The sequence below is a fragment of the Pezoporus flaviventris genome, unplaced genomic scaffold (genome assembly GCF_033815535.1).
Source record: "Pezoporus flaviventris isolate CSIRO_AGI_PZ_B2104156 unplaced genomic scaffold, CSIRO_AGI_Pfla_v1 ptg000213l, whole genome shotgun sequence".
NCBI classification, from domain to species: Eukaryota; Metazoa; Chordata; class Aves; order Psittaciformes; family Psittacidae; genus Pezoporus; species Pezoporus flaviventris.
The window spans coordinates 10,743,059-10,967,476 of NW_026892761.1; the positions used below are offsets into that span (position 1 = coordinate 10,743,059).

The 224,418-nt window shown below is 39.6% G+C and overlaps 4 protein-coding genes and 1 long non-coding RNA gene across 11 annotated transcripts; 2 read left to right on the forward strand and 3 right to left on the reverse strand.

The window, feature by feature from the left end:
* Positions 1 to 11,532: 11,532 nt before the first annotated feature.
* On the reverse strand, positions 11,533 to 13,785 carry LOC133262563 (uncharacterized). The gene is made up of 3 exons (XR_009741353.1): positions 13,621 to 13,785; positions 12,688 to 12,778; positions 11,533 to 11,759 (listed from the first exon to the last, which is right to left on the reverse strand). It is a non-coding gene; the product is annotated as an uncharacterized LOC133262563 (long non-coding RNA).
* A 2,967-nt stretch (positions 13,786 to 16,752) lies between these two features.
* Positions 16,753 to 124,148, forward strand: PHACTR3 (phosphatase and actin regulator 3). 4 transcript variants are annotated; one of them, XM_061441829.1, is made up of 13 exons: positions 16,753 to 17,018; positions 74,895 to 75,056; positions 75,956 to 76,033; positions 80,060 to 80,242; positions 84,780 to 84,983; positions 88,487 to 88,751; positions 89,712 to 89,959; positions 95,813 to 95,966; positions 116,287 to 116,342; positions 120,447 to 120,508; positions 121,348 to 121,488; positions 121,642 to 121,718; positions 123,544 to 124,148. In XM_061441829.1, the coding sequence occupies exons 1-13, from the start codon at positions 16,910 to 16,912 to the stop codon at positions 123,557 to 123,559; spliced, it is 1,755 nt and encodes a 584-aa protein (XP_061297813.1). In that variant the 5' UTR covers positions 16,753 to 16,909; the 3' UTR covers positions 123,560 to 124,148. The 4 variants fall into 4 exon arrangements, with proteins under 4 accessions (XP_061297813.1, XP_061297814.1, XP_061297815.1 ...); XM_061441830.1 differs by having other exon boundaries at positions 16,756 to 17,018; positions 88,490 to 88,751; XM_061441831.1 differs by lacking the exon at positions 16,753 to 17,018 and adding an exon at positions 46,857 to 46,997.
* Positions 124,149 to 126,978: 2,830 nt separating this feature from the next.
* SYCP2 (synaptonemal complex protein 2) lies at positions 126,979 to 155,755 on the reverse strand. Its single transcript, XM_061441327.1, has 44 exons — positions 155,669 to 155,755; positions 154,593 to 154,705; positions 153,772 to 153,912; positions 153,402 to 153,530; positions 152,423 to 152,527; positions 151,885 to 151,909; positions 150,573 to 150,658; positions 149,937 to 150,025; positions 149,136 to 149,170; positions 148,322 to 148,464; positions 148,193 to 148,245; positions 147,576 to 147,621; positions 147,272 to 147,367; positions 146,742 to 146,802; positions 146,029 to 146,177; positions 145,175 to 145,249; positions 144,538 to 144,684; positions 144,031 to 144,124; positions 142,702 to 142,817; positions 141,210 to 141,282; positions 141,035 to 141,092; positions 140,380 to 140,501; positions 139,940 to 140,037; positions 139,307 to 139,425; positions 138,218 to 138,248; positions 137,555 to 137,619; positions 137,397 to 137,454; positions 136,726 to 136,781; positions 136,169 to 136,217; positions 135,874 to 136,048; positions 135,421 to 135,488; positions 134,020 to 134,199; positions 133,075 to 133,261; positions 132,401 to 132,648; positions 132,112 to 132,282; positions 131,268 to 131,358; positions 130,538 to 130,699; positions 130,108 to 130,235; positions 129,277 to 129,371; positions 129,096 to 129,195; positions 128,318 to 128,376; positions 127,898 to 127,976; positions 127,444 to 127,500; positions 126,979 to 127,119 (listed from the first exon to the last, which is right to left on the reverse strand). The coding sequence occupies exons 2-44, from the start codon at positions 154,614 to 154,616 to the stop codon at positions 127,045 to 127,047; spliced, it is 4,218 nt and encodes a 1,405-aa protein (XP_061297311.1). The 5' UTR covers positions 154,617 to 154,705; positions 155,669 to 155,755; the 3' UTR covers positions 126,979 to 127,044.
* Positions 155,756 to 162,055: 6,300 nt separating this feature from the next.
* PPP1R3D (protein phosphatase 1 regulatory subunit 3D) lies at positions 162,056 to 163,934 on the reverse strand. The gene has a single exon (XM_061441319.1). The coding sequence runs from the start codon at positions 163,932 to 163,934 to the stop codon at positions 163,020 to 163,022; it is 915 nt and encodes a 304-aa protein (XP_061297303.1). The 3' UTR covers positions 162,056 to 163,019.
* An 899-nt stretch (positions 163,935 to 164,833) lies between these two features.
* FAM217B (family with sequence similarity 217 member B) lies at positions 164,834 to 173,452 on the forward strand. Of its 4 annotated transcripts, none has more exons than XM_061442053.1 (5): positions 164,834 to 164,961; positions 166,016 to 166,221; positions 167,331 to 167,436; positions 167,528 to 167,613; positions 167,989 to 173,452. In XM_061442053.1, exons 2-5 carry the CDS (start codon positions 166,127 to 166,129, stop codon positions 169,172 to 169,174), a joined length of 1,473 nt encoding a protein of 490 aa, XP_061298037.1. In that variant the 5' UTR covers positions 164,834 to 164,961; positions 166,016 to 166,126; the 3' UTR covers positions 169,175 to 173,452. The 4 variants fall into 4 exon arrangements, with proteins under 4 accessions (XP_061298037.1, XP_061298040.1, XP_061298038.1 ...); XM_061442056.1 differs by lacking the exon at positions 164,834 to 164,961 and adding an exon at positions 165,094 to 165,185; XM_061442054.1 differs by lacking the exon at positions 164,834 to 164,961 and adding an exon at positions 165,618 to 165,920.
* The last annotated feature ends 50,966 nt before the right edge of the window (positions 173,453 to 224,418 follow it).

A 224,418-nucleotide genomic window follows, 5' to 3' on the forward strand; every position in this document is an offset into this window, starting at 1 on the left:
CCCTTCTATTCCTTCCTCTACCCCCTACCTTGGGAGCTTTCCCTCAGCTCATCAATAAAGGTTTCCCATAGCTGGATTTGGAGAGGCGCAGAATGGCTGCTGCGGTGCTGCGCAGAGGTGCTGGCGGCTTCGTGGCGGGGGGGAAGGAGCCTTGGGAGGCCATGTGGGCACCCAGGACCCAGAAGTGAGAGGCAGAGGACAGGAGCTAGCACCCCTGTGTGAGGGCTGCCCCTGTGGCAGAAGCCTCCTCCTGAGCATGGTCAGGCAGTTACGGAAACTTCCGGGTATTATTTTCTGCAATATGTTGTGTGGACACACTTTATCTGTGGCCTTTCAGTTCTTAAAAACTTTCTAAGAAAGACGGGAACAGACTTTTTAGTAGAGCCTGTCACAATAGGACAAGGGGCAATAGCTTTAAACTAAAAAGGGAGATTCATGCTGGATGTGATTAAGAAATTCTTTACAATGAGGGTGGTAAAACACTGGCACAGGTTGCCCAGAGAAGTGGTAGGTGTTCCATCCCTGGAGACATTCAAGGCCAGGCTGGATGTGGGTCTGAGCAACCTGATCTAGTTGAAGATGTCGCTGCCCATGGCAGGGAGGTTGGACTAGATGTCCTTTGAAAGTCCCTTCCAACCCAAACAACTCTATGATTCTATGATTCTATGTATGGAAAAAAACTGAGACAGCAATTGGAATGAAGAGTCTCAGAATGCCCACTTAGTTTAGCTTCTTTACTTTCTTACTCTTGTACCTGATACTTCACTAAATTTGTGTGCACAACACCTCCCCTGACCCTTTCAGACTTAACAGCTATCACCCTTTTTCATTTCAGTCCCTTTTTGCTAGAAATGGTCAGTTCACTGGCCTCCAAGAGCCCAACCACCTGTACTGATCCCAGTGTTTCAAACTTTGCCAACTTCACAGCAGGAAGCTAAAGATAAAAATGGAATCTACAGTGTCAGGAGTATCAAAAAATCTATGACACTGGGGATCTTTAATATTCATAAGACCGAACCCAAAAGTACGACTATTTGTCTTATCTGGTAAGTTGGATATGGACAAAATATGACTTTGGAGAGCAGTTTAAAGCAGAAATCTCCCTTACACTACTTGCAGACCTAGATTTTATTTTTAAGGTAATTGATCAACGAAAGGAAAACACTGTGTGATGGCTGCAGAGAATGCTGAACTAATAACCCACAACAAAGAAAGCCTATCAGTATCCACAAAGTTCATCATACAACAGCAAAGAAGCCTTTTCTCGTGGTAGTACTACTTCCTTTCTTGCTGTCACCTTCAACACCTTTCACTTACTACTAAGTCTTACTACTGATTACTTCCCCCAGCCTTCAACATCCTCCTAAGAACAGGAATATTTGGTGAAATGATTATTTTATCTAGTAACAGCTGTGCAGCTGCCTGGTATCAAGAGATAATAGATTAATTCTATTAATGGAAAGGTAGGCAGGTGTGTGCTTTTGTTGAACACAAGAAATAACAGCTCTTTCACAATGGGCAATGGGAAGATGGGTACATCTCTGGGAAGAATTTTGAAGATTGATCCCAAGGAAAGAGTAATCTTAAAAGAAAAAGCAACCCACAAAACTCACCCAATATCATCCTACAATACTGAAAGAAAATGAAAGGCTGTTTCTACAATATTTTATTCCAACCCTCATTTCTTATAATGCCTTTCTATTTGATTCCTATTAAATTCAACCTTAACTGATCATAAAAATAGAAATTTGCATTTAAACCCAGTTCTCAAGAAGGCAGGGTGGTGGTTATAATATTAGTCTGAAAAGGAGGCTCAATCCCCTGCTCTCACATTGCCAAACTGGGTACACATTCCTACAAGGGGATGCAAATATTTTAAAATGATGGAATGGGATCTGTATTGTCCCAGTATGCTCATAAATAACCTGGAAAAGGGAGTGAACAAAGAGGTGAGAAAATTACTAATGAGATACAAAATGACTCAGGATGGCAAAACCAAGGACCAGTTGTGAAAAGTTTCAGAGAAACTGTATTAAATAGGTGACTGCACCATAACATGACAGATGAAATTCAATGAAGAGATTTCAGGCAATGTATCTAGGAAAAAACCAGATTCTAACTGATGGCTCTGAACACTCATTACTGCTATAGAAACATGTCTTGTGACTGATATATAACTAGGAAAATGACAGCTCAGTGGTGAAGAGTGGTTAAAAAACAAACAAATAAGGAATTACTCAGAAAGGAACAGACAACATTATATTGCCACTCCATATATGCATGATTCACCATCACCCTGCATACTATGTGTGAAGCCAGACCTCCTTCTCTCAAAACAGAATGGAAAAAGATGGAGAAAAAAAAGATGCAAAGGAGTAACAAAGATGATCTATAACAAAATGTCTTCAAACAAAAGAAATTAGAGGATAGTAAACAATGCTAGCAAAGGCCAGTTTCAAAACAAACACGAGCTGGTGGTCCTTCACAAAACATGTGGCAAGGCTACAGAACTCCTTGTCAAAGCATATTGTGGATGCAGGAAATTTTCAAGGATTTATGGGGAGGTCAGCCAAGAATCGAGGACAGATCTATGCTGTGATGTACATACACATCCAGCAAAAGAAACTTAAAACAGCTGGAGAAGCATTGGGTGGAAACATCATTTATATGCCTGCCCTTGGTGTCTGCTTGATTTGGTAGTGGGAGGACAACTAGGTCAGTCATGTCTTTGCTCTGCAGCTCTTCACTGCATAATCTGGGACAGAAGTAGAAGGCTTCTAAACACATTTGAATACTGTCCTGGGTTCAGCAGTAGCAGTCATGTTTCTCCTTCGTGGTAGCTGGTGCAGTGCTGTGTTTTGACTTTCGGTCTGGGAACAGAGCTGATAATGATGTTTTGGTTTGGCCAAGGACTTTGTGAGCCTCATGCTCTGCCAAGGAAGAGGGGAAGCCAGGAGGAAGCAGAGACAGGACACCTGACCCAAACTAACCAAAGAGGTATCCCATACCACAGCACCTCATGCCCAGGAGGTAACTGGGAGTTACCTGGAAGGGCTGGTAGTCTGCAGGGTTGGAGGAGGTATCAGTCGGTGCTTGGTTGGGCTGGGGGGGGCGAGTTATCGGTCAGCTGGTGGTGAGGTGTTGTATTCTCTTCCCTTGTTATTTCCTTTATCATTATTATTATTGGAGGTAGCAGTAGTGATTTGTGTTATACCTTAGTTACTAAACTGCTCTTATCTCAACCCGGGGGAGTTGCATTCTTTTCGATTCTGCTCTCCGTCCCTCCGGGAGTAGGGGGAGAGCAAGAAGGGGGGGGGAAGTGAGTGAACGACCTGTCTGGCTGGGTTTACACCACAACAAATACCTACAGATGAAGACAGACTGCTACATAGCTTTTAGCAATTACTATTCTAATCCAAAACTATTTAGGAGATTTGGGATATTCTGTTGAGAAACTTCTATGTCTTTAGAATCCTAGATAAAGTAAAAATTTGGTTAAGTCTGACGGTACTTCTCAAACTACATCATCACAATAACATAACTACATAATAGCTTGGGAAGTTCCCAGGTTCTAAGGCAAGAGAGAAGAGATTCAGAGCAGCCATGTGGAAAAGGACTTTGGGGTGTTGGTCAATGAGAAAATGAACATGAGCCAGCTTCAGTGTGCGCTCACAGCCCAGAAAGCCAACCGTATTCTGGGCTGCATCAAGAGAAGCATGACCAGCAGGTTGAAGGAGGTGATCCTACCCCTCTACTCTGCTCTTGTGAGACCTCACTTGGAGTATTGTGTGCAGTTCTGGTGTCCTCAACATAAAAAGGACATGGAGCTGTTGGAACAAGTCCAGAGGAGGCCACGAGGATGATCAGGGGCCGGAGCACCTCCCGTATGGAGACAGGCTGAGAAAGTTGGGGCTGTTCAGCCTGGAGAAGAGAAGCTGTATGGAGACCTCATAGCAGCCTTCCAGTATCTGAAGGGGGGCTATAGGGCTGTTGGGGAGGGACCCTTTATTAGGGACTGTAGTGACAGGACAACGGGTAACAGGTTCAAACTTAAACAGGGGAAGTTTAGATTGGATATAAGGAAGAAATTCTTTACTGTTAGGGTGGTGAGGCACTGGAATGGGTTGCCCAGGGAAGCTGTGAATGCTCCATCCCTGGCAGCGTTCAAGAACAGGTTGTACAGAGCCTTGGGAGACATGGTTTAGTGTGAGGTGTCCCTGCCCATGGCAGGGAGGCTGGAACTAGATGATCTCCAGGTCCTTTCCAACCCTAACTATTCTATGATTCTATGATTCTATGATTCTAATTCTGTCACAGATGACTTTTTCCAGATCTCTGAAGTCCTGGTATATGACAGTCTGACAAACTATTATCCTCTGCCCAAAGTAACTGACACATTTTCATAACTATTGGCATGTTAACACTGCTGTTGTAAAATGTCTTACTAAAGATAAATTAAACTTTGGTATCTGTTATTTCAGATGCAGAAATAAAGACCAAATGGTAAAATTACCCTCTAAAATCATTACGTAATTCTATGCCTCCCTGGCAGGCACACCAGTAATTTCCTCTGTACAATAATGTTTCATCAGTGTATTCTCTCAGCTCCATCAGATATTTATTCAGCCAAATAAAGCACAAATTGCTGAGCTTAAAACCACTATTGAGTGCTTGCAGGATCATCCATTAGCTCCATGATTTCCTTGACAGCACAAAGGATTGCAGGCTGCCAATTATAATTTTAAAGAGCTCCCTATGGTCTTAACCAGAGCTCCCTATGGTCTTAACGAGAGCTCCTCATTGCACTGGATAGGAAAAGGCAGGTTAAAACCCAGGAGTAATATAAAATGGACCCAAACCTGGTCTTAGTAACTGTGCTTTACAGAAATGGAAATATTGCTGTAAACAATATTTACATGGCATCGTATCCATTGGGCAGAATACACAAGCTGTGATGTTCTGATGCTGTCAGCTGGTCTCCTAGTCAGGAAATCCAGTAGCAGGTCCACATGAAAATTTAAGAAGTACACACTCTATCATTCAGATGTACATATATAACATCTTTACAAATTGAGAGAAAGATTCATTTTGACAGCTTCAGTTCATAATGCAATAATAAACAGAACTTTTGTAGCAGCCATAAAGCCAAGGGGGAAAGAAGACAAAATGTTAAAATAATTCCTGACTTCTGAATGATGAAGCAGCAAACCCACTGTCATCTTCCCTCACTGATCTAATTAGACTAATTTCCACTTTATTCTTCTTGGGAGTGGAAGGGGAACACTGCCAAGCAAAAAAAACTCTGTTTGCTAGTTCGCTAACCCAGGGTATAATTGCCTAATTGCAAATACCTTGAGTCATACAATCCTTTACTGTGTGGGCACCTACCTCCAATACACATGCCTAGAAATGGCAAGAAAGATGTCTAAGAAGCCCTTCATGTACATAATTATTTGCATATTTAGCAAAAATTTGTATTCCAAGCCTCTGTAATTCACACTGGGTTAGAATAAAACAATTTTAGACTACATGTAATAATAAAAAATCTAGTTCTGCAACTGCACCTTAAAACTTGAAGGACATGGCCTTGCAGAAGTAATTTGTAGGAGAGAAGCCTAAAATATCTATATGGTTCACAGATGATAACAAGTTGATCTTGGGAACTCCTTTCCAATGCCTTTTTTTGTATGTAGCCCTAGCAGTATAGGTTTGTATAACAGTGAGAGGTACACAGTAAGGACAACCTCTATGTGAAAACAATGGGACTGTTTCTATTGACTGCAGAGGGGGTTGGATCAAGCTCTAAAACCCATTCCATATTGCACCTTGACTACGTCTCTGCTTTTAGTACAGTTCCTGGTGTTTCCAGTATAAACTGGCATTCTTTCCTAATTAAATAACACTGCTGTACACTTCCACAGTACTCAAAATGACTAAAACTTCCCAATGTTTACAAACACATGGCTGTCAGACCAGCGTCTGATAGTATGTGGATTTTCCTTGTTGCTCTGGCTTTGTATTAGGTTATGCAAAGGGCTTGGAAACACTGGATGCAGTTGGGGCTGTTGGTCTCACAGTGTACAAGTTCAGAGCCACAGCCAATGATGTCCTTCAAATACATACGTAATACTTCCTTAAGTCCACAGCATTTCAGTGTTTCCTGAATTTGCTGGTGAGTGATGAGACTGCTTTGCTAGAATGTCACTTTTGATGTAATTACAGGGTAGGAGGAATTTGCCATAAATCATTCTTGCACAACACACCCTACTGAGCTTGTAACTTGCAACCCTGCCTGTTTTGCTGAGGTAACTCTTCATTTGACCATACAGAAAAGCTAATCACTGACATAAGCCAGGTTAGAGGCAGCACTGAAGGGACTGGTTTTTAACCTTCATATTTTCATTGATTCAGTTTATGCTACAATCCCACAACTATATTGGCACAACTGAAGGAGACAGCAAACTATAATGCACAGGACAAGCAGGTCAAAACAAATTTCTCAAACCAAATTACTGTGAAGTCACCACGTCATGTAAATGTACTCTCAGATTCTTGTGTTTTAAAGATGCAGTAATCCTAGTGAAGAAAGACTTCTTCCTTTAAAATGCTAATTAACTAACTCTTACATGCTCATAAAATCTGGTCCAGAATTTGGCTCTTTAATAAGTTTATCAGAAATAGCATTTGTAAAATCCTACTTGCATTTTTATTCCAGTGTGGCACTTGGCCCAGAAAGGCGCTTTGAAACAACCATCTGAATTTTGATCTCACGGAAAGAGTATGACAGGCAAGATCTGTGTTTTACTTGTTGAATAAAGATGGTAAAGGATTTGTTTCCAAAATACCTGAAATCAAAGCTGCATAAGCTGAAGGTGTTCACCCGATTAGTCTACTGCTGTTTGGAAGCAAGACTGGCAAAGGGTGTGTTTTACAATAGAACTGCAGTACAGAAATTTCCATGATTAAATTGTTCTGACTTTGTTTATGATAATGTCATAGTCTTCAGCTTTGAAGTCATGGAACAGAATATCCATCTAATTAAATCTTGGTCTAAGTTTTCAGATTAAAAGTTTACTATTAGAACTGATCCTAAAAAAAAACCCACTACCTCTGTCCCTCAAAGAAGTTATGTTTAAATTGCTAAGAAGCCTGCCCTTCCCAAATTTGCAGCAAGATGGCATCTGCACCATTAGGAAACAGTGTACTGAACTGCAATACAGTGGATGAGCAGATAGCTATCAGATCGCTTGCTGTCATGGCAACGTACACAACTGTCAAAATTATACTTAAAAAGTAAAAAAGTTAGCTCAGTTTTTGCTGAAGAATTGTTTCTGAAAAGACTTACTACAGCTGCGAAAGAGCAGAAGCACAACCTTCACAGCAATGATCTTACTGCACATCCTTATTTTGGCTAAATGAGAATGCAAAACAGCACATAAATCCTTACTTCATCTCTTAGAAAGCAGTAACTTTACTATGTAGGAATGGCATTCAGTCCTAGTTTTCCTTAAAATTAAACTAAGAATTCCTGGAATTTATTTGTAGCTATTCTCCTTCCCCTCTCAACTCCTGATTCAGTGATTGGTGAGCAGGATATTGAATGGATGGAACCATCCAAAGGTTTACTCTATTGCAAACACACATTTTGCCGAGCAGCGGGAGAAGGCGGTGGAGGAGCCAGTGTTTTGCCCACTACTGATTTCAAGAGTTAAGCAGATTCAAGGAGACCGCGCAGCATGTGTGACAATATGGGCAAGACACACTCTGTATGCGTGTTAGCATGGTGATTCCCATCACCATCAGCAGGGGTGAACCCAAATCAGTTCAGGAGCTTGTTTTCCCATACTGTCCCTTGTAGCTACAAGGGAACCTGAGGCTGACACAGGGCAGAGAAGAATGGTGGTGGGCTGGAAAGCACCACACTGACCACCAACAGAGAGGGGTAGGTGGAAATGACCCGGGCTAGCCGGGGAGGTACCCCAAGTGATGTTTACCTTGACCAAGGACTCTGTGAGGCTCAACAGACAGCGCGGTTACCCCAGCTCCAAGCACAGTGTTTTGCCCACTACTGATTTCAAGAGTTAAGCAGATTCACCGTCAACCAGGGGAGCACATCATCACCTGGTTACTCCGATGCTGGGACAATGGGGCCGATGGTCACGAACTAGAAAAGGGGGGGAAGTGAGCGAACAAATTACCTGACTGGGTTTAAACCAGGACAGTAACACACAGAAGCACTCAGAGAAGAAAAAATGTGTACCACAGAGTGACCACCACACTCCTCGCTGGAGTAGCTCAAACAGCAAGCTCAAACAGCGGCATGCTGCAGCTCAATTGATTCTTCTGTTAGACCATATAGTAGCTGAGTATGAGAACTGGAACCAGTGACTACAATTGCTGGGGAGTCATGCAATACACAACTGCAGTCTCAGAACTGATACTGTTCTGCTAACCTGGACCTTGCTTATTATGAGTTCTAATCAACTCGATCTTTTGTTTTCTTGTCTTCAGCTGCTGATCAACTCTAGACTTCTGATATTTCCTCCTATGAAGACCAGCCCAAGTTAGCTACCAATTACGAGGTTGTGTCTTCCATGAGATGCTCATAAATCCCTATTATTGTCTTCACTAGATTTCAGATTCCCAAGCAAACTGTAATCTACTGAAGAAAGCTCTGTCACTAGCTTCATATAACACTGTCCCCCAAAGTATTTTAACTAATTGTGTGAAATTCGTGAAGACACAGGACCAGCCAAAGTCCTGTGTTACACAAGAAATGAAACTGATTATACAGATGATATCAAAATGCCACTGAAGTGTTGAAACTTATACTAAAATGAGTGGAATCAGATTTTTTTTCCTGCAATTCTACATCAAAAATTCCTCACCTCTCACCCAATTAGCACAGAACGCCAATTTTCTCTTTTCTGCTTCTGCTGACAACTGAATGATCTTCCTTATTTGAATTAGTTTTAAAAAGTTATGCACTGAAATTATCCCAGATTTGGTAGCAGCAAGATGAGATCTGAATCAGAATGTACTGTTCGAATACAATACATAATAAAAAGAAAGGGCATCTCTGGTAAAGGTACAAGTTACCCAAACTTACCCCTGAAAAACTGAGCTGTGTTGCTTCTAAAATACAAACACTTCCAGCAGCAAAGCATAACCAAAACAAAGGTTTTTCTTTTTCATATATATTTTGTTTCCTATGGAATGTAAATGCTCAAAATAGTTATTAATAAATGTCCATTTATTGTCTAAGCAATTTACCACTTTCAAGAAGAAAGCAGGCATCAGTACCACAATTACAATGTATTTGTCTCCCTTGCACTGTGGTCCCCTATGAGTCACCCTCTAAGAGATGGAAGCAGAGATCCAGTGATGAGATACATGGAAAGCACCCGAGCTGCAGCAACCTGCACATGGTATGTTTTCTGGTAACACTGCTTATGTTGGTCTTAAACACACCGATATAAACAGAAACTTACATAAGGTACTAAATGTAGGGATTTCTGGTGATCAGGAACGCTTGAAGCGTGTACAAATACAATTTACTCAGCTTCTCATTGCTCCATACATCCTAATGAGTGTTCCATAATAGAGAAAATACAGAGTATGTAAAAAAAAAAAAAGGGACTAGACTGCAGCAATGCATGCATTCACTTCCAGCACCTATGCAAACATTGTTTCATGCTTTCTCCAGTAGTGTAAGGGATCACATCGCAGCTTAGAAGGAAGCCTTCCTTCCCAAGCATGTGCCCTCCTGTGCTTGGGACAAAGTGATCACAGTTACTGAGATCAGACCTCCATAAGCAAGCAGCAAACAGGCTTTTTTTTTAATTTTTCCATTTAATAATAAAAAAAAATAAATTAGTAGCAGATGCTAACTTTTAGTCACTTAAGGATTTCCCCCACTTACTATACCAGGTCAAATAGCTTCCAGATTTTCTTCCTCTTCTTCAATACATTCAAGTGATTTCAAACCATAAAATAAAATGGAAAGGAAGTAGTATCTATGAAAAGCTGTCAGACACAAGTGATCAGTGAAAGGGATGTGTTAGTGAAGACCTCAGGTACTTCAGGCATGGCACACAAGAAGAGAACTGGTGAAGAAAAAAAGGGTTCTGGACATACCGCAACTGGCTGAATGGAGAAAAGAGTCACACACAACAGCACCAAACCTGCCACAGCAGCTGTTAATGCCTGTAACAGCTTCAGGATGCCAGCCCGAGAAGCAAGGGATGGAGGACAGCCGTTTGCCCGACAGTGTCAGTGGAGGCAAACGCTTCCTCCCACACCTCTGCTTTGCTGGGCACACGGAGGGAGGAGGGCGACCTGCAGCTGTCCACAGCTCCCTCGTGCTTGTTTCACCAGTGCTGCTGACGCTGCACTTGAGCACCCGGGCTGTTACAAGCCCCTCGCTAGCGCTGTTCCGAGTGTGAAGAAAAGCCCTAGATTTTTACAAATTTAAGTTAAGACAGAAATAAGCCATTCCCCTGTGGACTGTTAGCAACCAAAGGGCTAAACATCACAGTTTCAGGTGCTCGGAAATCGTTGGGGAAGCAGCCTTCCCTCCTCCCCTCATTAAAAATAAACAAAGTCGCTATGATCAAACTACCCACTAACAATACCTACAGCGTTACATGTGCCTGCAGGGCTCCGTGAAGCGAAGCGAGGCGAGGCGAGGCGAGGCGAGGCGAGGCGAGGCGAGGCCAGGCTCCCGCTCCTGCCGGTACCGCCGGGGCCGGCACCCGCCACCCTGAGGGGAGGCCCGGCCGTTGAGGCACGCGGCAGGGCGGGACCCTCGCGCCGCGCTGAGGGGGCACCGCCCGCGGCTCGCGCAGCGACCGTTACAACCGGTGAGGACCCCGCGGGCGCGGCGCCCCCTGCCGGCCCCGCTGCAGCACGGCTCCGTCCCACGGCGGTGAGCCCGGAGCTCCCCTGAGGGGGCGCCGCTGGGCCGGGGGGCTCGGGCGCCCGTTGAGGGGCGGCTCAGGCGTTCTCTCCCCGTTAAGCACGCCGGAGGACGGTGCAGTGATTCAAAGTGGTTTCCTAACTCCAGTGGTAAACTTTTCCTGGAATCACAGAGTCATAGAATGGTTTGGGTTGGAAAGGACCTTAAGATCATCCAGTTCCAACCTCCTGCCATGGGCAGGGACACCTCACACTAAACCATCTCACCCAAGGCTCTGTCCATCCTAGCCTTGAACACCGCCAGGGATGGAGCATTCACAGCTTCCCTGGGCAACCCATTCCAGTGCCTCACCACCCTTACAGTAAAGAACTTCTTCCTTATATCCAATCTAAACTTCCCCTGTTTAAGTTTTAACCCATCACCCCTTGTCCTATCACTACAGTTCCTAATGAAGAGTCCCTCCCCAGCATCCCTATAGCCCCCTTCAGATACTGGAAGGCTGCTATGAGGTCTCCATTGCATTTTGTATATTAACAATAAGCATCAGTTCCTCTGGGCTATTTCTATTATCCTGAAGTTGCACATACTCCCCTATTCCTCGGACATATTGAAGTCTAAAGGGAACAAAACCAGGAAGAAAATCAGTTTGATCCCTTCAGAGCTCAAACAGTACTTACACGACACACCACCTCTAGCCTTGCTGGCTTTGACAGCACTGCAGGAGTCCTCCACTGTTCCACACAGCTGCCTTCTCCTTGCTTCTTGCACGCAGTCATTATGCACAGCAATCACATCCCGGTTGGCCTCAGCATGTCACAGATGCAAGTTCCTTCTGCATAAACTGATATGTTACTGTTACTATTATAAGCTGCATAATTTGGAGTAACTGACATAGGAGTAGATGTTCCTCTTCTCATTGTCATTACACTGCTACCTAGAAGGCATTACATGAGTAGAGCTGTTTATCAAGAAGGCAGTCAGCTGAGCCAACTGTCTTCCTTAACATTTTTCCCTGCCTCTTCTTTTTCTGCTCCTTCACTTATCAAATGACAGAGTGAGCACTAGAGCTGTGAGGAAGCAAACATGAAAATCAGATGGGTGATTCCTAGAATAGCCCTTGAGTACCAGAGGTGTTAAATGTGAATGTGTACATGAAGCCACCAATAAACATCCCTGATGCTTATTCTTTTTTTATTTGCCTTCCTTGATAGCAACTACATCACCATGCTTTGGAGAAGACACCTTTCAACTCTTTGTACTCACACAGTTGTGATTGCTGGATGATATTTGTATCTCAGTGACAGGCATTTATCGTCTCAACAAATGAAGGTTCAAAACAAGCCCTATGTTGTCTTTACTAAGAGAGCACCTGTGGGGAAGAAAATCCCACAAACACAAAAGAAATAGAAAAAAAGGGCCTTTTGAGCATGGGAATGCTCATCTTCATGCTAGTGTAAGCACAATGAACAACAAGCTGTCATAAAATCTCAAAAAATTGGTTAAGATTTGGAAGCAACAGCATAAATGCTTTCTGCTGCCCCATCTAAGAAAACTGAACTGAGCAAGGCTGTTCATCCTCTGGTCATCAAAACAATTTTAACATGTAAGCTGAGACTGTCAATCTAAATGTATCCCAAACTCATTTTTCTAAATAAGGGCACAGAAAGAACCGAGTTATGCTCAGAGATCACATGTGGGCTTCAGATTCATGAAAATGAGGTTGCTCAATATTCTGCTGACTTGAGAAAAACAGCACTGACATGACTCACCTCTTTCCCTTCTCCTCAGGGAATCATTCCTTCTAACACAAGTTAGGATTCCTTTTTATATAACTAGATCATGAAACAGGAGTTCAGCTGTCTATTAAACACAAAGCAAATTCATCAAATCATGCATACCATTTATATAACTGCATTTAAATAACATTTTATCAAAGGAAGGCATATCAAGCTAAATAAATTTTCTCTTTTGTTCCTTGTGTAGGAATTTCATTTTAAGAAGTATTTTTCTGTAACTGAATGGATGCCAGTTGCAGAAATATCTGCCACTAAGCTAGAAAAATCTCATCATAACTTTTCATTATCGATATTAAATGCTAGAAATCCTCTGGGAGAGAAATGAACATATTGGATGTTTGCACTTTCTGGGGAAATGTTGCAAACTTGTTTACCAGAAGACTGCTATAGGAGAAAACAAACCCAATAAAAAGAGACTCATATGTCTACTGAATAGTCCTTCTGATCCTGCAAATATTTTTGTTTGTGACATTTATAGAATTACATCAAGCAGTAAAAGGGAACTTAAGAACAATTTTTCAGGTGCTTAGTACCCACGGGTAGAACCAGGCTTTGTCTCTTTCCAATTTCAGAGGGCTTTAACAAATCAATATCCTTACAATATATTGGTTACAGCATGTCTCCATCAGCTTCTATTTACTTCTCTGAAAATGCTCCATTCCTTTTGGTATTGGTCCTTTGACATGAAGAAAAGTCTTTGCCTCACATTTATTTCTGTCAGAAAGCTTTGCCCAGAAGGAGCACAGAAGCCTGCTTGAAGGGAAAAAAATGCAAAGTGCAAATAGATACATCATCATCCGTGAAACTTTAAAGTAGAAGACATGCAGGTAATCGTACTTTTTACACAAGACATTATTTAGCAACATAGGCTTAAATAATTTAACATGATTATTTTTGTTCTTGTACCCTCAGCCGCAAACACGGTGATGGTCCACACCAGAGCAATCAAGGAGGCCTTGGGGCAGCTCCATCCACTGGCATGTGCAGCCCCTAGAATTTATTCCATGACTGAGTCTCCTGATGGTTGGTTTGCCAGGAATGAGAGAAACTAAAATGCTTTAAGTTAAAACAGACAGATTCCAGTTTTTTTTTGTCTGACTTCTATATTAGGACCCTATAAAGGGTCCTTCAATAAGTATGAGTGGCAAAAACCATGCCAGCCTCATCTCGTGCTTCTGTAGGGCACTAAAGCAGTCTTGGAGATATTTTCTTCAGTTGAAAATATTTTAATACATTCAATCTTGTCTGAATGCTTAAATCTGATGAAAAACTTTTCAACTATATATTTTATGCAAGAAATAAGTATCATTCTTCATTGCAGAAGGCACGTGTATCAATTACTACAAACAGACTTCCACAGAATTCACTAGAAACCAGCAGCATTTTCTAGCATGATCTAAAAGCTATATAGAGAAAAACATTTAAAACTCGCTACTAAAAATAGATTTGGGTTATTATTTCACTATAAAGGAGAGATTTCTTGTTTGAAAAGTGGGCCAAGTACCTATGCCAGGCAGTGCTATCTGCATGCATGTCAAAAAACACGAGGAATTTCTAGAGTTCATGAATAACTCGAAATTGACAACTTTGGCAACTTGAAAACTTGGCTGGAGGGGGAAAGGAGTATAAAATACACCCTGATCTCTTTAAATCATCCCTTAAACAAGGGTTTTGGATTTGTTTGTTTCCTTGGAAATGTTTTATAGCATAATAGAAATGGTTCATTTAGCTGTCTTTTCAGAATGATAATAAGCTGTTTGACTGGCAAGGCTTAGAATAAGTTACAAAGACTGACACTGAAAATGTATCAAGATGAGAATGTTAAGCCCTCAAAAAGGAACCAACTTACAGAAGGCTCTTGATACATTAATTTAGTCCATTGCATTACACTACAACTGAGACTGCACTATTATGTGCTACTTTTCCCTTAGGATTTACCTTACTAACAGGAAGAAGGGAAAGATCATGCTGAATGCAAACCTTATTGATATTTTACTTTAAACCCTTTGTTCAGTCCCTGTTCTTGTGCTGATACTGAAGCTCCCCATCAGATGCAGCAGCTCCCCCGCAAGCCATAGGCAGGCTCTGCCCAACAGCTGCAATCAGGCCCTGTTCAAATAGAGTCTTTGAAGAGTTTTCCTATCGAGCTCTACACTGAATGCAGACCCATGGAGCGCTTTTCCTCAAAAGGTCACCAAGTTGACCAAATCCCAGGGAATGTGTAGCCCAAAGGTGACTCCAAATGAGATGTGTGCACGTGGTTAACTTTGCTTAAAGAAAATAGGCAAATACACATCTCAGTGTCATAGGTGTGATGAATTTTGCGTTAAATCCCCAAAAATTCAACGAAGACACAACCCCACAGAACTGCTTTGTTTGCTCCTGCTTTCAGAAGTGACTAAACCACATTTGCTTAATGTGAGATATGCAAAATGTTTTCCATATATTTCTGTAAAGAAAAATACGTATGTGAAAGAATGACTGCATTTTTACAAGGGCATGTACTCACAGGGCAGGGGGGAACGGCTTTAAGCTGACAGAGGGGAGACTGAGATGAGCTCTTAGGCAGAAGCTCTTCCCTGTGAGGGTGCTGAGGCACTGGCACAGGGTGCCCAGAGAAGCTGTGGCTGCCCCATTCCTACCAGTGCTCAAGGCCTGGTTGGACGAGGCTTGGAGTAACCTGCTCTAGTGGAAGGTGCCACTTCCCGTGGCAGGAGGTTGGAACTGGATGAGCTTTAAGGGCCCTTCCAACCCAAACCAGACTGGGATTCTATGATTAATGAAAAATTTTCTGACACACAGTTTCACCCCTAATACTTGACATAGTTATACCCATCTCATGAAGAATCTCAACCAGCCACACGTGTAAACACTGCTCCCGAGGCAGCCCAAGAAATCCACTTGTAGGTTTGTGCACACCTTGATGCCAGTTCCACCTAACAAAGGCAGTGTTTGCTGTACTCCTCAACGCTGCCCACTGGATCCCTGCAGGTGCCGAGGGCTCTCCGAGACTTCACTGGGCGAAGGGTTAAGGAGCTTTCCCCGTTTTTGCAGGTCAGGACTCCCCAGAGATCTGCCAGAGCCCTGGGCACTCACAAGCCTCTGCTCCGCGGGGCAGTGGCAACTGAAGTAAATATTCCAATAAAACAGTAATTCCACTTCCCGACTTCCCAAACCAAACTACTTAGCCTGAGTCGGACCCCACCGCCCCCCCGCCCCAGTTTTCCGGGGGCTCCTCTGCCAGGAGCTCACCCTCGTCTGAGAGGTGACACAGTCGCCGCGGAACCTCCTGCCGGGATGCGCGTGTGCCCCGACGAGCCGCGCGTCCTGACAGGGAGGAACCGGCGCTTTCGGACGCGAGGGGACACCCCCACCGCCCGGACACGCTTCCTCAGCCCTGGGCGGGGACAGGCGGCGAACACTGAGCCCCGCGACCGGACGGGATGAGGATGAGGATGGGGATGAGGGTGGGGATGAGGATGGGGATGAGGATGGGGATGAGGATTGGGATGAGGATGGGGATGGGGATGAGGATGAGGATGAGGATGGGGATGGGGATGGGGTTGGGGATGAGGATGGGGATGGGGATGGGGATGAGGATGAGGATGGGGATGGGGATGAGGATGGGGAGTCCCTCCGCATGCCGCCAGTCACATGTTCCTGATGTGGGAGGAGCTCCGAGGCCGCGCGCACCTGCGGCCCCCGCCTTTGTGCAGTGCAGGTGCAGCGTCCGCCCCCCCCCCCCCCCCCCGCCGTGACGTCACACGGCCGCACGCGGGGCACCATGGGAGAATCCCAATGTTTTCCGACGGATGCGCTCAGCAGTGTGGCGGCTTGAGGCGACTCCGGGAGCGACGCTCGGGGCGAAGGGGGGACACGTCCCGAGAGGGGGCGGCGGCGGCTGTGGCGGCGGGGGGCCGGGCCGGTGCTCCGCGCCCCGGCTCTTCCCCACCCCGCCCGGCAGCATGGCCCACCCCCGTGAGGCGTCCGGGGCTGCCCCCTGAGCGCCCGGCGCCGGCGGAGCGCCCCGCCGCAGCCTGCCGACGGTGCAGGGAAAGATGCTGCTGCCGCGGCTGGTCTTGCCCGGCTGACGCCTCGCCGCCGCCGCACCCCCGTCCCCATTGTCCCCCGGCCGCCGCCGGCTCCATGAGCGCTTCCTCCTCCCCCCGCCTCTAAGCTTCCCGCCCTCCACCTCATGGCTGCATCGGAAGAAGGGACCGGCTGCTTTCTCCCGAGAGGCAGGTCTCAGAGTGACCCCAGCATCCTCACCGACCCCGCGGGCCCCGGCGCCGGAGAGCGCCCAGGTACCGGCAGCGCCCGGGCGGGGGGCGGGCAGGGGCGCGCCGAGACCATCCTCCGATTAGCAGCGCGGCCAGGCAGGGGACAGGGAGCGCGTTTTCCGCAGCGAGTGCCGGAATGGTGCAGCCGCTGCGCTCGGAGCGGGGCTGCAGCGGAGTAATTCCCGCGGCTTTGCGATCCCCGCGATCCTCCACCGAGTGAGCGGGCGGGGGGCGCGGCTGGCGCCGGGCGGCGGGGCCCGGCGGAACCCTCCGGTGAGGCTCAGGCGGAGCCGGCTGGTTACTTAAGTGGGGTGCTGGGGGAATAAAGTCTAATGAGGAAGGCGGTTTGCATGGGATCACCATGGAGACACGGGGACACAGGGTCATAATTAAAGGCTTTCTCAGCGCCAGAAGGTAATTGTCACTTCCAAGGAGAAGCGTGAGCTTCTTATGGGGTGTGGGCACAGGGCGAGGTGCAGGGGGGCACAGCCGGGGCGCTGAAGTATAAATAGAATATTGTGATTAGATTTTCTTTAACAATGGCTAATGGTGTTTTGAGCTTAACTTCACTTTGAGGAATAATCCTAAATGTCTGTTGGGGGGTGACTCAGTCATTTCAGGCTGTCAGCATCCAGAATGCAAGCAATGACCCCTAGAGAAAAAAATAAAAAAGAGAAACAACTCCATCACTTTGATGTGATGTGACTGCGAGCAAAGGCACAACAACAAGCTGGAGGCAAAGGCTAAGAGCCAGTTTACTCTTGATTTCTCTGAATAGGTGTCATACAAGAATGGGAAGGTTTCTTTATGAGAACAGGAGTAACCAAACCAGCGTGAGACAATGCAGGGGGTGTTGATTGCTGCTGCCCGTTACACTGAATTCTAAAGCTAGAAATACCTCTGGGCTTTGGGTCAGGCACTGTCAGCCTGGAAGAGACAGTCCCTGAACGCAATTTTGGGCTGAACTTCAGTTCCAGCCTTTTTCAGATTACTGAGTGAAATATTCCAAGCTGTTTTCATACACCTGCTATGCTGCTTCCTTCTGAGACCATGAAGATATTAATATCTGTAACTATTTTAAGTTCTATTTATTTGTCTTATCACGCAATTCTGAGCACCTTGCTCTAGAGTGAAATACAAATTAAATTAAGGCAAACAGTAAATGATTTATCTCTGATGCCCAACTGCTCCGATACCCTAAGTGAAGGGAACAAAGGACGCTTCTAACATGAACTGCTCTACTCACTCCCAAAGGGGCAATCTTGGCTGAAAGAGGAATGTATGTTTCTGCCATTTGGTTTCTGGAAGCAGAAGTGACTAATGAAAGGAAGGCATATGCAGTCTTGGGTTTAATTCCTCTATAGTATTTTCTGCTAATTAATTATTTTGGCCTTTGTGAGATATACAACAAAGAAAGTAGCAACATGTCTGACAGACAAAGATATAAACATTATGATGTGTTTTGTAAGGAGAAAGAACTATCTATACTAAGTAGCGTTTTTTCCCCCGATACAGACTTCATCAGATAAGTGTCCCATTGTGTGGCAGAAGCTATACTAATAAGCAAGAAAAGATGTTTTTGATGGTATTGTGTTAAACATACAATATGTGGAGAGAAACAAAAGGTGATGGGTTTTGTGCAGGTGGGTATAGATAGTAGTAGAGTTAGCCCATTTGGTAAGCTTTTCAGGTCTTAAATTTGCTCATCAAATAGTATTGAACATTCATATGCTTCAGAATTATAATAAAGTGAATATAAATGACTTAATTTAAATAATATTTTACCCTACAGTGCTGTAAGTAACCACTTATTGTGAGCAATTTCATACAATTGGTTATTAAAAAACCTGAAATATATTTTATACTACTGTAAGAATTATGTACACTAGAAGACATAATTGTAATTTATCTTATTGTGGAAAATAATTTTATCATTATAATACCAACATAGCCATCTATGGACTCTAGTCAAAAGAAAGTCTTAGGAGTGCTAAATGACACATAGTGAGTTTGTGTTTACATCCCAACCCTGCTCACAGACAAACCATGTAGAGAAGTGAGCTGGAACATTCAGGATTCTTTGTTAATTTAAAAACTGAATTAATTTTCATTACATTTAAGTCATGCATTGAAATTTTACAGACAAAACCAAACCAAAACCAAACCAAAAAACCAAACCAATAACAAAAAATGGAGAAAACTGAAGAATCCCTACAAAAACATTCCTACTTTTATATGGCATTTGAATGATACTACATTCCTACTGGAAATGCACTCCTGTTTTGCAATATTGTCAGAAATGCATGATGTGATGAAGGATTATTTTGTATCAGTTCATTTGCCTGTGTCTGTTTAGAGGAAAGTAGGTAGCAGACGTGGTAATAGATGAAGCCAACCTATATTCTAAAGATTTTTCTGGAGTTTCTGTGGGTTTGTTTAAAGACATAATTCATATTTCTTTTCTCGACCTATACAGTTGGGGGTTTTTAGCCCAGCTTTATACTGGATATGTCAGTGGCATAGCTGAGAATGTAGAGGTGCCAGCACGTAGCTTTTCCTGTATTTAGCTAAGAAAATTCTCCAATGCAATGCTTCATTTTCCTTTCTCTCTTGAACCGCAGCTGAATGTACATTGACTGTACACAGCATGGTGACAAGCCTTGCTGGCTGTCCTGCACAAGTTCACAGCTTTCTATGACTGGACGGTATTATCTCTTTTTACCTGACACTGAGTAATGCGAATAGATTCAAGGAATTCAGGATGACCAGACCGCAGACAGCAAGTATGAGTTCACCTCCATATTGTTTCATCTGCAAATTTTTTTTTATGAACTATTACTTGAGGTCAAATCTCAAAGGGAGTTTCCCATGTGAGAATAAAGCTGAAGTTTGGTTTGGTCTTCTTCAAGGGAGCAAGAGCACGGAATAACTAAGTAACAGTCTGGGTCAGATAGTCTTAGATGCTGATTTTTGAGAAGTTCTGGACACTCACAACCCTGACTGATGCCAGCAGAAGCTGCAATTACTCCTTGAACAATCAGGGCTTCATGATAAAGCTTCTTATCAGGGTGCTGTTCTTCACAAAGCATTCACTGTAGAACTAAAAAGCTATTTTCATTTATTAAATTACAAGTTATTTTATAACCTTGAATGTTTATTTGTTTTAGTTGAATAAGTTCTTTTCCCCTTTAAGACAAAACAGTGCATTTTAGCCTGTGACTTAAGTGAACTACTTTCTGGCCACTGAGCAATAGTTTATGAGAATCACTGTCCAGTGAATGCTGGACTTCATATTCCAGTCTTTATTGAAACACACTGTCATGCTGAGTGAGCAAGCCTTAAGAAGGAATATGTCCTGAATTTGAGAAGCACACATCAAAATACTTAGGTCTTGCTTAACTATAGACTGTCTCTAGACTGCGCTAGAATTTTGTTTTTCTTATTGCACCATGACTTAATTCCAGCTTCGAAGAAGCATCACAATTAACACAAGTTTCGTTTGGAAATCCCCACAGGAAAGGACTCTAAAACCAGTAGCATCCTTCCCTGCTGCCATTAAGACAGCATTGTTTCCACTGAGTTTGGGAGAAAGCCAGAGTATGAAGTTTTATCAGATTGTGTGTATAAAGACACAGCCTAATTGATTGTAGATCTGGGGTTAGCTCTTAGCTGAAGTCTAGAAAATATCTTGCCATAACATCAAGGGTAATTTTTTTGACACAGTTAATGGAGTTTTAAAATGGTAAAATACTGGTTAAGTTCTAATTCAAAAAATTAAAATGTTGTGGAAGATTATTTAGATGATAAAAGACAGCAATCGCTTAAGAACACATAATGCAAAGAAGGATTTCATTCATTCCAGTGATCATAATATTTTCCTTTTCCATTTTTCTTTCCCCTCCTCCATCTTTCCAGGTAAGGATCAAGACTGAAAGGAGAGTCTAAAGAGCGCATGGGTATTAAATTCAGAAGAGATTTCAGTATCACAATCTATTTGAGAGGCAGTTGCAGGAAGCCAAAATATTGCTCTCGTTATGTGCCAGTCACAGGGCATAGACAAGATTGACAAGCGCATTTGATTTGTAGTCATAGAAGACAGGACTCCACAGACTGAAGAAGAGCACACCATGTCAAAACTCAGTATTGCTTGAGGAGATATAGACAGCCATGACAATGTGTGAAAATGTCACACCACACCCTCCCGCCCCTCCCCCCCCCCCCCCCCAATTTTGGGATGGATGGATGGATTAAATCCATTTTAATTTGTAGAAGTATGCATTGGTGCCATCCCAGTTTGCTCTTTATGCTGCTACTTTTCCTCCCTGGCACAATGCAGTTAAAGAATTTTTCAGGATGGGTGTTACTGAGTTCTTCAGCAGACCTTGCCAGTGGTCCTTCTCCTCCAATGTGGGATCCATACCAAGGCAAGGAGCTGTTGTGGTGCATGCAGTATTGTTAGATGTTGTTAACAGCTATATTAACATAATTTCTTATCATTCTCATTGGAGAAGACTGATGAAAGGATTTCTCTGCAGTTTGCTACAGTGTGCTTCCAGATCTGACAAGTTAAATCTACTTCAGAGTAGTTCCAGAGGTGTACAACTATGTTGCTACCAAATACTAATTCCCTTTTTATTTCGATTGATACCACTTCTAATCAGCAGCACTGTGCACTGAATTAACTCAAGAAGAGAACAACTGAATAAAATTTAAAGCTCATCACTGCTTCTAGTTATCATAATTCACAAGTTTTGTAGCAGGAAGCAATCTTGTAAGTATTCTTCTAGGATGCTAAGGAGAGAGTTGAAGTGTTTTGTTCCTTTTACAGTGTCCCTCTCTGGGCTATAGGATGACCTGTAACACAGCAAAGCCTTAATATAAGGACAGCATTCATTGGTAATGCCTAGGGAATGTTGTAATGCAGTAAAACATCAAGTTTAGGAATACTCTATGCTAGGGCTTTTTCTATTTTTCCTTTTCCTTCTATTCTAAAGGAAAGTGATAGCAGAGTGGGTGCCAGGCCAGAAGAAGATGCTGTTGATGCTCTGCCTGTCAGCTTGCTGCTGCTCTCATCCTTTTGCAGTCGCTTAGATTACTGCAACTTAAACCAGGGACTTGTAGGCTTATCTGTGATGTCTTTAGTCATTGCACAGATTTTCAGATGTGACACTAACACTAGAGCCAGGCCACCCCTATTAAACGTTCCTTTTTTTCAAACACCAGAAATATTTTGGTTTCCATTTCCTTTTCCTGTATCAAACAGTCTGTTCTGTTAACAGAGATGGTTTAGCCTACATCCTATTTCTTCTGAAACAAGAAATGTACTAGGTCTCTAAATCTTTTCCCAGCACTCTTATGACTAAAATAAAAAAGCTGATCAATGCTTTTGCTCCAGTTTATGACCTAATCCTCTGTTTCATGTATATAAAGCTTTGGGATATTTTAAATTCTCTCACTCAAAGTCAGAATGTTTCTGTTCAGATCTATGCAAAGGCCTCCAGCTGAAAATTGCAGTTCCACACATAATGGGGAGTATATTAAGGAATGCTCAGAAGAGACAAGAAATATGCAGGGTATTAGTTTACTTAATGTCCCATTTCCTTTTACATTTAAATCCAAATTTCAGTTCTATAAGGGTCCCCAAAACCTTCATTATCTGTGGGAATGTAGAGTTTATGCTGGTTGCCTGGGTATTGTACTTACTGAAACTCTACTTAGTTTTTTTGGGGGGGATTCAAGAGAGAGCTTGGTGAGGTTCTGTTTCAATGCTACTCTTACAGCCGTTAAATGAAATCAGTTCGTAAGTATGCTACTCATGTTGAGGGTTGTTTTTAGGCTTTTCCAAGGTTTGACTGCTCCCAGTGTTTGGAGGTTTATATTTAGCTAAATATTAGAGTTATGTAAATGAAATAGAGACCTTTAATGGGGAGGAAAAAAGGTGTTTTACAGTTCTGTTTTCTCCTAAATTCCAAGTTGGCAGGTACTTTAAATGATGCTGAAAAGACATTTAAACCATTTAAACCTTCTTATCCAAGAAGCGGAAATACTGATGACAGACCATCATAACCCAGACTGGATTCATGAGAGTGAGGTCATCATATGGGAAATACCTGGTGGTGTTTTATGAATTTTTTTTTGTACCTATAGTTACTTCTACATCCTTGAGTAATAACTGAGGGTCCTCTTTTTCCTCTTAGCTTTACAATCATTGCCTTCTGAGCAGAAAGTTTGGTCAGAATCTCACTTTGAGATGCAGAAGGTTAAGGGAACGTCACGCAGAGCAAATGTGTGCTCTGCTCCCATGTCACGGAGCCCCAACACACTGAAACTGATGTTCCAGACACTTGCTGGTTCCCTTATTCTCAGCGCTACTAGCAAAACCCCTGGGACATGTAAAGGATTTGGTCTAAACTTGAGTATCAGAGTCAGAGTATGTAGGTAGTCCGTCATGTCAGTGAAAAGCTTTTTCACAGGTTATCTGATTTAATAGTTTCTATTATTCCTTGCTGAATCACAATTATTAGTTCTAGAATGTCTTAAACATTATATCCCCCCTGGTCCCTGGGAATCCTTTCTCATGCACCAGAGGGAACCTTGTTATGTGCACACAAGTTCTTTCGTCACTGTTATGTTTGGTTGCAGCAACTGTACTCTGGCATTAAAAGCAGCAGGGATGACATTGCACACTGCACAAAACATGCAGGATTGTTTTTTTTAATTTTTATATTGATATCTAAGTAAGGCTTTTGTATCTTACTGAAGAAATTTTCAGGTCTTAAGTATACAACCACCAAAGGAAGCTGTGTAAGTGAAAAAGGGCTTTTTTCAGAGTTGCAGTATCTTGTACATCACACAGAACTATTACTGATCTCTTGTATATGCTCTACAAAGGGTTTCTGTTTTCATCCTTAACTCTTCAGGTGTCTCCATGCATCATAAAAAAAAACTATCACAGATCACAAAAAAGATTCAGGCTCACATTCTCCAAAAGCACAGAAAACAATGAAAAACCCCAAGTGTTTCTTATATTTTACAAATGGGAAATTGAGCTTTAATTAACTGACTTTGCTGGGGTTTTGTAGGAAGCCAGTGACACCACTGGAAGTTGACTCTGGATTTTGTAAGGCTCAGCCCCATACCTTAACCACAGAAATTATCCATAGCAGCACTATTGTTGTGGTAAATGGTGCTTGTGTATGCAGTGTATGCAGTTTCAGTCTACAGTCAACTTATGGAAAAAATTGGAAGGGATAAGAAAAAATATTTTGTGTGGAAAAGGAAATCTGTTGTCATTGCAAGGTTAGAGACCTCAGATTTAGTTAGTTAGTTAGTTAGTTAAATGTAGCTGCGGTTTCTTGTCCTATGGCTTCCAGGGTTTCGTATTACTAATAATGGAGAAAACAGTTTAGGGAAGTACATCTTGGAAATTTGGTGAATTAAAGAAAAAAAAAATCTGAAACTCTGCTTTTTGGATAATGCTAGACTGGGACAGTTTATTCAAAATCATGAGTCTGGTCTCTTGCTTGGAAGTTTAGGACAAGAATTTGTATTTGTTAAATCTTCAGAGATACAGTCTTTGAGCTAAATATTGTTTCACCTACTAGGAAAAAAGGAGAAACCATGGTCTTTTTGATGGAAGATGGACAAGGATTTCTAATTACTGTTTAGTACTTCTCCTTCTGCTTTGCAGTTAATTTACCATCTAATGACCTTTTCTGATGTGAAATAGAGGTAGTTGGGAACTTGACAGAGAAAAGGTAAATCAGAAATGATGTATTTGTTCACACTTTTCCACACACCCTTGGGCAGGTATATCTGCACCAGCTTCAGTAAGGACAGAATTTAAACTAAAAAAGTTAAAAAGAGCAGTAACAAGCATCCCTCTCCAAAGTTAGGCAGAATGGGCACTTGCACAGAGTGGAAAGGGTTCAGCTAATCTACAGAGTCCTGGCTTATCTTTCTCTTTAATGTTACAAGCTTTATTTTAAAGCAAAAGTAAACTCCAAATCTGACTGCATACATTGAGTACTCAGACTTAATGTGCACATATAAGAGTTTCTGCACTCGATGAGTTGCTTCTCTGTGCAAATAACATAAACTCATATGGCTGTCAAATAACAAAATCTTCACACTTTGGCTAGGAATGAAGACGGTTTAAGATGATTCAGTCAGTTAATGTTTGTGCCACACTGAAAATGGGAGTCTCACAGTGCTTGGAGACATGTTAATCTAGAAACGGAACTGTTTATTTGAATAAACAGTGAATAGTTAAGTAACAGTATTAACCTTTCACAGTCTTTGGTTTTGGAGCTGCCCAATTCGTGCTGTAATGGATAATAGGGCTAAACTCTTTGTTTATAACATTATGGCATTTTCTAGCCAAATTTGTGGCTTGGTATTTTTAAAATTTAATATGTAGCATTAATTACCCTGGCTTCTCTAAGTAGGTCAGATCTATAAATACCAAAGAGCAAGTAAAGCTAAATATGATGCCTTCACTTTCCTTTGCGACGTAGCTGGATTTTTTATGCTAACACAATGGATTCTTTGTGCCCACTAAATAAAATGCCTTTTTTTTTGAAATTCAAGTTGATTTATAGTCTAATGTATACACAATTGATACGTGCCCTTGAGAGAACGTCATATAACTACTTGACACAGGTCAATGGCTTCATGCTCGAATCTGCATGAATATTTCAGTAAGATGATCTTAATCAAGGATATCTTATCTTGTGTTCTGTAGTACAGTAATATCCTGTAATCACACATGGTTCATGCATGCAGACCTGTGATTATAGCTAAAGAAAGGCAGGCCCTTCTGCATAAAGTACTTCATGATTGTTGCCTATAATGAAGAGACAGTTCATGTGTTAACTTTGTTATTATATATTTTTATATATATAATATAAATTTATATCATATATAAAATATTATATTTATATATTATATTACTAAATATAATTTATGTAATTATATCTGTATATTATATATAAGATATATCAATAATATATATTTTTTTATATATATATATTTTTTTTAACATCAGACTGTTCTGTTGCTGCATAACCAGCAGCTGGACATAAAACACTGCATCACAGCAAGCCAGTGAAGCCTTCAACCCTTTCTGAAGGCTGCTGTGTCCCTCAGGCCATGCAGCCTTCCCTGTGCCTGGCCCGTACTGAGCTGCTGGGAATGTCTGTCACATTTCATTCAGTTGCTCACAGAAGTCGGCATCTCACCTCTTAACTAAATAACATGCACCCAGATTTGGTTTCTTTTATCCTGTAAGAGCAAAAAAGTGCTTTACTGGGTCAGAACTGTGGTCATTCCAGTCTGGGACAGTGTTCTTCACACAGGCAGTAGAAGATGCTATTTAGGGAGAGCATCCTTGCTCAGCCTTGAAGCTTGAGACAGGCTGGAAGTCAAACTGAGGGTGACTGAATGAACACGTGGGAACACCAAATGAAATACTGAGGGTCAGTCTTCTGTGTGTGACTGCAAATAACACACATAAGTGTTGATAATTTGGGCAAGTTGCTCAGCATCTAGAACCAACCCTGCTTTCTTGGGAGACTCGGAGGAACAGTAGGAGAAATCAGTCTCTAAGAGAGTTTCTTGGCTCCTGCAAGTACTTTTTTATTCTTTCATCATGAATGATATGAATCTGAGTGGCGTATTTAGATAGAGCTAACTTTCTCAACAGATAGGTTAGCTCCTATTCTACTTAAGAATTAGACACTCTTCCCTGTTTCCAGGCCTTGCTGTGTAAGAGATGTGATGAGATTGCTTTGTAACTGTCTAAGCCAGAATACCTCAGCCTTCAGAATTAAAATGCTTTCAGTGGGGAAGATGACAGCAAGTTTAAGACTGGAGCCTGGGAAGTTTTCAACACAATGTTCAGTGTTACAGCATTATTTCAGTTGGATTTGAGAAATGCAGTGAGGGAACAGGAAAGGAAGTAGCTAAAAGATTTCTTCTCAACCAGTATACTTTCTGGGCAGCTAAATAATAGCCACTGCTGATCATTCACCTGAGGGATCACTGAATTACTGTAGGCAATTGCAATGACTTGTTCCCTGCATTTTGAATGGGCATGGTGGAGTGAGATGGTTGGATTGAGAACCTTAAATCTGGACCATCCCAAATTGTTTCAGCAGCAGAAAGAAAATGACAGTACAAGAGAAAATCCCAATCAACAGTGTGCCAGTCACCTCTAATGATAACAGAAGTCCTGAAGAACATGCTATTTTACTGTAAACTCCTGATGCTAATTCAAAAGTGAATGATACAAAATAATTACATCCGAAGTAACCCCACGATTCTACTAGATTTTTAATGGAAGCAGGTATCAACCGTTGCCTGAGGCTAGTTTACTTGAACCTTTGCAGTAGTGGTTAACTTAACAGATGACATGATCAGATGCGTGTTTTCTTAAGGCAAATATAGGGTATGTGAACGACAGCTGTCAAGACAGATAGCAAATACACTTCATAGTGTTATGGTGTACATTTTCTGCTGAAATTCAAATAAAAGAATAAACTGAAAGGAAGCCAAGTAACAAAGATTATTTTAACAAGTACAAAGAAACGTCCTCCAAAATCTGGAATGTTGTGCATGAATGGAAACCTGTTAAGAAGGGGCCTTAACTTGTAATAGAAATGTATCCTATATCTCACTTCTTCAGTCCAATAAAGTATCTTTGAAGGCAACACAGTCTGATCTGGAAAACTCTTTCCTCTTATCTCATGGATTTAGTGCTTTCTTACATTTTCTTGGTCTCTTGTGAAAGAGTAGAGCTTGTTGCTTGTTTTTTTATACTTTTCGGTTTGTTTTCTCTATACTTTTTTTTCACTTTTCTGCCATCTGAGTTCATTCTGTTGCTAGCACTTTTCTTCTGCCTTAGGAAATGCAGGAGCCCTCTGCTCCAGATGCCTTTCTTTTGAATTATTCTTCTGGAAACAGAATGGTTGTTACTACTGTAACACCAGAGAAGCCAGCAAAGACTGCCATCCTATATTCTAGCATTTTCAATCCTCAATTTGATCTTGATCTGTCAAAAATCTCATTTATGAAGCATGACAAGATTGGATCCTCTGCTGTCTAATGAAGAGTAAGTCTCAACTGAAAACTATTCCCTTAGGGCATGTACAGTGACTCTGCTGTGTGGATGTTTTGGTGTGTAAGCAAAACTGACCTCACACTGAGGCTTTTCCTACAGGTAATACTCAATAGGGTCACTTTTTTTCAGGAGCTGTGTGTATATCCTTTGTTGAAAGTTGCCAGTAAGCTCCAAAATTACTGTGGGCAACATGAGATGAAATGTGATTAAATAACCCTTGTTTCTGAAAGAACCTGGGAGTAAAAAGTAGAAGAAGCTGTTTTCAGTAACTTCTGGTTCCATTTGTATTTTCCTCCCTCTTGCTCTCATAACACTACTTCTAGGCTGTGTTTAGGATTTATTCCAACACATCAAATGTCTGTTTCTACCAATCTCTTTGAAAAACCTGCACTATGACCCAGGGCATTACCCATCTGTCTTATTTGGGAGAGAAGGTTATATATGATCAGCTCTCACGTGTTCTGCACCTGCAGAAAATTCATTCCATTTCCCATCCTGGAATTTAGTATTTAATTATTCCTCTATTTCTTTTGCCTGTTGAGCACTGTAGTAACTTACTAAAAAAATCTACCCCAAACCATAAAGCCCCAAACTCCCCGAACAACACCACCACCCTCAAACCAAATAAATGGCACACTACCAAGAGGTTACGCATTTTGAGATCATGGTTTGTTTGGCTGCTCTAATGAAGTGATTTTAAAAGGGTTAAGTTACCGAATATCCTCTTAGCTGCTTAAACATCATACAGACAGCAGCGTAGAAATATACCCTGTTTTTTTGAACAGGTATGCAGGGAATGATGTTTTCACTTGGTCCAAAAGGACAGGAGCTCTCAGAAGGTGAATACACTTTTCTATATATATCCCCCCCCCCCTTTTTTTTTAACTCATCCTATGAACAGAAATGGAAGGCTGCTTCTGCTGCGTGTAACTGATTAGTTCTTAATTCAAATTCCCCTTCCACCCTCCCTCAAGAAAATCCCCTGCAATTTGCCATCACAGCATTGCAGAAATATTTTTTAGGTCTTGGTTGCTGCTGTAAGGTTGTCTGAGAACAAAACTACTTTTGAACAGATTGATCTAACTATATGTATCCAAGTCGAAAAGAAGCAGAAGTAGATACCCCAGATCTTCCAAACTGACTTTCATTTATATTGTGTCTTGAAGAAAGAGGACAGCCTCAGGTATTGCATCATGGTTTCTCAGAAATACTAATTCTTAAACACCAGAAAACTCTTTTTTCCTGCTTTATGTCAAGCAGCTGATTTTTAGTCTGATATGTCTGTTAAAATGAAAACACACAGACTTAGAAATACCTTTTCTGACAGGAAGAGTCAAGCCTAAGCATATCAGAGCCAATGGGAATCAATGCAGTTTAGGGATTTTGTTGTTGTTATAGGTCATAATATTCACATAATACAAGAGAGATTATGGAAATACGGCATAGTCTTATTTTGTCTGACACTGTAAAGAAAGAAAGACTTAAAGGATTAGTCTTGGTAACTTAGCTGTTCCTTTGCAACGTATTGTGATATAATAAGAAATAATGCAGTGCATATCCTGAACATGAAAGAGAGCCTCTGGTCAGAATCTTGTTAATGCCAGAAATGATTTAAAGCCAGCTAACAGTCCCAGTTTTCTGTCCCAGAAATGACAATACAAGATGTGACACCTCTTATTCCAATGCTACATAACAGAATATCATGCATATGATTAAAATAACATTCAACATGACTAATTCTTCAAGGTTCACTTCTCTCCATTGCTAGAAACCTGAGGATGGCACAAGAAAGCGGGGTTAGGTTTGAGACAGAAGCTGCTACTTTGACAGAGAATGAAACCATCTAACTACTTTCTTTCCCAATGACTGTTGAAAGGGATGGGCTAAGGAGGGAAGTGAACTGTTTTTCACTCAAGTATGCTAAGCACCTAATTTACACATTCATTGGGCACAAAGCTTCACTCACTGTGCTGACAAATCACCATAATGAAGCATTTGCACACCCACACACATTTATACACATGCTGTTGCTCAGCTTGCACCTGCAATGATGGTGAATAGATGTGTAATTGCATATGTAAGTTGTTGAAAGAACAGCTACTAGGCAAGGTCTATATAGCTATAGTAAGTGGTAGCTTTTTTTTCTCCACATTGCTGTGGTTGGCAACTTTTTGGAAGCTGTTTTACCTCATAAATCCTGCTTTTACATTATGTAACTCTCAAAGACTTTTCCAAGGAGCCTCTATCAGCCCTACAGGTGTTGGTATTGACTCATGAAAACTTGGGGTAACTTGGTTCGTTTCCATGGGCTCGTTTGTGCCTCTTGCAGTATCAGAGAGCTGTGAGTCTCTGATAAGCAATGGCAAGTGCTAGAGGGCCCAATTTCAAGCGTGCTCAGATCTCACAGCTTAAGTAAATCGTGTAGAAGAGGTCAAAAAGTGGTACTGGAAGATTCCCATAACAGTAACAAATACTACCTACTGAAATCTGCAAAGTTTGTTTCGCATGTGTTGCTAATGGCAGTACTGTATTTCCTGGCTTATAGCTTCCAAGTCAGACCTTACAGTGACTTGATACCACAAATCAGTCATTCCACATTCAGAGGGGCCACTAAAATCCTGAAGTCGTATAACATCATGAAACATCCAAGTCATGTTCCAAACTTTAAAACCATGACTGTTATTGTGAAATTCTTAATTCTACCATCTCAAAATCATGTTTTTAATCTCTCATTTCCCACATAGCCTACATCTGTGCACAACACAAAGTCATTGATAACTTGGAGGTTTTGTATTCTCCATAAATAGCACTGAGATTCTTTTGCAGGCATTTTACTATTGCAACAAGCCTAACTGACCCAGTGCTCCTGCTCTCATCTTGTCATTTTGATAGCTTTCAGAAGGTATGACTTCAAAGCAACTGCTCCAAAATAGTATGTCTAGAGTGGTTTTAAGTAGCTGCTTTATTTCATTGTTGTTCTGCCAATAACACACTCTGCTTCGAGATGTGAAGAAGGCTTCATCTATTCCACTGCCATCTAAGTCTGCTTGAGCTGACAACCTTATTATTTAGGATTACTTCTCATAACAGATGGGTTATTTACAGCAATTGTTTCCCAAAGATGTACATAGTATCATTTTCATAAATTGTTGGCAGTGTTGGGATCCCAAGTATCATGATGTATTTGTTTAGTCTTACCCATTTATCTGCAAATAGGGAAATTCAAAGTAGCTCCAATGTCAGATTCCAATAACAGTGATGTTTGAATAGTAATTATATTCTTCTTTTTAGAGTTTTGTCTGAAATATAACAGTTCTAATATATGTTTTTAATGGGCATTTCATGTCTATATTTGATATGACTGCCCATCAGTTTGTTTGACTGAAGATAATGGAAACTCACAGTAGCACATCTAAACAAGTGCATCACTGCAAAACTATTTTCACTGTTTGAATGCATGGACACTAAATTGTGATCCTCTTTCAGGTCATGTGTCATAGAAACTATATACACTGAAAATTGATTTGATTGATTAAACAGAATCACTGTTTAATTGTAGTATCTCATAAAATGGTTATTTTATAGAAATGACAATAATAGCATAATTGCATTCTGGATTGTCTCTCCTCTGGTAATTGCAGTTTACATGGGAGGGGAAGGGGCTTGGGATTTTGTTGGTGAAGCTCTAGGATGAGGAAGGGAAGCCATCAGGTTTTATTCATTTTTTCAGTTTTTACCATTGTTGCCGAAAAAAAAAAATAATGACAGCCTTTACAGTTAGGGGGAGGTGGGAAAAGGGGGGGTAAGGAGGTGATGGGAGCTGTCACCTCTTTACCTGTATATTTTCGTGTGTTTTCCTGTCAAAATATTAGGTGAAAAGCACAACCCAAAGGGTCATCTGGATTTCCCCCACTTCCTTTCTTTGTATTTCATGTCACTATAAATCCATCAAGCCTGCAGTCACATCCTCAAACTAGCTTTAGTGAGCTTAGGGGAGGCCAGCTCAGAGCACCAGCCTTAGCCCTAATATCCATATCTGAGAGGTTGCTCACCCTTCAGCTATATTTAGGAATGAATTTCAGCTGATGAAGTACTACTATAAGAGCTGTTTCTCTAAAAAAATTTAGAATGCAGAGCCAAGGCTGAAGCCATTTGGCTATCATAAGAGATGAGAGCAAGGCTTTTAGATTCAAGCAGATTTAACTGTGGAACAGTGTTGTAGAAGTGCTTGGACAAATCTGGCCTGACAGTCCTTAAGAAATATTACATAACCATCCTCATTTTCCAATTTTTACCACCAAAAATTACATTTACAGTTTTAAAACCCATTCTATTCCCAGAATATTCTTACCCTAACCTCCCTGAAAAAGACTCAGTAAACCCAACCTTAACTAAAGTTTGGCCCCTTACAATGGAGAAGAGTCAGGCAGTTATGTCTCTAAGTAACATAGTTATTACTAATGCTTTTATGCAGAAAGTGCTCAGATACTCAGATCACAGACAGCATTAAAAAAAATAGTAAAAATAAATATAAGCCTTAACAGAACACTCAAGGTTTGAAGGGGCCCAAATAACCCATCCTGATGATGTGACTCATCCCTGCTGGGAAGGACTGGAAGGACAAATTCAATGAGATTGCATGCGGAATTCTTGTTCTGTAAACAAGAGAACCTCAGTTCTTCTGGGAACACTGCAGTCACTTCAGGAAAAATATGGTTTGCGATTTGTTAGTTCATGATACGCACTTTGTTTACTATCCTATGAGAGATTTAATGAAATGGCTTGGGGACCGAAACAGAATTTTTCAGCTATTCATTATTTTGTAGCTGATTTAACCATTCACCTCGAATTGTGATGCAGAGCAAGTGATTGCACATGTTAATGGCAATTACAATAACTAGAGGCATAATTAAGTGGTTTGCATACGCACTCATGGGATTTTTGTGCATACAAATGATCTGTACATTCTGGCATCTGATTTTACAAATATTCTTCATTGTATGTAAAGAATTTGCTTTTCTATGTTGTTGCCATGTCTATTTCATCTTGCACAATATATTATACTAAACATTCAAAGCATTTAAGCACACAATTACCACTGATGTGTATTTCAACCAAGTGACTGTAACTGACTGCTGAACCAGACTAGATGAATGCTGGGTTTTTTTAAACCAAAGACTGATTCTCATGTGTGTGTCTGGTTCTCTGGTAGATCAAGGACTGTCTTATATACTAGAAATATACAAATGTTAGAAACGTGGTTTTGTAACTGAACTTTGAAACAGTCCCTTTATGTATTTTTGGGCCCTTTCTTGAGCGGCTACCTGTGGAAGAACCTACTTACTGAAGAGCTGATAGCACAGAGGCCAGAATTTGGCAGACTACTTTCTTCTCTTTGGTTTTATGTCATTACTTCTATCTTCCTCTTCCTATTTTATTTTGTCTTATTTTTTTCCTTTTTCTTCTTTTTGTTCTTTAAGACTAAGTGATGATACTAAGTGATTACCTCATCCCTACTCTTTCAGTTCAGTTCTCAGTTTATCAGCAGTCACCTTATTTAATCTTATCACAATGGGTTTAAATGAATTGATACAAATAGGTTATTATGTGTTGGTTAAGACAGGGAAGGCTTGTTTTGCATCTGCATACCTCCAGGTCGTGATCATCTCCTCAGAGGCAAAAGAAAAGAAAGTCTTCTCATTACCATTTACAAAGGGCTACATTTCAGTCTGAGTAACACCCAGGCTGCCAGAATGAACCAGAAGCACAGGAGCTGTCATTAAGCTTTATTCACGTGCTCCTGGTTTCTCCAAACCTAAATCATGCCATTTCCTTTTCAGAGTAACCCAGGTAAAGTCCTCCGAGAGACCACAGCTGAGGTGACGGTTTGTTTGATAGGGTAAGGGGTTTTCTCTGTATATTCCACTTTTGGAAAATTCTAGTGAGATTAGCCTTGAGGTATCTACATAACCCATTTCCCCATGAAATGGAAAAAAAAGAAATGGGAAAGAATCCTCTAAATTCAGAAAACCAGCTTACATAGGAGGCCAATCCTGAAAGTTTTAGCTGTATCAGTTGTGTGGTTTGGCAGTCTTATAAAGCAGCTAGACTTTTTTTCAGGGGGCAGAATGACTCACTGCAGAAGAGGCAGAGCTAATGATGGTTGAAAAGTACTAATGATGCCTTTTGTGTACAAACAAAGTACAAATGTATTATATTCTGCTTTCATTTTATTAATTAGTCATTCATTATCCACTGCACTATCAGTCAAGCCTCTCTGAAGAAATTCTTAGTATTATTCTGTTCCTTTCTATTCATAATAAATACATCAGTCTCTGATTAAATGCCTGAATCATTGAACAGGTTTAGAGGATGCAATATAGTCTGCCTCTTCACAGTGTGACCTAAGGCTCCGATGAGAGAATTAACTAATGTTCCAATGGACAGACCAGCTACCTACAATGTGAATCCTCAGTGGTCTCATCCAAAGTCATAATGGTTATGGTTCAATCTCAAATCAGTCTCCAGCAGTGTCTCAATATACACCTCCCAGGAGTGTCTCAATATGTCACTGAGTCAACTGTGCTAGAATGAAGCAAGTCATAAAACCCACCAACAATCCGTGTTTGCTAAAATCACAAGTTCTTACTTCACAGCATTTTCAAACAGATAAAACATTGGAATTCTCACAAGCAAGGTACCAAATGGTCGTGTTAGTCTGGGAACACACTCAAATGGTCCAATCCATTCTAATTTGGCTAATTTCTCCTAAAAATTATAATGGTCTCTCCCCATTTAACAAAATTAGGCAACATCTGTACAAAGCAAGGTTTGAATGACTGAGCATATGTTTTGCACACATGCAAATAAACTTAATTAAGAGTTGCACTCAGTCATAGAGTGAACTGACATAAGGTTTTGGACCAGAACTGAACAATGCCATGTGTGCTTGGCTGCTGAACTCATACAATGCACATTTTGAACACTGTAGAAATAATCTAGAAAGTACGAGTTGATAATAGTGTCAAGAAAACTGTAACGCAATCAAAGGGAATATGCTGATGGAAAGTGCAAATTTATCAGTCATCGGGAATTATTTGCTCAGCTATAAAGGATATCATTGCATCCAACTAAAACAGTAAGGCTGTAAAAATAACTTTGGGTCTGCCTATAACCTTAATTACTAAATACTAAATTCACTGTCTTCTCAACTAGTCCAAACCCCTCAAACTTTGGCCTCCAGTTCTCCAGATGACCTGTAATAACTTTCAGATTGCGTTTCATTTAGCTGCTGCTGATTTGAAACATGAACAAGTTCTATCTTTCACACAATAAATGCAGAAATAGCTAAAAATGAGAATTGGAGAGAAAGCCCTCCTTACTTCTTTTTATAGTTACAGTTTGAATTTCATGCACGGCAGTAGCTTTAAGGCATTGAAGATATTAGATCATTTTTAGTTCTACCTATTATGTGAGGTGTTTTAGAAGAACGAAAAACCTACTCAAATGTATTTTAAGATAAAGCAAAACATGAAATACAGCATTTTGAATGTATGCCAGCATCTGCCTCAATAACATTCATGAGCCAACTGTATTCTAAAACAATCACGCAGAGCCTGAATTCACAGCCTGAACCATCACAACAAAACCTGCCAGATTTAATGTATGCAGTTGTTTAATCTCCATTGTAGTCCTGAAGGATGGCAATCATACATTCCAGCCACAGTGCTTCATTTTGTCGTTAGTCACCAGCTTTTACCAGTCACAACAGTCTAGTACAAAGGGTGGCTTTACACTCAAACAGGGAGAGTTGTTGCAGGGGGAAGCCCCTTAGTTACGTGCATGGTACTGAATGTACTTGACCACCTGTGATGTGTAATGGCTGGATTTTTATCTGGTGGGAAGTGGCTCTCGTCAGTGGAATCAGGGGTTAACTCAAGTGGAGGAATTGGTGTGTTCTCTTCTCTTATCTTCCACTTTCTCCCACATACACCCCCATTAACTTTAAAGTGTTTTAACGGCTTCTGCTGGGCAGAGGAGGAGATGAGAAGCAAGGTAGATTGTTGTCAGAATAATTGCCTTATTCTCTGTTTTAATTGAGATGTTGAGATGGTAGGCCTATGTACCCTCACATTTAGGAAACCAATCTAGAATTGCTGTTGAAGAACCAGCCTCAAAAAGTCATCCAAATATATATAATGAAACATAAACGAAATGGGGTACATAAAACCCTCCAGTCTATTGCCTTTGCAGAGAGCCATTCATTCTTAGGCCACAGTCGTGGGTATTGTGTCCATCTCTGAGCCTGCAAACACTGCAATGCCTGCTGCACTTTCTGTGGAGGTCTGGGGCAATAGGACATCCTCGTACAAATAATGCTGTTTAGTACAAGCGCCTGAGCAATGGGGAATACCCACATCAATGACAGACTTGCCTAGCTGCTTATTTTCTTTCCATCTACTAGAAGCAAATGTTTACCTAATGAAGAGGTAGAGATGCCTTTTTTTTTTGTTTTTCCTGATATCTTTATCAGTATTTGAACCACTTGGGCACCTTTTTCTTCTCTATTTGTGCTTCCATTTATTTCAAAGGGATTCTGGGGTGCTTAGTGCTTTGGAATTTTTTGAACACAGTACATAAAAGGAGTGTGGAATTCAGACTTTGGTAACCACTCCTGCACAGAGTCTTGTGAAACTCAACAAGAGACAGCCTTAGAAATAACTACTGTATATTAACATTTTACTAGAAGGACTACTTGTGATCCAATAGGCTACCAATTTTTTCTTGTGTTTTCATGACCTATAGGTATATGGGCTTTACATAATTTATACACACTGATTACTATTTTTAATCAAAAGTATTTTTGCTGCAAGAAGCTCCCATAGGTTTGTGATTGGTCTTTTCATCTGGGTTTCTTGTACAACCTCTGGGTTGACTTAATGCACTGATGACGTCTTTCTTGGGATACTTTGTTTACCTAAGTCATACATTTGTGAAGCGAGAAATTGAAAGGTACAGAGAATCTAATAAAGATCAAAAGAATCAATGTCTTAAATTTCATCTTTCAGTACTGCTGTGCAAGTGAGAATAGGAAAGTCTTTGCCTGTCCACTGTGTCACATGATTTTAGACACAAAGACCTTCATTCTGTAGATGCAGTAGAAAGATGCTAAAACAGATTTCCTGATAAAAACTATCATTCACTCTCTTTCTCTAATACAAGAACATCATTTTTTTTTTAATAGAAGTTACATGTTGCTAAAATGAAAGCTGAAAAGGTCTTTCAGTTTTCATTGAAGAAAACAGTTGAACTTTCACTTTGTTCAGAGAATCTCTGTATGTACTCCTGGCCATTTTAATGGTTCTCTCTAGTAAATCTGAAGCTAGAAGATCAGTTGTCATGGCAACTGGCAACAGATGACTCAAGAAAACAAAATTAAATGTTGGCTTGATGTCAACAGCTAATCTAGTGTCCTGCCAACTGAAATCACAGTTAACACGAACCATGCCTAACAAGCTGTGATTTGAACAGAGTTGCAGCCAAAGATAGAGTTTCTCACCCCATGAACAAGAGAACATTTTAAAAACCGAAACTAATGAGGGGACCCAACAAGTTTGGAAACTTGAAAAAACGTTGTTTATAGTTGTTGAATTGGAGCCATAACAGCTATAAATCAGTTTCTTCTTTGACATCAAAATCATGAGATCAAATTAATTACCATTTCAAGATCTGTCTTAACATTTTCAGAATCCATAAGATTGATTTGTACTGGGACAGAGTCCAAAAATTGTTTCAAATTGACGATTTAGTGCATCTGTTATCTAGAAATCCAATTCTTATGCTATAAGCTATTTTGCAAAGGAACATCTTTAAGCATATGATTTCTAGACTTGAAATTTAAATAAACACATTTTTTCTAGAGAACTGTATCTAGCTTCTTTGTCATCAGTAGACATTAAGGCCTAAAGGGCTACATTAAGGACTGCAAATCAGAGAATATATAAAAAATTGTCTTTTACTTACAGTGATGGAAAATAGAGTCTCAGTTAAGACCAATCCACTAATACTTGGCTCCTCCTAGTGACTGTTAAATTAGCCCATATGGAGTGTAATAGAAAATAGAACAGCCTTGAAATAACAGAAGTGTGTTTAGAGCTTGTTTACATAAACAAGGGCTATGAAAATCCATGCAGTTTAAGTTATGAAAGTACAGTGGATTAATTCACTATTAAAATCTATGTGGACACTTATGTTGAGAATTAAAGTGATCACAATTTAATTTAGCTTCATTCTTTTCCAAAGTAAATGAAGCTAAATTGAATTAAGATTACTTTAATTCTAGGAGAGAGCATTCATGAAATTTAGTGCAGTTTAATTAAGATATTCCATGCACACACAGTTAGATAATTTGGATTAGAGTTTCTAAGCATTGCCATGTAAAAAAGGCCTTAGTATGCATGTAAAGGACAAGTTTTAGGCTGAAGTGTCTGTGTGTGTAGTACTGTATCAGTCTGCTTACTTCAGTAATTGTACAGTGATTGATTTCTTGCCTTTCTTTTATTTATTTCCTGTATGCATTATTGCCACGTTCTCTCCAGTGTTGCTACATATTCTAGGCTATTGAACTGGGAACATTTTCTAACCTTAATGCAGTTTGGGTTTTTTTAACTATATTCATAGTTGTACCCCAATTGTCTACTACCAGGACATGGTAATCTACATAACCACTTTGAATTTTTCTAAGTTTCATACTGTCAGTGTAGCTTTGTTGTCACTGGTGGATTTCCAAAGTCTTGTTCAGAACCTATGACAATTCATTCTCTGAAAACTAAAGCATTCTTTGTCTTGATACGTGATAAATCTGAGATCTCATTTGCCTTTTTTCCATGTATAAAAAATATAGAGGCCTTCTGAGTTAGCATTTCTTATGCATCTAGATCAATTCAAGGACAGGAATAAACTCATCTGATACTATCCAATGCATCTCCATGTTTCAAGTCCGTACTCAAAGGACATATAAATCAGCTAGACCTACACAGAAAGAACCTCTAGGTCTGTGAAAGACTATGTATATCTGTTTAAGGGTGTGACGATGTCTGTTTGTCTCAGTCTGCATATGAGAAGGCACACATGCAGTCTGTTACCTCTGACATCTTTCTTCTCTGGAAGATGAAGTTGAGGAGTAGACAAGAAGTGGAAAGAGAATTGTGCTTTTGTTGTAACAATGCAATGCCCCAGTTAGTGAGCCTGAGATGTTGCAGACATGCAGTAAACAGCTTCTGAAAAAGTTAATTTGTGGCTGGCTTACCATGAGGCAAAGAGGGAGTTGTGCTACAGTATTATGTGTTCTGAGATTGTGCAATTTATGATCTATATTCAAGACTGTGCCTTGAAGCACAATTTAGCTCATATTTAGTGCATTGTCAATCCAGTGAAAAGCAGACGCAAGTGCAGCTCACTGTTCATCAGGCTTTTCCTTCACCACACATACAGGTAGCTGCATCGTGCATTACTAAGAGTTAATAATGTTGCAAACTGTATCTGACGTCTAATCGTTTCCATTATATTCCACACAGAATGCTCTACAAATAGTGTAGTTAATGAATAAAATTTAAGGCTTAGATTTTCATTTTGGTAAAATCTTCCATATCAGGATTTCTATTTCCAACAAGTTTTTTGTTGGAAATTATTAATTCAAGGGTGCTCTATATTTTTGAAGGAGTTTTGACTTCGGAAGGAGCAGAGGCCCTTTCCTGGCGGTTGTGCAGTCCTGAGCTGGCCTTGGTGCTGAACACCACTAGGCTCTTCCGTGCCACGAGTTAAGCTGTCACTGATGCTCGCAGCGCTATAGAGAGATGTATCTTTCTGAGGACATATACCGTGTTGGCATATCTTACCCTTATTAAGTGATTAATGTAGAGCCAGTCTCAAATTATTCTAGTAATTTTTGAGGGAGGCTGATGAAGAGAGGCCCAACAGAATAGTCCAGGAAAGCAGTATTAGATAAAAATTTAGAATGGTTTGGACTGGGAGGAAAAAAAAAGCTCATCCAGTTCCAACCCCCTGCCATGGGCAGGGACACCTTCCACTAGACCAGGTTGCTTAAAACCTGTCCAACCTGGCCTTGAGTTCATTACATGCTGATTTGGATCTATGTATATGCATAGAAATATTAGCCACTTTTAGGCCTCAGAGCAATGAAAACACGGTGTCAAGGCCAGTGCAACATGCAATATGCTTATATTCATTTGTTTAATGATTTATCCTGCATAGGGAGGACAGAAGTCCGTATTTACAGAACTGACAGCAAGCAAAAGATGTACTTTTACAGAGTGTAAATTGTCTTCTCATTGATTTTTCTCTTGAAAGATCACGATTTCAGGTGAAAAGGCAGAAGAGATTGTGAATAAAGGCTCATATAAAGTGAGAAGAGATAGGGGAAAATCTCAAAGGGAATTGCAATGCAATGATGCTGCTTTTTGACATCGCTCTTTTCACTTTCCTTTATGTTGGCTGTTGAAAAAATGGTCATCCATGTTTCAAGGGATAGGCTCTATGGTGATGAATGTTATTAGTTACAAGGATCTTATTTAAACAGGTAAGAAGAGAAATAAATATTGTGTATTAGGTAATATCCATAAAGCTTCCCTCAAAAATTTCTTTGGAGCTCAACCTAAAAATTTCAATTAAAAATGCAGAAATTCATGCCAAGAAGTTAAGTAATACAAGCTTCTGGTTATCAACAACTGTTCCACTTTTGCTGGTTGTATTTTTTGTACTGAAGCAAAAAAAATGAATCTGACTTACTACTAATTTTACAAAAGTTACCCTAGCAGTGTGGAGGAGTGGATAATCCATAGGCTTCTAAGCTTTCTGAACCTTGGTGAAGTGGAATTTTCTATTGTGTTTCAATGCTTCTGCCTGAAGATCAAAATCATACATTTGGGACATCTGTAAAAATATAGATAAATAATTGATGGATGGGGACATGGATTTTATTTGTTAGAGTTACATAAACAGATCATAGGGTCACAGTGTGATTCAGGTTGGCAGGGGTCGCAGAAGATCATCTAGTCCGATGTGTAAGTTTTTCTCAAGGAAGAGATTCTAGACTCCCAGAGGATGCTATGGTTAGAAAATAAACTGAATTGTGAAGTTATATCTTGTGATTGAAGAAACAAGTGTACAGCATGATTATATTTCTTTGTTCTGTCAAACACCTTAGGATGAGCTCTTACTCCTCTGGATATCAGTGCCAGTGAAATAAAAAAACGCAATGTTTTCCACTGCTTTTGGAGTAGTACTTATGGTATAATCAGTTTAGAGTCAAATTATCCAGCCTTCATTCATACAGCAACGGTTTGCTTTGTAGATAATCACAGCCACAGTCAACAGAAATATGAATGGTTTAGTGACATTAGTGAGTAGTACTGGCAGAATCTGTCCTTTGCATTGACTGCAACCTCAGCCTCATACTCAGAATAGCTGAATATACTGTCACAGCAGCTGATGAGCTGTATCAATGCCAGCTTTACCAGTTGATAATATTTCCCATCCACTGTATTCATTTACAGGGTTATAATGAGTATTGATAGGAAGACCTTGAATTCTGACATTAGTGCAGTTGGCATGCTACATTTATCATTCTTCACTAACGTTGTTAAGACCAGGCATAATGATTTCAGTAATAGCTCAACATTACACTGAGTGGCTTCTGTTTGACAAACTGTGAAGTGGCGCTAGCAATGGCATACTGTTGAAATGATCATTTCAGACCCATGTAGAACAGTTATTGTAACTATGTATTCCCCACTGGCTAAATTATGACTAGAGTCTTGACTGTTCTGGGAACAGGCAGCAGCTATATATTCCTGACCTCTCAACACAAGGTACCTAATCTTCTCTTCCCTCTTATACTCACAGGGTAACAAAGAGAGTAGTTACACAAATTCACATACAGAAGATGTAAGTACAAACAGAAAACATATTCAAATTCCCAGCCTTTCACCATTTTGCTGTTTCCCTCTTACAGTAATTTCTGGCCTTGGACAGATTTTATACAATTCAGTTGCATAACAGCCTTTCAGTGAACCATTAAATTGCTTACACATACCACAGATTTTTATGACAGATGATAAAAATAAAAGATGACAAAAGACCTTATTGAGGAAATAAAAGGGATTTATTGCCACATTTAAACCCCCAAATTATCCTAATTAAGACTGATCAAGAGGCCCAGGGATAGTGGTATATGAATTTTGTAGCTTTTAAAAATACTTCTTAGGCCGTTTCAAACCTACTTTAAACTGAAAGGGGAGATTCAGGCTGGATGTGAGGAAAAAATTATTTACAATAAAGGTGGTAAAAAACTGGCACAGATTGCACAGAGAGGTGGTGGATGCTACATTCAAGGCCAGACTGGATGTGGTTCTGGGCAACCTGAATTGAAGATGTCCCTGCTTATTGCAGAAGGCTTGGTTCCAACCCAAACTATTCTATGACTCTACTTCCAAGAATATATCAGAATATCTGGTCTCCCTTTCTCTACTAACTATAAAATCAATTCCAAATTTGAAAAAGTTACAAATATTAATTATTGAAGTAGTAATAAAGTACTCTGTACATGTTAATTATTCAAATGAAAAGGCTTTCATAAAAGAGAGGGATTCCTTCAAGTTCATGACAATAGGACAACAAATGTTTCATTCTAAAGTTCTTCTAAACCTAATCTCAAAGTTTCTGGGTTAAAGACTAGTAGTTTCCCATTTTTATGAATATGCCTTGTCTATAGGTATTCATAGAATCTAACAGAAGAAAGTCTCAAAACTGAGTACAATCACATTGTATGGATATTTAATAAATACTGAATAATTTAAAAACTGTTTAAGAGGCATTCCTCAAATGTCAGTTTTTCTTCAGTGTGTTTCAAAAAGTCTACTGACTCTATTTGAAGAGTTCTAAAATTAGCACTCAGCATTCTGATACAGAGACAGATTCTTAACACCATCATTTTTTTATTTTTTTTTGTTAAAAAACAGGAGCTGGAAGCAAAACACCTTGGATTTTCAAGAGGTACCCTAGCCAGTTTGCCCCTGCCCATCCCTTCCTCAATGGGGAAACAACATTTTCATTTTTTTTATGCCAAGTTCATGCTATGTCAACTGCTCAAGTCATTACCTTGGAACTTTGACAATTTTATCTGTTATTGGAAGACTTTTGCATAAACTGAACAATAAAATACTGGAAGACAGAATGTTGCTCAGCTTTAATGAAAGGGGTTACCATTTTGTACCAGCAAAAAATATCATCATTTTAGATGTAATCCAAAGATGATCTATGATCTCATAAAAAATTGTCTTCTAACACAGAAGTACATTGGCAGCTGAAATGTGGACTATTATATCCAAAACTGTTACTATGTGCACACAATTTTACATGAAACATTTACAGTGCTTTACTTCAAGCATATTTGCTAAGGAAAGCTTAAAAAAACCTTTGTTCTCTAGTACATAGAGAAGACCAAAGTGTATGAAGGGAGTTCAGATCCTTAAAGAGATATTTTAAAAAGGCATGAGTTCACTGTAGAGATTATTTATTCCTGCAGTGAAAGTTACTGGAGGTGCTTCATATATGAAGACATAAAATTGAGAGTTCTGAGACTCAGGCAAAAGGGCAAGCTTCAAGTCTGGGTCCTGCTGAGGATGAAAAGTTCTATTTATGGCTTTGAAAAATGTGAAGTTGAGCCATTCCAAGCTTTTGGGGAATTTTGCCCATCAGCAAGAATACAAAACATTGACTTTCTCAGTATGTTCCTTCATTTGTTTGCTTGTTCCTGTACCAAAAGATTTAACTTGCCTCAGTCACTGCAGTCAGCCTCAGAAGTCCTCCAGCATTACCTGTGTGGCCATGACACAACCCTTTGACTGGTTAACAACCAGTTCTGTTGGCCTAAAGAGTAATGATTCATGTAAACTTCTAAACTAGGAAAGATAATTTTTTATTTTTCAGCAAAACATTTAAGAAGCTTTTGCCAGATTTTCCATCTTGTGTGCTTAAATTTCAAGTATTTAGAAGCTTTAGCAAACGTGGTTTTAAAACTCAAAGCAGTGTGTTTGAGCGTAAGGGATCTCACTGACAGATGAATCCTATCAACCTTGTTAAGAACAAGGACTTACATTTAAGCATATGTTTGGGAACTTTGCTGTGTCAGAGTCTTTAAGTTTTAATAGATATTTTGCTTAATGTTTTTATTTACATGTGAAAGTTAGGTCTTTGGTTGTCATAGCTGTTCCCAGAACATGAGTGAGTAGTAGGGATGAGTTTTGTACTCAGAGTGATGAAACAATCACTGTCATTTCTCTTTTTATTAGCTAAGAACTTTAGTACAAGCAAGGAAGCATGCTTTTAGATACTTTTCCTTGTTTGACTTCATCTTACACTTTTCCCTACTTCGCTGTATTTATCTGCCCAATTTTAACATTCCTCTATTGAGGAATCATTCAGAGAAAGGCCAGCATTTCCAGTAACAAGCTGAAGAGACTTACAAAATGACTCAAGATCCTTCTTTCTGTTATGACACAACACAGACAGATCAATTAGACTTTGCAGCACATGCCTGAGAGATTATAATAGGAAGAACTTATTGAATAACAATTAGATTAATGGCCAGATACTGATTGATGGGACAGGATACACTCACTAGAAAACTTCTACTAAATACTGAAAAAAAATTTTTTTTTTTCAGCTTGTCATTGCATTTCATTCTCTAAGATATTTAATCTTTTGTCACTTTACAGATGTAATAACATTCACAGTCATCAAAAAGTAAAGTTCCCAGATTTCTGGGTTTTAGAAGAGAATCAGATGATTCTGAAATGAAAAAATAATACTCAGAAAATGTAAGAAATCCTTAGCTAGAACAGATGTATATATATATATATGTATGGTGTGTATATATATATATATACGGTATATATATGGATAGAAAAATTTTGACCTACATTATGCCATTGACACTAATTAGAAGACTCCCAGTGATGTTAATAGTCATTGAAACAGTACCTCATTCAACTTGTTCCCTAAAGTATTCCTCAGGGAGTAACAGGCTGTCCATTGAAGTCTTGTGTATGACTGAAAGTCTATGCCTCTGTTTAACATATGTTCATTGAATTAAAATAAATCAATCTTCTATTATCCATGTGCTTAGTGCACTTTTATCAAAACTAGCAGTTTGCCTGAGTTGCAGTGGGTCATTCAGTCACTGACTAGACTATGCTGGAAAATAAATGTGGGCAGTTGTACAAGATGCATAAGAAGACTCAATAAGAAAAAAAAAACCCTGTTAATGTATATTTCATGGGGCAAAAAAAGACTGCGATGTAGTTTAAATTCATAAGATCTTTCTGAAAATTTGTTTAGATTTTCTTCTTGGATTTTGGAAGTTCGCTAACATTTTGAAGAGCAAGAGGTATTCTCAATGCTCTGAAGTGGAACTGTTTGTCGCAACACTATTTCAAGAATTATATGACCTACAGAAGCAGACAGTGCTCAGTTATTTAAAAAATATTTCCCTTTAGAACTGAAAAATTAGAACTTTGGAATATGAGTTTAATGTCCGACATTTCAATCTACTACAGATGCAAAATAATACTGCTTCTTAGCAGGGAAAATATATTTCTGAGCAGCCAACAAAATGCTGAAGCAGCTGTAGAATGAGATTCCAACAAAGAACTATGACTAGTGATCAATTTGAAAGAGTACAAGAATTCCTGTACCTGTGCTTTTGGCCAACTCTGTACAGACACCTGAAAGACCTTCCAAAACAAGAATTGGTTTTCACTTCGATCTTATTTCCTGCACCATTGGCATAGAATACTTGAACAGAGCAGTCACTGTGGTTTTGTCTGCTTTTGCCTTCATGCAAGAAAGCCAGTGTTTTTAAATTTAGATGGTAATAATATGTTCCCTGTGACAAAATAATGTACAAAACCATTGTGAAATATGGCTTGCTTGAAGCTGACAGCAATGCAGCTGTTCACAGAGAGTCCTCTCGTTTCTTTTAAATCTAGAGCATCTGCCTTTCTAAAACACTTCAGTGTTAAGTTTCCCTAATGAAGACATTTAGCACTGCAGGAAGAAAAGACTTTTCCTGTGTTCTGGGAAGTATGGTTAAGACTGGGTGGGGAATAATATGAAATCTGAATATTCTAGGAAAAAAATAGTAAGGGAAAAGCCCAGAACAGGCTTTCATTACTGTAATTTAAGCTGGAACCTTTTCAACCAGTGCTGAAGCAGTTTGCTGACAGTGCTAGAAGACAAAATTGTCTTGGGAAAAAGGAATCACAGGTTTGATGTGGTAGCTGACCGAAAGTTACAGTGGGGTTAGAGGCACTTTAATGAGCAAAACATCTCCAGTGTATTTGTTTCTGGTGTCTAGAGGTCTCCTCCAACATTTCCAATTAAAAACCTGTATTGGAATTTTCTTCTACAGGGTAGGAAAAAAAAAAAAAAAGAAACCTTTGCCACAGAGAGAAGTTGATTTGCAGATATTCATCTGGTTCTTCATTTAGAAAACTGAGTCCAATTCTGAGCATTACGTGGGTTTTCACAGTTGCATACAGATACTATTAATGATCCAGGCGCCTGTCAGTGAAGATATGATTTTCATGGTTAAAATAGGAAATGCATTCATCTGTTTTACATAATACAAACAGACCTGGATAGAGCCCAAAGGGTCCATCCTTGTATTCCTATGCAGCTTGAAAAGAAAAAAGTGAAGGAGTTTCAAGGGAGAGCAGTAACAGAAGCTGAAAGGAAATAACTGTTTTCTTCCTCAGACTGAGCTGCTGCAGTCTGTGTGCACCGACCAACAGCAGCACTCAGGGGTAAGTAGCAAGGAATAGAAGACATGAATAGAGAAATGGATAAATACTTCCTGCTACTGATGCCTTATTTTGTTAAACTGATCTATCGTATTTACTTGGAGTTTTAACTGAGGTGAGTTATTATCTTTATTTATTATAATGTTAGGAATATTATTTACCCTAAAGCTTTGGGGATTTTTGAGGTATTTCTCAGATTCCATATGGAGGCTGTACAGCTAGTTTTTAACATGAAGAAATTAGGAGTCCTATGATATTTTGCTTGTGATACAATATGCCAGAATGTGTTCTCTCTGTGATCATTAGGAATATAGGAAAAAAATTCCACTGGCTATATTTTAGCTGAAAAAGTAGGATTGTTCTTTCATACTTGGTGCTCGCAAATCACACATTTCATAACCGTGAAGGTATTCCTCCAAAACTAGGAATCGGTGATGGTGGCAGATTAATTTCATAACTGTCTGTTACACAGGCTTCATTTCAATACTGATATATCTGCTTTTTCAGTAGAGAGAGGGATTTATGTCACAGTTATGTTATGGAGAAGGTGGGGCTGGAGCAGGGAAGAGGGAATGTTTTCCACTGCAAGTGTCCCAGTGCTTTTATTTGAGACATGATTTGGGCATCTGGTCTCTTTCCTCCTGCCACTGCTCAGAAAAAGAGTTTCTCTAAAAAAGCCAACAGTGTAAGAAAGTTTATTTCTATGAAACCTTTAGATCTGCTCAGGTAATCTAACAGTTGTCCAGAATGACTATGGCTGCATTTTGCTGTATAGTTTGAAGATGCCACATGTTTTTATGCTACCTAGTGCTTAAGATATTGATGTATATTCATTGTCAACCTATAACAGAAGAAAAAGCCAACCCCAAACAACCCAAACAGTTGAAAAGCAACGTACAATTTTACAAAAGAGGAACTTTTTCACTAATGTGTAAATCAACATTTTGAAGTGTTCAGAGGGAGGTTTCTCGTGCCTGGTGAAATTAAATTCGCATACTTTAAAATAAATTCAACAATTCCCTTCCTCTCTCACTCTTCCTACACATTATTCATCTGACACAGTGAAAAGCTGTTCTGTGGCTTCCACACAAAAGCAAAGTGAAAAGAAAGCCAAAGATGTTTTAGTTAAATAACCATTCTTCTTCAGGATCCTTTTAAAGCACAAAACAAAATGCTCTCCAGATACTGAGGAAACATATATGTAGTTTCAGATAATTACATGTTCTATACTGGTAAGCCACTATATTAAGAGCACATTAAGATTTTAAAGGCAAACACTAAAAAGTAAGGAAATGCCAGAATTCTGGTTGCCTATGCAACCTTCATTTGGCTCCTTGTGCATATGCTTTATGATGCAGCCTTGAAATGCATGTTCACACACATTTTTCCCCAGTAATCTATGAAGGCAGAAGTATTAATATATTCAGCAGCTTTTATCTAGTGCCTATCACTACAGTACCTGCTCTACAAAAGCTCTGAGCAGTGTGGGGCTGGTGTGTCCACCTTACATAGTTAATGGGTGTGCAGAGCATCAGAGAGAGGTTTAAAATGACTAATTTTGACTGCCTCACTTGAGACATGTGTACTATCATCTTCCAGAACCATTAAACAAGGCAGCATTTTATATGCTTAGAAAATAATGTCTACTAAATTCTGTTGTGGATATTTGTCTATCTGACGATTTGCACATCAACTGTAGTTTAAAGATGAGCGCCCTGTTTAAATGACTTATTCCATTCCCCCATGAGCAATCTGGCAGGGGCAAGGAGAAACCCCACTTTTCCAAGGCCTCTTCTCTATCTACTTTTTCCCACATTTCCCTGATCCATTCACAACTTTTGCAGCAAAGCCATCATACAGTTTCTCAGTGAATGACTATAGAATATCACATTAAGATGACGGAGCCAATGGTGTGCATGTGTGTGTTCTAGAAAAGACTTCAGAATATAAGCCAGCCCCAGACCTTTTGCCACACAGATCAACATCACTGTTTCAGCAGCAGCATTTCAGCCAGTAGAACTACTTCAGAGAACAACAGCATAACTGAACTGAACCAGCAGATAGGGATGAATGTAAAACTTTTACCACCACCCATCAGTGTTTTCCAACAGAAAAGCAGTGGTCCAAAATCCTGGATTCCGTTTGAAGCTCTGGGCAAAATCGTGCTTTGAGTTTAACTTTTTTTCTTTCCTTTTAAATCTCTCCAGCTGAGTTTTGTCTCTATTGAAATTTTGGCTCCAGATCTTTCTTTCTTACTTCTAATCCTACACTTCACCATTCCCAGGCACAATTTTTCTCCTCTTAAATCCAAGACTGAGACAAAGTTTTAGCACATGCGCTTCGAAGGCAAAGCTGATTAAGAAGCTGTTCTGCCTTTACCTATTTGTTTCCATTCCCACATGTAGTTCATCATCTGCACTCAGCTGCTTGTCCTAAATTTTTGTTCACTGAATGGTTTCTGAGGCAATGTTGTGAGGCGTAGCACTGAAATAACCCATCTTATTTATTTGTCTTTAAAAAAGAACTAAATTTACATATTAAAGGGTTAAGGAGACTCTCAGTGCCTTTTGGGGATAACAGCTTTTTCAAGTAAACCTAGATAAAATATTTTAATCTCCCTTTAAATGAACAATATGGGTTTTACCATTAGATATAGAGTGTTAGTCAATAGATTGAATCTATGATGTGTAATTCCTAATAGCACCAATCTTCATACCTGTAAAAAATCTATAGTGGCTATGTTGCAAGCATGAAATGTTATACACAAGTGCATGCTATGACTGCTATATTATTATTGATATTACGAATTGATAAATTATACTTGATTAATTTATGGATCTCAAATGTGTGGAAATATTTTGTCCACCACCAACCCCTTGTTCTGCTGGCAATCCACCACTATTTAGCAATTATAAAGCAACCCCGAGTTAACAGAATGTGATTTACGTAGGTTTTAGAGGGTTGAAAAGGAGCTGGTTTATAGTAGACTTCATACGGCTAACATCATACTATTTACTTCGGTGTGGTCTTGTCACAGAGACAATTGCCCAATACAACTTCAGACTTGAGTGACTGGAACACTTCTCCTCACTGTCCTTGTGGTGTTAGAGGTGAACAAATCTCAGCTGAGAGTGGGGAGAAGACTTTCAATTTTGTGTTAGCAGCTTTTTCCTGGTCTGTGGTTTTGACCTGAACGCTTAACAGGCACTTGTGGTAAAGAGAATGGAGTACACAGCTGTTTGGAGGAAGAAATCTACTAACCTGGGGAAGTGGAAACATTTTTCTGAGTGAACGGACATAATCTGAAATCTAATTAAGTACAGGAGGTATGAAAATCCTGAAGGCCCATGTGGCAAACTGGATTAGATTGCTCTTTGATTTGCAGCAGTCACTTTACCTTATTATTGCAGTTTGCCTTTGCTATTTCTAATCTCCACAAGAGATGTCTGAGAGAGGTAACTCTGCAATGGTTTGACATTTTACATCCTCTTTTGCACTTCTGAATAAAGACTCACTTTTCACTGAAGCAGCTGGTAAGGAACCTAATAGTGAAAATGCATTAACTGAATTAGATGACTGACTGGTCTGATTTAGACAAAAGTTCCTACTATGACCTGGGAAAATTTCCTCATTTTTTTCCAAGAATTAAACAAGAAGGTTTTATTTTACCTTAAAAAATTTGAAAATTATGGATTTTTTCATGGCACAAGAAATCCTGTTATTGTGTATTTCTAATGTTTATGAATGCACTTCCATTTGATGTATTTTTTTTTCCTTGTTTTTTACTGGTGAGTCCTGTGGCAGATGCTCAATAGATAAAATCACTAATAAACTGATTTCATAAGACCTGTAAAAATTTATAACACTGATGGTCAATCTGCCCTTGAAAAAGTATTTTTAAAAGTGCTTAGTTCTCTGTGGTAGGAAAGTTTTGTGGTTACGACACTGGGCTAAGAAAAGGATCTATTCTATAGCCAATTCTTCAAAACTTTGGAAAAATCATTAAAATCTATGCCTCAGTCTGTCTTGTAAAGTTTGACTGATGCCTTCCTGAGTATTTAAATTGCCATCTCTTCAGAAAGACAATAATTTATCAGTTATTTTCTTGGTAGTTTCTACAGCAAGTTGCAGATCTGCAGCTTTTACAGAAATCAGTCTTGAATTCTAAGAGGCTAGTTTATAAAAATGTTATTCATTATTGGCATGATCACAGGTCCCATCACTGTAGATAATCTTGAGCCATATACCAATAAGGGCTGCTTTGCTGTGAGTAGTGATCACACAATCATCACATTAAGTCAGAGATCTAAAACAAGAATGAAGATGTCAGAGCTACCTAGCAGCAAATGTAAATTTAATCTTAAGATAAAAGCATATCAAATATACCCAAGTGGCTTATTGCCAGAGATGCTAATTAGAAAGAACTGTATTATGCACACAGGCGTTTGCTCCAAATGGCTCTTCGGGGACCAGGTTAAGGCAGTGTTTCTCCTGTGTGGTTTGTTCTGGTTTTCAGAGGTTGTTAATATTTGCATAACCATCTCAGTGAAAAAAATATGTCAAGCAAGTAAAATAGACTTAAATGTGACTCTAGAAATGTCAGTTTTCACTGAAAGCAACTTGTAAGACTTGAGGAGATGAAATTTTAAGGAAAAACTGTAAATTACAGACAAGTATTAACTGCCCTAATACAGCCTGGATCACTGCCTCTTCAGTACAAGTCATAGGGATAAATAATGTTAGATGCAGTAAATGACTGCTTCATCAAACAGCTAACCCCAGAACCCACCAAAAAAAGACACTATTCTGCTCAGCCCTCAGTTCAAAAGGGTTTAAGTGGGTAACAGCCAAAATACAACTGTGGGGGACAGAAGGCACAGTGCACCCAGCATATGGGTACTTTGCTTCTAGAAAAGGGACTACATAAAAATGTGGTGATTAGGAAAAAAGGAAACCCTAAATTAGTCCAAGAAGCCTACAAGTTGCCTATGAGTTGGTAAAAAGATAGTATGTTTGAAACCCAGGTGAAATACATGGCTAACTCAGGATAAAGCTGTCCGAAAATACCATGGACAGCAATGGGAAAGTTAAGAGGATACTGTAGGGAGTATGTTGGCATTCAAAATTAAAGCTTGCCCAAATGAGAACAGCATCACCTTAGAAACTCTGTGCATCTGTCCCATTTCCTGCTCACTAGCAGTGCACAACTCTTTGCCTAAAACAATGCTGAATAGCTCCTGTCGCAGGGAAGGCATCCTCCTGCCAAAGCAATTGCCAGGAATGTCCTCTCTTTTACACAGACATCAATCCATTATCTGACGAATCAAATGGACATTGCAAAGGACAGTCATACCTTTCACAGTGAATTAAATTACTTGCATCTCTTTTACTCAAAAAAGATAAATGAAGCCCAGAGGGAGAAAATGGGTTGATCAAGGCCACCAGACAAGTCAGTGGCAGGACTGCACTAAAAAAATACAAATCAACAGTACTCCTAGGTTTGGAATATCTTGGTCTAAACACACAGGTGGTCTTTATGAAAACTGAGGCAAGAAGTGCAAATAGTGTCCAATGTATGGATAACTGAACCCCCCTCCCCTACACACACTGAATTGCAAATGCCATAAATCTTGGGGTAGAATCCTGAGCTGGGAACACTGGGTGTGTTGGAGGAATAACTAATGTCTCCTGATAAGGATTTGCTGAAAAACAAGTGAGCTGCCCCTTAGCAACATTTTTTCCTGATATATCCACCAAAGCTAGTTCTGCAATGAACTACTCTCAGTCATAGCAACACCGTAATTATGTTTGCTAAGCATTTAGCAACTGTGTTACTGTATGTCATCACAAATAAATAATGCATTTTTGAAGAGACAAGGAAGGGAAGTGTGAATGAGGAGCTGGTTAGAATCATTTCACCTGGTAGGCAGAACAACCAGCCTGGGTGAGGGTGCTCCAAGCTGTCATTGGGGACCATCATAAACAAAGCAGCTTCCAGCCCAGAATATGCTGAATGACAATTAACTTTGTCAGAGAGCTTTTGCTTATCAAAAGCCAAATGAACAACACAAAACTTATAGTACAACAGCATCCAGCAAAGAGAAAACTGGTTCATTATCTTATTAGGGAAATAACATAGATATTGGTAGACATCAGCACATCAGCTGAGAACAGCCTGACATTACCAGGTAGGACAGGTGACCGGGTAGAGCAGTCTACACAGGTGTCCCTGCACGTACGATTTCAGCAGCCTGAATTACAGATTTGTCCTCCCACGGGCTCTCTTTGGCTGTTAACACTGCTCTTTCGATAGCCATGCTGCCTAGGGAGGCCCATTGCTTGTGAAGACATCACCATAGTCATTCCCCACCCTCATGAGCTATTCCCAACTGGTCATGACTAAGCCACACAAGCTGGGGGAGCTACACTGCTGGTATATTCTAGGATAAGTTGCTGGAAGGTCAGGGCAGTTTCACCACGTCCTGTCTGCCTCTTATGCAATGCAGAACCACTAAGCTCTGAGAAAGGGAATCAATGTACCTTGTGCCACAGCAGCTCTTGGAAGCACCTCTTTGCTTCTTTGCTTTGCACTTGCCCGGGGCTCTTACTTGCATTATATTACTCAGGGTCCCTTAGCTCCTAATGGGGCCAGATCAGAGGAATTCATGCTCTCCCTTCTGCAGTGGAGGTGCATGTGGTGCTTTACTATATCTATTCAGGCTGTCTGTAATGTACTTGCTCTTATATATCCAGCTCCCAGTTTACAGAGAAGCTGTACATGCAGATGTGTCAGGCCAGTTTATATATAATACAGCTGTGAATCTACCCCATGGGCACAGTTATGACAATTATGCATGCAAGCTCATAATGAAAGAACAAAAATATCTAATTAAACATGAATTTGCTATTATGCAGCAAGTAGAACTGTACGAGTATATAAATAGTGCACACAGCTCTCCCTTGCTGGATGACACAGGATTACTGCTGTGAAATTGCTGTTAAGCCTTTGAAATCCCTTCAAAATGAGGCATCATCAGCAAGCATAGAAGAAGATGACAAAGAGAGGAGGAACATGAGTAGAGACAGTCATGATAGAGATATGAGACTAGCTTTTATGGATAGGAAGCTGAATTTTAACCTGCAAATTAGGAACTGCAAATGCTATCTCCCAGTATTTAAACACATCGTGTCACCATCCCTTCTCCAACCACATTACCTTCACAGATGTTTCAGGTTTAATAGATTATCTGACATTTTAAAAATACAAGTGAAGAGAGTTGCTAATATATTTAGACTGGGGAGCTTCATTTTGGTCATTTCTGCTTCTAGCTTCCTTTTAAAACATTTACTAGGAGCTTCGTTCCTCTTGGCTTCTATGAAGTGGTGATTTTAACTTATTTATGCTGATGAGGAACTTTTCAATATCCTGTCCCCTTTTGTCGCCATTACAGAGAAGAGGGCAATGATTTTTAAAGGAAACTGTTTTTTATCTAGAACATGCAAAATTAAAATGATACTAGAAAATGCAGCATAATTCAGTTTTACAGAACTCTAGAGACCTAGTTAAAGAATACCTGTTAATGGAATAGATTTTTAATGCTTCACGTATACAAACAAATATATTTCAGGGAATACATAGGCCTACAATATAAAATCAGAGTCAATTTCAAATGTAATGAAATGGTAGAAACTTGACCTGATGAAAGCAATGATTTGTTTAAACATCCCATGACTTGTTAATTGTACAACAAATGCTCAGGTTCTCCCATTATGCAGTGGTTGAAGCAGAAATTGCCACATGTGACTAATCTGACAGTTTCTTGTAATATTTAATGCAGCCAGCCTCCTCTCAGCCTTCTGCTTCTGGTTAATCTGACTGTAGTGATAGGACAAGGGGAAATGGGTTTAAAACTTGAACAGGAGAAGTTCAGGTTAGATATGAGGAGGAAGTTCTTTACTGTGGGGGTGGTGGGGCACTGGCAGAGGTTGCCCGAAGAAATGGTAAATGCTCCATCCCTGGCAGTGTTCAAGACCAGGTTGGACAGAGCCTTGGGTGACATGGTTTAGCGTAAGGTGCCCCTGCCCATGGCAGGGGGTTGGAACTGGATGGCTTTCAGGTCCTTTCCAACTTGAACCATTCTATAAGTCTGTGATTTATAACTCTGCTGCTAGCTATTACTTTAAAACTAAAACAAAGGACACAATTCATTCATACAAAGCATAGGTCACTGCCATCCCGTCTTCCCATGGGGCTGCTTGTGCCAGCTTTCTCCACACATTTTGTGCTCCAAAGTCCTTCAGATCCCTGTTCTTTCATTCTTTCTACAGAAAGTTTACCTCCCTCCCCAGAAAATCCTCAGATTTTCTTAGAAGTCATGTAACTTAAACGAAACCATGGGTTACTGAGCCTTTATGACTCACTTTACCAACCTCTTCGGAATAACCACGTGGGCCAGAAAATTAATTAATTTTTATTGTCTATTTGCAAAATCTATTAATGACTCTTCAGAAGAAATAAGCTCTGTCACTCACAGAAAACTGAACTAGTAGACTTTAACGTTATTTTTACAGCACTCTATTTTTACCTAAAAGTAGATCTCAGATTGTTGCAAGATTATCCAGGCACAAGCACCAAGCATAGCACCTAGGCAGCACTTTGGAAGATGAACAGATCTGAAGTATTAGAAACTTCAAGAATGCAAATTTCTGATTTTCACTCAATGGTAATAGAGGCAAGGGACTCTTTCTGTCCCTATGTCACCAAGCCACAAGTCTTCTCCTTATTTTCAGTGCCAGAGAACAAGAACTGGGCCTATTTGCATGGCACTGGCCTGGTGCCCTTTGTAAGCTGTACCTGGCATGTACCACCTGCACTGCTACAAACAGCTGCCCAAAGTGGAGAAAAACAGAAGGAGCCTCTCAGCTTTCCCATTACCTCAGATAATGACAACTTTTCCCTGTTTTTCATGTTCCTCTCAGGAAGATGGAAGATAGGTGATAATTCCCTTTCAATACAGCATTTAACAATCATCTGGAAAGAGATAAATGCCGTACTCCAGGGAGATTTGCAAAGTGAAACCTAATTATAATGTATAAAATGAGACAGCAGTGCAACAATCTGCAAGCCCAGAGATCCTTGGAGCTGTGTGAATAACTGATATTTTACTAGGCTGGCAGTTCTGAAAAACTATTTTAGAATTTTCCATTTGAAGGAAACATTCAGCATTTCATACTTTGAGAAACTGAAGGAAGTTGAAACAAATGGTTTCATAATAGAAATATGAATCAGAGTTTTTCTGGCGGTGGAGGCTAAGGATACTCTTCAACTCAAAGGTGTCACTGAGAAATTTTGTCCCAAATATTTTCTCCAGATTTTGGTGTCTTAAGACAGATTTTGCTGTCTTAAATGAACTGATGGCATAGGTTAAAAGCCTTTGGATCTGCAGAGCTGTCAACTGTCACTATAGTGAGCATCACATTTGGAACTGGGGATTATAAAATTATAGAACCAGGAAGTTGCAAAAAAATCTTCAGTTTTCATGCAGAAAGCTGAACCTTTTTTAAATCTTCCTGGCTGCAGACAAGGAATGAGGAGGCAGCCATTAGGCTAGAGAGCCCTTGATGGCAAAACAAAAGCCAAAGTCAATCCATCAGGTAATCAATCTTGGTATTCTGGATCTCTGACTCATGATTTTAAATAGGTTGAGGCAAAGAAATTGGGTTTGGCCTTCCTTAATCAGATGTTTACTGTGAATATGCATTTCTGTGATTATTCAGAAGCAATTTATGCCAAAAGACACACTGTATTATATTACTGCATGCATTCAGTAGAATGGCAACTTACCAAATGCCATTATGAATGCACTGAAGTAACTGAAGTTAACTGTCATTTGCACATATAGCAAGATGCAAACATGTATCTGTCATTCCATAAGTACTGAAACACAGTCTGAAGCTTCTCCCACCGGGCTACCTTTTTTTTGGAGTAGTTCATTATTCAGTATTCAGAATTCATAATAGAGGGCAACACATCCCTGAATAACGTTTGGATTTTAGGGACCTTCTGTAAATGAGGGGGTAATATATAAATGACCCACAATGCAATTGTGTTCTTGTAGACATAGCTCTTGCTTTTCTCTCAACTGGGAATGGAGCTGGATTCACCAGCAAACCAAGAAACAGACCTTCCCCCTGCCCTGCATGACAGAGACCTGTTTGAGAGAGGAGAAAATCCCAGGAAATTTGCATTGCTTATCAGTACACAAGTGAACATTGCTAAAGGTCCAAAACAATGCTTGGAAGATGCTTGTGAAGTTCTTCAAATGAAATATTGAACAGGGGTCTAAAAATGAACTCTAGTTATTCAGAGTAAAGAGTGTAGTAAGAAAATTGGTGTTATTGTAGAGGAGAAACAAACTGTTTACTTTTTATGTTTCTGCTCATTAAAAGTGTGATTAAATTGAAGAAGGCAAGATGAGATAGACCATGTGTCATGTATTTCCACTGAAGACAGCCAGGCAGCATCATATTTGACTTTAAAATCAACTCCCCTATAGCTGTGCATCCTAGCAGAGCTTGATCGTATTAAATGTCATGCTAAAAACTATTACTTTGCTGTGTTTGCATGAAGTAGCTACTGGTGCCATCCCATCTGCGGCTCAACCCTCATTAGCCTCTGCTCATTTTCTAGAAAGATTAATCTATTTAGAGAAAAATCATGGCAAGAAATTATGCTTGTATAGCAAGGTCTCATTCTGCAAATTGTGAGAGCTGTGAAGTTGTCCTTCTGTTTGCACCGAATCTAACACCACGGTGTCAAAGAGATGATTAAATGAGTCTGCAAAAAGGCGTATATTGGCAATCCTTGGCTTTTCCTTTGTAACTGAGGTTACATGTATGTAGTCAGAACTAGCCAAGAATAATGGCATTACATGATTCATACATACACTGTGGCAACTACTGATCAAATGAGGTCTAAATACGCACACACTTCACGTACAGCTACACACTACAACCATTGAAAGCACTTTCCTGTGACTGCCAGTGCAGTCATTCTCCACAGCAGTCAGGTCTGTTTAGAAAATCAACAGCTACATTATCCACTTGCGCACCTTCAGCTTCCACTCATTCCAGGCAGTACTGACCTCACAGTTTCTGGATTCTTTCATGTTCATAGCAAGATAAGATACATCAGGCCACTGGGCAACTCTGTGGAATTTCCTTGGCCTGTGACTGCAGTCAGAATTTGCTGGGCTGCAAGATTTAGCTAAAGAAGCTAAAAGGCAGAGTGCTGGACCACTATTCAGATGTGAAGGTTCACCTTCCAGCACTGCCTCAACCTGAGATAGGTCACACCACACATTTTATTTTAGCTTTTCTCTTTTGTAGAGCTTTTGAGTGTATATCTGTATAACTCAGCTCTTATATTAACACAACAATTGGAAAACATGATACTAATACATAATACTAAGCTAAGTAGGGTTTTTTTTTTATGTTTTTAATGACCATTGAGTATCCAGGTTAGTTTGCAGAACAAGATGCCAAGGACCACTTTACTGAAGAGTTTGTATGTCTCAAAGTGGCTTTACAGTTGCCATGGTAAAATGAATTTGCTGAGTGCCAAAGTGCATCATGGAGTTAGAGAGTTGTTTTCCTTCTTAAATGATCAAAACACAAGTTAAACCCTGCAGCTAGCCTGGAACATGTTCAGCAAATACAAGTTAGCAATTTGAAACAGGAACATTTGGGGTTTTTTAGCTAGTTTTGCCAGTTTTGGCTTGGGAGATGCTTAACTGCCAAAGCTTTTAATTTTTAATATTTACTAAGTAGTAAGTGCACTGCCCTTCTCCCCTTGCCCTTCTGCCAACTCCAGGGGAAGAAAAAAAGAAAGAGAGGAGAGGAAAAAAACCAAACAAACAAGAGAAAACACAAATCAGAAGAAGAAAAATCAAAGAAAAAAATACCAGGAAAAGAGAGCTCAAGAGCCCTTCAGTGGGAACTGCAGTTCAACTCTGTTTACAATCCTTTCACCCTGTATTTAGCATTAGAAATATGAACATTCAAGGTGTGTAACTTGTACCTTAACTTATTTTATTTGAAAGTCAACATACAGGTGCATTACTGAGAACAGGTTGGAAACAGCATGGCTGAACTAGTCAAACACGGCAGTGGGTTCTGCATGGGCACATCTGGCAGGTAGCTTAGATGGATTTACAAGATCTCTGATGCTGACTATGCCACCCTAAAATCAAACTCCCAAACCTCTCTTGCTCTGACCTACATGAGAAGTAGCTATTTTATAATCAAATCCGTATTACCAGCAGACTTCCTGATAATTTAATTTTTTCAATATGTGATTGTGTAATATAATGTAGAATATTGCATGCATACACATATACTGGATAGAAGTATTATGTAGAATACAGACACATACGGAATACCTACTGATTCTGGGGAAGGTGGAGAATGCATGCGTTTGTAGTGCATAAGCAAAAAGCCCAAAGCCAGTACCAAACATGAGGAAAAGGATGGTCTGTTTTGCTCCAAAAATTGAGCTGTTCTGCATCACCCTGCTGCTTTGCTGGATGCAGCTGCCCAGCACAGGCTCATACCCCGTGAAAACTCTTCTTGCTGTTCATGTAGCACGTAGTTGCTGTTGAAAGTTGAGGTCACTGAGCAGAAGTGATGTGTACAGAGGCAAGAGCCACCACGTGATGTCTCATTTTGCTTCTTGCCATCCAGACCCCTGTGCTGGGGCAGCAGACAGAAACGTTCCATTAGTTTCACATCGCTTTCTGGCACTGACAGTCACTGCCATCGTACAAGAGATTGATGGCAACACCAGATCTGTGCACCATGGCTTTTAACAGCAGTGCAGGTTTCATTCAGCTCAGGCATGGGCAAATGATCATATTTCTGTCAAATCAGCCAGAGCTGTGAAACAGTTTAGGCCAGCTCGGTGCTTTTTGTGCCAGATTGATGCCAACTGCGGGAAGACAGACAAAGCTTGATATGGCATGAAGTGCAAGTAGCACAGACAAATGCTACCTGATCCAGCAAAAAGCTTGCAGGAGCAAAGTTGATTGATCAGCATTTTTTGAACATGCTTTACATGGCAGAGTGAATTTCTACTGGATCTGCACTTTGTATCATTGATATTAAATGCCCTAAAACTAGACAGAGTGGGTGCCAGCTGAAGACTGTAAACCAAGGCCTACTTAGTGTCTGTAACTTCTAAGGTTAACCTACCTTGTGGAAGAAAAGTTGTTAGGGAATCTGAGTTGCTGTATCTAATTCAGTGCCATGCACAAATCACAGAAATACGTAACTCCTATCCAGGACCCTCCTAAGTTGGCTGTGCTTCTCAGAGCTTCATTTAGAGCACCTACTTATACAAATGCTACAGTGATATTTAAGCACCCTGGTTTGTTTAGGTTGCTCAGAAATCTTTAGCAAAATACTTCACTGTACATTTTACAAATATCTCTTGTTTCCATTTCCTTACTAAACAAAAGAAAGAACAAAATCATAAGATGTGGTTTATATTCAGCTTTAAGCATTCTGTATTGGTTTTGGTGGTTTTACTGTGAATCACATGTTTTGGGTAATATGCCCCTGTTTTTTTTTTGCAAAAATGATCTCTGAGTGATCCCACCAGGAACGCACAAGACATAGAACTCACGTAACTCCAGAGTAAATCACTGGAACAGCACCTGGGCTGTGTGGTCAGCCTGCTAAGGAAGTCACTGAGTGCCAGCACATGTCAGAACAGTAAAGCCTAATGGATCAGGTGCCTGGAAGCAAGACATGAGCTATTCAGTATAAAATGTCCTCCTTAAACTCCTGGGGAGGTATTCTGTTTGCTGATTTATTGTGACAGGAATTTCTAGTCCTGTGCCCACACAAAATGTCATCGCAGCTAGTATCACTTTCATACCTCTGCAGGAAGATCATGGGGACAGAATAACACCTGCTCTGCTAATCATGGGCCAGTTGGGCCAGGGTCAGGCTTCACTGCTCAGCAGCATGAGGAAGTTCTGTTGCTTCATTAGCTGTGCCTGTTTCCCTGCTTGAAGAAAAACCTGTTTTTCACTGCTGTCAATGCAGTATCCTCAAATTTGCTTCCCTCAGCACTAAGGGACAAGCTGGGTGGGCTTCTAGCAAGTATGTACTTCATGCAACTGTGTGGAGAAAGGGTGTCTTGTCGATTACCCTGACTTATTTCCAAATAAACATTAGAGCCATAGTCTGAACTCATCATTCAAAGGCTATACCAACAGCCAGATGTCAGAATAATCATTTTTTCTTCTTTCAAGCTTTTCCCCAGCAGCTTTAAATAGAAGAATAAATTTTCCACAGGGAAAGAATCTTCTATTAATAGCAATAGATCATTTCAACACTTGAAAGGAAGAAATTAGTTGAGGTCTTTTTTTAACTTTTTATTTTAAAGTACTTTCAAAAATACTGTAAGTTCTTTTCTTGTGCAAGCAAGAGCATCCGCCTGCACAGCTTTCATTGCTGCAGAAAAAAAAAATTGTATCTTTCTCTGAATTCAAAACCCCCAAAATAGTGAACGAGACTATGTGAAACGGCTTAAAATAAACATCTTCAAACAATCTGGTCCTATGTGTCAGCTCTTTCTTATTCTTTGATAATCTCATCTCAGTTGTTGAAACAGACTTACACAGATTGCATAGGATGTTTGAAGATGATTGAAAGGACTTCTGCTTATCTGGTGCAGTGAACTGCCAATAAGAGGTGATGTTCCAAAGGGCAGTCTCAATAATATTCCTTGCTGTATCTTTTCATAACGGAGAAAATTTGGCCAGATACATTTCCATGATCTCACAATCTAAGATATCTTCTCATTCATTTAAGAAAATGAGAGGAAAACAAGCCGCAGGCTTCTCTGCTTTCTCCAAATAAACTTTGTTATCCTCTTATGTAAAACACTAAGAGGATATTCCAAGTGGCAAAGCGCTTTATACACAGCTTCACTTAAAAGCAAAAACATAAAACATGTTTTGTTCTGCAGTCACAGAAATTTCAGTCATTTATTGTAATGAATGGGCAATGTCAAAGGAACATATGGTATTTTTAGCTCTGCTTCATTACCCAATGTGGTAAACGAATCATGAATACTTGTAGCATCTAAAAGCTTTCTCTGAGAAAAAAAAGCTTTTCCTGCATAGTCTTGATTAAAGTCAGGCTGTTATTGTCCAGAGGATCAGTAAACTGCACTGAGCAGGAAGAGAAGGCTGCCTGGAGGATAAGAAGTCAGATCTGTACAAATGGTGAAATGATAGCAAAAAACAGAGTTCATGTAAAAGCAGAATGTGTGTAGAGAAGAGGAAGGAGAGTCTAGTGAGAAAGGGAATAGTCTCTGATGGGGAGATGCAATTTCAGTGTGACAAGCTTCTTGTCTGACCTTACGTTCAGGAATTTAGGACTGAAGCTCTATTTAGAGGCAGATGAGCTTGAGCTAACATGACTGAAACAGGGCAGCATAAGGCATAATAATGCCTACAGATGCTATAGAGCTGACAGGCACAATTGATACCAATACCTGACCTGTCTGATATCTTCTGCTCGGTCTAGACAGGAGACAAAATATGAGGGGTCTTACTTACTCTAAATGAAATTTCAGAATGAAGAATGGTTTTCTGCCGTGAGCTTCCCCTGTTTCTAAATACAATATTATAGGTAGTTATAACAGAGATTTGGGTTGGATATAACTTACATTGCATAGGAAGGAACAGGCAATGATGAACATGTTATCTTAGAGTAGTGTGGATCAGCGTGGCAAGCACTGAACATCCAGTTCTCATAAAAGCCTGTGGATTTCAGAGTTTCTTGGAACATCACAGGATCAAATCCAAATTATGCCTAGACCAGTGAAACTCCATACCATCATTACACAAAACAATCCACTAAGTCAACAGCAGTCTGAAATATCTGCAAATGCCAAAGAACAATGGCATAAATTTCCAGACAAAGCAATATGGAAATCTTTAAATATCTTGCTTTTCATTCCACTAATCAGATTGTGCAGCTAAGGTATTGTCACTTCCTCTATTAGGTCCCAGCTAGGTTTCTGGCACCAGGAAGTTTTCAGGAGATTTTTGTGGCTTTCTAGTGGTATAGTGGTACCCTTCAAAACACAGACAGGCTTCCTCATGAGGAAGCAGTTATAATAATACTGGGGGGGGGGGGGAGGTCCTGTTTCCAGCTCTCCATGACTCATGCAAGCAGCTGAGAACACAGGTCAAATATAAAAGCCGAAAAGAAACTGAGAAGAGGGAGTAGTTATTCCACTTCTCTTTCTCTTGGAAAAACTAAAAAATACATAAATTTAGGTCAGACAGGGTAAAAATATTCCATGCTGGTTTTCCTTCCATGCTATTTGGGCTTTGTGAGGCTTATAAAACCAGGCCAGGATATGGTTGAAGTAACACGACTATCAGTTACTTGTTTAATAAAAACCTCATGCATTTAGTTCATATTCTATGGTGGGTTTAAAATGAGAGTTTTGTCACAGATATGCTTACCCCTTTTGCATTAAAAAAAAATAAAAAAAGAGAAGGAAATGAGAGGGAAAATGCCAAATTTTCTAGCTGATGAAAGGCAAATGTTAGAAAAAACATTCCTTAGATGGTTCCTTCTCAAAAACACAACCCAAATGAGAAGTGAGAGCTGGAGACCAAAGAAATACCTAGGATTGTTAGTCTTAACATGTGAGCTTAAAACCTGTTGACAGTAAAATTAACAAAACTTGTTGGTACAAAGACAGTCTCCTGACATGCTTGGTATTTTGAAAGCGGTATTTTTTGTTCTTGCGCATAAGCACTGCCCCAGCAGAACAGAAGTGCCAGCACGTGCTCCATAGACACCTCTCACTACTGTAGAAGCACATAAATTTTTTTACACCATTACACTACAAATTAATGTGTTAATGTAGAACCGAGGCAATCTTACCTGCTCAGACAAAATGTGCAGAGCAGGATTCTAATCAGCAATTGGTGTGTACGTGAAAGACGATAAAGAGAGGGGTTGTTTTACCAAGGCCAATTCAAGCTGCTCCATATCCACCATCCTGGCTGCCACCACTGATTTGCCTTGACAAAGCCATGGGAAAATTTATTAGTAGGAAAATCTTGTGCAACTCAGAGTTGCTATAGAGCCTCTCTTGGTCTTCATCTTCAGGCTCATCTAGGGTGAGCAGGACAATGTCTGATGCACTAGCCACATGGTGACTTACAGAAACCATCCAGGAGCTTATAGGCAGATGTTAGGATCTGTTACCAATGCTGCTATATGCTTTCAAATGCAAGTGCTGCTAGTAGAGTTTAAATCTATCAAAAAAAACCCACAACCATTTCTCAGCAGTGCCATTTTCATTCTAGTTTAGCTCATGGCATTCTTTGACCCTACTTTGAATATGCTTGCATGCTACTGCCCTCCTCCTCTGTTTATTTCAGTTTAAGGTAGTTCTTTCCAAGACGGTGTAAGTACTGTAGTCATTAAACATCATGCTTGTACATACTATTGCCTAATACTTCTAGTGTCAGTAGCTATCTGTAAACATATTGTTGAGGCTGATTATGTGACTTCTGCAGTTGTTCTAAGTAGTACAACCTATACTAACCCACAAAGTTTCTCCTTGAAGAGGACATGAATATTAAAATTGTATTTAAGACATTTCCCTCCCCTTCTTTCAAACATAACCATTGCATGGAATTATTACGATGTATTTTCTGCCTTAGTTTTAGCAACAATTGTCTGGTTTGTGTGGCAGGAATGTTTTACGAAGCCAAAAATTAATACAAAACTCAGTTCTTGCAGTTGAGAAAACCTTGTTCCAATTGATGAAATCAGAACTTGGGTTAAGCATAAAGCCCTTTCTCTACTAAATTCAGGGCACTATAAACCTTAGAACAAGTTAAATTCATCCATCTGTGTAGTAGAGCAAATTTTCCTTTTCTGTCACAACTACAGCATCATTCTAGCAAGTCTGAAATTGTCATTTTATCTAATTTGTTAATTTATACACAGCAGTTTCATTGATGCTAAAATATCTTGCTGAAGGGCTCTAGGAAGATATAGCCCACTCTGGGCATAGGGATATATAATAGAGAAGTGTAGTATATATGGACATTTTAGAAAAGCTGTAATATGGGCTAAAATATGCCCCTAAAAAAGGGAATTTTTACTTTACCAAAAATTTAAGAGCCAAAGACTCGATGAATGTTAGGGGCTTTTGTTACCAACAACTCGGGAATTTGCATGTATGTTTAGGGGCTTTTGCATCTTGTAATTTAGTAAGAGAAGTAATGAACTTTCTCCTTCCTCTGGAAAGAAAATACAGGAGTTCATAGTTCATTTTTGGAAGGATGGTTGTTTAGTTTGGTTGGCATTTTTGTTTTAAAGGAGAATCTTGTTTCCTTTGCACATTGTAAGGGAAGAGCTCACCCTCTGTCAAGTTGGAGTCACAAGATCACACTACTTAACAAATGCATGCCAGAAGATGTTGAGTCCTGAGCACCAGCTGTTCACAGACCCACTTCCAATGGGCTGTATTACTTGCTAATGTAGACACGGCCAATATATTGCAGTAGCAAATGGAATAGCAGCTACTTTCTAGCTGTTCTCCCTGCTTGGCTGCTGGGTGACATGGAGAGTTAATGGACAGAGATCACTGTTCTCCTGCCAAATTCTCATTTTGTTGTTGCCATGTGGGATATTGTCTCTATTCTTTTATTTCCTACACAGGGCAAGAATACAACCCAGTAGTTTATTTTTCCTAGCTCCTACAATACAAGAAGAAAACAATCTGGAATACAGTCATTCCAAGAGCTGCAGAGGAGATAGCTTTATATATTTAGAGTAATTTCCATTTTCATTTCTTGCCCTGAAGATTCTACAGTTTCCACTAGGAACAGATTGTGGTCTTGTTTCAAAGAAACAGTGACAATCATTAGAGTAAATTTGATAAGCAATTATTTCTCTTGGTCCTCAACCAGTAAAGAATTTCCTTTTAGAAGGCATACTGTTCCGTTAGCACTTCAAAGATTGTTAACCAGAGCCCATCATTTGGAAGCACAATCTCAGTTTTTAACAGTAAGGACCTCCCAGAAACTCATTATTTTCTAAAGATACCCAAATCTCTACAGTTAAGCACATTGCATTTTTTTAGATCCATGCATTAAAGTTCTTATCGGAACCTTAAAATACTGCCATGTAAGGAGCAGATAATGTTAACTTTAACACTTTTAACACAAGATCTAGCACTTGAGAAGTGCCGTGGCCCATGCGGATGTTGCAACCTCTGATGCGACTGTGTTTATGTATGTATGTGTCTTTCCAGTGATGCTGAGGACAACAGAGAGTTTGTGGTACCCTGCCGTCTTTTGAAGACTGATGAATAGTTAGTATAATTGCCTCTTTGGAAAATAACAGTGGATAGTGGGATAAATAGATCTTTACAAACAATGCTCCCCTCAAAGTATTTCCTACATGTGTCTCATATTTACAGAATGTTATGTGCAGCAGACCAAGCCATCTCCAGACAGTATTTAACCATTCATTCAAGTGATATGACCTCCTCCACAATATACATACCAACCAAATGTAGACATCACTGGCAGCTTTATAGCAGTTTTACAAGGAGCCAAATTGGATACATAACCTTTAGACAAAAGTCTAATTCAGTCACTGTGCCTGTTTTTTATCTACCTTTCTCTGTAGCTGTTCTGGTTTATGTCCTATTTTTGTTGTTCAAGTATTTTTTTCTTCTGAATCTCTGTCTTGCTTTGGACAGCAGGCCTGGAGTATGCGCCAAAGACTGTTGACTCATGTGTGATTGTTGCCAATAGCTGTAAGGAAAGTGAAAGTGCAAAGCAGCAGGAATGATAAAGGGAAAAAAAGAAAATAAAAAGGCAGATGCTCTGTGTTTCACAAAGCAGAAAGAACATTTTCTGTGACAGTGGTGGCATTGAACAGTGACAGAGGACCAGCAGAGAGCTGCAGTGCATTCGAGGGAAGAAGGAAATTATGCATTAAATTACAAGGGCATAAAAGTGCACAGGACATGAGGATTGATTATTTCTCTAACATATAAGATTGGGCTGGATGTAAAGTGAGAGCTGATTGTATGCCTGACAGACATAGACTCCCATAAATGGAAAAAACTCCAAACAGGTCAATTCTGGGACATGAATCCCAGAAAAAAGCAGTGCATAATTTCCTATCAACAAGTATCGTGCTCTCACACTGATGACTTCCCTGGATGTTATATGTCCTTCTAAAAGTAACTGCTATCAGGGATAAGCTGCAGTGAAATGGAGTTGAAGGTGCCTTTTGGAGACAGCACAGGGTGTGTTTCAGTCTGCAGACTCCCTGAGGAAGCTATAAAAATCATCTTTTCAACAGGTTTGCAGCAAGGCTACAGCTAATTAAACAACTGCAGGTGACGAAACACTGGTCCTGCAGTGCAGACAACAGCTTTACTACTATGAGTGCATGGAAAGCCTAAAACAAGCCATTCCTGTGGGAATGGGCCTCCCTGTGTCCTGCAGAACAGCATCTCTCCAAGAGGCTTGCTGAAAATGCCCAGTCCTGGGAATTTGTAACACACATGTGGTACAAACCCCTTTGCAGATGCAGGATGGACAAGGCTTGATGCACAATCTGGCTTCTGGCCCTCTGCAGAGGCAGTGCTCGTTTGACTTCATTTGGATAGATTTTTGGTGACTCTGGAGATGCTGCGCTGTCTGCTGCCTGAGCAAGCTCACGCTGGGGGAGAAGCATGCAAATGTCAAGTTTCCCCTCTCCAAAGAAGATATTGTACAGGCTCAGGTAACTGAATTAACTGTCCTTATACAGCAATCCTTCATTAGTCTAATTTTCTTACTGTTATTTAGTTCTTCCTTACAAAGGTAAAGCATGTTGTGGGTTCATTTACGCAAACACAGAAAAACTTATTTTGTTAATGAATTGCTATCACACTGTGCATTGTAAAGCACAGGAAGTGCTACTGGGACTTGACACAATGATCCAAAAGCATGAAAGGTTCCTGATTAATTTCTTTACACCCTGGTTCATACTACAGTAATGCTGTTAGGTGATATGTCAACTTCCTGAAGGAACATTTTCTGGAAGAAATCACAGATCTCAGGCATATAAAGAGTATTTTTATCTAAGAGATTTAGCTGGAGTTGCCGCTTCCCTGCTCTCTTTCCTTTGAGAACTATAATCTGTTCCCCTGTTCATTTCAGCTAAAGCTGCTTTTAAAATCCAAATACTTTGAAGGGAGGCTCAGCATGACAGAATGGAAATAAACTTCCCTGGCAAGAACAGCCCCCTCCTGCCACCCACAAATTATGTTTTAGGTTGTTGGGTTTTTTTTCTCCTTCAATTAAAGAAAAATGTTAAATCATAATTTAATGTACTAAAGAGCAGTGGAAATTATAGAACAAGGATACATGGCAAACATTTGAGTATGAAGTGAAAATAGAAGCTCAGGCTTTGAAGACCACATGAGGTAGAAAGGAAAGCACAGTAACTTGCATTTTCATGCAGGGAAGTATAAAAACCTAATCAGAATTCATACCACCCAGCTAAAGGAAAGGTAATACAGCTCAAGAACAGGCTGTGCTCGGTGGAAGCTGAATCTAGAGTTGTTTTGGGGTATAGTGCTCATAAAGGACTCTATTCCCTTCTGTCATTCTGTCATTTCTCCTAGTGTTTTCACCCTGCCTTCATGTATCTCCATGAGTCCAAAGTCTGCACAAATTTATCGTGCCAGATTTTCCCCCCCAAGGTGACTCAGTTCATGTGGCTGAACCTGGCCCACTATCCGTCTGCTTCTTGTGAGTTTAAACTATTAGGTGAGATGAAATCCATGGTGGGATTTTACGGATATTAAGGGTTACAGTTTTGAGAACAGAGAGATAAGAATTCAAACCATTTTTACCTACACTACTGACCATATGAAACCTAAACATTTGTATAGGTAAATATCTGAATTTGCACCTCAATCCTGTAATTTTCCCTATTTTGTTTCAATATTTTTCTGCTGTAACAATATGATGTGTCAGAGCACAAATCTATGCCACATTACATAAATTAGTTTATGATTACATTCAGTTACATACTACAGGCATCTTGCCTTTTCTAGGTAACTGTTAGGAGCTAGGATTTCTGTTTTACAAAGGACTCTCTAAATATTTCCAATCCAGCCCAAAAGAGTATCGCAATACTTCCAGCTTCAAATACAAAGTCCTTCAAAAAATAAATACATTTGATTTCATCAAAAGCTTTTTTTTCCCCGCATTTCTCATTTTAATTTCTAACAGTCATTCAAAATACTGCATGTTCAAAAAACTGAAATGGAAAGTTAAACTGGAACATTCCACTACAATTTTCTTTCAAAAAGAGTCAAGAAACAGAGCATCTCTGCAGAAATGCAGTTGATAGAAAACATTTTTAAACCAAGGAAGAGCTCCATCACAGGAAACATCTAACTAGTGCAATAAAAAAGCTTTTGAGTTTGAATTCTGCTTCTCTGGAGCAAAACAGAAGCATTCAAAGGCCCCTAGACACAAACAATTTACCCCTACCCTGCAGATTCAATCAATGTGATCAGTTTGTCCTCTTTCAGGATGCTGAAAGAGGGAGACAAGGGCTTTGGCCCTGCTGCCAATTCTCCTTCCCAAAGCTCAGGGTAGTCCTTATTCTACACCCAAGACAATCTTTCCTTCCTTCTTTCCTCTGCAGTTTTTTCTCACTAGGTAAGTACCACCCCAACTGTATAGAGCACCCTTTGCAGAGAAGTGCTGTTTCTTGGCTCACCTCACACATGTCTGGCTTTGCATGATTCAGGACTGAGCAGTACTAGACATGAATGCTTTCACAGCTCAGCTCTTGCTGTCACATCCTCCTTACTGTCCTTGTTAGGGGTAGGTGGTAATTCTAGGCAGCAGTGAAAGTTGGTAGTAGTAAAGGCACCTCTCTCCCAAAAGTCAAAAAGGTCATTTTGATTCCTCTCACTGTCAATACCCTCTGGAGTGGACCAGAGGGAACCTTTATTCCTTTTTTAACTCTGTATCTGAGTTGCACAGGCAGACGCAATGACAATAAAGGGGAAAACATGCAGAGCTGCATTACAAACTAATTCATCAGGAAACAGAGCACGCCTGCCTTACAGATTTGCCTGCAGCTCTTGTCTGCTGTGTTATTTTTAAACTGCCTGCAGGTTGCAGATTTTTCAGTGGTCCTTCTTCGACCAGTGTACAGAGAGGATTGAGCAAGGCACAACTTCTATTACTGTGAATTTAAGCTACCAAAATCCCCAGCACATTAAAATTCAGCATCTTTCATCTTCCCATAAACTCCTTGCTGCAATTCAGGTATTCAAACAAGAGTATCCCAAATCTCTTAAAGCCTCCCTCCATGGCAAGGTCAATATAACTCAGCTCTGCATACCTGATGTTCCCAACTGCCATACGTCAGCCTGCAGAGTGCAGCCCACAGTTGCTATAATCAGTAACAGAAGCATCAAGCCTCTTGGTCATCATGAGCAACCCAAGAAAACAGACCCAACTAGCTGAACCCAATGCTCAAGTTCACAAATTGTGATCACTCAGACATGATCACCTCAGCACCAAGACCATCTGCTGTACAAATGAAGGCTACGTGCAGGCATAGGGCACTCTTCCATCACACATCCAGGACACAAACTTCACAGCAAACCTGTCCCACTCCTTGGAGGGAGCTGGACAAAACAGCCAGAATTTGACATCTGTATACGGAAGAGCTTCTGTGTGCAGAAAAACTTCACAATCCATGCAGAGTTCCTACAGAGCAGGCACTAACAGGAAGTCCATTTATGTCACCACAGTATTCTAAAGAAGCAAGCAATGGGGCGTTTTCCAGGAACACTTACCACCACAAGTGCTCCTGATGTAAACAAGAGCTGCAGATGCCCAGACTTTCTGAGAGGTCATACCCTGCAGCCAGATATTGTGGTTTGTTTCCTTCCTCTTTTGTTGCCTGGTTTATTCTACAGCTCAGAGCAGTACTGCACAGCAATATCCACCAGGTCAGGACCTTTTGCCTTATCTAGTTTGGGATGTCTCAGACATCAAACCATTCACACTGTTCAGCATTTTTAGGAGCTCTAGAAGCTACCTCACTAGCTGTAAGAAGCTCTTGCCCAGCAGCTTCAGCAGGGGCACAGCCACATTAATTTCCACCCCTTTGATACACACAGAGCAGTTGACAACTGTGTGATAGATGAGGAGTTTGGTTTGGATCTGGAGCTCCAGCACAGAAGCCTTTGGCCTCTAGGGTACAGCAGGGACATGAAAGTAATTCCAATATAAACAGCCACCAAGCTTCTGTCAGAGCAAAATCCTCTGGCCCCACAGGGCTAACAACTGTCTCCATGTGGGACAGCGTGGGACCAACCCTGTCTCAGCAGTGACAGCCATGCAGAGCCTGGCCTCCCTGTGTTGGGTAGGGTGATGTTGCTGTGCTGTGAGTTAAGCCTGTGCTTGCTTGACCCTGTATAATGACTGCCCCTCTCCCTTCTCCATTTACACAGCTAGTTAAGCTGCTGCTCATTTCTTCCTGCTGATTTGGAGAGTCTTGATTCGGTTCTTGGCTGTTTATATTTTGCAGACATTGTCTATGTGATTGCACGGCCTGGCCCCAGGCTGTCAGGCTCTGGGAGGAATAACCGCAGTATTGCACAGAGCAGTTACCATCATTAAAATATTGACTGCAGATTACAAAAATGTGCTGAATATTTCACAGAGTGGTTGGAGGGTTGGCAAGTCTTGGCAGCTTGTTGGCTTCAGGAGCTGGCTGATATTTAGGCACTCCTTCTTCTTTGGTATTCATTGCTGTACGTGGGAACTGCTTTTTGTGCTGTCAACTTCTTATCTCCCAAGCAGCCAACCCACAACCAAGAAAAAAGGATAATGAACTGACTGGAAATGAGGAGCTCCAGGGGCTTTCTTGGGATTCTTATTGCCAGTGAGACCACTTCCTTGTTATTTATGACTTCAGGACATCTGTCTTACTGAGTCTCTATCTATTTTTATTTGTGTCCATCTCTCCAAACGCACAGTGTAGGAACTGCATATGGTGAGAATATACCAGGTGATAAAACCATTTGCTTAAGAACTGTCTGTACCATATGAGAAGCATTAATAAAGTTTAAAAGACCAAGAAAACCTCCACCAGAGCATTTGTTTTAGCTACTATTCCTTCTTTGACATTTGATTTCTATCTGTATTTTACCTGTAACCAAAGTCTAAGACATAAAATCCTTACATTTCCACAACTAAGAGGGCAGAAGGGGATGGAAGAAACCCGGTTGACAGGGTTGGTAGAAACCACAGAAGCACTGATCACTACAGGGCACTCAGGGAATTTGTAGTGCCTTTTCAGTATCTCCCCATTCTCTTTCTTAGGGGAATATCTGTGATAATAAAGTGCTAGAGACATACAGGTTTGGGATTGAATGGCTTCCTGGTTCTGTCTACATCCCCTGCTATTTGGCTAAAAAGCTAAAATGACGTCATGCCACCAGTGTTAAACAAAATATGTGGATGATACCTAAACCATTTTGCAGACACCTACATCCTGAATGAAATGCGGTATAACAGTAACTTGCCAAGGTACTGCTTTAAATCAGCTTCTTACTTAATCTTCACTTACATGCTTGAGAAATTCCTGGAATGATAGGAAGCGTTTGAGTAGCAGTGCAGCCTCACAGCAAGGACTAGGATGGCTCAGCTGAGACTGTCCTACTCCACTGTAGCTTCCAGGGATAAGGGTCTGATTTACAGTCTGATCTACAGCTCTTTTGAGACAAGCTAATTTTGTGAACATTTCCATTCCCATTCAAAGGATGTCACAAGAAATGACCAAATGCTATTTTCTGAGGCTTCTATTACAGCTTTAAAGTAATCATAATGGCAAATTAATAGCAGATCTACTCTGCTATTTTCCATTCTCATTGCCATCTCTGGCAATCAGGAGTAGCTCTATTTCTTCAAAGCTTGTTTCTGCAATACTTCTCATTTCTGAATACACAGTTAGGAAAGGAGTGTGATATCTTGAGACTCCAGCTGTGGTCTGTAGGCTGCTGCCCTTCTTCTGTGCTAGGCTCATTGCTTGTTTCTGCTCTCTGTATTGACCTCCAAACCATAAATCATAAATATCACCTTGGGTAGACACTATTCTTTCAAAGGCAAGACTTATTTTTACATACACTTTAAATCTTTTTTAAAGTAAACCCAGGGATAAACTCTGTGGAACGAGACAAATGATGCTCTAAATTCAGTACATCGAAAGAGATATTTACTGGGCAGGTACAGTGAAGGGAGGGAATTGGTACAGTCTTTTCTCTGTTCTGATGGTTCACGTGGCCAAGTTTTTAGTTTGTCTCCACTGAATGATTCATCTCTATTATCAGCATTTTCAAAATTAAATGGAAGAGGAGGGATGTTTTCATTCCCCTGCTGTGTTTAATAATCTTCCAAAAATTGTTTCCTGTTTACTTGGAAATTCCCACCTCCATGCTGCAATTTATGCATTTTCACCCTGATCACTTAAAAACAAAGCCTAGAAGATGCCATACAGTTTTTATGTTGCAATCGTACAGCAATTTGTGATATATGTTGCTGTTCCAGTGAGAAATTACTTGGGAATGTACATGTACATAGCTCCACTTTGCTCATTTAAGTCGTAACTGATTGTGGAAAAAAACACAAATTGCCATTGAGATTTTATTCATGTAGCATGTCTGATGCCTGATGGCAGCTTCTCTTGTAACAATCACTGTGCTGCTCAAATACAAATCTCGGTAGAGACATCAATAACCCCATTTATGGAACTGTGCTACTTTCTTTCATGGTACTGGCTGGCACACAACTGTGAATAGTCATTATGCATTGTTTTGTGCAAGAAAAACTTATAGTGTGTTTTCAAGACAAAATATTAAGAACACCTAAATTGCTTTTCGAGTTGAAACATTATCTCTGAATTCCTGTGGGTTGGCTGGGAAAAAAGGGAACGAATTTTCCCTTTAGCTTCCTCAAGGAGCACATTTGCACAGCAGTTCTAAGATTTCACTTGCGTACCATGTATCAAACAGACTATTCTTATGTAAAAGATCTGCATGAGCTCACACCAGTCAGTGTGCTCTGTGTTAACTTATGTGAATAAAGCTCATTTAAAAGGCAGCAATATCCTGTGGCCTGAGAGCAGAACTGGAAGCTGGGAATCCAGAAGGGACCTGAGCTTTCTCACACTTGCTCTCAGCTTTGCAGAAAGGTCTAAATTTTTCTAAATGAACATTACATTTACGTGATTAACTGGAGCCACATGGGCCTGATTTACAGATGTGTTAAATTTCTATTGCTTCTGTGAAAGCTGTTGGGAGATCTCAGCTCTCCATGTTTCAGAAAGCTGTAACACAGTTACACACAGCCCTTGGGAGGAAGAGAACCACGCATGGGCAAAAGTAGGAAAATGATGGAATAAAGCATAGGGTGTACAAATTCAGCACATCCTCTTCTCTGTGGGCCTGATTAATCCGTGAGGGATGGCAGCAGTGGAGATGATACTGAAATATTTGGCATCCAGACAGGTACTGTGCAAGGGCTGAGTCAAGAGAGCAGATGGTAGGAAGCACCGCTCTGGCACGGTGATGTTGAACACCTCTCTGCCTGGCTACTGGCTCCAGCAATGCAGACTTTCACACTCTTGCACTGCTTATCTCGGTGACTAGGCTGATGCTTGGTAGCTGGTGCACCTCCATTTGCCTCCCCTTTTGAAGTCTCTGCTGAAGTTTTTTGTCTAACAGCTGGCTTTCCTCTCTTCCCCTCTCAGATGAGATGGAGCAGTCCCCTGCAGTGCGTTCTGACTACTTGGTCTCAGGGATTCGAACTCCACCAGTGAGGAGGAACAGCAAGCTGGCAACACTGGGCAGGATCTTCAAACCATGGAAGTGGCGGAAAAAGAAAAACGAGAAGCTAAAGCAGACATCTGCAGGTAGGATGAGAACAGGAGAGTGATGCTACACGCTGCAAAGCCTAGCCTGGGTGAGATTTGCTTACATAGGAAGTGTTAATAGTGACTTAATCTAAACCTAACTCACAGATTTCAGCATGTTACAGATTAATAATGCTTAAGGCTAGAAAGAGTCCATATAGGCTGACTTCCTCTAGAATATGATACAGTACATTTAGAAGAAAAGGTCAAAATACAAGAGTGAAGCCCAAGCCTCAATACAAGCTGCTTTTCATGAGCTGTCCTTTCACTAAAACAGGCTACATTTATGGCTCTAAGTATCATCACCCCTTTTATTTGAGGTAAGAAGAGTATATAGGTCACAGTAACATTATGCAAAGTGACAGGAGGGAGCTACAGCATGTAAAATACCTTCCCTCAAGCAGTTGTCTCTGCAGTGAAGGAGCCCAGCACACAGCATTGCATCTTCTCACTAGTTTCCAGGAATGTCCCAGGAGATCAGGAAGGAGACAAATTCATGTCTTTTCCTAAAGGAGGATGGTGCAATTCCCTTCACTTGCCCCCATATCCCATGGAGTGTCAGAGTAAAGGACACTGCTTCCTGATGCAGCTCCAATGTGCCATATTAAACAGGATGAAGGCTCTAATATCCCCATTACTCTTCACTCAGTGTGATCAGACAGTGGGTTAGATCACAAATCTCAACTCTACATGTGTGTGATTTTACAACTGTTTTAACAAAAGGAAAGGCACAAACAGGCTGATCAGTCCATGCTCCCCAAAACAAAATCCTTGTTTTTTTTTCCAAGTACACAGTAGTTGAGACAAGAGGGAATTTTTTCCACATTGCATCTTTCTCACTCCATTATATGAGTACTCTGTTGTTAACTGGTGCTGTGTTGTGCTACTACTTTGTGCAGTGCTGGAGAAGAAGATGACAGCACGACAAGGTCGGGATGAGCTCATTAAGAAAGGTCTTCTGGAGATGATGGAACAAGGCAAGTAAAACTTCTTCATCTTTTTTATTGGATTGTTTTTCAGGAAACACAGAGTTGCAAAAGGAAAACCTTAACCCGAACAGAGAGGAACATATCCGAGTTAAGCATGTCTATCTTCCAATTCCTCCCTGCTGCAATCAATCCATTTAGTTTAACTTTTGATGGTTTATCATCTTGAATGCAACTCCATCTTTACCTGATTTATACATATTGCAAGCTGAGCTGATATGTATTTTAAGCTAAATCCTACTGCCAGAAAGTCAGCTAAAGCTGGTATAAATATAAACTTAAACGTACAGATGCATTCAGCTAAAGTACAACTTATGAATCCTAATGTCATAAAATGATACTAATCTGATGTTTTCAGCTGTCTTTCTGGTAAACCAAGTTTGTGACAAAACGTATTACCATTTTGCCTGGTTTTCATTTACATGGAAGCATTTCAAAGTGTCATTTTAAAGCTTTCCTGAGTACAAACCAGTTTGAGCAGAAGTCACTGAATGAAAGATGATAAAGTGTCAGAAACAGGCACAAAGGGCTCTGGTTCCTTATATCCCACAGCCCTGACAGATGCTCAAAAGAGACAGAGATCTGGGCAACTATTCTGCAAGACCAAGCAAGCTGCCAGTGCTATGGACAACATCCCAGTTGCCATTTCTACCTAAACAGAGAAATACAGTGGAAATTCCTCTTTACTTTGAAAACTTCATAGTGGAAAGTACTGTCATGAAGGAATACTGGCCCTTTGAGTTTGACCAATCTGATAGATAGAAATTACGTTCTTTGAAACTAATAATTGAGTTTCTTTGTATAAAACAAATGTCATGACTATAAATAGCCTGTGGGACAATACTCAGTGATGCTATGCTGGAGTGTAACCGAGCAACTGAAGCATCAGAAAAAGAGCATTTGAAATACGATTTTTTTTCATTGCTATAAAGCAAATTTTATATTGGTTTATTAGAGATATTTTAATATTAGGTTTATGTTCAAATAAAAAAAAAATATAATTATTAAACCATCATCTTACTCTAAAACGGAAGCTTTTAGAAAGCTCATTTTTAATTCCTGTCCATTGAACTCTTTGTGTCTCTTGTATTTCTAGATAACTGTTTGCCTTATTAGCATTTCAGCACTATTGGATAGAAAAATACACCCCATTTCTGCTAGAAGTATGCAAGTTCCCCGTATTCCATTAATCTGAAGAAAACGCTAAAATAAAACTCCACAGAGCACATTCAAAGTCAATAATGCTGAATCAATAAGTCTCTTGCTGCCTAAAGATCCATGAGGAAAACAGATGGTCCTAAATTGCAAGAGCATTTTAATAAAATTTAAATAGTTTAAATAAATACATAGAGTCCAGTGAGGAGTGATGACAAGCTGTGCTTTTAAAAAAGGCATTTGCAAACAGACTGCTTTACCTGCCTGCAATAAAGTTGCACAGAGCTCCTATAAACATCAAACTTTTGAGTACCACCCTGCTGCCTAGAAAGAAAAGAATGGCCAACAGCCAGCTGAAGGACACTGTAGCCACCTGCAAGTTATTTTTCTTTACAGAGTGTAGTGAATCTCCAGGTTTGTTTTATTATATTATTAGTAGAAGCAGCATATTAACTGGAATAAAGAATTGACCCACATAATTCTCAGTGATTAGTGCCCTACTTGGACTGAGTTGAAGTGACAGCAGTTTCAAGGCTAAATCCTCATTTTGCAGTAAGTTGCAACTGTCAAAGCAGCACTACTGTGCTAAAAGACTATAGTAAAATCCTAAAATCCCTCTGTTTCACCAGGGTCTATTCCACTTCCGAGCACCTGATTCCTGCTGACTTTCGTACATAGTCCAAAAACTGTGATGCAGCTGCAGTCCAAGAAACCTCCTGAGCAGCTTCATGCATTTACAACAGCTGGGTCACACTCCAGTTCATAGTACAGGGTCTGTCAAGCAGAATTTTGAATTGAACCATTTGGCTCAGAGCAAACCAGAAAGCTAGTGCAGACTCTGCACCAATCTGCGAGCAGCCCAGGGTGAAACTGCAGCATCCTTGTTTTGGTGATGAGTCATCTGGACAGGTCACATCACCCTTTCTCCTCACACAACCCCAAAGCCTGGCTGCCCAGACACACCACACGGGCACAGCTGGGACGGACCAGCTCTGCTCACATGGGGCAAATGCCAACCTGCCCCTTGAAAACTCCTGAACCTGAAATACAGCTTCACTCTAGGGAACCAACTTGCACTCTAAGAGGCTACAGGCTGCAGGGTTTAGCGTATCATGGGATTCATTCCCAATAAAATTACAGCTCTACTTGTTCTGATTACTTTACAATAGGTTGATGATGATGCTACTTTCCTTACCAGTGGATCTAAGGTCTGTGCTTTCTCCTGTCCCCAGACAACCTCTAAAATAGTGTTGGGACGCACTGCCAATCAAAGCAGCACACAAACTTTGATCTAAGAAGAAACTGATCATTTCTGAGCAGCAACATCACTGTTGTAAGTCTCAGATGCTCCTCAACAGAAATTCTTGAACAAGGCTGGTTTTTGCCTGTCATTACTTCATTAGTCATTACACTTTCCATTGCCAGGGATCTGAAGGAACTTGTGTCTGCAGTATTGCTGTAGCACTGCTGCCAGCAGCTTGCTCTTCCGAGGATGTGGGCAACATGCAAAGTAGAGTTACCTTGAAAATATTTAGGGTACTTCCCCCAGTATTTCTCCTCATTGTGAGCACTAAACTGATCAGACATAGCCAAGAGATAAGGGCTGCCTGTCAAATAGTGCAAATAGTGCAGGCAGCTATTAATGCACCCATGATTATGTATAGGCTGCCTTCACAATGAGCTGAAATGTAGGCAATGAACTTTTTCCCCCTCCCCTTCCCTGTATCATAGCAACTGTGCTACTGCAAGGACTATTTTAAGAACAGTAACTTTTCACCAAACGTGATTATGAGGCAGACTGAGTGAGCTCAGCGTACAAAAATACTGCAGCCCTTCCGCAGCATCTCTGGGCCAAAATCTGATACCCTTACCCAAAAGCCCAATAAATTACCCTGCAGATTGTCCAAATAGTATTAAAAAGGGGTAGCTACGAATGTTAGCTATTTTAAATCAACGTTTAAGAAACTTGTCATGATATCATTGCAAGAAAACATAAGCCCTGTCAGAAGCTTCCCGAAGGGAGTCTAGGGCTGAAAAACACAAGTGAGGAGGTCAGGAGTGGACAACAGACATGTCCATCAGCACAGAGCCTGGCTACAGTGGAAAGTAATTACGTGCTTTGGTTTGCAGCAGTGATGTAGATCTTGCAAATTCTGAGAGAGTAATGAATTAAAGGATAGTTTGTATTCTAAGGACTCTTGACTGAATAGGAGAATACTAGAAAAGCTTCAGTCATCAAGATGCGTACAGCTGCAGGGATCGCTGGCACAAAAAAATCTTTCAACTAAGCAAAGAGAGCAGTTTCTAGGTGTACACGAGAAAGGATTTGAACTTCTGATCAGCTCAATCACACAGGACATGCTTTTCAAAACTGAGTAACTAAAACTATGTTCAAAACCTACGGCTTGGTAGGGTATACTAGCAGCGTTGTCTCTGGTAAGGCTTCAGCATTACTGCTGGGGCAGCTGGATGGCAGTGTGTCATTCACAGAGCCTGACACCACTCAGACATGTCAGACCAACCTGGGAAAACACTGCACCATGAGATCTGCTTGTGCAAGTAATTCCCTTCTCCCAGAAGAAACAGTGCACAGTGGCCAGTTGTCCAGCCTACTGGATGCCCACAGAAAAAGGTGTCCTGTTGGGAAGACTGTGTGGATATTAGCATCCAGATGGGTGGTCTCCACAAGTTTTGCATTACAGGTGTTATTAACACTGTTAGAGATCAGGTGCTGCTCTAAGACAAATCTCAATCGCCTGAGCACTAGCAGCTTTGAGACTCACTCTTCACAAGCGGATAACAGGGAATTTCAGCTTTCACTGCTCATGGTTTAGTTATGATTTAAATTATTTCGTGTTTTAGATACTGAAGGCAAAGCCTGCACTGGTGATGATGCCACGAGAGCAACACAGAGTGACCCTCCAGCTCCTGCATGCCAGGCACTTGCCTCTGAAGAGGTGCAGCAAGACAGTACAGCAGCAGCCACGACGACTGTGCCCTCGTTTGGTGAGGAGCTGCATTTGGATGAGCTGAAAGACGATGCAGGTACTGGATATAAAATGTTTTCAAAAAGCTATAAAATATTTAAAAAATATCTCTGCTAAGTTGCTTTATGAGGAGTCAAAACACTAGTGCATTGAAGGCTCAGAGCACCTGGTTCAGCTCAGCCCATACAAGGTTATCAACCAGTACTTAAAACTAGTGATTTGAGACTGCTACCAAACTGAGGGACAAAGCTTGACATAATGGGATTAGTTTGATTATGAGACAATCCAGTCTTGGCATGGTGCCCCTTTGGTATTAGCAGTTACTGCTAAGAAGATGAAACAAGCTTCTCAAAAACATTTCTTAAACTTTTGTGCCAATCCTGAGACAATTTGTCCTGGCTTATGAGAACAATGTCAATACACAGTTCACGCTGTCCGTACCATCACCCTGTCTACAATATGCTGCAAATAACAGTGAAGCTCAATATCGGGAGCACAGGTAAGCTAACCAAAGCTCCTTTCATGCAACTGTGCTCCAGCAGAACTTATCCATGCCAGCAGTTCCTTAGGACCAGAACAGTCAGGTGCCATCCAGCAGCTAAAGGGTTTCTATTCACTTCCTGACAATCAAGTAATGCAAAGCTGCAGAGGTAACATTTTATCCTAGTTTGTGAGGAGTGCCATGTTGTGATTATAGACCTCCCTGCCCTCTGGTCAATCTTTACACTAACTCCATCTGCCCTGGTTGCCTTTTCTTCTCCAACCCACCCCCCCACCCCATTCCCTGATTTCTTTGTGGTCCCCTTGCTTTCACCAAGCCTACCCTTACCCGCTGTAGTTTGCTGAGCAATGATGCCTGCTTACACCCTCAGTCAGCTTCAGCTGCTCAGAAGGGAAACCATTTTTTGAAGCATTTTCTATTTCTTTGCATTATCCTTTCCCACTTCCTTTTCCTCCTGCCCCTTCCATCCCCATGGCTCATGCAATTCTGTTCCTTTTTGCTTTCATATAATATTTTTCTTCTGGTCCATTTGTAGCTCCACTCCACTCTGAATTGCTTTGACAACAGAAACTCTTCTGTCTCCCCAAAAGTACCTCTCCTCATGCTTGTCCTTCACAAGGATTTTTTTCTTTTTTGCAAGCTTAACACCACCATTCGGTCACCCATCACCTACATGTGTTATTTCATCATGAAATATTCCAAAGCACAGTACATGGGCTTCTAAAGATCTATCCTCTTTTTTGCCTCTTAAAATAGAGCAGAAAAATAGATAATTGGACATAAATAGCCTCTATTAATACATGCCCTTAATGCTGTTTTCTTTCTCTTTAAACTCTATGTCTGTGTTTGGTTTTGCATCACCCTCAAAATTGAGGCAAACCCCATTCAGAGTCTATTGCTAAGTTTATTATAATGTTGAGCCTTTCATAACATTTGTCCTTGGGCTTAATCCAGGCCCAGTGCAGGAGGCAACTTTTCACAAATTCATATGAATATTTGACCAGCTAGAAACAAAATGAATTTATTTGCTGCATACCCAATATGTCATACTTCATCCTGAAGATGTGGGATGAAGGTCAGGGAGGAGAAGGGGAGGAAAAACAATGAAATATTTGTAGACTTCATGTTTGGTTAATACACAGAAAAAGAACAGCCTAGGCAGAAAGAGGGCAGTTTTTCCCACCTAACTTAGCCAAAGGGCTTGGGAGCAGTCCCAAGGAGAGAGTTTCTACCTAGCAGTGAGATGGCATTTTGACAAGTGCACTCCATGAATAATTAGCTACTCCAGCAAGGAGTCTATGCCAAGCACTTGGAGTATTTTCAGTAGGATAATATTCTATCTGCAGTATGAAATCTATTAATAGGTCTGTGTACTCAAGACTTAGGTCTGCCTCCAGACCGAGCCAAATGTGCTGTTGTTACCAGAAACAACCACAGAAAAAAACAGAAGGAAACCATTCTTTGCAGGGAATGTAAAGTGGGCATTCCTTGGACAAGAGTGCACAACTGCAGTCTGGTTTTATGATACACTCTCAGAACAGGATTGAGTTCAGAATCAAAAAGATCTATTTTGACTGAGGCAGAGTGTGCTTTGGATCCACCTTCCCTATAGGAAAGGTCCCAGTACAGATGCTCCTCCACATCCATGCTGAACAGCACTTCATTTCACTGATTTCAGCAAAGTTACTGCCAGAAGAAAGTATTGCTCCACTCCGGGGAATGCACTCAAATCTGACTAATTTTCCTATCAAGCTACTAATGTCTACTGAAGCTCTTGATCTTTCTGTAATGTAACCTATTAGTGACTTTATTTTTCTCTTCCTCTATTCCACATTTTGTCTCCTATGCAATAGGCACAAAATACAAAGTGTTGTCAGCCTGGAACAAAGCATTTTGCTAGAAGTATATTTAAAAGAAAATTACTTCTTCCTATAATTCAGGCATATACCACTTATGTCAGCTTTCCTGTCAAGCCAAATTTCATAAGAATTCCTTGTAATGATGCATATTTATTCTACTTTCATGTCTTTTTTGAATGATAAATACTCATTCCTCCTCTTCTAGGCACACTCATTAATCTGTTTGTCAACAAATTAAATGCTATTATCTTGCAGTTCTATTGTTTCCAACTGCCTAAGTGCTCTGGTGCCTCCCCATGCACTCTGAACATGAGGATGCTGAATGTTCATTAATAGAGAGAGTTTATATTCCAAGCAAGGCATAAAACTGAGCCAAGAAAAACTTTGTGACATGGCAGTTGCAGATGCTCACTGCTGTGAGTTTTTAGGAGATGCCATAAAATGGTTTTGAGGAAAGGTGCATTGCCTGGATAATCCAGAATGCTAGGAGGACTAGCATTTGCCATTTATCCAGCTCAAGCAGTATGGACCACTGTCATGCTCTGCACTGGTGGGACCCTACCTGGAGTGCTGTGTCCAGCCCTAGAGTACTCAGCACAGGAAAGTCATGAACCTGTTGGATTGGTTCCAGAGGAACCACAAAAGTGCTGCACAGACTGGAGCACCTCTGCTGTGGAGACAGGCTGAGAGAGCTGGGCTTGTTCAGCCTGGAAAAGAGAAGTCTCCAGGGAGACCTTTAGAGTACTTAAAGGAGCTTATAAGAAAGATGGAGATGAACTTTTTAGCAGGGCCTGTTGTGACAGGACAAGGGTTAATGGTTTCAAACTAAAAGAGAGGAGATTTAGACTGCATATAAGGTAGAAATTTTTTACAACAAAGGTGAAACACTGGCACAGGTTGCCCAGAGAGGTGGCAGATGGCCCATCCCTGGCAACATTCAAGGTCAGGCTGGACAGGGCTTTGAGCAACCTGGTCTAGTTGAAGATGCCCCTCCTCACCTCCTCATTGCAGAGGGGCCAATGACCAAATGACCTTTAAAGATTCTTCCAAACCAAAGTATTCTATGACTCTGTGCTGAGGAGAGGCTTAAACACTTATCTCCCCATTTGGATAGGTGCTTCACTTGCTAGGGTAGGAAAAATAACCCTCATGATTATTACCGAGACTGTTGTCACTGGAAATGCAGTTTGTGGAAAGCCTGGCCATGGTTGGGGTCCTGGATCAGAGTCAGCATTCAGACTCTCTGTCTGACAAGGCAGAGACTAGGATGTGTAACAGAGTGGGAAAGTCAAATAGTGAGGAACTGTGTGAGTTTAAGCACTGCCAGAGTCAGATGATATTTGAGCAGAATTCAAGGATGCTAATCCTGAATTTCATCACTGAAATCCTACCTATGTCCTGCTTCAGCTTCATGCCTTTCTGGGTCTATTCCCATGTGCTCTCATCGCAGCCAGGTCAATCTGATGAACTGCTCAGTGACTCAGCCTGCACTAACTTTAAGAGCTAAGTGCTTTTACTGTCTTTTAGGATGAGCCACTGCTTCACCATCTCTTTGGTGATTGAAGTTTTTCTTAAGTTCTTCACTAATTCTCTGTTCCTCACTAGCTGCTGAGATCCAACGACAAATCTTTTTCATGGCTTTTCTTTGTTATCAGCTTTAACCTCAGGAAAGACTCAACTGTTCTGGAGTCAGATACAGTAAGAGGAGACTTAGGATGCAAGCTGAAGTCATGTATTAAATAAGACAAAAATTAAACTGTGAAAATAAATGTGGACTATAAACAATTGGAAAGTCAGCTTTTGTGTAGTATTCCCGGTTTGATACTCTTTGCCCTCTGGCTGTGTTTTCATAGCATAGAAGAGTACTCACTCAGTAACTGTGCCACTGCAGCTGCGTGCTGTAAGAAAATTCACTGCAGTTCTCAAAACTTGCTTTGCTTTGCTGTCTTTATTATTAACAAAACCAAAAATAACAAAAGGGAAAAAGGCTTTAGGGATGTAAGGGAAGCTCAGCAGTTTTCTCAGTAACATCAAAACTAACATTTCTTCAATATCCTCATTCTTCACCTGCCTTGGCCAGTTGGCTATTTCACACAATAATTGTTTTCACTATGGAAGAGAAGTGTTTCTATCTGTGTGCCATGTGTTCTGTTTTTCTGACTGTTCCTGGCACTGGCCCCCAGCCTATCATTATTAACTTCATGTTCCATTAATTTTACTCATCTTCCTACTAGCCAAGAAAACTTCAGCACCCACAGAAGAATTAGAAGATGCCAGCCTGCCAGCATCTGAAGACAGTCCACAAGCCTTACTTGTACCTGAATCCACAGATTCCCCCCAGAAACAGATGGAAAGAAACCCAGCACAGCTTCCCAGCCCTCCGCTGCTCCCAGCGCCACTGCCGAAGGCAATCTCCAAAATCACAAAAAGCGGAACAGGTCAGTCATTACTGGTCAATGCAGACTTTCCCATCCCTTCTGTGGTGTTCACCTACACAACATAATCTATCATTTTTTTCTCACATCCTTTTTAAGCCTATTGCCACAAGCTGCTGTGAATCAGGCTACTTCTATCAAGTGAACAGAACACTAACGATTTCCATGAACTGAGTGGTCCAGTTGCCCAATAATAACGCACTGATCTCTGTACTTCACATATTCACCTGAATCTCTCGGGGGATTATTTATTGTGAGTCTATTGCAATAAACACATGTAAAACAAATCAAGTCAACTGCAAACATATGCTGAATCAGATGCTCATATTAATATGCCATAAAACACAAGGAAGATTTAAATGTTTTCATTACCTAGACTCCCACTGGATAACAGTACAACAGGCAAAATCAAATTCCAGTCAACAGGTTCTGTAGAGTTTTCTGTCTGAAGAGTTTGCTCTCTAGGGTAGGTCTAAACTTGAGCAATGAAATCTGGTCTAGTTACCCAGAACACACCTAAGTGATACAGCTGGGTCCCACAAAGCAATCCTCCATGCCAGACTTCATGGAATGCTTCAAGAGCAATTCCTCTGGGCCTGATTTTTCTAATGTATTACCAATGTTACATTTTCCAACATTCTGGCACTGCAGAAAGGGTGTTAAAATGATACGATTTTAATTTGTTCCAATTTTAGGGCCCCTACATATGGTAAAAGCAGTTAAAAGGGCCTTATTGCAATCATAATCAAGTCCTTACATCAAAATGTCAGACCTCTTGGATATTTAGACTTTAAAATGACAGCCATTATCTCAACCCTGATTTGCATCCACACTCATGTACTGGGACAATAAATTGGGTTTTTCAAACAGTACAAATACAATACAAACAAACAATAATAGGGTTTTCAAAGTCACCAGGAAATAAAATATCAGAAGGTCATTGTGATCTGACCACTGGGGTTCATAGAAAATACCAGGGATTAGGTCTTTTTTGAGGAAAATTACAAGTATTTGTTTCCTCATGGAAAATATCCATATTTTTCCCATGCTTGAAAGCTGTAAGACCTTCATTGGGAGCTGGATTCAAAATGGTATCAGAATGCTCCTTGGGAGCTGCTGTTCAGATCGCTTCAACATTCTGTGCTATCAGGCAGGCTCTAGCCTGCCCCTTCCAGCTTGCAATGTGAACAGGCTGAGGTTGAAAAGCTCTTTTGTGTTTAGTTTTTGCCTCCTTAACAATGTTAGAGATGCCGTTAGAGGAGTAAGAAATAAGCCAAGCACCAATTAATCAGAGAGGGGGAAGAGGGCAAGGTGCCAAGACATCACTTTGCAAGATTATTCACTGAGCAGCTGTCATCAGGACAAATAAGGTGTGATCTAAGGAAATTCTCAATACTGGCTCAAGATGCAGTGAGGCCTTTGACCTGTTCCAGGAATAAGCCAGTATAAAGATAAAATAAAGTCTCTTCCCATCCTGTGTCAGGGTTGAGCTGAACCCAGGGTTCTTGCTCTGAGAAAACATGGCCACTGTGCAGCAGCATAAGATGACTTATGGTGGGATTTTTGTTTTGTTTTGGGTTTCTTTTTCATCCCCTCAGGCCATGATTCAGTGGGCAATGATTGACCATAAATGTCCTCTGTGCATCTCCACAGTAGCATATAATCAAAATCCCCTTGAGTGCCCAAACCCAGAGAGGCTGGCTGTCTCCGGGCTACAGCAGCCATCCTGATTAGCAGAGAAGAAACTCTGGGGTGGGAAGGTGGCTCATTGCCAACACTACACGTTGGGCACCAAGACTCTAGAAGAAATGCCCTTGTGCTTTCAGACACTTCAGGTTTTAAACAGGGTGACTTTTGGATTAGCTTGTCCAGTGCCTCCTGGATGCACAGAGAGATGAATGAAGCTCTGGCCATTGATTTGTGTTCAAGTTAGAGGGAGAGAAATGTGCAAAAACGAAAGAAAATAAGTAAAAAAAAAAATTTAGACCTTGCTTAACATAAAGGAGAAGATTTTATTGTGGATGCAACTCTCCTCATAGAAGGATGCTCACTTCCTCACCCCACAGATGTGAAATAAAGACCAGGCTTAGTGCTGTCATTCTCAAATGTCTGATTTTGGCTATGGCTAGAGGAGCTCTTCCTCCCACTTGTGCTTTTGCTGTTGTCCTCAGTAATTCTGCCGCCCAGCCTCCGTGGCCTGCTCTGTTTGCAGCACTGCCCTCATGGAGCTGGACCAGATTTCCACGAGTGAACTTAAGAAGAGACATGTAGTTAGGAGCCATTATGCAGGATGCTGGGTCTGAGAGGAAATATTTAATAACTGAAGTTAATACTCAAACCTACATTTTTATATCAGTTTTCTAGTAAGTAATTTTTCCTGCTAGTAGGAACCAAGACATTTTACACGGGTGTTTCAGGATAATCCTGGCCTGAGCAGTTTTTCTCTGCTATGAACCGAAGGATTTATCTCAAAAGTAAGTGAAAAAAAGTGAAAATTAGCTGTGAAATCAAGTTTGCACAACAGCTGTTTCAAGCTGTGTCAGTTTAAATTCTTGTTTTAAACACCAGGTGGCAATAAGAGAAAAGAAATACTCTCGTATGGAGCACCCGCACTGCCTTTTTACACCCAGACAGAGCTACTGGTGTAAACAACGCTGTGTGCCAGAGGCTTTGGCTGGAGATGTAGGGGAAAGGGGAAGGGAACTGCACAACAGGAAAACTAATCAGCATCTTTTTCAGGCCAGATGTTCACTTAGCTTAAGAGCATGAAACTACCCTATTTACAACCAGGGAAATGTCAACTGTGTTTTGGACTCCGGTGCTAGAGAAAGGTATATATCAAAGTCTAAGTTCCAATAAAATGCTCAGATTGCACAAAAAATATCTAGTATGGGGGTAAAAAAATTAGATTGCCCCACTTTTCCTTTTTCATCTCAGTGCTCAATACCACATCATTCCTTCAGATTTCATTTGCCAAGGTTTGTTATGCAAACATTATCCTCATATGATAATGATTTTGGCATTTCCTCAGCTGGCATGTGAAAGCCAGTGGTCCAAGATGTGCAGCAATCAGAGAAACAGATAATAGACACTGGTACATTTTGTCCTGACTGAGAATCACAGTGCATAAATTTTAATACAGTCTTGCCAGAGTCCAGCAGCGAAAGCGCTAGATTGGGAACCTACTGCAGCACAAGCCATTGGTGGTTAGGAAGAACAGTGCTGGCACTCAAAAATTCAGTAGTGGGCTGGGGAAAGGGAGAATCTCATAAAGTGGGAAAGACAGGAAGTGGGGGAGACATCTGTTTTGCTAGATGAAAGATTTGGATCTGTGTCATATGAGCCTTTTGAATTGGGAGAGTTACTCAGCTTAACCAGTTACCTCCTAGCCGGAACAAACATCACCATTTCAGCTGTTCAACACAACAAATGAATTTCAGTGCAAACTCTGTGTGCCAAAAAATAAGAGGCATTGCACAACCTCTTACCCTCTTGTGTTTTGACAGCAGGAAGTGAAATAGATGACCCCGCCATGAAATCTCCTCCTTCTACCATCCTGAAGAATTATGTCATTGTTGGTTCCTCCCAAATCTCAGGACAAGCTGCCCTCTTCCACTCCTCTGGCCAGAAAACTTCAGATCCCCATGTCAGAGGACAGGTAACAACACCAACCGGTTCCCCTCACCTGGCTGCCGTCCACCTGCCTTTACCTCCCAGCAGAGTCATTGAAGAACTCCACAGGGCTCTGGCCACCAAACACCGGCAGGACAGGTACCTACAGCCTCTTGGCTATAGGGGTGCATGAGGAGAGCCATTCCACTAAATCATTTTTCTTGGTAAATGTTCCTACCCTGTTATTAGCATTTTATTTACTCCTACAGCTTGAGTTTGCCACCTTCTTGCTGTCACTACTTTGAACATCCATCCCTGATCCAAGTGCTTAATTTGGTAGTTACCTCCAAAACATGTTCTTCCTTTATAAGAAGGTTACTGTGACATGGAAGTAGGTTTTCAAACAGCTAGAATAATTTCATAATCCTTGACCTATCGCAAAAGAAAATCTCCCCACAAGATAGGAAATTAGAGTAGGTAAGGCATATCCTGCTCTAAATACGAGCATTTTGCATGTGGCAAATGCTACTATCTCAGTATATGTCTCTTGCCTTATATATGAGCACATACGGTATCCATTTTTAATACAAATGCTTGCGTGGGAGTACATTGAGCTCTTTGTCTGGTTTTCCTTAGAAGCCCTCCTGTATATTAGAGGAGAACAGAGATAACCTTTTCCATTCCAGCTTTGGAGTTAAATTGGTAACATTTCTTAATTCCATAACAGCTATTTCCATGGGGAACAGATTCATACAATATTATTTCCAGGCCCCATTAAACCTTTGTCATGATCTTAACAGACCAGTAATATTTCATGCCATGTATGTTTTACATTAGAAGGACATGCTGTGTGGCTTTTTTAAATCAGTACAGTATAGCATGTGGCTATATATCACAGAAATTCACTAACACCCTTCCATACCTTATTTTTATGATAGAGACAGGAAAGTAGATCTGCAGGAGCCATTCTCAACAGAGTTTTGAGAATGCCATCCATGTTATCCCATGTTGAATTCTCTGTCCTGGCCTTTTTAACTTACAAGACATTCTGCTCAGTCTCATGTAATGATAAGTTCCTACCATGGCAGTAAAACTGGGCTGTGCACCTTCCACCCACAGCTTCCATGGAAGAGAAAGCAAAGGCTCTCCAAAAAAAAGAGTGGATGTCCGTCCATCCAGAACGTCTAGCATTGAGCGCAACAAAGAAAAGGAGAACTCCCTGAGTTACAGCAGTGATTCAGAAAATAAGCGGAACTCAGTGAAAGAGTCGGATGAGAACAAAGAAAACATGATCATGAACTCAGAGCTCAAGGAAGACTCTGTTTTTTATCAGGATGAGGAAGTTTTGAATGATTCCATTATTTCTGGTAAGGAAAGTCACTTCTCATATTAGACTATTATTAATAGTCATATTAGACTATTTCAGCCTAACAGAATGTTCTAAACAAGGCAGCATGCCCCAGGAAATACTGAGTAGTGTAAATTCCTCTATTGTCACATCACCTTTGTCAAGGAATCCTGCTGAAAAGCTGAAGTTAAATGTGAATCATGGTGACTGTGATCATGTTAGTGTCGGTATGTACTGCACACTAAGCTGACATTTAGAGTTATGTCAATGTATCAGTATGCTCCACCCCTTCAGTTACGCCCCGTTGTACTACTATATATGAATGGCAGCATTTGCAGACTCATCTCACCATCAGTAGGGAAAGCTTTCTGTACACCTAGTGCCAACGCTGTGGATGGTTTAGAAACATCCCATTTTACAACTATTATTCCACTGCAGTGATGGTACAGCAAAAAAGATGACATAGTGAATGTAGGAAGGACAAGCATCCAGAGAAAAGATCTTAAAGGAGAAAGCCATTCCCTACTTGGTCCTTTTTATCCTTTCTTGAGACATATGTGGAATGTACGATATAATCCTGAGCACTTATTTAAGTGGGCTTTAGTAAAATAATCAGCTCTCCTTAGTAATTATTTTTAGTGCAATGATTATATACGTATTAGTATTTACCTGCAGATGTACACTGGGACAAAGAAAGCAAACAAAGGTGGTTTCTCATTTGATAACGAGGACACAGATATTAATGCAATCCCCTTTCCCATGCAAAACACTTTTCAGCTTCAGCAAAACTAATTTTTTAGGAAGAATTTTCTTTCATTTCTTTCTTTGTTGCTATGCAGCCTTTTTCCTTGTCATTTATCTCACTTTTTGGCATTCAAGTCTTTTAACACCTAAACTTCAGCCTCTGCATGAAGATGACTGTTCCATACACCCCCTAAACTTACCCAAGTCATTACAAGACCTGAGCTTTATCAATGAGATCATTTTACTTTACATGGCTGAAGACCATTGTGGACTGTCTTGTTCTTGCAGGTTATAAATGTGCATTTACAGACCACCTAATTCTTTGTGCAAGCCTGGTGCTTGCCCTACCGGTATTTTAAGTTCAGGCACATTGTAGGCGCATGACAAAACCCCGGGCCACACAAAGTTCCACTATTTGATATCTGTGGATGGGTACTGGGCAAGCTGGGCAACACAGCTGCTTAAGCCATGGAAGTCCCCCAACAGCTTTGGGGATGTGGTTGCTGCTCATTTACTCACAAGCTTGGACATAAGCAAGATATTTCTCGTCTTGACACTGGGTGGCACTGCTTGTGCCAGCATTCGATCAAATGTACCTGTTAACAATTCAGAGAGGAATGAGAGCTAGTGACAAGTGACAGGGATAGAGCCAGAGTAATTCCCCGAAAAGATCCAGATTCTTTCTAGCTTAAAAAAAATCTGGGCTTGCTTGCAAGTCAGGAGGTGAAACTACCCATTAATCCAAAGTTGCTTTACAAATACTGCCCTGCTTTAGTATGTCATCAACTTTGCCATTGCCACTGCGATGCAGAACAGCGAGTGCAACAGCCGTGTGGTTACAGGGAGGTTGGTACAGATAACTCTGAAAAAAGTGAGAAATTGTACCTCAGGTTTCCACTAGCACCTTCCTCAATAAATCATTCTTTGAAACCTCGAGAAACACCAGCCAAGAAAGTGGTCTTGTGCACAAGCTTAAAAAAAAATGTAACTAGCATGTAGCCCACAACTGATAACTTCTTGCAAGCAAGGTCTTCCCATCATCATGCTGTATTAGGTTTTGCCTGTTGCTTGATAGAAAGAACAGTAAACATACAGGAAATTCAATGTCATAATTCAACTGAATTAAACCGGGAACTTTAGTCAGGAGCCTGCAAACCAAGCATGAAAAAGATGTGAATTTTCATAACATTTATTGGTGACCAGGCTGAGCTGCCATAAACCATGAAACGAGCCACAGGCAAGATCCTGCTGAGACAGTTTGGTCATGGGGCAGACCGGCACTGAATTTGCCTTTCTGACTTGGAAAAGTAACTCTTAGGAAAAGAATAATTATACAAGTGTATTTGCAAGTTCACTTTCTACTGAAATTGTTATCAGGAAGGAATTTGCCTTGGAGTGCTGAAAATGGGCTGGGGAAAATTAGTTTGTGGCTTTTTTTCCTCTTTGTTCTCTGGTTTTGGTTTATTTACTAGTTTATTGATTCTGAAACCTCAGATTTGGGTTTCTGCAGCAGGTGGAATAACAGAAGTGGCCATCATTGGGCTTGTCAAGATGAAACCAGATGAATTACACAGTGGTTCCCAGCATGTCTTCCTGACAGGGGGAAACATCATCCCCTACTTTCACTTTGTGGGGCAGGTATTATTTTTCAGCAATTAACCCAATTGCTCAGGCCTGGGGAACGGCTCCTTAGACTTGCAGATCAGTTTAATTCAGATCTCTTGCATTTTTATTTGGTGAAATACCCTAAAGATTAATCAGTGCCCAGTGCATATGGACCATGGGAGTGGCTATAGCATAAGCCTTTTAGAAATCCAGACATCTGGGTGAAGTGAGCACAGCTTATCCTGAGTCAGTTACATGCTCTCCACTCCTCTTAATACCACAGCAGGATTTGGGTTAAAGTTGAGATGTTTTCAGATATGATTTGTGGTTTTGATTTCACAAAGTAGTAGACTCTAAATGCAGAGCAGAGCAGCCTGGGAGCAGTCAAGACTCTGAAAAGCAGCTTCATTTTACTTTGTCTCAAGCAAAGGCTTTCATTGTTCCCTCTCACTTTGAAACAGAAGCCTCTAGGGTGTACACTGAGCTAGCTTTAGCCAGTGCCTCCACATCAGCTTCAAAACCTGACTTCTTGCAAAAATGTCCAGTCTTTTAACTGCAGAACATTGCATTCAGCTGGCCTTCATCTAATAGATGAGGGACAGTAGAAAATGAGCCATGACCTCTTGTGAACAAATAATCACTGGGATTCTCCCACTATTCAAAGATCAGGTATAATATGGTATGACCAGAGTCAGGTATAATCAGGGATGGTATGGCAAGAAATTTTATAGCAGCCTGAAGGGAGTAGGGATAGTCCTGCATGCTCATACCTTCACTGTCATCAGTGGATGGGAGAATAACTGTTTAAGGTGCATCTCCAAACAAAAAGTGTTTACTACATATGTAGAGCTCCCTTATTCTTTCTAAGCAGTTCTGGACACATACATATGCATGTGCATACCTATTGCTTTCAGTGCAGCCAAGATGCACCGAACTGTCTTCAAATGCACTATGCAGATGGGCAGTAAGACTATCATGTTCTGGAGCCATTGGGCTTAATGTGCATGTGCAGCCTTCTCTGCAGCAATCTCTTGACATGACCAAATTCCTTTTACCAACCCATTAAAATTTCCAGGTGAAAATGAGAACATGTTCAGACATACCTGGGAGTTCGCCAACTCCAGGTGTTTCAGATTGTTTCCAGCAGGAATTCTGTTCGTTTCTGGGCTGTATGGATCTAGCACTGCAAGCACCCCCTCTGCACCCACTCCCAGTGTGGTGGAGGCTTGAAAAACCTTGACAGAATCCCAAGTCTGAGGCTTCATGAGCCAAATGTTTCTGATGGAGTCATATATTCAGTTAGCAGAAGGCTGTGTGCAGCATCAGCCAAATCATTTTTCTTTACCCATCTGTTAAATGTATACCTACTACTACACAGAGGGCTGCGTGGTTTAATTTAATTAATGTTTGCAACAGACTTTGAAAGCATTAGAGAAAGATGATAAATTAGGGCACAGCTTTATACTTTAAGTGGGGTTTTGAGCCAAGATTGGTTTCTAAAAAGTTTAATTTTAAACCACTGCAACTGCTAACAGACTTGCTCCTGTTCACACAAGGAAACCATAACTACTTTCTGACCTGGTCTTCCCAAGATGTATACATAGATATGGTGTGGACTCCTCCCCCCTGCATAAAGAAATTTGAGATCAACAGTGATGATAATAATAACAACAACAGCACCAATAGTAATAATAATAATGTAGGTGCACAGATCCCTAGCAAATAAAACCGCAATATTTGGGAATGAAAATCTATTTAGGATTTAGAAACTTGCCAACCTCCAGAGCATTCTTTAAAAATAGACTTTAATCCTATCTCAAATGCCAAACAAAAATACCAATTAAATATAATTTTCTTTAAAAATTACGTGACCTTTTCTAGAAAAGGTGAAGCATTAAATTAAAACCCTTTAAAGTATAAAAGAACCAAAACAAAATAACCTCTTATTACACAACGCCCTCCCAAGATGAAGCAAATACAAAGGCTTAACTGTAGATCCTGTGTACCCTGACAATACCCTAAACCCCATCTGACTGATGCTGCTCTGCAAAGATGATTTTCAGACTCCACTGAAGCCCTGGACTGGACAGCAGAAAAGTCAGCACAGCACGGGAGGTGTGCAGGGACCTTGTGGAAATTTACTTGCTTATAACCTCCCTGTGACATGATTGCTGGAAGACTGCAGTCCTACCAGTATGACTCAGCAGCTCACTGGTTTTAATATCACTTCCCTTTTCTTCCCCTCCCCCCTCCATCACAAGCAAACTTGATGTTTATCAATATGGACATCACCTCAGACTTTCAGTATGCCCTTGAAAATAAAGATGGTGTTCTATTCTATTGTGTAACTTACCTAACACATGAAAAAATGGTTTTCTGAGCTCAGGAGTCCAATTTTCATTTATTTAGCCTGCTGAAGTCTAAAGAGTTCTGCCAGAGATACAGAAACACCTAAACTCAAACACAATTCCCTCTAGTAAGAGTGAAAGGATATTTCTATTGTCATCAGAGAGGCAGCATCAAGGACGCAACATCCAGCACACTGAAGAGCAATAGGCTCCTACCCAAAACAGTTGCTGCATATTCTCCTATGAACATGTTTTTGTAATGGCAATGTTTCAGGTTATCTGGTTTGATGGAAAGCATGTGCTATATTTTTTACAGTAAGCACAACCAGTCATGCAATCACAGTAACCATTTGTGTCTCTTGCTGCCTAATGTCCAATAAAGCTGCCAGCATTCTGTGAGTCATCCTAAAACCTGGCCTTTTGCTGTCATTCCTTGCAATATTTGCCCCTGCTCCATTCAGAGGAAAAGGCCTAACGCTGACAGAGTAATACTGATTGACAGATGAAATTCTGTTATGACACACTGTCACACTGGACAGGATATAGACATACATCATGGCTTGTATTTAGTGTTAGCGTGACACACAGTGTCTGGTCACAGTTCTGATCCTCTAATTTCTAATGCCAGAAAACCAGAATCATACTTTATATCTCTCTATATATATTTTTACATAGATATGCCTGTCTGCATATATACACACATGCCATGCAACAACTTTGTTTTAGTTACCATTACCTATCCCTTGTTACACCTTGTGACCCAGAGAGGAAGGTGTACATGTCCCGGTCACTTCTGCACTGAGTGATTCAGTCCTCCCGCAAAGGAACCACTAACTGGTTCAGAAAACAGGGATGGCTCTGGGCTATGGGGATGCTCAGAGGACTGAGGCAAGAGTCACAGCTTTAGACTTCTAAACTAGCAATGTGAATCATGTCTCAGCTGCAAATAATTTTCACCTGAGAGCACTGCTTGCTTCTAATGGATAATAATGGCACCAGAGGAATATGATCCTTCTAGATTTGTACGCAGTTTTGTGTCTGAGCCCGGCACAGCTGCTCATTTCACACTGACATACAGACCACTGTCGCTCCCTAGGTTTTCTGCTCTTTTAATGTTCACTTCTCCTTTCCAGGAGCTGTCTTTCTAATTATTTTCTTTTCAATGCATGTCCCAGGTACTTTGCCAAGAAAATGCAAGAAAGAACTGCTGGCAGTAAAACTACGAAACAGACCAAGTAAGCAGGAGCTGGAAGACAGGAATATTTTCCCAAGGAGGACAGATGAGGAAAGACAGGAAATCCGGCAGCAAATTGAAATGAAGCTCTCAAAGTAAGTCTTTTAAGAAGAGGGGGGAACTTCCCTTTACAATGAAGCATCCTGTGGGTACTGCCAGATGAGACACTGTCACCCACCCCCAAGTCCACTTCCTGCACATCAACAACTTAAAAAAAAAAAGAAATCTTAACTACCTCTTCAGTCAGGATTCCCTTGATTCAAATTAAAAAAGGCAGAAGTTAATGTGGGAGGCAAAATTCTGCCATATCTACCTGCAGCTCCACTGCAACAAAGGGCAATGGAGCTGGGGAAGGCTCTTGAGAACAAGTCTTATGAGGAACAGCTGAGGGAACTGGTGGAGAAAACAAGGTTCATGGGAGACCTTATTGCTCTCTACAACTACTTGAAAGGAGGTTGTAGTGAGGTGAAGGTCAGTCTCTTCTCCCAAGTAATAAGAGATAGGACAAGAGGCAAGGGCCTCAAGCTGCACCAGGGGAGGTTTAGGTTGGATATTAGGAAAAGTTTCTTCCCCAAGAGGGTGAGGTGATTAGGCTTTGGAACAGGCTGCCCAGGGGGCAGCTGGGGAACCACCATCCCACGAAGTGCTCAAAAAACATAGGTTAGTGGTGGCCTTGGCAGTGCCAGGGTAAAGGTTGGACTTGATGATTTTAAAGGTCTTTTCCAACCTAGTTTATTCTATGATGTAATCAAGATTTTGAGGTCCTCCAGAAAGGCTAATGCTTTAACAAAAATAAGAATGGAATTATTCATTAACCTGATTTTGCTTTGTCAGCGCTAGGTGAATTTGAGGATAAAGGTAATTGTTACAGCTGCATATTTATTTGAACAAAGGAAGGCTGCTGTACACAATGGTGGCTACATTTCTGCTTTAATGAAGAAGCAGGTTCAGCAGCACTGCCCTCACACGAGTAAGGTGCTTGTGCAAGGCCAGCAGCAGGGACAGCAGGGATCGGTTGGTTTTGATCAGTAACCAGGGCAACAGGGTAGAGCCAAGAGAGAAACAGCATTACTGCAGCATGTAGCCTAAAGCAAAGATTTAAGGTAACTGTGAGGCTCAGACTGCACCATTTGGGTTTTGTTTGTGGGGTTTTTTTTGAGAGTTACATTTGGATATCTGCAAACATGAATATTTTAGATGAGACAAAGGGGTTGGTTAAATAATCTGTGCCATGCTTGCCCACACTGGGACAGCGAGCACTGCTCACCGCCAAAATGCTTGCAATCAAATTGAGAAACATGAATAAAAGTTCATTTTCAAGGCTTATTAAATATTAAATACTCAAGCCTCTCCTGAAAGAAACATTTATTGATATTTAGACTAGCTCCATTCATGTGTGTGCATTTGATTAAACTTTACCGCAGGGGACAGGGAATGAGAAGTATGCATATGGATCAAAGCAAATAGGCAGAGTTTATGGAGGAAAACACCACTGCCATAGGCACACTTGCCCTCAGCTAAGAAAAGAACTGCTGAGTGAACACTGACAAGATTTTGGGTGCACTTCACGATGCTCCTGCAACACTGGAGATGAGTAATCACTTTCCTCCAGTCTCAGTGACTGCTGTTTATTCTTTGCAGCATGGTAGCACTTAATACCCAAAGGAGAACAGTGCATCATGCCAGTGACTGCCCAAGACAGAGGAGATGACAGTCCCTGTCACAAAATCCCATGTATATCCCATACAAGTAGAGAATATCACATTACGATTTACATTATATTGCAAGGAAGTACAGGCAGAGTAAATCATAGATGTGCCACATTAATACCCATTGTCTCAGGGAGGAAAACGCAATAGACCTTGACCATGGCCTTGACCATTTCAACCGTGCAAACTTTCTGTGTTCATGTCAGGGAAATATTTCAAGCCGCTCTTCAATATTGTGAATGCCAATATTCTAGCCAGTCAGTTGCTCCTGAAATGTCTTCACAGGTCAGGACCTTAATTTTATGGCTCTAAAATATACAAAAAATGGTTTCCACCCCACTACATCCCTAAAATCAAGTTCAGCTGTCACAGAATATTCACTGATATATCCAGCATACCTTGTATTACTGAGCTGCTGAGGTCACATCTCTCTTCAATACAGTCTGACTACTCTTAGCGTGAATGTCTAATGTAATCACAGCTAAAAACAACTTAAAGTAGCATAACTACAGGCTTTAGCCTTTTCATTTACAATTTCTCTTGCTTAATAAGAATCCTAAAGAATTATTTTAAAGGAGGCATATATGAATTCAAGTGTCAGTACCAGGACTTAAAAAGGGAACTGCTCTGCTGGTGAGGAAAAGTGTCGGTCATTACTAGAAGCCAGGAAATGTCTTCTCTATGGGTAAATACAGTGAAGGAAGCCTCAGTAGTGTCTGCTGTGGCCCTATGAAGCAGTCTTTGGTACAGGCCATTAGTCTCACTGGTGATATCTAGAGGATGGCTAAAAGCCATCTTTGTTCCAAGCAGAGGAAGACAGGCTTTCATTTAGCAACTTCCTCCCAGAATGTGGGAGATTCAGTTCACTTCGGGGAACAGACGGTGCAGAGATTGCTAGAATATCCAGGAATGGCAAAACAGATTGGAAGCAATTTCCCATACAACTTCCAGCACATATGTGCATTGGCAGAGCTCAGCTCAGCTCTTAACTCATCCAACAGAATAGAACATGATCATGCAAACAAGCTCAGGTGGTGGACGCATGCAGAAAAATATTTATACCAGGAAAAGTAAGTAAGTGTCCAAAAAGACAAAAAGTAAAAGTGAGTACTGGTAAAGACCAAGGACTCAAAGCCCTCGTGATATCCCTCTGGAGTTTCTGATTGGGACTGACAAGGTCTCACTCCACAAAACCCAGACAACCCTGGAGTTCCCACTCAGAGCACAAACTGGCAGTAGCATTGAAACATAATCACTCTGGAAAGAGAGAAACTCTTGGATGAGATTTTATGCTCTTAAAATGAATTCATTTTACTGATTCTTGTGCAGCGTAATCTCTTTGTGACAACTTGGAAGTCTACCATTAAGGAATCCTAGAAGTTCTGGTGTGAGGTACCGGTTGGGAAATGGGATCCAATAGAAATGTCTGCTCTCTGGATGATTTTGCAACTACCTATGCAGACAAGAGCACATTGCTGCTGCTGCTGCACTGGTAACACTGATAACAGCCATGGGACTTGCTGGCTTGGTTCTGAATCCACATGTACCGTCATGCTAGAGACCTGTACTTTAGCACAGCAGAATAATGTCCAGGCAGATTAGTGAGTAGCTATTCAACAGCTGGCTGCATGAGAATGGCAAGTACACAGTACAAGTACATAGGCAGTTGTTTTCAAGATGAATATTTCTCAGTACATTTGTACATATTTGAAAGCTCACTAGCAAATTGCCTCAGTCCCACAGTCCTATACTCCGGAGGGAAAGCTGTGCTGACATATATAATGTGCAAAGTATACTGAATAACTTCAAAAATGGAGAGACAAAAAACCCCAACGTTTTCCCGAAAGTGTTGCATTTTTAAATGGTTCTGTCTGTAATATATTGCAATGGTAATTGTGAATCTGCTGGGAAAACCAGCTTTCTGCTATTACGCTGACGAGTGTTTATGCAGTCAAGGCTAAAATCCTTATTTTTCTTCACTTTCCCATTAATTCCATCACAAAAGAGAGATTGAGGAATTCTGTTATATCTTTTGAGCCAGATTCTACATTTCAGCAGTGCAAGTCCACTGACTTCAGATTTACCATTGACTGACAGCAGTGTGAGTGAGTACAGATTCAAGTATTCATTTATGTGCATTGCTGCTTTTGAAAAGTGTATTTCCCTATTTCCTGCTCCCAGCCAATTCAGTCTCCCACTTGTTGCCATGGAAACAAGTACGTCTCCCTCCTCCTCCATCCAAAATGGCAAGATTGCATTTTCCCCAGATTTGCCTTTCCAGTAGTGTTTCTCTTACTAATTCACACTTCCCCAGTGCCCCAGGCATAGTGTGCACTGGCAATATTCTACTGTGCATTAGGCAACAGGGCTCTCAACAGGTCTTGGTTCCCATTATGTGTTAGGAGCACAGATAATAAGCCCTCAACGGAATTCCATGAATTGAGAGCTCTTTGTGTCAAGAGGCAGAAGAGACGTTTGCAAGTACAATTATTTGCAATACCCGTTTTCTGCCTTACATACTCACTTTGTTCTAGAAGCTGAAACCTGGGGGAGTAAAATGGTTGCTAGACTGAAGAGTGACATAGGAAAAAGGCTGTTTAATTACATTTGGTATCTGACTGCTTAGAAAGTTCATGTTTGAACTGCCTGGGTGGCTGGTGCTTCTCTAGTATGCCTTGTATAGCCACAGTTAAAGGCACTCCACTGTTACTTAGTGTTGCAATGAAAACATGAATTCCCGGAAAAGACTACACTTGTAATTTTCACTTCATGCTCTTTTTCGCCTCCTTGGATATTTGCATAAGTAGACATGATGCATTAAACAGCACTTAAAAGATTATGGAGAGAGGAATTCAGGTACAGCAATGTGGACATCAAAGGCGCCAGACAGGAATAATGATGCTTTTGTGGACACCGAGTGGAACCAAACCTCAACTGCCTAAAACTGATCTTTACCACATTGAGAATGTTGGCATGAGTAAGTGGATCATGCTGGGGAAAGGTATCTTGGCAATGTAAAGTGAAAAGGAGGTATCTTATTCAGTACTTTACCACATTTGGAAATCTGTAGTGCTAGTGCTGCCCTAAGGTTGTCGGAAAGGCATTTTGAGTTGACTTACCCAGAAACTGCAGATGTAGCTAAATGCACACCCAGATTAGACCCTGGGTTGCACCTTGGCCTTGTGTAACAGAACGTGAAGTTCACAGGGGAGACTGAACAATACCAAGCAAACAGCACTTCAGATTTTGCAGCCTAAAAGCAGAAAGCGTGACAGCTCAACACTGAGCAGTCATAAAGGAAAATTCTACCTATCAACGAAACAAAAGCTGTGCCATGGTTCAAGAACAGCACATCCAGTGCCACATCCTCACAGAAATGTCTCAGTTCAGCTTTGCACTGAAAAGGCGTCAGCCCCCCAGACGGCGAGATTCAGTGGGAAACTGGACTGAATCCACTGAACTTTGGGGAATATATGATTGATATGATTCCCCCCAAGAAAGGGGGGAAGGCGTGCCTACAAACTACTAGTAGCCCTAATGCAGAAATCAAATAGATACTGAAGTGAGCCCAGTTTAGAGATAAGCCTATATTCACCTGGAAATTATCAAGGTTTTTTTGATGAAGCTCCAACTGTGCTTAAACTCCCACTTTTCTGAACTAGAAGTCAGGGAACTGCCCTGATTTCACAAGGGTGGGAAAACTTGGCACAGATTTATTGCAGAGCCAGAAAGGCACGAGCAGGCACAAAGAAAAGATCAGCTGTCATCTCTGATGTTATCTGCATACAATTCAAGGCATTTCATTCTGATTTGGCAGAATAATCCAGGTAACCTTGTCACTGATGCTAAAAATAACCCTGGCAAGTGCAGCGAGGGAGTGTGTGAAAGCCTCAGCTCCTGCATGAGGCAGGAGCTATATATAGAGCTAGCATTTAATTTCATGGCTGTGTGTGCAAGCCAGGGGAGTCTCCCGTTCTCCCTGCTCTATGCTAGCAGAAAGAGGAGATGCTGGCAGCAGGGCTGCCTGGGGGTTGCTGTGGGAGACTTGCATGTGGCAGTGGGATTTTATTAACAGCTTGCACAGTGCCCAAGTGCATTTGAAACCTGGTGCTGTGTGAGGATTTGGGATTTTCTTAATCTTTTGTTCCTTTTCTGTCATGGGCTCAGCTTTTCAGGCTACAGTAAAGAAAAACATTGCAGGGGATGGGAGAAAGATTAGAAAAATGAGGGAGGTGCAAGCGATAGCTGTGATTTTTTTAGAGTTGCCTCCAGGATTTAGATGTCCAGATTCCATAGGCATTATTACTCCCTATTCCGTGATGTCAGGCAGCAACACACAGTTGGAAACCCTGTTTTGTATCCACTGACAAACAGTATTGGTCTTACAATTAAGGATGCTGAGATTTAGTGTCTGCTGCCAGAGCGACTCTGAGATAGTCTTCAAGGATAAAAATCAGGGGGAAACAGAGAAAGCTCAAGTTATGTTAATGTCTCCAAGCAATTAATCAGTTTAGCCTCCTGTTTACATGGCTTTTCAGGCCCAAGGGAGCTGCAGCACAGCTCAAATACTTGTATTAAAAGAGGTTCAAGTACATCTCAATGTGCTTTACCTTGACTACCTTGTCCCTTAAGGACTGAAGAGCCTTTGTTCCCTTTTAGGTATTACACTTGCAAACTAGAATGAAGTTCACTGAAAGCGATCCCTGTCAGCAAGTAACAAACCCTGGTTGTAACAGACCCTCCAAGCAGCAGCTCTTAACCAGAGTTGCTTGTTGCCTCAGTAATGAAGCACACTGCATGCACAATTAATTATGGAGCACCTCAGCAGCTCTGGGCAAGAGCCATGATCTGCAGCTGAACCAGAAAGAGCAATCTGCTGTCTCAGACCAGCCCACAACATGTTTGGCAAGAATTTTTTAACACACTAATTCATTTATAAAGGACTGCAACAGGGAGGACTTAGTCCTGTGTGTTAGCTTTGGATTTCAACAACATGCACATGAATCAAAGCTGCTCTCAGTGCAGGTTTGTATCACTGAGGATTAAGTGAGCATCTCCTGTTAAACACTGGGCATTCACTTTGTGCAAACACAGGAAGTGCCATTGCAGAGGGCAGATACAACTGCCTGGGGACAAGTAAAAGTTTCACATGTCCAGGGCAGAGCTGATGAGAGATTGTCTTCTGGGAAGACACTAACTCTTTGTACAACTCTGTTCTACTTCTCTGGCTCCAGTTCCATCAATCCAAAACCAAACATGTTTTCCAGGCACAGCGAAGGCAAGGGCAGCAGGTCATGCACAGCAGGGAAAGGATGAGAGAGCAGCAGGTGTAAACAGAGAAAGGAATATGGAGGGCCTTTTCTGGGACACAGAGTCAATTCCTGGAATAGATCTTCTAGGATAAGTGGCACATATGAAATGAGAAATAGAAAACAGCATCAGGGTTCAGAAAGCTGTAAGGTGCCACAAGGGAGCATAATTGTGTGAATAAGCTTACAGGAAAACTGCTAAAGCAGATATCACTAAATAAGGAAAAAACATTTTGGGGAAGCAAACAGTGCACTTGTTTTGCCATTCCAAACCGCTTCCCGATACCAGTGCGTGTTTAGGCTCAAATCCTCTCTGAGAACTGAGGCACCTACAAATGTCTTAAAAAGCTGAGCCCAAGCCCTGCCCAGTGGCAAGCAGCCATAAATCAACCTGGAAATCTGCAGAAAGCCAGTAATGCTCTGTAATACCTCACCTTACTCTGGATTGTGATTCAGGTCCTTAAGCTACTTTGGATCTGCAGCACAAGTAATTACAGGAACAAATTGCTTTAATTTAATTTGTGCAGCTGAATCGATAGGGACCACAGTAAAGCTGCTCTGGCTGTCACAACCCTTTGTGCTGCGTTATGACAAAACCCTGACCAGAACAAGGCACTGCAGCAGTTGTGAGCTCCTGATAACCCCAGTGTTGAGCAGGGATTCAGGCACTGATGGTAGCAGCACTTCCTATTTGTGGGCATAGTCACTGAGGTACTGAGATTGACTTTTTCGTGTTGGTTTAGACCTGTTAATAAAATTCAGGAAGCAAGTTTTATGCACTTAAAGCCAAGCACTTACTTCACTGTAGTTGAAACAGAAGCAAAACAGGATGGACATTGTGTATTCAAAATGCTATGAACTGGTATGAGCAAAATCTCAGCCAGAAAGGACTTCAGTTTTAACATAGCCAGTTTCTGACTTGCCACATGAAAGCATATATGAACAAAAAAGAGAGAGGGGGAGTTTTGGTGTTGGGGTGGTTCTCTCCCCCGCTTTTAAACCTAGCCAAATTTATATGCAGACTGGGTATATAGGAGTTTTACTGTAACTCTTGCTGGGAATTCCTGGTGGAACACTTGAGTAGACAGAATTCACTTCTCCCACAAAATTTCTAGTGTGGCTTTTAGTCTGGGGAAGGGAAGAGACAAAAGCTTTCCTATTGTGTGGTGTCACATCTGCACAGGCCATACCTCAGTGGCATATGGCGAGCACCATAGTAATACGTTATCACTGATTTATGGGGCAGTGTTGTCAGGAGTCATCTTTGCATGAAGAACCTGAGCATGTTTTTGGACTTTCTTCCAAGAACTGCCTCATCACATGTGATCCAAAGAAACCAATTCATACAGTGCAGTTATTGGTACTTCAAATACTGTTTGAGTTACTACAGTTTCCTCCTGTGGCTCTGAGAACAACTTCTGTAGCCTGGTTCATTCAAGTTCTTAATTCCTCGCAGGAATCAGAGCCTTGGGCTTGCTGCTTTCATAGAGGAAAGCTGGGTCAGTCTAGCACAGTTTCTACCTTGCTGAAATAACCTTAGAGAATGCAAGAGGGGGTGAAAAATGAAGTAAATAAATATAGAAAATAGGGAGGGGGAAGGAAAGAAAAAGTGGTCAGAACAGAAGGGCATTGGTTTTAATCAAACACTGCTTCATTGTACAGTCTTAGCTAGGACTACATTTTAATTATTGGTATATGTTTGTGATTCTATTGCCTGTGCCCACTTGGCAAACTGCTGTTCTATAATCAGGTCTTGTGGGAGTTTTCCTGTTATTTGAGTACCTTGGAAGCTGCTTGGGTCAAACAGAGCAGAGCAACTTTCCTTCAGTGGTCAGTACACTTCTTTGACCTCTCCAGACTACACAGTGGGTTTTTTTAACCCTGGAAATCATTCTCATTTACTATCTTTTTCTTTAGCTGTCACATGTAACAGATCAAAAAACAAAAAAGGACTCCCAGATTTATCAAGCCATGCTCAAGCATTTATGCAGTGAAATAAGAAAAAAATCAGGCACCTCTGGAGTTTGGGGACCTCTTTCTGTTCAAAGTCCACTTATGCAGAGAAGTGTATCAAGGCAAATAGGAAACACACGTTCTAAAAGAACCAGTGTATTGGTAAAATCTGAGTCATAAATCACATTAGAAACAGGTTACTTCAGTCTAGTTAGTCCATTGTTGTGCAAAGATGTGACAGGTATTTTGTTAAAATTATGTAAAATACCACTAGGCCAAGAACAAACCCCAGGATAAAACCATCACTGCTCCACTGTTGAAGAAAGCCTTCAGAAATCAAGACTGCATGACTCACAGATGAGCAACCATTGTCATTTGCTTGAGATGATCATATTAAGCAAAATAATTCTGAATGAATTAATACTTTATTAGTTTTTCAGAAATAATGTTAAAAACAATTAAAAAGCCAGGATGTCCCAACAGTCTCTCCAGGTAACAGCTGGTCTATTGCAAAGGGATCAGGCTGATTTGAGGGGGTCTGCCAAAGCCATGTTCTGTCCAGGCTACACTGAGCCTTGTATTGTAATTCTCACAGGGAGTGGCTACAGTACTTCTGAATACCACCCAACAGGGGAAAAATCCTCCTCCTTAAGTAAAGGTTAATCAAACCACTACTAATGTGATAAAGTTATATTTACAGTCATCATGCAATGAAGCTTAAAGAAAACTTTTGCAGCTTCTTTACAACATACAGGAAAAAGATAATGGTGAGCAAGAGGCATGTGGAAATACCGAGCTTAGGTCTACAAGGATGGCTAGAGTGGGAAGCTCAGTTTAGCAGGGACTAGCTGGTGGACTGGAGGCCCAGCATTCAAATGCAAGATTACCTGTGACTTGCTGTGCAACAGTTGCCGTGAAAAAAACATGCTCCAAAGCTTAGAAAAGCAGTGTATGATAGAGCTCATCTGCAGAGAGTCAAGGGCTGTTCTAGCCTTGAAGTTACCCCCACCTTACACTGCTCTGCTTAGATTACTCTTATCCTAGCAGTCAGAAAGCAACTCTAAGGAGACACATGTGTCTCCTTAAAATTGAATCCTTTCCCAAGAATATGGAGAGCTCACAGAGGTTTTCACAGCCGTGTACTTTGACAGTAAAAGACAATGTATGTTATACCACAACAAATCATAGCGGTAATATCAAAAGCAAATGCTCAGGTCAACAGCAAATATTACATAATTAAATTCTTATGTTTATTCAACCCAGATTTCAAAAGGTCAGAATTTTCTGTCCTGACTGAAATTTGCCAGCAACCTCTACTTGGATTTACATCACCAGAACTAAACACAGGATCCTAAATGGAACTAAGGACGGCCGCAGAAAGCTTTGGGGAAGATTAGACAGAATATTAGGATGTTTTTGAATTCAAATCCTCTCTGCATTTCCATGTAGGTTAGCCTGTGGGTAATGTTTAGTGTCACACTTTGTGACATCAAGTGGTTAAGTCATATTCCTCTCTCAGCCCAACTTAAAACCAAAGGAAAACCTAATCACTGAAATGCTATTTGAAGTGGGAAATTAATAAATCCCTGGTGTGTCTGCAAGCCTGGTTTTTCAGCCAAGACACTTTGCCACATTTTCCTATTCTGTATGGCAGGGATAACCCTATAGACCACCTCTGCAGAGATCTGCTGGTGAAACAACTAAACCACAGATGGTTATTCCTGTTGTGACCAGGAGACTCGCACTCCTGCAGGGTGCTGGGCCACATCTCCAAGTTGGCAGTGAAATCTCTCATTTCACTCTGAATGCTGATAACAGGAACTCTCTTTGCATTGAAAATCAACAAATAACTCAAAAGATTAAAAAAAAAAAAAAAAGGAATGCAATAAAGAAGCAGGATTCAGAACATGCTGCGGGCAAAGGCTGGCCAGCCTTGGTTAATGACAGCATGAGGGCAAACTGTTGGTCTAGCTGTGTGCTGAGAAATACTGGGCTAACAATAGCATGCACCAGAGAAACAGAAAATAGTACAACAGATGGTGATATGCTATCTGAAGGCAGGGATATCCCATCCTTTTGGAGATGCTGTGTGGGTGAGTGACAGGCAAGAACTAGAGAGTACTTGCGTTGCCAGGAAGAGTGTTCCCAGAGAGATTCCTGCAATTTGATAGCAGGTGTGCAGTCATACATATGGTCCCAGCCAGGACTGTCTATCCCAGAAGAATTTGCAACTTTAGGAATCACTATCATTTAGGGTTCTTTTTTCTTTAGGGATTACACAAAGCCACGAAAGTGCTCCACTTTCCTTGACTGACTTCAGTAATTAAGAAGCTGTCCTTTGGCATGAAGCCCAACATTCCAACCAGACTGCAAAGTGCAGCTGAATGCCCTCTCCTGCTAGGGTTTGATGCTGCTGGGTTCGTAGGCTCACACAGCTTGATACCACCAGCTCTGGGGTAAACCCTTGCTATTGCTTTATGCAACACTTTGCAGTGGCAAATATGCCTGCAAGTGTTTATTTGTAACTTCATAGATTGCCGAAGGGTCCTTTATATACTAATAGAGGTTACAAGGAATAGAGAAGTAACTTCTCCAGAGCTCACATCTCATGGGGACACTCTCAGCAGTTTGTATCCAGAGCAAGAACAGCCATTCCCAAATTATTTTGTTTTAAATGAGGGGGTGAAGGAGAATTTACATATAGCCAGCAGAGGCAGGCTGACAAGCTATGCATACCAATATTTCTTTGTCTGCTCTCTGCAAATCCAGCTGTGGTTTCTTCCAGTGACCCAAATCCCACAGTTGTACAACTGCAGTGGCATCTGTTAATAGGAGCAACTGTTTGTAGGTTAAGTGGATGGTATTGCAGGATCTTAATGCTAGCTGTGCAACAGGGAGCATCCTAGCTCAATTCAGGACATTTTGGATGCTTCCATCCATGTACTGCATCTCTGTTTGAGGGACTCTGAAATGCAGCTAGTGCTATAGTCCAACTGGAATGTCTTTCTGTCCTCCTGTCCCTGTTCTCTCTGACTGAAGTGGCTGAAATCATGCTCCTGGCTGCCTGGGAAGTTGAGTCATGAGCCTACAGACACTTCATTTCTCACAGGGTCAGGACTGGCTGGGAAGCCAGCCTCAGCTCCCTGCAGGAGATCAAGCACAGGCACTGTGTTAGGCATCATTTGTATAGTGAAGCTAAAACCTAACTTCTTTTTTGTTTCTTTTTGTACATATCATAACCCAGGAGTATGCAACTGTTTCACTTTACTGTCTCAGGAAAGTGGCAGTCCCCACCACTGAGCAAAGGTTTGCTTCTGGCCTACTAGTGATTGACTAGCAGAGTCCCTGCTGTTGCTCAGGCAGTTTCTATCAGAGTTGATTTTACTAGCCTTTCAGCAGTGGGAGATGTCTTTATTTAAAATAATATAATGGCAATACATATACAATAGGATAGAACTAAAACCATGGGGATTATATGATTCCTCCTGTTTGGATGTCCTGAAGCATCAAGCCCACAATGTTCTTGATTTGCCTAAATCAGAGATATATAACACCGTTGTTTTTTTTTTCCTGTGGGAACACAGGGCTCCAGAGTTTTACTCCTGCTTCAGAAATTAAAAAAAAGAAAAAAAAATATAAATAATCTATTACTTTGTAATGAAACATTATTAACCATTTTCAGTGACCTGCAGAGTGTGATCCAGCACATGGTTTCACCTGAAAGACCTTTCAAAATATATTTTAATACACAGCCTTGAGCCCTCATCAGCCTTCAGCAGAGGAGCTGCACTGGGAGCCTGCACCACTCGTGCTGTTATCTGAAGAACACGTTCTTTCAGCAGTTTTCCTTGCTGAGCTATTTTTAGCTTGAATGTATTCCCCAAACCAGATCTCTGCCCAGCTGCAAGGCAAAGCAGAAGCAAGATAAAGTAGTAGAGCTGCTCATGCTGACACCACTACCAAAACAGCATGTCTTTGGTTGAATAATTGATTGTACTTTTGTCACACTAATGACTAAATATTGCAATTCTCCTACAAACAGGATAGGTCCACTATGTAACAGCTCTGTTAAACCACAGAGTGGGGGAGCAGATGGAAGGGAGAGCAGAAAGCTCCTGTTCTGAAGTAAGCAGCTATTACATTTACACCCTACTATAGACATATTAGTTCTTGTATATTAACTAGTATCTCAACTAAAAATGGAAACCCTTATGTTATGTCAGTCCTGGACTGTGCTGCAACATCCTCCAAGAGCCCTTAACTGCATGTTGAGAGAGGTATGAAAGCAAAAGCCTCCTGAAGGCGATGGAAGGATGCTCAGTATCTTCACTGAGATTTGCAGCAGGTCTTTGAATTGAGAGGCAGGCTCTGCTCTCCAGCTGTGTCTGACCTTTCTTCCTCACACATGGAGAAAACTATGAAACCAAAGGTCAAATGCAGCGGGGCTTTCACAGGTGGTGAAAATAGTGATTACTGTAAAGCCTTCTCCATTTGAATCCTCTCACATAATTAGATCCTAGCTCTGTTGGGGTATTTCAGCCCACACAGTGATTATCACCAAGTAACACTCTGCAATAGCAAACCTGTCACAAGGATATAGGTCATTCATGGGCAGTGGGTTATGATACAAGGGTCACACTGGGCAAGTATGTAGTATTTATTCCAGCTGAAATCTGAACTCCTCATTGCAGGGCTTATATCACAGAAATTATAATGATGGACAACTGTAATTGCCTGGAAAATGAGTGACAACATAATTAACTGAAACTCTTGCTGATTTCCAGCCTTGAAAATCCAGCCAGAACTAAAGGCCAAACAAATGAGTAAGATGTGTAATTAAGGCAACGTACACAGCCTCTGCCTTTATCCAGCATCTTTTACTGGACACCCAAAGGCAGTTTTCTTAATTGGATGCAAGAAATAGACTATGGAGGGACATAGACACAAATATTGGGCACTGAAAGTAAAAGTTTTTGCGTGCAACTCACAAAATCTGTCATACCATCTCCCCTTTGTCATACTGCTCTATCAAAGAATGGCAGCAGCTACTCTTTCCCTGTTACGGGAAACACTGGCACATCACTCAGCTACCACTTTTTACATGTTCCAGAATTACCTTGGGGTAAAACAAGTTTGTGTCTCAGTGTCTGCCTTCTAATTTTGTACAGACTGTAAAAGGCAAGTCCCTCCTACCGAGAATTTACTACTACCCATAATTGTACATTGCCAGCAGTACTGCACTGCCACAGTGCAGCAGGGGAGTGACTCAAAGCCCTGGCACACGTCCTCATCACAGCTACTTATAGGAAGGATGAAAATAAACTTCTTGTTGAATTGAACATGATGTTCTGGTAATAGAGATGCCAATTTAAGAGGCAGAGCCTTTGCCTCCTGACAGGCAGAAGGCACAAGCTGGTTTATGAGAAGCAAGCACAAGACATTCCCATTTCTCCTCCCCTTGCCTGGACTGGAGCTCTCCTGTGAAAGGAATCCTCCCCACCCCCTTCCCAACTCTAACTGCAAAACTACCTGTCACAAGAGACAATCAATGCAATTTGCTGCTGGCTACAGCTCATTTACTGAAAGCTGGATTGATTGCTCACTTGTCAGTCCAGAGTCCACAGGCACATGCACGTGTCCAAGTCTACCCAGTCCATCTCTCCCTTCACAGAAGATTATCAGAATCACATGGATCTAACTAAGTAAAAGCAGAAACAGGATTCCAAAGTATGTCTTTTGGCTTCAGCTACAAATCCATAAGAAAACCAGTTTTATGACAATCATATATACAGATACTGTGCAACAGAATCTATGCAACATTTGGGAAACAAAGGAACACATTTTGGGAACAGATAAGAAACCCCATGAACCAAGAACATGAGCTTTTCTGCACTGGATTCTGCACTAGCTAGAGGTTGCCAGGCAGGTGAGACTGCAGGCTTGTAAGAGGAGCTTGAAAGGAAGGACTGACTGAGGTGTGGGAAGACAGCCTAGCCCCTTATGCATATAGGTGGGCTGTTCCAAATTTGTGTCTCATCAGCTGTTCTGTGCCCGTACCTGCAAGCCCATGGCTTGCTGTGGCTTTGCTGAGATGCAGTTCCCACGACAGACAAAGCAGACACTGCTAAGGTGAACTATGAGGACAGAGAACTTGGAAGCGTCTCAGCTTGCAGGACATACTGATGCACTGCCTGTCTGATAGCAGCCCCTGGGATCCTAGTGACATGCAAATTCTCAGACTGCTGAGGGCTGAGAGTCACCTGTAAGTCTAGTGCTATCAACCTTGGTGTAATGCTGGTCCACAGTATTAATTCCCTTGAAAGTGAAGGAGACAATCAGGCTGCGTGAAGTAAATATTGATCCATGATCAGGAGTCACAGGCACATGTGAGAGTCACTGGGCTCATCAGCATGTGCCCTTGCTCCAGAGGGATGAGCAATTAGTGGTTTACCCCTTGAAGCTGACTCTGGCATGTGTACTTGTGCAGGTGTCAACCATGTTAGTTAGCAGGACCTCAACCCAGGCCCTCCTGGCAGAGGGCTGCAGCTTGCTCCACCAGACCAGCCAGCAGAAACCTCCCCACCCATGGGGCTGGTAGGGGCAGCGCTTATTATTCCCTGGGAAGCCTGTTTTGCTACAGTTATACACCACACGTGTACGTCAAGGGAAACCGTCAGACATGCATGGATTTATTGCTCCTTTCAGAGCCAGCATGGAGCCCTTGTGCACATCACAGCATACCCATGTGCACATTGAATGGAGAAAATAACCTTGAGGCCATGTGCAGACTGTCAGCACCTGAAGTACCCTGAGACCAAGAGCGCACATGGCCATACCTGCAGGGTGTTCTTGGGGAGAACCACAGGTGACTGAGCTACCCTGCAACAACCTGTGCCTCCAACCCTCAGAGTAACACTGCAGAGGACATGGGAGCAGGCAAAGCCTTTGGCTTCTGAGAGATGGCAGCATGTAAGTTTATCCAGTTGTCTTTCTGAACCCAAATTACTGGGGAAAACATTCTAAATGTAATCTGAAAATACCCCCAGCACACTCCCCGAACTGCAAACAGCTGAAGAACACGTTGTGCTTGAAGATTTTTGCTTGCTTTGCACAGAATAACATTAACACAAAACCTTATTTTTCCAAACTTAAAAATAGCCGTCCCTGTTAGTATCATCCCCACCAATGTATGGCAACTGCTTTAGCATTGTGAGAAAACATTCAGGATTTGGTCTCTACCCAGTCTCAGGGCATCACTGACACAGGTACAGCAAACTCTCTCTGAACTGTACCAAACACTATTTACAGGGAAGCCACACTGGTGGCTCAATTTCTGCTTGGTTTCCCTGAGTCCCTCTCCCTGGGCTGAGGCACTGCCAGTCCAGCTCCGCTTACTTCTACTGTTGGCATCTTTTGGTTTAAGTTAATGGGGAAGTAAATTCCTGGAGCAGATACACTTAACATAAGATCCTGGCAATATCAATCACAGTCCATGCATTCCCACCACAGGGAATCTAGACAGAGGTGGGACTTGCCTTTAAGTTACTTCAAAGTTTTCAAGAAAGATTCAAGTCCCATGCAGAAATGGCTGTCCTTGCAGAGGTGCTTGGAAGGAACACTCCTACCTCAGCAGATAGTACAAAACCACCCAAACCTAGATTTTCATATCACCCAAGAACACAACAGCATTAACTGGATGTTTTTCTCAAAGCAAGAAATAGATATCAAAAATTAAAGTCAACTAAAAAGAAACCATTGCTATAACACAACAGAAGTTGTGCACTATGTTAGTCCTCCCACCTGAGTTTACAGCCGCTTTACTGAGGTAAGTCCCATACTGGACCGATTCCCTAGATGAAAAAAGCAACAGAAATTGAAAGCACAGGACTCACCTCTCACGTCCACATACACGTCCACATCCAAGCAGGGCTGGAGCCTCATGGCTACCTCAGACCTTCAACCAGGCAGGGAAGCCCCAGGCAGAGCCCTGCCACCACCCACCTTCAGGTGCAGGAGCTTTGTGAACCCACAGGAAAGGAGCCAGGACTCTGCTTCAAAATGGTCTGCAGTTCTGAAACACAGAATCCTCTGTGTGCGAAGGTTGTGGAGATCACCCACAGTCTATGGAGGGCTCATGTTTTAGCCTTCACAAAGGCTCCTTCATACCAGGTGCCTGGTTCATCCTCTGGGATCACACACCAACTCCCCTGCTGCGATGCAATCTGCTGATAATCATTATTCAGCTGGAGTTTGTTTCCTTTAAACACAGGAGAGTTGAGCATCCCCTCCCTAGAGCCTTAGTGTCTCAGTCCCTGCTTCCCGGCCTGTGCTCCCCAGCAAGAGTGTGAGGAGAGTGGCTGCCATTTTCCCAGGCCGCACTGCCCGAGGCCATGGTGCTGCCTCTCTGCAGGGCCGGACAGCCGCCTCCTGAGGGAACACACTGAGCTCAATGCACACGGGGAGCTCTCTGGGTCTGTTAGAGGTAGCAGCTCATGCTTAACAGCTTCAGAGAATAAACATCCAAAACAGAGAGCATGCAGAGCTCCATGGTGCCCAGAAAACAGCTCGGCTAAGCAGAAGCACGAAGTCACCTGAAACAGCTTCTTACTCACAGGCTCCCTTCAGGAGGCACAGGTGTTTTGACAGTGCCGCTTTTCCCTTGTGCTGTGCCCAGCCGCTGACCTGACCGGAGCCCTCAGAAACGGGTCTGTCTTTGTCTCGCTCCGAGCCCTCCTGCAGGCCTTCTGAGGGGGGCTGGCGGTGGCAAGGGGGACTGCGAGTCCCCTTCTGAGGAAGCTGAGTGCTGCTCAGCCCCCTGTGGGGGATGAAGCACCTTCCTCCATCCACCCAAAGCAGCTCGGGCAGGACAGGCTCTGCTCCCACACTGAACACTCAGCGGCAAGCAGTTTCTTGCCGTGATGGACAGTCAGGAGAGGCAGCATGCTCTGCGAGCGGGCACGCTGCCCTCCGGACATCAAGAGACCCTCCTGCAAAAGGGCCTCTCACGTCCTGGTTTACTTATCAGGGATGTGTCCTCCCCCGGCCCTCGCCGCTCACCGCTGCTTCCCCTCAGTACCACCCGCAGCCATCAGTGGAGGCCGCTGGAGTCCTTCACCAACCCGCACCATTTCCCCCTTGCCCAGAGTCCAGCCGCCGTGCAGCACAGCTCTCACAGCAGAGAAAACGAACCAAAGGGGGTTCTGTACACAGAGAGGCTTCTTGTGAACAGAAACGCCTTCGTAGCAGCAGTGTCAGTAGTGTTGCCACTTCCCGTTGCTTCATCCTGACGCTGTTCCCAGCTTCCTGATCATGTTACAAATTTGTTTCGAAGAAATTCCACATCTGGTTCCATGGTTATGAGAAAAAGCTCAGAAGCGTGGTCCCTGCGTTTGAAAATCTTAGAAAAAAAACCCAATGCCCTCTGTGTGTATTTATATGCCTGTGTGTATCTGCACCTTTTCCTTCTGTTGTGGGTGAAGCTGAGGATGTACACAGAAATATATTGTCTCTGGGCACCTACCATGTATTTATCAAAGCCAGAAGGGAAACAAGGTTTTAAACAATTAACCATCATACATGTTATAGCTATGTATATATATACACAAAGAGCATTCATAGACATTCTCATACTGCGTTAATCACTTCTTATAGGCTTTTAATCCCCCAGTTTAAAAGGGGCCTCTGAAGTCTAATGTACAGATTCTGGGAGAATCCATAAAGCTCACATGGAAGGGCTGTAATTAAGAATGGTTTGAGAGAGGCATGTGAGCAGCAGGGCGGGTGGACCTTTCATTTGCAGATAAGCTCTCCCAGTAAGTCATTCTCTGATTTATATTATAAAATGCATGTTAATCTCTTTCAAACAAAACCTGGAGAGACTTGTATCATTTCTGAGGCATAAAGGGGAATGAGTGAAGAAGGAGTCCAAGGGTAACAGGAATTGAAAATACATGCTTAAAGCCTTTAGTATGGCATTTTAGCATCGTTCCTGTTTCAGTTTGGATTATTGCAACATCCACTGCTGGAGTATCCGACTCATTAGTCCAAAGAGAAATCCAGAGACCAGGAGAAAACCTTTAAGTGATCCAAAATGTTAGGTAGGAAGAACGAGAGTTACACTGTGGGTGTTTCTAAGCACAAGAGCTCATCATATAAGTTTTCTGTTGGTGTGAATCTGGTATAGCAGTTGTGATGCTTTCCTGTTGCCAAAGCTGAAAGCTTTCCCAGGGATCTCAGGGAACTTCATTAAAAAAGGGTAAGGAGTTGCATTTATAATTTGGGCTGTTGGTCTGATAATAAAGACAGTTATTTTGAATGAATATATGTGGTAAGGCTTACAGAACAAGGAGAAATTTGTATCAGGTACTTTTATGTTTTTTTTTTATAGTCTGGTAACAGTGTCTCCATGTAGGTAAAATGTAGATCTTGTTATGGCATTACCTTATAATCATTCCTTTATTTCCTATACTCACTAGAAGGATGACTACTGCAGCAGGGGTTTGCAGTGTGGTCCCTGCTCTGAGTATTTCTTTGTAACTCCATCTCTGGCTTGGCAACATCTGCTGGAGGCAAGACGATGAGAATCCTTAACGTTGCCAGGATGCGGGCCAGAAAGCATCATAAACTCTTTCCAATCTGCTTGCTGGATTATTACATGAAAGATGGCAAATGCAGCATGTGTGTGTGTGTGTGTCTGCCAAAGGGAGGGGTTCAATTACCTGAGATTCTCTGCAGATATTAGCAGTGTCTCATGGGGAAGTCTCATTTAGTATGCAGAATAAAATCGCCGTGGCACTGGTCATATGACTTGAAGACTCAATCCTGAAGCAGCACTACTGAAAAGGGGAGGTGAAACTGCATAAGACATTCCGTTCAGACAGCATGAGGCTGTGAGCAGCACACGAATTTTTGTTCAGCAGGCAGGAGGAGAGCTGCTGGATTGGTCTGTTAGATGTGTACTCGGGAAACCACGGGAAAGCTTTATTCTGGCAAGTCTGCATTTTGTCAGGATGCACCACTGGTGTTAACAGAAAAAAAGAAGCCCACTGCTACCTGAGATTAAAAGGGAGAGGCAGTGATAGCTACAGAAGATCACTGTGCAACTCAGTTGATAACCACCTTAAATACCCTCTCAAGAGTGAATTTAACTGGTTCCAACTGACTGTCTGGAAAGTATGGTGAAAAGGATGCACATTCTGAGGAAGCGCTTCACTGACAGCAGAGCAAACTAGAGGAGAACTTCTACCTGCATTGCTGATATTTGGGAAAATAACACAAGAAAGCATTCTGGTGTCAGGATTCTTGTGCTTTTTTTTCCTTCCTGAGTACTGGAGAGGGATTTTGTAGTCCCCTCCCTGAGGAAAACACTAACCAGAACTCAGAATACTGCAGACTTTCCAAAGGACAGGCATGGTACAAAATGTGATTTTGGTGTTTTTCCGCAGGCGACTCAGCCAAAGACCTGCTGTTGAGGAGCTAGAAAGAAGAAATATACTTAAACGTGAGTATTATTTTTTTTCCTGAAGTATTTTATATGTGTTTGCTGGAACCAGTGGCTGCATTTCTAGAACACAGTATTTTTAAACAGACAAATTAACTGACGAGGATTACTTTCTGTACCTAAAAGTTTCACTTTTTCACGTCCTAGGTTTCAAATACTGCAGGATTCAGAATTTACAACTTGATAAAGGCATGCAATTTAGTACAGAAAAAAGTGACTGGTTCAAATGTAGCCTTTCAAGCCATTTTTGTTCTGATTACACTGTTAGGGATGTCTAAGAGGGGAATACAATCCTAGTGTCACACAGTGCAAAGGGAATTGAACTGACATTTTTCAAGACATGGACAGTCATGGCAAACTGTACAGTGAATACCCCCAAAGCTGAAGTGAATATGGAAAGCATCCCTCCAGAGGTGCGATTCTCCTAACATTTGTTCATATCATTAGAGAGCTTCCCGAAGACAACTCATTCTGAGATATTAGTAGAGGGACAGCTCCAGGCCTGCACAGATACTGCCACAGGGGAATGTTCTCTACATCTCTCAAATAAACACAAGGCAGAAATGTGCAACTCTTCCTAAAGATCTGTGCTGTGGCTTGGGGATCAAGTAAGTGGTGAACATCATCCCTTTCCTCACAAGTGCTGGGAATCTTGTGAGAAGAAGATGAGGGAGAGCTTTGGAATTGTCTCCATTATGGGTCTCAGACAGGAGGAAGGGGGAGACCATCTGCTTAAAGGGAAAGTATCTTGCTTCTGTTATTTTCATGGTCTATTTAGTGTTGAAAGATGAAAATCAGAATAATCTAAATAGTTTGTTTCTCATTAAACAAGCATAAAACATAAACCCACATAAGTCTGCCTTACAAGCAGTACTGCCTCTGCTATTTGATTCATATTTCATGTGATTGTAATTCACTAGGAAAAAAGTTCTATCTACATTTTGTCACCTAAAATTTAGCATCTCAGAACTTTCTTGGTAGTTCATAGTAAAAGCCTTATACTCTTGCCACTGAAGTTACTGGATATTTCATTTCAGTTTTAACAAAAAGGAGCTCCACAGTGTACTTATTGTTATTTTCAGCACTGTTCCGATGCATACAATGCACATAGTAAAATTAGATGTCCACACGTACATAGATAGATGGGAAAAAGGATAGATAGATGCTTTGCAAATGTGAATGGAACTTGGCCTAGCTTCATCTGTCATTTACCACAAGAGACAATAAACAACAGTAACCCAAGATTCTGAAATATGTGGGGCCATATTTTCAAAAGTCAGTACCCAAGATCTCTGAAATCCTGTTTCTTCGGGTTTTTTCCTGGCTAAGGAAGAGCTGATCTCCACTGAAAAAACCTGTTCCTGTTTACTTTTTGAAGCGTACTGGTTACATCCTTAATCTGGGTTACACTGACCAGCTTTAATAATAAAAAAAGTTTGAATACATTCATATAATGAGCTTAGAGAGAGATAAAGTGGAAAGAAGATAAAGCAGAATTAAAGATATTTCCTGGATGCCAGCTAAACATGCTGGTTTAGATTTGTATCTCATTTAAAGAACTCCCAGCATGGAGCGCATTTACTGACTTCAGTCCAGGCTCAGGCTTTGCACAGGTTCAGCTGAGATCAGAAACACTTCTATTTTACTTACCCCTTCCACTATATAAAAAGCTAAGTATCTTGTAAAGAGCTACAGCCACCACTTACTTACGTCAGCTGTCATCTTAAAAGGCTGGACAGATGCAACAACCTGAGTGAATTTAGAAATTAATAGTTTCCTTTTATTGCAAGTGTGGTAGAAATGCCCTTCAGTTAAATCACTGCAACCTCCTCCAGGTCGTAAAAGTTTGTACAGTTGTGTTCTTAGTTTCCTAACATCTTTGATGTTCCCTGTATATACTGCTAACAGAAGCAATGCTACACCAAAGCTGTTGTAAGGACTAATAATTCACATTTGAACAACTCTGTCAAATAAGAAGCACATTTCAAGTGCCTGAGTGCAATTATTGTGTTATTCTAAAAGAAATCTTGGGAAGATTAAAAGAAGTGACTTCTTATCTCCCTTAGGAAGATGTTTTGCAGATAAAAGTAATACTTAAAAAGCAAACTTAAAGCCAATGCTTTCCTACAATGTTGTGGATCTTCTAAGTCCTTTAACTACCACTGGTTTACCACAAACATGAAAAACACATGAACTATCACAGCCCAGGTAGTCACATGTGTTTGTCCTGCATTCATCAGAAAGCTGGTGTTCACATGGGAAAAGACAGCATCTCGTAATTCACACTGTACAGTCCCTGGTTCCTTCTTAACAGCAGCAACTGGTTTAGTGCCATGAACAGCCAAGAGTTCCCTGGGTAACTCAGAGAGCAGCAAAATGAGTTACAGCACTGTACATGATACTTCATGACTGGGAGCGTCTCTCCACCAAAATTTACGAAACCAGCCCTCCAAGCACAGGCAGAATGATATTGATGGGAAAAACCTCTCTGGTTTGCCTCTGTAATCACACCCAAATTTTATCATGCCCTTGCTAGCATTTCCTTTCAATTCTGGGGTTAATTTTTTCTAAAAGAACTATTTTTTAATTATTACTTCTTGGAGCTGGGTATAAGCACTGAACCTGGGTGCATCTCTCATCAAATTAGGTCACTAAAACATGTTTACTGTATTTGGAAAAGCGTATTTTATCAGGAATGTGTCCTTGTAGTTTTGCTTTAGGAATTCTCTCGGGGCACATTACAGTCACACCTTAAAAAGGGCCTACACCACAGAAAGATCTCTGAATAAAATATATAGATAATATCTGTTTTAAAAGGGGTGAATTAAACCCGAATGAAGCATATTAGTAATTTCTTCCATCGTAGAATACACTCTACTTTTTAAAACCTGTTCTCTTTTTAAACATTCCAGACTTCAATAGCTGCTCATCCCTGACAAAGCACTCATTTTAGCTATCCTATTCTCTTTTATATTTGTGTGCCTCGCCACCAAATTGTAATACAGCACATTATAGCATTTTAGATTCATTTGATTTACATTTCTACTATAGCCAGTTGTAGCTATGCACTGCTGTGTTATTTTAAATAGATACTTACAATTGCACTTCAGTGTAATCTAATGAGCCTAAAAATAAGGCAGAAAAATCCCTCATTACTAAAAATATCATTTTGGAAACTCATCTGCAGTTCTAGTGTTTTTTCAAGGCGTATTAAAAATCACGTGTGCTTTAACACTGGAAATATCTCATGCAAGTGGTGTATATATCTACATAGTCACAGTCGTATCTAGAGAATCCCACAATGGTTACATTTTCCTCTAGGTCTTCAGCTTTTTTCAGGTCACAGACTCACACCTTAATTTAGTAACAGATAGTACTAGAAATAGAGATGCCATTAAATCGTTTCCTAAGGCAAAGGATATATTTCACACAGCGTTACAGCACTCTGGTCTATTTTTAGACCCTGGGTGGAGGAGTTATCACGGCCTGAATGTTAATAGGCACAACACACAAAAGCAGCCTGCCTCAGGTTAGAGTGGAACGATGCTACGATGCTACGAAAGCAAACCCCGTGAGGATAAAGAGGTTCTAATGTCAGTGGCATATCCCAAATCGCAACGAGAAAAAGCATGCAAGTGCGAGATAACTACTGTGACAGTGTGACCATCTAAAGGTGTCACCTCAGAATGAGGTTATACAGGAAAGAACACGCTTTCCCTGGAGCTGCTGCAATAAATCTTTTCAGCATGTGACAGCAATGAGTGGCTCCGACAATATGGAGAAGGAAAAAATTGTGATTAACTATGAAATATTTTGATTTTCCTTCTAAAGTATATATAGCTGGAGAGTTGGTGTGGCTGCTGTTGTTTTATTAAATCTCACTGGAGCTGACTTTAGAAAAGCAGATACTGGCATGAGGATGTTGTCACTACAGAGGCTACCAGATATTTTGACAGAACCAAAGAGATGTACTGAACTAACAAAACACACAACTAAGAGTCACCTACTGATATTTCTGAGCTTTTGGTTTTTATTGCCTGGAACTTTAGAAAATACCAACCTCCTCATGTGGAAAGTCATCTCTCTTTTTTATATTCTTCACAGAACGAAATGATCAAACAGAACAGGAAGAAAGGAGAGAAATCAAACAGAGACTGACAAGAAAGGTAAGATCTTGCAATACCTTCTGTTGTTTTTAGAAACTTACCAAAACTGATATAACATCAACCAGTCATAGAGGTCATTATTACACAAAGCCGCCTTTAACAGACATCCTTCTTAGCAGTGTCTGAGCATTGGGCAATATGAATTATAAAAGTATTTATCTCAGCTACACAAGACTTAGTAGAACATTTACATATAAAGTTTAAGTCAGAAAAGGGATCTTTGCTTGCACACTGGGTATTTTTCAGCTATACTACTGGGAAAGAACTACTTCACTTTCTGCAGCAATCAGGAGCAGAGCTGACTCCCTGCTGAGCACCAGGTGTGCTCCCACAACAGATTTTTTCTCTTTGCATTTAAGGTATTCCCAGAATCAGAACTAGATCTGCTGTTTTGTTCACAGGAATCCCTACTGGAATGATAAACCAAATATGATAACTTGGAAAAGCCAAATCAAAATTCTTACAATGGGTCCAGTCCTGAAAACCTCACACAATCTGCTGTGGACTGTAGTAGAAAACCCCTACAGTGTGTGACGTTATACATAGACCATAATAAATTCATCACGATTCCTTTACATATTGTAAAGACACTTTATCAAAATCCAGGGTAAAATATTTTTCTCTTTTGTCCATTATAAAACCACTGTGCTGTAGCCCACATCTCCATTTAAACCATTAATACTCTTTTAACAGTCCTCCAAAGGGCTGAGTATTTCCCTGGAATTTCCAAGGGTTGGGACTTGGCACACTAAGATAAGACAGGAAGCAGAAGACATTGCACATTTTGTTGAGATGTTTGTTATTAACACTGTTTGTTTTTACAAAACTACTTAATACAGCTTAACCAGAGACCTACAGTTGATGAACTAAGAGACAGAAAGATCCTGATTCGATTCAGTGATTATGTGGAAGTAGCAAAAGCACAGGACTATGACAGGCGAGCAGATAAACCATGGACAAGACTATCAGCAGCAGATAAGGTACCGACATAACTAAAATGACATCTTCCTTTGCTATATCCAAGACCTATTAGTTCTGCCTTAAAAAAACTCCTGTTCTGCTCTGCAAGTCTGGTATTTTACCACACTTATACTTCACAAGATCGTTAACCTTCTTCTATTTGCAATTCCTAGGCAGCAATTAGGAAAGAGCTAAATGAATACAAAAGTAATGAAATGGAGGTACACGCATCAAGCAAACATTTGACAAGGTCAGTTTTCCAGCTGTTTATTTCCATTGCCTGCTAAATCCAGTCTGCTTGAGTCCCAAAGCTCTTATACGCTGGATGTGGGAGAAGACTGTGCAAAGGAAACTTTGTTTTAAAATAAAAATGGAAATATTTCTTTTCCTGCTCTGAACCTGGCTTCTCTATTTTAGTTTTGCTTTCATTAGCACATACTGAGAAGCCCCCACAGAGCTTCTCCAGAACATCACTCAGCTTGCATTCTTTGCACTGAAGATTCAAAAGCTATGACAAAAAATTAGATGTACAAAATAAAAGGAAAAAAAAAAGATTTTTTAAACAGACAAACAATATGCTATAGAAAGGCTTTTGAATTAAATGTACTGGAGTCTGCAACCTCATTATCACAAACATTGCAACTTCCCTGCTAAGAGATACCAAATTCTACACACTGTAACAAGACATACGTAATGGCCGGAAGTAATAATTAGTTCCAGTGGGATTTGTTCTAATGGATTCAATATCCCTTGCATGCAGGTCCAGTTGCTACTGCAAGGATGGCAGCCCCCCAAGCACACTTAATAGTAGTGGAGAGCACAGGAGAGATGACTGGTTTTGAGTCCTCTCACTGTCCAAGCGGTCAGGCCAACATGAACCTAGTCACTGCAGTACTTGCTTCATGTGCCAGCACTGCTGATAGGTACCATGCTTAAACATGCATGGAAACGTTCATCTCCCTCTTCTAAGTGGGGAAAAAATGTGAGAGGCTGATTCCACAGGCATCGTTACTTGCAAAAAGACCTTGTTAGAGAAAAATTGAAACAGCAATCAGTTGGCTCCTACAATTTCCGTTACATCCCTTGAGCAAGTCCAATTGCTCTTAAAATACAATTTTTGGAGCTGTTGGGAGCACAGTGTACTCTTGCTATGGCTGTAAGCATCCTCAGGTGTGCTTGCTGCTAAAATAAGTTGCTTAACACTATACTAGGGAACTTGATGTGCAGTGTGGTGTCCTGGAAGGCTCCCTTCAGCCACACCTGCGCCCACGGTGCCATACTTAGTTCTGAATGCAACAAATTCCAGTTCCAGTAAGCTCTGGATGCCCAGTGAAAAGATGATCATTGATCTACATGCTGAAAATGTGTAATTCTAGACTGTTCATGCAGTTGTCAGGGCTCTTTTAACATTACAGAGTCATCACTGCATTGACAGGATTAAACATGGGCAGAGGGTGGGGAACGGGAGGACTGCAGTTTAAGTCTGAAAGTGAGATACACATTCTGTCACTGAAGGTACCTCTGGAATTTAAGTAGATAGTAAAGATATATCTTGAAATTTGTTCAGGATATTGGGAGTAAACAAGCTCACACTTTACAATCGGTGCTAAGGCATTACAAATCACTGGGACTCCAGTTACATAACCTCAACCAAAGAACAAGCCTACAGCGCAAGAGTGTAGTTATTCCAGACAGACTTTTAATATCATCGTACATTAAACCAACCATATGTGCTTACCTGTTAGAAAATAACAAAGTCCCTGCATAATAAAGAATATTTCTACCAATGACAAACTGTCTGAATTCCTAAAAGGAAAGAAAGCAAAATCAACTCCGTATCTATATTTGCATTTGCACTCCCAAGTAACTGTGAACTGGTCAGACTGGGCCCTAAGGACTGTAACTGTACTACAGTCATGGCACACGTGTGGAACTGTGCTGGTGAATGTTAAGAATTAAAGTTGCTGTTCTTCAGTACTGTTACTGTACCTTTAAACATTTTTTTAAATCTTTTTAAAATTATACAATATTAGAAAATTCAAAGTGGTTTGAAACATCTCTCTTATTTCTCTTAGATTTCACAGGCCATAGAAATTTTCTTCTGAGAAGAATCTGTCTTTACTTTTTGATATTGCTGCTGAACTCACATCAGGGAATATATAAGTCTTTCCCTAAAGTTCAGTTCAGGCTACCTTGATGTTTATGTGGAAGAAGGACTCTGCAGCTGAAGTCTGCAGCACTTATGGACAGAAAGCAGCACCAGAGCTGTACTCTGCTCTGAAGTCAGAAGAGAGATGGCCTGTGGAGTGGGATGATCTGCTGAAAAAGACTGAAGTAAAGCTACCTGGAAGAACTACTACTCTCCTTCAACATTTGTTTTAAACTGTTTTGCAGTCTATCTTGGAAGAGGAGATGTTGTGCATGTACAGGCTTTACCATTCCAAGGCCTCTGACATAAATGGACATGACACACTGTCATTCAGTATTATGTTGACAAGACATTTTGAACTTACCACAATTAGTTTGTAAAACACTTAAGTTCATGATCTAAAAACTAATTTAATGTATTATAATTTCATTCTTTTTTTATATAATGTCTAACAGAATCACAGCTGCAAGCATTTTTGATTCCTGTTACTTTTGTTCTTTAATTAAATGACTACTTATTGCAGGAAATGAACATGGTTCCTAAAGCTCTTTTTTTCCCCAGGGACAGCTTTGAAGGGAGGAGATCACTGTTATTATACACCAGATCATATTGCTTTTTTATCACAACAGAATCTTTACAAGACGATGATATTAAACTGAGGTTTTCTATCTTCTGGTATATTGGTGTTTTGGACCAGATCCTGACCAGCAGAATATGATTGTCATTCTACACTAGTTAAGGTTCTGGTCCTCTAAAGAATGACAGTTAAGGTCACTGTTATTCAAAGTCAGTAAACTGGACAAGCATAGATAGATACATAACGATGTGCTCTGATGTTTGGCAAACAAATCTTATGCTTTCTTGACAGTAAGAAAAAGGTCACTAGATATGAATAAGAAAGCTAGCAGAACTGTTTGAGGGTGAAAGTAAAGCCAGACATTCCATTAATACTCAACACCTTGGAGCATCTGAGAATTCTACTCAAAATATTACTAAAAGAAAAAGCTTAGGGGAAAAAAAAAAAAAGGGCTAGCTGGAAAGCATGCCTGCTGAGACAGCAACAAAATGGCACATCCATGCATAGGACAAAAAATTTCTCTGCAAGAGTCTTAAATTACATCCTTATAGGAAGTTGCTTAGTATTAAAGACTTGAAGAAGGTGCTCTTGATCTTGTAGCTTCATTGAGATGATCTCCATAAAGCATGAAAATAACAGAAAACATGCAATGTAAAATTGTTTGTACAAACTACTCCTAAATCACTGTGAGGTGAATGAATCAGTGCAAACAGTGGATGCACTAACTTTCCATTCTCTTCTGCCACTCAGTGTTGGGATGGAGTAAGGTAAATACAGAGCTCATCTTTGGCTAAACTAAAATTTAAGAATAGAAGGTAAGTACATACAGTGCAACACTTACAATGTAAGTCAGAAACAGAAGAACCCTGAGAGGTGTGGTTCCCAGGCCCAATGAAGCTCACTGGCTTTGCTGTAGCTACCTGCAGCTTTGTACAACCTTTTATGTTTGACTTATGTGACTACCAGCTGAAGACCTGAATTACTCAAAGATTCTTTTTTCCTATTTATTGCAATTTTGTAACTTGCTGGCTTTTCACAAGTTCATGTAACACTGTAACTAATAACATACTGTTATTTAGATTGATCAATAATTTTATTATTAATACTATTCATTCTATGCAACAACATAGTGATAGTCCAGGTGTAATATACAAAAAGGGTAAACAGAAAGGATAGAAAAGTTTCTTCAGCAGAATGACCACTTAGTTTGAGAACAGGAGATGACCTGCTGTTAACTACAGCCTTGGCTAACAATCCATGAAAGTAACACTCCCGTTTAGCAGTGATGTGCGCTTTCACTGGTAATAAAAACACTCCATAAAACTCACTAAAGGGATGTTGAAAAATATGATAAAGATTTTTAGGGTAACTCAGAGCAGCTTTAGAAATGTCTAACAGTGGCTATGGTATTACTAACGTGACTTAACCATCTTGTAATTATGCAGCAAGCAGCTTTACTTCTTCTCCAGGTTCTCAGCTGTCCTTCCACCACCAGCATCCCAGGCTTCAGTCTGGTAAGAGCCAGCAGGTTGTGACTACTGTGGAGTCACAGGGGTCACACTCAGCTTGTTGCTGGCAGCTCTGTTGTTTGGAGACCACATGCAAAAAAACAACAAAAAAACATTTCCCAATGCTGAATGCTGCCTTTGTGAATGCTCCCTTGTGACACTGCTTAAATTTGCTTGTACCTGCTTGAAGCTTTTAGAAGGTAACAGGGCTGGGTCAACAGTGACAGGACAGTAAACTTTCATAGCTGTATTTTATCACAGGTCCTCACTAAAATTAGCAGTTGTTTTACTTTTTCCAATATGCATTCACTATGAGAAGAGAACTCAGGCCTTGCAGTGTACTTTTTAAAACCTTGTACAGTTAGAAGAAAAAAAATACTGTCTCATACACTTATAAATTCAGGTAGACCAGGAACAAAAAGTTTACCATCTCACGAGGTCCATCTAGTGGAAATAGCAGTGATCACAGGGTAAAAATATAATGAACCCCCACGCAAAAGCCAGAAGCTCAAATCAGAAAAGTTATCAAGTACATTTAGGTAGATGGGATGAGTGGAAAAAAATTATTTACTGACAACCTCCATACAATAATTTCCAGAGACAACACAGCCTTGTATTTTTTATATAGGGAATATATTTCATTTACAGCTATTTCTGTAATAAACCATCTCCTCATCACTGAAGACTAACACTGACTCTGCATTCTACTTTCAGTGCACATTGGTTTGCAGCAGTAAGATGTATTTGACTGATGTTCAAATATGTATTACTGATTTAAAGCAAAACAGAAATGACATCTTGCAAAATAAAAGACAATATACATTTTTCTTGAAATATTTAATTCAACTATTTGCAACACAGCTCAAGCACAAGCGTTCAGATTTTGTTTTCTCTTAGAAACTCCTACTGAAGTCTACAGGCACAGGCAAACAGGACTGAGATCAACACAGGCAATTTGATCCTCAGATAAATTCTGACTGTATTCTGGATCAGACAAAAGTGGTATTTTGTACACACAGACCCAAAACAGAGATTCAAAGTGAAATTCAAAGGGATTTCTCTGAAAGGTAGTTAAATAACCTATCAAAATTGTTAAGACTTCTTAAAAAACAGCATATGCTAAAAATCTAAGAATTTACATACTGCATTTTATCAGATTCTGTAAAATAATTTCAAATCTCACATATAAAAGAAGTCTTATCCACAAAGATTTGAATATTATAAGGAAAATACACTTTCATTACAGCAGCTCCCTTGAGAGTAAAAAACAAAAGTTGTCAAATTTTACATTGTAAAAGAGCATTTATATTCACCTTGAATTTCAGGAAGGTATCTGATAATATTACTGCAGAATTCTGTCTTCTGATTGAAACAATGTCTGCAATCCTCTGCGAACATTACACAGCTCCTCTTCTTGCTGCATAAAACGCATTACATTTATCACAACGTATTCTAATTCGGGTGTATAGCATGTGCTGCTTTCAACATATCAAATATGATATTTTTCTTTTCCATGTCAATGTTCAATATATTAAGACTCAGAATTAAAACAGTCTGTCTGAATCTACCTGCTGCTTTCATCCCCCAGGTAAGGTTTCAACTATAACATGTTTGTGACACTTGGATTCTGACTCTTTTTTTTTTAGATATAGGACTAGAAATTGCAATTTTTAATAATTCACTATTCAAACAGCTATACTTAAACAATGAATAAAAATTAAGACAACATAACTTCATTTACCATTTCTTTCAGAAGCTTCTCTTGCAATCCTTTTAATTCTTCTTTCATCAGATGCATCTATAAAAAGATACTGAATGTATCTTCTGTGTTCACAACTGGTAACCCGTTTCAAAAAGACGACTCCCTAAATAGTTTCTCACAGAGATACAGATGCATATGCATCCACCTTCTGAATGAAAGGGAGCCGTGTTTTGTATGTGTTCTTTCTTGGATGATTAACACTGGTAAACAGAGCCACAGAACACATACACCTTGCACCAGTTTTGCAGATAATTGCATAGACCTTCTAACACATGAAATCTAGGCCTAAAACACTGAATATTGTTATGTTAAAGGACATTTGTTGACAATGAAAAGGTATAAAGACTTTCTTTGAGAAAAATAGTCAATGCTGTATCCATTGGCAAAATTTAAGAATTGTTAAGAACAAGAAAGAAATAAAAGTTCATCATACCTCTGAAGTAAAAACATGTTCTTCATAGTCACCAGTATGGCAGACGTTCTTTTCAAATGAACTTTTAAGAATCTGAATTCTAGAGAAATAAAAGGCAGTTCAAACAGCTTAACTACGTACGAACTTTCCACACCTACCACAACTACATGCCATTATTTGTAGTCTATTTATAAAAAAATAGCATAAATAGCATAAAAAAATACCATCATTGTTACTACCGGAATAGCCCCTCAAGTATGTGGAAGAATTTACATGGAGAATAATTACATTTTTCCTGTAACATAACATTTTAATCCAATTTTCTCATCTCATCTGCTATGTCTATTCTATGGAAGAGAGAAACTGCACAGAGTTGGCCTAACTTACACTTCAAACAAACATAACACAAATCTGATCCCAGGAGTAGTGAAGCCTACTAACCTCTGCTGCTCATTTTTCATGTATGTACTGAAAGTATGTGTGTGTTTTTTCCAAAAGGTCTGGAAAGAAAAATATTAATAGATGACAATCAGTGGGAACTCATATTTTGTGACCTAAAATTAATACCTTCTATGAATAAATCACAGACTTAGCACAGAATGGGTAGGAGCTAACACAGTCACCACAGATTCATGGGTGGAGGAGGAGAAGCTTAGCTGGCAGGATGAGGCACTTCAGGAATTCCATTTTCATAGAACCAACTTAAGCAAAAATCTGTTCTGCTTACCAATTTCAAAACAATGAAAAAGAACATGCATAGCATTTTAATCAGGCCTTCCATATAATTCAAGTCATGCCTTCAGAGCAAAACAAAAAGCAAATGTAGTCTTGTGTTGACATGAATATTTGTATATTGATTTTTACACTACAGCAAGTAGCAGGAACAATGTCAAGAGCACACAGCAAATCAGGTTTAAACGCCTACATGCTGTTCCTGAACAAAGTGCTCCCGAAGTGGGGTAAACAGCCCATTGAAACTGGTTGGGGTAGTTTGTTCTAGGAAGAAAACCACAGAGTGGTGATCTAGAAATTCTAAGAGCAATGCATTAGCCAATGCAAACACCTCAAACCCATTATCTGAAATGGGACCCAACTTTAAGCAAAATGATAAAGGCTTTTTAAATCAAAACTAATGATCTCAAGTTAAAGCTGACATGAACAACCTATGGACTCCGTAAGAATTCCCTTTTCTCCATGATCAAGCAATTAAAATACAAACCAAGAATTCTTTTTCCATGTTTTTCAGGGACTGAGAATCATTTTCAAAATTCTCAAGTTGCTCAAGGAGAGAAGAACGGAATTCCTCCAGCTGCCTGCTCCTACCAAAACAAAACCAGCTGCTTTCAGGATGTATTCACTGCACTTCAAGCATGTTTTAAAACAAATCTTTGGTTACAGACCTGCATTCACGAAGCTGGAAACTCATGGCTGACAAATGTTCATGGGCAGCTCGTAGCGACTGTTTAGTAAAATTATCCATTTTCCTGGAGCGGCTCTATGGGGATGTTTTTACACTAAATTCAGATTAGTTTCACTTCAGAAAAAAAAAAAACAAACCAAAAAAACCAACCCTGAAGCATGTTTAGTACTGTAATTGCTCAGTATCACAGATCATACTGAGCAAAATCCCCCTTTTTTATCATCTCCCTGTCTTTGAAGGAAAAGCTTTCCATTATGAAATGTAAGATAGCTTTACATTTTTTAATAAAACTACCTAATTTTAATGTACTTAAATAGAAGTACATTATGTACATATACAGAATTAAATAATATACTTAATTAGAAGTACATTGTTTGAAAAACACATTTTTCAAACTAGAATAAGTACACATGGCATGAGTGATGTGTGCGTGTAGCTGTCCATGATTAACAAATACATTATTCAGGCTCATGTTTTCCTTTTTGCAAAGGAACTTCATTCATGGCTTTCATAATTAAAAAAAAAAAAAAATCAAAATGCAGTATGATCACTCCTTTAAATACATACACTTGTTTTGAAACTACACACATGATAAAAAACAAAGCGGACCCGGAAAGAAAATCGTTGGAAAGTCACATACATAAAGGAACTGAAAAAGGCATAAAAGGAAAGTTGGAATTTTATGATTTCCTGAAGTTCTATGCACATAGCTGTTTTCATGACCTTTTAAGCAAATGCTGTAGTGTACTACAAGCTATCATTTATATGCGCATGTACTCAGACAACTAATATTGTATATGAAATATCTTGCCTCAAATTTCTTAGTAAATTCTTTTTGGAGCTTCTGACAGATACTGATAGTTGAACAACCAGGCTCCCAGATTTCCCCATCCAAACCAGACAGATCATTTGCAGATACAGGAGATATGCTTTCAGACACTGAAGTAAAAACAAGATAATGTTACAATTCAGAAAGAAGTATCCTATCTGAAGTTACAAAAGGGCCTATAACAGCTTTTATTATATACAGATATCTGAAATGGCTCAGATATTAAATGGCTGAGACCAGTTTCTGTTTTCATGTAAATTTTTTTTAATGGATATAGGCTCTAAATATTTAGATTTTTTTTAATTTCTTTTTTTAAGCACATAAAAGGTTTTTGAATGGATACTCTCTTTTATTGTTAGAACTTTGTTATTTTAAACTTCTGCACAAGCACAGCTTTCACTCTGTAACTAGCCTCTGTAAGTAGCAGCACTCTCTGTTTTAAATATTTCTCTAGGCTGTAACTTTGTTCTTCTCTTTCCTTTCTTTTCCTTCTCTTTGCTTGTTTCTGCTTCATCAGAATTGCTTTCTGCATCACTGTGGTACCTTCGTTTGAGAAATGGCTGTATAGTTGGTCCTTTAATAAACATGAAAACAAAGCTGCTTATTAGGATTATTGAGAATAATCACGTGGGAGGATAAAGGAGTGCCAAACTTTAGGAATATCTGGCTTTAAAGCTCGAGAATTATATAAAAATTAATTAACATTACCTTCATGGAGTAATCCTTCATTCAGTGATAGGAGAACTTGATGTCAATGAACAGCACGATTTCAAGGAACACAGAACTCTTTGACTCATTCAGGACTTGTTCATTAAAGAGATTCATGCTAAGCTCTCTTTTCCTGATACCACTTAGCCCCACTTTTCTTCCAGTATCAAAAGAAATCTTAATCTGTATCTTAAGAGCACAACTAACTCTTTACAGTAACTGCATTTTGGAGCCCAATTTTTATTTTTTCTTGAATGGGATAATTAAAACAATGCAGAAAATGAAAAAGAGAGCAGACATGGGACAATACTGAAAATATGTAAAAGAAAACATAATTTAAGAACTGGAGTCATATTTTTATGACAAATGAACATTTTTCTTAACCTCCACAGACACATGTAGAAAGTCTTCTGCTTAAAATGAAATGTCTGTACCTGACTCATGCATGGGGGCATAAGGTTCTTCACTCCAAGACTGCACTTTACTTCCACTGGAAGCAGATGATGGAGTTGGTGCTACACAATCCTGAAAGAAAAGTCACTGATTAACTTCCAAACTCAAGCACCTTCAGAAACCTACATTTGTGTTGCTTTTCATTATACCAGGCACATGAACACACTACAGTTTGGATGAAGAAAAAAGAATCACTGCATGAATTGCTACTAAGTTGCACTAGATGAAAGTATAAACAACTTCACCACACTGATCATTAATGATAGCAGTACCTCAAGTGACCAATAAGGTCTAACTGTTTCCTGCAATAGACCTCAAACAGAAGAATTTTGTAAAGAAGTCATTAGTGCTTTTTTCACCAGAAGAAGTACTCAGAAGCAGTGGTCTGAAGGCATACAGCAGTTTCAGTTTATATGCCAATGCCACAATAGTTATTATATTGAGCAGTACACTAATGCTAAAACTGTAAGAGCACTTTCCCACCTCAAGAATTTTTCTATACATATGTCACAATTCTTTAATTTGTGAAAAACTGTTTCTTTTCTATTGAAAATCCAGAGGAAAATATTTACTTCCAGTTGTTTAAGACACTAATTATCACTGAACTTCTTCCTTTGTATCCAAGTGACAAACAATTCCCTAACTTATCTCAAATGTTTAAACAATAACTAGTAAGATTTTCCAAGAAGGTCACAAGTAAACACTATATATGGTGTTTAACATTAAGAAAGATGCATTACCCTTAAACATCCCCATGTGTAAAGTAGATAAAATAGAGGAATAATGGCTGCTCATTTCTGGAGCGCAAAGGCTTTAGTAACATACCTCCTCTCTACTTTTGGTGGTAGGTTTAGTCGTATCACGTAGTTTTCCTTTAATAGAACATGTGTCCAAAAAGCAATGTCTGAAACTTGAATCTTCATTATTATCATGTGTTTTGCATGCAGATCCCTTTGCAAGTTTTCCATTGACAGCTTTGTATGTTGGTAAGCTGTGCTACACATTAACAAAACATAATAATTGAGAGGAGATGTACAAAAAGCATAAAGCAGTTGGCAGCTGAATGGAATAATTTTCAGTTAAAGTAACTGTAGAGTAATTTCAATATTCTTACCAAAGATGCTTCACTTAAAGCTGGTGAGAAACTTATATTTCCAAATGTTAACTTTTTAGCAGGCAACTCAGGGGACTGATTTAGACACAGACTTTGAAAGTTCTTTTTCTGGGGATGAAAATCACTGGGAGAGATTCCTTTCTCAAAGTTCAACATTTCTGCTTTTTCTGGTGTTGACTCCTGAAGACCAAGTGATCCTTCACTGCCAGTATGTTCTTGAGTAACATCTCCCGATATTCTTTCAGTACCTAGAAAACAGTTACTTAACTGTCAGCACAAGGAATGAAAGTTGAAAAAGGTAAGTTAAAGCTCCATATTGCTAACTGCTGCGACTCTAGGTATTTGCCCATCTTAGATCTGTGGAATTTCACTTCAAGTGTTGGCATACAGCTTCCCACACTTCCACTTTTTGCACTCCCTGCACTATTTTAGCAGTTACCACATTCATTGTAACACTTCTGTATTGCACTTCTATACTATGCCGACGTCAAATAACTGCACCAAACTATAAAAGTGTTAGTGACATGTTAATACACTTCCTTAAATTATGTGCTACACACTGAATTAGGGGATATCTTTAAAAGATGAAATAAATGTAAAATTGTACTACTATGATAATCCTCATTTAAGCTTCAACTTTTGATACAGTGGTGCTATAAAGTAAAAATACCCACATGTCATGATCTCAAGAGACGCAGGACTCTCAAGTGAGGGAATTTCAATTTTCTTTTCTTCTGCAAAGTTCTTTGATTCAGTAAATGCTTTGGGTACATAGTTTGCTACTCTCTTTGGCTCCATAGGTGAAATATTCTGGAGTTCCTTTTGCTGATTATCATCCCCGTTTTCTCCATGCATACGTTTCTATTACAATACAAAGTTTATATACACATTATTTGTAAACATATGGAAAATACAAACACAGAGGTAAAGAGCATATTATCTATATGTAATGTTGAACAAGCCGAAGGTCCAAAAGAAACCTCATTAGAAGTGCATAAATTCATATCAGGTGTTCTAATACCAGTAAATATTGAATCTGTTTAATTCAGGAACCAAATTTCTATTCTTATGAACTTCTTCACTATTGGAAACAATTACTGATGCTTCAGGATCTAATCAATAAAGTCTGCAGACATATCCATATACAGGAAAATGCTATGCTAAAAGAATGCAAACAGTTTTAGCAGCCAGTGTCACCGCTAATTTACTAGAAATCCTGTTTGGGTATTCAGTAAATATACTAACATACCCCTGTCAAGTCAGTCTTTTTATTTTACACAGAACAGGTTTAGAATTATCCGTATCACACTCCAGAAAAGAGCAAACTGGCTCCATAGAACTCGTTATGTTTTTGAAATAAAGAACACAGTAGTACTTTGCAGCAGAATAAATTTCATGAATGGAAACTGAAACCCTATTATGACTGAAAGATTATTTAGGACTGATTTTCTTAGCAGCTAAACACTCATTGTTAAAAAGGGCACTACTAGAGATAAAGTTCATTTCAAGTTGCTCATGTTGGGCACTCAAAATTCAGGAGCACTAAGTACAAACTAGACCACAAAAAAAAAAAAAAAAGGTCAGAATCGGATTTTTAAGAATAAAGTACAACTCCATACCTGTATTTTTGATTTCTGTGCCCTAGAGATGCATGCTGAAGACTCCCTTTCACTCTCTGACTCTGAACTGGAAGGCTCTTTGTAGTTTTTTGCTAATGCTGCTCTTCGAGGCCATTTTTGTCTGGTCATTTGTTTTATTGGTTCATCAGTTCTTGAATTCTGTTTTTTACATCTACTCATCTTTAGAAGAATAAGAATAACTTCAACTTACATCAGCATAATTAACAAATATGTAAGAATAAATGGCAGGTAACTTGGTTTCATTATTTGAAATCCATTATTTCAAAACAACTAAAAATCGTAACTTTACTAAGTCTTGGAGAGTCCAACCATCAATCTACTAAGTATTTTAGGCAGATAATTTACACTGTAGATCAGGCAGAGTCCAGTCAGGAATGTAAGAGTCAAAAAAGAGTCAAAATAAATGCCATTTTTGAACTACAGCAAAGCTGCAGTGGGTTTCCAAAGGTGCCTCTCTGAAATACACATGCATTTAAATGAGACTAACTAGTTTGAAGTAGAACAAAGCCAAAAGCCTGCACACTGAGCAGGAACCAGCATCCTTGATCATTACGTCTGAACTGATCACCTTAACCACCAGACTAGAATCAGTCTTCCTTTTCTTATCTGTCTCCCTTCTGCTTCATTACTACTGCCACTCTACACAGCAGGCAATGTTCAGAAATAGAGCAAAGCAATGTTCTCACTGAAAGTACCCCAGGGATCTGACATTAGAAGGGATGAAAACATGTAAGTGCAACACCTGTGACTAGAAGAGATTAGAACTCTGGCCTTCTGCTCTCTTGGAAAGTGCTCTACACAAAATGTATGCTGGGAACAGCTTCCTCATTTCTAGGGTCAAATCTATTAGTGACTTTAGATGCTCTCCACCTAAATCTATGGAGTAGTGGAACCCTGCCTCCTCAAAGAAGGCACTTCGAACTTGCTTGGGTAGATCAGGGGCATTTTGTTACTAAAAAAGCGCACATTAGTAAGCAGATTCAACACTGAGCAACTGACCGCTTTTCAGGGTATTATATGAATGATTATTATGCGATTATTATATCATAATGAATTATTATATGAATACTATATACTCAAGAGTAGATGGCTATTAAGCAGTAAATAGACATCATCAGTAATTTTATGTAGTAGAACTTAAAAAAGAATCAATGTATTAGTCATTCTAACTTATAGCCAGTGTTATGCCTGAAATACTAGCTAGATATTACAGAAAAAGAATATAGTACCTGAAAATAATAAACTGTATTCAACAAGAGACCTTGAAATAAGCAAGAAGAAATGGCATATATTTATGAAAAAATATTCTAAAACACTTTATGTAGCGAGTTAAAACATTTGTAATATGTATTACAAGTCTAGTTGCAAATTTACATTTACCTTTTTCTTATTTGCATTTTTGCCCTTAGGTTTATCCACGTGGCAAACAGGTTCAGGCAATTTCTCTGCTGTTACAATGCATAAAGTTAGAAAGATCAGCAAAATATTCAAACGTTTGACATCCAGAGTTTTAGCTGTAGAGCCACAGAATCACTTTTACATCCACAAAACTTACTAGCTCAGTACACTGCTTTCAACACATTATTTTCAAAAGCCAAAGGGTTTTTTTTTTGCACACAACTACCTCTGCCTGTCCCATTTTCCATGTTAAAATCCAGACTTTTTAGAAATTCACCTCTGTAAATTATTAGAGCTAATCTAAACATTCCTTACGATTGTAAATAAGACAAAAAACCCTTATCTGTATATCAGAGCACATTACATGCTGTGCAATTAACGTCTATGAACAAACTCACTGCAGCATTCGTAAGAAATATAGAAAAAGTTTCTCACTTTTGTCTGTGTTTATGGGTTTCCCTAAGTGCTTATTTCTGCTGTAATCAATTAACTGGGCTTTAGGTTTTCTATTTGATTCTCGTAGCCAACTAATGTCTGTCTTGCAGTCATCACCTCCGGTTTCTGCGTCTGTGTCACTGAAGAGATGCTTCTTGTTTTTATTGTTTGTAATCTGCAAGACAAAACATCTTTTTCATTTATCCATTTACTTTTCATATGCCTTTCACTTACATAATTGGCATGAAAAGGCAGGCAGACAAGGTATTCTGAGCCACAAAAATAAAAGCCTTACTTGTTTTCTTTGTTTCACTTCAGTGCTAGTCTTACCATCATCTGCATTCCTTAATGAGAAAAATAAGACACACCTTTAAATGATACATTTACAAATACTTGTTCTACGTGTTTCTACTGTTCATGTGATACGTTGATTAAGGATTCGAATAAATGCACCTGCTTTTTGTTTTTACATTGATTTCGGAAATACCTGCTCACCTCAAACCGGAAAGGATGCTTATTTGCTAATGATCCATGAGAACATACAGTAAGGATATGCCTCTTTGCAGGCCAATCATAAAAACCTCCCCCCTCTAATCAAGAGTTTCTATCCCTGTAGTATTCTATGAAGAGAACTGGAGCTGTTTTCTTCATGAAACACGTTCTTTCTTTTTAGTCAGCTTCCCAGAGGAAAATCATGAGGCCACAGCAGCTATGTTTATTGCTTGAAAACTAATACAGTCAAGCTATTACTGTCATGCATACATTCCCTGGATTTTCATAACAGAATGCTGCTGAATGCAAACAGTACTATTCCTGATAATCAGTAGACTAGACAAAATAGCACATCCCTACCCTTTTTTGTTTGAATCTGTATGAGCGCTCACTTCAGTAACATGCAATTCTTTCATCTGAAAATGTAAATAAATAAGAAACAAGTGGAGATTTTCATTTATGCAATTTTAACAAAACTAAAAAGTCCACCCCAGTAAAAGCTACAAGGTTTTTTTATCTGCTTGCTTTTTATACTCAGCAACTAACTTGTGATGATTAATTTCTGTCTTTGAAATCATTTAAGAACAGAACCAAGTGGCAATGACTGAAGTTTTCACTGTCTCAAACTAATAAATGAGTTCCCATTCACTTGCTTTGCTACTTTCACCATTCCAGCAGGTTCCTGCGAGCCGTAAGGAGCAAAACTATCTTTCCTTGTCTTTTGCTTCTATCTTAGCTCCATTCCCTTTTCACTCAAACATCTGGGCAAAGATGTCTTTACAATGGGGATCAGAAGGATGGCAATAACACTTTCAGGGTAACAGGATAATTGAAAAATAATGATACTCCTAAGAGTTTGATTCTTAATGCAGGAAAACACTGTTATAGCTTTAAGTGTAAGATATTTACACAGCAAACATTTTCCCCCACTTAGTTCAGTGATATGATTTGAATTTTTAGATGTTAACAATACTTTCAGTTGCCTGAGTTCCTTTATATTCTATTCATATCAGTTTCAGTTATATTCTTACTCCAAGCTTTATTGTAGGCTCATCAAACCCACTGATGTTAAAGTTGTAGACATCATCCCTGTCAAAGAGACACAGAGATCAGTTTTGTGACTGAATTGTGAACTTTCCACAAAGTTGAGTACCTGCAAATTTTGTTTGAAAATGTTTTAGCTACTTACACAATAGGACCAGCTGTTATATTAAGAAAAGCAGAGTTTTTCAGCTTTCTATCCTGAACTTCATCCTATATATAAAGAAAAAGTTAACTCCTATGCCATATATGGACTATGGTTTCATGTACAGTCACCTCACAAAGTTCTTCATCCATAACATATGAAAAACCTCAGACCCTCACTTGATTAGCAGCAGTACAACGAGGCAAAAGGGGACAAGGGCTAACAGAAATTAATCTTTTAGAATTTAACTTTTAAGGATATCAACAAACCCTCAGAACCATCCCCCCACTCCCCTCCCTCCCCCCCCCATTATCCTAATTTCTGTTCTGGCTATATCTCATTCAAGGATTCTGTAATATCATTTATGACAATACTTTTATTCTAAATATTTAGCATTGCCATATTCAAAGTGAACAGATTCAGTTCTATAATATGTAAACAGAAATTACTTTGGGTTTCAGTGGCTAACAGCTGTCTGTAAAAATATTATTCCACATAAGTAAATAAATAAAAAGTATATTAAGTATATACAGTCAATGCATAATGAACATCTATAGATATTTAACATTCAGAGGTATTTGTGAACTTTTGGTTTACATCTACTACTATCACCCTAGGTACATATATCAGATATGAAAAATATTTCCAACAAAAGCAATGTATTACCTTAAAGATACAGGATTTATTTAAATGTGGCCTAAAAAGTAAGGACACATTTTGTTGAATGACAATTAGAATATATGCATTTAGAATACTGCTTATATATAATAAAAGCCTTATCAAACACAACAAATTTATTCAGGCATTTAAATACAAACCTAAGTGGATTAAGAGAGACCAGACCCTTTCTTTTCTGTGCTCTAAAAAAAACTGATTCCAGCTCATACAGCTATACTGAAAGTTCTGCATGGCTTCCAAGTTGCTATCCAAACCATTTAAAAAGTGACAGAGCCTCACTGTTCCAGTCCTTCATCACTCAGTTACAAACGGGTAATGGGTTAAAACTTGAACAGGGGAAGTTTAGATTGGATATAAGGAAGAAGCTCTTTACTGTAATGGTGGTGAGGCACTGGAATGGGCTGCCCAGGGAAGCTGTGAACGCTCCATCCCTGGCGGTGTTCAAGGCCAGGCTGGACAGAGCCTTGGGTGACATGGTTTAGTGTGAGATGTCCCTGCCCATGGCAGAGGGTTTGAACTAGATGATCTTAAGGTCCTTTCCAACCTTAACTATTCATGATTCTATGATTCTAATCAAACATGGGGAGCATGTAATTACATGCAGAGTGTATTTCCAAACATCAGTTCTAGCAAGGAAAGACTGATTTTCTTATTTAAGAATTTGTTAAATTTAAACTAACAGTCAACTGTTAGTTTCAGGGCAACTAGGAGTTTTAGATGATCAGAAGGTTGATGACTGAATCCAAGTTTGACCCCCAAACTATGATGATGGAACGGAGACAGCCATGTGCAGTGCCCATGAACCATACCTGCTGATTTCTCTTCACTTAACATGTTATGAATGAATGAGCAACAAACCACTGAACAGTTTCTAACAGCCTTTTAGTTATTTCAGCTACTGGAACTGTATGACTACTAGATTCCTACTCCTCAGTGTAACAGTGTTTATCAGAAATGAATAAATGATTCATATGAAAGCAGGATGTGAAACAACTGTAGACAGAGGAGTAGATCACAGATAAAACCATAGGCACAAGAAGAACAAGCACGAAAGTAAATTAATAGTTCCCATCATACCTGTTACAACCCAAGGAGTCTCTTGCTTTGCTTTTCTCATCTGTCTTTACTTTATATCGGTCACTGATTTTACTAATTAGTGATTTTGCAGCATCTGTCATTTCTTTAGACTTTGTTTTCTACAAAAATAGAATTTAAGAGTCAACTTTGAACCCATTTAACAGAAGGACAAAGTTAAAAACAGAACTACAGATTCCCAGCAGTCACCTCAACTTTCCTAAATGCCTTCAAGATGTACTATCAATCCTTCAAAAACTATTTTCCCTTGCATTACTCAAACAGTGAGTAATGAAACATTGGTTTAGCAGAACTCTTCCATGTTGTGGGTTTGGGTACTGTAACATTCAAAAGTAAACAAAAAAGTACATGAGAAGCACAAGTCGGTGCTCAGTTAAGAATTATTTTGTAAAAAGATGATCACTAAAAATAAATTCAGAGTAAACTAATCTTACACAGGTCACACTGAAAAAGCAGAGTGAAGCTGATGGTATTTAATGCACTTGGTATTAGTGAAAAATCAATTAAAAATAAGTTTGTGACTAAATGAAGGTAAAACCAAATTCTGAAACACTGAAAATTTGATAATTCTCTTAACTGCAAGTCAAAAAAAAAATGAAGGTAAGAAGCTCCCACCGTGTTTGATGCTTTTGGATTTGCAGTCTCTTTTCTAAAGGGAACATCAGATTCCTCCTTTGTAAAACCAGAATGCAAAGATGTTTCAGACACTCTAGCTGAAAGAAATGTTTTAAATGATATTTCAGTAGTAGTTTTTTCCCTTCTGTACTTGAGTTTCTCTTCCAAATGACTAATTACTAAATATTTTGCTGTTTTCTTCCAATATGATATAAACTAAATTTTCTTGGTTTTCTTCTCTTTTTTATAATTTCTTTATCTTGAGATACTTAAAAAAAAAACAAACACCAAAAAATGCTTTTTATTTCATAGCTCATTCACTAACAACAGAAACTAATACAAGATCAAAATAAAAAGCACAGCTGTAGGTCCAAATTTCATCTAAAACACTTTAATGCTAATGGTTAACAAAGTGTGAACATAAACTGGATGGGACATACGTTCCAATGATTGATTCAGCTTCTGCTTGCCACCCATTGTTATATTCTTCTCAGGAACAGAGCATGCTCTTTTTTTCCATGTTTTGCTTTTATCAAAAGAACTCTCTAAAACACAAGGAAGCCTAACAAAAGTAATAACATGTTATTATCAGTGAACTGCAGAAAGTGAGTCTTTATTATAACAAACATGCATCAAAAATAGGAAAACAGTGCTATCTTGTAGCTATCAATGCATTTTAGAGCAATACCTAAGCTTGCTAGCACTGTTCAAGTAGCCAACACCTTGTAAAGTGGCAAATCTTCGGAAAGAAGATGTATTTTTAAGTCAACTTCAAAAAGGCAACAACATCCTACAGCCACCATTAAACCTTGAACCTAGGTAGATATGATGTGTCAAATTTACTACTTTTTATGGCACATTTCACTTACATAAACCCATGTGTCACTTGTATTTCACCTTCTGATGTCATCTAAATTACTCTCCTACCACTAAGGCTTACTTAAACTCCTACTCTAGACTGTGTTAGTGAGTAGTATTTTCATCAACAGATTCACCCATTCTTTTGATTAAGACAGACTAGTACCATTCATGAAGCAGTCATGTCCCTTCAAGGTGAGGGACAACAGTGACTTGACATTCTTTTCCAATACTTACAAAGGTTTGTTGCTTCTCCCTACTGGCTGAGAATCAGGAACAATATCTAACACTTCATCTAAATGAGACATTAATCGGGTATCAATTATTACAAAGGAAATGGACAAAATTAAAATCATTTTTAAAAGGTTTAAATTTTAAAGTAAAGACTATCAACACCTGGATAATTACTTGCCTAAGGTTTGCTTTTGTGTGGCCCCAACTTTTGCCTCTTGCACCATTTCTAAAACTTCTTTAGCACACGTTTGCTACAGTGGGATTAATACACAAAAGAAAATATTAGTGTAGAACTAGAGGCAGTAGAATCTCATGAACTTTCATTTTCCCTAATAAAGTATGAAATTATTTTTCATGTCAGACAAGTGCTGATTCAAGTACCTTTTCAGGGGGTTTTGACTCATTTCTCATACTTGATTTCCTGATTTTCTGTTCTGTTTCACTAGACAAGTTCTGTGTACGTGGCTGCTCACTCTGGAAAGCACAAGTAGTAACAGTAAACAACTACAATCCATAAACACAAAAGAAGGAAAATTCTCATAGAAAGTAGCACTTGAAATATTCTAAACCACACATTTTATATGTTAAAGTGTTTTTCTATAGCAAAAAATGCTTCAGAATCCTACAGTCTGGGACTGGATCTGAATTTCATCCAGAAAGATATTTAGAGGCAGGAATAAAATAAAGATGATACTTTGTAGTCTTTGTTCAACTGGAACACAAGCAAAAAAACATATACCCAAACTGCAGTTCTGTGACACCTATGTATTTTTGTTTGATCTTAGTGAATGCCTAATAAAAAAATGTACTAAACCTAATACGATAAATACTGTAACCTGAAGGCATTAATATGTCACAGCTACAACTGAATGTATGCTTTTAGGGGTATTTCAACACTGCATAATTAATTTGGGATTCTGTGCATACTCCATTTTCATATTATATACAAAGGAAAAATTGTGGCCTAATAAATGCAATTAACTCTGGGGTCAGAACTAAGGAGTGACTACAAATTTTAGCTAATTCTGGAAGATTTCCATCTGACTTTAGACATTTTAAACCTGAAATCCAGAGGTCAAGAAAACATCTTAGGGCAACTAAGATGATTAAGGGAGTGGAGCATCTCCCTTATGAGGAAAGACTGAGGGAGCTGGGTCTCTATAGTTTAGAGAAGAGGAGACTGAGGGGTGACCTTACTAGTGTATATAAAGGGGGAGTGTCACGAGGATGGAGCCAGGCTCTACTCAGTGGCAAACAATGATAGGACAAGGGGTAATGGGTACAAACTGGAACACAAGAGGTTCCACTTAAACTTGAGAAGAAACTTCTTCTCAGTGAGGGTGACGGAACGCTGGAACAGGCTGCCCAGGGAGGCTGTGGAGTCTCCTTCCCTGGAGACATTCAAAACTCGCCTGGACACGTTCCTGTGTAACCTTATCTAGGTGTTCCTGCTCCGGCAGGGGGATTGGGCTAGATGATCTTTCGAGGTCCCTTCCAATCTCTAACATACTGTGATACTGTGATTATGCAATGAAGTAAACACACTATTTTCCAAAAGTGAGTTGCTGACTGCAAAACTCTTAGATTTTTAAAATATTAATTAGGAACAAACTAGAGTAGAATTTAATGTTACTCTAAGTAAAAGACTTAGCTACAGATGACATGCATACTCCAGTAGGTTCTTGATAGAAGTTCTTTGTTCTGGTCTCATTTACTGTACTGTTAGACCTTTCAGCAGAGCTCATCATTTCCAAAGGTAATTTAAATCGTCCTTTGCAAGGAGTGGCTGAAGACAAACCAGAAACATGTTAGAATTCTACCATTTCTTCTATTAAAATTCCTGTGTCTGTCATATCAATATGAAAAGTTTTGTCCATAATAACATCTATTCCATAAACATTAAAAAATAGCTAGTGCTTGTATCACCTCGTGTACCTTTTCTAATTCTATTGTTTTCAATTGAGTTAAATGGAGGTTAACAAGCCCATCAACTGGGGATGTGTGGAGGTAAACAATGCTTTTAGAGGCTGGCTCTGGTGAAAAATAGTTGGTCATCTATTTAAAGATTTTACTGGAATATATTTTTGCTTTAATAGACTGGCTAAGTTCCAAAAAGAAAAAGTCACATTAAGTTCTAAATCTTGTTCCATTCCAATCTGAAAATGCTTTCTTTTCTAGCCTCTGGTACTCTTAATTTATACATGATACACGGTTATACATAACTATGGATACTCATGCATCCGAGACGGTTAAAGCAGGAAAATTAAGCTTGTCAGTCCTGCTGTTCTGCCACTAGTTGCATCTCCAGCCTTTAACTGGTCTTTCTTTGTCTTATAAATCTCTTCCTTGTAGAAAGTATTACATATCTGTTACAGTAAGACTATTAGCAGGAAAGTAAGAACTCCTATTTGTGATGAAGTCTCTCTTATCCTGTTCTGCAAGAAGCACTTCTGACATAAGCATTATTGGCACTGGACCTGTAACTCAACCTGGCAGTGGATCCCACCTTGCTCACTAGCCCCATAATCAACTGCCCCTTTAAGAAACACATACAGTTTTTAGATAACAGTAAAATGCAAGTGATAGATGTACACATTGGAGAAAGCTGATTTTCCGCTGCCACTGCTATAAAAAGCATTGCTGAGGAGTCTTTAAACCAAGAGAATGTGAGAAGAGAGATGTAAACCCATCCATTTTTACATCTTCTGATCGACTGCCAACTTCTCAGCTTGCTCCGGCACAAGCAGCTGACTGACAGCAGAACTAACAACAATAGGTGGTCTTTGGCTATTTGGAATGCATGCGCAGCTACTACCCTGCATCATGTCTACAGACCAGCAGCAAGTGGCCTAGTTTAAAAACTTCAATTTTAAAGCACCTGTGAAGAAAATTTATAAGGTTTACTTTTAATTTCCTGCTCTGCAAAGGACCACAGTTTATGCTTGTATTCAAAGATGATTTATAGTATGTTTTTCCTCTGAAAGTACTTGGAAACTTACATGTGCTAAGAAATACCAGTGGACTTCTTGTGGAAAATTTTCCAGGAATAATCACAGATGCTTCAGACACTTTCCTTTTACAAGACGTAGTTATCTTGGGGAACAGAAAAACTGGACCATAATACACAGATTTAAGAAAGACAAGACAAATTCTATCTCCAGAGTCTTCTGACACTGTATTATCGGAATGTCAATTGCTGTTGATGCACAAAGCAATGTAATGTGATTTTTATGCAGTTCCCTTTTTAGAGAAAGTTCAGCAAAATACTTGAATTATATAATACTCAAAACTAATGTTTTTGAGCAGAGATCAGTGATGGTGATTACTGTCTTTTGAATTAATTCAATAAAGTATGGCCAAATCCCAGCCCTTGCAAACAATCAAAGTAGCCAAGATGATTCCCAGGAGTTTCTGCAAAGCTATCATTTAGTATCATTAAGTATTTATATACTTAAACTGACTTGTATTTTTTTTTTTATGCCCTCTGCCTTGATAATCCTACTTACCTTGGAGGAACCACCTCTGCAGTTTTCCTGACTGGTACTTTTATTCAGAGTCCTCAAAGATCCAGGAAGTTGATGGGTTTTGTACTTACTGAGTTTGTCCTCCTCTTCAGATTTTTCTGGTGACAACTGACTTTCTGGTACCAGAACCTATATAATATTTTGCATTATTTAAATTTTTATACAATGTCTTGATGTTATCATGTCTGATATTTTATATTTATACCAACACACAGAGTAACTCTTTACCCTTAAGCATCACATTCCTTACTCTAGATTTTGATAAATCAGAGCTTATTCTGATTTATTGATAAATTCAGAGCTTATGTGCTTCTAGTTTTAAATACATCCAACCTGTTATTTTCGCTAACTAGGATGAGTTACCAAATCACAACTTACGTAAAAAAAAAATGCACTTGTGTATATTTGCCTGATTTATTCCAAGATTTAGATATTAAAATTATTATCTCCCCAAATACACAATACATGCTTACAAGAAATCACTTTACTGGTTTATGAGTAATCTTATTGGCATTTTGCAAGTTCCTGTTTTTATGCTGAACGATCATAAATTAGCTAATAATCAGACAAAATATAAACCCCATGAAAACAAGAATCTTGGCATACTGAAGTCAAATACCTGTGATCCGCTTTCATCAAAGACGACATGTACGCTTGTTCTGGCAACTGATGCAGACCGCTTCTTACTAAAATCCTACAAAGTGAGTAACCATCTACGTAAAATACACACTTTGCTCACTTTTTTTAAAACCAGAAACAGAAACAAAATTAAGTCAGATGATATGTGTCTGCAATCAGGTTACAGCGGAAAACAGATTCTACAAGCTCACAAGCTCAAAGCACTTCCATTCCTCACAAGTTTCTCAGAGTTCAGAGCAAAGCAGTTTGCCACAAGCAAAGGGAGTAAGCTACAGCTTATTAAAAGTTTACTAAAGGAGTAAATTCACAAGAGTGGTAAGCACATTGTAGAAGTGGGATAGCTAAGGAATCATTTCTGAGAGCCTTCCATATTTGAAAGCACAGTTCTTTACACAGTTCTTGTGTCTGTGGAAATTTATACATGCAGAATTTGCTTCAAGTCCAACTGTTAACCCAGTGTTGCAAAGTCCACCACTAAACCATGTCCCCCAGGCACCACAGCTACATGTCTTTTAAATACCTCCAGGGACAGTGACTCCACCACCCCCCTGAGCAGCCTGTTCCAATGTTTCACAACCCTCTTAGGCAAGGAATTTTTCCTAATATCCAATCTAAACCTCCCCCCCCCGTAAAATATGAGGCCATTTTCTTGTGTCCTTATTAGGCATCCTTACCAAGGCTTACTATAGCAGAAATGGTGCTCTGTATTGATGATACTAATCGAAAACTGTTGGTACATACAAACAACAATAATCACAGCTATAACAACGTTTATGTGGCAAGGAGACATTTATCTTGAATCAGTCAATTATTCAAAAGGTGTTCAAATCTTACCTTACATTTATTAAGACCATAAATCTTTCTGGTTACATCTCTGATTTCCAAGATAGAATCAAAATATAAGAAGAATTTCTCTCCTTCTTGATTTCCAACGTGCACTGGCCTTTTCAGAGCTATTGTTAATAATTTCTTTGAATCCTTTTCTGGAAAAAAAAAACCCACCAAAATTTGAAAAGCAGTTTCATTACAGTTTAGTAACATCTCATAAATGTTTGTAAATACATGAAACTTACTTGCTTTCTTCAGTTCAGCTATTAAAATGTAGATTTTATTTAATTCACTCTAGCCTACAATATATTTTTAGTGAAATACTTCAAGATTCCATCTTTAAGAAATTCTCTATATTATCCCGTAGAAATTTCCTTATCCTTATTCCCTACAGATAGTATCCTGTAGAATTTCCTTTCAAAGTTATTTACTATAGCTGCAGATAAACTGGAGAATTTACAAAACTATTCAAACTAGTTTAAATGGAACGTTATTAAATGTTACTGTCTTACACATAATTTTGTACTGAAATACCTATAAGACGCTATTTGAATAAAATCACATCTGCATGTCTAAAATGTAATTTTATCCCTGACAAAATGCCTATATTTTAATTTGGAATTTTGATTTGCTGAGGATCTGCTGAGGATTGAGTCAGTACTTTAGGATTAATCCAAGTTAATGTGTAACAAAAGGTCATGCTTTTTGAGTGCCAATACCTTCTAGGCTGTACTGGTCTACCTCTTCTTCTGGTATAATGACTGTTTCCCAGTGATAATCCTTGTAAGAAAAATATGTATTTTAAAAGACAGAAAAGCATTATATTGCAATTCAAAGTGCAATGTTCAGGAAGTTATTCCAAGAAGACAAATTTTCAACTTTTTTAATCCTTGTAAGGACTGACAATGAGCACAATAAGCACGTGCTTTATTTTTTAGAGCAAACAGTGTTTTGGAAGAGCTTTGGTAGAGACATTAAGTCTCACCTACAAAAACAACTGCAATTTTGTGAAATGGCTTCTTGTTCATGTATGCATATGTTAAACTGTTTGCAAAGAGTATCTGAAACTCATTACTTGGAAACTGTTTGATCTAAATAGGTACACCAAGTTAAGATTTTTTCCTCGCCTCCATATTAAATGTACACATAGCTTTAACATGTTGATATGGGAAAATAAATTTGATACCCGTAAAGAATACGTATCTACTGTCTCAGACCAATCTAGTATGATGGACAAAAATTAGCTTACTGCATCATCTGCTGCCACATAGAAAGATATACTTCTGCTACCAACGTTGAAATCAATCCAAAATTCTTCAAGATTTTCATCCAACGGTATCTGTAGCTAAAACAGAACAAAACAAAGAGTAAGAGCTGAAAGCAATGACTTACACCAGCTAACAGGCTTTGTGTTACAACGTGACAGACTTTAAATACCTGCACATCTGTATACTCCTGGAAAAAAACATTATTTTTTCTTAACTAGAAGGCAAAGAAATTCTTCAGGTGCACAAAGGAAAATCCATGGATATATGATTAAGCCTGTAACTTACCTCATATTCATCAAGAGCTGCTGATAAACATGGATATGTAAAAACCCTGTAAGAAAAGGATATTTTGTCAAGTATCCTAAACTGCTGTAAATAAATTTTGCATACCTGAGCACAGCAACCTGACTGCTTTCTCAGCACAATAAAAGATCAAAATAACCAAAAGAGCAGACACCTGACTTCACTTCTTCCCCAACAGAGATAACATGAAATTTTAAACATTCTCTCAATTATAGTAGCCTCAGACCTCTAGTCACTATGTTCATACTTCCACCTTATCTGCTGATATTTTAAGAATGATATTCAACCTCTTTACTGTCATAACATAAAATTAACACACAGAGCATGTGATCATACAGATGAGGAAAAGTTCGTATTTTCTTTCCTTTTCATTACCTATTTCTCTAGCAGATATTCTCATTGATCATTACCTCCTAAATCAATAAAGTAACATATACCAACAGATCCTATTGTTTAAGAATCTTTTCAAATGAATGCTCTTTCTTTAGTGAACAGTTTCTTCAAGCCGTTATCTAAGACAAACATAATGTGTTAAAAAGGTGATGAATAGCCATTAAAAAAAGAAAGAAAATGTTTTAGCTTAAGATATTCCATTTTACCTCCTTTTGTCTCCCAGCATGCCATTCACCTGGTTAAGAAATTTTCTGCAATCCTATTAAAACACAGAAATTTCTTAAAGAACAGCAAAATGGAAGTTTACCTCCCTTGAAATTTTTTATATGACTTACTGTTTCAAACTCAGAATCTTTAATTCCTTTAAATGCACTGGACACAAACTCCATGGAAAACCACTGGTATGCCAGTTCTCCTCTTTGTTTCTCTGATATCATTCTGCATAAAGCTTCTGTAATGGCTACCTGCAGGTCATAGTCTACAGCACAACGATTTTACAGGAACAGTAGTTTTAAAGATACTACTGACATAAAAAAGCATTATTATGTTTTGATTATACTCTGAAATAGTATATTATATACTATATTCTAATTATACCAGGAAACTAGTATAAGCATTGCTGAACATTTAATGTTACCTATCACATTATATCCAAATACATAACCCATAAAGGATATATAGATAACTAATGGAATGAGAACAACTAACCAACTTATGTTTCACACTGAAATTTCAAACAAGCTTTCAAGGAATGTCAGAGGAACATGAGGCGAGAAAGAAGAGAGGTTTCAAGCTTTCACCTGTCTGATCAGGGAAACCGCTGGATACCAAAGTGATCCCTGAGAGAAGTAGTTTAGCACTCTAAAAATGGCTTGCAGGTCACTATCCAAGAAGACTACTTCCTTATGATCTTTTGCCATTCTGAAACTTATATTTTAGAGAAGGACTGAAAATGTCAAAGAAGAGCCATGCATTGCATGCATCTGAAACATTCCAGCTTGCAGATTGTTTTCATGCAGTATTTTTATTTTTCAGAGGACTAATTGCAACACTTTGCAGCTTCTAAATGTCTTCTCTGGATTTTTAACAGGTCTGCATATAATTTTTAAGAAGCTTGACATTAAATTGCTTACTAAGTCCCATGCTCACCTCCAGCATCCAAAATTCTCTTCCCCATGTCACTCCTGCCAAACAAAGTAATGTTCCATCAAAACATGACAGCAGCACAAAGTACGGAAGAAAATTTTTATTTAATTACAAGCTTTAATGTAGGAGACAAACCTCTGATTCTACTAAACTATTAGATTTCAAAGGGGTCAGTGTATTATGCTAAGGCTGTACACCTGAAAGTACCACCAGAAGAAGTGAATCAACAGACACATATATAATTTTTATTCTTATTTTTTTAAGTGCTATTAAAAAAAATAAAAATCCCAAGGTGAACAGCTTGTCTTTCCAGTGACTGATTCATGTGCTTCACACACATTCTTAAAAAGAATTTATTTCATTATTTTAAGACAACAGGGATGAGAAAAAGCCTAACCCAGATCAGGAAAGAGTCAAGTTAAGGCTTGCAGTGGAGAACAACCCATAAGAATACCTGCCCACAGCCACTACCACTGGCAGCACAGTAATAGCAAATGCAAAAGTGAGTTAAACAGGGACTGTGAGGGTGGTGAAGCACTGGAAGAGGTTGCCCCAAAAAGTGGTAAATGCTCCATCCCTGGCGGTGTTCAAGGCCAGGTTGGACAGAGCCTGGGGCAACATGGTCTAGTGTGAGGTGTCTCTGCCCATGGCAGGGGGTTGGAACTGGATGATCTTAAGGTCCTTTCCAACCCAAACCACTCTAGGATTCTATGATCTGCATGTTATAAACAATCTTAGCAAAAACTGCCTTCCCAGCTATGCAAATGCCATAATGATATAAAAATTATACTGAAGATTATTTACATGGCACACAACATTTCCTTTGTAGAAAATATCCTTTTCCTGGCATCTCGAGGTATGTTGTCAAGCATTACATTAAGTTTTCTTACTACCTAAAAAAGGGAGCAAGATTTAATGTAAGTTGTTAAACTTTAAATTATTCTTATTTCTGGCTCTTCAAATATATTTCATACCACTGAAGAAAATAAAACACTTAAATAATTACAAAACAAGAAAAGACAATGAGGTCTATCTGACCATAAGTGGTATTTATCTTAATGTAACTACCTCAATTTCAATAAATGATATTACCTTTAATGTGGATATCAGTTGTTAAAGGGTTATGGTTCTTATTTGTAGTTTTAAATATAGACACCCCCCCCCCAATTTTCAAAGCTAGAGTTCTGTCTGAAGTTGTTTGCTGAGCTAATTTACTGTCCAAATCAAATACTGCAGATTAGTAATCTCAAAAACAAACAGACCACCCCAATATGTAGAAACGAACAAATATTCCCACAGAAACATTAAATAAGCCTTATGATACTACAACACTACATAATTATCTTTTTTGTGCAGCATCCGTACAGTTAAATTACTATCTTCACAAAGTCTGTTAAAACACTAACCAGGAAATTGTTGCTTATAAAGAAGAACGCTTACCTCTTGCTGGACATAGACACTAATTCTCACATCAGTGATGAGGGTGCACGTTCTCAGAGCAAAGTTTTCCAGTATTTCCATTTTACCTAATGAACAGGAAAAAAATAAAGAATTACTGACAGCGGATTAGGGTGCCCTCTCATCTGCATATGGGAGAAGATTCTTTTTCATTTAGAAATGTAGCATGCCTTCTTTTCCATATAGCATTACTAATACTTAAAAATAAACATCTTAGCCTTCTTGGTTAAATGCAAGACAGAATAGTTACTTCAATCTATTGTAAATACAGCTCTTTATGATGTTTCTACTTGTGTGCATCACTGCATAAGTCCCCTGGCCATGCGACCCTGATTTTTTAAATATATTCAGATCAATTCTGTAACTTAAGTCTCCAAGTTCAAATTCTGACCCAGGAATTTATCTTCCCAGGGACAAGGAAATGAATCTTTCATTCTGACTGAGACATCAAAATGGTCTGTAGTGACCTTCCACCTAGTGCTATACTAAATGCTAAGTGCAATAACATGCATGATAAAGTCAATAAAGAACGACAACTGTGCTATGCTAAGCTGTGACACCTTAGAAACAAAGCAATGCCTGCCTTTTTCCTACAGCTATGCGTGTTACACTGGTGAGGGAATGAGCTGTGTAGTTACACTTCACATTCCAGGGTGTTTACAGGAAAATATGTACTTCATACTAAGCCGTGTAAAATAAAAACACATAAAACTCCATCTGTGTTCTGTGTCTCTGTGCACCATCAAGAGTGCCGGGGCACGGCTCACAGACTGCAAATGTCCAGCCCCTGCTCCCACACCCAAGGTGCCAGGACAGAAAACTGGTGTTGGGCATCACCTATACACGGCGAGCTCCAGAACAGTACCACTCTTTGGCAAAAATTCAATTCAGTTGCCATCTCTGACAAGACTAGACTATCCTGCCTCTTTATTACTGACATCAACAAGTTACAAGGAAATCTGACAGTAGAGAAACCTCAAATTAAACTGTTACAGATGACATTAAGGCCTTTTTTTCACATGAATAAAAAAATTTAGTCCTCTGTGTGCAGAACAGCCCTCTTGAGTATAAGTCCTTTCCTGTTACGGTTTGTGAACTGAAGCAAATAGATCTGGCGGGGTATTTACATTGGATCAAGAAACTCTGCACCTTCCTCACTGCACAGCTTCTTCTCAGAACCACCTTGTCTCAACATGGTTCCACAAGTACTGTGTTACTTTAACACCAATAACTTTGCAATGCTCTTTAGGAACACTTTAACATATTTAAGTCTACACTTTTTTTTAAAGCTCACCTTCAGGTCTGCTATCCCATACAGCCTGTAAAAAAAAAAAACAAAAAACAACAAAAGATATAATTTTGATACTGTAAATATTACAGCATAAAAGTCAGGTAACAAACCTAAAGCAAGTAATCAAAAAGCATTTAAGATTTTAAAATTATTTCATCCTTAATGAAGGACATAGGAGAATTCTTTTAATCCCCAGTGTGGCTTCCCAAAATATTTCAGTTAAATTTATGGAAATTATTTCCCTAGTGACAAAAATGTTATGAACTGAAGCCAACTGACAGACCTTAGAAACCTGAGTCCTGGGATTAGCATACCAATAATTTATTTAATTAAAATCAGACCAGGATGAAATTTTTTTTGTTCATCAAACACTCCTATTGTTTATTTCATGATGCTAATCATGAACAGAAAAGGAGAACAGGCAAACTATTAACTTTAGAAGGATATTAAACAGAAACACTTTTGAAAGTCTTGCTGCTAAACAAGTAATAATTACTTTGACAAATATACACAAGGTATTTTACTATCAATCTATTTTTACCAGCAACACACTGAAGAAATCTTCAGCCAGGCTTGTAATCATTTCATTCTTTTCATTTCCTCTGAGGATCAAAATTTCTTTTATCTTTTCAAACCAATTCACCATGTAAAGGGAAAATAAATCTATTTAATAGCATGAAAAAGGACAATAGGTCATACTATAGTTCAGTAAGATTAGTTATTCTGCTGAGCATACTTTGGCCCCAAACTGGATTTTTTTTTCACTCACACTAAACAAATGTAGGTGATTTCAAACTGATTTCAGTAGCTGACTTTTTAAACACAAAACTCAGACATCTACTTTTACATCTGCCATCACAGATAAGGTGCTGAAAAACTGGCAGTAGGTGGAAGAGGAAGCCTGTTTGTAGGTGTGACTATAAGCATGAAATTACCACCACACCTTTTAAGTTTTAATTAAGGCAATTGAGAAGGCAATTGAGTAACACTCAGCTGAAATTGTCATCAATTTTCTGCAGTAAATTCCCTAGTATCTATTTTTCAGTATATGTATTATGTTGAGTTGACACATTTAACACGCAGGTTGAAATAACACAAAATACTCAGAATATCAGAATAGCACTATGATCTGTTGAAAGAACAGGTACAACGTTGCTGTTGTGAGTATTAACAAAAATAACTTAAATTGCACCAAGAAATTCTAATTCCCGACTTAAAAGCAATATTAAAAGCTCACGGAAAAAGATACCATCTTCTTGAAATTGCTGTGAATTATCTATCTGCTGCATGATTTGCAAAACCTTCTCTATGGCAGAGCAGTGTCACTTTATAAGGACCCGCTTGTTAAAGAACACTTAAATCTGAATAATGTTTGTTGCAAAGTTATGGGAAATTCTTCATTCAGAAACAATCAAGGACCAAGTTGAGTACCAAGATGTTGAGCACTGAAGCATTACTTATGCATGTTTTATTATTATATTATTTTTAGAAGTTCAGGTATGCGTTATGGTTTTACTTATCCTTCCAATAAGACCGTATTTTATCATTGCTGGGAGCCCATCTTCTCCTGCTATGACGATTTTGTCTGCACATTTCTGAAGAGAATTCAGTAAAACAGAAATGCTTTTGACTTCTTGTTTGTCAATTTCCTGAAATTGAAATTGTAACATAAGCTTTAATGTAGAGTTCTAGAAGAACCTGTATTTAATTAGCCAGGTGCCCTTCTGCTCTCAAAAGCCACCTGAATTGCAGCTTGAAGGAGATATGCAATTCTTAAATTTTATTTCAGTTTTTCAAATCAACTGCTGGCATAATCAAGCCAAATGAAACAATCTGTTTCAGACTATTCCAATGACAGTTTAGATGACTCTGATGGAATGGTTACATTACCCGACACAGAAGCTTGTCTAATTTGTTGACAAACTGCTTGCTGCATTTGTGAGAGGCATTTTCACAGTCTTCTGTTGCCAGAAATTGTTCTAATAATTGAAAATCTTTTTTTTTTGTAGCTTCATCAATTAACTTTTCAAACTGTCAACAACAAAAGTAAACAGAACAACTCTATTACTGTATGCTTTACACCCATACTGATTGAACAGTATTTAGCATAGGTGGTCTGCAATCATCTGTTGCATTCTAAAGCAAATATTCTTAACTAGGACACCATGAAATGTAAATGCTGAAGTCCAGAACACCACATCTAATACACAAGTCATGCAAATACTCATGGTTTTTTAATTATTTGCTAGTTTTCCTTAACTGGCTTTTCTTTCCTTGTGTTACAAATAAATGCTTATGCAAGTGCTCACCCTGTTAACACCCCTTAGTACATTTAGCATTCTGTATTTCTATATTATCTATTAGGGACTTTAAAAGATATTAACATATTGCAGTACTACTGCCTTCCTCAACTATTTTGCCACTCCATTCTTTCTAAATCAACTATAACCCAATTTCAACATACTGATCTTGAGTATCATCCCCAATGATTCATGTGCAACAAATACATACGATTTATTTTAATCAGTAATAACTTCCAGTTCCTCTTGCTTTCTACCCAGCTACTTAGCACTAACCTGTGTCAAAGGAAAATGTCTTCCTCTGACATTCTTAGCCACAGTGCAAATTTTACATGTAATCAAATACCAGAAGCGCTTTAAGCTAAGTAATTAAAACAATCAATACTCATATTCTGGTCCATAAGCACATACCTGCATCTCATTCCTGGTTGCCATTCTTGCAATTCATCTACTCAGCTGCACAAGAAGGGAACAATCACCACTTGACCAAAACACAGCTCACTGACACAAGCTTCCAATAGGTTCTGGAAACATGTCAGTTACCAGTCAAAACACATTACAAATGCTAACATTTGTCACTAGTACAAATATTATTATTACTTTAAGAAATTAAAGTAACTGGGGCTTTAAGGAAACATCCTTACATGGATAGACAACTGCTTGAATTAAGACTGGAAGGAATGATCAGCCATGGCAATATAGGAAAATAACATGAAGATGGCCGCCATCACATTATTCAAAATAGGCAGGTCAGCAGCAGAACTCCAGAAGGGCCTAATTATAAATCACTTAAGAAAAAAGTGACAAATGCATGCAGGGAAAAAGTCTTCTTAATTACAGATACAGTGATGGGCTCTGAGATAACTGTTAACAGCAAATGTGAGGTCGCAAAACTAGTTTACTGAAAACAGTTTTAATACTGAAGAACCATCAAGTTACCTTGGTTTTTAGAGTTAATATGTAAAAAAACAACCAACCAAACGAAAAACAAAACAACACCCCACAATAAACTTTTTGATACTTTGCACAAATTAATCTACATTGACCAATCTACCATATGCAATTTCAGTCTCTCCATTCCAGAAATTACACAGCACTAGACAAAGCAAAGCAAAGGGAAATGACTAAAAATAGGAAACAGCTCCTATAGAACAAGAAAGTCAATCATTTCTGCACACCTAAATAATATAGAAATTGCAACTACAGTGCGATTTATTTATTTTCTCAACACAAGAACACAACAGCCTACACTGAAGCCTTTGCTATCACCTCACAGGGCTCTCGCCTCCTGACTAGTCAGGCAAGACAAAGAAAAAAATTATCAACCCCTTCCAGGGGCCTCCTTCTCGACGAAGTCATGAGACCTCCACCCTCGATCCACACGCAGTCGCTGGCATACCCCACAGAGCTTTGCTACTCCGCAGAACGCGCCCGGCAGTCGCCCCGCCGCCTCAGCAGCGAGGCCCCACACAGCATGGCGTCCTCACCTCACTGCCGAAGCAGAAAGAAGCGCCCTTTCCCTCTGTCCAATCACTCGCAGCGCCTGTAAACTACAGCCAATCCTTGCCCGCGAGCGCGTCGTGCCGACCAATCGCCGTCGGAGGCTCGGGGCGGGAGGTGGGGTTTCCTTGCCGTGCGGCCGCCTCGCGCAGATGTTTCTCCGCCCTCAGCGCCTGGCACGGTCTGTCCCGGCTGCTGCTGAGGGGGAGCTGCATGCGGCGGCCTCTTCACCTGCCCGCCGAGAGCCCGGCCCCACGAGCGAGGTTCCTGACCCCGGGCGGGAGCGGGGCCGTGGATGGGGCGGCGGCTGCCCTAACGGCTGTAAAACCCCCTGCGTGGGGTGTGCCTGCCTTTCCCGCCCAGCACTGAGGGAAGTAACCTTGGTGGCCCGGTGGACACAAGCTGGATAGGAGTGAGCAGCATGCTGGGTCACATCAACAAGGGCATCATGAGCAGGGATGAAGAAGTCATTATCCCACCCTGCTCAGTGCCTGTCAGGCCACATCTGGAATACAGTGTTCAGTTTCGGTCCTTGCTGTGCAAAAAAGATGTGGATGGGCTGGAGAAGGTCCAGAGAAGGGGCACAAAGATGATCCAAGGACTGAGAAGCCACATAAGGAGAGGCTGAGAACTGGGTTTCTTCAGCCTTGAGAAAAAAGGCTCAGGGGAGACTTCATCTCCATGTTCCAGTGTTTAAAGGGTGGCTATGGAGAAGATTGAGACTCCCTTTTTACAAGGAGACAAAGGAAAAAAGACAAGGGGTGATGGGCACAAATTACTCCTGGGGAGATTCCAGCTGGACACAAGAGGAAAGTACTTACCAATGGGAACAATCAGCCATTGCAGTAATCTCCCCAGGGAAGTGATGGCTTCCCCAGTACTGGCCACTGTTAAGATTTGGCTGGGCAGGGTGCTGAGACATCTAGTCTAGCTCATGCTTTGCCTGGAAAGATTGGACCAGATGAGCCTTGAAGCCCCTTCCTACTGGTGCCCTAATTCCTGCAGTGGGGAAGGAGCGGGGCGTGGAGTGGTTTTACTATTGAGCAATAGTCACATTATCAAAGGACTGTGCCTGCTTACCTGCACCATTCTAATTGTTTTATGTTACAAATTGCCTTTTTTTGATAACCAGTATTTAGAACATTAATTTCAGTGCATACTGTAGACAAGAGTTACTGGGCATGAGGTGACTAAACCAGTGTAATTAATTTATATACTTAATTCAGAAACGTTTTCACTACCATCAAGTGCCTAAGTAGGTAAAGAACATACAGAAACTCAGATACAGACCTCGTGCTGATAAAGAGCTCCTACTGACATTTGTGGTCTTTATTATACAGATGGAACTGGGTAATGTTTTTGAATGAAATCCAACAGTTCCAAAGAGGGGCTTTACCTGTACTGATGTTATATAGATGTATCTGACATCTGTATCAAAATAGAAGAGAGAAAATTTATCATGAATCTTACACGTTCCAGTGCAGTATCAGGCAGCATCTCTGTTCATACCTGAATGAGCAGCTATAGTCAGCATCTAACTGCTACTGCTAAGCCCAGGACAGAGTGGAATCACCTTCACGGCAGATAAACCTGCAGCAACAGTATATAAAAAACACCACTGACTTACTAGAGTAAGAAAGAAACCAAATCAACACTGTAAAAGGGGAAAAATAAAAGCTATACACAAAGTATTCCAAGTACCACCAGATGTCACTGTAACTCAAGAAAATGACAAGTGGTTCAGATCTGGACTGAGGAGGAGATCCCACAGGAGTGAGTAGGGCTGAGCACATTCAGCCAAAAGGATTAACTGCAGCATTAACCACTGTTATATTTGCTGTTGGGATAACTTATTAGAAGGCAGTGGGTGATCTGAAGCAGATCTGAACAAGTACAGCTTTACTGAGAAACCTCCTAGGGCAAAACTTCACATGAGGAATTAGGAGCATCAGAAGTTTTCTATAAAAACTGAATTCTGAATTCCACTTTCATCATATGAAGCAGAAGTAATAAAAGCCAATTTGCATTTGATGTTTTCCCCTGCCAGTCACATTAGCATACACCCAGGCTTAGACTGTCCACAGATTTCCAGATCTTGTAAAGAGAACAGCCTTACCCATTTTATAGTGAAAGAAAAGTGAGTCACAGTACAGGGAAGCGAGTCATACACTTTCTATCCTTCACTAGGTACATTGACATGAATGGGAGACTCCTGTATGTTCATTTCACTTTCTCTAATGTCTCTTTTGTTTGGTTTGGCAGAAGGGATGGCAACAGAAAGCTGAATTTCCATGAAGTTATACATTAGATTGGAACACACAGCGAAATTATTCGGGCCACAGATATGGCAACTACACTTCAAATTTTCAGAGAAAATGGAAGCAAACTAAGTATAGGGACCCTTCACTACAGTAGCAGAAATACTTACCTTCATTACAGGCACTTGAAAACACTGTACTGGTCAATACAATCACCCTTTGGCACAGCTGCTGTTGTGTGCAGAAGTGAGAAGGGTCAAAAGCATCAATGCCAACAGTTTTAGTATCAAGTGTCGGCTGAAATAGTTGCAGATCTGAGATCATAAGGAGAAAGTCAAGTTAGGAAAGAAGTCAGTACTAACATTAGACTCATATTGACAAATGACTAATGATTTAGACTTGCCATTCTGTCTTGACCAGCAATGCTGTAAAGGACACATAAGATTGTACTGAGCACTGGTGATTCAGTAAATTAAGAACTGTAGTTACAGCCGACTGTTAGCATATTACTATTACTACAAGTTGAATTGAATTTATTCCCTGTAAGATAAATACAAAGAAACTACAAATTTGAAACTAAATGTAAAAATAACACCTGTATTACAAATAACACTAACTAGCTGCAAGATAAATCTGACAGCTGGATATTCACAGCAAAAGCCAGTCCTCTTAAATATTCTTACACCCAGCCTGCTCCCATTGTTTTCAAGTGATTTGTTAAAATCAAAGACCACTGTCTTTGTTCTTTGCTGGTCTCCTGGCTAGCCTGCACTGCGGTTGCCGTATTTATTTCCAGATGACAATACTCTTTTCATGGGCGAAGTTATGACAATTAAGGTGGTATTGCTAGTTCTGATTTAGAGCAGTAGTATAGGAAAATGCAAAAATAGGAGTCCTAAAGACAAGATATAATACCATGCTTTCTAAAAGCACACTCCTTTATGCATCTGCATGCATATAACACATAATCTGTATACTATGTAATAAAAAGTGACACTGACATTCTTAAGCAACTTGGCATAAGAAAGATATTCCCTTGTATTTAAATAGCAAATTTAAATTTGCAATAATCGTCCTTCCCCCAAGCAAGTTGGACAATGTAGTGTGGAAGTTATCAACACTGATTAAAAAGTAACTGATAATGTATGTCTTTCTTTATTAATTATGTCTTCCAGTTAAATGTCTCCATTTTGCTTTGGAAGAAACCTGGCAACACATCATTCAAATCTTGGACTGTATCAAGTAAAAGCTTGACACTGATGGAGATGTATTTCATATAGAGGATATAGACACTCAGAGATGCACAGATGATGGATGCTCTTACCATGCTGCATTCAGATGTATTTTCAAGAAACCAGTGAGTGAAAAGAACATGCTGGATTGAGAGGACAGTCTGCAGCAATGAAAACTAAAGAACAAACAGATGAAAGAACAACACAACCGTGAGGCTCAGAAATTAATGTGCTATGTACAGTCTAGCACACCCTTGGGAAGTGGAAGTAGAAGAAAACCCCTTTCTCTTCCATGCAACAACATTTGACTCAGCTGGCATTGTGCCATTTTTCCAACATTAGATCATAATCCGGCAGGTGCTGCATGCACAGAACTCTTAGCTGAAATGGAAGCAAATTCCATGTCAGAAGGGACAGCCTAATCATTTTAGCAGTTATATAGACTGATCACTGTATTTTTAGCAAGTGCTCTTCATTTTTTAGCAACTCAAACCCACCTTACTTTCCCAAGTATGCTGCTCTTAGTGACAACTCAGCACTAAGTTGTGCCACTAAACTCAGGAGTTTCCTTATCTGTTAACAGGAGAACCATTGACAAAACCATAAAATTGTGAAAAGCTTTATTACAATCTTTTGTATTACAATAGCCAATACTTTATTGTTTTAAAAATGAAATAAAGTGAAGCACTTTGCAATTATACAACTCTCCACTAAAACAAAATGACCTTTTGTCTAGCATATGTGTTTTACTGATATACTGTGTAATGTACTTTCATCTAGGACAAGATGATTAATTGGGAAAGAAAACCCCTGTGCATTTACATGGATCCCACGTTTCTTTAGAAAACATGCCCAAAAGAACCTTGAAACTGGACTAGACATTTATTGTATGATTGTAATAAATACAGATTTTAAAAGTGCATTATATGGCAATAACCTTTGTGAAGAATTCACTTTTACAAACTCCTCCTTATAAGGGAAGTGCTCAGTTTGAACACAGTGCAAGCAGTCAAGTTGGCCTGAGAATGTATAAGGTGGTCAGAAACTGACCTTCACCATAGGTGTGTAATACCACTACTTAATGGCTTAATCCCTTTTTCTGTCAGCTAGAATCCTTTTGATATTCACTACTGAGTATGACAGGAAAACCGATGTGCAAATTTCATCTTTCATGACAGGTGCCAGCACTCGTGTGAATGTTCAGCAGCTTAACCCAGAGATCACTCAGTTCCGTTACAAGGCAGGACTGCTCAACTTTGCACCACCAGACAACCGGGTTAGTAACAACTCGGTCAGTTCTCCAGCAGTGTATGAGCGCAATCTCCAGCAAGCCAAGAGAGGAAAGGCAAACTTGGATTAATAATTCAGTGTTCAAGATTTTGCACATGCAAACACCCTGAGAGGTCATGGAAGAAAGACAATGTAAGCCAAACTCATTTCCAAGTCATTAATTATTCACCTCTCTCTGACACTGTGGTACACATGACACTAATCTTCACACTGACAACCTCAGCTTTACATAATCAGTCCCTGCCTGCAGTAACACTCATATCTGACATCTGGTAGCACATGAAAGAGTCTCTCCCAGAAGGTGGCAACAGCATCTTTCTGCCAGTAAGACAAATATGGCACTGGGCTCCAGCAACAGCCACTGTAGAGTGGTGTCAAATACCAGTCTCATAAGAGAGGAATTTTTAATGGTGTGCTGAGAGGTGATTGAGTAGTTTTGCTAATGGAAGAAATACAGTAATTGGGAAGAGAGGAGGAGGACTACAACAATACTTTAAAATCATCACTCCTGTAAGCCTGACACAGAAAACAATGCAGGTGGATTGAAAGCAGACAGCACCCCTTCCTCTCTGTAGTTTGCAACTGCACCTCAGTCTCACCTGATCCTTCAGAACAATTTTAACTTAAAACTTTCCACCTCACAATGCTCCAACACAAAGTTGAAGCAGACACACAGTTAAATCTCAATGGTTTCAAACAGGACTGAATTTTCTCAGTACTGCAAGTAACTGCTCAGAAGCTCATAGGATCATCTGCATGACTTCGGTTCCTTTGCAAGCCAAATGTCAATGGAACCAGGCAGCTTCTTCACTTGAAATCCGTGCTTTGCTAAATGGTTATCACAACTGAGGAGTAACATGAAGTTGCCAGACACATGAATTTTCTTGGGGTTTCTGCACTTTCAGAATTACTCAGTAAGCTTTCTGGACTAAGAAAGACTTGGCTGTGGGTTGCTTATAAAAGTGATTTTTAAAACAACTTGTGATTTTGATGAATAAGCAGCAATCCAAAATAAGATACCCAAATAAGTGGCCTAATTTTCTTAGTACAGTCCTAAAAAGCAGCTCTTATACAACCAGTTAGTTTTGAAAGTTTGTGCTACACATATAAAGCTAAACTTTCCATGCTGTTATGAATACATATGAAAAAAAGCATTTTAACTTTTTTTTGTTTTTTACAATCTTTTACTTACTAGATTTAAGCCTGATGCCAATCTTAAGTCACACTAAAACCACAGAGTGAAAGTAGTAGAGCAAGAAGCATGGGAAGACTGCATCTAACAGTGCTCCTGTGCTCTCCCAGCTGGAGAAAGGATTCTGTTTGTGGGTCTGTGGAAGTATCAGTTTACCAAGCATCATCTTGCTTTGAAGTGCCCTCTTTGTATTGCAAAGGGTGCAGTCTTGGAGTTCAACTGGTTTATAACGAGAAACAGTTGATTAAAGAATACAAAGGTACTACTGCAACAGTACTGGGATGCTGGGGAACAAGAAGCCAGGATTCAGGGTTCTGGCATGCTATTCCAAGGCCCTGCAACCAGCTCCCTGTAGTGGCTATTCATTATATATATATCTCTCTCTATATATATATCTATCTATATATATATATATCTCCTATATTAATTTTTTGATTTATAAATTTATCAGGAACACTGGTAAAATCACCAGCATTCATACAGCACTTTAAGATCTTCAACTGCAATTGCTACACAAGTACAAAATTGTTCTAGTTTCCCTTAGTAAAAACCAGGCACACAAGGAATGGACAATTCCTGTACCACCACCTAGAGAAAAAAGCCTACTTGTGCGTCATCTGAAAGAAATGAGAACTTCCCTGTGAAGATCTGCCTTGCACACACTTCGGGAACAGTCATTCCTGCTGCCTGCTGCAAACACTGAAGATAAGAAAAGGCACCTTTTTTTTTTTTCCTAAGGGAAACAGAGAGGCTAATGGCACGTTTTCATGTATGTTCTGATCATAATACTATCTAATTTCCATCCCAAATATTAACAGAAATATTCAACATGGTTACAGTCTTACTAATATACATATAAAAATACAAGTACTCCCTGAAGTGTCTGCCATGCAAGTTATGCATAAATGGAAAAGTGCCCAGACTTGGTGAGATAATATAAACAAAATTAGAAACAAAACCAGTAAAGCCACACTCCATATTTAGGAAACAGACAGTACAAAATCATAAAATAAATCAGTTAGAAATATTCTATGAAACCTAGAATATTGCTAGTCACATGAAGTGTCTTGTTTTGCTCTCTGGTAGTCCAACAGCATCCCCTGGGACCATTCTTCACCAACTCATACACTACAAGAAATCACAGGAGCTTTCAACAAATGTAACTCAATACACATTTTGGCCTTTTTTACTTGCTGAGAAGTTTAGAACAGTTTGTCCGGGTCATTGGCTACTTCCTTGCCCTGGAGCACTTCATCAGCTTTGGCAGGTTTCAAAAAGGAGACTGTTGCCATAGGAGCAGAGCACCATGCCAAGGAAGAGAGTGCCACCAGACTACTGACAAGCTGCTCTGTGCCCACTTCCTCTGTTAGATAAAGTGGATCCAGCTCTCCTCACATTCTCTAGGCATCTTAAGGGGGTGAGTCCGGCAGGTAAGACTGTAGTTATTCCCTCTGTTGTTATCCCAGTACTCCTGGCCGTTGACTTGGTACCTTGCTGCAAACTGGACTACAGAGCACAGCTGAAGGAGAAAAGGAGGCACAGGGAGAAAGAAAGTGAAAACATCAACCTGATCCTGCCCGCTTTTCTCATGGATGCTACTGTGCCAGTGAGCACACACTTCATTGAGGCTTTTCCACTGGTTGAAGGTGTATCGCACAGATACCTGCTTCTCAAAAGCAACGTTGCGAACCTGGATGGTGCCACTGAGCCCCAAATCTGAGCTGGTCACTCGTTCAAGACACACCTGCTGCTCCTGAAGTCGGGAGGAGAAATCCATACAGTCTGCAGGCTGCTGGAAGTCAGGGACCAAACACTGCATAGTAAACTCCAAGTCTGAGCTGCTGTACCAGAGGTCTGAGTTTATGGAGAGCCTGGAAAGGACATGCAAGGGGATCGATGGATCCTCCCCGCTCTGGAAGACTTTCACTTCAGTGAGCTCCAAGCCCAAAGCATCAGCAAATCTCACCCGGTTCATACGACTCTGGCATCCAGGAACTTGACACTGCACTCCGGCTCTCTTCCTTCTTTCGGGCGACGTAGGTAAAGATCTCGCCCGGCGGCGTATGATAGGCCGTAATGCTGGATCACAGCTGGAGGAAGTGCTGCTCTGTGGCTGGGGGCTCCCCTTAGCTGGGGTATTGCTCCAAAGAATCATATTGCTACTTGTATGGATTGCAGGGGACTGTTGCTGGCCACGTCTTGGCACTTCTTCAGCCCGTAACATGTTCTGATAGAGGTCAGAGAGATAGCTGGGATTCCTGCGAGGACCATGTACCTCCATTGTTAGTTGATGACAAAAATCTGTGTTTACACAGCAGGTAATACACACTGCCTCTCTGAAGCACTTAACTTGGGAGTGGCAGCCAGGGGCAGGAAGTATTTGAGGTACTGCATGCAGCAAGAATCAACTGAAGCAATGCAGCCTTCTGAATGAAGGGCAGAAACCTGGAAGCTCTGACAGTAGCTGAAGTGAACCAGAAGCTAGTGCACGGTACAGGTCGATGAAGGCAGTGTCACTGGCTGGTAAGCTCGAGACTGCTGTGCTGGCTGTTGGTCCCGTTGCTCAGGCTGGAAAGGGATTCAAGACTATCACCGGTGATGCTGGAGGACCTGAAGCTCTCACACAGACTGGACACCGACTGGAGGCTGTCTTGCAGGACACCAAGGGACTCCAGGCTGTCGGAGAGGCTGCTGAATGCCTGAGGGTTGCAGCGGTGCACCCCACAGCACGCCAGCCCGCTGCAGAGGAGCAGAGGGGCCTGCAGGCTGTCCTCGCACACTCCGGCCGACCCCGCGCTCCCGCAGCAGCAGCAGCAGGGACACTCCAGGCTGTCACACTGGATGCTGGGCGAGTCGCGAGGGCTGCCGAGACTGGGGAAGGCTTGGAGGCTGTCGGGCGGGAGGGAGCCGGAGCCGGAGCCGAGACCGGTACTGCTGCAGGGGCTGTCGCGGCGGAGGCTGTCGGGTGGGGCTGTGGAGGAAGGCTCGGTACTGCAGCTGGAGGAAGAACGATCCTCGCCTGGGGACTCTACAGCCCACATCAGCTGCACAGTCCTCCCTCCGTCCCGCGGCAGGCCTCTGCTCCGGCCGAGGGCAGGGCGGCAGCGACAACACCGCACCCGGGACACCCAAACACGGACCCCGCTCTCCCGCCGCTCCGCCCGCGGCGGCGAAGTCGCCCTCGGTGGCGGCGCACGCGCGGGGCCGCCCCTCCAACCCACCCGCCTCCGAGCGCCTGCGCACTGCCCACGTGACGCCGCAGCGGCTGGGATGCCCTTAGCTGCCTGCCGCGGCTGAGGTGGGTGCGGGTATCGGGAAGGGAAGGAGCGGGAGGGCGGTCCTGTCCTTTAACTAACGAGCTGCCCTCGGTCGTTGTCTCCAAGCAGCGCAGTTGGGGTCAGCATCGGGAGCTGTTGGGGCATCCCGGGAGGGAGGGAGCGGAGCGGGGCCGGGCCCGCCTGGGCCCCGGCTGCGGCTCTGAGCCGCGGAAGCTGCCTGCAGCAGCTGCTGTCAGATCGGCCCTTCCCGGCTGGTGAGCTGCCCCTGGGCGCCGTGGGCTGAGCCCCCGGATCCTGGCCCACCGGCATGTAGCGCTGGGAGCTCGGGTGGGGGATGGCGGAGAGAGGCACTGGAGGACCAGGACAGCATCAGATGAAAACAGACACTGATGTGGTTGTAAATATATAAACACCACTGCAGTGACATGGATATAGATATATAAACATCACTGCAACAAAAACAGAGGTGGGTGAGGTGTTCGGGTGCTCATCATCTGTCAGCTGTTGCAGGTTCTGTCTGTGCCCCCCCCCCCCCCCCCCCCCCCCCCCCCGGGTATGGGAATGCAGATTCTGGAAAATAAAAGAATGCTGTGAATTCTGCTCTATTTTTAGTACGAATTTACAACACCCGAGAGATTTGTTCTGGAAAAGAGAGAAAAAAACCCCTGATTTGATACAAAATTTGCATATATGAATATAGGAAGAGTGCATTTTCTGGGGCAAAAAAGACAACTCCCCATGCTCCAACCGCAGGCGGCTGATCATCTATTCTTGTTAAATTAGGAGCAGAAACACCCACCACCGTTTGACTGTGATACTTGGCTCCAGTCAATACATGGAATGCTGCGCAGGAGGAACAAAATGATGATGAGCATGTTACACAATGAAAAGTAGCTCTTCCAATGCTGCTGTACTGTCAGATCTTTTCCTGTATTTTACCAACAATCCTTCAGGGACTGGCTTGTGAACCTCATGGGAAGAGCTCAGTGGTTTGTTGTTCATTTGGTAGCTGATTATATATACCTTAATGCTTTAAAATTAAATCAAGTTGGGAGGACTCACGTTGTGTTTATTTCTTCTCTAGAAGATGGTGATGTTTGCGTTCGATACACTGTGTCTTACAAACCCCAAAGACTGGAGCTGTTTGAAGATGATGTAAAAATAAAGGTGGCGTTACCCTTTAGAAAGAGTAATTATGGGACCAGGCATTCAAGAATATCCCTTATTACTGCACGGAGAGAGACAGAAAAAGGAGAGCCAAATCAATGAAAGCCACAAAGGAATGGTAAAGTAAGGAAATTATTTTCTCTCTTGTTACAGAGTTTGGTACATACTGTAGATTGGTTAATAAGTGTGTGGCTGAACTGCTCAGATTGTCATCCTGTCCTCTGATTCACAGCAACAGAAGCAATTCTGCAGTGTGATTGTGCAGGTCACAAGGTGACAGAGGTGACTGCATCAGTGCTGGAGGCACAAGACTCATTTTCATTCTTTTATAATCTCTTCAATCGGTGACATCGTGGGTTTTAAAACAAAATCTGGCTATACTGACATAAAAACTGCCTGACAAATTAACTAAACTGCAGTCAAACTAGACTAGACTGGGAGGGCACAGTTTGCTTATTCCAATTCTAAAATGACATTTAAAAGGTTTCCTTTATTAAAATTAGTAATATTTCTTGTTTGTAGAACAAACACTTTTTCTGATTTTTATGGAATACACTGATTTAATGATTCTTTGTGTCTCATTTAATTTGGGAAATATGTATTCTGATTTTAAGCTGTTAAGATCAGTAATGCCATTCCCTTTGCTTGCATATGTGTTTTTCTCCTACTAGTTTTTCCACAACTTCATTATAACATGAAATAGTGAATTTTGTTTGTGTTTTTGTTGTAAAATAGTATTAATATCAGAATAGACTGTATGCTCCCTGCTTGCTTCCATTCCTTAACTTCGTAGGAATAATCCTTTAAATGTTGTTGAGAGTATGCACATGAGAAAGGCAGCCAGGATGTGACTTGCAGCGGCCTTCATACAGTAACTTATAATTCTTTTTGTTAAATTGAAGTAGGACCATGTATTAGGTACTATAGAAATTAGTAGTTGCGTATGTAGTCTCTAATGTTTACTATTTGTTATTCATGAAGTTACTTGCAAATGAAGATTAAATTCTGTTATTATACCATCTGATTGAATTACTCACTTTTGCATTAGTAGTATAAAAAATAAAAAGTGACCATGGCATAGTTCTGGTGAACTTCTAAGAGTAGTTGTAATCAACTGTCTCACTTTTAAAAACTGAATTGCACTCTACACAACTTCGGTTGTGTTTCTGTTCTGATGATTGTATATGTTGCTATTTAGATGTTTTATTCTGTTTAATCCTTGCTAATTACAGTAATGGAAAAAGCCATCTGAGCACCAAAGGACTAAATAAACCAATTTTGTGTATGAAACCTTCTCCTGGAAGATTAGACAAAAATGTATCAAGTGCCATTGAAAAGGTAAATATTTTTGGTTGGATGTTTTTTGCTTACAGAAAAAGGGTACTTAGTTTATGTCAGCTTCTTAATAACGTCATATATATTTTTTCAGATTCCGCATGACACTCAAGATGGTAACCAACCAACTATTCTTAAGAAGGGAAGAAACATTCTGGATGACAGTACGCAGCCAAAGAGGTAGTTTCATGTTAAGATTGTTTCATCTGTAGTCATTTCAAGCTGGTATATAAAATGCTTGTGTTGAAATCATGGCTTCTGTGTTTTGTCTTTGACTTCACTGACCCCAGAATTCAGCATTTATGAGGACAACAAATTTATCAATATGGAAACTTATTATCCTGCCCTAGTGAGTTCTCAGGCAAAATCAGAACAAAATAAAACAAAAAGTCTGTAGCAGGCAGTGTTACCTCTGCTAGCAAATATTAATTTTACCTCATTACCAAGCTTCATTCATGTAGATCCATGGCCTTGAAGGAAGTAGCAAGACCTTTATAGACTGATATTCAAAGGCATTAATTATTCTAACAAGATATGATCTTTCCTTTAATTTAGGACCACAAGTGTTTGCACGTCACTGCACAGAGTACAAGGACCAAAGAGGAGTCTCCCAGAAAGAAGGCAGAATGAATCTTTTCTGCACAGGATCCCTCTTAGCACAAAGGACAGCACACAAGGTAGCTTCTGCAGGGTTAAAGACTTCCCAGTGCAACATTTTTACTGCAGTAAAAAAGAACAGTTGGAAAAGAATCACAAAGAACATGTTGCTGTAGCTGGTCCATGCTCTTCTAAATGGCAAGAAGCATCTGTACATGAAATGTTTCTTGATTTTGAATCAGTACAAATTATTAAAGAAGATGCTGAAGATGATAGTGCCAGTGATCTCTCTGATTCAGAAAGGATTCCCATTCCCCCATCTCCCTGCACACCACCAGAACTCATTCTCAGAGCTGAAGAAATTGATCCAGTTTGTTTGGAACACGTCCCTGATACAGGTTTTAAAGAATCAGAATATTACTACCCAGACTTCCTCCCACCCCCTTTCAACTCATGGGACTTAAAGCAACTGGCCATCTTTGTTAACGTAGAGGGTAAAACTGAACTTCGACCAAAGCCAACAGGATTTCTTCAGAAATACATTGATCGCCTTTTGCAGCTGGAATGGCTGCAGATGCAGACTGTACAGAACGAGAAAGGAAAGGCAGCCAAAGCCAGGCCACAGACTGCTCCTGGCTCTGTCCGTACCCTAAAAAGCCCTGGCAAAGGCAAAGCATTGCTCAGCCCTTTGCCTAACAAGCAGCTGGTTCCCCAAGAAAGTGTTACAAAGCTTCCCAGAAGCTATTTGGGTCACAGGGGAGATTCATACTGTGAAAAAAGTCGCCAGTTATATTCTCATGCAGGTCACTTGAAGCTTTCAGAGAGAACGGGATGTGCAATGTCTTCTCAGAGACAATCTGGAGAAGTAAGGAGCGAACTGAAAAAAAAACCAGCTGCAAAGCAACAGCTTCTCAATGTGGAACCCTCCGAGAATGGTTCTAAAATTCAAAGTGTTGGTAATATCAGACCCCCTAAGCAAACCCCAGTATTTCATGGTTCAGCTGCTCCCATCAGAGGCTTAAAAGCATATGCGTGTACAAATCCAAAGAAAAATGGCAATGTCAACAGTTACGTTCCTTCAAAAAAACCAATAGGGGACAGGAAAATAAATGGCACAAAGCAAACATCGTGCAAATTCAAATGAAGAAAAAATCATCAGTAAATCTTAATGATTCTTGACTGCTACAAAGCATTTGGCCAATGCGGGGGGGGGGGGTGTGTCATATTTTCTTTATAGGAAGATCCTAAGAAACTATGTTCTTGATGCATGGCTCTAAGTCAGCGCTGTTCATTCTATGATTTCAGTACATGTGATCCTAAGCCAGCAAGGCCAGCAGGAAATCCTTTTCCTGAAGGCAGGTGTCTTCCACTGGTCTTTCCTCAAAAATATTTCCAGTTGCTCAATGAAGGTAACAATAGCAGAGTATGAAAGTTTAGTGAAATATGTAATTATAGCATGTCCTATTTGCACCAGTGGAAGTCTACTGAAGTCTCTGGTGTTTCTCACACTTACCATAGTATATTTGAAACAATAGGATTCATGCTCTTCCTGAAGAGATGTGTTATTTTGTGAGACAGGTTTGATGGTGTTTTCTGATGGAAAAGGGTTCAAACTGTTTTTATAAAACAATGGAGCATGCTTATCTATGCAAAGTCAAACTGATTCTCACAGAAGATGATGGATTTTTTTGATGAATTAGATATTTTTTATAAGGATGGAGATAATGTTTTGAAATATTTTAATGAAGAAAGGATTCTTTTTAGGACAAAAAATTAATAGGGAGCAGAAAGCTTCACTAGTGACAGGTTAAGAAAACTGAATGTGTATTTTTATACCCAGGAATTTTCACTGTGTTTACAGACAGCTTTTCTTGAGAAGTTTCTTTTGTAAGCTTTGTCATTCAGAGGGAATGACCAAATTTCAAACTGTACATGGATATGTATGACTAATGCAAAGTGAGGGTGTTCCTAGAGACTCTGTGGCCTAGTTTGCAGAATGGGTAGCCTCTCAAAACATAAAAAATGGACTCTTGGGGATGAAATTAAAGGCTTTTGTTAGTTCAAGTAAAGATATATTTTGGTAGAAAAGATACCTATTTTCAGTTACCCGAGATGATTATTATTTATCCCATGGACCAGCCTACTTCAGTTAGCATAGATTCTTTTTTCAAGGTTAGTGAACAAACATGGGGAAATACCCTACAGAAATAAATGGTACAACCAGGAGCAAGTCCTGTCTTCAGACCCTCTGTTTTCTCTTGTGTCCATGAGGTACAAGAGAATACAAAGGACGGTTCAGTGACTATTCAAGTTTCAGTTCATCTGCCACAGTTTCCAATCAATCACAGCAGCTGGAGGGACATTCTTGTTAAAAATGAAATTCCAGAGGAAGTTTTGTACTTTCGTTTTAGATTGAATTACTGAGCAGCATTAACTTCACCCTCAACAACCAGAGACAGTGAATTGTTCCTGAGAAGTGATCTGAGGTCTGACAGACCGGATTTTGCAAGTGGATCCTTCACATTATGATAGAAAATGAAAAAGTAGCAAATATTAAAGAGTACATTATGTATATAGTTAAATTGCACTTCTGTTGTTGATCTCATATGGGTTTTAAGATGCTTAGCTGTTTCTATTCTTTCATTGTGCCTACCAGATGTTCAGCTTTGTAAAATTTCAAAGCATGGGTTTATATGTAGTTTAAAATGTGAGAATGTAGTAATGAGTATTTTACAGTACATAAAAACATTGCTCAGGAATAGTCAGAGAAATATTTTTAGTGGGGTTTTTTTCCTAGCCTGCTGGAGACCAAATACGAAATTTTAAATTGGTAAAGGCAACAGATGTACAGTATTATATTTCCATATTCATTATTTGTGAAGTTACAGTTAAAATGAATTGTAGTTGCATGTACATTCAGCTCTATGCAATTAAAGTGAAACAATCTCACATGCTCACAGATCAAATAAATCAGCTGTGTCAGAGGTGTGGTGAAAGTCAAAGGATGGTATTCAACACCAGCAACTGTAGAGGACCAGCACATTCCATTGTTCCTATTTCATTCTTTTGTTCCAGACTCATCATCTATTTCAGCTTTTTTTAGATGAAAGGTTCTTGCATCCAGTACTAGAATTTCAAGCTGTGGCCAAATTCTGCAAGCCTTCATTAGTCACGTTTTTGATTAACAGTAGTGACAGGTAGTAGGCCTGCTCTTGCCAGTAAGCACTACTGTAGTGCATGATTTTAGCACACTGTTCTAGAGCACTGTTACAAGCACCAAAAACAAGGTGAGCAGGCTCAGTAGTCAGAGTAGCAAGGTTTTTAAACAAATTCTGTTAGATGCAGTTAATTTAGCATGTTACAGCACTGAATATTAGTGTGTGCTAAATTTTCCTCTGAAACGTTACTCTATATTGATGCTTTCCTAGGTTATAAGGAGGGTATATAGATACAGGCAGATTTTGCATGATCACTTCTTAAAGAACAAATAAACAGTGTTGCAAGTCCGAGTTCTGGTTCATCATTAAGCTCTGACTGTGATCTGGCCAAGTAAGTTTGTCTCACATGATAATCATACAACACTAATTTTTGTTCATTAATTTGATACTTCCATAGTCGTCTTGGTTCACATACAGAAACAGCTTCTAGACTGAGCAGACATGCAAGGGTTGGATTTTATCCTGCCGCACTTTTGCTTATGTTTTAACTTGATAATGTTCTGGGCTTATAAAGAGCTCTGCTTACGAATAGGACTCTGCTTTAGGTTTCCTTCATTTTGTATTGATGGACATTATCTTTACAAGCACTTCTGAATACAGCAGAAAAGTTTATTCCATCAAATACATTCAGCTTGGAATTAAAGTACTTCCACAGGACAGTATTTGTGTGGCCATTTATATTTTTTCACTATGTTTAGCAGTATGATTGTATGTGTGTCTAAGCCTAGCATTTACAATGCTTCTTGAAGAACAATTTACTGTGATGTGAGATATTTAAAGAGTGGTTTATTTTTTTTTTCTAGATAATTTAAGGGTTTAATGTTCTGCAGTACTATACAGAACAAATATGCTCAGGTTGCATTTTAAATAAATAGCCAAATTCTATGTCAGTTATATTAGTATAAACTTTGAACAACTGTAGTGTTTTCAATGAAATTACCCGGTTACAAAGATGTGAAGAAACAGAATTTTACTCCAATATGTACAAACTGTTTTCCTTAGTAAAGTTGAACTGTATTTTTAATGCATAACTTGAAATTTAAAACATTGTTTCTCTCTTGACATGGTTCTTTTTCTCCATTACTTGCATTTCTGCAGTGAAATAATGTGATCAGTTAATGTTTTATCTCCCTTGCACCCCCTGAGACCTTGCAGCTTTCAGTTATTTACAGCGGTTCTGAAGTTTCTGCACAATGTCTCCAGGTCCTTGCTGTGTTACCAGTACAGGTATCAAGCTTCTGCAGTGACTGAGAATTTATGCACCCAAGAGGGTTATCGCTGTGTGAGCAATGCCTACAATTCTGGGAAGAGGGGCTTCACGTCTTCCCCAGGTGGAAGAGCCTTGCAAAGGAGACTCAAGTCAATCCGTGCTGCTGGTTCAGTATCGATCAAGAGGTGGCCCCTTGTTAAAGCTGATAAGGCGGACCGTGTTTTTCTTCCCAAATGAGAGATTACATTTGCTGGTACAAATTCATGGGTGATAGTGCTGCTCACAGAGGTGAAAAGGCTCAGCAGTGTTCGTTCTGACAAATCTGAGTTCGGAGCAGATGGGCTGCCACAAGCAGGGAGCTCATCTCCCACTGATGCCCCTCTCTCAAGATGCTGTGGCCATAGCTCTCAGCCATGCCCCAAGTGCTGCCATGCCCCTGGTGACCCGCAGAAGAGGGGTGTGATGCTGCACGGGGTGGTTGCACTTACTTAATTGGACTAAACTGCCTTGTTTGACTCCAGACTGCTCAGTTCTGCTGTAATCCCGCTATTGCTTGTGTGCTTTCTGTATTTCATTTATTGTTGTTTGAGGTAACTTTTATCTTGTATTCGCTGTTTAAAGGATCTTGTTAGAAGTTTGAGAATGTTTTGACAGAGTTTATTCAGTCAGTATGTGATACCTTTTTTGGAGTTGATATAGTTGAAATTGCTACAGTATGAAATTCCCTTAATGTACTATTTTTTGCCTTATTTTAAAGGTATTGAGCCTTTGTTGCTCCCGTTGGCATTAGTGGGTTTTCTTCTGAAAAATAAACAGACTGCTCTGTCTAGAAAGACTGGAACTCAACTGAGAACTTGCAGCCCAGCTTTTGATATTGGTGATCATGTGTTCTTATTTATTTTAACTTTTTGTGGGTATTTTTGCCAGTAATTTCATTGGAAAGTGATCTTGTCATTCAAAGTTACTATATATTTACTATATTAAAAATGCAATACTATTTGTTACTTGTATTTTTTTCATCACCCACAAGATGGCACCTCTGAATTTTTCTTTTAGAGAACCTCTGCCTTACATTGTAGGATAGAGCTTGTGGCTCAGCACCTCTCAGCTATATTGCTGCTGATGGCCAAGCTGGGCAATTTAAGCTGTGTGATTATTTCTTCTCCGTCTGGCAGCCACTTCTGTAATGGCTGTGTTAAGGCATCATAATAGGTGAAAATAACAGGAAAAACTTACTTCTTCATATTTATACCTTCTCTTTTAAATGCACTAATCAATGAGTTTCACATTCTCTATTGTAATCTCCAGGACACTCAGAACATGATCCAAAGAACAAGACGTGCTTGCAGAGAGCCACATATCCATGCTGCTAGTATATGTGAAGAAGTATGTTTAACTTAATTTCACACACAGTGTGTTCATACATTCAGATGAGACTAATCAAGAGGAAAATTAATGGAGAGAGGAAAAAAAAGGCATTTCCTGTTGCTGAAAATCCCTTTGCTTTCCTATTCTTGTAATCCTAATATCAAGCATTACAAAACTCTTCTGTGAGCTTATCGCACAAGTATTTTACGATCAGAATGTTCTGGTTTCCCACAGGGATGAGGGCTCTGGCTGCATGGAAGACACCATAAGTCCCCCTAAGGTGCCTCTGAGAATGGTGGCTCCTTTGTCCCTCAGTACTAGGCTCAGGTCTCCTGGAAACAGGTTTCCAGGCCCTCACTAGGGATACCAGGGTGTTCATGCCTGATGTATCACACTGGTGCGTAGTGTTGGCCATACTAATTTGATGATCCCTCACAGTAACTCAGTGTATTTTCATGAGTATTTATGTGGGTTTCGTGGTCCTGAACTGGGTTGTTCCAGGGATAGATACAATTTAATCCAACGCTGTCAAAACTGGATCAGTATGTTTCTGTGAAGCCAAATTTCCCCTAGACAACATACCAATGTTTTCTAGCTAGCCACAGCTCTCACAATGACCTTTTTGTTTGTTTGTTTTTTTTTCACAAGGTTCCTACTGGCAACAGATTTTGTCATTAAACTGAAACCTGCAGTTTAAGACAAGACATCCAGAAGGGTTTTGAGCTCTATTCTCTACAGAATGTCTGTGTTTATTGTAAAGAAAGCCTGGAGGAAATTTTGGTCTACATCAGTAGGTGACTGCCATGTGTCCTGTTCATAAGTACATCGTGACCACTAGGAAACTCTCAACCTCTGTGTTACAGCAGGCAAAGAAAATGTAAACTAGTATGTAGGAACCCAATTCCACAATCCTTAAGACAATAGTTAGGAGCTAGGATTACCTGTGTGAGTAGGCATTATAAAGTTCTGTTGTCATGTTTGGTGCAATTAATGAAAAGGAATGCAATAAATTTAGAGGAAGAAAAGTATTTAACTACTGGAAATTATAAAGAATGCCTACAGTTGGTGACTCCATGTACACTGAGAAGTAGTACTCAGAAGAAGAAACAGTCCCTGAACCAAATAAGCTGGAATGTAACTGGAGAAGGCAGCATAAGATAAATTGATGTAACAGAAAGATAATTGGACTTATTTGTATCTGAAAGAAATGTTAGTAGGTAACTTCATGCTGGTCAAACCTGAGATACTGTGTCTGGCTTCTGGGATGACCTGTACGCTAATGAGACATACTGAGTAAGACACCTTCATTACCATCATCCGGACAGTGGACAAAATACTGGGTCAGGTAAGAAATGAATGCTGAATCTCTCCTTTGTCAAGCTGGCTTTTAAGAATAGGAAAAAAGACTTGCAAAATTGGGAAGCTGTTATGGCTTCAGCTACTCTCTCAGACCACATCAAAGAAGCGTTAACAATTGTCAGCCAAGAGTATGACATGCCTGGAAGGTCCACTCTACTCTGCAGAGATGATGAAGTGATTTTGGCATATTCTGAGCAGACTTAAACGTAAGTTCTGATATTAAGGATCTTTTATTTAGTATGCAACAGAAAAAACAGGTCTACTAGGCTAGAAATTCCAAAGTTCTGTATGGAAATAAGCCAGCTGCACCAGCAAAACACTCCTTTTGCCAGTGGTCTCTTTAAATCCAAGGTTAATGATAGTACAGTGCTGTGTGGATCAGACTTGATGATCAGATCTTTAATTTCTATAGGACACAGACTCAAAGAGAAAGTGCACTTCTACTCTTAGTGTGACTGTAACCACATAAAGACCGGGGGTGTCTGCACCATCCTTGCCTTCTAGCATAAACCAGGCATTTATTTAGTGCTTGCAAGCTTGTGCTGGCATCTGGTGGCGGTTAGTATTATCACACTATTTAGATCATTATTATAAATAATAATCTAAAAGATTATTAGAAATAGATTCGGATTTATTAGAAATAGATTATTATAAATAAGAATCTAAAAGCTAAGAAATTGTTGATAGAGGACAAGATATGGTTATTCCTTTCATTCAAATAAATTTGAACTTGAATAAATTTGTATTCTCTAAATTTGTTACAAGTGACCATGATGAGAAAATTCTCCTATTTCCTCAAGTACCATTCATAAATCAGATGAAATGGTAAAGGATAGCATCAGATTTCCCCATATGGAAACCACAGATCTGTTACTTTTAAATTCTGTGGTTTGTACATGTCTGAATGTGTGCAGTTGATCTATGCTCAGTTATAGCATGATGGCTATCCGGGTTACAATATGTGAACGAGGAAAGAATAGCTCAGAAGATAGTATTCAGCCATTAGGTAAGTTATACATGCAATACAAGATGGAATTAATCACAAATCTTACTTCTGCTCTATTACAATTCTGTGCTAAAAGAAAAATGCTTTGCTTAAGGCAAGCACTAAGTCTGGTATCTAAGGTACTGGTTTTCTGTTACAAAATTTACCTAATAAATTACACTTTTGCGCAGATATTATTAACTAGTAATTCAAGGCTGGAAACTTCAACCAAGTGTGATAAAAGAAGTTGGCTGAGTGGCAGGCAGGTCAGTTTTCCTAAATGCCAGTAACAAGATCTGTTTACACAACAAATCACTACTGATAAACCGTCCTTAACTTCTAATTCCAGATGGAAGGCTTCAAGTCAGGCCAGGGATGTAGCAGCACTGCTAATAACAATTTTATTGCAGACTATAACCGTATTTTGTAAGGTTCGAACTGTGCCGTGTCCTGCTATTCCTTCTGAAAATTAGAGAAGATTAAAAATAACAATAAAGTATTCTGTGTGTTTATTTTTTGTCTAAGCTTGCCTATAGCACACCACGCTTCTAAACACCAAAACAGGAGATATGATCACACCCACAGTTGCTAATGCCAGAGAAAGCTGTCTCTCTCTTGCATAGGGAAAAAAAAAAGAACTGTTTTAAGGAAAAGCTACTGTAGAGCAAATGAGGATGTTCATTGGAGGTTTTTACAATCATCTACAATGTGCCCATACAGATAGCAGCAGTCATTATCTCACTGTTCAAGAAGACCTATACACACTGAGCTAATACAGCTTCCCAGCATCACTGCAAGAGGTGCACACGACTGCAAGAACTCCTGGGTTGACCAGTCATACACGGAGCTTGCAGCAAAAGAATGGCACTTAGCAGTTGTGCTGTGTGTATCTTGCCTTTCACAACATTGTTACGTTGACCTTTGCAGCAGGTTTTTACAGCGTTTCTTTTGGCCATACCTGAAGAATACACACTCTGCTATGGTCATATCAAACCAGTACAAAATCTGTAATGTATACAGTCTCAGAGCAAACAGTGATGGAAGTAGCAAATTAAACCCTTCATTTTACAGATATGGGACTGATGCACAGAAATCATAAGTCAGCTCCCATCATCAAAAAGATGCTTGCAGAATAGATCTAGATTTTCAGAATCCCCTTTTGGCATTGCAATAATTGTAGTCATATTTCCCATCAAGCCCTGTCATTTATGCAATTACCTGGACAAAAAATATTCCTCTTTTTTTCTCACTAAGCATTTGCAGTCACAAATCTGGTGATGTGGCATTTGAACTCCTGTTAATGATCACAGTTTTCATTGATCTTTTAGCTAACTACGGTAGCTGTATATACCATGGAAGTGCAAAATGTGTGTTCAGTTCATTTAAATGATTGCTCTAATATTTTTTGTGCCTTTTAATAGGAATGAGTACTTTTATGTAGGAATGACAAAGCATGCTATAAACACCTAAAAACCCACTCAAGCTGCTGAAAGCTATTATGATCCCCGATGCCAAAACATGGACAGTTAATCTGCCATGCATCGACTGGGGGTGTCTGGACAACAGCAAAACTCAACAGACGACCCAGAAAGTCTAGTGTCGTAGGTATGTGTCTCCATATGACACTTACTTCTTTCACTATCTGGGCATAAGCTCTGAGTTGAAAATGGAAGTGAAGGAAACCTAAACTAGTTTATTAATCTCCCATTGTCTTAAAACCTAGAAACATCCGCTTGAGACACCAGTAACTTTTAAGTGGAGTTTGGCAGAAGGGAGGCTCAGGCTGATGAGGTACACATCCACTACTAAATTGCTACAGTCATAAAGGTTTCTTTAAAGGCTTTCGAGGGACACAATGATTGCCAAGTAGTGAAAATGAGGTGTAAATCAGCATTTCTCACCTACATCATACATTCGCATCAATCACACTTTTAAATACACTGTTGCAGGGAGCTACTCACTAAAGGGCTCTTTATGGCATCTACATGTCTACATGCATCAGTGAACCACCCACTGAGGGACCTTTCAAACGTTCACATGAAGGTTGATGTGAGGTCTCTGCCTTACCCATACCCCTTCTTGGCCAGTGCCTTGCAGCAAACCTGGGCTGAGGGACAGGACATTTGGTCAAGGTGACTTGCCACATCTCTTCCCAAGGCCCCTCTACCTGGTGCAGACAACTTGCGCATGTCCCACAAACCACACATGAACAGCCAGGGCTCAGGGGGCAGTACCAGCACTGGTGTCAGAGGAGTGCTGTCTACACAAACACATGTATGTTATTTGTATCCCCAACTTATGTTTTGCTCATGCATGACAGAGGGAGAGTGTAAAGCCTCTGTTTTTTTCAAGGTCTGCTTTAAACTGAGTACCTCCATGGCTTGCTGTTTTGTAAATGCTGGTGATAGGCTATAGTCTTTCAATTACCTGTTCACAGTGAGAGGTCTAATCAGGATGCCTGTGAATCCCCTTTACTGCTGGCCCCTGCTGTGCCCAAGTCAGTGGGAGACCCAGCAGCACAAATGTTTATCTCCACACAATCTTCATCTCTGTCTTTGTTTTGCCTCATTTATAAAAATCTTACTTAAAAGTAAATGGCACAAAATCAGTAAAGGGGGAATTAATCACACTGGAACCAAACTTCTGACACTGAGGTTTAAAGGAAACAAGAGATACTGATCATAGGGTAGTCTTACAGAGAGTGGATGTCAGCACGTTAGCAATAAAATCTGTCTCAGACAGAAAGCATTTTCCCTGTCTGCTCTCTCCTCTACTCTGCTGCGCAATGGCAGATCCCCCGGGATCTTTGGGCTGCCACAGAAGGAGTATAAGTTTTAATCAAATCTTTCTGTGCCAGTTTGGGGTCATTTTCTCCCTTCTGGAAGATCCATTTGTCTTGATAAGGGTATACAAGAAGTCATTTAAAGGACAAATAAATGACAAGAGATTTTATAAGTGAAGGGTAAACCACGTGCTGAGTGGGCTATAATTAGTTCCTTCTATGAATGCCCTGGGTGTTCTTGCATTTCGCAATCCTAATAATTAAATGCTTAGTAACAGAGTGTTGGATTAGGGTTTTAAAAAATCCCACAGCCCAAGCTGGAGACTTTTCTTAAGGTTTTTGGAGAGCAAGCAGGGAACAGGTATTGTAGCATTTGCGGTAGTTGCAAGTTTCTTAACTCAGTTCAAAAGCTGCTATCACCTTCAAAGAAACTGAAAGTAGGCTTTTTCTTTCTTAGCATGTGCAGATGCTGAAGACTAAGTTCACAACTATGCCATTCCAATGTGGCTTTCCATTTTAGCCCATAATTGCACCTGGATGGGAAAGACGGTGACTGGGGAAAAGTGAGCGAAGACACATGAAAAGCCCAGGCAAGCAGATGCTGCAGCGTGGCTTCCTTGGGCCACTCCTGTTCTTTACACTGCTGTTATTTCACACATTTCAAAAGTGATAGGAAGTATTCAGAATGGAAACATCCACTCTCCTCTGCTCACCCTGTTGGTGAGACACAGCGCGTTGACCTAGATCTAACAGGATACTTTCTGATGTCGAGAATAGCATCATTTACAATGTCTTCTATAATGACTTAATTATAGAGTGCACATTTCTTAGGGACCATTACATTTCTCAAAAACAGAAGGCATTTGAAAATTGTGAATATTTAATATTTTAGATGTCTGCTTTGTTTTGCTTAATGTTTATGCTAGGAGTCCACTATTTCCAGTTACCAGCATTTCTTCTGCTCTGCCTGTGTCTGCTCTCTCCTGCTGAGGATGCTGCAGTAACCGCTAGTTTGCAAGATAACCATTCTGCACTCTAGCAAATAAAGCAAGCAGATGCTGCAGAAGACAGTGGAGGCCCTTCGGCCTTTTTCCCTGTCCCCTAGACAGAGGTAATTACCCAATGTGAGATTTAGCAAGAAGGATTAAATGAGTAAATAGAATAGCAAAGATCTCCAGAAAACTCATACAACATCATCTGCTATTTGCAGGTTCTTCTACCACTGGCATCAGAACAGTAACAGTGTCAAACAGCACAGTTATCTCTAGCAATGTATTATGCAACATGATTAAAATCTATTCCTTCTTTCTGGTTATTCCCAAGAGATGAAAACCCAGTCTTTTGATGAGAAAATGGGGCTCTCATTAGTAAGATATCTGTATAAAAAAAGTACTCTTTTATAAAACAAAACTTCAATAAATATCTCAGTATTGTTGAGACCACACTTACAAAGATCTTTTTTGTACAATCTACTGATTATTCACAGTAGCCAAATACAAGACATGGTTAATAATTCAGTAGGCTTTGGGTTGTTCTAAATTCTATAAAATAAAAAAGAAATTACTTCAGGGATTCAATTAGCAAATTATTTCAAGGCACTGATAATTATTAATGCTTCCTGATAAGAGGCTTTTCCTGCATAAAGACAATTCTGTAATTATCCAGAAGATGGCATAAGTAGGCCAGTTATCGGTCTTCCAATACCATGAAGTAAAACTACAGGAGGTTTATTAACACCTTATTTGAAAACAAATATAGAAATCTGTATTTCAGTAAGGTCAGTGGAGAGGAGTTCTATTTCTTAAGACATAACCCTTTCCTCATCAGCGTCATGCAAGGAAAGTACCACTTAATAGCTATATAACTGTACTGAGAAAAAGGAATGTGAGGAGGCTAATATGAAAATCTTAAGCAGATGCTTATGATTTCTATTTCTTTTTGCATTAGGCTATTTAGAAATCTTTCTATTTGTCCACTGCTTCCTGCCATGAAGAGGCAGCAACAATGGCTGCTAAGACACGTACCTCTCTATTTTTGTATCTGTATCGTACTCTCTGTAGCCCATTTCAATGTTTGCTTTTCCAATGGGTTTTATTCAAATAATTTCTAAAAGTACAGAGCACGTGGGAGAATCCATTCACACCAGCAAATGAACACTTCTGAGCACAAACTGGGGATTTATGTTTGCAACTGGTCTTCAATATGTTACTTTCCATATGAACAATTTACATATTCTGATATATATTTTAAATATTCAAACCTCTAAATCCCATAAACAGAAGAGATGCTCTGCTCACTGTGGTAACTGATACCTCAAAGATGGAAAAAAATTATGGGAGATCAGTTTCTTTCTTTTCATTCATTGTTATTAAATGACTTAATCATTGCTCAGGGAGACATCTGATAGTGCCAAAGTGTAGCTCTTGACAATATAAGTGTACTTGGGATGGGTATGACATTTGCTAACTTGAAATCTGCTGTCACACTAAGGTTATTGCCCAGAAGTGAAACCATGGAGAAATGCAATTAAACAAGCAACACTTCTTGGACCTTGGGTCAAATCTTGATTATTCAGATGCTGAAAGTGACCTTGATAGACTCTGCATTCACATCTTTTTTTCCTAGGCATTTGCAAAGTGACACAGATGTCATAATTGAAGCCTCCCCTTATGAAAGGCCAAGAGCTGAGTTAGTAGAGTTGTTACAAATGAGCCCTGAGATGCAACAGTTCAGTTATGTAGGGAGACTTGTAAACAGCAGGCAAGGCAAGCGTCACATTCCTAAGTTCTGAATCAATTCCAAGGAAATGATAAGGGTAAAACGTCCAGGATTAAAAGAGATGAGCATATTGATACAAAAGAGAAGAAAAAATATTAAACCTACCTTTTTCTGTCAGAACTGTAGAGCATCACTTCACCATCCTTCCCGATCTCCACCAAACATAACCAGAAATCTCACATTTTAAAGAAAATATCCATGGTTTTGTTTTCAAATATTTATTTTAAGAAACATCAGCTATGGCCAGGACTATCATAAAAAACGCAGCCCAGTTCAGCTTGTTGTATTGCCAAGAATGCTGCTTAGGTTAATGCAAATATCAACAACCTATTTAACTGAGTTGCATTTAGAAGAGGTATGGAGAAGAAGGAGATGATTGTGGAAGCTGTACCAAGTCTTCCAAAGAACATGTTACAGATTTTATATGAAAAACAGTAATTACAAATGCATCAGAAGGCACTAGCACTCACAGTTGTTCCTAGCAGAAAGTCAACATAAAGAAATGGCTTTTAGTTTAGAAATTTGAGTGTATTCTGGATCCTGAAAAGCTGCTGACACCGGCTGTAAGCGATGGAAATCCAAGAGAACCTGTCATCTCCATGTTACAGTACTGACAGCATAAAAAGTATTTTCATTTAGAAATTCATTTGAAAGCAATAGTGACAAGCGAATTCCTAATTCCATCTACAATGGAATGAATTTCTCACTCCAGTGCCTGATTCTGTTATGTTAGGGAAAATCAAGAATGATTCTAGTAAAGCCAGTGTGATCAAATGGAGCAAATTGAGAGGGTAGGGCCCCATATAGTTCTTGGTCAGAGTATCCATGTCAGTGACCAGGACATTCTACTTACAGATGCTAGCATTACACAGAAGGAACCATATCTCTTGTTGGAGAGAAGACATTTTGGAAAGTATATAGTCAAGAGGAGTCAAGCTTATGGAAATTGGAAAAGGAAGCTAAAAAACTTTCCCTGTGATGCCAGAAGTTGGGAAAGCCTGGACTGCAGAATCTGGGCAACTTCTTATTCAGATACTCTTAAAAATTGTAGTATAAAACAGTACCTCTTCAAATCCAAACTGGAATGAACAAGAATAAAGAATTCTGGAGTGACTGAACATTTAAAGGTTTAATATTGTTTGCTAGTGGAGCACCGTACTGGGAAGGGTACAATGCAAACCTAGATGTAACTGCACTAGAGAGGTGCTCTGTCCCCAGATCAATTCCATACATGGATGAGTACTCAAACTGCAAAATCCCTCTCCAGACACAGCAATGTCTTTTTGCAAGCAAACCAGGACCTCATGTGGAACAGACAGTTCAGGTTCGCATCTCGTAACTGGAGCATGCATCTGTCATAGGAGCTGGGAAGCACTGCCAAGGCCAATAATTAGGACAAGTTTTCTTCCTTGAACATTCAGGTGGCTTATTCCAAAACAGAGTCAGAGAGCAACCTACCACTATGGTATGATGGATAATGGGGAAGTTCCGGCTCAAGTTTGAGCTGAAAACCTAAGATAATACTGCTGTGTACCCTTAGTCCTGGTACTCAAAAGAAAGTACCCCCAGCATGAGAGGAAAACCAGGAAGTTAGGTGCATCAGTGGGTTGATTGCTGATGAGCAACTCTGAAAATCACGAGATTCCTCTGTGACTCCGGGTAGGTCATTTGCAGCCAGATTTTAACAAAGTATGTCAGCACCTACCTCCACTGGAATTAATGAAAATTAGAGGTCATAAATGTGTCTGCTACTTCTCTCCATCTGTGAAATGGGGAAAGTCCTTCCTGTCTTAAAAAAATACTTCGAGAGATGATGAAGTGCTTTGACAGGACCATAATGGCAAATGTGTAAGTATCCTAAACAGAAATATGATTTTTTTCCTTAAACGATGATATGCAGATGTGCTGATCAAATATTGTCTTTAGCTTTTTCACAATATTCAGGTTTATGAGCCAAATGAAAGCCAGGCATGGATGATATTTTTAATGTGCTGAATAAATATTCATCAGGACATGCATTTTTTAAGCTAAAGATCCAATATTGCTTAGAGTCTGTGCTTTCATGTAGAGGAGCTAGTTAGATCAGGAATAAGGAGGAAAACACACCACTATGATGTTGCTGGATATTTGGTAACAATACCATTACCAGGGTGAAAAAAACATGTCCTTGACTTGAATTGAGTGTGGGGGAGTTCAACACCTCTGAAAAATTGAGATTTATTTAAGTATTTTGTTGAATGTCAATGGTTAACTTCAGGCATTCAAATAGTTCATGTAAGATACTTGGCAAACATCACAGTGATACGCTGACAGAAACAGGCAAACCCCAGACACGTCTACTGATTTAAAATCCCAAGATCTTTCAATGTAGGTGGTTTTAACATGGCAAAGAGACATCATTATAGGAAATCTTGTCTAACACTCAAAACGCAGACTACATTCTTCCTGGATTACTGCAGGAGGTGGAAGGTGTGTTTGAACAGGAGTTAGTTTTCTCTGTTTTAACAGAAGGCAATCTCTAAATCAGCAAGTGGCAATTCACAACAAACGGAACAGCAAAGTTCCCAGTTTTCCTTTTTGGCTCTCATTTGGGTCATGGAAAAGTTTTAGAACCATATTCTGGGAATTAAGTATATAGAATTTAATTTAGATACCTGGAAAGTCCTCAGAAAATGTACTTCCAGGTTTTGATTTCAGTTTATCAGGAAGGCTTATGTAAAGCCAATAGCAACAGTTGTTTCTCCTTCCCCCATGACTGTTCAGTCTATGCTAGTGCAAACATTCCATCATTATATGCCTCTAAAAATGAAAAATAGGTCAAGAAATTGCAAGGTGAATGAGTTAATACATAAACCATTATCACATTCAAGTGCTATACAACTGAATATCTTCTATTTAATTATGAGGCGGTAGAGGCAGTACAGCGTGCTGACATTAATCACTACAATACTGAAATTCTGTTACTATGCTGTGGGGTTTTTAAGAGGTAACTCTTTTAAGATGTAAATTAACTTTGTCTTAGAATTTCCTTCCTCACACCTTCAGTCAAGCAGTAATCACTGTTTATAGGCATCGTGTCAAAAGGATATGTTGAGTTTCTAGAGCAACTCAGAGACCTTATTAAGCATTCCCATAATAGTTACCACTACCCTTATTTTGGCCCTGTTTTAAAGGCATGCAGTTTCCTTGCTGTCTCTTTGGACTTTCCAACAGACATTTTAATAGTCAAGGAATGTTATGCAATGACAGCTATAGAGCTTAATATCCTTTATCTAACACAAAGAATTGCAGAACAGGCATTTGTCCCTGCTGTTGGCCAGCCCAACTATCAGAACAGCAAAATGTGTCTCTAAGCTCTGTTTGCCCCTTTCTCCAGGTCACAGACCAAGTGTAGCTCTGCAGCAGAGGGAGAATCCCTTTTGTGCACATACAGATATTTATCAGAATTTGTTCTCACAAATCTACCTACAAAGACCACAGGACAAACTGGATCTTCACCCAACACTCCAGACATGTCTCCATCACAACTAACTCTTGGTTTTATGTCCTAACACTTAGACTCTTAGAGCTGGACAGAGATGCTGGAGTGGGGTGTTTTCTGGAACCAGACCAGTTCCTGAGGAAAGGGAGCTGGGAATGAAGTCTGTGAGGCTTGGATCAGACCCAGGTTAGAGATGCTGAGGAAGCAATTCTGGGCTGGGCAGAAGGTCTGCTGGATAAACGTGGTCAGGGAGTAGACAAGAGGGAAAAGCTGGAGCAGGCAATAACATCTTTTAGCTAGGAACTTGTTATTGTAAATTTATAGTAAAGCCAGCATTCCCACATAACACAAAGCTGAATTTCCCATTGAGGTAACCTGTATCAATTATCCTGATTTTGGGCACAAAATAGTCTCTGGGAGACAGACTAGATTATTCTTATGGTTAGAAAACAAATACTCTGTTGTTGTGAAGGTAATAATTTTGTGCTTTCTGACTGAAAGACTATTGTCAGTAAGTTACAGTTTTAACTCATTATAGAGCCTAAGGGAGTCAGACACTGAAATGCCATTGAACTTCATAAACAGCTGAGTGCTTACATCCTTTAGGCTCCTCTTGTAAATCCTTCATTAGATTACAAATCTGGCCTATAAACACAAAAATCTATTAGATTGAAAGAAAGGTTTGCAATAAAGTATGGATCCATCCTAAATCCTTTGTTCATGAGATGCTGATCAATATGTATTAAACATACATAGCACTGTTGTGTTAGCTCACCACTTGTAAAATCTTTTGACCTTGAACTGTTTTCATTGCTTAATTTCATTTTTTTCATTTTTTATTGCCAACTATCTGAACCAAAGCTCTCTAAAATAAAAAAAAAAAACCCACATTATTAATTCTGTGGTCATTGGCTCAGACTCTAAGCAAGATACATAAATCAGTTTCTTTTTGCTTACAAATCCCTCTTGTAGAACAGTTGCAAAGTTTTCTGTGTAGTCATTTGAAGTACATTTTCCGCTTCAAATCTCCCACTGCAGTGAAATTCAAAGGACAAGGGGCTGCCTAGGATTCCTTTCTTGAATCTTGATTTTAGTCAAATTTCAGCATTTCTGCCTTTTGATTGGAATCACTTTGTCCTGACCTCATCAGAGAAGCCATGCCTACCTCCTTTTGGCACAGAGATACCATTTTGCCGTGAAAAAATGGACTGCATGCAAAACACTATGAATTTGCATAACCTCTTTAGTAGTACTTTGTCAAGAAACCTTCCCAGTATTATTTTCTGTGGCAACAGAGCTTTTGCTAATGATAGCTCTGTCTGGTATACTACAATATCTTAAATACATTATTAAATCCAGCTTCTCCTAACAGTATTCTAGTATTTGTCTTCACACAGTCACTTAAGGGCTTGTTGAACCCCCACAAAGCACATTTTCTGAGAATTACCCATGAAGTTTCTCTTGGTAAAGAATTTTTGACAGATGCCTTATCATCTCTTGTCCTTGCTTAGGTTCACTGAGATGACCATCAGAAAAATAGCTATGTTTTATTAAATATCAATACTGCCAACTGCTTCAGTACTCTCACTTTCTGATCTTAACCAAGGTTTGACCAGCGCATAACTACGGAGACTTTAGTAAAAAAATCCACCCCAGTGCCTCGGTACTGGGAAGTGTCACGGTCACAGCTTTTAGATCCCTTGAAGCTCTCCACCTCCCGTTATTAAAACACTTGCATGGCCGTGTAGGATCACTGGTGGAAGAACCATTACTTACCAAATTTCCATACCTCATATGGAGATTTCAGTCTATTTTCTATCTATTCTATGAGATGATTTACATACTGTAGGTCAGAATTAAGACATTGGCTCTGATGAAGAAGTACTTTTTTGTATTACTGCATGGTATTCTCTTTGTTCGGATGTATTCACGTTACGAGTTCCTGGAGTTCCAAGGCAGTGAGTGTACAGTAGGTGGCACTCACTGTCTAGAGGAGGTAGACAGGATCAGCACCTCTTTAATTAGAAAAAAGAAGGCAGCTTATCTTCTCACTTGCAAAATTAACAGCTCAGAATAGGTAATCACTAACTGTGGATCAATTTAATTAGTGTCCTGTCAACATCTGCAGCCACCCTTCTGATCTATATCCATATGCATATACCTGACGCATCTCTCTTACGGTTTACAAACTGGGCATTAAGAAAAATCAGATTATCTGACAGAAGCCCTGACTGTGCTCGGAATAGGGGTCATCATTCATGTTAAGCTTATTAAACACATATATATGCTATCGATGTTGTATTATTGCTCAGACATTAAAGTCATTCTCTATTATGTCTCCCCTGTCTGAGATACTTGCAATAAATGTAGACAACACTGGAATATAAAAGGATAAAAGCCCCTTGTTCAATATAAAGTGGGTGCCATTAAGCAATCATTACTTAACAACACACTGTTGGAAACCTGTAGACAACATTTAGCAGTGCATAAGTCACTTCCCAGTTTGAGCTGCTTTTGATTTAAGATACAACTGCTTCCGTATCTCAGTGATCTTTGCCTGACAACTCATAGAACTGTTGGCAAAACATATTAGAGACCAGTAATGAACTCCATTTGCTCACACTTAACTCAACTTTCCAGGAACCTAATGGAAAAATGAAACTGTATTATGTTTTATAGATTTTGTACTTTATTTGCTAGATTAACTGATAAGCCTGGTATGAAAATGAATGCACGCAGTTGTTCTGTTAAAAGTTCTGACATAAATTGGTTTTATAAATGTTGCATACAGGGTTAGTCAGAATGGGAGTTGACAGTGATATTGAAAAGGTAGTATCACTAAAGATTAAATCAGTAGGCATAGTTTGATTTGAGAGCAATGTACATGAAGATAATATGATCCCTCACACCCCGGAATTATTTAATGAAAATCTGGATTTTCAGAAGGATTCAATCACTTTGTGTATCAAACTTAGTAAGAGCTGAATTCTATACGCTCTAGCTGTGTTTAAGAATGCCACTAGAGCAGCTGGACATGCAGCATACTTGTTGATGAGAATGTCTTTCGTGCACTGCAAACACCAAGCCTGGTAACAGTGCAACAAGCATTCTTTAAAATCCATACTAAAACCAGGAAACAATTACTTGCCATATTATTTGTCCACAGAACTTAATTCAACTTCCGCCTACTGAGGAGTAAACCAGCAGTGCAAAACAAGTTCTCAACAAACTCTTAAGGAATTTACCCTTGGGCTTCTGGGTACTCATGTGCAACCTATGACAGCTGAAGAAGAAGGAATATGGGTTCTCTAAGCTCTCTCTTCTCCTAAAGAAAGGCTTCTGTAGTATTGGAAGACCCATTCCTCTCGTTATTTATGATGTGGTTTTTGAAAGGGAAAGGTGCACCAAAGGTACAGTATGGAAGATGGGATGAGATGAAGGAGCTGCAACCTGGCTATCATACAGCACATACATCTTCTCCACAGGCATTTGGGAGCATCTTTTTCTGACTGAACGAAGCACCCAGCTGAATTGTTAGGTGGGAGAGTAATCCCCTCTGGAGACTATCCAAGTTCTGATGTTTTACACAAACCTGATTATACTGTCTGACATTATTGATGTTGACAGCAACTGTAAAGTGAATTTGGAGAGATTAAGTGTACAGAGGTATTGTCTGTAATTTTTAATAATCCTCTTCTCTTAGTTCTGAAGAAAAGGAACATGATTGTTGTGGATGTATTACTGGAATCTGCCTGTCAAAATAATGAAATTGATAAAGCTTTTATTTGGTATGTATATCATAGAAATGTTAGCATCATATATGTCCCTTGAGTGAAATGTTTTACCACAGCAATAAGTGGAGAAACATCAACAGGAATACAGTATATAACAATGCTTAAAAATCCCACATATATTGACACTGATATAAAAGTAACCAGGTGAATGAGCCACATTGCACCAAATAAATTTCAACACTTTCTATTAGCATTTAACTTTTTTTTTTCTTCATTTCAGTACTATTCTAATAGGAAATTATTAAGAAGTCTGGAATACAAATAAGTCTTTTATGTCAGGTGCAGCATTACAGAACCCATTTCCTCCCCTTAGCAAACTTGCTCATGTGAGATATTATATATCATACAGCTCTTCAGCCTGAGGCTGAAATTTTCCATGAATGAATGGCCAGTCAAAGACAAATATAAGATGAAATCTAATCAAATAATTTCAAAGTATTGTAGTCACAAAAGTATGTAACAGGCATCATAACGCGGAAGGTTTGTGTGAGTTAAAGTGGAGGTCAGTAAGGCCATGTTACTACAAAAAAAGTCAACAAATCCTGGTAGTAATGATTTATTTCCAACAAGCACTAATGCTTCAGGTCAAGTATATTACTTCTGGATCTGGAATCCATAGTTTGGGAAAGCTGTTTATAAAATGCAGAGAAGCCAGAGGAGAGGGACAAAAATGGCAGTAGATGTGAACAAAACACCTGGACTGGTTTGCTGAAGCAAAGAGAAGACTGAAGGGTATGTTGCAGCGGAACTGCTCTCCCTGTCTATGGAGACTAGAACAAGAAGTGTATTATTTCACTTTCAGTAAGGGAAAATGAAAAGGGTCAGTTTTCCGGATTGCTCAAGGAAACAGTGGAATCATCATCTTTGAATAATTTAAAACACATCAGTAAGAACTGTCAAAATGCACCTGATTATCAGAAGAGAAGGATGGACTAGATAACAGGTACCCGAACTGCCAGTTGCCTGCAGTTTGCAAGGCTTAAAGGAAATCTGGAATCCCAGAGCAAAGATGACTTTTTCATGTCCTAGTGCAAAGATATTTTTCATTAATAGTGGACACAGATTAAATAGATGCTAGAAATCAGGAATTGTTGCTAGGACAGGGAACTGACAAGGGCATTCCTCTTTTTTTCATTAACTTCTTGAATGAATTTTTGTGAGCAGTGACTCAACTATTTTCTGTGGTTTTAGTGTGCATGCACATAAACCAGATCGTATATCTGCAGGAAATTTGCATGCCTGAAGATGAAGGATTTAATACCAGTGTTACACAGCATGCCAATGTATGACACCGCCGCCCTACCTGCAGAATTTATGTTCCAGTTAGGGAGTCTATGATCAGGAAATTCTAAACAATGTAGGAAGAAATGAATGGGTCAGCCCTTAAATATTGGGTTAGTGACTCAAAGTCAGCCTTGGGGAGGTAGGAGACACTTTTTTCTTATCAGACACTCCTACGAAAATAAAATCAAAAGTTTGTGCTGCAGCTGTAAATTGACAAGTTAAACAGTGCAGTAGGGCTGCAGAAACGCAGGAATGGAGAGGTAACATCTCCTTCACGGCATATCATGTAGCCCAGAGGCCGCTTGGAAGAAGAACGGTGTGAAACACTTCATAGTGTTTGCAGGTGGGTTTGCTTAGAGGTTCATTTATTTTTCTTTCCTTCCAAAAATGATTAATTTCTGTCTCTTAAATGTACAACATCTGTTGCTCTTCTTGTTTCATGACATGATGGCAAAGATCTGGGCCTGTGGTCTCTGTGGGCCAGGCTGGCACTGTGATGACTCCTGGTACACACACCTCTTCTTCATGCTGAACCTGAAGAGCTGGGAAAATCAGTGCAATGCAATTGTGCTTGGCTGGCTTTGGCTACCAAGGAGGAGAGGATGCACAGGCAAATTCTGAAGCTTTCCATTCAGTTAGTGAACATCCCTGCCACTGGCAACAGGAATGAACTACAGCTAGTACCAAAGAAATGCCTAAAATACTTGAAACAGTTATTCTGCCTCCGCCTCGCTATAGCAGCTGGCAACCATTAGACTGTTTGTCTCTTCTTTGTTGAACTGGCATTGCTGGGAGCAACACCAGTGGCATGACAATGATTGACAGGAAATGCTGCTTTGGGAGGCACAAATTGGGTGAAATAGGAGCAGCTGACCACAGCTCACAGGGCACTCTTCACAAAAAGTGAAGGGACTTGTAAAGAGACCTGGACTCGCTGCTGATGGGAAAAGGGCAAGGCACGAAGGCTGAACAAGAGAGGAAGAAAATGCCTATGTGAATTTGTAACAAGCTCGCATGATCAAGTCAGCTCTTTGCCATGGCAGGAAATGATGCGACTGATTATTCTGTTTGGATTAAAAAATGTGAATTACTGTGGTGCCTAAAAGTATGAGAGACTTATTTGCATGCCCTGTCATCTGGAACATGTTACCTTCCTTCCCATCCTGGGTGCTGTCACATTTTTTAAACCATGGCTCAGTTCTTTCTACCTTCTGATGGACCACTTATTTCATTATTTATCCCTGCATGGACTACATTTTCTCTTTCTCTTGGGAAAACACTATTCAGACCCCTCTGGCAATTAGAACAGCTTATTAAAAGCAGCCAAGAAAATACCTCTTAAAATCCAGTTGTTTCGATTAAAAAAGTGGACTCTCCATTGCCATGACAAATATGAATGCACAGAAACAATGTAAAATGATACCTTCATCAAGAACAAGGCATTGAGAACACCTGTACCCCCTCATTTTGAACACAAATCTAAATGCTAGGCTTGTTATTCTTTCTCAGTTCATTGCAAAAACATGAGCAAGCAGTTCACCCTCACTGTGGGAAGAGAGATGTATGACACAGGAGAAACCCTGCTGTTCTCCAGTACTCAAACCCCATTTTCCTCCTGTGTGGACAAGCTTTCCTTCCACAGTACCACCATCATTTCTTTATTCATTTCAGATGGTAAATGTTTTTACAGCACATAGTGCATCTTTGTATCTGCTAACAAGGTAGCAGGACAGATGGCACACCTAAAGCGCACCGTGAGACATATGCTTTTATGCAAGTGCTTAAAGATTTCCAGTACACAGGAACGTATATTTAGTATTTTTAGTGAGAACTTTGTATGAACGTTGGTCAGCTGGTGATCTGGCACAGCAGCTATAACAACTCACAAGACAAATTTCTAAGGTGCACATTGATACCTAACTTTTTAAGGCTTAAATTGAAACCAGCTACGCTGCTCAGTAACAGGAGGTCGACGAGATATTTGTGGTCTCGTGTTAATATTCAGAGCCCTGTGGTATGACCTGAAGAATGAAAGAATCCTGTAGATAACTGATGTACAGACAATGAAAGATGATATTTAGCCTTGCCAGATTTCAAATACCTCTTGGTAGCTGAAAACCATGAAGGGCAGAAATGCTGTAAAATGGATTTGTGGCTGAGGATGAGATAGAAAGAGAAGGGGGAAAAAAGGACAAAACAAAGTAAAACCACAACAGGCTTTTGGTTGAGGAAAACATCAAAGGTAAAGGCAGTGCTATTGCTTTTGGAAATCTCTTCAGGAGCAGCATTTCATGCAGACACCTGCTGGGTGCCGTCTGCCGCTCTCTGCGTTTCTGTGGTCTCTGCCAAGGAGATTTTTGGGGAATGCTTACAGAAATGTGCAACTTGTTGATATAACATACCACAAAGTGAAAAGTTTTGTTGCTTTATTTACATCAACCTTTTCTTTGCCTGGGTCATGTTTTCCTATGGATTCACAGCACCTCTGACATTGGATTCTGAGCACTAGCAGAACCTCAGAGTGTTGCTGCAGCACAAGGAATGACCAACTACAGGTTTTCTTCACTGATTGTTAAAACAAAACTAATGCCTTTCAAAATATCCTCAATGATCTCTAGACTCTTAATGGTTTACAAGTGGGAGATACTACAAACATCAGCTAGAGCTGTTGGGTTTTCACACAGCATGAATCTAGGCTGGGTTTAGGTACCTCTCTTCCAAGCAGAAAACAGAAGCTTCTGCAGAAAATGTTGAGAACTTCTGACATCATGTGAAATATTTGACCTGGATTGTGTGCAATCAAAGTGGCAAAACTAATTTGTCTTAGATTTTCCATATGCCTAGTTTATCCTATTACTAAAACACCCCATTTCAAACTACAAATGGTTAATAAGAAATAACATATTTATAAATAAGTTCTTTATCAGTGTCTTGCTTGTGATTATTATGCAGTATTTTAAAGACAATGTGAGATCTGGGAGCCATAAATTTTTTCAGCTCCTGGATGAAATGGAGACCCTGTGCAACAGGGATGCAATCCATGAATACAAAAACTCTTTTAAATTATAAAACAAAAGCTGGCCAAGCAACCAAGCCTCCTTTTCACCTTCCTGTCAGTCCAGCTCAAGATGTAAATACCCTGAGTGAGTAATACATCCTCAGAGTGACAGCACTGGGCCATCACTCACTTGTAAAAGCCACACAAACTGTAGCTCTGATGGGCTGCAAGAGGAGAATGAAGCACTGCAGTTCTGCTGAAGGGACTGCAGCAAAATGTCATCTGAACTACAGAGGAATGGATTGTCAAAGCAGTGTAGGAGTTTTGAGTTTTCATGCAGAATGGCAGCAGAATTTGTGAGAGATGTTCAAATGCTCCAAAAGGACACAAGATGCTAATGGTCTCTTTGGCTGCTAGGCTGAGTAACAGGAGGAATACACTACTGCAAAATGGTACACAGAGGAAAAAAAAGGCCTTAAATATGAATGGCCTTCAGTGGAATGTATTAAGGTTCAGGAGGAGAAATTAAATTTATTTTCTTTTTTAATACAACTCATTGTAAAATTGCACTGAAAGACCCAACGAACCTATCCACAGCCATAGAACCTATCTGATCACAGAACAGAACATTGGGCACCTGCCTGTCACTGAAGGAACCTCTCACAGCAGTGATGAAAGTTTCTTTAAGCTGGCTTCTGCTGGAAGGATGCATCTCAGCATGACTGGTATATCACAGTCCACTGTGTAGTTTATGCTAGCCCTTTCAAAGCAGCAGAATAGACTCATAATGTCAGAGAAGATCGTCCATTAATGACTTAGATGAGCAAAAGTCAGTCAGGGGCTAAAGGATCCTCAAAACAGATCAGAGCTGAGATTGTTCTGCAGGATTTGGCTGCAGGTGCCCAACTACAAACAGTGATCAGGTTCAGATTAACCAGTTGATGCAGACATCAGAGACTGAAAGATATTTGCAGCTAGGCAGATTTCTTGTATACAGTTTTGGCATCTTAGATATCTTGCTATTTTTTTTCCTCTCTGAAAAGAGCATTATAGCTCTTCCAACAATCACAGAGCATTATCTAAACTGCCACTTACAAACCTGCTAGGCCTCTGACATTCCTTTGCACAGAACCAGCACGGCCCCTATGTCTCTTACATTTTTAGGCTCCTTTCTGCTTCACTGAATGCTCTCACCATGCTCCTCTGCCAGCCTTGTGCTCCCATTTGTCTTGCAGAGTTCGGACTTCTTACCAGAGCAGACAGCAGAACAGCTGCCTCTACAGAAATCAGATTGATGCACATGATTACATGGACTGTTAACTTTGGTTTAAAAAAATTATTTAGCTGCCAATACTCAGACACCTTCACAAACCACTTGGTGATGACACTTCTGTTCACCTTGGAAAGGACATGAAAGGAAGAACACAGTGTGACATTCTTAATAGATTGCCTAGACTTTGCTGCAGCGCTCATGCTGTATGACGAATGTCATGTCCAAGAAATACAATATTTCTACAAAACGGAAAAGATTTACTAAGGAAATAGTCTGTATGTCTGTATTATTAAAGAAATTCCACCACAAAACACAAAAATTTAACAGAAGGTGGCAAATCAGCTACTCTGCAGTGCAACACAGCTTATGATTCAAGTTTTCCACGCTTTGTACAATAGTTTTAAAGGGACAATTTTGGCAACTAGTAGGAAACGGTACATTATTATTTTATTAGGATCTGTCAGTGCACACTTGTGTAATTGGACAACAACTCTCAGAAAATTCATCAGAGAAAAGAGCCTAGCAGAAAACTATGCTTTTGCACTGGGGAAAACATCCAGAAGTCTCCAAATCTGATGAATTACTCTTAGTCAAATAGCATCCACTGGAAATTCTACCTGGCTTTGGTAGCGTTTCCTGACTGAGACCACATATCTGACAGCTTCCCTATGCTCTCAAACCTCCTGTCTAGTGTTAGAGGATTTCTGTGGGCTTCATTACTATTGCCTATCACACGTGGTAAAAATTCCACGAGGAAACAAAAAATAGTGAGCTTTAAAAAATGAACTTCAGCTTCTCATGTTTTGAGCATAGGGACCATAGGCTCAAGATTCTGAAACTTTGAAGACTAGAATTCTTTTCTTTTGGTGAAAGCTGATACCCCCCCATTGACTCACAGGATGAGGGAGAAACACCCTCCCCCCAAAAAAAGAAGAGATGAGTCTCAGTCATAGTGAGTGTTGATAACCCTGGCTATTCTTTTGAAGTGGAAGAATAATTACTCACATGGAACTAATTTTGCATAAAGAAATAAATGCATGTAAGTGAATAGATATTCTGTCAGCCAACAGAGGGGAACACATCAATGACAACCTCATAAACTTTGTTCTAGTAAGTGACTTAACAGAAGCTCAGGGATATTGCACCATAAACTCGGGGCGTCTGCAAAGAATAGCTTCTACAACGCTGGAGTCAAGCATCCTAAAAAGGTGGAATTGATGCTTTCCAAATGTGCTCCATTTTTAGCACTATCTTATTTCAAACTTGTAAGAAACAGTTCTATTTATGGAAACTTACTGATCTTCTGAAAACGGGATGCATTCATTCTCTAGCTCAGACAAAACATGCCATGTTGGAAGATAAACGTCTAGGATCTAAGAGAAAACAAACAATTGTTTTGCTGTTTGAGAACACTGTTTCTTTGTCACAGAGAGATTGAGCTCTGTGGATCTTTTTAATCCCCATGAAGAATTTTGCAAATATTTGCAAGATGTCAAAAATAATTAGACAAAAGCAGTTTCCCCATCTCTGGTATAAATAGTACGTACATTGCAGAGATCAAAGGAATTCAGTTTCTCTCTTGTAAATCTAAAAAAAAGTTTCTTTGAGGAAAAAATAGGAATCAATAATGAAGAAAAAAGAATGCAATACACTCATCTATTAGAGTAACTGATTCTATTAAAACTGTGTCAGAAATAGGTCTGCATTAAAGGCAGTTGATCTCATATATGAACATAATGAAATCCTGAGCTCCTGAGGTGTTATTGTGTGCAGTGAGGTTTGCTGATTCTTAGCAAATACCTAGAATCACTCAAGATTTGCCCACTGATTCATTTGTTCAGGGTTAATATCAGAAATGATATTTGAATGATCTTTGAAATGATGCTTGCTGCTGTGAAATATTTCAACACAAACAGAAATGATTAAAATTGCACTTCTTTCAAAACTATTTCTGTTATGGTTACAAACAGTATCTACCCAAAATGAAACTGAAAAGGGGGAATCTATCGTGTCTGTCAGCTGACTCTGTACCTTTGGCAACACTCTGTGTCTAGCCTCATGTTTGTCCTGTACAGCCAGTCAGATCCCCTCTGTTTGTGTGGGAGCACTGCATACCCTCACATGATATGACCCCATTTTAACCAAATAGCATCCTACTGTTTATCATTGCTCAACTGGATACATACCACTAAAAAAGACAAAAAAAGTCCAAGGGTCGGTAGAGCATCTAAAGTCCCTTTTACACTCTTGCTTTTACTCCTTCAGCTCACTGTCTCCTCCCTGGTCTGTCAGTTTGCCAAAACATGGTTTCTCCCCACCAAGACACGGCTGTTACAAAAGCTGACAGTACATCTGCAGTCCTCTTGTAATAAATCAAGAAACTGAGACCACACAAAGAAATGATTAAAAAATACATGCTTCACACAAATAAATACAAAGGTAATTAATATGAGAGGGGAAAAAAATTAACATACTATCTGCCTGTTAGGGCATAGTGCCTACTCACAAGTGGTGTATTCAGGGCACATATGCAGGAAAAACATTTCTTTCTTTCCCTGATCCATGTTCATATTTGTGGAAATCAAACTAAAGTAGTCCTCTGCTTAAAGTTAAGCTGGGTACATACCTAAATGTTTGCAGGAACTAGTCCTCAAACTAGAAAGAATAAGCAGCTCTTCCTACAATACATTCAAGATCTCAGCCAGGCACCTCTTGTGTAACAACACTCACCATCAAAAAGATCTCGTTATAAAATATTGAATTGCAGTGTATTTCTAGCAACACTGCTACTAACACTCTGATGTTCGTGGTCAGCATCATTGAGTATTTTCTTTGTCTCCCATGTATAGACAATCTATCAGTTTTTAATGGAACATAATCTCTCATGTTCAGAGCACTTAGATGATGCAGGGTGCCATTTAATTTCTAAGTATTCTTACAAAACATAGAAGCTTCCAAGTGCCTGCAGCACAGTATGCTAATTCAGATACTACCCATTTAAGCAACGTTAATCATACACACAATTCTCAACTCATCTTCAGTACAGGGGTGATACGTCAAATCTGTCAGCATAGTAATATATTACTACATCTGTTCTACTTATTTTCTATTAACTCACCTATCACAGCAACCTTATCAAGACAGAACAGAATCAAAATATCCACGAATTCACTTTTTCTTGTCAATATCAAGTGAAAGACCCTTCAAAAGCTGTAGTTATTTGAGTAACATGGGTCTAATGTTTCTGCTTTTAAAGTACAAGAAAAGATAGCAGAAGTGAAGGGCAGAAGAGCAATAGCAAACAAAATTTGCATAGAACTCTAAAGCTTTAATAAAAGATGACACTTCATTTTATAGAAGAAATAACAAGGTGGTCTGTTGGTGGAGCTACATGACAAACTAGTAGGTTCTCAAGGCTCTAACTCTTCTAAATGTTCACTTACCTGAAACCTTCAAATACATTTTATTGCACTTTGATCATCATGCTTGCATGCACAACTGGGATATGAGGCTGTGTTTTAACTCAAGCTAGAAAATAGTTCATAGAATAAATCATAGGATGGATTGGTTGGAAGGGACCTTAAAGCTCATCCAGTTCCAACCCATCTGCCATGGGAAGAGATACCTTCCATTAGACCAGATTGTTCAAAGCCCCATCCATCCTGGCCTTGAACACTGCAGGGATGGGGCAGCCACAGCTTCTCTAGGCAACTTAATAATCCCTCATTCACAATGAAGAGATGGGCAAAAGTGGGTGAGTAAAAATTGCTGTAAGTATTCCAAAGCTCTGCAAACAACTGCTCCGCAGTCTGACAAGTCCAATTGCAAATGATTCTTCAGTACACTCTACCAGTCCAACCCAAAGCCTAGTTAGCTCTTCATTCTGTTTCTCACAGGGAACAAGAACAGGCAAATGAGGAAGAGGGTAAGACCAAGGCAAGACAAAGATGCTCCCCCAGTGCATTATCTCCACTTCCAAGAAGTGATACTGTCAACTTTTATTCCTCTGTTGCAACCTGCTGAAATTGGACAGCACACGTAAATGTTACTAGGGGTCATCAATTGATACTACAGAGGTACAATGTACTTGCATGAGCTGCATTTCCTTCGGAATGCCCCACTGAACATGCAGCTCTAGTTAATGTGGGAAATAATCACTTCTTTGTGCTTGCTCTGTAAGAAGGGGAGAAAAAAGGGATGTTTGGGCAGAAACGGTTACAAAGTATCTGCCCAGATCTGCTGTAATCATACAAATCAAGTTCTACCTTTAATTCAAAGAAGAGAAATGTCAACTTAATGACATAACAGTATCTTAAGAACACATTGGGATTAAACAAAAGCTGGCATACTTGGCAACTCCATGCAACTACTTAGCAACATTTACAAACATTTATGGAAAATTCTCACTAGGTGCACGTATGCTCATTTCAAGTCTATTTATTTATCCACACCAGGTTGTACCTCATGCTGCTGCACTGAGTATGAGCTTGGCTCAGGCACGACAGAGAAGTAGCGCAATAATAGTAAAAAGCATGATGCTCACTACTGCCCTTAGCTCTGGCATCTTAATTTATCCTTACTTGGTGAATTTTTAAATAGTCTTGCAGACAACCTGGCACACAATTAAAGCTATTATAGTTGGTATTCCCCGTCTCCATTTTCCTCTTGTTTTTCACTACTACTTCCCTTCTCCTCACATCCTACTCCCATTTAAGTGAAATCCCTTTTCCATTTATGAATGACATTTAAATTTGAACAGAAGATGCAACCCTGCACTTATGAAGTCACTGTCTACCTCCTGTGGCATAAATACAGAAAGTCTGAAGCGCAGGTCAGCAACTAGCAGGTACTATCCAGAAGAACAGGGAGAATATTGTGATTGTGTCATAATTTGCCATGGCTTTTCTTTCTTCTGGGGAAAAGGTGAACCCTCAGTTCCTCAGCTCATGAAGACTCCTGGTGTGTTCTACCCTTTGGACACAAAGCAGGATCAGAGAAGGTTTATTTACAGCCAGCCTCACACTAATGGTGAGGAAAAGCTTCTGGAATTTCTTTCCCCCATAATTTTCTTTAAACAATTACTAATTTGTTTTATTTGAAACTTTATCTTTAAAAATGATATTAAAATTACCCATTTTCTCAGCGGAAAGTGAACAAGGGCAAGTGACATTTCCACTTCTGACAAAAAAAAAGTAAAATATTTCTGCAAAATATATTTTTGTTACAAGCAGCATTTTTTCCCCTGAAATAAACTGACCAAATCTGTTTATGCTTCTTGTATTAATGAGACGTGTTTCTAGGTGCTCATTCTGCTGGCACTATTTTGCATATTAGGCAGAGACAGCCTGAGACTTGTGTCTCGCAGTGGAAGATCTAGATCCATTATTCCTTTTGCTTATTCACATACCCCAGGCCTATAACAATGAATCACTTATTAAAACAATCCAGTTGAAAACTATGCACATTTTCCCACTATAGTTTCTGTGCAGTCAGGCATGGCTGTACAGAGCCATATGGCAGGACATTTGTCATGGTTTAACCCAGCAGGCAGCTAAACACCACACAACACTTTCCTCACTCCCTGCCACAGTGGGGTGGAGGAAAGACAGTTTAATAGGATAGAAAGGGAAGGGATAATAATAATAATGATAAAAGAATTAGACTAAAGAATTAGACTATACAAAGCAAGCAATGCACAATGCAATTGCTCACCACCCACTGACCGATGCCTAGCCAGTCTTCGAGCAGTGGCCCCAGCCATCTTTCCCCCTAGTTTACATACTGGACATGACACTCTATGGTCTGCAATATCCTTCTGGACAGTTGGAATCAGCTATCCCGACTGTGACTCCTGCCAGCTTCGTATGCCCACCTGCCTCCTCACTGTTAGGGCACTATGAGAAGCTGAAGAGCTGACCTGCAACAATTAAAACATCAGTGTGTGATCAGCATTATTCTCATCCTAAATCCAAACCACAGCACTATACCAGCTACTGGAAAGAAAATTAACTCTGCCCCAGCTGAAACCAGGACAACATCTGAAAAAAATAAGTTGCTGGTTTTAAACTTTTGCAGTACATTTCTTTTAATTAAAACCATGAGAACATGAGTAGATGAACAGATGCTTTATCAAGCACTTACCAACTACCCATATCCTGGGTAGATATCAGCAAAAACCACTAGAGGTTTAGCAAGTGCTTTCTGGAGTCACTTTAAATTCATAAGTAACAGCTTGCTTTTTTTCCTTTTCTCTGCTTCACTGATTTCTAATCACTTGTCACCAAATTGTGCATCTTTATTTTTTTCTGAATAGCTGAACTCCCTACTTCAACCAAAATATTTACAGGTACTTTGTGTGAGAATTCAGGGCAACTGCATAACCTTATCTGCTCTGAGTACTGGTGATGCGCAGTTGCGTTCCTGGGAATACAGAAGATAAAAAGAGGTGCAGTTACACCATAAAGAAAACTGCTTGCTATTCGTACAGATCAGTCTCAAATAACTTTCCTGTCTAAATGAATTTGTTATTGCTGGTCTAATTATACAGGTGTCCTGTCTAGAGTTTACCTCCAATGGTAAGTTAAATGAAATGATAACTCAGTTCTAGCTCCTTATTTGGTTCCCCTCAAAACAGAACATGCCTAAGCCTAAGTGTTTTCAACTTGCATTGGTTTACCTAAGACAGGTTACTAACTAAAGGGTCATGCAGAACAACTTCTCAATCTCTTACATAAGCATTGAGGAATCAAGCAGACTAGACTTGGCCTTGCTGCATTTCAGTGAGGCTCATCTTCAGTACCTTTCATACAAACCTCATTTGAGGAAGAACACGCACACTGCATCATGCAAGCAGACTAGAGAAATAAAAGAGCACAGCAGAAGTAACAGCCTTACTTATCCCTAACATATCTAAATAGAAGTAGAAATCAGAAATCTCTGAGCTTTATATTCCATAATATTTTATTGTACATTATCATTGTTTTATAAACTCAAAGATAATAATTTTTAAAAGTGGCTACATTTCAGTACGCTTTTTCACTGATGTTTTATTTCTGGAGCTTGTCCTGCTCTGTGTGGTTGTGAGTCCTGAATCCTGTATTTTTCACTGACACTGCAGAGAATTTCCAGCCAAGACTTGTAAATCCTGACTTCATGAGGGAAGATTGTGCTCTGTCAAAGTAGCAGTCTCTAGTCTCTAAAAGATTCTGTTTCCATAGTGACATTTCTGATGTACTCTTAAACCTTTTAAAGGTGTCCTTTGGCTACTTGGGTAAGCAAAGAGAAAACTGGAAGTGTGTCATGGTCACAATCTGTTCTGACTGGGGATATTCAGCTCTGCTGAATTATCTGTGATATAATTTGAGAGCTTTAATCAGAACTCCTAAAGAGGTGGCTATGTAAATATTATGCAGCGTCAAAACTAATCACAGAATCAGATACGAACTTACACCATGGTGTTTGATCCTCCAGGGCACACTGCCCTTGCAGTATGATTTCATAGACTATAAATGATCTTTGGTGTGAAAACAAGCTCCCTGGATTCTTTCCAGTCTTCCCTTACATATTACACTTGCTGTAGAACAACTGTAATTTAGCCAAGTCTTCATAGACTTTAAATGTCTTCAGAAACCATCTTGATTTTTGATAATGAAAGAAAAAAAAAGACCCCAACACCCTGAAATTGCTTAACCACCTACTGATTGCAGCATTTGGAGCTTGCTTTAGTTCTCACCCTTTATTCAGTCAATATCTTAGCTAAGGCAAACACAAAATATAATTGTGCTGTGTTAGAATTGCTAGCACAGGACTTGTCTCTGTGCAATGGTCTTTAGCAGCATGTGATTAACTCAGAACAGTTGTAAAGTTAATCTGTCACCATGGCACATTTAAACTGTACATCAACGCAAAGTGGGATGGTACAGAACTTGTCTGCATGAGAACATGGTGCCATGAAGTTTGCACTATAATTAATACAGTTCATTTAATTGTTAGGGCTTATCACTAAATTTCTAAGAGGGACAGCAATGACACAAATAATTCAGCTATGCTATCTGCAGTATCTTCTACCTACAAGTATCATTCACTGTAGAGTTAATTCATTAATTAAACCTCACATGAACATCAATGAGAGTGGGGAAATGTGTTCAAGACCATTACTGAAACCAGGGGAGCTTAAATGGTTGACGTGATTATCTGAGATCTTTGTGGCAGAAGTGAGAGCAGAAGGCAAAAGCCATAGTTCCCAGTCCAGGTTAGCACTCCAATGAGCAAAGGCCATTTTATTCTAAATAGAGCATTCAGTTTTCAAGAATCATCAGTATAACACTGCTGAATATCATCTAAGAGATGACATACCAAATCAGGTACATCTGTTTGCACTGTAGTTTAGTCCTGGGGTTGAAAGATCATTGTGTTAAGTAAGCCTTGCAGGTCTTCAGGGAAACGGAGGTCTTCCCATTTCCATCACAGATCATGGGAAAATATTCTAAGTAACCCCATGGCTCTGCAGCAGTAATCAAAATTTTACCACAGTTTATATAAACAATGTCCTCTGAATACTTCTAATGCTACATAAAGTCTCACGAGTAACTAATACACAGAAGTTTATATTAAAAAATTACCAGCTTCCTAATTTGATTGTTTTAAAGGAACATTTAGTGATATCTCTATTTGCTGTTCTCCCATGAATAGTTACCATATGTTGGAGTTAATAGGAACATTGCATCATCTTTTATGAGTACATCAACTTATCTGCAATTAACTTTAGACTGTCTAATAAAATTCTGTGACACTGTAGCCTATAATTTATTTTCCAATGAAAGGCTCCTCTGAATGTTATTGCCTTAAGAATTCCTGTAATGACTAAAGATAAACCATTTTATTTCAGGCTGGACAGACGAACATGTCAGCAGAAAACAAAACAGGTAATAAATGAATACACAGTCAGTGAGGCAACTGAGACAGGAAACTCTCTGAAGTTCAGCCAAAACTGCATGATCTAAGAAACTCCAGAAGAGTTTAACAATAAAAAAAAGAAATTGATGGAGTTAGCAGTTTTAGCTGTGTGTTCCTTCCAGTCTCTGTAGAAGAGCTTACTGTATATGAGAAAGACAATGAAGGGCAAAGAATTTGGTGAAGAAAGATTCAGATTCTCCTGGCAATTTAATTGTGCCCACACCTTTAGTTGCAAGAGATGACAGACTGAGACACTTAATTTAGAGCTCAATCTGAATTCCTATGCATTTGGAAGTTTGTTGTTACCCAGTTGAGTTTCTCAGAAAGCCTTACCACAACCTATCAGGTTCAACCTACTTTGAATTGGAGATTCAGTGAGGACTGTAATATTTTTTGGTTCCTCCCCAGCTCAGTAGAAAGTATGCACATAGTGTTTTATTTCCCCAAACAGAACACTTATTGGGTATGGATAAATTCAGTGTTCCAGTCAGACCTTGGCCCTGCTGAAAGCATACCCGAAATCACTAATTAATGCTTGTGCAGACAAAACTGTATTTCTGGATATGGATATCAAACATGGCAAGACTCCTAATTTCCCTAAGGATATTTAGACTCTGAAAGCACAGACTGTTCTAACAGACCATTCCTCAGCACTGTTCACTGTCCAATTTAAAAATTCTCCCTTTTGCTGTAAAATTCACATTAGCCTGCCTTTTCCTGAATGTTACACATTATTTATTTAATTTAAAACTCTTGTCTTCAAAAAGAAAAGGATGAGAGAGGAGGAAAATGGAGTTCTGGAAAGGTTGATAGACAAGGATGGATTGCAGCCAAAACCTAACTGAAGAAAATCTGTCAATTCTCCATTTAAAACTAAAAGCAACTTTCCAGCTGAGGATTCATCTTCAAACAGGAGCCTAGTTCTTTAATGAAAAAGAGAGCAAAACACACTTTAAAGAACAGTCCTGAGAGACTTTTCAAACACTTTGAATTTGTCACACCAACTTGGATTAACAAATGTCATGGATGAACCTTTTGTTATAAGACAGAACATGTGCAAACTCCTCCATGATTTGGGGTTTTTGAAAATCATCTCTGCCACTGTTTATGAAGCAAGTTCATACATAAAATACCCTCCTGATCCTCACCCAGTAGCACTTTTATTTTTACTTTAGACACCAATGTCTAATTTGGAGGCAACAGAAAGAAAGGACAAAGAGAGATGAACGATGAATTCATCAGGCTCTCAAAGTGAAAACAAAATGTCAACATTATGCTGAAAGTCTGCATGTAAAAAACCCCTAAAGCAGATACATGTGTGAACCTTCCAACCATATCACTGCATGGCCATTACTACTTTGGTTCTAGAAATTGAAAAGGGATGATTCCGACAAAAATGGCTGGCACTAAACTTTCCAAATCCCCTCTTTCTGCTTTGCCAGAGCATGACTTGAAGAAAACTTCACTGGAAACTGCTCACTGATACCTTCATGTGTCTTCAAGAATGAAATTATCACCAAAATTTTGAGGAAAGTTACATCCCAAGCAGTCTTTAAATGGAAAGTAAATGTAATCTTAAAATAGCTATTACCAGAATGAAATGATGTATTATTATGTATCCTTGTAGGTAATTTAATATATTTACTTTAATAAGGCATAATAGGTTTTTGAATCAGATATATGCTTTAATAATATTTGTTAACAAAAATGTTTACAAAGTGTAGCTATTTAGAGGGAAGATATATTGGCCATAAAATTAATAGACAGTCCCTTTCCTTTGCTTTATTCAATGCAAAATGACAAAAAGAATCTTCGTTTAGTTCTTTATCTGAAATACTCTGCTATTCAACTTGGAATAATGTATCCAAATGATTTTTATACAACAATGAGCCGCATAAGCCTAGCACTAATATTTAAAAGTGATGGATGTAAACAACCTGTCCATATTTCATCCTCTTGCAATATTTATTCACCAGAAAAAAGATGCAGGGTGGGAAGTGAACTTTACAAAGTAATTACTTTTGATCTTGACGAAATCTATTCAAAGGCCTTCAGGTAAATATCAGCTTGATGGGTGCACTGTGGTTTGCAACAGTGATGTGCCATGCTTAATGGAACTGTGATGCATGTTGAAACTAACAGCTGGGCCAGGCAACTACAGAAAATATTTACAAAAAAACAATGTGAGCCACTTGTAAGCTGTCCACTGGCAAAGCTGCAGGAGCTGCTTTCTATTTGCCTTCGTTTCTGTGAAAGTAAAGAGAATGACTTAAAGCAACAGGGAAAAAAAAAAACCCAAACCCAAACCCCAGCAATTCTGCTTCTAAATGCAACTTATAATAGATGAAGAATATATGAATTAAAAAGACAATGATAGGGCTAGGTTCCACAATAAAGCAGTTACCACATCTAACACATGCCTGTATCTAACCCCATCACTTTCAAAAGGGCTACTTATATGCCTGTATATGACATATGTTCAAATATTTTGAAAGATGACTTGAAGAAGTCCTCTAAAGTTACAGATACAATCATTTTATAAACAGTAAAGACGCATTGGTTTTCATATCTCCTGAGCTCCTTCCCAATACAGAAAACTAAATGCTGTTGATGTTCAGAAAATGATCAGATCTCAGCCTTTTGGGGCTGAGAAAAGTCTTTTTTACCACTAGTCCTATTAATATTTCCATTAATTTTCATGGCTGTCTGCTTATGTGAGTATCTGACTGTGTATTAGGAAGAGTTTGCAAAACTTGTCAACTAGATATGGCTATTAGAAAATCATTAACTTTATACAATAGCTTCAGAATAACTAAATTTTTACAAAGATAAATGATAAATCTACATCAAGAGTAACAGTTTTCTCCCTCAAAATAACTATCTTCATTTTACAAGAGAAACCAAAATCGGATAAATACTACTTTTTCATAAAGTCACAATGCATATTCTTTTTCATCTGCTGGTCCCTAGCCACGCTGGTACTGGAATGCTGCACTAGCATTCTTGGAGTGGGATATCTGGATTGTTGTAGTTATGACTAGTGGACTGAAACCCCATGTTGTGTGGTTCCATTGCAGCTGTGGCTCAGCATTCATTATGCACTTAGAGATCTTGCTGCCAAAGGAGAGCAAAATCAATCTGTCTACCTGAGGCTCATGAGAAAAAGACAAGTGTGCTGTAAGAAGCAGTTCTGATGATTTTCAGATAGGAATGGGACTGTCCAAATTTTGAAGCAGGTGCTAAAAAGCAGACCGTGCTGCAGTTACTGTTCCAGAAAGACTGACAGAAAAAACAGGACAATCTAGCAGTTCTCTGCTCCTGACATGTAGAAAGTGCTGCTTCCCTCCCCTGGCTCCCCGCAGCACAATCAGGCTCATGTTGACCTGTCTCTGGTCCTTCAGTGACCTTTAACAAGTTAACTCAGTTCGCTTAACCACCAGAAAATTATACTACTGTTTTTTTTTCCTTTTGGATTGGTTTGCTGGCTTAACTCAGTGAACATGGTCGGCTCACCAAAGTGTTAGATGGGCACCCAAGCCAGTATAAAGGAAGCACTGCTAAAGTCTGCGATTAGGAACAAAGACTATGATTAGTGAGGTTTGTGCTTTTCATGGCAGTGAGCTGTGGGAGTTCAGTCCTTGCTGTGAAGTCACACCTTCAGTGCCATTGCCACTACAGACTTAGCAGTACTTCCATTAGAAAGGCATTACCTTGGAAACTATGAGTGCCATATCCATCCAACAAACATATGATGACATTGCTACTGGATACTCCCAGTTTGAAATCACATGTGTAACACTGCTGAATGCTTTCAAATAGTACAACAATCCACATAAAGTTGGCTGCATTCTACATTTCTTTATCTAAAAGTCTGAAAAGCACATCTGGATCAGAATGAAAGGCATTCTGTAAATGTGAGTGATTACAAATTGAGGCTGTTGAGTCTGAATAAAATTTACCATGAACAACAACAGACTTTACATCTCTCTCACACATGCAAGCACATATACATGCAAAGAAAACCGAGCATAATGGAGCATTCTAAGGGGAATAATTACTGTCAAATAGGACCACAAGAAATTGAAAGCTCCATATTACAGTAAGCAACACTGGAGAAGCTAGTAGGAAATGTTTTATATGCATATTTTCCTTATTATAGTTTAAGCACACAAAAAAAGTAAATTTTGTTGCAGCAGTGTACTTTGTATGGTAGCTGTTTTACTACTGTAATGATTTTATCTCCTCATTTCTTCATAGATAAACAGCAATAAAGAAAAACTGGTCAATAAAACATTACTCCTTCATTTTTTGCGTATGTTGCCTACTCTAGGCTACATTTTCAGTGTTCCTAAATAAAAACCTTCTGATTTAATGATCTCTGTTATTTGTTGTTATGTGAGGAAACAGAGCTGAGAATTCAAGAATGAAGAGTCTTCCAGATGGAGCTTGCACATTAACATTTAATATTTATGACACGGAAAGGCCACCATACAAAAATTTATACCAGCTGAATGAAAAATAAATCCAGAAATTAGGAGTAGCTGATGCTCAGTTCCTGCTGTGGATGTTGGAGGCTGGGAAGTGAAAAGGAAAATTTGGGCTTCAAGGGAACACAAAGAGATTCACACCTGGGGTAAGAATGTTGATGAAAATATTGTTTAACAACCTGCACTGTGCCATGGTAAGGACATTTTAATGAACTAGAACATTATCACACTGACTGCTGTACAACTGTAGAAAAAACACCCATGTCCAGTAGAACAGTGGATCTAAACAGTGGATAAAGTCAATAGAAACGGACAAATGACAAAGTTTAAGGAAACAGTAAAACTGCTGTTCAATAAGAAAAGTAGAAGTCTATGTTTATTAGCTATCTGCATGCTATCTCGTATTTTGAATTCTTATTATATGTACAGATGAGATATCAAGCATTTCACTGTGATTGTACTGAGTTCCAAGCAAGGCAGACTTGTCCTGGGCCAATGCTTTATGACTTGCAAGAGATGACAGATGGGAGTATAGACCTCAAATGCCGTGTCACTGAGATACACTCATACTGAACTGAGACCTGGAGTGGATGTCTGTGGAGAAAGAGCATGGACTTTGGAAAGAATGGTCAAAAAATCCTGAAGGCATTGCAGACTTATTTATTCTAAAATCGTATTGTTTTAAACCATGATATATTATCAATCAATTCTACTAAAAACACAAACCCAAAGTTATTAGAAGAATCTCACTTCAGGTTACTGTGGAAATGAAAGTAGGTTAAAAAGTAATGGTTCCCAAGCAGTGCTCTGTGGCGGTACAAATGCAACCTGGGAGAGGGTCCTGTGGCAGAAGTCCCTGAAAGCCTTTTTTTGCCTTTGTCTCTCTCTTTCCTCCACTCTCACTTGACATTTACTTTTCTTTGGCAGCCATGTGAATGCTATAACATTTACTTCGAGCTAGCTGGAAAAAAAAAGAATGGTAGTTTACAGGATTAGACTCTGGTCTAAATTTTCTGTTTCTATTTCCATTTTCTCCAGTTTATTTGCTTTTCTATCTTACATATAATTCCAGTTTGCTCAAGTTAAGCCTTATAAAAGAAGAAAAAGTGATGGTTTTATATACAACTTCTAAGAAGTTCTTTCCTTTGTGCAAGGGATCTGGAATAAGCCAACAAGTACAATGATGTGTCTCAGTCGTTTCTCTATACAAAAGGGAAAGGTGAAAGTGAGCGGGGAAGTGAGGAAGAACATCAGAAAATAGCAGTGTTTTGTCTAGGAGAGTCTTTAAGCAATACTCAGAGTTAATGAAAAGCAATGATACGCAATATTCATGTAAGTGATCACTGTGACTTACTACCTGGGCAAGTGAAAATTCCCCTTTAACACCACACATGAGTCCTCAGGAAAGCTTTATCTGCTATGTAAAACAGCAGACTGCAAATAACCCTAAAAGGAATTTTAGAGTGGATACAGACATATCTGTAATGAGACAATTGCTGATCTTGTGGTCTGTTTTGCTCTTACAGCTTGAGAAATCTTCTCTCCATGCCAAAATAAATAAGTATTGGTAAGATTTTTCATCTTCTCTATATCAAACCTGCAAATATTGAGCACTGTGCATGAAACTTCCCGCCTTCATGCTTTCTGCCCACAGCGGAAACAGAGAGGGGCAGTGCCTGCAAACCACTACAGGTGAAGCAGTGACAAGCCCCACAGGACACACTGCACAGAGAGGTGTGAGAATGAATGTCACAGCATGAAAAGAGCCTTTCAGTCGTGATAAGAGCATTCTGGCTTCACATGTTTTGGGGATGCTGTTAAAAGGTGAAAAACACTGTGGTAGTTAGTGTTTCCCAGCATGCAATAAATATGCATATTATCAAGGGCATAAGAACATGCAGATGATGTATACTAACTATGGATAGGAATCACCTAGGCACACAGTAACAAACCTCTGTGAGGTTTGGGAAGAATACTGGGGATCCTCTTGATCTAGAGGAAGAATGAGTGTCACAGAAGTTATAGGGATTGCAAGAGAGCCGGCAGTGGGAGGTATGAAGAGTGGGAGGGAGAGATGGAGTGAGAGAAGAAGAAAGGGAGATGGAAAGACTGTACTGTAAAATCACATAATAAGATTGATATTAATTCATAATTCCAAAAATACGCCAATATCCTTAGGTAAACACTGCAAGACAATGATCAGGAAGTCATTCTCAGCTGTCATTTTTACGACTCTGATCAAACCAGGCCAGGTTGATAATCTGGCTTTCTCTGCTGGCTCACAAGTTTGCCTTTTTCCATTTAGTATTCTCTTAAACCTTGTGTTAAAAAGGAGGGACATACATGTTTCGCCTTTAAGCTAGATTCTGAACTCCTCAAACAAGAAGGTAGAGTTTTCCCTACAGAGTCACTTTTTCAGAAGGGTAACACTTTGAAGGATAAAAAGGTTTTCTCTCTACTGGGGACGTAAGAGCTTGCGGGTAGGAGCTGCAATGTGTATGTGATCAATCAAAGCATCCCATGCTGGCCCCCAAACCAATGCTACCTTAACCTCCCTCTGGTGGACTTTCTGTCTTGAATGCTGCTTTGTTCCAGTACCATCAAAATGAGAATATGGCCTTGTGGACATGTAATCCTCTGAAAGAGGTGATTACAGTTATTGCCATTTTCACAATCTACAGCAAAGGCCACAAATTTCTGATCATCTGGTTAAAAGAGACAGATCAAATTTTTTGTCAAGAAGCAAATGCAGTAAGTGAAGATACCCTGCTAATGCCATCCTTTCTGCTATTTAGGCACCCTTAGAAAACAACTTGCCATTGCGATGGGTTACCTGGGATGACTGTAGAGGATTTGGGGAAAATCAACCACATCTGAACCTATTCGATACCCCTTCTCCTAGGGTGTACCTAAGATAACGAACTGAGTAAACTCTATTCAGAATTGGCTTCAAAATTATATAGCAAATCAATCCATAATGTAATTGCAGTCCTCTTTTCCACTCCAGTGTTGCAGTGACATCTCCAGGTTACACTGAAGTGTGTATAGGTCTGTGTACACAAAGAACATCACTTCTGGCAACTGCAATAGCCTAGTGGCTGGTATGTTAGAGCACAGTGTTAGCTCAGGTCCAGGATCAATACAGAAGCATTAGTAAGTTAATACAGATAACAAAGTGGTATGATGTCCAAATATAAAGCAACCTCATTTTAAGGTAACTGACACTTTTCAAGAGATGAAAATAATCAATTACAGAAGATAATAGTAAAGCATTAAGCTGCAGTGCTGCTCCTCTGTGCAGCTCACTCTAAATCTATAGGTTATAGGTTATCTCGCAGGTCACGTCCTCCCATTTACCTGCCTAAACTCACACTTCACCATTTCAACACTCTATTGACATGGTGCTTATCAGCTTTTTTGCCCACTTGTCAGTATCTTGCACATGGTCAACTCTGGAGTCAGAGTGGAGACTAAAGCACTGAAAATCTGAACCCAAGTAGTGTTAAACATATACTCATGGGTGGAAATAAAACTTTTTTATTTCAATATTCAAAAAAAGTTTTATTTAGGGTCAATCCAAGCAGAATCTCTCGTTCCCTCTGTTTGGCAGCTGAACCAAAGAAAAAAATCAATTATTCACAGAGCCCTAAGAGTCTTGCTTAGCCCCCAGGGAACAGTGCTCCACTAATGATTTTTTTGAGTTATTTTGGTTTTATAGCAAAAAGGCTGCATCTGAGTTGAGCCAAGAGCATTTTGTAAGGTTTGTGTGTCAGCATTACACTGCTTTTATTTTCTCTTCTCTAAAGTAAGATTGTTTGAAGCCTAATACTGTGATCATTTATTTACACATAGCCCAGAAGGAGGCAGTTCTGGTTGTTTAATATGCAATAGAGATTTCTGCAAGTGATTGTCTGTGGGTTGCGTTTTCCACATTAGACATATGCTCTAAGTTTATTGTGCAGAAAAGGATGTTGTTTTCACCATGACATTATAATTTTGTAATGAACTAATTTTCATCTTAACCTACTCACGGATGATCTATTGGTAGTGAACAGAACTGTCAGGCCCTTCTGGGTTTTCCTAGAGCTATCACTTTACAAGTACTGAGACTTGTTTTCATGCAAGCCGTGCTAGCAGAAGAATGAATATTGGAAGAGGAATAATTCACATGTTACTTCCCAAGGAAAGAAAAGCCTTTTTAAGAAACAGAATAATTTGAAGATAAGAAACTATAATGAAAAACTTTTAAAGGGTATATGGCCAATATTTCATCCACTATATACTGAAACTAAAGGAGTTGTCTTGGTTAATTTTACATGCAGAACTCAATCCCAAAGCTGCTAGTTTGGATAAGTAACACAGGCTATGAGATGCTCCTGCCACTGACAAATCCTACCATTGTACAAACTACTGAATACAATTAAGTTTAGCTGCAGAAGATACCCCATTGATAACACAGAAGAACTCTTTGCAAGGACACATTCACCTATATTTAATGTTTGGATTAATTAAGAGAAACAAAATCAGTGAAATCTTCAATAGCTTGTTAGCTGCTAAGTCACTGACTGGTATGCAGCAGCACGATTTCTAATGGATTTCATGGTTGATGAATTTGGGGATTTTTGTTCTTCTTTTCTGCAAATGGAAAAATCAAGTTTCTAGCCCTGGTGAGAGTCACAGTTCAAGAGGAAGAGCACAGGGATGGGTTATCAGGCAAGAAATAAAAAGCTGAGTTCAGAACATTAGCTCTTTGCCTGCATACTGTTCTGGGCAGGAGAACAACTACGGGTGATACATGGATTATGTATCTCTGAGAATCCACACCCATCTCTCCCCTCCAATTTGCAAGGATAACAAAAATAATCTGCAGCAAAATGAGAATTCAAACTATGTTACCTTCTTTGCTCTCTATATGTCAACTCTAGAAAACAAGAAGTTGGCCAGTAACTTAAGAGTCTAACTTGAGAGTAGCTGAAAAAATGGCTTTACATTTCTGTACTGCATGCAGGTTAGTGACATAATGCAGGTTTCACTGCTGTATCATTGGTAAGATGTTCTAATTTATCTTGAATCTTTTATTCAGTGTACTTGTCTTGTGGTATTTCCAAATGCAAAAATTGTCATAGCTGATGTTGGCTAAATGCAAATTATATGCAAGCTGTTAAAACAGAGCCTTAAGGCACGCATCAGGCTGTTGAGGGTTGTACATGTTTCGTTTGGTTTGAAAGAAGGGAGCAATTATGTATGGGATTGATTCAATTTATATACTACACTTAATACAGCATAACTGATATTTTATTAGCTATTTCAAGAGTGCATCTCACTAGTGAAAACAATGTGAATTCTAATCCCAAATCTTTTCTGCTTTCAATAGAGTTCTGAGTAAATCCTTTGAAGATTATTGTAAACTCTTTTTTTGGTGGAGTTCAGCAGCCTTGTGCAAACTGGCACGCAGATAATGTGTCTAAATATCCTCCCACCATTGAGTTCACTGAGAGAGACTGGAATATTATACATTAAGAAAAAGAGCAGCTTTGTTGTTTGCAGGAAGACAGTGGAATTAACTAGCTGTTAAAGGAGTGACTGTAAGCACACTGGTCATGGACATGTAAGCCTATATGAGCATGCGCACATATTTACTTTACATAATTATTTCTTGGTAAAATTATAACCTTCACATGCCATGAGAATTATGGTTTAATCCAGGAATAAGTCAACTCCTTGCCAGACATAACCAACTGTGCTTCCTGGAACTGCAATGCTGGACGAATTGAAAACACACAGCGTCACCAGGGATCTAACAAGAAGAGAGGATCAAGGCCACAAAACAGAAATCAAGTATTGGGGCCATATATTAAAATGCTTGCAGAAGCATTTTTGGACAATGTTATAATTCTGAGGTGAAGATTTAGGTTAGTTTATGATCATTCTGATGTTATGAAAGGCCATCTCTTGAGTAATCTTTTGCTTGTTCTGTTTAACCTTTTAAATTCCATTTCACTTCATCAAAAATACTGTTTCCTTAATTTATAACCCAATTCATATCATCCCCTCCATCTCTTTCCCACTCATGTCACGCCAGACAATTATTCTGACATGTATCTGTCGAGGATCTGGTTCATTATCTCCTGAAGAACATCTTTTTCTCAAATGTCAAAACAAAAGTTAGTATGCTCAGCTGTTCTGCAGAAATTTGCAAACTAATGGACCTTTCATTCTAGAAATAAAGGCCTGTAATTGACTATTGCAATGTAGTTGGGAGGATGTGGAAGATGGATGAATGAAAGTGTCTTTTACCAACAAAAAGTAATGTTGAAAGAATGTGGGGGAAGTGCATAATTAGTTTCTGTTTTCATCAGACAAGATACTTTGCTTCCAGAAGGTCTGAACTAAAATAATTTGGGTATGTAACATTTTCAGAAGAAATTTTTAATGTTCATCTACGGCACAAGTGTGGTGAAAGATGGTTTCCACAACGCATATCAAAAGTACAACAACTGGATGTATTTTTGACAGACTTTTCTTTACCTAAAATATTTCTGTTTTCTTGTAGGGGTAAATTATTTTAAATTATATTCAAGTGCATTCTTATGGCTTTCAGGAACAGCATCTTTCTAATTTCCTGCTCTGGTAAGCCTTTGTCATGGGATCTCCTGCCCATGAAATGAATTGTGTTGTATGCTGCTACCAGCAGGCTTGATGTATCATAGCAACAACCACTAATGTGGAAAATTCAAACAGAAAAAAGACACTTGACAAACACTGAGGTGATATTCTAGAGACCTCAGACTATTTAAGTTACCGGGACCTTCTCCTCAGTACAGAACAAGGATGTGAGCAAAAGAGGCTTCCCATAGTTGGAGAGCAGGCTAAGTGTTGGAACCTGTATATGCATGCACCAAATATCTCAATGTTCAAAGTAATTTTGGGGAATAGATAGCTAGTTAAAATTGTCTCTGTCCTTTTCTCTGTTCTGAAACTACCCAAGCTCTATGAAGTTCAGTTTTTGAGTTTTAAAAACTTAATCCATGTTTTTCTCTTACTGTTTTGCATGTTTTTGTACTTCATTCTGAAATGAATTTGAGCACAGGTGTGCTGATGTACAGCCAAAAGGAGGAGTTTTCTAAGTTGCTTCTTATCTGTGAGGCTGAAAGAATTTCCTTTAAAATTAAAATGTCATTTCTCCTGCAGATTTCAGAAGCTCCACCCGCCTCCCCCCCCCCCCCCAAAAAAAAAAAACAACCCAAAACTAAAACCCACCCCTAGCACACAAATGACTTAAATAGTGGTAGGAAACTGGCTCAGGCAGAAATGGGAATCTTGTCTCCTGTAGTGCAAAATTCTAACCACCGAACCGAATTCCTATCTGTTTTTCTCACTAATTCTGTAGATTTTATATTCCTGATAACTTTGCAGAAATTCAGAATCCATCCACCCATAAGAATGGTAGAAATGATGGGAATTTGTGACTGATGCTATCAACTAAGACAGCAAATACAGAGAGAAAAAACAGCCTTTCTTCCAAAATCCTTCCAGCCATGTCCCTTGTCATAAATGCTTCCATGCCTGATTCACAGCAGCCCAGCAATAACTAGACAGACTATAGACCACTGCTGCAAAATCCAAGAAAACGCAATGAGAGACCCTTCTCACCAGTGCACCATCTGTTCTTTCTGTGCAAGGGTATAAAATTGCTTTGTTATTTACATTTAAAAAAAAGAAAACCCAGCAAGGATCCAAATGATGGTGATTTGTGTCTATTAAGAGCTGATGTATCGTCAAGGGGATTTTCAACATAGCTAGAATACAGATGTTCAAAATGCAATCTAGAAAAAGAGAGCCCTATATGGGTCAAGAACATACTACACAGAGCAGAAAGAGTCATTAATACATTTGGCTTGTATTTCATTACAACATGCTGGTTAAATAAGCTTGCTTATACTTCATGCCTTTTTAATTTAGTGGGGCTTCTTTCCCCATCTTACAAATGCCTTTCAGTGGATCTACTAGAGGTCAAGACTGTCAAGTGGCCTAAGGTATAATATGAGTATACTGGGACTCCTGTATTCCTTGAACTGTTTTATCTGATTTTCACTCTAAGATCTCAAGTCCTAAAAATGCCTTGAACACTGATGAAAAGAGATGCAGTTCTATTTTTTGGCTTACGAATTCTTCATCAAAGAGCTGAATGAGTTGGTCCCTTATCCTGTAGCAAATTAATTTCTCATGCTACCATCATTTTAATAAAGGAAAACAAATGTAGAATTTGACCGTTTAAATGTGAAGTCTCAGGAACATCGTGGTAAAATGAAAGCGAACACGATTTGTTCGTCAACACCTAATGTTTTGAAATAATTTATCATATAAACATTTCCTGGGAAACAAAAGCAACTTATGTGCAGGCAACTTATAAAGTGTTGCTTGTTTATCTAATAAACTACCCTGGGGCCAACAACTACATTAGCATTGCATAAACTTTCTGACTTATTCATCATCACTATTTATTATTAAAACTTTATCTGTTTCAACTTAGTGAATAGCTGCCTTGGGATACGCTGCTCAGAGCAGAAGCAACAAAATAAAGTTTATGTGATTTGCATAATATTGTACAACGGATATTAGCTTAGAACAATATGAATTCCCTGGATCATTTGCACAGCCCCTTTGGTGTTTAATGTTGGTAAATATTTAAATAACAGCAAGCCTATATAATTATGGAGATCCCTCTTCCTAATCTGCACAGATTGTACAAAATGTTGTAAATCATGTCTATTACACAGTTTTAGCTAGACTAAGAATAGGCAGATGACTGGGATATGTTTGTTACCTTTTCTGGGAATTTTATGACCCGTCATTCAACAACATGTTGGCTTACAAGCAGAACAGACACACGACAGAGCACTGTGTAGTATGTACACCACATATGACTTCAGAGGGATGATTACAGAAGGCTTTAAAAGATGAGGACCATTTTTTCATTGTTCTGTTATGGTTTTTGGTTACTACAAATTGTATGTAAATCAGTACTATTCAGGTGTATGAAAATTGTACATTTCCTCTGTATTCATTTTGTACTGTTGTCAAAAGTGCTAGATAGAATGGGCTGAGGTGTTTTTTTTTTTTCACAGAATTGGGATCTTTCTTTGAAGTGAGTGTCCCTTAGTCCAACCACTGCAAATGTTCCAGGGAAAAAAATACACCAATACATCCACCAAATACTTATAAAGATCCATATACCCAGAGAAGGTAGGAAATTCATTCAGCTATGGTGCAGTCTATGGTTTCACACAGAGTGTCATACAGGCAAACTTGACACTTCAGCGGGCCTCCAGGCAAGGAGAAGGGGCAGCCTGTGCAGAGCTCACTGCCTGAATCCCTCTGCATAGCCACAGACCCTGTTATTTCATTAGCTCCTAACCTGTAATCTTATGTGACTTCATTACCCTGAACAGCTCCACTGATGTCAACTGACAGGAAAAATAAAATCCTCATGGCAATTAAGCATGCATGTAAGTATTTGGAGAGCTGTCCAAGGAACATTTTGCTGTCAGTAACACATACAAATGTTTTCTTCAGATACAACTTTACTGCTCATGCTCTTGTATGCATCACTAATCATTGTGATGCATATGAAAATACAGTATGTAACCAAGTGACAAATGAGCACTTAGAGTGGAGTAAAAGATGGAGGAAAAATAAGGGGGCAGATGTTGTGCAGAAACATTTTAAATGAATAGATAAAGTATCACAATAGAAACAGGACTGTCAGCTTAGAAAGATACTAGAGGGTAGGCAGAGATCAACCATGAGACTACCAAAGACATACACAAGTCAGCATCACAAAAAGCCATAAATGAGTGGTGAAGTCTGAGGAAATCAGCATTGTCCTTCTCTAATGCCTGTAAGCCCTCCAAGTTCTCTATGTCCGCAATAAACTATAGGAGATGTATTAAGGTTTGGCTAAAGGTGTAAGACAGAATGTGTCTGGGTAGTCTCACACTGTTGCACACAGTTGTGGTCAGCATATCAGAAACCAGGAAATCTGTACAACAAAATAATACTAAATTAAAAGGAGAATCAGGGGGAAGGAAGAAAAGTTGAGAACCCTCATTGGATTCTACCAGTGTTATTCAGAAAGGGAAGAAGGCTGCATAAGCTCTTTCCCCACCTCCTTCAGATCAGGCAGAAGAAAAAAGATTAAATATTGTGTTCTTCTGCCTTTTCTTTCATTTATGGCATTTTTAAACAAGAGGTGAGTCAATGAAGGGCATCACTTGGTGGTGAGATAGAGGCAGAACTAGATGGACCATGAGTGATGGCAGAGAGATGAATTAACTCTGATCCAATAGACATGGGTATTGACCAGGAGCAAATTGTATTTCTTTTGTATTGAATGGCAAAGAAAGAAATTATAAAGTAAGGAGAAGGGACTGTGACCCCAAGGTTCCACATAAAAGATAGTAAATGAAGACTAAAGTGGTCTTCTTTGGTCCTACTTAATGGGATAAAATCGAAGGTTTTTTTCTCTGACGAGAATGGTAACGAAAGGAAGAAGAAGAAATGGAGGATTTTCTGAGAAAACAATATGATTTAGTTTTCTGAGGGCTGGAGAAAGTTAGATGAAGCAGAAACAAACCCTTCTTTTCTTATTTCCAACAAAAGAAAGGCTCCAAGAATATGCCACAGTCCTTGCAGAGTGCTCTGTTTAACTGGGAAATGCTTATGATGGCCTGATGAGCTGAGAAGATCAAAATCCTTTTTTTTTTTTTTTAAATAAAAAGTGTTTAAAAAGAAGGCAGGCAGACTATGGTAGCATTTGCTTTTAACTAGGAAGGCTTTTGGCTCTCAAATTTTCCAGATTTTGTGGGAAAGCTCAACATACCATGTATTATATAGGAAATTTATTTAACTTTTTGGAATATTTACTCCTCAAACAAATTAGCAGAGTTTTCTGTAAACAGGAAAAGCAGCAAATGTTGCTTTGGCAAGATCTGAAAGGAAAATGGTAGTGATTCAGAAGCATCTTTTTGTATATATGAAGACTATGGCAAGAGTTGCATGCAACACTTCTAGTCCACTGTCTCTTAAGACATTATGCAGCTTAAGAGAATCTATGAAATAGTTGTTTGGTCTCATCTTCTGACTCTTATTCTATTGACTTACTGTATACTCTTTCTATACAATCACCAAAACAACACTCATTTCATTAACCTTCCTTTCATGAACTTTCTTGAAATAAAACCAACAGTATTATGTCCTGTAAGGAATATATATTATTCATGGATGTAGATTAGAGCAGGTAAAAGAATTGGAATTCCAGAAGAGGAGCTCATTTGGCACAACATTCTTTCTGCAAACCTGCCAGGAGCAACTTCTTCAGACACAGAGACAAGTAAGAAATTACCTTCCTCAAATATTATTTGCTCAAAGTTTGTTTCTTCCCAAATACATTAGATAGAGGTTAAACATATTATTTACCTTCTCTTGGGGAAAAACTCCTAGATGCAAATTCTTCTCATTTTGGCACGCACATAACATTTGTATTCTCAAGTGAGTGAGTCTTTTTAATGTGCAATGCAGGTGATACTGCATCGTACAGGATGGATAGATGAAGGATAACCATCCTTCATTCTTGTAGCATCCACAGCAAATGTGCTCTTTAGTACCATGATAATTGAATTTAAAGAGAGCGGCCACCTAGGACCAGAAGCCTATACCATTTCTAAAGGAAGCATATTGTGGGCATTTCAAGATGTACTTGAGAACATAAATGGATAACCAGCAACAGAATGTTATAAATCTGTGTCAGAAGTTCTGAAATAAAGTGCACACTGTAGAAAACAAAAAATGTGAACCTAACAGAGAATTAGTGCAGATATTTCCATCCACAGAATGCTAAAGAAATGTAGAGTTATGGGTTCTTTTTTCTGTAATAAATTTTGTTTCATATATTAATTTCCAAATTATATATGTTTTGCAACACACTTACTAAAAATTATCTTAACTGAATTTTATTTTGGAAAATTCAGTTTATGTTTGATGACAGTTTCTCAAATACCAAGGAAAATTAAAAATATATTAGAAGAAAGTGAGCTGAAAGATTTCAAGCAGAATTGATCAAGTGCTTTGGTTTTGAAATGCAAACATTCTGATTTGCTAATTAAACAAACAAAAATGCTGGTGTGGGAAATTTAAAGAAACCATTGAAGAATAGAGCTGGGATGTGAAGGATGTATAATAATGTCAGTCCAACAATATTGGCAGTGGTTTAGCTGTATCTGAATGTGAAAAAATAAGCCTGGGCTTCCGGTTCACTGTCATCCATGGCTGCATTCTGAAACACTTGGAAGGATTTGCTCTGAAAGCTGCAGGTCTGTTCTTACTGATTGGAAACACCCAGGGAATGCAAAGGGCTTACAAAGACTAGGAGGTCTGGGAAGCTAAGCTCAGATGAAACTTTGAACACTTTCATCAGACTTCAGAACAAGTGGAGAAAAAAAACCTCAAACTCATGAGCCTTTTTTTTGCAATCATCTTACTTTCTGTAAAAGTCTCAGGGTGAATTCACATGCATCCCCTGTCGTCTTTTACTGAACTTTCTTGACATATCCTTTAATGAAGGGGATATGGAGTCTGTCCTAGAGATGGCACTGTTGCATTTCTGTGATTACTGGTAGTTTGGTAATGGAAAAGTCCTAACTTGGGGAGGGAGGAAGAGAAAATTCAACATGCATCAACTGTCATGTTACAGGAGTTTTACTGTTAAGTTGATTCTATGGATCAAAATCCCCTCACCTTTTTTCCTGTCACACTCAGATAACTTTACTGGTGTATCTAAACTAAGAAAAAAGGAAATTATTATATTTGATATGATAACAAATAACGGTATTTTGCTCTTTGAAAAACGAATTTCTTGAAGTAAGTACCTTAAGTTTTATTTTTATATCAAAAAAGTAACTTTAAAAAGATTGATTTAAATACCAAAACTCTAGTAACGTTTGTTCTACTTCTTAGATATTACATTTTATTTTTATGCATGTGTGGGAGTGGGCATGTAGCTATTAGATTCCGGGAGCAATACTGACTGAGCACAGTAAACATAAGACACTGCAGAACACCAGGAGCTAAGCTTCTCACCTTGGTGGTGTCATTGTGCGGCTGACAGAACAAGCAATGCAGCATCAAAACTTAACTTCAGCTCTTAAAACCCTTAAATCCCAAACGTAACAGTTTACATTCTTGTTCCGTGAGCTGCCCAGTTTTCCAAGGTGGGAAACTCTCCTTTCAGAAGTAGATACGTACTTAGATGGCTACAAAGAAAGTCCTCTCTCTGAAAGAGGTGATATCAAAGTATTCCCATAAAACCGTCCCAGCTCACACTCTGAAGTGTTTCATAGGTAGGAATAGGCTGAATGATAAATAAGGATAACGAAACATGCCAGAGTCAGAAACTAGTAGCTAATAGAAACAGTGGGGGAAGTCCCCAATTCCAAGCTGTTTTCTCAGAAAGAGGAAAGATCAAAACCAGATCTCTGCCTCCTGGCTTGCATGAATAAATGTGACATAGCAGACAATCAGAGCAGATTATGTGAGATCTTGCTTTTGCCTGCTTGCCTGAAATGCAACATCTGACCTTGTGGCTTGTCTATTAGTTACTTTGATAAAACTGAGTTCAATTGCAAGCTGGAAGAGATGTACTGTGAGCATGAATTGATCAGCTCAACTGTCTCAACTCAGTCAAGGTATCTGCACAGGTATAGTTATCTCAGTAAGTTTCTTTAAATAAAATGTACTATTGTAGGCTTATATTTAAAAAGGAATTCAGTGGTGAGGTGACCTTGTACAACCAAGTCAAGAATATGAATCAGTTAAGAGTATTTAAATCCTTGGAGGACACACTTTTTCTTGCTCACATATGCTTACTTTTTTTTTGCTAAATATGATTTAATGGGGCACGTACAGACTGATAGCAGCTCTCTGTCACAACTCAGTGTACAAAAATGAAATACTTGATTAACTGCTCTGCAGGACCAGATCCTCAGTTTTATACTATTTAAAAGAAATAGCTCCTGTGGAGCAAAGAGATTAATTCAAAGATTTATCAAAATAAAGTTATGAAAAATTTGTTTACAAAATTACTATGCTAGAATCATACATTGTTGGATTGTAGATTTTTTAACATATACCTAGCACGTTACACCCATACAGTGCTTTAAAAAGTGATGGCTTTGTCAACCAAGCAATAGGGGGTTTTGCCAAAAGAACTTAGAAAAATGACTGCACAAAAACTTACAGTTTTTTTTTAATATGACAACAGGGTACTGTCATTAAAGCCAAAATGTATCATGAAGTAGGCAAGTATAGAAAAGCAATCTGTGTTGTCTGGCAGACAGAAATTACTCTTCTGTGTCCTTTATCTTGTGCTCATGTTGGAAAGCAGCTGCATTGCTGTATCAAATGTGGACTCCTGAAGCCTCTGAAATAGACTGTTGGGCTCTAAAATGTAACATTATTAAATATGTTCTGAATATCAAGAAGATACGCTGCCATTATAACAAAGTTTGTAATAATATGGTTCCAAGATCTTGAACAGTGTGTCCTCTCAGAAGTACATAGAAGGTCATGGTCCTGTATGAACAGCTATTCTACACGCCATGAAAAGTGGTGCCTACATACTCTCCTTGTAGGTGGAAGAGGGAACACATGCAAACATATATTAGGGAGCTCTGTGCTCTTTCCTTCCTATGTACAGATCAACGAGTGCAACGCTTGCATTTCAGGAGGGCCTGTAGCTGAAGTTTCATACCGAATTGTGTAAGACATTGCAGCTGAAAAGACACTGTCTTTAAAGAAAAAGCAGATGAATAGCTTCAAGGCACTCTGACCCCTCTAACCTGTATGTCCCCTATTCCCCTTCATTCTGTAGGCTATTTTGTCCATAACAGATAAATGCAACCAACTTGTTAGTCCCAGGAAGCAAGGCCAATTCAAAATAGCACCTGTAAAGTTATGCATTTCTATAGCAACTAATGTTTGCTGGTGTGACCAAAGAATTCCCTTTATTATAAAAACCCTGACCAGTAGGAGGGAAATACATTACTGAAGAAATAGCCAGTTCCAGGTAGAAAGGTCAAAATTGCTCCTGGGTTCTCAACACTGGATGTGCATGCCTTTGGGTGCTTCTGCAATCCACTTAAGAACTCACACTGCATTTTTTTAATATCACCACAGGCTGCTACTTCAAGAACATGATTTTTCATAGTCTTACAAAGAATGACATTAGAGTAAAACCCAATGGCCATGACCGTGTGTTTTTTCTCCACTTCTTAATGTTTCAGGGATTTTTGAAAGTGGTAAATACAAAACCTTCATTATAATGGGATAAGGCATCCTGTGATTGTAAAGTTTGGGGAGCCCCTCATGGTCAAAACCCTCATTGCTTTGTTTGGACACAGTACAAACCATCCTAGTTTAGTAGCATAGGTTACAAATGATGAGCCCCAGTACTTTAGCTGTTATCAATAAGGTTTCCATGGAGTTTAACACAGTGCATAGTAAAGTCCACAGAGAATACTAGGGGTGTTTTGTGGAAGCAGTGCAGTAGAAAAATAATAGGGGAGGTGTTCTAGTTGAGTTCAGAATTGGTACAAGTCCAGTAAGAAAATCATGATGCCATAACAGGTTACTCAGTATCTCCTTGCCTCACCTGTAGCCAAGAAAATATTGCAAAGCACAGGTCCTGCCAGTTCACGCAAATGAACTGTATTGCTGCTTCTTGTAGGTTAGGAAACAGCCATTCCATTATAATTAATAATTATGCCTTACCTATTTCCTGTTCCTGCTTTACTTGGAAATAGTTTTAATTAATCTGGTTTCCTTCTTGCACTGTACCTTTTAGCAGAATTGCTAGGCAGAGTAAAAATCACGTTACAAGTGTCTCTCTAGAGACTGCTTATTTAGAAGGCACTGCATATAATGGATGTGAATAATTTTCAGCACTTTTTGGATTCAGGATTCAGGTGAAAATGGTATTTGTTAGGAAAAAGAAAAACGGACTAAAGTGTCTGCATTGTCACAATCTGACAAAGAACTGTTGATAAATTAGCTGGGCAGCACTCATCAGAATAGGCTGACCCTTGCAGATTTGGTCACAGCTTGTGTTATTCAGTCCCAGCGATCTTGGAAAATGGAGGCAGAGGTCAGGACTGGTGCTGTACATTTGAACTGACAGTAGATCCATTGCTGAACTAATGGTGGTTTGTTATAGCATGCAGTATGCAGTTAAAAACACTATTTTGTGCAAGACCCCAGGAAGTCTTACCTCATTTCAACAGGACTATGAACATACCTATGCCTTGCAGAAGATCCTGGTGTAGGTGCAAAAGCAGCAGTTAAATCAGCATGGTGTCGCTAGTG

Excerpts from the sequence above, each read along its gene's own strand:
- SYCP2 (XM_061441327.1), bottom strand. The coding sequence starts at position 154,616 with ATGGCAACCAGGAATGAGATGCAG. Across the intron at positions 144,125-144,537 it reads GCAGAGGTGGTTCCTCCAAG|ATAACTACGTCTTGTAAAAG; the intron begins GTAAGTAGGATT and ends CTGTTCCCCAAG. Across the intron at positions 134,200-135,420 it reads AAAATGCAAATAAGAAAAAG|ATGAGTAGATGTAAAAAACA; the intron begins GTAAATGTAAAT and ends ATTCTTCTAAAG.
- PPP1R3D (XM_061441319.1), bottom strand. The coding sequence starts at position 163,934 with ATGGAGGTACATGGTCCTCGCAGGAATCCCAGCTATCTCTCTGACCTC.
- FAM217B (XM_061442053.1), top strand. The coding sequence starts at position 166,127 with ATGGGACCAGGCATTCAAGAATATCCCTTATTACTGCACGGAGAGAGA. Across the intron at positions 166,222-167,330 it reads AGCCACAAAGGAATGGTAAA|TAATGGAAAAAGCCATCTGA; the intron begins GTAAGGAAATTA and ends TGCTAATTACAG. Across the intron at positions 167,437-167,527 it reads TATCAAGTGCCATTGAAAAG|ATTCCGCATGACACTCAAGA; the intron begins GTAAATATTTTT and ends ATATTTTTTCAG.
- PHACTR3 (XM_061441829.1), top strand. The coding sequence starts at position 16,910 with ATGGCTGCATCGGAAGAAGGGACCGGCTGCTTTCTCCCGAGAGGCAGG. Across the intron at positions 76,034-80,059 it reads TCTGGAGATGATGGAACAAG|ATACTGAAGGCAAAGCCTGC; the intron begins GCAAGTAAAACT and ends TTCGTGTTTTAG. Across the intron at positions 120,509-121,347 it reads AACAGAGACTGACAAGAAAG|CTTAACCAGAGACCTACAGT; the intron begins GTAAGATCTTGC and ends TACTTAATACAG.